Here is a 217826-nt window from a genome sequence, read left to right as displayed (position 1 = left end):
CTCTAGTGGCTTATAAAAACTTATAAAAACACTACCAATTCACAACCCGTTGAGTTGTTCTGATCTTAACATGCTCCTATGAATTGTTCAACTGATAGCAATGTAATTAAACTTGTGGGAACACTTGGGTCCGGGCCAGTGAGTGCTTCCAAGTCATGCTTTGGCGTCAGTTGCTGTTTCAGACAGACAGGCGGGTTGCACGAGGAAGCAGAGCAGCTTGTTGCGAGGTTTCACCTTCTCCTTGCTGAGAGAGTTACTTTATCTTTTTCCTAGCGAGGATTATCTTTAATTCATGTCTTTTCACGTCTTTCTCTAAGAGCAAACACACACACACACACATATATATATACACACATACACCTATATGGTCAGGAATGAAAGCATAAGGCAAGTTGAGCTTGCTAGTCTAGGGGCATGATGGTCACTTAGAGTTCAAGAGGTCCTGGGTTCAGTTCCTAGGCAAGCTCTACTGTACTTGCTGGGCTACTTAGAGGCTTTGTGTAGGAATAAGTATAGATGCTAGGAGAGGATATATTCATTAGATATTATCATTCTTTCCTCAGATTTGTGAATTCAGCAGAGTGTATCACTTAAAAGAAAGTTTAGATAGGCTAGTTTTAGCTTTTTAATTTAAGTAATACAAAATGCTTTAAGGCATACTGGATTCTCCTGGTATTTTCTCCCTTTTTAAATCCCACAATCTTGTAAAAGGTAAAAAGGTAAAAATAACATTTACTCACTCAGAATACTGGTATATATATCCACTGGAGGAGGAAGAGGGGGGCGGGGGCAGCGCACCGCCTCCGGCACCACGACCCCGGTGGGGTGCCATCGCAGCCGCCCCCCCATGCTGGGTGCCACGCCCCCAGGACATGTGCCAGCCATGCCCCCGCCTGCTCTCCGCCCCCCATATGAAGCTCCGCCACTGTATATCTCTGTTATGCCCTCCCCGGGTCAGGGCACAGTGGGAGCATCTTTCAGCGTTCTCTCTAGCAAACTTACAGGAAAACTCTGTGAGCTTCAGCCTATCTAGCAAACATGCATTGTTGGTTTGACTGCATTGTAGATACCCCACATTTTGGTGACAGGGAGAGTTTTGTATGCTGATAGCAACAGAACCTTGGCATCTTTGGGAAGGAATCATGGAAAGCCAGATGTCATTGGACTCCAGTTCTCATTCCCTCTGACCATTGGCCATGCTGATGGGCGTTGGCTACTTGTGCTTTATGCTGTCTGTAGGCACCATGACAAAATTGGAGGGCTAACATAGAATCACATGAGAGATATTCATTCATTCATTCATTCATTCATTCATTGTATTTATATACCGCTTGTTTGCCAAGGCAGTTTGCAGTTTAAAAATATAAAAACAAACAAATGGCTCAACATACAGGCCTGTGTTATCTCACACTGATTTCAGAAGCCAGTGACAAACTCCCTGGCCTGTACTTCTTCTTGTCGGCCTTCTCTCAAGGCACACAAGTCTTTCTTATGTAGCCCCAGGATATAACTGAAGAAAAAAATAATTTGGTCTGTGTTTTAAGTGAATCGACCTAATTCACATCACTGGGATTAACACAGAGATCAGAATGTGATTATCTTTCTGATTTTGCACTTCTCCAAATTTTGTGATATGTTCAGGAGACATGCCAAAAATGCACGTCACAGCATATGCTTTCCGTAAACAAATGTACAGGAATGGGACAGAACAAATTTATGAATAATCAAACGCAAAAATGACACAGATCAAACAGAGATGGATTTGTCCATCCCTGTGTCAGGAAGGAGGCCGGGAGCCCCAACCTTTCTCTGAGGCCACTTCCAGGAAGTGATGGTTATGAACTCCCTGGCCTGGGCTGCTTCTTTTCTGTCTTCCTTTCAGGACTTTCTTAAGTAACTCTGGGGAAGATTTATTAAGGTTTAAATGGGCAGTATTCTTTGCAAGGTGTTGTCATGGGTGTGTGAATATGTAGGAACAATATCCACCGCCATAACTCCAGATCCACATTATATACATTTGAAACATATTCAATGCACATTTAAAGCATATGACTCCCTCCAAAAAACCCTGGGAACTAATAGTCTCCCCCTCACAAAGCTACTATTTCCAGCACCGTTAACAAACTACAGCCCCCAGAATTCGGGGGGGGGAGTCATGTGTATTGAACACATGTGGGTCTGTTAATACATTCATGGGCCATGCATGCAACTGACCTCTGGGCCTCCTTAGCACATGTGCATATGCTATGGCAGCTCACAGTGACAGCTTGAACAGTTCCAATGGGTTTGGGGGTTTTTTGTGGGGGGGAAGCTTTGGACCCATCTGTTCTGGCAAGTGGCCAGGAGGATATAATTCAGGCTGGGCCTCTAAAATTATGTCCAGTCTGTGCAATTTTTCGGGTATAAAATTATATCTAAGGCTAAGTGGTGGACCCATGGAATGATGGTTCTGCAGCCTCGACAAAGCCTGTTTTATTAGCTGGTTTGATGGAAGAAACTGTTTGAAGTCATCCTTTGCCTTCTACATTATACTTTTCCACTGAAGCTCTGCTGGAGAGAGGGTAGAATAAATTTGCCTAAATATAACCCATTCTAAAAAAAAAACCCCCAACAACCATAGGCTCTAAATTTAACACAATACCTTTCACATGGAGTTTTTTCTTTGGTTTTGGAGACACGTGAGCTTGCCTGCTGCTGCCTTTTATTTTTGTTCTCCTGGGGTGGAGGGTGACGGGGAGGGGAAAGAAACTGATTATTTTTAAACCAGGAGCTTTGATTTATACCGGCTACAATGACATAAATCAGTCTTTTTATTTTAAAATTAAATGTTCCGTTTAAAAAAATGAATGGAAATGTTCCGTCACTGCTACAACTGGGCTTGCTTTTTTGTTGGACTTCCAAAACACGAAGAAGATGAAATGATTGGAAGTCCCCTGCTTCTACAGCATCCCAACAATTCTTTCATGACTTTGTCATAGCTGGAGATGGGCCAAGTACGTGTAGAAGACATGGGAGCTCAAGGGCAAAATGCTTCCTATCCAGAATTTGTTATTTATACAGGACAAATGACAGTCCAATGCCCTTCACCCAGTTTCAAGGAAGGCAGGTGATCTAAAGTCTCCCTTAGGTGTCAGGGCTAGAAGCAAGAGCTCACAGCTCTGTTCAGGTTGGAATATCCAGGGGAAGCCAATGCAGTACCCTCCAGATGTTATTGGACTCCCCATCAGCCACCATGGCCAATGGCCATGAATGATAACTGGGCAATACATAGACCAACCAGTGGTCTGACTATGTTCCAATAAACTGTGAATGAATGACTTGGTAGATCCAACATGTGGTCTTCAAGAACATACCAGCTAAAAGTGAAGGAACTCCCAGAACCTTGGTTAGAGTGTATTTTGCCAATTGCCTGCGAGAGGAGCCTCAGATTTCATTTTGGTTTGGACTGACGTTGCTGTTGACTGCAGCTGGTATTACGGGCTTGATTGTGGAAATGGGATGTTATGATGAGCGCTTTCCCAAGACAGACAATGTAATGATAGCCTGGAGCCAAGGACTCTGCTGTGGCTGGGTTGTATTACAATTACGCCAATAAAGTGGTGCATGTGTGCTACACCAACACCAGAAAACAGAGAGTCTGGGGTTGCCATTGGTCCCCTAATGACTTGTAACCAATGGCTACTTGAATGATGGGCAACTGTAAATGTGGTTGAGCAGGTCAAGTGTCATTTTTATTCTTTCTCTTGCATAGAGAACAATGGGATCACCACCATCCTACTCTGTGCCTACGACTGGGGTTCTCCTCTGTTTTGTCATCACTGTTTGTTTTGATGCTGTTGTTTTCCGGTACCTGGGCTAGCTATGGCCTGTTTTGCAGAAGGTGCCCTTGCTTTTTTAGGTCCTCCTTTCTACTCATTGCATTTGTGTTGCCCTTGAACACTGAACAATCAGAAAGTTTCTTGGAGAACTACTGCAATCCGGACACAGGATGCTTATTTTCATTCACACGAGACAACAGCGGCACTGTCATGCTATTGTGCCTGGAAAAGTGCAGTCGATGATACCCCAGCTGGCTCTCTCAATCAAAAGTTGCTCCAGAAGTAGCCATTACTTCATTGTCATTTTATTTGATGTAAAACCACATCGGTTAGGATTTACATATAAACATGAGCTACATTACGAATTCACACAATTCCATGCAGGGAACTACATCGAGATCCATGGGAAAGGAGGAAGAGCAGTCCATGCTCAGGAGGATATACAGTACATTTCATGGTGAGGAACAGGATTAACTCTAGCTGCCTGTATTCACACAATACACTAGGCGGGAGGTGTGCATTGATTACAGCCTAAATGGAGAGATGCCCATTTTGCCCCATTACGTACCTGGTCCTCTCTCTGGCTGCACTGAGAGTCCCCGAAGATTGGTTAGTGAGATGCTAGTGAAGTGCAGTTTAGTCTGGTAGCTTCTGCAACAGAGGCAAACGTTGTGCATACCAAGTTTTCAATCGGGAGTTTTGCTTGTGGTTTGGTGTCGTCATATGCTGAATTTATATCGCGGGACTGCTGTGTTGTTTCCTCAGAAGGTTTATGAGCATGAACCGAACTGGGACAGAGCAACTTCATCCACCAGATAGCGAGAGTGACAGGAGCAAGGATGGTCGTGTCATTGAGGGATGGGCTGTAGCTCAATGGTAGAGCCCATGCTTTGCATGCAGAATGTCCCAGGTTCAATCCCCAGCGTCTCCAGGCAGGGTTGGGAAACCCTGGAAGGCTGCTGCCTGCCAGTGCAGGCAGGACTCAGGTGGATGAACCAATGGTCTGACTTGATAAAAGCAGTTTCCTACATTCCTCGTCAGCATGGATTTCAACAGTAAGGCCATGATTCCTGAATAAAAGCATTGTAGGTGGCGGGTGCTTAGCAGTGGGATGGACCCCTAGGAATTAAGCAATCCCATGAATGACACTAACAGCACTCCACCAAAAAGAAAACCCCACCAAAAACCAGAGGAACTGCTTCCATACTTTATATATGTTGGATTGTTTCAGGCATGCACACATATAATTCAGTTTCTCAGAACTGGATTACCCAACACCTGGTGACTCAGCTGAACGTGTGAAATGTTTCCACCTGGAAATGTTGCATTTGAGGTGGAACTGGATGGTGCAAATGTTGTCGCTGCAGGGATTAATTGGTAAAGGCTCATGTTTCATTCATATATGCAAATATTGGTTTCCTCAACAGTCATTATGTGATGAATGTGGATTGTGAGCCGGCTTCTAGCACCGCCATATGAATGGACTGCATTTCTTTGGAGTGGAATTGTTTTAACTGGGCAGCGATTCCTTAGGCACCAAAGTGGTGCATCGAGCCATTTCGTACAGTGGTGGAGGTGGCACTGTTTAGCATTCTTGCCCAGCTGTTCTAAGGGGCACATTGCTGGTATTCTGCAAGATGGTGACCAGGCCTAAGGAAGCAGCCCACTAAACTGACAAGAGATCGGAAGCTCTGGCACAGTCCTTCACGACATGGAGAAGCAGAGCACAGCAAATAATTTGACTCAAAGTTTCATCCTGGATGGCTGTTCAGCAAGCTACATTCCCCCAGAATCTATCTTCTAGGCAATATCCCAAAATACACTTCAGAGCACTGAGGGGCAGAAAGATCAGGGATGGGAGAGGAAACTATGGTAGATGTGCAGATTGAGAATGGGAGGAGAAAAGAAGTTGAATGTGCAGAGTGACAGAAAGAGAAATAAGCAAGGAACAGACATGGTGCAGATACTGGAGTATCACAAGGTTTCTTACTGAAACTGCCTTTACTTTATGCAAAAGGTTCCAGCTGCAGACCCCCAGATTCCTTGGCTAAAGTTCTACACTGATGTAAATGCAGGAGTGTAAACAGCACTTTACCCCAGTGAGCAGAGTGTTTGGCCTGCTTTTCTGCAAAGTGCTAAGTCCACAAATTGCCTGCCACACAAAATAAAGCAAGCTGCTAATGTCACTGGAGAAGCCAGCATAGCACCCCCCCAATGGCCCTAGAGGAGCTCTCTGTGAATTGGGCACTGGCTGTATGCAGAAGGCATTTGCGACATTCACAAATAAACGCTGCTTTGTCTGGCTGTCAGCCTGTATACTCTGCCTGGGCTGGAGATCAAGCTGGGCTAATGAGTCATCACCTGGAATAAAAACCCCACAGCTGGAATTCACATCAGTTGCTCTCTTGACAATGCAAAAGCCAAACTGGGCTCCTGCTGCTTCTGCCTGAGCTCCCTCAGGCCTGCAGAGTGAACAGGACAGGTTGTTGCCTCCTGCAGGAGAGGGGCAGAAGTCTAATGGGCGCACTCCTTTGCAGCATAGAGATGCAGTGATGGAAACCACTCGACCAGACCCATTTCTGCCTAAAAGGCATAACCTCGCCCTGAAAAAGAGATTGCAGTTCAGGAACAAACCACAGTAAGCATACAGCCACACAAGGAGCAGGGCTGTTGTACAAAGAGTTGCCATTCTGATACGAGCCAGAATTTCCAAAGTTCTAGTAAATGGAGAAAGAATGAAATGGAAAAGGAAGAAAAAACCTTGTCCCAAGCTCTCTCACACTAATGAGCTCATAAATGATGATTCCATATACTAAATTTGCCTTTGTGAGGCAAAAAATAAGCGAAAGACCAGCTTATGAACGTGGCACGTGCCTGCTTAGGGATCTTGCTGAACGGCAATTCCCTTCACCCCTGGCCATGGCCATGCTGGCTGGAGCTGATAGCAGCTGGACTCCAAGGGCTAGTGGGTCACACATTCCTCATATCTGACTTAGATCTAAGCACAGGAAAAAGAAAATCAAATGGTTCTATATGAGGCAGGTGGGGCTGCCAGATTGGGAGTGCGGAATATTCAACCCCCTTTCAACTTCCAAGTGCTGCAGGAGGAGGTAAGCCAGCTATGGCTCCTCCTGCCTGTTCCCTCCTAGCTCTTTCATCCACCATCTCCCCTGCTTCCTGTAATTGATCAGAGCGCCAGGTATGCCTCACAGAAAGAAGGGGAGGAGCAGATGACAGAGCTGGCAAGAGAACAGGCAGGATGTCTCTTGCCACGCTGGGAGATTTAAAGGCCTATTTTATTTATTTCAAAGCATTTCTATAGAATCCTTCTTCAAAACGGAGTCCACAGTGGTATATAACAGATAACGAATTAATACCTAATGCGATACAATAAAACACCAACGATAGCAGCCATAGACAGCAGCTAAATAATGCAAAACACATTACATGCCTGGGTAAATAAAAACCATAGAATCGTAGAATTCAAAGGGCCCTCGAGGGTCATCTAGTCCGGTGTTTCCCAACCTTGGGTCTCCAGCTGTTTTTGGACTACAACTCCCATCATCCCTAGCTAGCAAGACCAGTGGTCAGGGATGATGGGAATTGTAGTCAGAAAAAACAGCTGGAGACCCAAGGTTGGGAAACAATGATCTAGTCCAACCCCCTGCAATGCGGGAATCTCAACTAAAGCATCAGTGACAGATGAGAATCCAACCTCTGCCTAAATACCTCCAATGAAGGAAACCTTCCAAGGGGTTATTTTAGGCTGCAATCCTCACCACGTTTACTCAGAACAGAAATAAGTCCCTCATTGGATTCAATGAGGCTTATTACCATGTAAGTGGGGTTAGGGCTGTAGCCTTAACCTAGTACCAGAAGGATTGTAAAGTAGGCACCAGGCACCAGGTATACCTCTTTAGGGAAGGCATTCAAAAACTAGGGTGCAAGCCACCACGGAGCAAGTCCTTTGAGGTTTGCAGGGTGCACACCGGAAGCTGTGGGTTCCCAGGCTTGTCTTATCTTTCATCTTCAGCTTCCTTTCTATAAAGAAGATGCACAGCAACCTGTTTCTTGGGGCTGCAGAGGGGATGAGTGGACACTGCAGAATGTTTTGCTCACTAACATTGCTCTATCCCAGGGGTAAGCAACCTAAGGCCCGTGGGCCGGATGTGGCCCAATCGCCTTCTCAATCTGGCCCGCGGATGGTCCGGGAATCAGCATGTTTTTACATGAGTAGAATGTGTGCTTTTATTTAAAATGCATCTCTGGGTTATTTGTGGGGCATAGGAATTCGTTAATATTTTTTTCCAAAATACAGTCCGGCCCACCACATCGTCTGAGGGACGGTGGACCGGCCCACGGCTGAAAAAGGTTGCTGACCCCTGCTCTAACCACTAATACACTTGGGGGGGGGATGACAGAAAACGGCACTATCCCAGATTGTTCTGATTACCAAAGCCTAGCTGCAACCCTACTTAAACATACTGCTGCAAGGTTTTGCTAGTTCATGTTTTGTTCATTTGTGCAAATGTCTGTAGCTTACTGCTTACTGTTGAGATGCCTCTAGAGCTGTGTACTAATAAAAGAGCATGTTAAAGCCTTCAATTTGCCAAGTTATACTTGGCACTGGGTGGAAGGCAAGGATTATTTTAAATTATGGGATTCTTGAGTGTGGCCAGATCATCTGGGTTTTAAAGCTGCTGTGATGCTCTACAACCACTTCTGCTGTTTAAGTATCTCTCCTTCATTCAATGTCTGCCCTCTGGCTATTTTTCTCTCCCTGTATGGGAGGGTGGATTTTTGGAGGGCAAACAATGCATTGTTTCTTAACCCCTTTTTTTTATAAGCCATCTCAGCAACCTTTCTCTAACCCTATAGGAATTGGATAATATTATTATTTTTTAGCCATCTAAATCTTTTTCTTGGCTTGCCTACTGACCCAGAGCAGCCTGATCATAAATGTTCATTTTCACATTAAGTGCACCAGATTTAGGATTGGGTTGTCATCTGCATCCTGTGTATGTTTAGGAGGGAGTAAGTCTCCTTGATTGCAGTAGGACTTAACTTCCAAGTAAACATCAGGCAGCGTGTCATTTCATGCCTCTTGTTGGCTGTTCTCCAGAATGTTTCCAGTGATATGCAGGATATCCTTTTTAAATTTATTTGTATTAGGGTATCAAATAAGAGGTGACGTCTAGCCTGGCTGGTATACTGTGGTTTTTAGATTATTATTTTTGTTACTGAATGGGAACCACTAAAAATGCTACTTTGTTTTTGGCTGCCCTGATTAATATTAAGTGAAACTGTCAACAGTGGCTTAGTGTGAATGTGCAAGTTCCCGGAGAGGAGATGGTGGCGCCTTTGTAACTCCTCCTCCTGGACTGCCATGAGCTTAGCTATGGTTTGGCTTAGTTTCATCCAATCCCAGGTTTGTGGTTGGTGTCACTCCAGACTAAACATGAGGGGCAACTGAATGTTGTTCTTGTGTTTACAGTTTGTGGTTTGTCTGGAGGAGACAAGCCATGAGCCTGGGGTTCAAAGGACAGTCTCAGCCAAACTATGGCTTAGCTCAGCAGCAGGAGGATCATGAGTGGAGCTGCTGTGATCTCCTCCCAGGAGCCCCCATGCTTGGGTGTTCAAGCTAAGCCATGGTTTGACTTAGGGTTACATTACATGCAACCCAGCTCATTGTTATATTTTCTAAAGGCATCTAAAATTAGATGTATTAGCTTCAGCAAGGTTGCTGTCTTCCCATGCCATTGGAGCTAACTTTGCTATTCCCCCCCCTGAAAGTACAGCACCTTCCTACTTCCTTCTTAATCACCAAGCATCTCTGTGATGCTTTGACATTTCAGAAATGTAGCAAAGCCTCAGTCACACCTGACAGCAAAGCACTATTTGGCCCCTAATAATTGTGACAATCAGTCAGTTGTTTAAAGCTGACCAACTGATAAGTGTTAGTGAGTACTTAGGCATGGAATCTGGCAAATATATTCTTGTCCCCTGAACCATTCAATTGTAATTTTCTCCAGGACCCTCAGAATCTCATTTTGCTAGTCTGGAAGAGAATCTATTTCCTATTCTTACCTAATCTCCACCAACCTTTGTTAAATCTGATTTTAAGATATGAATTTAGCCCAGCTGCTTTCTTTATGAGAATTTGTTCGTTTTTAATGTGCCTTTGGTTGCCCATAACTCATTCTGAGCTCTTGATTTCTATTCTTCACAAATCTCAGCTACTTCTACACTGCCTGTCTGGTTAAAGATTTTTTTTTGAACATTTATTTACTGTTTATATAGACTCCTTCCTTCTGTGATTGTTTTCCTGCTCCATTTTAACAATTGAGCCACTGATGGTTTTCCAGAATTATTTCAAATCCAGATACCAGTAATCCTTGGTCAGAAGGTGGATTTAGTTATAATTAAACCAGCGCAATTTTATCAGTTGAACAGTCCTATAAGAAACAAGATTATGAGCTCCTCAGTAAGCCAGCTTGCTAGTCCTGAATCAAATCACCCACAGCATGTCTACAAACACCAGTTTCATAGTTGTGCTTTATGCCAATTTAATTGTTATGACTTCCCCCAACAAATGGTAAGATTTATAGTTTTTGTTAGGGGCCTGAGAATTCTGCTACTGGTCCTCTTCATAGAATGATAGTTCCCTGAGGAAGGGACTCATCAGCAACCCAGCTTAAATTTGTGGCATAGGCATGTCCTCATATTTCAGAGAGGGAGAAACTAATATTTTCAATGTACTGAATCCTGGCCCATTGCCTTTAGTTTTCTCGGTTAGCATCTTACTACCTTTATTGTTAAGAATCTACTTCAGTCTTCCCCAAGTTGGTGCTCTCCATGTATTTTCGACTATAGCTTAGCATGGACAATGGTCAGGGATGATGGTCAGGACAATGGCCAGTTACAGTCCAGAGTATCTGGAGGGTACCAGATTGGGGGAGACAGAAATGCCTAGTGCTTAACACTTGCCTCTCCTTGACTTTTGCACCAGATTGATAAAGTGGGCTAAGATTTAGTTGCAACTGCATGGAAATCCCCAAGGGGGACAGAATTTGTGCTATGTTGTTTTTCTCCTTGGCAACTCAAGAATCCTGAGCTTCTAGTTGCTGGCTTCTGGATAAATTATTTTCCTTTGTTCTTTGCTGTACAGTCAATTAAACCCAAACCAAACCAAGCCAAATATCAATTCAATGGCAGAAGATAATTATATTTGAGAAAAGAGAGAACAAGCTATATTTGCAGCATTGAACCAAAAACCCTGAAAAGCAGAATGCAGAAAAGAGACAATGATATTGTGATGCAAAAACATTCAGAGACAGGTGAGTTGAGCATGAAGGAAATGGAGCTTTGGGAAGGGAGAAAGGGAAGCAGGTACGATAATGTAGCTGGCAGCCAATGGGGTATCTTCTGCCCCACAGAAATAAGCAGCGCATGGAGACTTGTCGAGTGTAAATGGTCCCTCTGTGGAAGCAGCTGTCATGCAGCCCTAAAGAGGTAATGCAGTAACTAGGGTTTAATCATTCCTGAGACCACAAAGCCAAAATATCCCTCTTTGGGGAGATTCCTCAATTTCCAGCTGTAAGAACAAATCTGCACAGCCACCACAGTTTGTTCTGCCTTTTGCTTCTTGCTCAGATAAATGCTATCATCTGAATGGGTCCCAAATGTAACACTGTGGGGTTCGTGACGGCAACGCAGTTATCTATGAAAATACAGTCATGTTGTCATGGATGTCAAGGTCTCCACCAGATTTCCTAGCTTATTGAGAGTGTTAGGCAGGGTTTGTTCTAGGTGAAGCCAAGTGACTTCATCTAGAAAGAATGACATTAGCTGAGAACACCCTTCCTCATTATTTAAGCAGTAAAATAAATAGGCATAATAGTTGGAATTGTGCCACCAGCTTTTTCCACTTTCAAAGAATAAATCAAAGATTGCATTCCTTTCTTTCAGATATGTAGAGGCGAGCCTTCCACGTGGTCCTGTCAGCCAACAAGGAGAGTCAGTTAACACTTCCTTATTCTTCTGCGGTTAAATGTGAATGAGGCATGCTTGCTGACCCTGAGCGGCTTCAAACCAGGGCAAAGAGCCACCCAAACAAAATCCTGCAAGGCTATCTCACACAGAAGAAGGTTACATTAAGAACATCGTCTGGCTCAGACTCTTTTCCTTTGATGATGTAATAAAAACAATCTTTCATAGGCCCATTTGCCAATGACTGGTCTGCTTTGAAGAGGAGTTAGGTTACAGGCTATTCAAGCTGTTCGTGGATTCCTCTCTTGAAGAAAAAATAGGAATTGCACCAAGGTGGCATGTGGGCTACTGGTGGATCCAAACCCAATGTGGCTTGACTGCCAAGTTTTGCATTTGGACAACTCAAAATCTGACTCACAGTCTATGCAGTTAAAAGAGTTAGAGCATGGAAGAATAGCAGCTAACCTGGGTATTCAATTCATATTCAAACATAGAGCCATTTTAATCTCTCCTCTTTGTGAGTTTTTCAGAGTTCTCTTCTGTGCTGCTCTGTTACAGGAACAAATACATGGTGGTGGGGGGGGAATATTAGCTCTTTAGGATGACCTCTGTGTATGCTTACATTTCATCATGGGACCAAGCTGGCCTTTAATGACATTCAAATGCCAGCCATGGAGTTGGCTCTTGGTTTTGGGGTTCAATCCTTGCCACATGTTTAGGCCGTTGTAACACATCCAGCACTTGATTTGCAATTTTTGCCACTGGACTAAAGTCAGTCCCATGACGAGAGTGAGTTCTGGCAGAGCTCTCAATCAGTGCTGCCTAGAAAACTTAAAAACATGTTCACATGTGTCAGATGTGGTCAGACTGAAGAAAAGAAAAGCGTCCAGAACTGAACGGAGAACGCAAAAATATTAACAGAGAGAAGCGTGGCCTACATCTAAACTGAAAGGATCCCCAAGTTGGTGAGGTTGTCATCGTCATCATAGACCAAACTGACTTGTTATTCCTACATTTAAAGTACCCTGAGTTTGCTTTCTACTGCCAAAAAAGGCTCCTGCCTTTTTTATTGTCAACTTCACTCTTTCTGGTTTCCACACTTGGCAATCTCTGCTTTCTGCATTCATAAGCCTCTGAAATGGAACGCCTAACCAGTTTCTGCTTAAAAAAATAAAATAAAATTAGAACCAAGCTAGCAAAAGACACTGCTGTTGTAAGAGTTTGGGGGTGGTGGATAATAATGTGCCCTCCTCCTTTCCCTTCTTACCTCCCCCGGTGTTTCCCCCCCCCCCAAGATAAGGAAAAAATAAATAAAGAACATTTCTTATCATGTGTAGGATTTGGTGACCCAAGAGGGCAGCACAGCGAGATGCCAAAAGTCTTCTGACATACTTTAAAAATAAATAAATAAGTGAAGCTCGGTTTCTTTGCCAAGTTTGGTGTTTTAACAGCAGCTTCTGGGGTTCTAAAGAGTCCGAATAAATGGAAAAGATCCCACATCCCATCTGCAGGGCTACGTCAGACATGCCGTTTTCCATGTCTGTTTGTTTGCTTTCAGACAGGGCTGTGCAATTCATGGCCGCCTAGAACAGCTCTCCTCAGAACAGTCCCAGCTCTCGCCACAGTCCAACCAGAGCAGTTTTGAGAGTTTCTCCTCCTTAGACTGTGGCGCTGCGGAGGAGAAAAATCCCCCTGAACCATCAATGTTAGTGTTATCCCTGCCAGTGATATTTAGAGAATGTGGCTATGTGTGCATGTATATACAAACCCACACCGCTATTTCAGTTCGGCTGCCGAATGCCAACCCTGTTATTTTCCACTAAGAGTTCATAATGCTGCCTCCAGACTGATGTTTCCGAAGCAGATTCAGAAGCCAGGAGATCTGAAGAGATGAAGGTTTCTTTCCATAGGCTTTCCCCTGTGCGGTCGACTGCCACTGGAATGGAGAACTGCTGCTTCGGAAGATTGTTCTTTTGCTTGCTTGCAGATTAGTCTCGAGTTCGGTTCCTCCTCCTCAGGAAGAAGAAGCTGCTCTTTTGGGGAGGTCCCAGTAACATCGGCACTTGGCTTTTGTGGGTGATTTTAATCTGAACGGAAAGAAATAGCATCGGGATTAGAGCATTGCTGTTTCTGCACAGCCATTATGCCAAGAGCTCAAGGAACATAGGAAGCTGCCTTATGCCAAATCTGACCCACTGCTCATAGAATCATTGAACTGTAGAAGCTGGAAGGGACCCCAAAGGTCCAACCCCAGCAATGCAGGTCCACCTGGCTTAGTACTGTTCACACTGACTGCCAGCAGCTCCCTGGAATTTCAGGCAGCGGCCTTTCCTAGTTCTGGCTGGAGATGCCAGGGGTTGACCCTAAGACCTTCTGCCCCATACCTATATCACCTTAAGGGTCATGGTTCCCCCATCCCAAGAATCCTGGCAGCTGTAGTTTGTTAAGGGCCTGAGAGTTGTTATTCCCATCAGAGACCCATAATTCTCGGAGTGGTTTATCAATCAATCCCTCATCCCAAGGAACTTTTGGACTTGTAGCTCTGCGAGAGGAATAGGGGTCTCTGAAGAATCCTTAATGAATTTCAGTTCCCAGGATTCTTTGAGGGGAAGCCAGGACTTTTTAAGTGGTATAAGCAGTGTTCGAAATTAGCCAGGCGAAATTTTGCACCTGGCTTTTGACCACCTGCAACCAAGTGAAGATGCCTTGGATAAGTGACCCAGTGGGCACCTTGCTGTGGATTGTATGTGGGTGTCAGGGACAGTATCCCATTGAAAACTGGGCAGTTCCAGTAGGCCACATCTGCACTTGAACCTGTGCCTGATTTTATCCAGCAGCCCTTTTAAACTGCCACAGTGCTTTTGCTTTCACGGATGGAAGCAGGGATGAGGAGCCTATGGCCATCCAGATGTTGTTGTATAAGACTGCTTTAAATGTATGAGGTCCCAGAGTGCCCTCCTGTGACCCGATCAAGCCCCCATCAAGAGAGGCGCTGCTCACAAGTTCCACCCCCACACCTGTTGCATCAAGAAGCAGGGAAAGGAAGGACAAGTCTGCCCAGTTCCTTATGCAACATGAGCAAGGCTGCTTATCGGAATACCAATCAAACTGGAGGCAGCACTGTGATACGACCTTAAGACCTCTGGGTGGGTGTGGAGGCAGCAGAGGATCAGGACAACCCCCTGAGATGGTTCAGGGCTGGCTGGCAGGCTCCCAGGAAGCCACATAAAGCACTTCCTGTCTGACAAGTCATCTGCCACAAGGATAAGGCCTCAATGCAATATGAAGGATGGGGGCTGGTATTCAGCATCACACAGAAAAAGGAACTGGATCCCTAGATGCCTCCAGGTGCTCAGCTTTTGGGAAGATTTTTATACCACCACCAGTATACAGTTACAACCAATGCTTCTCTGCCAAAGGGTTTCAACTCCCATAGGGAAACCTAGGAAACAGAAAAAGCACTATACAAGGTTTTCAATGACCAATGAGGAAAATGTTCCTAATGTTATTTCCTGACCACTGGTGACATTTGTATGTACACATGAATCTTAAGATCCTTTATTTTCAGCTGAAATTGTTCATTGCAACATTCTGTTCTACTCATTCACAAATAACAGAGGACAATCTGTCTTTTTTACATGTCTACCACATCCTCCTTTGATCTTCAGATGATGCACAATGGTGTGGAGACACAGAAGATACAGCAATGTCCATAATGTTGTAGCAGTGTACAACCACCATAGGTCTCTCTCTCTTTCCCCTTTGATTTTCCATTAGGAATACAAATATGACTGTCATTGCTGAGAAAGGGTTTGAGAATATGACATCAAAGGAGACAGGAAAATCATGCTTTCTCCTTCTAAAATTGTAGAGGGCTATTTGCTAGGATATTATAGTTATTTTGCTTCATTGTTTCCATGTGAAATAAAAGCTGATTTTGAAACGTAGCCCCTGTCCAGGATCCACAACTGAGATCTGGGTCTCACCTGCAGTTCATTCTCCAGAAGAGGGACAGCCAACATGGTATTCTCAAGATGTTCTCATCAGCCCCAGCCAGCATGACCAATGGCCAGGGATGATGGAAGCTGTAATCCAACAACATCTGCAGGACATAACATTGGTCACTCCTGCTCTAGAGATCAATCTTCCATAGCTTCTAGCACTGACAGATGAGCTACACTTGCATATCCCAGATCCCTTTCATGACATGCAACTACTCACTGTGCAAGGTGGCTGCATCCAGGGCTCTCCATCCACTTGCATGGGCAAAAGCTTGGTTGTCCTGGAACCCACAAACAAGGCAGTGTGAAAAAGTTAACAAAACTGAAGTGGACAAGCCGGGCAGAAACTGTATCTTGCTGCAAGCTGATAATAACAAACATTTTTGGCAAAGAGGGAGAAAAACAAGGTGGTCTAGCCCTACATTCTATTACTCACAATGGAGATGGCTCAGCAATCTGTTGAGGAGTGCAAGGAAGACCACAGTCAATTTCTGTATTTCAGATCCACCTCTTAAATGTCATTCACCTTATATGTGAACCTGCTACCTGTCTTCCTAGAACACTCCTTGTGTGCAATGGACTTTTGTTCTAATCTCAAATACACCTCTATATTTCTGCCCATTTAGGACTTTTTGCCATCTCGTTTTCAAATGCACCACTAGAAAATTGGAACTTAGTATTAAAAATAACAGAGAGGATTGCAACAAGGACCTGCAACAGAGGTCAAGGGAGAGGAGTGCAAGGTACCTTCTTCTTCGCTTAAGTCTCTCACAGACCAGCTTGAAGCCTCTTACAACCTGCCCAAAGGAACCCTTAACATTCTCCTTCCTGCTTGCTTCAACCAGTTGTCAAAGGTCCTGGAAGGAGATTGTCACTCAACCCAACTATGCTCCCCTGGGCCTGGAGGTCCTCTCAGCTCCGTACCTCTTAGACTATCTATTCCACACGTCTTTCCTGTTTCCCATATGTACGAATAGGCACTCAGTCAGTAGCCCTTACTCACAAGCAGGATATAGTCCCAGTTGCCGTCAGGAGGAGCAATTGGCGCTGCAGTGACCAGTGGTGTGTTGATCGCCTTGGACTGTCCAGTAGGCATGGCTGCCTACCACCTCTACAGCCAGTCTGCTGCTTCCCTTGCCTAGCAATCTCCCTACCCAGGACTAATTAGGAGGTGGAAATACTTCTTGGCCCTTCCAACACAACCTCAATCCATCCTTCTATAGTACAGAGTGCTGCATTTTATGGGTGCCATAGCTGCCTGAGCTCTACAATGTTATGTGTGGCATAGGCCCAACAAGACATCAATTTGAGTCAACAACAAAAAACAGATGTCAGTCTCTGCTCTCCCCCACTCCCCACGTGATGCTTTCCTGCCTGTACTGTGATTTCATGCTTTGAATACCATCCGGAGCTCTCAGCAGACTTGAGCAAAAGCAAGATGCAGGGACCAAGAGCCTGGGGTGATTGGTACCTGATGGTAACGGAGGAACACTGAGCTAGCCTCTTGCCAGCACTTTTCAGTCCAGTATAGATCTGCCCCATCTCCATCGCCCCTTCAAGGCCCACAACTTCCAGGAGTTGATCGCTGAGATCTAATGAGAGAAAGGGTAATGTGTGAATAAAACAAATACAAGTATGGGCTTTGCCTTCCATGAGCATAACGCCTAGGGTGGGAGGAGTGAGCAAGAGAAGATGCACTTAAGAGCAGAAAATATGGTCTGAAGGCAATGTCTAGAACATCAACTTCAAGCTTATTGCAACAGATACACTATCATACACCAAAATGCTCAAGAAGATGAGCTTAGTCACATACAAAAAGTCGCCTCAAATCATCTCCTTTGAGGTGTTGTGTGTGTGTTTTACTCTGTGCTGTATGCAGCTCAATATTTCTTGAAGTAGCTAAGATGGAAAAAATTGAGCCCAGTGCCATCTGAAAGAGCATGCAACGTACATGCAATACCTTTAAAAAGTATTTAACATGAGCACAACCTAGCCAAATTTAGCAGCAATTTCCATGGAAAAGTTTAAGAGCATACAGAAAAGAGTGAATAATAATAATAAAAGGGTGTGTGAGGGTGTGTTTTTTGTAATTCTGGGAGACTTTCTGTGTGTCACAGAATTCACCCTCTTGAGCATTTTGGTGTATGATATACTTTTGTTTCAATAAGTTTCAGGTTAAACCATAGAATACAGGTCCAGTCAAATAACACCTTCCCATGCTCACCTTGCAACTGAATTCTCAGGTAAAGCAGGGATATTAATTCAGAGCTGGAAAAGAGCACTAAACTGTCAAGGAGCTTCTCTGCATTTTGCTTTGCCTTGAGATGAGTTATGTGGGTCCTCACCTGGAAGACCTCACCATTGTTAAGGTCACAATACGGGACAGGTGTTGTGGCACGAGCCATACCACTCACCATTCATGATATTACAGGCACCATCTATTGGTGCATGCAACTCTCATGCCACCACATTACTAATACCACTCCAGATCACAATGATCTAGCTAGGAAAAGAATCACATTTGCTGGGGAAACGTTTCAAGGGCTTGAGAAACGCGATATCCCTGAAACAGAAGCCCTTCCTTGGAGGAAGATGTCTTGATCCAATACAAAAGGAATCATAGAATTGGAAGGGACCCCAAAGGGCATCATGGCCGACCCCCTGCAATGCAGAAATCTTAATTAAAGCATCCATGGCAAACAACCACCCAACCTCTCCTTAAAAAGCTCCAATGAAGTTCCACCACCTCTCATGTCTCATGGGAGTTTGTTCCACTGTTGAACAGCTCTTACTGTCAGAAAGCTCTTCCTGATGTTGAGTCAGAATCTCCTTTCTTGTAACTTGAATCCATTGGTTTGAGTACTACCCTCCAGAGCAGGAGAAAACAACCTTGCACCATCCTCCTTGTGACAGCTCTTTAGATATTTGAAGATGGCTATCATATCTCCTCTCAGGCTCCTCTTTACCAGGTTGAACATACCCAACTCCTTCAACTGTTGCTCATAAGGCTTGGTTTCCAGACCCTTTACCATCTTGGCAGGAGCATCAACTGTACATGGGGTAGCACTCTGGAGCAGCACCCACTCATTTTCAGAGGGGCGCGTGCAGGGTGACACACTGGTAGACTGTGCTGCCCAAAAGCGCTACCGATGGTTGCTCATTTGTTGCACATCACACAAATATCTTAAGAAGATGCCTTTTGGCTCAAGGGTATAACATTTTTTCCAGGCACTGAAAATGAGGCGGCAGCTAATGATAAATAGCTGGGCCTTGCCCTGTCCTGTTTTGGTGTTTGTTTGGCAAATCCTGTTGCCTAAGCTCAGCTGCGCGCGTGTGTGGTCTATTTTTTTGTTTCCTTTTCTGTGCAGGGAAAAAAGCATGCCCTAGATTAACAATGAATAGCAAACAAGGAGAAACAAATGTGAAAGCGGAGCAAACTGGAGGCTTTTGCCTAATTCACACCCAACCATTTGTCCATGCCAAGGATGCACCTGCAGTCCTAATAGTAAGAGTCATTTCCTTCTGCATTGCCGCAAACCAGCATTTTTAATTCTCCAAAGCTAGGCCTGGCTTGAAAGGCCTCGAGAAATTGGCGTCGGTGGCCTCAGACTATCCCACAGCCTTAATTTCCTTCCTTTGCTCAGTGGAGCCCATTGGACTAATATGTTCCATCTCTGAAATATGGCACAGTCTACACAGTCAAGAGTGTTTTTCTCTGGTGTGGTTCTTTCTTCTTCTTCTTCCAGGACACAAGAAACGTAATTAAGCTGTGGATCGGAGCTACTTGCACCTCAAACCTCAAAGGGCTCTGCCGTAACATGCTAATTTGGGCAAGAAGGAGGTGTTTGCTGACAGTCTGAAGATCAGACTGATAGCAGATCATGCAAAGCTGCATTGTTAAACCAATTCCTTTGTGTGACTCAAGCCTAGTTTATAAATAATCTGTGTTTTTATGTACTGCAGAAGTAGCTGTTCCAAAAAGCAATAATTGACATTCCTCAGAATCAACCCTGAAAACCTTACCCTGATATGCTGGATGGTGCTTGTTTTTAGGTTAGTTATCCATTATTACCTGTGCATGCTTTGTAAAGGCAGCATGGAAGCTCACAAGGCTGCTGTGTGCCAGCTCACTTGTGAACCAATCATTCCAGGAGGTGAAGAAGTGGAAAAACTTGCGTAGGAGGGAAAGCCAGGTGGGCTGAATATGGCCTGCAGGCCTTCAGTTGCCAGCTTCTGCTTTAGTGCTCTTAAAGTTGCAGTCTTCAAACAATTACCTCCAGTTTGAAAAAGTAATTTGAAAAGGTGCCATCTACTCTTCCAAATGAGGGAGATGCCCAAAGGCTTGCTTTGAGGGTTGTGCAGCAAACGTCTGCAGACCTTGCTGCCTCTGATTCTGCTTCAGTCCTCTTCGCTCAGAAAATTATCTTGCATTAGTCACCATGGAATATTCTGGAGAGAGCGTTGTTTCCCCACCTCTGTAACTTCCTTTCCTTTGCTTGTATTGTAGCTGTATTAAAGCATCCTCTTAGTCATTCTGCCATGCCTAAATAACACCTGCTATGCCAGGCTCCTTCCCAATGCTTTCCGCTTTCTCCCACGTGTACATAGATAGGTCTTTTTCTTATTTTCAGCCAGGCACTCTCACCAAAAGAGCATTTCAGAGAAACCGGTGGTTGTGGGTCCATGAATCCGAGCCTCCTTTTCATTTCCAGCAGCTCAGCCCTGCCCTGCTGCGCCAGCATCATTATTAGCTGAAGCCCTTTAATATTTAATTAACCTACAAGATCCATTTTCTGTAAAGACTCAGACTCAGAGGAGACCAGCATGGGTAGAAGGAAATTAAATATGCAACCTCTAATGAAATTCAGGTTAAAGACAAACATAAAAATAACTGCCCCGTGGAAAATGCTGATTTTAAAGTGTGGCGTGAGTAACTAACTCCCTCATCCTGAAATCCATGCATTTATGTTGATGATAGGGAGGAATGACTAAAAACATGGGGGCGGGGGGAATCTTGTTGGACTCCACTTCCCATCAGCCCCAACCAGTATGGCTAATGGTGTAGAGAGATGGGAGCTGTAGTTCAGCAGTATGCAGAAGATACCACATTGGCTACTCCTGATGTTATGTACTAAGCTTGGATCCTAGAACAATAGGCATGTAGGATCCTAGAATGCAACAACTGATCGGCTTGCAGGAAAAGACCAATCAGGCTCCAGGAAGAAGTTAACCAGCCTATTAGGCTGGTAGGATCGTAGAATGCAACAACTGATTGGCCTGCAGGAAAAGACCAATCAGGCTCCAGGAGGGAAGCAGAATCAGCCAATCAGATGGGACTCATTGTGCAAATAATGTATATAAAAGCCTGAGGTTTGGGGGGCAATTCAATCACTGTTTTACAAGCTACAATAAAGAGCATGAAATCACTACAGGACTCCAAGTATATTTCAGCTGATTTAGCTCAATCTTAGTCCAGGAGCAAGATCCACCCATCCACCCACAGATTAAGTGGGGCAATCTGGAGCACTGTGTACTGACAGCAGAGATGAAGCATGCTGCAGAAAAGTTGCTTATAAGACTAGCAGATTGAAATGATTCATCCAAACAAGTCAAGCTGCACCTGACTGTTTCTTTAGCAGAAATGGTGATTGTGTTTTTGGAACAGGTTCCATCGTGGGGGGTGGGGAGGACTAGACCAGGGGTCAGCAACCTTTTTCAGCCGTGGGCCAGTCCACCATCCCTCAGACCATGTGGTGGGCTGGACTATATATATATATATTTTTTTTGGGGGGGGGAAATGAACGAATTCCTGTGCCCCACAAATAACCCAGAGATGCATTTTAGATAAAAGCACACGTCCTACTCATGTAAAAATACGCTGATTCCCAGACCGTCCGTGGGCCGGATTGGGAAAGCGATTGGGCCACATCCGGCTCCTGGGCCTTAGGTTGCCTACCCCTGGACTAGACAGTCAATTTACTGTATCCTTATTCTTATTGCATCTTTCCCTCTTTGTCCGTGCCCTGTTGTGCCCTTTCTCAAGAGACATCCTCATACTCACAGCTGGAAGCCAGCCGTGTTGCTTACATTAAAAGATTATTTAGATCTGTTAATTACGGCTCTTTGAATGCTGCATGGTAGACTGTCACTAGGAGGGCTGGCTAATTATCAGGTGTGCCCTGCCACGTCCACAAGCTCTAGCTGGCCTCACGCCACCCTTTTCAGCCTCTGCCTTACTAAGCAATCTTGGAAGGCAATTGGGACCTGAGGAGGAGTGCCAGGCTAGCTCTCAACATGAGAGCAAAAAATAAGTAACTATGGCCACAGTCCTATACGACAACACTGACCTGGAAGTCTATTGAACTCTATGGAGAATACTTCTGAGGAGGCATGCTTAAGATTGCACTGCCCACTTCCCTTCTATATTTGTACCTATAGTTGCTGCTGAGCTTGGTTGATGTGAAGTTGTAGCTCTACCCTCCCACTTGCTACTCAGTTTTGAAAACTGATCCTCAGTGCTTGATCTTGACTGGATTCCAATAAACTCCACCTCCTGTTAGGACTGGAAATGTCTCTGGTCTCAGATTTCTGCCCGTCCCTAGAAAAATGTGATCGTTCTTTTGGAGGAAAGTGTCTCCTGTCCTGTTTAGATTTCAGACAGGACACCTTTTTCATGTATTCAAGCTCCTCCTCCTCCAAACTTCGTGGGCAGAGGGTGTGTCCAGTGGGAGGAAGAGAGCCAAGAACAAGAATTATCATGGGATGCGAGCAGAGGACTGGGGTGGTGCCAGGAGGAAGAGTTTGAGAGAGAGAGTTTGTGTGTGGGCAAATGATGGGTTGGGGAGAACGAGAGAGACAGTTTTGCAGGGGCCTGGTCCAGTGTGGGGGAGAGAGTTTTTGTGTGGCTATACACGTAAAGCCCAGCTACATATGTAATATGCAATACTTTTCTTATAGTTGTAAATCATAGTGCTTTTGCTGTTTTTTTCATTGAACTGTAAACCCTGTTGATCTTGCCACTAACCCCAAATGTCACCTGCAGCCACCAGTGGCGTAGCGTGGGGGGTGCAGGGGGGGCGGGCCGCACCGGGCGCAACATCTGGGGTTAGGGCAAATCCATGGGTTAGGGGGCGCAAATCCACGGGTTAGGGGGCGCAAATCCACGGGTTAGGGGGCGCAAATTACTTGCCTTGCCCCGGGTGCTGACAACCCACGCTACGCCACTGGCAGCCACTTGAACCCAGCTCTCTTCTCAGTTCCTTTTGGGAACTTTAAATCCCACCTCCCACTTTAGACTTGATCCGTTCAGACCTGGTTTTTGGCTTGCCACTGTCATGTGTGGTTTGGGCCTAGCAAATCTAGTGAACAGTGACACAATGCGCCTGTCTTGATGACCTATAAGGCGTCTGCTGTGGGAGCTCCTGTGGTGACAGCTACCATCCTGCATGCAGCAACATCTACTGAGCCATGAGAGGCAAAACAAAACCTCCTTCCTTATCATTCTGGGATCTTACCTACCCGTCTTGTAACATGCTTTTGCTCTAATTTCATAGGAAGTGTTACGTAAATTTCATGAAGGTTTCCTAAACAAAGCAAGTGGTAATTAGCATAAGTGAGCCAAGTTTTGCAAGAGAGGAACTACTAGGCTAGAAAGGGGGAAAAAAACGACACAAACCAGATCAGTTATCTTTATCTGTATCAGCTGAAGTCCCTGAGGGAAGAGAAGCCCTATCCTTGCCCACTAAACTGGAAAAGCAGCTCCTGCAGCGCTAGAATTGCCAGCTTATTCTGGGTGTGCCAAGTCTCCCTTGTGGCAGGTAAATATCTTCTCCACATGGCATCATAGCAATAAAAAGAATAAAGCTTCATGTCAATCAACTATTAGAGGCACGAGAGCTCTGCCAGAAGAGCTGCCAGCTCCAAGCGGCAGACTGGGCATCTCAGCAGAGTTATACAGACCAGGGATCCCAGCACTGCAACAAACTTGGATGCTTCTTCTGTTTCTTCACCTGCTTCAGCAATATCATCACCAACTTTCATGACATCAAGTCAAAGCATCAAGGACTCATTCATCCAACATACCCTAATGTTATGTATGCCACCATGTGCCAGAACTGCCCTTTTGCTAGTTTAGAGTGCTGACAGGTTAAATGGGGATGCTGTGATATAAGTGAACAACACAAAATGAACACAAATCAATTTTACCCCGCCTTTATTTCTCCCTCCCCTTCCTTTGTGGTCTACCTGGTGTCAGTTTCAATATTGTAAGCCCCTAGGGAGCAGGGACCTGACCTTTTCTAATTTGAAAATGTTATATAGTTGGATGGTAGTATGGAGACATGCAAATTACACAAACTAGATGCAAAAAGTGCATACATTCACTTTTACAGGTTGGTTGTTATACTCTATTCAAAGGACAAAGAAGAGTCAGAGGCAGCAGAACTGGAGTTTGTAAACACACTTGATAAGGGCATAACTAAAGTTTAGCAGTGCAATCCTCCATCAAATTCTACACTGGCAGGGATTACGGCACAGCTCCCATTTATTGTAATAGAGAGGGATTGTGCCCTTTTGTATCGGCTTTGCATTACAGAGGTGATGTGTTCTGGTAATTTCTGTTATTGCTAGTTCTCAACCCATTACTGTTGCTTGCAAAATCTCAGCGCATATGCATACATGCCCACAGTGCTTTTTTTCTGGGGGGACGCAGGGGTGAATCTTAAGTTTGGCCTCATTGAGGGGCAGTATTTCAACATGAGTAGGAAAATGAGAGTACCCCTAAACATTTTTAAAGAAAAAAGCACTGCGTGCCCATCACTTTCACTGAGCTGAGAGCCACAACACATCTTTTTGGCCCTTCAAAACTGGCAAGTTTTTTGAGTATGGATTACACATGGGGCAGCAGCAGTTGCAGAAGTCCAGCTCTTAAAATGTCCGTAGCTACCCATCCACTCATCCTATTGCAATCATAACAATAAATGCCCTTACCTTGAACACAAAACTTGAGCTCCTTGGCATCAGTAACCACTGAAGATTGTAACTTTTCAGGTACCTTCTTGCTCATCCGGTTATAGCTGCGTTGTTTCTTGGTCTCCCCCCAGAGATTGGAGCCGCCATACATGCTGGGAATGTTGAGGACTGCGATACCTTCCAGTGAAGTGCTACTCAGATCCAAAACTGTTCCATCACACTGGCAGGTAATGGTGGGAGACAACATAAAGGAAGCTATTGTGAGGCGTAAAATGCCCTGCATCAATGCACTGCATTGTTATGTATTTATTTAAACACTTCTATCCCACTTTCCAAAAAAATCCAAGGTGACTTCCAACTGCCAAGGAGCCAATAAAACACCACCTTTATCAAAACACATCACAGCATTAATGTACAATCAAGAGTATCATTCTAAGACTGTGGAAAGCTTTCTGAAACAGAAAGGCATTGAATTCCCCCTCCCGACGAAAGCTGAGCGATGACTTAGAAGTGCACTCCAAAATCTCAAGGGCGCTAGGAAAACGACTCGGCACACTTTTTTTTACAGCTGTTTTTGTGCATTTACTGAAAGGACCTATCCTGCATGGGGCCTTGCTGAAAGATTAGAACAAGTGGAGAGGTGTATGTGTGCAGATGTAAAGAGAGGCATTCTCTGAAGATAAAGGCCATGCGGGATTTCAAGGGAGAGAACCAGTAGCTTGAATTGGGCCCAGAAACAAACATGAACCAAGTACAGTTGACATAAAACAGGCTGAATATGTTCTCCCTTCCCCTTTCCTGCATGGAGGCAAGGCCCAGCATTCTGAACCTGCAAAAGCCTTATGGGCAACATTACAAGGCTGCCCCATGTAAGATACCTACAGAAATTATTTTTGAAGATTATGCAAAGATAACGGCAGCAAGAGCCTGGGTGTGCAGCTGGTGCATCTGTTGCAAAATGCATGAAAGATACTCCTTCGTATGGCTTCTGCTAGTGAAGTTGCAAAGCCTGATGGCAAAATTATTCTGATAAGGTAACTAAAATGCTTTCAACAACAGATAAACTCACCTCACTTAAAGTTGTGACAGTTAAAGTGGCAAATCACCAACACATTTGCTTCCAGATACCCTCTCCCAACATAGCCTTAAAGGATACTTCCAGGGACGAATGACCCTACAATACCCTCAAAAAATTGAGCAAAATATACAGTACTTGCATCACCTTTTATAAAAGGGGAGGGAGGCTTGAACAGTTTTTTTTAATTGACTCAAGAAATGCTAGCCATCACAGGAGCAACAGACCCAGACATCAACAGAAAGCTATGTTTAAAAAAGCAGGTCTAAATACAAGGTAGATAAACAGCAGTAGGGTCGCTGCTTCAATTCAGAAGGAACAATGATTGCCAACAGTTAAACTTGGTTCTGTTGTTTTTCACGGGAATATTATGATTGAACCTTCTCTGTGCTGCTGGGTAAGCAAAGGTCTGGCAGGCCACAGAACGTGATACAGATGCCATATATTCACACAGCAGAGGAACGAGCATCCAATGGGCAGGGAGAATGTTTCCCTCTTTAACCGTGCTCTGTCTCTGTGCCAGTGTGGTACAATGGCCTCTTTGAGAAGGGGCAGCTGACAGGCTGTTGGCAGAGAGACTGGAAGTAGACATTTGCAGCTGGGGGAAAAACCAACTTTATTTCCAGGAGTCTATACCGTAACTGATGCCAATTTCCAAAACAAAACTGTCATTTCACTGTGCTCATGACAGATGCCTGGAGCCAGAGGGAGGGCAAACTGTTGCTTTCATGCCACCAGATTAACACTTTGCAGCCCTGAGAGTGGGAAATGAGGGCTATCTATTTCCATAAGCATTACATCTAGGTATCTTTCCCATTTCACTGATGTACATCAGTACAGAATCTGCAAAAGGCTCAAATAATTTGGCTAGGTAAGTAGAATCCCTCTATGTAATCAATAGTCTTTTTCTGTCTCAGAACATATATCACACCGTGACAAGTGTTAGCCTGTGTGGAGGTTATAACAGGCCTGGAATCTTTTCTTGCAGACCCTATTGTGATCGTTTGGGTGAGTGATGGTTACTTTGCACATCATCAAAAGTGTTATTGTCTTTATTACTTCCCATGTCCCATGACTCAGCCATGGGACAGAAAACAGGTTCTGGGGCTAAGGCCAAGCACCAGCTGGGCACTGCTCACTGCATATTGCCCCAAAAACTTCTGGCAAGATTTGCTGTTTGTATATTCCACATCTGACTTCAATTCTCAGCCATGAATCCCTTTTTGCATTGTGTTAAACAAAATAGTCAAAGACAACCATTCAATTGAAAGACAGCTTTGTATTTTTTCCCCTAGGCCAGCTGGCTCACAGAGATGCAACCCCAAAGAAGAATCAAAGGTACCAATTCTAAAGATGGGATGGAGCGGCGCGGTAGGGCATCTTCCATACCTCACTGCAGCTGGAAAGGGCAACTTCTCAGGCTTCCTATATACTGTTCCTCAATATCTGCCCTTCTCGAGCCTGGAATGCCTCTTTATGAAGTATTTTATTGCCTCCTTGTTCTGAAAGTTAATTTCCCCCTAAATGCTCAGCTTAAAGTCTCCCCACTTACTAACATGGTTTCTAAAGAAATGGAAGTCCTGCTTTCCTTAAGCATGATTTTGCAAGTTTAAGCAAATCAGAATTTAGGAAGTTTTGAAACTGATAATTTTTTTTTTTTTAGCATTTTAGGAGGATGAACTTTGAAACAAAAGGTATCCACGTCTGCCCAGGTGTAAGTACTAAGTCTGCCATTTTAAGCAGTAACATGTGTTCTTGATTAATTCAGAAGTCTGGTGATGGGCAATATTATTTGGCAATTCTTAAAACTGTTAGGAGGCCACTGGAATATGTCAGAAAATTTTGACAACTGGGTACTGATGTAATGGGCCCATGCCAGCAGGGTCTCCAGATTTTCATTTGAAAATTAATTATCACACCATCCCGAAAGAAAGCTAGGAAGCAAAATGTGCAGATACCCTTCTAACATATTTCTGTGAGATAAACCTGCCTGGCTGCTTCTACCCTTCGCTGCTTTTACCCAAAGAGTCAGTGCTGTGATTGAAGAGTGAGTTGTTTTGATACCAGGTGATAGGAATCCTGGTGCCTAAAGAGCTGCTGGTCTTTTGAATTAGTACAACTTCTGTTTTTTTAAAAAAATGATATTTATTAAGAATTTAGAGATTACAAAAAAAAGAAACAGAAAGCAAACAGCAAAAAAATTAACAACATATACATTACAATATATAAAAAATAGATAGAAAAAAGAAAAAAAGTAAAAATAGAAAGAAAAATACAGCAATAACAATAATAAAAAAATAAAATAAAAATAAAACACACATCCAATATTCCATCTCTTTGTCTTTCATTTACTTGTTTCATCGACCTCCTCACACCTCCATTTTTGTATTCTAATTTAATTATTTGTTTCAGCAAATTCTTTCCATCTTTCTCAGTTTTTATTGGATAATTTGTCTTAACAGTCTAACCTATCAATTAACTCAGCAAATCCTTTTCATCTTTCAAAATATTCTGTCATTCAATTTACCTTAATTTATTTTAACCTTATCTTACGATAAAATACCTTAAATCCTAGAACTTAATACTTATTTATACATACCTCCTAATATCATTTCAACTAAAGCCAAATAATTTCATTCCACCATTTTTCCTAATTCCCAAAAATAAATTTTACCCTAATTCCCAAAATGAATTTTTAAAACTTTCTTCCAATCTTCATCCAATGTCCCTTCTTCCTGGTCTCGGGTTATGTCAGGCCTTACTGTCCTTTCCATCTAGTCCATCAACCTGGTAGCCTTATGTCCGAGGCTCGTAAGTCTTTTCCACGTCCCTTCTGCAGTTCTTCTTGTTTATACCAGCACTTTGCCTTGTCTTTGGTTGGTCTCTTTCTTAATTTCTTTCCTTTCTCATTAAGGAGTAGGTCTCGGGGAAACTCCAACCCAAAAATATCTCCGTCTCTCCTCAGCAGATCAGCCCATTCCCCACAGTCCCATTCCCCACAGTCAACCGGGTAGTCCAGAAAATATTTAAATGCATGTTTCAAAGTCCCTCCAAAATTAAGGACCCCCACAACTCCAGACCCCCCCTGGCCCACTCCAGGTTCAATCTTCAAAAACAGCGGCTTATGCTCCTGCAGAGCCTCGGTTCTATCCATTTGTGTTGCTTGAGGTTCAGCAGCAACCTCCTCCATTGTCTTCTGCATTTGCACTTGCCCTGTCAAAACAGGTTCCTGGGTTGGGTCCTGAGTGGTTTCTATATAAGTATTCACTGTTTGTCCAAAATTTTGAACTGCAACAGTCATCAGATTCATCTTCTCATGCATCTGCTCCAGCAAAGCGTTTGTCTTGCAAAAAGCAAGCACCAAAACTTCTTCTATATCCATTTTTGTTCAAGGTCAGAGTCTGGTCTCACGATCCTAATCTCCACAGCTGTGAAATCCCCAGATCGACTCCAGCAACAATTTAACAAGCTCCCTCTAGAGGGAACAATTTCCATTTGTATCCATCTTTTGAAGGCAAGTCCAGCAAAAGAAAGTTACTTTCATTTTTCAAATTTTGTTTCTTTTAAGTGCAAAAGGTAACTTTGGAATCAATTTATTTCTCTTCTTTAACTATCTGTCAAAAAACATTCCATTCACAGTTGATGGGCTTCCCCAAAAGTTTCTGTCTCTGACACCCCGTTCCCAGGTTTGAGACGGTGGAAATTTATCTTTCTTTACTCTCTCTCCGCAGGCTTAAACAATCAAAATTCCCTCTCTTTCCCCCTGCTTCCAAGAGGGGTTTTGATGGTTAAAAATGAAGGAAATTTAGGTCTTTATATACAACTCTCCAGACTTTGGCTTGCACAATTTTTGCTTCAGTCTATATACAAAAAGCGGAAGGCGGACTTCCTGTTTAGACCTTCCCGCTTCAATGCCAAATTAAAGTATTTCTTAATCCAATTTTCCGTTCTACTCACGGGTACTTGTTTAGAGTCCAATTTTCCACAGGAAAAAGTCAGCGCTCTCCGGCAACGGCTGTGCGGCTTCACTCCGTAAGAATAGCGGTCGATTCAAGACACCGTGCTGCTCACCCCACGTCGCTTCGGATCCCCGAAAAAGGGGTTTCCCTGTGAGTAGGGGAGGCGCTCCTGGTGTCAGCCGAATCCCACGTTCCCAGGCTTCCTCCGCCTGGGATTTTTAAGGGGTCTCCGCCTTCGCCGCGGCGGCAAGACCCGATTTTCACGGAGCGGGTTCCTCTGAGTCAGAGGAATTCCGCCATTGTCGATGGCGCTAACCCGGAAGTCCTGAATTAGTACAACTTCTGACCTGGGTTGCTGTCTCACTAGTTTTAGGGCTCAGATGAGGTCATTAAATGTGCCTATCTTTCTTATAATGATTCAAAATGATCGTTAAGCTACATAAAACAGCATGAAAGTAAATGGCAATGTACATAGCATACATATCCCAAATGTGAGGGTAACAGTATTTGGGCAAGGGGGTTTACTGCCCCACCAACCTCAGTCTCCCCCCAACTTCTGTCCTTCTTACTTACAACCAGTCCAGAGAGTGGCATGACCTGCTTGCTTCCTCCCCTTAGATCTCACCCACATTTCCGCTTTCCTTGCCACTTTCCTCCTGGGAAAACCTGCTGTTTACCGCTGAATCAGAGCAAACGTCAACTGGGTTTTCTCTGAATTGATACTGGCTTCAATTTAGTGCTAAAAAGTTTGCTGGGTGAAAGTGGAAGGGCAAAGGCAAAACCTCTCGGTGTGGATGAGCCTTAAGCCTCAGTGTTGCCCTTTTTAGAACTCAGAAAGGAGAAGGATGGCGACAAAAACTAGAATTAGTTGGCTCAGCCTTGCGATTGGCTCTGACTCTGCCTAATGTTGGGCTCCCTGTCTTCCACCCAATAGTCACCAGCCACCACTGGAGGATAAACCTGCTAGGATCCAGCACAGACGAGAAGGACCTAGGAGTTGTAGTGATTCACAAACGGAATACAATCTCAGCAGTCAATGCCTGGAAAAGAAAGGCAAATGCTATTTTCGGCTGCACTTATTTTATAGATGTACTGGGTGTGCAGGACGTAGGAGGTAATAGTAGCGTTCACTTAAAAACCAAACCAGTAAAGCACCCCTCCCTAAATTTTAAGTAATGTTGGACAATGGGGGAAAAGTTCCCTAGGGAAGCTGTGGAATCCTGCAGGGGTTTTTTTTTGTTTGTTTTTTTGCACCCTGTTACTAAACGGATCAGAGATACAATTACCAGAAGGGAAGGTCAGGAGAAGTGTCCAGATGAGTGGGACCCAGACACTTGATGCGTTGGGGATGGCTCAGGTCCAACTGCACATAAGTTTTGTGCTTTATAAAAAGCATGCTTATTATAAAGCCCCTACCAGGCTGAAAGGGAAAAAGGGAGTTGTAGAGTGAAAAATTGAGGGAGAAGGAAAAGGGCAACAACATCCAGCAATCAGCAGTAGGGCATGTCCACATGGGGTTTTTGAGATGATCTGGATATGCTCACCCAGTGTAGTAAAGTAAAAGGGAAAGGACCTCTGGACTATTAAGTCCAGTCGAATTCGACTATGGGGTGTGGTGCTCATCTTTGCTTTTAGGCCGAGGGAGCCGGCTTTTGTCCACAGACAGCTTTCTGGGTCATGTGGCCAGCATGACTAAACTGCTTCTGGCGCAATGGAACACTGTGACGAGTGCCAGAGCGCACAGAAATGCCATTTACCTTCCTGCCACAGTGAAACTCCACACACAAAAATGGTTGAGCTTTTTTTTTGGGGGGGGGGCAAAATTGATGAGCTGCTTTTTTTTTAGTTTTGCCCAAAGTTGCCATATGTCCATATTTTCCCAGACATTTTACTGATTTCTGCCTGGACACAGCTTCCGACTACAGTACAGTACCGACTACAGCCAGTGTGGTGTAGTGGTTAAGAGCGGTAGTCTCGTAATCTGGTGAACTGGGTTTGCTTCCCCGCTCCTCCACATGCAGCTGCTGGGTGACCTTGGGCTAGTCACACTTCTTTGAAGTCTCTCAGTCTCACTCACCTCACAGAGTGTTTGTTGTGGGGTAGGAAGGGAAAGGAGAATGTTAGCCGCTTTCAGACTCCTTAGGGTAGTGATAAAGCGGGATATCAAATCCAAACTCTTCTTCTTCTTCTATTCCGGATGTGTCTGGGAAATTCCAAATGTATGGCAATCCTAGCCACAGCGATACCTATTTTTCTACTTGCACTGGCGTGCTTTCAAACTGGTAGGTTGGCAGGAGCTGGGACCAAGCAACAGGAGCTCACCCCGTCGCGAGGATTCAAACCGCCGACCTTCCGATTGGCAAGCCCAAGAGGCTCAGTGGTTTAGACCACAGCGCCACCCACGCCCTCACCTTTGCCTCACCCAGTGCACTGCATTCCCAAAAGCTGCACATATACACAGAGTTAATCTAGGCTGGCACCTCCCCGCTCTGCAAACAATACTAGAATATTAGCAAGGCTAGAACAGACAGGGCTATGTACACAACGGTGGAGGGAAGGATGCAAAAAGAACCCTAGTGGGTTATCTAGTCGGCATCCTTCTTCCAACACTGGTGAACAAGGTGCCTCTGGGAAGCCCAGAGGCAGGACATGAGTGCAGCTGTGCTCTCCTGCTGCTGTTTCCCAGTGCTGTCTCTGATCATTCTGACTAGCAGCCATGGATAGCCTTTTCCTCCATGAATTTGTCTACACCTGGGACCTTCAGCATGTACTCCAGCAGCTGCTCCACCAGTGATCTACAGCCCTTCCTCTGAGGATCATGGGGCAAGACTTCAAAACAGGTGGCGCGTCCCTGTTGCCTTTAAAAGCACTGCCACGCAACCTAGTTCTGAGCATAGCTTTTGACAGGAGGCCATCTTCTGTTGTGTTGGACAGGGGGAGTCATTTGCAAAACACTCCATCGCCAGGGCAAGGTTTTTGTGCCAGCTGACGTTTCTGCATTCTAGCTTTAATGAATAACTAATGAAAGGTTCATTTATCCACTGATGGGGAAAGGAGGAAGTTTACAGAAAACACACACCTCCCCAAAGCCCCAATACAAACTGTGTAAAAAAAGAAAAGAAAAGAAAAAGAGAGAGTAAAATGACAGGGCTCTTAGCAACCCCTGGCAAGCTGTTCACACTCCTCTCTAATTAAAGGCTGTTTCCATCTAGCCCAAAGATCGCTGTATGCAAACACGGGGTGTATACACACACACACACACTTCCAGCCAAGCTCTGAAGTACAGCTGTAAGGAGGAGGGGAAGAGGCTAAATTCTGCTCTCCTCCAACTGACTTCAGAGATGGCAAGAGCCCAGATGCTGGGACCAACAAGTACACTTGAAGGAGGATCCCTCAGTGATGTGTATGCACTTTTAAAATGCTGCTTAGTGTCTATGGCTGTTTTCTTTTCACACAACTGCTGCCTTTGGTATCTGAGGAGCTTCCTCAGAAACTGCCCCCGTACACCCAGCAGTGGATGGCAATGTCACTAAAGGATAGGCTGGACTGAACTTCTGGCTGTTTGCAGAAAAAGAAAGCTTCTCTTTACACATTGAACAATGAAGGGCAACAGGATATTTATTGTTAGCTGGATCTGAATGTGTTTTAATCCAAAGTCTTGCTCATATCTGTAACTGTGAGCCTGAAGCAGGATTACAGCTCCAATTAGCAATAAGATGGGGATTGTTTTCAGGAAGGTTGTGGAAGTCACAAACCCCGGGGGGAGGGGGGGAGGAAGTAGCCCTCCGATAATGGTCCTTAGGCAAAGCTTTCCTGGGAACTTTCCTCTCGACTTCCTCCTGGGCTGTGGATCCATGTTTGGAAGAAAGAGGCAAAATGGACCTGCTTCTTAGCCTCCCCTCTTCATTGCATTCAGAAGTACAGTGGAGACTAAAAGAATGCACCAGACTTTCTTTTAATCTGGTCATTTCCTGACAACCTATTTATTTGAGCATTCATCTTGATTTGCTCGCACAAAGTGTGCAGGGAGGTTAGACACCATCGGCTTCAGACTGAACATTCATTCTGATTTGCTTGTCGAGAGGTTCTATGGCACTGAGTCAAGCAAGTGTTGTTCCACTCCTTCCAGTGCATTTTCCCGTCACTTTCCTTATGCCATCATAAATGGCCAAGCCTTTAAGGTGCTACAAGATGTTTTGAAACTTCTGCCATAATACTTAGAAAAAATGCGTAAAACAAACCTGTTCTTCAATTATTAGTATGGCTGGTTGAACAAAATGTATAAGATCAAAGTTTTAGCTGATTAACACATTTGTTTTGTGTTTGGGCCAAACACTTTCTGAATGCAGCAACATGCTTTCCTTGTTTTTAGATGATGCACTTACATATCATAGCAGACATTACATAGAAGAGGCATTCCTTTGTGTATGGGAGAATGCCTCTTTTAAAATGGGACGACACCTGCATTTTTCATATGCATCTAACTATATATTCATAGTATGTTGGGAACACCCCTCCCCCAACTCTGCTACCCAGTTAAACAGTGGCAGCATTTTAGCCAATTAACATTTTAATCTATTGATCTAACATGCAAGTTGATTAAATTGGTTAAACATTGCAGTCTTTATTATTTCTTATAATCTGGGGAAAAAAGTTCAAGCAAGTTTGGAGCTCTGTTGCTGATGTTATTTGCCTATCAAAAATACTCTCAGTGTTGACTAATAGTACAAGGGCTTGTTTGGAAATACAGGAACCAGATCCCTTTGTAGTTTGGATTTAGCCACTTGTATAAATCCTTTTTCCCCTTGTCTATTACACAGATTATCAGGAAACCAGCATGGGAGCAGAACAGGTGCTAAATAATAGGTACCTTGACTCAGCATCTCAAGTCTTGGAAGATCTCCACTGTGGGCAAGTCTTAATTGCCTGCAAAGCTTATGGTTGCCTAATGGATTTGATCCATACCTGCTTTGAGCATGAAAGGACAATGGGTTTATTTCCTGCTATTAGTGTTAATTAGCTGAGAAATGCTACAGTGGAAGTGTTATCACAAAATGGCCACTTACGTATTGTGAATGGCCACTTAGGATTTACCCACACTTACCTTTTCTCTTTTCTCTGTTCTTTCCAGGCACAGTGCATGCTTTAAAACTGCATGTCCAATCAACCTTTCCCCACGAAAATCTGTTCTTTAAAGCTCAGTTGAAACTGAAGTTAATCCATGGAAACCCCAAATTGACGTTTGCACCTATTAAGCACTAAAGAGTGGCTTTTTGCAGGGAAAGCTCCAGGGCAAAAGGAACCCCTTCAAAATGCCTAGACACAGAGCTTCTAAGTGTGGACTTGTGCCTGGAAAGTGTGGGGCAAAAGCTAAGTGTGGATAACTCTTAATTTGGAGTGTCACCGACTCTACCTTTTACAGTTCATTGCCACTTGACCTGACTTTTTACATTTCCCCCCTTTCCTCTGAATTCATAGCTATAACACTCATGGCATCTGATGAACTGCAGTCTAGTCTGTGAATGGTGAAGCCATAATACAGTATATACCCATCAGTTTTTCGGGTCCTTCGTCGGTTTTTTCACAACCAACTAACATGGTTACTCCTCCGGAAGCAGTGAATTTATAGCGACTCTGAAAGCTGATTCCTACATCATTCCTGCCAGGTCAAAACTCCTGGAAATGGTTCAAGGTGGTGGCAGCAGGAGCTCCATGGTACTCTTCAACGTTACAGCTGCTACATAGAGTAGACCCCATTAAGGAGTATTCCTAGCAGGTTGTGTGTGACAGGTGTAGGATCAGCTTAATGGAAAGGGGGGCTGGAAGGGAAATTTGTATCAGCACTAAGAATTACCCAGATAGTCTCCTGGGCAACAAAGAGGCACTGCAATCACCCGGACAACAGTCTCCAGTAGAAGCGGCAATTTGAGGATCCCTGGAAACTCACCTCAATCTCTACATAGTCGTGGAGCTTCTTGCAGGTGGCGGCAAAGGTTTCCGTTGTGCCAAATTCAAAATACCAAAGTTTATTCTTCATTCTGACAGAGAGAACAAAGAGAGGGGGGCATTACAGAAGGAGAGATCCCCTCCATCATCTCCTTTTCCGAACATACTGTTCCTCTCCAGCAGTCACTGAGCACCATATCTACTGCAAATGTCTGCATGCAGAGAACTACCACACTGCCACTGGAAACAGCTAGAAAAGAACATCTTTTGCCTCCCAGAAAATTAGGGCCATTGTGCGATTGAATTCTCAGCTGGCATCATAATCTTTTGCGCAGGGTGGTCTGGTGAAATGCAGGAGAAGGGAAGAGATCCAAGACTAAATTCACAGGGGCATTTTTAAACCATTACACAGAGAGAGTACCAAGGCTCTGCAGAAATAAAAACTTGGAGTGCTTATCCAGGCTTACTCCAAAATATCTGTGTTTGGACAATAAATTTGCAAATCCTAGTTGAAAGATTGGGACCAGTGAGATCTCTCTGTACTGTAATCCACCCAGAATAGGTGGCAGGGGGGGATCACCTTGCTGTAGAGGGACAGCCATGCTGCTGCTGGGCTCCTGTAAGCATAGAGGAGGTGATGAAGGAGGTGAAGCATAGAGGAGGTGTCCATATTCCTCAAAGAATAAAACAAAATGAATGCAAACAATGCATTTCTCTGTTTTTCATGAAGGGTGTGCGGGGGGGGATTTCTAGAGGAGAGTAAGCTTGGTGATGTGATAATTGCCACTTAAAAAGTGGGGGAGGTAGATGATCACATGTGACCTGGACTGGTGTAGTGGGAAGAATGTCAGCCTCTAAAGTATTTTGTGTTTGTGTGTGTTTGTGCAAAATGGCCTTGGTGAAAGGGAAGGTATTGCTTATTATCCTCCACAGGCATTCTCTGACTGCCTTCTCCAGAGCAACCGCAACAGGAGTGCTACCAGAAATAAGAGTCAGATTTTCTCAGATTATACAAAGGTAGCACATCGTGAAGCTGAGGCTCCAGTACTTTGGCCACCTCATGAGAAGAGAAGACTCCTTGGAAAAGACCCTGATGTTGGGAAAGATAGAGGGCACAAGGAGAAGGGGACGGCAGAGGACGAGATGGTCTGACCAAACTGCGGGAGGCAGTGGAAGACAGGAATGCCTGGCATGCTCTGGTCCATGGGGTCACGAAGAGTCGGACACGACTAAACGACTAAACAACAACAACAAGCACATCTCGTGTTGGGGGAAAAGGCATTATTCCTGAAACAGAAGCATCATGAAACATCAAGGAATGCCATCCAGACTGCATGCAGTAAAATGGTAAAAACTGCATGCTTTTCACACTAAACACTGATCATCCCAAGGAAGATGGCAACTCTCTGGAAAACTACCAAGGGTCACCCACTCAAAGCTGGTTGGAGCTGGGTGCCAGGCTGGAAACATGAGAAATACCACAAAGACAGCTTTCCATGTGGCACCTTGCTATGTTTGCGAAAAACTTGAGCTTTTATGCACATGACTTAAAACACTGCAAATGTATCAGGAGCAACAATAATGGGTCAGTATCAGCGGCTTCCTTTCATTGTGTGCACACGCAAGAGACTCAGGGAAAACAGCTCCTTAGTTCCTTGGCTGTTGTCTATGACGGTGGAATACAGCAATTTGAGGTTCCTGTGAGGGTCATGCAAAGCTTTGTCCTGGAACCCAATGCAAGTCTTGCACCACAACCATGGAATGGTGGCATAGTCCATCTCCTTTGTGGGGTAATTAAGACAGCAGGTGCAATAACAGCAGGCAGTACATACCTTCTTAAGAGCTCAAGGTTAAGCTGATACTTAACATTATTACTTTTATGGGGTCATACACACTTAGCTTTGCTCTGCATCTCTAGGCAAAGATCTGGGCTCTCCAGGTCCATGTCCAAGCATGGTGTGTGTGTGTGTGTGTGAGAGAGAGAGAGAGAGAGAGAGAGCTTCCCCCACATTTTACTGCTGAATCGGACCAAACAGCAATTGGGTTTTCTTCGGATTGCCATTTGCTCTGATTTAGCAGTAAAACACAAATTTCCCCCGGAAAAGCTTTGGGACACACACACAAAACCATGCTCAGACATAGACCTAGAAACCTTAGAAAGCAAGGAGCAAAGATAAGTGTGGATGAACCCAAAAGTCATCAACAAGGCTTCATGTTGATATTTTAAGAAGTATAAGCAAAAAAGGGAAATTTTCAAAGGAGAATCTCAATTGTTTGAAACTCATAAAGCCAATTAAAATTCTGAAAATTTTGCCCAATTTCAGATTTGTGCAAAATGTTTGCAAGGAGGTCCCGGCAAGAGGGCTAAAGCCATGGAACAAATGTGCACTTTTGGACTCTCTACCATTCACTTCTTCATAATAAGACTTGGCCCAGTTAGCTTGATGATCGGTGCGGCTCTCCACTGCGAAAGATCCAAAATTTCAACTCAAACTGGAAAAAGAAAATTGTCCTGCACTAGCCTTTTGATTGAGCTAAGAGCCTTTGGGGACAGAGATCAGGCTTACCTGATTTCTTGTGCTAATAAAACTGCGTGGGAACCTCGCTGAACCTTGCAGGGACAATTTGGTCCTGGAGAAAGGGATTGAAATCACGAACGCTAAATGCAATAACAACCAGAAGCACAGTGCCTCTGTGTCCTTGCTGGATAATCATGGTTCTCATGCACAGAATGTGAGAACAATCCATGCTGCCATGTTTAGAACAGCTAGCTGATTAAACAGGAGTCAGCAGAACAAAGTGAATGTGAGAGAAGAGAAGCGTCTTTGAGGAAGGGATAGGGGAGTGACTACATTTTTTTGTTTTTGTAACAACACCTGGCTACAGAATTGAGCAGGACTCCAAACCCTTGCTTCAGCAGCACCAGGTCTTTGGCAACAGGGAAAGCAATGGAATCTTCTTGGAAGTTTCTAAGAGTTGCCTCAACACTGCAAAATAAGGCACCTGCTCAAGGATAGGGAACTTGCTGCCCTTCAGATGTCGCTGAATTACAACTCCCATCATCCCTCATCATTGACTGTGCTGGCTAGGATTGATGGGCACTGCAGCCCAACAACATTGCAGGGCTGGTACAAGTTCCCTGCCGCTACTTTAAGTGCAAAATATCCTTAGATAACTCAATGAATACACTCAGACTCAACCTGAAACAGCTGCAATTTTGGGACACAGAGCAAACATTGCTGTACACTTTCTATGTTTAGCTGAAATTAGTTCCTGCCCCAATAATAGGGATAATGCATTGGGAATGGGCCCAGCAAACTGAAGGGGATGTGTACAGTGTCCTTTGTATTTGCTGCTTTGTTGCTGCTTTTATTTTATATATGGCTCCTTGAGCATTTTTAAACAAAAAGCAATCTTTTTTAAAAAAACACCACCACCAAACTCCAAATCAACCAAATAAAATAACTAATTGGGATATTACATTATTTTCAGTCACTTCAGTGGTATTTGCTTAGGAGGAATTTCTGAGGGATTGTGCCAGTTTCCTCACAAATAGCCGCAAGGCCTGAGAGATTTAGGGGCTCTGAGTTGAACAACCAACCTAGGACCCCCCCTCCCCCTAGATTCTCCAAATGAGGACTACAGTGAAGCCATAGTCTCACTGGCAAATAAGAGCAGAACAGCAAAATGTAAGGAGGTGTGGGCTGGATGAGAAACCCGCCCACGTTCAGTCGAGAAAGAAAAGGCAGAGAAGACAGGTTGATTTACTAAATGCAAACACACATGTCAGGCAGTATTTATTTTCACCCTGCTACGCGCCTCATCCTGACATTGTTAGAGTTGTCGTCAGAGGTTCAAAAATTGCACGGTTAATTTTTTGAAGAGGCAATTATGCATGTCTGCATAAAGTTTGCATAATTTTGAACTGCGGCTTGTTGAAAACAACTTTGCAGATTTTATACTTTTTCATCCCCCCCCTTTTTTTTTTGCAGGGGAAGAAGTGCTCGGGAGAGACTAGGGGAAAGAGCCTAAAAGCAATAAGTGGAAGGAGGGTGTGGCCTGATGAAGCACTCACTTAAGAGCTGTGCTGAGTGATGGCTTCCTCGTCCCCGATTCCTGGGAGCTGTGCCCAGTCTCAGAGGAACCGACCAAAACGTTTTCAGGTATTTCTCTACAATCATGCGACATGTCCCAGAAATGTGCTCTGTGCACAGAACAGCTGACATTTTCAGGATCAAGTTTCAGACGTTCAGTGCTTGAGACTATATCCTGCATCTTGCAAGGCAGACAACCTTGCAGATTCTTAGAACCAGAGGCTTTAGTTTATCAGAGGCTTTAGTTTATCAACCGCTACATGCAGGGGGATTGCTAAGTACAGACCTATGACACAGATTTCCATTAAGTTTGCATATGCTAATGCGTATATGACTCTGGGCAGTTAAGATGCTGGGTGTCTGCATTTTGCAGGGTTCTCAGCCACCTTTAAGTCAATTTAGGGGGGGGGGAGGTTTTTTAAAAAGCGGAGGGGAAGTAGCAGACGATCTGGGCTTCACTGCAAAACGCCCATGGCTTGAGCCCTTAACAATGCCCTTGGCTACATATGGAAAGGGCTATTATAGAAAAGCAAAGTGTGTCAGTATAAGAGTGTGTGATCAGCTTGGTACAAGTTGCCTCTGACCCTTGACCACTGCTCTTCAGCTTATCAGCAAGATGTGGAGCAGGACAATGAATGTTATTTCCTGCTTACACTCCCGATAGCCCTTATCGCCTGCTGTCTTCACCCAAAGACAACAGACTTCAGCTGCAAACTGGTCTCTTGGGAACCCAGGGGTTTAACCGTTGTCGAAGCTAAGGTGGAGTAATCATACAGTTCTGGTCCTTTGCTGTTCCTAGACTGAAGCAGGGAGATCCTAATGTAAAGGAGGGACTTTCAGATCTGAGATTAGAGTTGAAGAACCTGTGGCCTTCCAAATGCTGAGTCCACAAAGTCCTCTCTCTAATTCTGTGAAGGGCAACCCATAAGCACATCCACTCCCTTGCCCCCACTATTTACACCTCCAAAAGTATTGGGGTGGTCACACGGCTTCAGTTTACAAAAGTGCATATCCCATAATTTCCCACTGAAATCCCAAAACTTTTTTTTTTACTGCAAATGTTCTGGTTTCTTGTTTCATTTCTGCTAAACTCTGAACAACTATGTGGTAATATTTGGGAAGCATCGCACAACAAACTAAAGTAGAACATTGCACTATAAAGACAGGATTGCCATATGTCCCAACATGGCTGGTATTTAGCCCTCCTTGCTTGAAAACGCATGGGTTTTTTTTTTAGATTTCGCAAAAAAAGCTGAACAACTTTTGTGTCCAGATTTACTTTTTGAACTATGGCAACCCTATAAAGAACACGTTGCAAAATACATACAGTACAGTATAAAATTCTAGTCTGGAGGGGCCCCCAAGGAATGTTGAGAAAGCTTATTTCCACACAGGAGAGAGCTTAATGTTGCAAATGAGCCATTCAGATATTCAGGTCATTTATAACAAGTAGTAGTAGTAGTAGTAGTAGTAGTAGTAGTAGTTGTTTTTAAACAGATTGGATTTCCACTCCAGATTAAATCACTGGGGTAGAGGGTACTGGCTGGCATTTTTATGCCAATGACATTATGAGGACTTGGTCAAAACACTGGATGCATGAACAGCATCCCTCCTACAATAAGCATACTGTGTTATAATCAGTAGTGACCATGCTGTTTAAGACTGGGCTGTGGAGCTGGGTTCCATCTATGTCCAGTGCTTGGGACTGAAGGATTTTTTTTGAAAAAACAGGAGGGGGAAGAGAATCAGAAGATAGGGGTTAGCAGCAGACAATCTAGAGAATGAAACAGGGCCAGCCCTACCATTAGGTAGAGTAAGGGAACCACCTCAGGTGGCTGATTTTGGATTCCATAAAAGGCAGAAAATTGTTATTCAGTTTGTTATTATATTTTTACTGATGGGGTATGTGTATGTGTTAGGGTTCTCAGGCAACTTTTTGCCTCACATTGCAGAATACCTTAAAGAGCCCTGGGTTTTATGCAGCTTGACTTTGGAGGAGAGGGATTTGCTGCTCTGCCTCAGGCAGCAAAATGGTGTGGGCTGAAAGGAGAGTCCCTTTCATCTCAATATGCTTTGCATTGTTACTCTCACCCCAGCGCCTGAGGACTTCCTCTCTCTTTTTAATTGCATGTCTGATGGCACCTCTCTAGCCTAAGATGACTCCAGTGCAGTCCTAAGACCATGGTAACCTAATAGAGATTGTTTACAGGAAGTGTGTTCATGTCCGAGCTTCATTCCCTGTACCAAAATTCTTACTCAGTCCCCAGAAATCTTTCAAAGGTTTAAGGACTGCTGTAATGCTGTAAAGACAGAAACAGCAGCTGTTCCACTCCCGGCCACCTGTAGGTGTAAAAACATCTCCAGAACTAAATAAGGCAGCTCAGAGGTATGGTGCATCTCACTAGGTTCCTTGCTAAATACTCTTCTTCGCATTGTGTGGTGCCCTGCTCCTTCCTAAAAAACAAAACAAACGCACGTTCTTGCCTTTTGGATTTTTTATTTAATTTAACCAAATTTCTATACCGTTGGATCGTAGTAAAACCTCTAAGCAGTTTATAAAAACGTTGTCTACTTGGAGCTTTCTTGAAGAGAGAAGGCTTGGGTTTGAATTCATGTGAGAAAGTAAAGCCACAACCTGCATCCTTTCTGCCCAATGGAACAATTGTCAGAATGTGTTTGCATAGCACAAACAGGCATTTTGTGCTATTTTAGGCTGGAGAAAACATCCAGAAAACTATTGCCTGACTTGAAAGGGGTTTATAAAGGCTTCTGTACATTACCAGCCTCCCCTAACCTGGCATCCTCCATATGGCTTGGACTACAACTCCCATTAACCTTAATCATGTACACAGCCATTTCTATTCTTCCGCTGCCATGTCTGGTGAGGATTTGCAGGTTTGTTTTTTAAAAAAAAATACAAAAATGTCAAAACCTGTTTACCAGAGGCAAAAATGGACGAGTCAACAAAACGTGCAGCAATTCCTCTTTCAAACTGTGTTGGCTCTGGAGGAACCACCCTCTCCCATTGTCTGCTTTCAAACTTAAAGAAGCCATTTAAGGCTTAGCTTAAATATTTTGTCAAGATTGGAGTAACTACTAAGCTCTGCTCACAAATTCATTTGGAAGCAGTGCACAAGATGGGTTCAGCAAGTGTCAAGGTATTCACACACATCTCGCCACAAGCGTTTGAAAGTCAAGCAGACCTTCCTTTATGCATTTTCTCTTAAATGTCCAAAGCTTGTCTGTCAGATGCAGGACTCTGGATGAAGTAGACTACTAGTGAAACTTTCCACATGCATTACAGAAGGTTCAGGGGCATGGCCTAGGGCAGGGGTGAAAAATCTTTTTTGGCCTGGTGGCTGTATTACCTCTGTGGATAGCTGTGGGGAGTTACATTCTAGGCAGTGGATGGGGTGATCAGACCCCAAACCAGTCAAGGCCAGATGTGTGCACAACCACACACCCTTAACACACAAATGCTGAGACTCTTAAAAGGCTCTAGAATATTGAGTCAGAACATGATGCAGAGCATTGCCTGGGACTCTTGAGCCTTTTGTTTTCTTTCATGAACTGAGAATGCATCCATGCACACTTAGTTGAAGACTGCAAGAACAGATTAGTCGCAGTGGACCAGCAAACTTTTAAGGAAGTTTATCCACACACGGAGGATAGATAGAGCTGCGTTATACTGAGCCAAATCATCCACCAGGTGGTCCATTTAGTCCAGTTTTCCTTACTCCAATTGGGCAGGGGGTCTCTTTCTCAAAGCTATTACCTGGGACCTTCTGCAAGCAAAGTATATGTTCAACAGCAGAGCTATGTTTCCCCTGTGAGGAATTCTTGAAAAACCTGCAGAGAACCCCAGGATTTCCAGGAACACTGTTTGAAAACTATGAGATACTCTCAGGCTGTTTTTATACCTAATGCCCCATCCTTCCTCAGAGCTGCTCTGTAAGTTCCCAGATTGCTGCTGGGCCAAAGCTGTGTAGACAGTTGGTTAGAAATGCATGTCCACAGGTCCTGGAGAGGAAATCCATGGTTAACCAAAATAAACCACTAATAAGAGGTGGGAAGGCATAGCAAACTAAATGGCAAGTAGAGATGTTGATTGGGTTGCTCTCCATGGAGGATGGCTTCACAAGAGGATCAGGAAACTGGATGAAGACCAAGTATTTTTGGATGGGAGGGAAGAAAGAGAGAGAGAGAGAGAGAAGTAACAGCATGGGCCAAGAAACACTCAGGTGCATAAGCACTTAGCTGGCATTTCAGGCTATGATTCTGGTACCCGTTCTTAAGTTTCATAGAAGCAGTGTACATATGCCAAACATGCCAAAGCAAAAATGTAACATTTTGCCATTAGTATTAATGGGAAATGAACCCATCTGCAAGGAGTCTAATGACACAGCTATGCTATTGGCAGGGATGTATGCAGTAATGAAAAAAAAAAACCATCTTAAAGGAAAACTAACACTCAGAAGAAATGATGTTGTCTATATTAAATCATTTTTAAAAGGTTGTTGAATATGGATTTCTGCAGAAAGCAGAACTTCCAGTTATAGACTGCAGTGGGGGGAAAGGAGGAGAGTTGAAAGTAGTGGGTTTTTTCCCAGCCTGAGCTCAGCTCCAGCACCTTTCAGGTGGGCGCCATTGCCATTCTAAGAGAACAAGAGGAAAGATCATGGTGAGCTTTGGCACCTCTTTTTCTAGAAAAATAGCACTGGCTGAAAGGTAAGTTCTCTGTGAAGGAGGTCTGATTGTTAAACCACTCTGGGAATTGCAGTTCTGTGAGGTCTTCTAACAACTCTCAGCACCCTTAACAAACTACAGCTCCTAGCATTTTGGGGGGGAAGCCATGGTTGTTTAAAGTAGTATCACAGTGCTTTAAATGTATGGTGTGAATGTGGCCCAAGTCTTTGACTATGTGATGGCCTGTCTGATAGCACCTGAAGCCCAGATTCTTCAACTGTTTCTCATATCCATCAACTTCCCCCATATTACTTTGTTCATAGGTTCACTTGGAAGACCCTGTGTCTGAACTAATGCATGCTATGGGTTTCAACCTTAACCCACAAGGAACTATATGAGATGTACACAGACCAGAAATGTAATGGACTTGACATTATTTATGTTATTATGTATGAGATAGCTTTACAATTTCCCTATTTATTCTTCATCATCTAAGTGTGCGTTCATGCAATCACTCCACATATAGGCAGCTGCTTCTTTCTCTAGTTTGGACAGCACCACGTACGACAATTTGTGACAAGCAAATCATGGCATTGCTCAGCTCATCAGGAAGGTTTCTGAGCACATGCACCAACCTGATGTTTGCGCAGGTACCAAATGATTCAACCTGGCTACCATCTGAACATATACAGCTGAGCTAAACATCAGTGAAGGGGGGCAGAGCAGTTGTGTGAACTGTTAGAAGAAAAGGGGATACATTAAAGCATCACGTCATTCTTAGGTTTCTCATTCCATATTAGCGATTTTATCCCTGGGGTACATTTTAGAGGATGAGAGAGATTTTCACTTTAAGCTTGGAGTGTGGTTGGAGGAGTGTTAAAGTTCTAAGGAATTTATGAACACAAGAATGCTAGGAGTAATTCTCTGAATGTCTCCTGCACAGGCCATTAGTGACAAGTCTCCCGTTTTTGTGAACTGCAAGCCAGGACCATTTTTTTATGAACTGCAAGTGAAATGTGAGCTAGTTCTAACCTGATGTTGTGCCTTACCTTGATAGCCTGTTCCTGCTGGCCCTGGAATTTCTATGTAATTATGAAGTGTGAATGAATAGCACTGGGTTTACAGCCAAGTTCTAGCAGCTTTCTATGCAGAAATTAAAGTATAAAGACCTGCAAATAGTAATAGTTGCAAATCCTACAATGGTATAGGCCACATTGCCTCAGGACTGCATGCCATGAGGCTGACGTAATTAACTGCTGTACAGAGGGAAATGAGTTTCTTCAGTTACAGTTTCAGGTAAAAAAAAAAACCAAAAAGCAAACCACCAAGTTACAGTTGAGTTAAAGATAAAGAGAAGGGCTCAAACAGAGATGGCCAGGTAATACAGATTTATATATGAATCCTCAAATAATATTTGCATTGTCCTAGATGGACATTCATTCTCAGTGAATGGCTCTGTTCCTGAGGGAGTGGAGAGACAGAAATGCTAATACATGTTTGTTTTACAGAGATGAGTGAAGTAGATTATTTACCTTTGCCTTGCTAAAATACCTTTTGACTGATACCTCGCTTACTTATGGGCTGATGCAAACAAAGAAAGAGGAATGATTTATCTGGTGCAGGGGTTGGACTAGATGATCATCAGGATCCCTTCCAACTCTGCTTCTATGAGGACCATCCCTTAGCCATCATACTCGACACCATTGAAGGCCAACTGGTGGCTCATGGGCTGGATCCCACCTCAGGAACTAGACACCCAGTTACCCTACCAAATATTAATCAACATGTGGTTTTGCACTGGTAAAAGGTTTGCTCATGGTTTCATTGTACTGTGACACGCATGTATGTATATATATTTAAAAATCAAATATATATAATGAGTACATGTTGGTCTCCCATATTTAAGTACCAAATGAGAAGCATAGGAAAAGCCATGCCTCCTACAAGATGTGAAGCAACATAAAGGAACCATCAGTATCCCTTGCTTTATGCATATGTGGAAGCCTTTACTGGCTGCACTTCATCCTTGCCTGTTACAGAAATTGGTGAGAGAACAATGTGGGCAAACTTCAGCTTATGTGTGGGTTGTCTTTGACAGCTGCACCCCACAGAAATTGCTATTTCCATGCTGGGCAAAGCATCACCTGTTGATTCCTTCCTCCCATCAGCTGTTAAAATCATGGAGGTGTCCCTAAGTAGGATGGCTACCCTAGGCTTACAGGGGTCAGATACTGTCATACAGATATTCCTGGGGAAATGTTTGGCCGGTGTGCCAGGTTCTTTAGCCACCCAGCAGGTGAACAGAACCCAGAGCCAGGTGGTGGCTTCCTACCAAGATGTGTTGCATCCCCTTACACCATAACACCAACTCAGACAAACCCAGAGCAGAAGTACCACCCATCCTCTCCCCAACTCAGGAAAATTCCAAGCAATACACAATAGCTGAATACCACCTTAGACTTACTCAGAATAGACCCACTAAGTTAGAGCCATTAATTTCAGAGGGCCTACTCTTAAGTAAACCATAGTTGAAGATCATCCAATGTAAACAAATGGCATTATTCCATTGTAAAGTTACTGAACACTTCCTTCTTCAGCACTACAATGACAGTGGAGAAGGGGAAAGATATTTACCTGCTATTAAACTTTTCCGGATGTTTCTCCCTCATCATGTGGAATCTGTGTGCAATGGATGCATCCTATAAAGAGAGATGGGGGGGGGGATTAGTCAATGAGGCCTTCCAAATACTGAAGACAGTCTCATCAGAGTTCTGACTCAGGTGTCCCACAAAACTGCACAATTAGCACTTTTCACCCATAAATTGTGCTTTCAGTTTTTGTGGGCAACAGACCTTATACAGTGGTACCTCTAGTTACGAACTTAATTTGTTCCGGAGGTCCATTCTTAACCTGAAACTGTTCTTAACTAGAGGCGTGCTTTCACTAATGGGGCCTCTTGCTGCTGCTTTGCCGCCAGCACACGATTTCCGTTCTCATCCTGGGCCAAAGTTCTCAACTTGAGGTAACTCTTCCAGGTTAGCAGAGTTTGTAACCTGAAGCGTTTGTAACCTGAGGCGTTTGTAACTCGAGGTACCACTGTAACTGATTTTAAAATTACTTTCCCCCATGTGTATTTTAAAGTTATAAAACAGGAACACTATGGGAAATACAACATTTCTCTATTTCAGAGCACTCAGAGGTCATGCAGAGCTTCTAGGGCTTCCCAAAGCACCTCCTAGTTATTCGTGACAGTTAAAAAGTAAAGGTAAAGGGACATCTGGTTAATTCAACATTATGAATCCTTGTGTACTCTTGCCACTTTTCCCATGCTTCGGAGAGCTGCTTCAGAGGACCTGTTTATTGGACATGCATTCTGATTTGCTTGCACAAGACTTGTGACTAGTCTTTATTGAGAATTTCTTCTTAATTGTTTGCTTGGAGCTTATGTGACAATGAGCAATCATTCTACTTTGTTTGTGTGGTGTTTATGCATCATTCATTCATTCATTCTACACTTTTTAGTGTATTTTCCCTGTCACTGTCCTAACTGCAAAAAGTCATAGAATCCCTTAAAAAAATAAAAATAAAAATAGTGGCTTTGTTGCATCAGGGTCAGGGAGTGCTTTGATACACTTTAATTGCACAAAAGTAAATTTCCAGTATGTACTTGAATCTCCCCTGCAAAATATTGACTGTATGGAAGCAACCCCAGCTTGAGTTTTTAAGATGCAGGCAAAGAATTGTAGCAGACCCTTAGAATGACAGCTTTTGAAAGGACAAGAATCCATTTTGTCTAGGCATATTATTCACTGTAATCTCTTTTGTACCCTTAGAATATTAACATAACCATTTTTAAAAGATCTGATGATCTTTTAAAGATCTTTTAAAGATCTTTTAAAGCCCTGATCAGCATAATAAATCAACAAATAATGCATCAAAACAGGCCTCTATGGAATGACCTAGCTTAAGCCTTCTTTAGTTAGCGGAAAACTTGTTATCCCACTTATCTATCATGGTTGTCTGCTGTATTTGAGCAGACATAAACCTCAAGTAGTTTTTGAATGGACACATAATGCACACATACATAAACAGAGGTCACAAATAGTAACACAAGGGCCCCTCTTGCAGTCTCTCTGGGTTCAGATAGCCCAAGGAATGTGCTTTACTCCATCCAGGGATTAGCAGGCTGTTCATCATCCACATCTCAGTGATGGGGTGCAGAGGTGTCACTAGTCTCAGGGACTTTGCAAGCCCATGGCCTGATCTATTTGTAATCCAAAACTTCCTGTTAGTGATATAGCTGCTGGCCCACATTTCTCACAGCCCAAAAATAAAGGGGGCAAAGATGGGAAGCAGCATGTGGCAGCTTGGACTCAGAGGTGAAATGGCTTGTCATCGTCAGTGGTAGTATTTAAAGGCACCTTGTCAGCAATGAGGTTTCATAGCACCAAAGCCCTCCAATTTACTTTCATTGACCTGCTAGCACCCTGCAATTGATTATAATGCACAATGGATCTATGGAAATCATGCCACAAGTTACACAAAAGTAACTTTCCTTAAAGATCTGCAAAGTGTTAAGACAATTTAAAATTATTTAATGCAATATTAAGCATGGACTTTGGAATCTAAAAGGTCAGCACTTCAGTTATAGCCATTTTAAAGACATACTGGCCATGTTTGTAACACATTTATGACAATCAATCACTTATAAATGGAACCTCAATATAACATGAGACTGTTTTTAAACAAATGCTTCAGTGCTTTTTTTTTAATCAGCTGTTTCTCCCACCATGTCAGAACGCTAAAACGAGTCAGCTGTTGTGGGGAGCTTCTTAGCAACCCTACAACACAGGTAAAGTGATATCTTTTATTGGATCAACTTCAATCAGGGAAGCAGCATGCAATCCATTAAGTTACACAGAATTCTTAACTGGGCAGAATAGAAATTCAGGTAGTTAAATTTCAGGTACAGAAAGGAAAAGGCTGCTAATGTTATGGCAAGAAATCAAATTCAATAGTGCAGATATGCTCATGGTAATGTAATTAGTGAGGACCAACTTATAAAGGAAGCAATGGTTAAGTGGGCCATTGATATCAGGCATAATATTGAAATTGATGAGTGGGAAAAATTATGGAACCAAACAATGAACTTTTCGGCATGTTACCAAGTAAGAGAAAATGTGCAAATACTGCAACGCAGATGGTATTTGACACCGGTCAAACTGGCCAAAATGTATGAAAAAGATTCAAAACTCTGTTGGGAATGTCTAGAGGTTGAGGGTACTTTTATTCACCTATGATGGAAATGCAACGAAATTTTGGGAAATGGTGTATAACAAGCTATTTTATTTTATTTTTAATTCACATTTCCCAAGAAACCGGAAGCGTTCCTTCTTGGCATGATTGGGAATGAGTTACCAAAAAAAAGCCAGTAACTTATTCCTATATGCAACAACAGCTGCAAGGATATTGTACACAAGATACAAGAAACAAAGAGAGATCCCAGGGAAAGAACAGTGGTTAAATAAGCTAGTCAGGCTCACAGACCAATCTTGGCCCACCAAGGAGTCCAATTTTGACCACGATTCCATTTTCTCAAAATCCCACCCAACTGTCAATCACCTGATGTTACTTGTGACATCAACTGATGGGTGGGGTTCAAGGGACCTCTGCTGTGCAGGTGATCCTTCCACAAGGAACCCTTTTCTCTCCCCATCATGTGATCAGGAGGGGAGAAAAAGCTGCCTTTTGAGACCATCACCTACACACAGGACTCACCTTGCAGATAGCTGATGCTTCCAAAAGGCACATTTTTTGCTTCCCATTCCATCAAGTAAGTGATGGGAAAGGGAAGATCAGCATAGGACAAGGAGCCATTGTTTTGCACAAACTGATCTTCCTAGGCAGCTCTGAAGTCAAGAGCCTCAGAATGGGAACCCAATTACATTTCAGGATTCACAAGTCAGGATTCACAGTTCCCTGTAGCTGAATCCTATTTTCACACAGGAATTCAGCCTTCCTTTATCCAGCTCTGTTCCTGACCACACTACCCACAAGACTGGGTCATGTGAGCCTTTGAAAGATCAGCTGACCAAACTGGCTAAGTCCCATGACACTCCTGTAGGTCAACTACCCATATTCTTGCATCATAGACTTCAGGATAAAGACTAACTGCTTTTTCTCTTCTCATAAAGAAGACTGTCTTAACTAATAATAATTATTATTGATGCAGAAGTGAGTCTTCTTAGATCACAAGTTTGCAATAAATTCTTACTGAGATTTAAGAGTCATCACAGTCCCCACAATCTCCATTCTCAAGTACAAAACATAATTTTCAGTCTCAAATATGAGCTTTTTACAGCATGCCCATAAGACAAGAAAACTGCACTCCAGTTTATAGCTGTGAATTGGCTGAAGGTGTTGCTTGTGGTATGCATATATCTCACTGCTGTTGCTTTAGTTAGCAGGTTTTGTGGGAATGTGGGGGACTTCTAAAACATGTGGAAGCCATTTGTCCCTAGGTGACAATGGGACAGAATAGTATGTACACCATGGACAACGATGCTGCCATTGTATCACCTCCAAAGCCTATTGTCCATCTCCAGTCTGACACACAAAGTTATCTAGGGCTTCTGATACTACAGGGGAAATAGGGAGGGAGATCATGGGAACGAGAGCTGTACAGACAGTGCTTACCACTCCTATGGAGAAGTAGTTGTTGATGATACTGTAAGGGACAGGGTCCCCATTCTCCTCTTTGTCAATAGGGATGACATCAATTTGCCATCGGTCCAGCATTACCTCTGCACTGTGTTCAATGTCCTTCAGGACCTTCATTAAGTTGCCACCTTCATAACCTTGAGAGTGGAAAAAGGGATGGCATATGGTAAGGAACAGAATGTCAGCGGTGGAATAGGCCAAGCACTAATGGGGCAAACAGTTGTGTTACAGAGAGTCTGGTATTGGATGCCTTGGCGCGATGCAAAGCCATAAAAGAAGGCCAAGTGATCAGAAGCAGAGAAGGAGAAATAATCTTGGCAATGATTTGGGCCCAGCAACATCAATGGGGAATGGGGAACTGTGCTCTGTCTAGTAGATAAGGCTGTGGGTTGGGTAAGATTGCAAGTTGCATGGTGGGTGTGGTAAGATTTCTTTTTTAATGTATACTTTGAAGAGCTGTCAGTGATGGACAGTCTCCAATGGTGCAAAGCCTGGACAATGACAAGTGGGATTAGAAGCAGCTGACAGGTTTCAACAGCACATGGGACTGCTGTCAGGAGGGATCAGTGGCAAGTCATGGTGTGAGGTCGTGCTGAATGACCCTACAGTGTTAGGCTGACTCAAAATACTTACCTCCGCCCCATCGTAGGCAGCGGGCAAGGTCATTGCCTGTTCCCAGGGGCAGGATAGCCACAGGAGGGTGTTTTGCTAAGTTTATCTTATCTGCAAAAAGAAAAACAGACATTAGAAGCCAACAGAGTGCTGGAGTCAACTTTCCTTTTTCTACATCACCTGCCATAGCAGAACTAATGAGGACAGGATTTCCCAGGGGCAGAACGAACTACAGCTGTATCCCCTGGCTATACATGGTGTGTTGGTGTTTGAAAGCAATTTGACCTAATATATTGTAGTTTTATATGTTGCTTTCGCAAACATGCACCTTTCTGAGCACACGTCTGGCTGGGGAACTGCATCAAAAAATCTGGAAAAGTGCGAATTTCAAAGGATAACCTCATTTCAGTTAGCTTATTGGTTCAGCAAGTGTGAATAAAGTAGGTGTGCCTAAAAAAGGCAAACCAAACTGATTTTACACCCACCCCCATCCCTAGTTCCTTGAGCTGCTGGATCTCAGTTCAGAATTTCAGCAGACCAAGCCTGCAACCCAATCTATGTGTGCAACTTTCAGAAAAGGGAGGCAGGAAAGCTTCTTTATTATGCAGCCTGCAGTCAAAGATGTGGCTGGTTAATGCCAATCAATATATGAATCAATATATGGCCCTGAGAGATCTGCATTGGCTCTTAGTACGTTTCCAAGCACAATTCAAAGTGTCGGTGCTGACCTTTAAAGCCCTAAACGGCCTCGGTTAGGTATACCTGAAGGAGCGTCTCCACCCCCATCATTCAGCCCGGACACTGAGATCCAGCGCTGAGGGCCTTCTGCTGGTTCCCTCATTGCGAGAAGTGAGGTTACAGGGAACCAGACAGAGGGTGTTCTCGGTAGTGGCGCCTGCCCTGTGGAACGCCCTCCCATCAGATATCAAGGAAATAAGCAGCTATCCTATTTTTAAAAGACATCTGAAGGCAGCCCTGTTTAGGGAAGTTTTTAATATTTAATGCTGTGTTGTTTTTAACACTCGATTGGGAGCCACCCAGAGTGGCTGGGGAAACTCAGCCAGATGGGTGGGGTATAAATAATAAATTATTATTCTTATTAATATGAAATTCAGCCCTCTCCTGCTGCAGGTCCACCTCCTTGGGCTCCTTGCCACAGTGTCTTCCCGGCTACAAACTTTTCCTTGTGCGCACTTCAACAGTACAGAACTCTCCCTGTCTCCAGGCTGCATGAGAGGTATGCTTTCAGCTGCCCCCGCTTTCTCATTCGTTGCCAACATCCATCTTTCTTTCAAGGGAGGGAAATCCTTGGCATGATGCTGCCAAAAGAAGGGAACTCCGCTGAAGGAGCGAAAGGACGCCCTGTCGTGGGGAGGACAGAAATGATATGTCTGCAAACTTATGCATACTCACTTTGGAGCAAGGCCCATTGTTATCAGTGGATACCAAGGGCATTTCTCCTCTCAGTTCTTATCACCTGTGTGTATTGCTTTGTCAGGTTGTAAGCCATTTGCAGAGGCTTGGTCTTTTGTTCCAATTTGCACAACACTTCATTCCATATTAGATGCTGAATAATAATGACAATATTAACGGAGATGCAAATTGGTGGGGCGGTAGCGGGGGAGAGAGTGTCTGGCTACTCTTTCTGGCAGAGGAAGGAGGAGAAGATCATTGTGGCCTGGCTGTCAGTTTGGAATCTTCAGCGCTACAGACTGCTCCATTTCTGTTCATAAACATTATATGGGGCAGAGGTTCATGTGGGCATCCAGTTCTAAACACAGTGAGGATCGACGTAAGACAAATTAACCACCAAGGTCACCCAGATACTTGTGTGTATTTTTAAAAAAAAAAAGTTTAAAAAGTCCATTTTACATGCATTTGAGTCTTCTTGGTGGATGAGGTGTGTGCATGGAGACAGGACTGGTCCAAGACATTTTGTAGTCTGAAACATGGGGCAATCTGGAATCCTCATCAGAGCTCCAAAACCCTCATAAACCTTGTATGGGACAGAGGCATGTTTGAGTCTGTGTATGTAGATGGGGCCAGCCCAATACATTTTGCTGCCTGAGGCCAAGATGTTCTCCTGCTCCAGCTGACTGGCCTGGAACTTGACTCTTGCACCAGTCCTAGCAATGGGACGCTGTCCTCTAGCAGCAGGGTAGGTTAGAGGGCAGCGGAGTAGGCTGTGTGCAACAAAGCTCTGTCCCTCCCTGCCACCCAGCATCTGCTAGCTGAGGTGGTTGCCTCACTCTGGCTAGCAGAAGAACTCTAATTTCAGCCCCTCAAAGGAACACAGGAAGCTGTCTTATATTGGAGTCAGAGTCGGACCATTGGTACATCTGGCTCAGCACAGTTCACACTTGGCAGAAGTCCAGGGTTTCAGGCAAGTAGCCTTTCGCAGCCCTACCTGCAGATTCCAGGGGCTGAGCCTGGGGAAGTAAGTGCTCTGCTACTGCCCTACTACAGGACCGCCCCTCTCTCTTACACAGTAGTGACCCCAGGCGTATCAGCTATCCAACAAATCTAATGTACTTTGATCCATGCAGCATCCCTGGATCCCAATTTACCTATGCAGTCCAGGATCCATCCAACGGTCCCATCTCCTCCACAAGCCAGAATACGGAAGTCTGGAGCATCACGGAAAAAGTTTAAACTAAGAGAAAGCAGAAGGAAAAGGTAGGGAAGCTCTTTAGAATAGCTTGCTTGCCATATGTGGGAAAGAACACCACATCTAAACTGCTTTTTAAATTCACACAAAAGCAAATGTGAAAAAAGGCACAGCAGCCCTGCTGCTCTTCAAAGTCCTAAATCATGCAATTCTTGCCCATTTTCAAGTTTGCAATCGAACAAAACAAGGAAAACCAGTGAAGAGTCAACCTGCACAGCACACTTTCAAGAAGAACACCCATAAAGGAATACACGGCATTTGTAAGAAAGATCTGCATGAAGGGGAATAGTTGTTGTTGTTGTAAAATCCATGCAAACTTTGGACAAGATCCAGCAGCTAGTTGCTGCAACAACATCCAATTGACAGCAGTGCGATGGGCCTTAGCCACAAATAACTTTTGCAGGATTGTATAATTTGTATTCAGGGGTAATATCCACAGGTATTCCATCAGGAGTATGTAGAGTCCCAGAGCCCAAAGGTTTATTGCCTTAAGACAGACATGGCAAATATCATAAACTCCAGCACGAGCTCCACGCATAATTCTAAAGAATTGGCAGCAGGCTGAGTTCCTCAAGCTAAGGTATGTTAAGAAGCTTCAGTGAGCAGGGAGGTGGAAAGGGAAACTGGAGAGGGAAGGTGAGCAAAAAGCAAATGGGGAGTGAGAATGGGCAGCACAAGTAAGAGGGAATAGTAAGGATAGCAAAATGGATGCAGGTTGATCAATGGATTTCAATACCCAGGAGTGGGTCCTCCTCGATCCAGGTTGTAAACTTGTCTGGGGTTGAGTAGATAATGGAATTTCCGATGAACCCTGAAAGTAAGTAAGAAAAACAAAAAGTGATGGCCCCTAAAAAGGAGAGTAAAGGCTAGGAGGAGGGAAATCTGTCAGTTTCACTATGTCTCAATTTCTCATTTTTCCAGTCTTAAGTTCTCCACATTTCCACACTAGTTTTCATTTTTCTGTTTAAAAAAAGTCCTCATGAAAATTCATCAGAATTTTAGTGCAAATTTCTAATATTAAATGTTTGCAAGCAGTTGTGCCCCAAAATAAACATTTTTGCAAATCAATTTCCCCCTATTATAATGCACACTTTTACCACATTTTTGTACTCATTACTTGGCCAGAGAATTGCATTACAAGATTTGAAGAAGTGCACATTTTTTGAAGGATGCCTGTGTATCAGTTTGTGCATTGTTTTGGAAAGTGAGAATTAGGGAAGTTTGCCTTTAAATGTGAACGGATTCCAATTTCTCCCCTATCCCTATCCAAGGCAGATGATTACATTTTCTTAGCATCAGCTACTCTGTACCCACACCACAGCCTGCTCAGGGCAGCTCCATAAGTGTAGCAATAGTTGCCACCTTCGTATTCAGAAAATGGAGGATGCTTTTGGATTGATGTTTACTGCACCGTGGACCCATCTTTTCTCCTTTTTCTTTGTTATAAATTTATTTAAATTTTCAGATTGACAAACAATCATCAAGCAGACAAATAAAACCATTTCCATATGGAAATCTTTTCTCCTATTTCTAAGCCCCCTCTCTGAAAGGTTTGCTTCATAAATACTTTTGAATTACAGCTGTCCTTACCAAGCCAAAGACTTGGTGATGTCCCAGGCACCAGATAACAGGTATCAGTGACGGCCTTGCAACCCCATTGAGCAGTGCTATCTGGGGTATTTCCCAAGCAGCACAATATTGCCGTCTGATTGCAGGAAAAATGCAGTCTCTTTGCTATTCCTTCCTTAAGGGAAGATGTTTGCATTACTCACAGTGATTACTAAATGTGCATTTACTGTACCAAAAACCACTATCCTGCAGAGGGTACAATTTTCCAATAGGAGGAAGGGAAACATACCTTTCTCCTTGTCTCCCTCCACTCTTGGGGTTCACAAACACCAACAGTGGATGCGTTCCAGGCTTAGGGGTGATCTAGAAAGCAAATTACAAAGCAAACAAAGAGCCTCCTTATACAGCATACAAAACATCATTCATGCAAAATGGGGGGGGAATGAGTCATACGGCACTGCCACAGAGGAAGTAAGGCATGCAACTGGCAACATGTTGGATCAGCAGAATCTGGAGAAAGCTGGGAACCACCAATCTGTGCACTTATTCTTATCCACACCTATTCTGTCTATGGGCCTTCTAAGCACACGAGCCACAGCCTCAGGAGCTCGGCTCTGTTTAATATATACATCCTTTGACTCAATAATGTTTGCCTTATGCTCCGCAAATATCCTCTTGTGCGCTTCCTGATATACGCCTAGAGACTGAACTCTTTAAAGGACAAGGCAGGCATTGCTATTGAGACAATATTAGGTTAGCAGAGCTTCAGCAAGCTTGGGTTCTGTGGGGAGAGCTGCAGAAGGATGGATCCAAGGGTTAATCTGTTAACCATGCACAATTCAACAGGGCGACTATCAAAGGCTATTCCAGAACCAGCTTCATGGGGAGACTAGGACAGGGGTCAGCAAACGTTTTCAGCAGGGGGCCGGTCCACTGTCCCTCAGACCTTCTGGAGGGCCGGACTATATTTTTTGGGGGGGAAATGAATGAATTCCTGTGCCCCACAAAGAACCCAGAGATGCATTTTAAATAAAAGCACACGTTCTACTCATGTGAAAACACCAGGCAGGTCCCACAAATAACCCAGAGATGCATTTTAAATAAAAGGACACATTCTACTCATGTAAAAACATGCTGATTCCCGGATCGTCCACGGGCTGGATTTAGAAGGCGATTGGGCCGGATCCGGACCCCGGGCCTTAGTTTTCCTACCCATGGACTAGGAGATCAGTGCAGAATGACATCTTCTCCCTGGTATGCCTTTCTCCACAACTAGCCTGCAATTTAGGCATGGTGTACAAAATATAATTCTGCAGGTATACACACGCTCATTCACAAGTGTAAGAGAAAAGTGAGAGAGCAAGTGTGATATACTGGTGAGAGTGCTGGACAAGGGCAGGTTCAAATCTCCACTCAGTCATGAAGCTCTTTGGGCATGACCTTAGGGCAGTCACCACTTTCCAGTCTAAACTATCTCACCAGGCTGTTGCTGAGATACAGCAGGGATGGGAAGAACCATACATGTTGAGCAGGACAGAAGTCAAATCAATAGATATGATAGCAGCAGCTATGAACTGTCTACCTGTAGTCCATGCCCATCCACCGTGGTGGTGTTGTATCTGAAGGCCAGGGTTGTATCATCTGGGGATGTGCTGGATGGCGATTCACTGTCTGATCTTCTTGGGTGGGATTGCCTATCCTTTGGAATAGGGAAAATGCATAAAGGACTTTGAAGCATGGATGAAGGCCAGCAAATAACAAGGAAGCACTGACGACATAAACAAAGTGGGAAGGATGACTTCCTCCTGACTGTACTGAAATACAACAGAAAGACCACGAAAGCTCCAAGAGTTAAGTTAATATCATATTAAACTTTTGTATTAAAATACTGTCTGTCAAGCAACACAGAATACAAACATGCAGATTAACCATCAATAATACATTGTATGAAGTGCAAACCGTATCTGAATATAGTGAGCACATAGTGAATGGCATTGAAGGACTGAATCAGTCATTCCAAAAGTAGTTTAGAAAGTTGTGTACACAACGATGGCTCCAAAGTTCAATACTTGACTTGCTTCCCAGGCTGATGTTGTTCCAAGATTTATATTAACTTCAAAATTCCACAATCTGCACAGCTGAAAAGCTTTCTGAGAGGCCCATACACATATTAAGAAAAGCTTTTTATATACATATCAAGCTTTTTAACGTGGATTTTTAAACACTGATGCAGCTTTCATGATGCTTGGATACCTGAAAAGTGAATGAATCCAAAATATTTATACTATTCTATGTTTAATCATATTTATACTGCAGTTTTCAGCCAAAATTGGATCTCAAAGCAGCCTTACAACACTAAAAGCATCACAAAACCTCATAGATTATTCTGAATATCAATAGTAACAGAAGAATAAGTAAATATGAGAAAAATCCAGAAAAGAGCACCACATAATAAAATTGCCAAATTTTTCTTCTTTAGTAAGTATCTCCAATGGCTTCCTTCACTAGGATCTAATTCCCAGCTCTGTTTTTCCTTAGCAGTGGCAAAAGGGAAACCCTGGACCATGATGGGGTTCCAAATTATAACAGCCATATGCTAGCTCAGCCAGCTCAGTGAATTCCACATCGGGTTAAAAAACAAAAACTGAGCTGACTCTTATAAATCTTCTGAATCCATTCCCTGTTTTAAGGTGTCCAAGTATGGTGTTTGTCATATTTTAAAATGTCCAAGAGCAGCTTTTTGAAGCAAATGTGGAGATGGTGGAACTGTGAGATTCATGTCAAGCCCTGAGCAGGGAGCAAGTCAAATATTGAACTTTGGAACCATCGTTGTGTCCATCATTTCAAGCCACCGTTGAAGCGATTGATTCAATATGATTCACTGCAGGGTCACTAAATTAAGAAAGATTGTTTACACCAGTAGTGGATGGCATGGTGGGGCGAAGGTGCTTACCTGAACGCCTCGCTTGGCTGCTTACCAGGAGGGAGAGGGGGAAAGGTGAGGCAGTGGCGAAGGCAGTGCAGTGTCAATGCACTGGCAGGAACAACGCATTGGCTCAGCTGCTGTGTTTGCACTGCGCTGACTTTGCTGCCACCTCGCCCCCCTCCTCCCAGTAAGAAGCAATGACCTGCTTTCTGGGAGGTCGTGTAAGTCCCTTTGCCCAAACAATCTGTCCACTACTGTTTAGCACTTTATGAAATGTATTACTGAATGCTTATCATCATGGCACTGTTTGACAGACAGCATTTAATATATTATACATTAACTTTGGGTCTACTGTTATGCAATTTGGGTGGCTGCATTTCCACTAGCAAGTAATAAGGTATGTTTTAATTTCTCTCCCAGTTCCAATAGTTTCTTCCCCCATGGATTTACAAATTTATAGATTCTGGAGTGGGACAGAAATCTGACGATAGAGAGATAGATAATGTCCTTGGTTTCCTGTTTTTAAACTTTATTCACAGAATGGTTTTTAATTCAAAAAACTGCTACTGTTCTCCATATTTAATGGGCAACCCAGATCACTGGCATTTTCATGATTTTTGACCACACATATACATTTTCTTCATTGGGACTCAATTACCAGCTTTCACTATCTCCTCATTTCTCATAGTTCTGGACACAAGAAAAAGTAGACATAGCATTTGAAAGTACAATGTTTGTACCACCACAGTTTCCTCATTAGGAAAGAGGAAACTTCTTAATTTGTGGAAGTTGTGGAGTACTCTTTCCACAGAGGTGAGTTTTAAATATTGTGCTTTTAATTGTTGCAACCCACCCTGGGACCTTCAAAGATAGAATGATCTTTTAAAAGCATATGCAAAACCACAAACCACAAAAATAAGAGGTAGATTATATGTAAAACCTGAGAAGGAAACTACAAAAAGTGTGGAAATCTCTCAGCAATTGTCATTTTTGAGCCTGTCCATCTTACAATCTTGCACACCTTGGAGTGCCTGTGCCTATTCCAAGTAATCACAAAGTGGCTCTAACACAGGGGTAGGCAACCTACAGCCTAATCAGGCCTGACAGGCCTTGGAGGTTGGCCCACTAGGCCACTGTGGGCAGACCATGCCCACCTTTCCAACGCTTGACATCATATAAGACGTCAAGTGCAGGAAACCTGTAGCTAAAATGAAGCTGGAGCTAAAATGAAGAAGATTTGGCTTCCGATTCTTCCTTTGAATGCAAAGGACCTTCCTCTGCAGGCAAGACTTGAGCAGCACCTGAAGAGAGAAAAAATGTTCCTTTGGGTCATCTGATGTCATCCTGACATAAGGTGATTGACAGGCGGACAGCCCTACCCACTTGCCAAAATAGTCTATGTGGTGCTCAGGATCCAGCTAGATCACTTGATTTTGCTCATTATCCCTGCCTGCTCTAACAAGAGAAAATGCTTGTGCATAGACTACATCATATGGCACAACACTCTTCCTTTGAGTTTTTATTTTCAGCTACTTTCTTTTCTGCAACAAAGCCTAAGGCTGTATGCTAATGATTATTTGCTTGAAACAATTGGAGTGATTTTCCTCTTCTAGCAAGCCTCAATTCACCATTAGTAAACTGATAGCTGCATATAGTTAATGGAGTAGTGGGAAAGTATGGTAGCAGTAGCAGTGGCTCAATACGAAATGCCCAGATTGCAAACAGTTTGTCATTCAGCCTTCTTAGGGACACAACAGTAACGGACATAAGAGGCATTCTCTAGCAGCTCTGCAGGAAAGTACCTTAGTTTTAAGTTAACAAAATCAGTTTGGATGGGTTGAAAATCTTAAGTTTTTGAGAGAGCATCATCTAGCGGCCTTCATATGTGAGACAGAAAACGCCAATCATTAAGCCCATTTCATAGGTGTCAAGCAGACTCATTTACCAGAACAACTGGGCAGATGTGCGAAGGCAATAAGATGTGGTCCTTGAGCTGCCCGCCATCACACTCAGGCTTCACATGAGAGGCACATTTGTTGTGAAGCTGCAAGAGGAGAAAACACAGCACAAAGATTCTCTTTAAATATATCCATAAAAAGGAAGGCTGTTACAAGTAATGGCAAGGCGGTTTCTCTAACTGGCATTAATAAACAACAAATAAATGTTACCTGGCTAATATTACATTACATGTTGGAAATGTCAGAAGACAAGAGGGGACTATTATCATATATAGTGGGAATGCAAATTTGGTGGGGGGGGAGAAAAGAAGAAGAATTGGGGCATCCTAGGATTCACTGGCTCAATTATGGTAACGTTATGGTAAAAGATGAATGAATATAAAAACTAGCCTCATATGTGGTCCCTGTGGATGGGGGACTGCTGATTTGGGAACTCCAAGATCAAATGTAGCCTATCCTGAACTGGGGAAATATGTCAGGGTGAATGGAATAAACCAACTTATAGATAGTGGAATGACTTCTATATGTGCCAGATGATCCCAGGCTCATTGTACCAAATCAAGCAAGTAACAAAGCTCAGTCACATTCCATGGCTTCTGAAATATACTCAGAGTCGCAAAGTGATTTCATGCTCTTTATTCAGCTCATAGTGGTGAGGAGGAATGAATGAAAGTCCCCTCAAGGTATCTGCTTTATATACATTATTTACACAATGGGCTGCACATGATTGGCTAATTCCGGAATTCTACTGTAAGCCAATCAGGTTGTGGATTCACTTCTATCTGGAGCATGATTGGGTGGTTCCTGCCAACCAATCATATTGCTGCATTGTTCTAGGACCAATCTGACTGCTGCATTCTGAATCCTATTGTTCTAGGACCAATCAGACTGCTGCAGTTTGGATCCTATTCAACTCAGTACATAACACCCCTCCCCTCTAAGTTCCAGTCCTGCCCGGGAGGTCGCATTCATAGTCCTCGAGGTACGCCGGTGGCCTACGTGTGCGTTGCGGCCTGGGGTGTTCCCTGGTCCGGGGTTCAGGTTCTGGCTCATGTTCCAAGGATGCTGGCTGTGATGGGCCTGTCTGGTCTGGTGCAACCGGCTCGCTCAGTCGTGGTTCTGGTTCCGGTGTCCTTTTGGCTTCGCGGGTCCTCTCTGTATTTACTGATTCTGCCTCTCCTGCTGGCCCCTCCTGCTCTATGGGCCTCACTGCCCCTCTGTTCCCTTGGGACTCCTCTGACCTTTCCTCCTCCTGGTTTTCTCCCGGGAATCGTCGCCGTATCTGGTCGCAGTGGCGGCGCCAGCATTGCCCCCCATCCGTTAGCACCTCGTACGACACGGGACCAGTGACCCTGGTGACTGTGGCGGGTACCCATGCTGGGCCTGCCCCAAAATTCTTTGCGTACACTGGGTCCTGGGCCTCGAAGGTCCGGGGGTTCCTGCCTTCCCCCACCACTACCTCATCCTGAGCTCTATCGGGGTGAAGGCGGTCCAATCTGATTGCAAGGCGCCGACCCATTAGTAGTTCAGCGGGGCTCCGGCCAGTCGTTGAGCTGGGGGTGCTGTGTTGTGCTAGGAGGAATGTGGCTAGGCGGTACTCCCAATCCCCTTGCGTCATGCGGCGAAGGGTGTCCTTGGTGGTCCGCACCATGCGTTCTGCTTGGCCATTGGTGGCAGGGTGGAATGGCGCCGAACGGATGTGGCGGATGGCGTTCTGCGCTGTGAAGGTTTGGAATTCTCCTGACGTAAATGCAGTCCCGTTGTCTGAGACGAGAGTGTCAGGGAGCCCGTGGGTTGCAAACAGCCTGCGTAGTACCCGGATGGCTGCGGACGTAGAAGTGGACGGTACCAGTGCGACTTCCAGCCATTTGGTGTAGGAGTCCACCACTATGAAGAATGTTTTCCCCTGAAAGGGGCCAGCGAAGTCCACATGCAGGCGTGACCATGGTGCTCGGGCGGACTCCCAGGACTGGACTGGGGCCCTTGGGGGATCTGGGCGGGATTCTTGGCAGGCCTGGCAGTGTTTGACCCAGGCCTCTATCTCTCCGTCGATCCCCGGCCACCACACATAACTCCTGGCAAGGGCCTTCATTCTTACTACCCCTGGGTGTGTCTCGTGTAGGGCTGTGAGGACCCTTTTGCGGAGGGGCTGGGGAACAACGACCCTGCTTCCCCATAACAGGCACCCCTTGTGGGCTGACAGTTCATGTTTGCGGGTTGTGTAGCCAGCGAATTCTGGCCCGGGGCTGCTGCTGGGCCATCCCCTCCACACCCAGTCCAGGACGCGGGAGATGACCCTATCTTTATTGGAATGGTGTGCAACTTCTTGTGCCTGAATGGGGCGGTCGGGAAGCAGCTCCAGGCTCATAACCTCTTGTGCAGGTGCTGGGTCGGGGCCTGTTTCCGGTAGTGGTAGCCTGCTGAGGGCGTCCGCATGGCCCATCGCCTTCCCAGGGCGGTGAATCAGTGCATACTGGTAGCTGGCAAGGAAAATTGACCACCTGAGGACACGAGGAGACAGCACTTGGGGGGTCTGCTTTTCGGAGGCAAACAAGCCAAGCAAGGGCTTGTGGTCAGTCACCACGGTGAAGGGCCGCCCGTACAAGAAATCATGGAATTTTTTTACTCCCTTCACGATTGCCAGACCCTCCTTGTCGATTTGCGAGTAGTTCCGCTCGGTTGCGTTGAGTGTCTGGGAAAAGTATGCCACCGGTACCTCTCTTCCATCCGGGAGTTGGTGTCCCAGGACAGCGCCAATGCCATAGGGTGAGGCGTCGCATGCTAGCACCACCGGCAGCCTCTCGTCGAAGTGTGCCAAGACCGAGTTTGAGACAAGCAAGTCCTTGACTGCCTGGAATGCGGCCTCCTGGCGCTGGCCCCACACCCAAGGGGCCCGCTTGTCCAGGAGTCTGTGTAGGGGCTCCGCTACCGCCGCCTTGTGGGGAAGGAAGGAATGGTAAAAGTTCAATAGTCCCAAGAAGGCCTGAAGTTCAGTCTTGTTCTTGGGCGCTGGGGCATCACAAATGGCCCGTACCTTGTCCCCAGTCGGGTGGACCCCTTCTGCGTCCACCATAAATCCCAGAAAGTCCACCTGAGGCACTCCTAGTAGACATTTTTCCCGCTTCACCTTGAGACCCGCCGTCTGGAAACGGTGCAGAACGGTGCGGAGGCGGTCCTCAAACTCCTCTGGTGTGGGCCCGGCAATCAACACATCATCGAAGAAGGGGGTGACGCCAGGAATCCCTTTAAGGAGAGAGTCCATTAGATTCTGGAATATGCCTGGTGCCACGCTGACACCGAATTGCAGCCGCTTTACCCTGAACGCTCCTCTGTGCGTCACAATCGTCTGTGCCTCTGCTGTGGCCTCATCTACTGGCAGTTGTTGATATGCTTGGGCCAAGTCCAGCTTGCCAAAAATTTTCGACCCAGCCAGGGTGGCAAGGACATGGCTGACCACTGGCACTGGGTATGCATGGGCCGTGAGGGCCTTGTTTATGGTACATTTGTAGTCTGCGCAGATGCGGACCGAACCATTCGGCTTGACGGGTGTGACGATTGGGGTTTCCCAGGGGGCATTAGGCACCGGCTCCAGCACACCTTGCTCCACGAGTCGGTCCAATTCCTCGTCTATACGGGGTTTCAGGGCGAACGGGACCCGGCGGGCCTTGAGTCTGACTGGTCGTACTGCGGGGTCAAGCTGTAGAGCAATGGGGGGGCCCGTATACTGTCCCAATTTCCCATCAAAAACCCCCGGAAATTCCTTGCATATGGCGTCCACGTCCACTTGTAAGTTCGTGTGGTTCACCCCGGTGACGGCTAGCCCCAGTGGTCCAAACCATGCCAATCCCAGTAAGCTAATGTAGGGGCCCTTGACCACAAGCAAGTCCAGTTGCCGCGTCCGCCCTCGGTATTGCACCCTGAAGGTCCCCACCCCCATTGTGGGGACCTTACGTTTCTGGAAGTCCCGGAGGGTGAATGGGGCCGGCCTGAGTTTGGGACCCCCAGTAGGACACAGTTTCCTTAAGGTCCTTGCCGAGATTATGGATAGAGTTGAACCCGTGTCAAGCTCCATGCGGCATGGGGCCCCCTCTATCTGTACCTCTACATAAATTTTCTCTACGTTGGGGTGGGGCAACTGGTATACCTGGAAGTCCGTGAGCTCCGTCGAGTTGCCTTGGTGTGTTGGGCCCCGGGACCTGGGGCTCTTGGATTGGTCATCTGATGCCTGGCGTCGGGTGGGCCGAGCTCGACACACCCGGGCGATGTGTCCCAATTTTCTGCACTGCCTGCACTCTGCGTTGCGGAAACGGCAGGTCCTCCTCTCGTGACTGTCTCCACAGCTTGCGCAGTTCCCTGCTTCTCGTCGAGGCAGCTGGGGTATGTGGGCTGCTTGAGTGCGCTGCTGTACTCGGTGCACCTCCTCCCTGTTGGATCCTGAGTCGTCGGTGAGGTCTTCGTGGTGGACCCTCGGTTGGGACGGCTGGCTCGGCCGTGCCTCTTGCGTCGACCTCTCGGCAGCTTCCGTTGCCAGGGCCTCCTCCAGAGCGACCTGGAACGTTAGGTCCTTCTTAGCGTAGAGGCGTCGTTGCAGCTTCTCATCCTTCAGGCCACCGACGAGGCGGTCACGAAGCATGTTCTCCAGCTCTGAGAAGTTGCAGAACCGGGCAGCTTGGCGGAGAGAGGTCACAAACCCAGTTATGGTTTCCCCAGGGGCTTGCCGCTTTGCATAGAAGGCATTTCGACGAGCCACCACAGAGGGCTGTGGCGAAAAGTGCCCCTTCAGCTGTTCCATTATTGTTTTGTATGGAACAGTAGCGACTTCTTCGGGTGCAAGGAGAGCCCGGGCGATTTCAAACGTCTCCTCTCCGCAGACGCTGAAGAATATCGCCCTCTTCTTGGCGTCTTCTTCATCGGTGACCCCTTTGGCTTCTAGGAGGAAGGTGAAACGGGAGGCATACGCTTCCCAGTCTCCAGATGCTGGGTTGAACGGCGAGAAGCTGCTGTCGGTTGCCATTCTGAGTTCCTTGTGTCCCGGAGCTGAAGCCTGGATACACGGTGCGAGGCAGCGGTGCGGCAGGTGGCGGTGCTGCGGTGCTGTGTGTGGCAGTCAGCTCAGCGGGATCCCACCTTCGTCGCCAGTGAAATATACTCAGAGTCGCAAAGTGATTTCATGCTCTTTATTCAGCTCATAGTGGTGAGGAGGAATGAATGAAAGTCCCCTCAAGGTATCTGCTTTATATACATTATTTACACAATGGGCTGCACATGATTGGCTAATTCCGGAATTCTACTGTAAGCCAATCAGGTTGTGGATTCACTTCTATCTGGAGCATGATTGGGTGGTTCCTGCCAACCAATCATATTGCTGCATTGTTCTAGGACCAATCTGACTGCTGCATTCTGAATCCTATTGTTCTAGGACCAATCAGACTGCTGCAGTTTGGATCCTATTCAACTCAGTACATAACAGCTTCTCAACAATATTCAGTGTCGTGACCGTTTTCACAATCAGGAGAAAAACCGAGGAACAGATTTCTTATTTATTCACAGGCATGCCGTGATTATTGCCAATATAGAGGAAACATGGCCTGCTGATGTAGGAGGTGACTTGCCTTGAACAGCTTAGCGTTCTTTAAAAAAAAACCACCACCACACTTGCTTCACGTACTCACTGTGATTTGGCACCATACACAATGCAGTCCGGTAATGCCCTGGTAGCTCTTGATGCTTTTATGACAACGATCGCATTTGGCTGGGGAGTTCCCCTCAATCCATGTGTGCTGCATGACCTAGAAATGCATGAGACAAGGTGATCCATGCTGGAAAAGAAATTCAGGCACTAAATATGAGGCAACAAAGGAGAAGAAATGCTCCTGAATGAGCGTCAGAATTATTGTTCCTTCAAATATTTCAGGATATGCTTTTGAAGCGTGGGATAAAGAAAGGAATGGGAAAGTGGTGTTTTTTTTGGGGGGGAGTCTGTGATCCAACTATCGTGGTGTCTCATGAGCCTTCGGCTAAACTCACTGTATGATAAGGCAGGCTATTCACAATCTTAAATGCCATTGGTATAGAACATTAGATGGATATTTTAGCCATAATACCACAATGAACTGCTCACATGGGCATGCACAATCCAAAAATCATTGACTTTCTCCATTGCTTCTCTGAGTTCCTTTCCAGTCTTGCAGCCTCTGTTTCTGCTTTGTCATGACCTCGCAGCTATGTTTTAGTACAGCTTCTGGTATCAGCTGCAACTCTGGCCAATGTTTTTTGGTGTGCTGCTCTCTCTCCGACTACAAACCCAGCTAGAGTTTCAGCACAATTTCCTTATACAGGGCTGATGACCATCCTAGGGGCAGATGCTTTCATTCAGAGTCTGGGGAACCTGGAGCTGCTGAGCTCTAAGAATGTAGGACTCTGCTGCCAGAAATGGGTCTCAATGTTTTGCTGTTGAGCGTTTGCTTGCCTAACCTCCTCTGGAGAAGTAGCCATATCTGCAACAGTTGCCCAGAAGGCAGATTCCTCCCTTTTCAGTTTGATACTTATGAACTATTCCAGCAGTATGGCAATTTGGTGAAGTGTGGTAGCCTATAAAATACGGGTCCTTCTTGGCACAATAGCAGGGCTCTTATGACTGTGTGGACAGCATGATCTGCATTGCAGACAGCCTGTCTTAGATGGAAGGTCATCAGTAAGTGAACACATGCACTAGGCATTCATGAATGCCTTACTCACAGTTGTATTTCTCTTTGATTTCACGTAAGTGCTGATGCAGGGGGCAATCTCTTTGGACACGCATCTTTCATGGACTGTGTATTTACAAACTGTAGAGAAAAAGAAAAAGAGAGAAGCTCTAAGTTCACCCTATATTCAAGGCAAGCAGTTTCTAGCTATTTCATTAAACACACAAGACGTAACCGGCTGGACTTTTGAATAAACAAGGTATACTATTCATTGTATCAAATTGTAAATTTCAACGGAAGTCTCATAAAGTTCAACAAAAAAGCAGAAGACCCAGTGGATCAGTTCATTTTCTAGTCAGTTCATTCATAAGGTCCATATATGTATAAGTGTCTATTCCACCTGTCTGTTTATCAGTAGTACAGGGTCTAGGTAATGCAAATAAATACAATATTGTAATCTCACACATTTTACTTCATTTTACTGATGAAGCCTAGGATGGCGAAACAAGGCCAATATTCCGGAAATCCTTGTCTTAGACTCTGTGAAAGGATTCTGTAGAACTGTAACAACGTTTCATGTGGATTATTGGACTCTGTGAACAGACAGGTGGAATAGACTGCTCCACCATCCATCCAGACAACCGAAAGGCATTATCAGAGATCAAGGTCTCATTCCAGCCAGGCAAAAGTATTTGGAGTGCAGACAGTGAGGAGTGTGGCCCAGGGAGACTTCTGAGGGCCAGATCGAAAGACATAGAGGCCCACAATTGCCCCCTCCTTGTGCCTGAGGTTCCCCACAGAACGTTGATGACCATTTGCAGTGCATAGTAGCAGCTGTAGGACTGGGAGGATATTGGAGCACACAGACTTTGTTGCCACTGCCTAGATCCCTTTGGATCCTAGGAAAGGGTACGAATTTTATTCAACAAGTAGAGGTGAGGCCTGGCTTATGGTTCATCCATTCCACCACATTTGGGAGTTGCGCATCTAGAAAGATTCCCAAACATTCCCAGAATAAGGAACCCACTAGAAGTCAATATGGAATCCCTGCTTGCTGTGCGTCAAAATTAAAAAGGAACAAAATAAACCAGGAAATCTTTCTCCTCATCTTTCTTGGGGATTCTGGCATTGTTGACTCCACTTCATTTGCATGCAGGTCAACAAAGAAGGGTGAATCTCACATGAGCATTGTACAAGCAGCCTATCTGGGCACTTACAGGAGCAGCACAGGCCTTGCTTCCTGACGCCCAGCAGCATAGTGCGACAAAAGTTGCAGTAAGCAGGCTTCTTGAAGTGCTTCAGCCTCCACGCATGCTGTCCATCATCCTTTACATTCTACAGGGAGGGAAAAAAGCCCACTGAGATGGAGTGGAAGATACAGATGGCGTCTCTTGCAGCACCTTTTCCAGGATAACCTTTTCAATTTAGGATGACCAGAAATGCGATGTAAACTACCTGCAAACTGATTGTCTGAACTGGTCCGTTTACAGCCTCCACAGCCTACTAACATTTTTGAGGATGCCGGTTAGAAAATGTAAAAGAATAACTTAGTTACGATGTAAACAGATCTTCATAAAGCCCTTAATAATAATAAAATAAGCTGCCATGACGTAGAAGAGATGTTATTTAGACTGCAATCTATATGTGCTGTATATGGTTTCTTTTTTTTTTTACAAGCCTCACTTAGAAATGCTAATTATTAAGTGGTATACAAGTGCCCTAAATAAATAGATGCCGTTACCTGGGAGTAAATCCCACTGAACTAAATGGGACTGACTTCTGAATAGACATGTATAGCTTTGCGCTGTCAATGACTGTGGACTATCAAGCCAAATTAGAGGATTATGCATTTTTTAAAATTTGCACTGCTTACACCATTGTAAGCCTACTATTTCCAAGCAACTATGAAACAAATTATAAAAAGTATATTAACATACAAGAGAAAGATTTTATGGTGTATCATTCATTATCTATACTATTTGTTTAATGTGGTATAACCGTTTAAAAAGGAAACAGAAAGTCTGTAAAGGTGCTAGATTTTCCTCAGCTTGAAGGCAGTATCTATCAAAATTATTTCTATACTATGATCACTGTAACACACAAATTAGGTTTTTTTGTTTTTGTTTTTGTTTTTGCTCTACCATGTTTTCTAGCCAGGCAAGTTTCACCAGTTTCCAAGGGACATTGAAGAAATATCAAGAATAAATGGGCAATAAAGGCTCAATAGTTATTTAAAATGGTATTATCTGAAGAACAAAGGTTTGATGGAGAGTAAAGGTAAAGGTAACAGGACCCCTGACCATTAGGTCCAGTCGTGGCTGACTCTGGGGTTGCGGCACTCATATCGCTTTATTGGCTGAGGGAACCAGCGTACAGCTTCCGGGTCATGTGGCCAGCATGACTAAGCTGCTTCTGGCGAACCAGAGCAGCACACGGAAATGCTGTTTACCTTCCCGTCGGAGGTATTTATCTATTTATCTACTTGTACTTTGACGTGCTTTTGAACTGATAGGTTGGCAGGAGCAGGGACCGAGCAACGGGAGCTCACCCCATCGCGGGGAATCGAACCGCCGACCTTCTGATCGGCAAGCCCTAGGCTCTGTGGTTTAACCCACAGCGCCACCTGCGTCTATGGAGAGGACAGTGAGTCAAATATGACAGCATGAATGCAAACAGAACAAAGGCACCTAGGCATCCTTTATTGCAGGCATGAATGTTAGGTAACCTCAAATACTCGCTTCTGATTGGTGGTGGTGGTAACTGGTACCTCCATTTGGCACATAAGAACAAGAGTGGAATCTTCTAAGCACCAAACCAAATAACTCTCTCACCTCCTACTCATAAAAGCTATTCCTTTGTGCACATAAGAAGAATGTGTGAAAATGGATTCCTCCAAGTGCTTTTCCCCTAAGTCACACACGCCTACGTATGCCACATCAATACTTGCAAAATACTGCTCTGCTTAGCAGCTTAAAAAAATCAGAATAAATATCTGGCTTTAGTAGCCCCCTTACAGAGTGAGCAACACTCAAACTTCCTCCCATTGTGGAATATCTTTATAAACATCTAGTTCTTGTCATGGCACAGGGATCTCTACCCCCAAATTGAGAAAAACTCACACAAATACCAAATATACATCACAAGAGCTTCATGAGCATGGCCATCAAGGGCCCATTGTACAATCTGCAGATTCTTCTTCTTCTTTTTAAAAATGCATTTCAACCAAACCATTTGCTATAGAAAGGCATATGATGGGCAGTACTCTGTAAGGACAGGCAAAGCAATGCCTACTAATTGGGGCTGATGGGAGCCAGCCAGGAAATGTTAAAACTGGATGAAATCCACTGATGTCATGGTCCAGGAGACAAATGAATGAGAGACTGTGAATGGTCAACTAGTTCCAGAAGTTCCTAGACTCAAGGACTTAAGAGATCCATGTGGCCAGGTAGGATAGGTCATTGAGATTCTCAGGTTGCAGGATTAGAGAGTTGAGGCAGAGTAAGAACTTCCTGAGGTTGGGTGTTCCAGGCAGCACTTCCTTCAGGATCTGAAATTGGTTATCTATGTTTCTGAATGATCAGGGGGTGGGTCAGGCTTTGAAGTGGCAGAATATGAAATTAAACAAAACAAAAAGAGGTTCACAACCCAAAACTACTTGATTACATCTAACTTCTATCTTTATTAAAGTAAGCTACATTTACCTCCTTTTCAATATTTGTTATAAATCTTGTTATAATTCTGTTAATTCTGTTAACAAATTTATTGAATGCCCGCAGCAGTTCATTAATTTTCCTTGTATAAAACAGATGTTATTTGAGAAGCTGACTTTTGACATTCTGCTGCCCTCGTGTGGTTTAACTTTTGAAAGTAGCTGTATTAAAAAACAAAAACCTTTCTTCTTTTCCTTTGCTATCATTGACTTTATTCTGTGCTCTTTTTAAAGTTCTGTTTATCTCAAAAGGGCTTGTGGAAAAGATGCTCCTTGAGAACTGCGCCTGTAAGCTATTAGGACCTATGTTTTTTGACCTTGACAACACAAGCGATTTACCGTATTTTTCACTCTATAAGACGCACCAGACCATAAGACACACCTAGTTTTTGGAGGAGGAAAACAAGAAAAAAAATATTCTGAATCCCAGAAGCCAGAACAGCAAGAGGGATCGCTGTGCAGCCTGCATTCGCTCCATAAGATGCACACACATTTCCCCTTACTTTTTAGGAGGGAAAAGTGCGCCTTATAGAGCAAGAAATACGGTAAATATCTTTCCCTGAATGTAGCAGAGCTATCATCTGTGCTGTGTGAATGATATTTATAGTCAAAACAACGGGGAGGCAAAGCATCTTGGTATGCATGAGCAATGGTATGTATTAACATGAACACATTTAGTTGCCTTGCCAAACGTGGATCCACCAAGTTGATTCCTGTTCCCAAAGAATTCCTGTTCCTCAAACACACATTGATATTGAATAAGGGATCAGACTTTTTATCAGTCTTTCTATCCATCTTTTTTATCCCACCAAGAAGCTGTGGGTGATAGTCACCCAACACTCTCCCTTTATGGACACATGAACGCTAAGGCTGGATCTACACTGATCTTTAAAAATGCTAAGAAAGAAACCGTTATATAGCTCTCAAAGCAATTTTCCACTGACTGCTGTACAGCGCCTCCTGGTGTCACATATTTACAACGCATTTATAACATTATAACTTATGGTTACCAGATTTTTTTCATTGAATCCAGGGACACTTTTTTTTATTTTATTTAAACTGAGTAGCAACAGGGAGTCAGTAGTGGGGATGGTGAGGCAAAAGACCCTGGGCCCAAGCACACATGCATGCTGTATAAAGGTGCAAAGCCCTTCTTTCGCACCCTGTGAAACATAAATGCACAGGTTTTTAAAAACTGGGCAACGGCACACCGCCTGCCCATGGCTCTCGAGCCTTCCCCGATCTCCTGCCCCATTCCCCCATTTTGATAGATTAGGGGAAGCTCGGGAGTCACAGGCGGCCGGCCGTTGCCCAGGAGGGGCCAGCCTCGTAGTGCAGTTGGCTCTGGCTGGCTTCAGGAGCTGCTCGCTGCTCACTGCCGTGGTGCAGGAAAAATGGCGGGGGCCACGGCAGCAAGCAGCCCTTGAAGCCAGTCAGAGCCAACTGCACTACCAGGTTGGCTCCGGGCTGCTGAGGCTGCCGCTGCCACGTTTCCCGGGGACAGATTTGCCAATCTGGGGGCATTCCAGGGATGGAATTTGTCTGGTGACAGATGTGCAAATCCGGGGACTGTCCCTGGGAACCAGGGACATCTGGTAACCCTATTATAAGTCACCTCTTATTTTCCCTGACTGGCAGCCCCTCTCCATGGTTCTAAGCAAGCCTCTTTCTCAGCACTTGCTGCCAGAGATCCTTTTGACTGGACCAGGAGCCTTCTTCATGAAATGTGGGTGCTACACCACTGAGTGGTGGTGCCTCCTCCCTTATACACACCGATGTTTTAAATTGGGGGTGGGGAACCAATGATTCCTGAGATGTTGTTGGATTACAACATTGGTGATGGGGCTGATGGAAGCTGGAGTCCAACAACGTGGAAGATGGAGCAAGCTTGTTTTGGGTTGCTTCAGAGGGTAGGACTCAAACAAATGGATTCAGTTTCCAACTAAACATCAGGAAGAGCTTACTAATGGGGTAAAAGCTGTTCAACAGTGGAACAGACTCCCTAGGAAGGTTGAAGACTCTCCTTCCTTAGAGGTTTTAAAGCAGAAGTTGGATGGCCATCTGTCATGGATGCTTTAGTTGAGATTCCTGCATTGCATAGATAACCCTTGGTCCTTTCCAACTCTACAATTCTATGATTCTCTGAACATCTGGAGGTTCCCCATAACTGCTTTAAATACAAGCATTTGTTGAAACTACTCACATTTTGAAGTGCCATAAGATTATTGAACCAAATATACAAGTAGAAAGAAACTGGGTGTATCACATATTTAAACCCTCATTGAAAGAGGAGAAAAATCTTGACTAGCTACTTTTTTTTTACTACTCAGTTGAACATCTTTTATAGGGACGCGGGTGGCACTGTGGGTTAAACCACAGAGCCTAGGACTTGCCGATCAGAAGGTCGGCGGTTCGAATCCCTGCGACGGGGTGAGCTCCCGTTGCTCGGTCCCTGCTCCTGCCAACCTAGCAGTTCGAAAGCACGTCAAAGTGCAAGTAGATAAATAGGTACCGCTCCAGCGGGAAAGTAAACGGCGTTTCCATGCGCTGCTCTGGTTTGCCAGAAGCAGCTTAGTAATGCTGGCCACATGACCCGGAAGCTGTACGCCGGCTCCCTCGGCCAATAAAGTGAGATGAGCGCCGCAACTCCAGAGTCAGCCACAACTGGACCTAATGGTCAGGGGTCCCTTTACCTTTACTGAACATCTTTTGGCTCATCTTTTCTGAGGTTAGGCCAGCTACTCACAGTTTCCATGCCCAGCAGAACGAGCAAAGGAATAGTGGTCATGCCACCCCGAATCCACTCTTCCAGCGTCACAGTTCCATCATGATCATAGTCTATTTCTTCCATCATCTCTTTCAAGATCTGTAGAAGGAGACAAAATTTAATTAGAATCAACAGATCCTCCTCAACCCACCAAACTAAAGTTATTCCATTGGTAGGATATATATAGCAGATCTTCAAGGGTGCAGCAAAGAGAGCCTTCATGACTTAATTCTGACCATGCTCAGCAGAGACTTGTATACGAATGAAACTCACCGGCCTCAGTTCTGTGGAGTCCCACTCAAGGTATTCTGCTACATGAACCATCTGATTGATAATACGATCTAGCTCCTGGTTTCAGAAATAAGACAAAAAGGAAGGTAAGGGGGGGGGAATGTAGATGTGTGCATATCTTCAGCAGGGCTGGATAACCTGTGGTCCTCCAGATGTTGCTTGAACTTCTAATTCCCATCAACTCCAGCCATTATGACCAATGGGCAGAGATGATGGCAGCTGCAGCCCAGCCACATCTGGAGGACCACCAGCTTCCCCACCCTGGATTTACAGTAATGTAGTAATATGCATCTGCTGACATTGCAAACATATATCACTACGCAAGGAAGGCATCCTGTCTTTATGATGTAGCTATGTGGGTTCGGTTTCTCATTCTTGGAGGCGGTGAGGATAATTCCACTGAAGAACTTGCTCAAGGGTAATATATAATACTATGTGTCGCACACAGAAAAATAGCAGGACTTGTATGCAATTTCTAGTAAGAAATATGGGATCTCAAGCCAATATATTGTAAAGAAAATAGGAAGTCTAGCATATCTAAGCTTCATTAAAGGCCTTAACATCCTCAAAAGCTGTATCAAAGATGTATGTGTGTGAGTGTGGCATCAGGCTTGAGTGGGTCCTGGCAGCTAAAGGTCCCCTTACATTTGCCATTGATGCTCTCCCTCCCTTGGTGCTGCCGCCACTACCACCAACATCAATGGCTCCCTCTGTCCCACCCTTAAGAAGAACAGTTGGGTTTCCAACAATGCCTTGGAGCAAGGCTACATCTGAAAAACTGGGGAACTGAATGGCTAAACTCAGCCATACGGCCGCCACTAGATAAGCCTGCCAGGACCTATCAGCATAGGAATGGCTCATGAATGGCTTGCTGATGCCACACCTGCCCCCCTGAGACCTAGGAGATTGACCCAGAGACCAATCAGATATCACAGGTGCACATATGATCCCATTTAGAAAGACTTGTGTCCTCCCCTTCTCGAGAAGGGTACTGCTTTGAGAGATGGCTTACCGAGCTGTCCAGGAGACCATTGCCATCTGTGTCATAGAGGCGAAACATAACTGCAAGAGAACACAAATTAAGAGCAGGCGTGTGGTGTGGGCCACATATTTTGCTTTTTTTTTTTTTTTTTAAAGAAAGCAAGCAAATCCATAGACATGTCTGATAATGGCATGTTTAGCATCATGTGTAGTTTGGCCCTGGAAGGGAGGGAGGGTGGCGAGAGAGACGAGGCTGAAAGTTTGTTGCTGGAGTTGGCTGGAAATGAAACTGCAGCCCTTGGGAGCTGTCCAAGTTGCTTTCCAGGGGGATCTTTGGCCTTGGTGGGTGGGAATGTCCATTGGCCCCATACTCTACATGTACCTTTTTAAAGAAAGCGAATGTTATTAAACCACACTAATTTTCCAGTGCCCAAGGGATTGGCTGGGTACCTCTCTTTCAACTACGCTCTTCCTATTGGAGTAGCGCATTCGTTGATGTTGAGAGCCCTTCGCTGTTCACTTCCCGTCAGCACCTAGACAGAAATAGTTGCCCTGTGAAGTCATGTGCAAGCTTAGACAATGGCCTAGGGTTGAGTGCAGTCAGGTTTTGGTTCTGGCCTGACAGAGGCCCTACTAAAAGATTTTATGACACACCAAACCCTACATGCACTTCAACAAGCAAGTGACACCATTCTACCTATTTTATATATCTTACGTTTTCTGAACATGCTCATCAGTGAACTTAATATAAGTGCACAGCTTGGGCAGTGCAAGCACCGACACTTGGCATCCTTAGGCAGTTGCCAGGGTGCCAACAGCCTGGTGGGAACAACTACGGATGCCACTTTGATTTCATGTGTGTGATCTGGTGGTGCTAGCAGTATCAGGTGGTGGGGTCTAGCCACTATCACACCTCCCCCCCATTAAAGTTTGTGAGGTATTAAATGGCAACTAGACTCATTAGCTTAGCATTGCTTGGAGTGCAGAGTGTCATGTTAAAAGGCCTAAGATTATTAGAAATAAGAACCTGGGCTGTGCTTATTAGATGGCACCTTTATTTCAGTGTCCCCTCCTTGTTTACAACTACACGCAGCCTGGCGTTCTTCCTTCCAGAATTCCCTTTCTCCTTTTTTGCCTGCTATAAGTCTTGGGCTTGAGCAGCCTAAGCTTAGTCCCAAATACTATGGAATTCTGAGTCTGGATCAAGGAGTAGATATTCCATAAACGTTACTCTGGGCTGCCAGGTAAGCCCTGCATAGTCCACTGATGGAGGATGGAACACAGTGAGCACTTTGCTCCTCAGACTTGGAGCCAGGGGTGGAGGAAGGGGTGTGCAGCGGGTGTGGTCTGCCCCGGGTGTCACCACTGAGGGGGGGTTGACAAAATGCCAGGCAGCACTCACCGCAAGGCCTGCAGTGCACCCGAGCCACCGCGTCTCTCCTGGGAGAGACGCAGGGGCATGGGCACCTGCAGGCTCCGCGCTGCCCATACGGTTAGCCCACTGCCTCCTCCCCCCAGCTGTAGGGCGGCTGAGTGGGAGGAGGCTGGCAGACTCTGCCCCAGGTGCCCGGGCAGCTTCCTCCGCTGATGCTTGGAGCCAGCCTTGGGCATCATTAACAGCTGATTTAACATGCCAGAAAAATAACAATAATAAGGAATGCCAAAATCAACCAACTAGCAAAACAGGGATTTAACTGGCAAAAAAATAGCGTTCAATGGTTGCAACACCTGTCTGGTCCTATCTTCATGGCAATGTTATTTCATCAGAGCTATCCTGCCCGCTGATCTCAGTGCTGCTTTAGGTACTGCGCTTTAATCCTCACTTGTATTCCTGGTGTCATGTTGAGTTGTGTCTATCTTTTGACCTCCACGTTCTCCGTGTGCTATGACTCTTCAATTGCTTGGCTTGCTCCATATAATGTCAGTTTCAAATAATTTTTGTTAGGTGACCACTTGAAAGAAACTGACTGTGGGGCGTTTCTTTTATGAAAGCTTCGTGCAAAACTTCTTTGATCAACAGAGATGTCGTATCCATCAGTACGTGGTGTCTTTTAAGAACAATTAAAAAGCAGAAGAAAAACAAGCCAAGGGCACCAGAGGGCAGCCTTGCACAGTTTCCTGAAATGCTAATGTAACAGAGCCATAAATTATTTCCCATGGCTTTGACTCTGTGCATTGTGGAGAGTAATAAATAAGTAGCAGCTTGCCTTCCTCCTCCTCATCATAGCACAATTGAAAGGTACCCTCTTTCATCTCTTGCTTTTCATTCAGATCATGATAACCAGCTCAATCCATGAAGCAAACCACAATTTTTGTGCAGTACTTGAACTGTGCAGGTAATGAGAAGAGATGAGCAACTTTGCCCTAGAAGAAACCTATTCAGTAGTTACAAAAAACAAAACGAAGAACAGAAACACCCCTCTTCTTAGACATGTAAGTATCCTTTTAAACAGGCAAGCTCTGTTACCAGGGTGCCTGTTCATCAGTCTACATGTCAGTGATGCTCTTTCCAGAGGCCAATTCCAACAACACATTTCCATTCCTGCTGTGGCATTTTGAAAAGTTCCTGGGTACAATGTTATCCCTGGAGCGGGTTATCCACATTATGGTTCCCAAGCTGATCCTGTGAGGAGGATCCTACGGTATTCTGCTTCGTAATATTTTCATAATTAACCTGCCCTTTGGTGTGCAAAATGACTCTGGGGTTTCTAATGGCAAATGAGTCACACAGTCAGCTTGGCACAAATTCAGAGCCATCCAAGGGAGAAGGAGAAGGAAAACAGCCATGATAAGCTCTGTGGTTATGTGAGTCAGCTCTGCAAAGAGTTTGTATGGAAACTGATTGATGAGCTTTCATCTCCCTCCGTGTTAGAATTCACTTCTTTTAATGGGAGCAATCAGTACTGCATGCAAAAGAGCTGGATTGTCCCCAAAGTTGTTTTTTAAAAAATATATATATTACAAGGTCCCTTCCAAATCAAATTGGAAACTGCTTAAAATGCAAGATCAAATTTAAATTCTGAAATTTTGCTTAAGAATTTGTGTGACGTTTCAGCTTTTTAAACACACACAATGTCTACTTAAGTTGGATAGGCCTAAAGCAGGGATGGCTAACCAGGATCACCCACACTTTGACATACACCATCCATCCAGAGAGCACAGCTTATGCTCATGTGCAGGCAGATACACACATACACCCAAATGGCATACAAAGGTAGCCCCAACCCAGGAGCTGGTGGTCCACCCCCTACGCTTGACTTAAGGGATTGCCAGGAGTTTGGCATTTTAGTTGTCCTTTTCTGTCTGTTTCTGCTAGCCAGGATAGATGAGCTGCAGGGTCCAGGAAATTTCAGACTCTATTCCTCCAAGAAGAAAAGTCTCTAAACTTCTCCAAAGTTAAGGATCATGTTTTCTCCTGGAGACTGACATATTTTTTTCTTTTAAAGGCAGTACTCCAAATTACAACAAGCAGGGTTCCGAGGGGATCTGGTCCGTTTACTTTTTGTGATTCTCTGTTAAGATACATTTTTAAAGAAGTTTGTGGGGGTTATGAATGATCTAAAGTTGCAGGAAATAATATGTGTGGGGCTTGTGGATTAGATTAAAGCCCCCTACACACATAGTATCTTTTATCCCATAATTTGAATATAAGCAAAGGGTCTACCACCTCAGGCCTGTTTTTAAACTCTGAAGAAGGGACCCAAGAGAAGCAAATGCAGCACAGATATATGACCTAAGTTGATCTGGTCAACTAAGAGGTGCCACCTAACCAACATATCTGCCTATGATGCTCTAGAGAAAATGGATGGAGAATGAGTGGAGAGGGATGAAGGATTGTGACCAGGTTGATTCACCACACACACACACACACACACACACACACACAGAGAGAGAGAGAGAGAGAGAGAGAGAGAGAGAGAGAGAGACAGAGACACATGCCTCTTGCCAGAACCAGAAGCTCAAAGCCATTATTGCTTCCCCTGAAGCCACAAACCCTCCCATCCCCCCCCATACCACACCACTGCCTCCAAGTGACCCCAGCACAAAACAAGTCTTAAGACCTGATGCTGTGGTCACAGACACTCTTCCTGTCACCCAAGCACTTACACTCCAGCTTATCCTCAGCCCGTCCCCTTTCCAGCAGTGACAGGTAGCAGACAATGTCCTTCAGGTAGACTACCTGAGCCAGTGGGGCTGACAAATGCGGACTGGCTGTTTTCAGGGAGATGTGGCTCTTTCGAAGGCTGAATGGTAATTTCTTCTCCAAGCTTCTGGAGCCTAAAGAAAAGGTCAAAAATAAGCACAGGTGATTCAAAGCTCAAAAAGAGATGTTGGACTATGCAGTCAGGTAGACATTAAAAAGACAACAGCAACTCAGGGCCTTTTTTTTGCTTGATCCTACCAGTGGCACAATGGGATGCGGGTGGCGCTGTGGGTTAAACCATAGAGCCTAGGACTTGCTGATCAGTAGGTCGGCTGTTCAAATCCCCGTGATGGGGTGAGCTCCCATTGCTCGGTCCCTGCTCCTGCCAACCTAGCAGTTCGAAAGCACGTAAAAGTGCAAGTAGATAAATAGGTACTGCTCCGGCGGGAAGGTTAACAGTGTTTCCGTGCGCTGCTCTGGTTCACCAGAAGTGGCTTCGTCATGCTGGCCACATGACCCGGAAGCTGTACGCCGGCTCCCACGGCCAGTAAAGTGAGATGAGTGCCGCAACCCCAGAGTCAGTTACGACTGGACCCAATGGTCAGGGGTCCCTTTACCTTTACCAGTGGCACAAGCACCTCAGGAAGGGCTTGCCAGCAGCGCATCCTTATAAGTCTGTTTTATCTCTAGCAGTCTAAACTAACTGAGGCAGCAACAGCAGAAGTGCAGCACAGCAATCTAGGGGGAAGCCTCCCCAAACCTTCCAGTTTGCTCCTTACTTTCAGGAAAGCTGCGCACAGCACTGCACTAAACTTCCATCACTCCCTAGTGGGTGGCTGAATGTAATGAGGCCATTTAGCTTCCTCCCCTTCCAGCTCTATGAATTGTTGCTTGCCACCCCAATCTCCATGAGCAGTGCAGGATTCCAGGGGCTTATTCAGGGTTTGAGTTTCCTTTTGGGAACAAGGCACAGCACAGACTACGGCATCTTTATGAGATATGGTTTTATTTGCACATATATACTACTTGCGCCTAGAGGGAGGGATTGCAGAGCATTCACATCCTGTGAGGTTCTGGCTTCCCCCTTAAGAGCAGCACTGGATTCCAGAGACAGCAAAAAGCCACCCTCTGTGTCTCTTTCTTCCAGGCTGTCATCCTCAGCTCCCTTGCAGTTCTGCCACTCCTTCTCCTGCTCACAGACTCCAAGGACCATCACTGGCCTTTGTCCCCTGCTAAAGACCCAGATCCTGAAGCTGAGGCTCCAATACTGTGGCCACCTCATGAGAAGAGAAGACTCCCTGGGAAAGACCCTGATGCTGAGGGCACAAGGAGAAGGGGACGACAGAGGATGAGATGGTTGGACAGTGTTCTTGAAGCTACCAGCATGAGTTTGTCCAAACTGCGGGAGGCAGTGGAAGACAGGAGTGCCTGGTGTGCTCTGGTCCATGGGGTCACGAAGAGTCGGACACGACTAAACGACTGAACAACAACAACAAAATGACCCATCCACCTAGCTCTGCAAGCTGTCTTGGCCAGTTAGCATAACTAAATCTAGGGGGTTTCAGTGTTTGGCAAAGTTTAATCAAACCTTGATTAATTCTCACCTCTACTGAATTATAACACATTTGGGGGATCCACCCCCCAAAAAAACCTCATAACAGTGTGTAAAGTTTTTGGAATGAACTCCAAGGAAGTGTGTCAATGCACCTCCTCCTTTTTTAACCTTTGGAGGAAATGCTAAGCATGTCATGTTAAAGTTGTGTGTGTATATGTGTGTGGGATTTTTTTTTTTTACTGTGTTTTTGTTTTACTCAGCTTGCACTTTTAAAATTACTTTTGGAGGGTGGTTTTATGGGGTTTCATATCCCATTGTATTTTATCTGTTGGCCTGGGAAAGAAATGATTAATATGATTAATATGCGAGCCAACTTTAAATAGATGAAAAGCCATCACATGTAGATGATGGAGCAAATTTGGCTTTTGTTGTTGTTGTTGCTGCTGCTCCACAGCAGTCTTCCCCAGCCTGGTGCTCCCCTAATGTTGTCAGCCACTGCCAGCATGGCCAGTGGTGCTCATATGAGTAAACCTCTTGTATAACATCCCAAATCAACACGACTGCCAAGGTATATAAGGTATGAGGAGGTATATATGTATGAGAATACAAATTCATCTATATAACCTCTGAGAAGGAAGACCTAGGAAAAACAACCAAATACTGAAAGAGAAGTAGCTGGCTCAAGACTAGCAACTAAAAATTGGTCAACAGGTAAATCATAAGGCAGTGTAGACATGCACATTTGATGTGAGCGCTGGCCCTTAGGAAATGTGGAGATTCGCATCTTCTTCCACTTATGCTTCCCTGACATAAAGGAGTGGGTTGGAGGCAATAAGACACTCTGTGGCTTGCCCAACCTGGCTCCTATTACCATGGTAAAAAGGATACTGGCTGACAGGATTTCAGCAGCAAAACAAGACACTTTCCTCCCACCCCGTCGCAACATCTAAAGATGCTGCAGAATCCACTGTGCTTGAAATAGAAATGTGGCTTTGCAGCTGAGCTGAGGCAGCTGGTGACACCACCTCAGATAAATTAGCTTGTTGCAAATACACTCCAATGTTTGCAAAGGCAACAGTAATGTGCTTCCCAGAGCGTCTCAGAGGAAACTCTCAGGAGTCCCTGACTACCACTGTGCAGCAGATGGATGTGGCTGGGCCTGCGGAGAGAGAATGCTGGAAGTAACATAGTTAGTTATTGACCCAGTGAGAGAATTGCTTTTTGAAAAATCACTTTCTTGTCCTGGTGCTGATGTGTTTGCTTCCCAAACTCTCACAGAGATCAAAAGTGCTTCTGTTCAACTTCCATTTCAGGTTTCCTAACGAGACTTTGCTGACAGAACCAAACAGAGAACTCCAAGCTGTGGCTTTGGCCTGTGACAACTGCGGTCACATCCACACCACAAAAACACACCTCAAATCCATTAAAATACATGGCTCCCCTTCTCCACAAAATCCTGGGAACTGTGGTTTACCCCTTGCAGAAATGCAATTCCCATACACTTAACAATTCACTGTTCCCAGGGTTCTTCAGAGATAGTCATGTGTTTCAGATGTGTGTTAAATGCAACATAAATGTATGTTGAAGACCTGGCCTCTCTTCACAGCTACAGAGAGTTGAGCCAGGGAAATTGCAGTGTTCATACAAGACCTCAGGAACAGAAGAGCAAAGATGGGACTCACCTGGGGACTGTGGGCTAAGCAGAGAACCTGAGGAGAGCTTGGAGGACCCTGAGGAGTTTTGAGCCGAGGGGGTACCAGCAGTGGATTTCTGTGAAGATGACCTGGACCAGCTAGGTGAGGCATTCCCAAGGGCATTAGCATTGGCAGTTGGAGCAGGACTTAGAGATGCTGTTTGTGGCTCTGCCAGGTTTCCCGGGGAGCTTTTGGGTTCAGGTGTGTGCCTTCCTGTGGCAGTTAAGAGAGTTTTCCCATTGATCCCTATAAATTCAAACACAGCATGAAGTCAGAACTCTTTAATGGAATGTGTTATTCTGCACACTCCAACTTGGAGCCTATGAGGACTGTCACTCAGTGTCCTGTGCAGATGGAGAAGTATCTCATGTACTGCTTGTGCCAGCTCAGTCCCCAGGAAGTTAGGCCTGGTCTGCTGAGTTCTCTCAAATTAGACACAAGGCTCATTTCTTCTCTGATCTGCTGTCTTACACTCATCTCCATCTCTGTTACCACAGGACTGGTGTTGTCACTGCATTTCATAGTGTTTTCAGACAGAAACGACTCTCCCTACCTTGATCACATCCAACACTATGCATTTAAAGCAGAATCAGGTTTTAGCCAGTTAATTATTTTTCCCTTCAGTAGGTCAGGAAAGGCCATAGCTGAACTATGAAGTCTAGCAAGCTATCAATATTAATTTCATCAGAGGAACCTGAGAAGAAAACAGAAACTGACTGTCTCTTAGGAAGCTCCTAAGCTACTGTTTCCACAGAACTCCTTACACTTAATCTGATCACAGCTTGGTATTTCATAAAATGCGTTTGAACAAGCTCCAGTTTTCTCTTTTACAATAACTATGCTGTCAGGATAAAAAGATTTATATTTAGAAGTGTGCATTGGATGCAGATGAATCCTGAGGGTGGGGTGCCTCAGGAGGATTTTGTTTTTGCCTTGCCAGTGGTGAAGCAGGATCTGTACAAGGTGGTACAAGTCGCAGCAGGGACCCATGAAGCCCTTTGTGGCACACTCATGATCCAGACATGAAAAAATGCTGCAGACAAGCATCTGATGAAAGTAACGTCTCTAAGCTTATCATAATGTCAGGATGGGGTGATGGAAGAAGCAGACCAAATACCAAAATGGGAAGAGGAGAACATTGTGACTGACAGGCCTCCAGCACAAAATTCTCTGTATATATATTTGCTTGTAATTCTGCAGATAGGTTACCACACCTACAAATTTCATCCACTTCTGTCAAAAGGCATTATTTTGATTTTCCAATAGTGAATGGGGTGGGAACAAAACATATTTAAATAGACCCTGAGCTGAATGGGCTGTTTCCTGAGATGCCAAAAGAGGGTTTGAAGTGAAGCATGCTTTTTTTCAGCCGGAACTTGCTGGAAGTCAGTTCCGGCACCTCTAAGGTTGTCATTATAAGAGAACAAGGGAGGAGTTCATGGTGAGTTCCTGCATCTCTTTTTCTAGAAAAATAGCACTGTGTACACACACACACACACAAAAAAAAAATATTTTTGTCTTTGGTACATAACCAGAGTGGTAGATGCTACTTCAATGTAATATCAGCATTGTAGAGTTGAAAGAGCCATCTCTGCATAGCAACAGTTTCCTGACAAGACCTGATGGTTACAAATGCCAGGTCACACTGAAATACTGAGAGAGATAGAGCTGTAAAAAGCTTTAGCATTCAAATACTGTTTGTTTTCTATGTTTACTTAGCTGCTGCATGTGACTGTGCGGGGATTCCAGAGTGAGAGAGTGGGTAGTCCCAGGTAAAAGGGGGGGGAAGCAAGAGAGTACAGGAACCCAGCAACATCAAATAAAGGCAGGAGATTCAGGACAGACAAAAGGAAGGATGACAAGATCCAAACCAGTAGGTTCAATTTTCAAGGAAAAATATTTAGACTTAAAACTAAGGACAACTTTCTGATGATACAGTGGAACAGACTGCATCAGAAGGTGGGAAAACTCTGATGTGTTAGAGATTTTTAAGCAGATGGTGAATGGCTATCTCTCGGAGATTATTTTGTAGGGATGGAACTTCCTGCACTAGTAGCAGTTTGGATCAGATGACCTTATGGCAGCTGTTCTCAACCTGTGGGTCCCCAGATGTTATTGGACTACAACTCCCATCATCCCTAGGTAGCAAGACCAGAGCTCAGGGATGATGGGAGTTGTAGTCCAACAACATCTAGGGACCCACAGGTTGAGAACCACTGCCTTAGAGGATCCCTTCTATATGTTTCTAATGGTTAAACAATGAAGTTCACTTTCACAAGACGTGCTGATGGTCATCAACATGAGCAGCTTTAAAAGGAGACTCAAGCTATCAGTGGCTACTACACACACGATAGCTGTGCATTACCTCTGGTCTCAAATTCAGCATGTCTCTGAATATCAATTGCTGGGGACAACAACAGGAGAGGACATCTGCACTTGTTTCCTGTTTCTGGTTGGCCAACGTGGGAAAACAGTCAAGTAAATTAGAAAAGCCCAGATAGGCTTTTGTACTTATAAATCTCTGTACAATACCGCTCTGTCCATTTATGGCTATGGAGGTCCTTGTTAAAAGGTGGAGCAGGGGTTTCATAAAAGAGCTTATCATAGATACCTGTAACAGGGGCGCAAGCAACTTCAGTCTGGATAGAGATGCCTGTATCAATGGACTTAGACTCTGAAAGCCCGAGAGAAACAGAAAAATAAACACACACTTTAACAACGTACGCTCAGTTACGTTTATTGCAAGTTTGTAGTAAACAGCTGTCAACACTTTCTTCTTGGCAAATATATAAATACTTGGTTAGAATAGAAAGGGCTGTGTGCACATATTATTATGTCTCACCAATAATACAAAGTACAAGTGTGTGTGTGGGTAGAGGGTCAGAACCTAACCCAAGCTGTGGGTGGCCTAACCTGAATCCTGGCCTGGAGGAGGTGGAATCCAATGTGGATTCAGTAGGCTCAGTGGCCACAGAATGCCAACTGGTTGTTGGAGGAGGGTGGAAATGGGAAACCAGAGATAACAACGGGTGAAATGGAGTACCGTATTTTTCCGTGTATAAGACACCCCCAATGTATAAGACGACCCCTATGTTTTGAGTCCAAAACTAAGAAATAAATATTTTAAACACCAAACAGAACTTCAATATTTTATGAAATATTCAAAACACCAGTATATTTAGTACCGTATATTTAAACATCAAACACTGAGGCAAGCTGCGTAATGGCAGCTGCTCAGTGTAACTCCACTGTAGCTGCAGCTCCAGCTTTCCCGCCTGTGTGGTGCACTTTGTCTCAGTATTTACGGTATGTACCGTATTGAGCGCCGGCAGATGCGAACGCTGATCGAGGAGCTGCGACTGCCAGAGCTGCCTGAGTGAGTGTGTTTGGGGAATCGGGGGGGGGGGGGTCTGGGTAGCCAAGGGGCAACTTGGAGTGGGGGCTGCTGGGGGGGAGTACCAGATCAGGGTTTGTTGTGAGACCAATAGCGAGGGGAGGCTGGGGGGAAAGAATATGGATGGCGCCATGTATTTATTTATATACTGTATTTAATTGCAACATTCCGTGTATAAGACGATCTTATACACGGAAAAATACGGTATTATAAAAGAGACTGACTGGAAGAGAACTCCACACTTGCATTTTGTTGCAAGTCTCATTTTGTTCCTTCTAAATGCAAATCTGCCACAGAAGACGACTTCTAAAAACATCCCAGCTCCATTTTCAGTTTTGACTGAACATGCAACACACTTCTTAAAAACTTCAAAAATAACAAGTGAACCAGTAAATCAGCAAATGGCAGGTACTAGTGATGGTGTGTGAAGCAGACAAAGGAGAATGGATGTTGCTCACCAAGGTTGCTGAGCTGTGTAATGCTGGAACTTTGTCGCTGGCTCTCTGGGGAATATTGGCAGATTTTTCGTTTGAAGGACATGAAGAGGTGCTGGCAGAGCTCCTCTGGAATATCCACCTCCAGATATGTTCTCATGAACAGCTGGAACCCCTCATAGTCAATTGGCTTCAGGGAAGAATGGAATAAAGCAAAATAGAAAAGCCCTTTAGATTTGTTTAACTTCTCATTTTAAAAAGGGACGGTCTGCAGAAGTAGGATTCCTTCCAGACAACGCAACAATTAAAATCAACCACCAAGCTTTCAGGCTGTTGCTAATGCATGTTACACAATATACACCATGGTAACCTGTGATTAACAAACTGTGAACAGGTAGCATTCAGTATCCCATTGGAACAACATGTATGGTCCAATAGAGCTCCACAAAACGGCATCAGGGAAAAATGAGTGAAAATCTTTTAGGTCAGAGATGTCAGTCTCCTGCGGTCCATGGGTTATTTACCTCAGAAAGGAGAAGGTTATCCCCTTGCTATTTTTTAAAAATGAACCAGTTGGTATGTTTAACTCTAGAGTGCTCATTTTAGCTTATCTTCAGCATTGGTCCATAGGTGGTTTAACATTTGCAATTCAGATATTTAAATAAATGGACATATGCAGTTAGAGTAGATTTGGCAACTTTAAGCTACAGAGCAGGGTTTGAATGGCATTGCTCAAAAACAGTCAAACACAAATCTGAGAGTTGTCTCCCCCTCACACCAGGAACAGCCCATCATCCCTTGAGGGATGGCAGATGGATGCTTCCAGATCCATGGCGTACTATTAAATTTAATGAAGGTTCAAAGCAAGCATGGGAGGGGAGCAGCAACGATGGGCTCCAGAACCCTGGCAAAGCAAGTAAGGCAAAATAAAATACGTTTGTTGTGACAGATGCATCATGGAGACCAGCTTGCAGTGCACATTTTGCAGTTACAGCACTCAGCTTTCAGAACTCTGGCAAAAATATTGTTAGACAGAGATAAGTCTCATTTATATCCCAAGGCCTAATATGAGAAATAGCCACAGACGGCACAGCAGGAATTCATTTCTGAAACCAGGGCCCAAGAATAATTTTTGGTGACCTGATAAAAACTTGTAACACACTCCTCCCCCTCCCCACATCACGCTCCTGTCCTATACAATCTCAGGAGTCATGAAAGATAAGTTACTGTATTAATTACTAAATTACATTTTCTGCATTTCTGAAATTACACCTTGTTTCTGAAACATGCCCTCCAATCCCACTCCCCCTTTTGCTATTTTTGTTAAATATAATGTCAAGCCTGATGAACAGTCCTATGAAGTTTCTGATTATTTTGTATCTTTTTGGTTGGTCCTGATAACGGTATTATCCTCTTGATATATTTTGATTCCCAATGGATGAAAACATTTTATAAATAGACTAGTTCAAGTTAAAGCTTTATATTTCTGGCTCTTTTCATTGAAAAATCATGGATTAACTTCCTAAAGTCAATTTAACTTGCAAGTTTGAACTTGATAGACGAAGTCGCTGGGTGGCATTTACTCACAAATATAGTTGAGCCAGTAAATCCTGCCAGCAGCAGTGGCGTAGCGTGGGTTGTCAGCACCCGGGGCAAGGCAAGTAATTTGCACCCCCTAACCCGTGGATTTGCGCCCCCTAACCCGTGGATTTGCGCCCCTAACCCGTGGATTTGCCCTAACTCCAGATGTTGCGTTGCGCCCGGTGTGGCCGGCCCCCCCTGCACCCCCCACGCTACGCCACTGGCCAGCAGCACTGGCTCCTGCTGCCCCTGGGATCAGTATCCCTATTATAGTGCTTTGTTCCTCCCACCAGCTGTACCCCCTCCTTCCCATGCACCAGGAACTCTGGGACTGGTAGTTCTTGAGGGAGCATGCCATATAAGGAAGCACAAATCTCTTTCTCTCAAACAACAAATTTTAACTGCATAAGCACACACACACTATTCTAGAGAAGAACCTTGGCCAGCAACTCACTGTTCAAAATATTACGTATTCTGTTCTAATGTTATTTCTGAATAGCTCCAGCAAATATCACAAGATATGGACAATAGGTACATAGATACAAGGAAATATGCATTCACAACTATCCTCAAACATAAAAGTGGGATCAGAGAGCTGGAAAACAATTCACTTCTGGCAACCAGTGCACCCCTTTGCTTTCAGATAGCACATGAGTAAAGGTAAAGGTAAAGCGACCCCTGTCCATTAGATCCAGTTAACGACTCTGGGGTTGCGGCACTCATCTTGCTTTATTGGCCGAGGGAGCCAGCGTACAGCTTCCAGGTCATGTGGCCAGCATGACTAAACTGCTTCTGGAGAACCAGAGCAGTGCACAGAAAAGCTGTTTACCTTCCCGCCGGAGCGGTACCTATTTATCTACTTGCACTTTGATGTGCTTTTGAACTGCTAGGTTGGCAGGAGCAGGGACCGAGCAATGGGAGCGCACCCCGTCACATGGATTCGAACCGCCGACCTTCTGATCAGCAAGTCCTAGGCTCTGTGGTTTAACCCACAGCGCCACCCGCATGCCTTAGTACATGAGTAGACAAGCCTAAAAAGCCTGGAACACAATTTTTTTGTGGTGACTCATTTACCAGAAGTAATGTATTTAGCGTTAACTCTGGAAGTGTATTCTGACCAAACTAAGTCTTCTAGAGCAAAATATACAACACATCAGAGGGCTTTGAAAATTTGTTTTCCTGGCTTTTAAGATTCATCTACCCATGTACTATCTGAAACCAAAGGGGTTCATTGGTTGCCAGATGTGAAATATATTGGCAGTATTATTTTCAGGTCTCCTACCTCACTATAAAGTACAGTTCAGCCTTCCCCACCCCATCAACTAGGCTTGCAAGGTTTGAGATAGGGCCCCCTGGATCTCTGGACGCTCATAAAATGTATCCTCTCCCCCACATCTGGGGTCCTGTGCAATCCTAACTACCCCAACACATCAGAGAAATAAACAGATCAGATTGTAAACACACACAGCGGCACATTATATGCAGCAGGAATGCACTGAGCTCTGTTTGAAGCTTTTCACGTAACAGATATAGAACAGATATAGCTAAAGAGGCCTTCCCCAGCCTGGTGCCCTCCAGATGCAACTAGAAGTCCCATCAGCCTCATGATGCCAGGGCTGATGGGAGTTGTAGTCCAGGTAGGAGAAGGCTAATCTAAAAGTATACAGAGGAACTGCAAAATGACATATAGCGCTAATATAAAAATAGAAAGCTCTCTCTCCACCCACCCACCCGAAGCAGAGGCGCAGGAGAACATGCCACACAGGAAAAGGCAGAGGTGGACTTTTCACACACACTGAAAGCAGAGGCGCATACTGGACTATAAGCTTATGTGGGGTGGCAGCAGTGACACCTAAATAGGAAATGCAGCTAAAGCTCTTCAGGGTGGAATCTACAAACATATGAAAAAACATTCTGAAAATACTTCTTCTTTTTAAGTGTTTTTAAAAATATATTGAATTTTCCATAGGGCTCACCATCGCCATCTAGTGCCACATTGTATATTGCACTTAAAACACACTTTAAACGCTTTATTTGCAGCTGTATAGTTGAGTCCCATGAGTTTACACTGCAACGGAGGATGGCATGCTCAGCACAAGCTGCCCTTCCTGTGGCACAATGGGTCAATGGGTCCGGCTGCTAAGCAGAAGGTAGGTGGTTCAAGGCCACACAGCGATGGCTGTGGGCAGGATTCCTGCACTGCAGAGGGTTGGACTAGATGAGGCTCAGAGGATGAAGATGATGTGAGAATTAGGACATTGGCTCACTATTCTGACATTTTTCTGTATGTTTAAGTACTCTCAACACTGACTCTCTAAGGATACAGAAGAGGCACTGAGGTTTTCTGATTTTTGTAGAATACTGATTGAAACTGCAAGTCATAACTTTGATCCTATTTTTTGGGGGGGGGGTCAGTTTAAGCAGAAGCAAACATGCAAGGCAACATGTAAACACCACATGTGATAGCTAGAGTATGGAAAGCAAGTCTTACTTGGTTCAGAGTGTCTTGTTTCTGAGGAAAGGAAGAGCGGAAAAAAGACAAAGCAAAGTTCAGTGAAGAAGGACCGAAGAGCAGGAGGAACAGAAACAGCTATTCTGCTGGACAAAGGCAAACCAAACTTTCAGGATGGTATGTCCTACAGTCCTTCCCACGACTGTACTATTTCAGAACACACTTGGGGGAAATCCGTAATTTTTAAAAACCTTGCATTTTAAAAGCATGCCCTTGTCAAAATTTCCCAGCAGATGGAACTGTTTAGACGCTAGAGAAAAGGCTTGTGAAAACTTTATCCCTGAAATGTAAATTTTTGACATAAGAGAACAGGCAGATTTTTTGCAAGAACTATTTAAAGAATTAAATGAAAGATTGCTTCATTTATTTATTATTTTTATTTCTTGTCCTTGTATTTGGAACTTCCTCCAAGAAGTACAGGGCGGTTATTACAAATTTGGCATTTTATTCTCACAACAATTCTGTGAGGTCGGTTGGGCTAAGTGAACACAATGCCCAAGGTCATTTACAACGTAATCTTGTGTGTTTACTCAGAAAGACGTTCCACTGTGTTCAGAGGGGCTCATTTCCAGCAAAGCATCTTGAGGACTGCAGCCTAAGGGAACTTAACAGACCAGAACTTTATGGTTTAAATCCCTCTGGGTCCAATTCTACACCGTGCAATAACAGATGCTGAAGATACTGAAAAAGTGCATTCTTGGTAATGTTACCTTCAATACGGGATACAACACCTATGCTTTTAATCATGATGGTTGCTAGAATGTTGCTGCATTGAGGGCTTCTATCGGGCATCTGGTTGGCCACTGTAGACTATATGAGCCTTTGGTCTGAACCAGCAGGACTCCTCTTATGTTCTTATGGCTAGATGAAATGCTCAATACAAATCTGTAGCTACTGTGCAGGGTGTGTATATCCCACACCCTACTGAACCCTAAGACCAGGGATAGGCAACAAGATGCTTGGGATGACAATGCCACTCACCACAGCCATCCCATTGGTTATGGGAGGGCTAATAATAATAATTTATTTATTATTTATACCATTATTAAAAACACGATAAAACATCAAACATTAAAAACTTCCCTAAACAGGGTTGCCTTCATATGTCTTCTAAAAGTCAGATAGTTGTTTATTTCCTTGACATCTAATGGGAGGGCGTTCCACAGGGCGGGTGCCACTACCAAGAAGGCCCTCTGCCTGGTTCCCTGTAGCTTCACTTCTCGCAGTGAGGAACCGCCAGAAGGCTTTCAGCGCTGGACCTCAGTGTCTGGGCTGAACAATGGGGTGGAGATGCTCCTGGGTTGAACGATGGGGGTGGAGACGGTATACTGGGCCGAGGCCGTATAGGGAGCTGTAGTCCTCAACATCTGGAAAGTATCATATTGGCCACCCCTGCCTTAGACTCTCCTTCCTGACCCCTCTCTGACAGGCTGACTCAGATGGAGAGAAAGGGAATGGCAATCACACATGAGTCATGCCTACCTTTCTTCTCATCTCTAGACTTGCTCTAAAAAGAAGGTTAGACTGCAGGCATCCAGTCAGGTGGGTTAGTCTATATTCTGCTTGTCCTTTGTCATCGAGTGATTTGCTTTTAGTATTCTAGCTCCTATGTAGTTATACTACTTGTATTAGTAGGCTGCTCTGTTGCTTGGCTTTTAAACTTTTTTTATCTTCTAAGTCATCTCAAAGGCCTTTGGGTGGAAAGCTGACCAATAAATACAAACCTGGTAGAATTTTATTTTATTTTGGAAGCATAGTGCCAGACCTGAGCACACCAACATTTAAGGTTCTTTAAAGAAAAAAAAAGTGGACAGCTCACCTGAAATGCGGGAGAAAGGGAGGAGCAAACGGTTTAAAGGTACTTAAGAAATTTATCTGGAAGCTGTTATACGTGTCATTAGAGGACGTACGGTTGAGAAGAGAGGAGGAGGCAGGTTCACTGTTAGAGTCGAAAAGCTCCCGCCCACTCCTGCTTCCAGACACATCTGTACAGATCCTTGATTTCTGCTCACAGCGATTGCTACGTTGCCATCGCTACAGGCAAGCAGCTGTCTGAGGAAATGACGGGATATCCCCTCAAAGAGCAGGAAATAACAATTCTACCCTGGCTTTTCCCAAGTCAGGTAGGAAGCGGGCTGGCTGCAGTGGTATAATTTGGAGCAGGGGGTTATCGCAACAACCCCCTCTCCATATGTTATTACTGCAGGGATAAAGTAGTAGGAGTACCATTAAACAACTAAAAGCTAGACGGCACAAAAGGACTGTAGGAAAATACCCCCCCCACCCCACCCCCCACTCGCTCCTTTATGGGCAGCTTCCTCCGCAGCCTCTGCTGGAAAGCAACTCTGTTCTTTAAAGCAGTTTTAAAGGCAATTAGTCATTAAACCCAATGGCAAATGCAGTAATTTCTCAGAGCGGGTAATAATGAATTATACCTACATTGGCGGCTTTGTGCAGTGGAAATAATCACAGTAATATCTCCTGCCATGGGGCACAAACCACAGCAATGTGCTCTCAGTAGAAAGCGGTGCGGCCCACTTACGGCCACCCACAAGACAGCACTTGCCCTGTTCCCTCCTAAGTGCCTAGCAAGCACTCTTCCTAAGAGGGAGCACAATTGCAATTCCTGCCATTTCTTTTGTTGGCTTGTCCTCGTAATTACTTTGCGTGTCAAGAATTCCCTCACAAGCTCTTTGTGCCCGTTTCTTATTTAATTTCATTTGATATTCTAAGGTTTTGGAGCCTTTTGTGTTCTTCTTGAATAGCACCGCAGCTATTTCCTTCTCTTAGCGTGGAAGTGGGGACAACCCACTTTTATTGTTCTTACTAATCTGCTTTTCCTAGGAGAGAGAACATAGGCCTTCAGATCTGTTGCTCTTTGGAAACATTTCCCCACCTCTCTAAAAAAATATATATCAGAAAAGGCACTCTCCTAATTTCTCCTTAAAATACGGAGGAATCACCCCCAGAGAATCTGAGGAACAACACTTTCAACATGGGGGCAAATGTAGTGAGGACTGAAAATGTTTTCTGCTCAACTTGTTCAAAGTTAGTTTTAAGAGGGGGAAAAGGGGAAGTAGTAATGTTACCCACTTTAAGCCAATGAAAACTCACAAGTGTGCATACTTTATGCCTCCCCCCCAAGTTAGATAATTCTAATTTCCGATTAGAAAATCAAAATACTTATGTGCAGCTATATTCATTCATGCTGGTACCTTTGTTCATAAACAATTGAAATTGCAAATTCTTAGAAACTGATGATACAGGCAACTCTCAGTTACTGTTATTCCATTTCTCTTTTTACACTATCAGAATGCATCTTCAGATGTTCAAAAAATCCATTTTTGGACAACGCCTTTATTACATCAACTAAAATGCCATGAGCATTTGAGTTTTCCAGAACTCTTCATTGGGCTAGATAGTAAACAGAGTAAGGGATGGATGGATGCAGAAAAGGCTAGCCCTTGGTGAAGCGATGCAGTCTGCATCTGGTCACGGTCTCAAAACAGAATGTGGAAGGAGACAGCAAATGAAGCTCGGTTACATTCTATGCAGGCTTCAGGTTGCACATAAGGCTGCTGGGAAGTGCCGTATTTTTCGCTCTATAAGACGCACTTTTTCCCTCCTAAAAAGTAAGGGGAAATGTGTGTGTGTCTTATGGAGAGAATGCAGGCTGCGCAGCTATTGCTGAAGCCAGAAGAGCAAGAGGGATCAGTGACCAGTGATCGCTCTTGCTCTTCTGGCTTCAGGGATAGCCATGCAAAGCCTCTTGAGCACAGCAGGAGTGCTCCTCCCTCTTCGCTCAAGAGGCTTTACGTTGCTTTCTTGTTTCTTGTTTTCCTCCTCTAAAAACTAGGTGCGTCTTATGGTCGGGTGCGTCTTATAGAGCGAAAAATATGGTAGGTACAGGCAATAACTGCCCTAAGTGCAACGGGACATTTATTATGACAGAAGCTCACAGTCCATTATATCAGATGCATGAAGTATAATCCTGAATTGGCAAGAATATATATGCATATGGGGAATGTAGAAGAATGAGCTCAGAGGAAAATGAAATGCAAAACCAATAGAAACAAACACGACTACCCTTCTGGAAACCGCATAGCTGTCAACTTTCCCCTTTTCTTGTAAGGAATCTTATCCGGAATAAGGTCATTTCCCTTTAAAAAAGGGAAGTGTTGACAGCTATGAAACTGTGATGTGATAAATAATATATTTGCACCTTTATTTTTTCAATTACTTTTTTATTTACAAATTTAACAAAGAAAAGGGGAGAGAGAGAGAGAAATAATATATAAAATAATATATAAGTAATACTATTAATAACAGTAAATCAACACCAGCCTTTTTAACATCTTGCCTGAGAAGGAGTTGTGCATTGCACAAAATGTCACATGGTTGATCCTAACAAATGGCGTTATTTGACTGAAGGTGTGCACTTTGTTCAAATGGATCAACAAGACTACTGGTGTTGATTCAATATAGAATTTAGGAATACAAGCTTTCTTACCTGTTCTGGATTATATTTTGCTAGGACACCATCTCCATGGAACTCTTCCAAAACATCTTTCAGTTTCTTTGTGGAATCTAGGAGGAGAAAGTTAATGCCAATACCATGAATATTATTAATTACATAGAAGTCTGACGAAGTCATGTGTTTCTTCAGAAGGTCATTGCAGCTTGCCAAGCTTAGGAATGATTATATACAACCATGCCGACACCTTGGGCAAAATGATGTTGTAAAAGTCATGGCGGGCTCTAAAATTTCATGAAAATCCATCCTGCTTTATTTTGAAATTATTAATGAACCTGCAATGAGTAGAGTGCCCTAAACGTTATATTTACAACACCCCAGATGTTTCCTTTGAAGCAGAAGATATATCAGAGTTGCAATGTCAAATATTTGACCCTAGTATTGTGTAGGGAACGCACACCATCTGGGTTCTCAACCAGGGCCCAGACAAACCCTCAGCTCTCCCACAGAAGTCTCACAACAAGGAGAGTTCCTTAAAACAGCAGACATCACCCTAGCCCAGGGGTCTGCAACCTTTAAGACAAAAAGAGCCACTTGGACCCGTTTCCGAAGAGAAAAAACTGGGAGCCGCAAAACTTGTCATTATAAAAATAACTTTTTTGTCACTTTTTTATTATTTCTTTGTTTGACCCCTCATAATTACTCCTCCTCATAGAAATAAACGTTAAATTAACAAGTTACCTTTTTGTGTGTTCTTCACTCCCCTTCAAAACAGTGACCAGCGTACATGCCCCCTTTCAATGCAGTGACCAGCGTACATGCCCCTTACAACGTAGTGGGCGGGCGGGCGGGAAGGTGACGTCGGGACGGCACGTGACTAACGCATGCACCGCCCCCATGCGACGTCACAGCCAGTACAGCGCCCGCCACAGTGGGGAGTGTCAGGGCGCACAATGTGCCTCCTCCCCTCACTAGTATCCACCCCGGAGCCGCGGCAAAGGTGTAAAAGAGCCACATGTGGCTCCGGAGCCGCGGGTTGCTGACCCCTGCCCTAGTCTCTCACTTTAGACTTGCTTTTTATGGGCAGGCCCAAGGTGGATGGTACTATGTCCCATTCAGCTGCACTATCCACATCACATTCCAGGTACAGCAGGTTTGCTAAATTTCCCAGGGGGTCCCAAAGGTTGAGAAAAGGGTCTCCTTCCACTCACAGCTTTCTTCACCCTCTGTCCTCTTCTCCATCTTCTCAGATGCTGACTGCTAGTGCAACACATGCATGCATCACAGCCAAGATGGTCTCTGTCCTCTTCAGCAGCTTTTGTAGCTGGAATCAGTCAGGGCCCCACCCTCCCAGGCCAAGTGGGAAAAGGCCTGCAAGGCAAGGAGCAGGACTTCCAGGACTCACAGCCAAGATGGTCTTGCAGGCTTCACATAGGTTACCTGGTTGGGTGGATGCTTAATGAGAGAGCCCTCTATTAGGTTCCTATTAGGCATGGCTTCTTCCACACTCCATTCCCAACAGCCGTCTATCCTAAGGTGTACCAGGGGAATATATACACATACAGGAAAATAAACATGAAACTAAGGGTCTCAGAGCAGCTGTTTTAGGGTGGGTTAATCTTTCCCAGGGTAGTGCCATCCATGCAGCAGCGGATCTACAGCACACAAGGCCCTGTTTGGGACACCATTTCCTCACCACCACCACTCCTCACTGCTATTGCTACTCTTCTGCTTTCTTCTTCTTCTTCGGTGATCGCTCATAGCCGAGTAAGCTTGTCTTTCATGAACACAGTCTGAACAGTGAGTCTGTAAGTGACTGTGGAGGCCAATTCTGGCTCTACACATCCTTCCACAATGGGGACATAGGTTTCTGGGCGGGAGTTGATCAAGGTGAGGGTTTGCCAAATGTGCCTGCCTCTTAGCACTTGTCTCCCTTTCGTCCTGAGTTCAAGCATCTTCAAAGTCCATGACACCTTTGGTAAAGGCTGTTCTCCAATTGGAGCGCATAGTGTTTCCTAATTCCCCTCCCCTTCTTCCCCCCCTCTTTTCTTCCTAATCTAATACTAATGTCTCACAACAAATGAAACTGATCTGTAGAAAACACAAATTGAAAAAAGAGACAATGCAAGTATTTTTGTAATCTAAGAAATCTTTAATAACAATGTATTTTTAAAAAATAAAAACAACACACACACACACCCCATACATTTTAAGCATATTTAAAGCACATCTCCCTCCTGGGATCTGTAATTTATCTTTCACAGAACTAGAATTCCCAGCACCCATAACATAGCGGAGCTCTCAGAATTCTCAAGGGTGGGGAGATGTGATATAAATGTATGGCGTGTATGGAGCCTAAATGCCCTTTCCACCCATTTCAAAACTTGTGCGCAAAAATTAACTGTTCACTGGCATGCTGAATTTTCCTCCTTCAATGACTGCGAACTTGCATCTGTCATGGGATAGAAGCATTTTCACTGTAGCACTTCCTGACTGAACCACTGAGTGATGTGACTTGAAAGCAGCTTAGCTCCCCATGCTCTCCCAGTGCAAAGAACAGCATTAATTTAGCAGGTTGTGATCGCTATCATCCATTATTTCTGCCACTAAAATATTTGAGAAGGGTTCTTTCGTAAGAAGTCGTGATGGAAGCCAGTTTCTTTTTTTAATCTCCCTTCCTGGGGTCTCAGAGCTCCAGGAGGTGAAACATCCCAGCAGGCTCATAGCTCAGCTGCCCTGGATTAGGAAGTCAGCCCCAGAGGATCAACATCGACTGAAATACCAGAGGAAAATGCTTAAAATAAGGGAATCTGCTTTCAGATGCCTAAAAAAGGCTACTAAAAATAAACTAAGGGGACTGCTCATATCAAACACTCAAGATCCCATCTCTTAAAGTGGTCATGAATATCACAGTGTTTGGGCTAGAGTCTCAGAAGGATTACATTTGGAGCAATAAGGTCAGTGGGAAGAAATTGTTCTGTGCATCCTTATTCCCCAGCCTTCCAATGTGGAAGTATATCCACCAACCACAAACAGAGAAGATTGTTGTATGTGTGGACACGCTGAAGGGCTGCCTCTTTAGTGCTGGCCCCATTGACTTAGACTTTGACTAGTCCGTATTGAGACTAATATTCCTCCTTCCCCCACAAATTGCACTGCCAGCCCATTTGGATGTGGAGCTGCCCCTTAATCTGTTCTCTAGGTGTTCTCTCTTCTCCCACTTCAACCGATGAGGGCCATGTGGTCATTCACATTATAAGAACAGAAGAAAAGCCCTGCAGACTTAGCCCAGCAGACACCAGGCAGGCACCTGGCTCAGCTGCATTTTTTCCATAGGTCAATAGCTGTACAGATTCATACTTGGCAAGTGCTGCGTTCATGTGTTGAGACACGGATGCAACATTTGTATCATTGGACCACTTCACCCCAAGCAAATTTTAAACATGTTTGTTAGCCTGGATAGAAAAAATACATTAAAAAAAGGGTAATGTGAATGGATCCGCAGGCACAAACAATTTTTAGAAAGCCTTCTCATTTCCTCCATGATAGAAATCTGCTTGAGAAGGCATTGGAAAAACTATCCTTTAGGTCTGGTGGTGGAATGCAAGGGATGAGGCTTTGGTGGGAAAGTGCAAAAATTATGCTGTGAAAACAAAACGAGACATGGTTTTTGAGACTTGGGGTGGGCTTCACATAATAAACGCCATCAGTAAGGAGGGTTTCCCCTCTCTCCTCCCCCTTTACCCCCCCCAATTGCCTCAGGGTGTTGGGAGAACCACCGGAATAGCACATGGGGAGAGCAGAGGGGGGTCATGCTGCCCAGCAAGCTGATATGCTTGCACAGACAGAGCAACTGCAACAGTGCAGCACTGAATTCCACCCTAAAGGTAAAGGTAAAGGTACCCCTGACCGTTAGGTGCAGTCGCAGACGACTCTGGGGTTGCATGCTCATCTTGCTCTACAGGTTGAGGGAGCTGGCGTTTGTCCGCAGACAGCTTCCAGGTCATGTGACCAGCATAACTAAGCCACTTCTGGCAAACCAGAGTAAGGCACGGAAACACCGTTTACCTTCCCGCCAAAGCAGTACCTATTTATCTACTTGCACTTTGACGTACTTTCGAACTGCTAGGCTGGCAGGAGCAGGGACCGAGCAACAGGAGCTCACTCAGTCGTGGGGATTCGCCATGCCAACCTTCTGATTGGCAAGCTCTAGGCTCAGTGGTTTAGACCACAGCGCCACCTGCGTCCCTTCGAATTCCACCCTAGGTGTTTGGTATTTCCAAATACAGAGTTCAGCCCTCTTACATACGAGTCCCCATGAAAACTGACACATTTCACGGTAGCATCGCGGAGCCCTACCACACAGGAGTATCAAAATGTTATCTTAGGCCTTTGCAGCAGGAACACTTCTCTTCCAGAGGCCAGATCTTTGCAGAAAAGAAAACCCGAGAGAGTGCACCAAGTTATTGACCTGCGTACACTAGCTTTATCATTTCTTTCTGCTGTGAATTTTGCTAAAACCTAAGCGCTTAGTAGTGGGGTGGGGGAAAACCACCTTTGGAATTAAGAGCTTCTTAGGCTCTCAATTTGGCACTTCAATGCTGGGAGCAGTACTTGAAAAATGAAAGTATCACATTAAATACAGCTTTGCAGATTCTTCCCTTGTGTGGAACACACCACCCTTTCAAACTCACATGAATCCCTCACTACTATCCCTGCCTGTTCTGCAGACCAACAGACTTCCAGGATGGACTGCAGGTGGTTCATGGTGGGGAAATGAACCCAGTGCCCTGTATTTGATGACACACACCCCTCAAACACTCCCCATGTAGTCAGGACTTAAATTTACATCTCCGGGTTTTAAAAGATCTTATTGTATGTACTTGGATGTTCTGTGCTTAAGTTATTGTGGCATACCTCACAGAATGACACATCAAATTAATTGTATCCTTCCTGTGAAAGAAAGGACAAGGATTGCATGCATCTTATTCACCATGTGCTGGAAGCTGTTGTGCTAATGCTGGCATAAATAACCCACACCGAAATGGCAAGCGGTTGAGCTGAGAGAGGGACGGTACTTACACTCAGAATACTGCTGGAGCTGAGCAAACTCTGCCGGACTAAGGGTGATCCAGGTGCCATCGTTCATCTTTCAGGCGAGCTTTGGGGAGGCTGTCTCCCCCCTTAGCAGAGGTCTTCAGGAGGAGCTGCACCTCTAGAACAAGAAATTATTCTGGACCATCGCTCAAGTTTTGCTCTGCAGATGTCTACTGAGTCACTGTTGTTTTTCTACAGCAGAACTCAGATCCTGATCAGGATGAACGCCAATGTGCCTGGTCTCCGCAGAGCCATCTTTATCTCCGCTGTAGCTAGGAGTGCCATCAGAAAATGCTTCCTGGAGAAACGCCAGTGTCTTCAAATCTAGAATTAAAATGTGCAAGTTATAGAACGGCATACATTTCCCCCAAATCTTTTTCTTTCATGCTGGCTTTCAGGGAAACAAAGGCAGAACTGTGCTGACTCAAGCTTATTTAACAAATTGAAAAATGATTTGAGAAAAAGGGGGAAATTTCAGAGCCCCCACAATGAAACAGGCCATTTCCAGTGTGGGGTTGTGGTTGGAGTGTCACACAGGTTTAAAGCCTGGCCACATCCGTATGGTACATTTAAAGCACTATTATACCAGTTTTAACACTCATGGCTGTGAAAAAGAGGGGATGTTCAGGAGAGCCTCTCACATCCCCTTGTTTGCCCAGCTGCTGCACAACAGCCCTGCAGTGGAGTCAGACAAGTCTTATGATCCTGTGGCTGCTAATCACCACTCTCCCACTCACTCTTGCAACCCACGTAGGAGGGGACCAGGAATGCACCAAAGCAATTACTCTTTAAAAATGATCTGAGCCAGAATCCTGGGAGCTGGAGTTTGTTCAGGTTGCTGAGAGTTTAGGAGAGTCCTCCCTATCCCCTCAAACAACAATTCTCAGAGCGGTTTAACAATCAATCCTTCTTGCTAAGGAACTCTGGGAACTGTAGGTCTGTAACGGAAACAGCAGTCTCCTAACAATTCCCAGCACCCTATCATTCCCATGATTCTTTGGGGGAATGAGGTACACCAAACAAATCTCTGAGATTCCAGGGGTTCCAGAAGCTTTGAATGAGGGACAGCAGAAACTGTGGTGTTGTAATGATATATGGTTTATTTACACATATATACAACCTGATGGAGAGGTTCACGGCCCCAACACGCCAAGAAGGTCTTACTTCTCCCTTGGTCAGAGCCTTGGATTACAGCAGAAATCGGGCATGGTTCTGTCTCTCACCTGCTTCTAGCTTCTACTTCACATGCATCAACTCTGCCTTTGTATTTCTAACTACTAGCAAATTGTGGGAGGCGGACCCATCCATTTGTTGTCTAGCACAGAGCCACTTCCTTTGCTACCTTAATGGTCCATACTTAGAGGACCATTAACTCGCCAGGAAGCTAGCCTGGCTATTCCAGGGATTGAATCCATGCTGGATCCAGGAATTAGAAGGGTTTGAGGCATACAGCCTTCAACCCCCCCCCCCAAGGAAACCGTCCTAATAGTATGATGCAGATATCGCTTGGATTAATGTCCTGGATGCCCTTGGACAAATTGTTATTTCTTAGCCTAAGGCTAACCTATCTCACAGGGCTGTCATGTGAGAGATAGAGCGCACAAGGGAACCATGTATGCTACTCTGAGCAACTCAGAGATGGGTGGGATAAAATAAAGTAAGTAAATACAAGCCTTTTGCCAGATTTGATGGACAGTATTGCTAATGTAAAATAGCTCTGCTGTATCCTAATAAATGAGTGAATCTCTCAGCCATGAGCTCAGATGAACCATACAAGGAACTTCAAAGCAGGAACAACTTAGTTCATCTTGATTTGAATATAAGCAGCTGATTACAGTTTCAGAAATGAATGGCAGTTTCCCAAAATACAGGAGGTATCCGATGGTTCGGTAAAGGCAAAGACTGGGCCCTTTTCCTGAAAACAATCAATTGTCTTAGGAAAGCCATTTGGCATTATGCCTCACAATTCATGGAGAACCTGGCAGAATGAGCAGCCACATTCATTCCACCATCCTGTTTAACATTTACACCCCGTGCAAAAGTCAAATCAAGCAAGCAACCCTTTCTGCAACTTTCTAGAAATTGCTGGGTGCCCAGACATTCTAATTACATAGGAGACATTGTAAAAAGCTCTATTAACCTCTAATTTCCCATCTAAATAACACAAACAAAGGGGATTCCTAAACATGTGTGCAATGAGTGACGATCTTTCCAGACACTATGTTGTTTGTGTAGTGACAGCGCAGCCATCTCACTAATTTATTATGTGGTCTAAATAACATCTACCTAGCAAGTTCTGCAGAGAAGCTGCAGGGTCTCCAGTACTAATCAAAACACTAAAACCGGATCCTTGAGAACCGCAATTCTTTCTCTAGTGAGCTCAAATATCGCATGTGAGAGCAAAAGCTTTGTGTAATGCTCTTGGCAGTGAGAAGTCTCTCCACTGGGTACCTAAACCATAAGGCTATGTATACACTATACATTTAAAGCACATTCAGAGCACCTTTCCCCCCTAAAATAATTCTGGGCACTGTAATTTGCTAAAGTTGCTGGGAACTATAACTCTGCGAGGGGAGAAACATGCAAAACCAGGGTAAGAAAGAGAACTGAATGGAGTACACTGGAAACATGACTTATTCCACATGCCTCCATAGCATGATCACCATGTTTTAGTCCGTGCCTGATGTAAATTTGGTGTTTTTCTGTAAAAGTACATGATGGTTGTGAAAAATTGAGGGAATCCATGCCCCGGTCTACGTTCTCTCGGGCATTTAGAATACATGCATGAATCACTATCTGAATGACAGAGGAGGGAAGTTAAATTTAGAAGTTTAAGAATATATAATGCCATAAGAAGAGCCCTGTTGGATCTAGCCGAAAGTTCATCTAGTCTAGCTTCCTGTTCTCACCGTAGGCAACCAGATCCCTATGGGAAGCCCACAAGCACGTCCTGGGTGAAACAGCACTCTTTCGACTTGCGATTCACAGCAACTGGTATTCAAAGGCACACTGCCTCTGACAGGGGAGGTCATCATGTTACAAATGAGAGGAAAGAAGGCTGGATTAACAGGGCTGAACAGTGGTACCTTGGTTTACGAACAGCCCTGTTAACGAACTATTCGGTTTACGTACTCCTCAAAACTGGAAGTAGTGTTTGCGAACTTTACCTCAGTCTATGAACGGAAGCCGAATGGTGGAAGGGCACTGGCGGTGGGAGGCCTCATTAGGGAAAGCGCGCCTCAGTTTAAGAACTGTTTCGGTTTAAGAATGGACTTCAGGAAAGGATTAAGTTCTTAAACCCAGGTATCACTGTATTCAAAAACCACTGACCATTGTTCTAACGAGATTTATCTTGTACATTTGCACTCATAACACATGTCTTTTGAAATCAGGAATCACTGCTTGAATCCTTACCTCCACTCCCACTATCACGGTTGCTGAAAACTATAATGTTTTGCTCAATTTATACAGTATTGTTCTACTCCATGTGGGTTGGTTTTATATATTGTATTATTGCAATGATTCAAGATGTTTTTATAATTGTATTTTCTATTGCTGCCACATGCCCTGGGACCTTATGCAAAGGGCAGGTAAGAGAATTTCTAAATAAATAATTGGCTTTCGCCCATCTGCTGTATACTGTATTCATTTGGTGTATAACAGTCTTTATTGCACTGCCTTCCGAAGGGGTGTTTGTATCAATAAATACAACCTGACCGTAACAGTTTGCTTTTTAAGGTGTTGATCTGGTTGCACTTTTTATAGAATAGCCACAGCTCAAAACTCATCACTCAGCTCCATCTGGTTACATCAGGAGAGGAGAGGTGGCAAGGCCTCCCTTCACCAGCCTGGATGGGAACATTTGGCCCTTTCTCTCCCACAACTGTCTCCATCAGAAGACAACCTGCCTGGCTGCATCAGAGGCCTGACAACAAGGCTCACATACACAAACCCCAACTTGGCTGGGGCCAGCTGCCATTCGGGTCCTCCCCTCCCAGAACTGTTTCTTGCAATGAAACCTTCCACTTGGTCTTCATGTATTATGTGGCTTCACTATTCCACAGGTGGTCATCTTCCTCTTCCCTATCTATTCATTCCTTTTGTTGGCACCATGTCTCATTCCAAGACATTATTTCAAAGTGCAAACTATTTTGAGTTGTTTAAAAGAAAGGTGACATATAAATGTAGCATATTTAGAAATTAGTTGTCTGGATAGGCTGTGGGTGAAGTGTGTGCCGTGGAAAGGTAGGGATGCACTTCATTGGCCTTTAGTCTTCATGCCTGTAGATTTACATGGGTATATACTAGGGGCAAGATGTTCCTGTCCCCCTACACAGAAATTTGCAACTAGAGACACAGGGGAGAGGTTTGAAACATGGACAACTGCAGTGCACATCAAATATATTTTGAAATGGCATCCTCTCCAAACCAGGGGTAGTCAAGTTGGTGCCATTCAAACATTGTTGGGATGAAATTGGACTTCCAATTTCTCATCAGCTCTTGTCAGCAGAGGCAATGACCAGGGATGAAGGGAGTCCAACAACACCTGGAGGGTATTAGGTAGGTGTAAGAGAGACAAAAATATGGACCAAAGATTTTTGTGGGGGTGGATTTCAACTTGAACAACTTTTAAGAGTACCTCCAAGCACCCACACATATGATGTTAGAATTTTCAGCGATCTTATAGATTGGGTTAAGGAACCTCAAGCCCAGGGGTTGAATGTCATCTTCCTGGCCTCTTCACCTTGCTCCCAGGACTCTCCCCAGCCCATGCCCCTCCCAACCCCACTCTCACAAGGCAACCCCTCACTGGCTCTGATCCACGTCTTCCTTGGGTGCTTTTGCCTGACTAGAATGTGTCTGTGAACTGTGATAATGCCTCTTGCTTGACTGGATGAAGGTGTGTGTGTGTGTGTGTGTGTGTGTGTGTGTGTGTGTGTGTGCGCGCGCGCGCTGTCATTTCTCAATGGCCAGAATGTAGCCAAATGTAAAAAGATACACAGCTCTGCTCACTTTTGCCTTTGGCCACACCAGCCAGTGGAAAAGTTCTATTATAGATTCTGACTGACTAAACCAAAGTACAAGATGTGTGGGCTCTCTGCACAGTCAGCAACCCTACATAAGTGGAATACCAGATCACACAAGAGCCTAAAAGGAATAGCTTGGACGAGGAGTGAGAAGTGCTGGTTGAGTCCATCTTGCCCACATCCCTACCAGAGGAGCAAGACCCAGCCCCTGATCTTAAGCCTGGAAATCAAGATCCCAGAACCTCTTGCTCCCTAAGTCCTGCTCATCAGTGCAGAGAACATAAGAGGCAGTAAGTAATAAAAAAGCATCAAAGTGCCAGGCCTCAGACCTGAGGGCAGTACCTTAAGAATCTGCATTCCATGGGGATGGAGAATTTGGAAGTGTACTTAGGTCTGAAGTACTGAAGGATATAAACCATTATCTGGGACTGTTGGAGGAAGTTCCCTCTACCTAGTGATCTGTCCATGGTCCTGCAAATCTTATATCCTGCTCTCTTATTTCTCCAGAACCCATTCTGTATTGGCTGCCTGTGAATATCTGCACAGTAGACTGTCTCTTTCACTGATCTAGATTCTCACCATTGCCCCAGACCAATATTCTGTCTTCTGGGGCATCCATGGACTGTGCTGCTTCAGAACAGGACATTAGGTCTTCAGTATTAGCATGTACACATAAACTTTTCAGCAGAGATACAATTAGGAACTAAAAGCCTCAGAGAAAAATGGTATGCGCATGCACAGGGTGCATCAGCTTCACTCGATGTGGAAACTCTACATTTAATAAGATGGTTCCACAGCAGGTAGCTTTTGTAGAAACAGTGGTACCTTGGTTCTTGAACGGCTTAGATGTCGAACAAATCGGAACCCAAACGCTGCAAACCCAGAAGTAAGTGTTCCGGTTTGTGAATGTTTTTCCAAAGCTGAACATCCGACGTGGCTTCTGCTTGACTGCAGGAAGTTCCTGCAGCCAATCGGAAGCTGCTCCTTGGTTTTTGAATGGTTTCAGGAGTCAAACAGACTTCCGGAACAGATTAAGTTTGAGAACCAAGGTACCACTGTACTTATAATCATCACAGTAGAAGAGGCTGCTGGATAAAGCCAACGGCCCATCTAGTCCAGCAAACTGTTCTCACAATAACCAACTAAATACACAGGAGCATTTTTAAAACCTAAGGGGGGAAAGCAGGAATGCAATCCCTCCATACATCTCTCAAATCTAGACACACACACAAACCCTGCATTTCCAATACCATGTAAGTGTTGAAAGCTGCAACACATGCAGAAATCACCCACCACTTCTCCCAATCCCCCTTTGCCAAAAATAAATGCAAATGATTAAGTAAAAAACAGATATTACAGAAATATAGCTACACTTTGCTCACCATTGCTCTCTCTTAACATTTTTTTTTTAAAAAAACCCTAGCCACTCAAACTAACAACCACTCCCTTCTCCTGGCTAGCTACCAATAATGTGCTTTGAGGTGTGGCCTTCAAGGAAACAATTCCAAGCATGCTTGGACTGCTTTTCAACGCAGCCCTATTAGATCTATACTGAGGAATACAATGGAACAGAATTGGAAGAAGGGGGAACCTTCACTACTCTGGCTGGAAAACTGGCAGCCCCAGAACTCCATTTTTACATGGTTTTTCTGCCCAGGGACACATGGAGGGAACTTCTATGCCATAATTATATTATTGGATTAGGATTGGCCAAGTGCTGCAGAGACCTGATTGGCAAGAGGACAGTGGATTGACAAAAATGTTTGCAGAGTGTCTCTGCATTCAAATAGAGGCATAACATGTGTGGGAGAGGAAGTGTGTGTGACTTTTGAGATTTAGGGGGGAATTAAAAAAACCTGCTTGACATTCTCCTTGCAAAGTCTGTGCTCCATTACAGCAAAGGGGGCACTGCCCTATTAAACTCAATCTACCCTCCTTCAGTCAACGTCCATCTGCCTGCCTTCTTTCTAACAAGCAATCTAGGGGGCGGCACTGCTTGCCAGCTTCCTCCTCTTGTAGAATTCAGCAGGGAGGAGGATGGGCACAAACCTAGAATTAGTTAGCTCTGCCTTTGGCTCCACCTACATTTGGTCTGTGAGTAATGCTTTGGCATCAGCTTCTCTGAGAGATCACTGCTTCTGTATGTAGAATCCACCACACACCCCCAAATTCTGAGGTGAGATGGGTGGCTAGTGGGGGCAGAGCTTCTCTGCGATGGGGCCTGTAATTTGGAATGTCCTCTCCAGGCCTATTAGTCAGACCTCTACATGTTTTATCTTTCAGGCATCAATGTGATTTGTCCAAGCTTTGGGAGGGCTTGTTTCATGAGTTTTTAGCTATAACCAATTGGCACTGGAATCACAGAACCATAGAACTGTAGAGTAACAAAAGTGTTTGAGGTCCTTCCTCAATCTAGGCAACCGTGTGTGCTTGTGTTTGTGTGCATGTGTATGAAAGTACCGTGGCTTCCTGGATTTGATGCTTTTAGAATAAAAGTGTTCCCACTTAAATTTCCCAACTGGCTTCTCCATTTTCACATCATATTCCTTGCAAAAAGTAGACATGAAATGAGAGGAAGTGCTAGAGGGGAGGATACTCATGCTCTCTTCTCCACTGGCATCTTAAAAAGAAATCACACACCCCACCCAATCTTCTCCCCCTGGTCCTGATGCCTGCAATAGAGTTTCCTCACCTTGATAGACTCTTCTCCATTTTTAAAGCTGTGCTGCTACTCTCAGCGAGTTCAGCAACTTCCCCTCCTTTCAGTTGCTGCCTCCTCTGGCTTGCCCACCCACTCCTTTCCCCCAGCTGCAAATCTCCTAGTGCCAGAGTGGGCAGGGGACAAGAGGCTGCTGCTGTTGAGAGAACGATTGCCGGCAGCATTTCTTGCGGCTGAGATGGGAATCCCACTCAGCAACAGCCAGGGATCCAGGGAGCAAAGCTCCAGAGAGAGTAGGAAATGGATTGCGGCTCCGACTTCTGGGGGAGAAAGGGCACCTTTGATCTCCAGCCTGCTAAAATATTTGCAGCGCTTTCCCTCCCTCAGCAATTTCTCAAAGAGAAATCCTGAAGCAGTTACGTTATATAGTCATCTTCCCCTCACCCACAAACAGAGCACTTGGAGGGCGTTTGGACTCTCTGCCTGTTGAGCCCTTGAAAGTCACTCTTGCTATCTAATCTGCACATGCTGTGGGCATTGGAGCAGTTGCACCATGACAAAGCTGCATCAACCCCCCCCCCCCCCCCCCCGTCAGCCGACAGTGATCTTGCTGGACACCCTGAGAGTGCTGCTGGAAGGCGCGGTAAAAAAAAAAAATGGTACAAACTAACTGCATGCACACAGATAAGCCACAAATAGCAGGCAGGTGACCCCGTCAACTACAGGGCATCCGATTTCTGAGAGAATGTTCAATAAGATATCAAGGGAAAATGCCAAAATACTTCCTACTTCGACAGGCCGATAGTGATCTGTGGTCAGCTGCTGCTGCTGAACATGCCTGGTTCGTTGGTCTGCTTTTAAAAAACATTGTTTTAACCTGCAGAATAAGGCCTAAAGTGAGGTTCTTTAAGAAACGGGAGCAAACGACCTTTTGCCATGTTCAGTTTGTGCAATAAAAGCAAACTCCACACTTCTGCTGTTGGGGCATATCTGGGACAGTCATCTTTTAGGGATCAGAAGCAGCACTGATGTTCCAAATATAAAATGCACAACCCACAGGTACAGTCTCATGACTCTCTTTATATTCTCACAACGCACAGCAGTAAGGTTTGAGCATACCTCAAAAAGGGGAGGGGGGAAGCACAGAAAATATTTTCATGCTTTTCCAAAAGTATGCAATAGTTTCCTCTTCTGCACAGCAAACCTAGTCATCAGTCTCAGGTTCTTCCCTGAACTTCCCCTATCTTCCAAGCCTGCCTTAAACTATGACAGAGGGTGGCACTTGGGGGGGGGGAATTGTAGTTGCGCCACTCCTTGGTGTGTGGAGTTCTGCAGGGTGCGATACTCTCACTGACGCTTTTCAACATCTTTATGCGTCCCCTCACCCAGCTTGTCTGGAGTTTTGGGTTGGGCTGCCATCAGTATGCTGATGACACCCAACTCTATCTGTTGATGGATGGCCATCCTGACTCGGCCCCAGACACATTGATCAGATGTTTGGAAGCTGTGGCTGGATGGTTATGTGGGAGCCGGTTGAAGTTAAATCCTTCGAAGACAGAGGTCCTTTGGCTGAGTCAGGATTATATGGGATTGGGGAGGCAACTCCCATCTCTTGTGGGGGCGCAATTAGTGCCAGCACCGTCCGTTAAGAGTTTGGGTGTAATGTTCGACACCTCCCTTTCCATGAAGGCGCAGATTGCAGCTATAACAAAGGCGGCATTTTTCATCTCCACCAAGCTAAGCAGTTGGCTCCTTACCTCTCTCGCTCTGACCTAGCCACTGTGATCCACGTGACGGTCACCTCCAGACTAACTCGCTCTATGTGGGGCTGCCCTTGAGACTGACCCAGAAACTCCAGCGGGTGCAGAAGACCCTTATGGGGTCTTCGCTGCGAGATCACATTCATCCGGTACTATACCAGCTGCACTGGCTCCCGGTGGAGTACAGGATCAGGTTTAAGGTGCTGGTTTTAACCTTCAAAGCCCTATACGGCCTAGGACCCTCGTACCTACGGGACCGCCTCTCCTAGTATGTCCCACGGAGGACCTTACAGTCTTGAAACAAAAATGCCTTGGAGGTCCTGGGCCACAGAGAGGTTAGGCTGGCCTCAACCAGAGCCAGGGCTTTTTCGGCTGTGGCTCCGATCTGGTGGAATGCTCTGTCACAAGAGACTAGGGCCCTGCGGGACTTGACATCTTTCCGCAGGGCCTGCAAGACAGAGCTGTTCCACCAGGCCTTTGGCCAAGGCACAGCCTGACCCCCTCCTTTGGTAATTCTTCACAGAACTCTAGCCCAATGGTTGCCATCAATTTGATTTGAACTGATTTTATAATGAATTGATTTTAGAATGCTGTATTATTTTACTGTTGTTAGCTGCTCTGAGCCCAGCTTTGGTTGGGGAGGGCGGGATATAAATAATTTATTATTATTATTATTATTATTATTATTACTGGGTAGCCTGCAGCTAAAGGTTATAGTATAGACTGGGACTTATTATCAGTGCATGGAATGAATAGGTTCTTATGTTTATGCCCAATAGTTTTGCACCCTGGTAGTAAAGAAACTTTCTCAGCTTACATAAAAGACAATAAAAAAGCAAGAACAGCCTTGAACTGCAAGCAATAGGGTGGAAGACAAAAGGAAGTACTTCCTTAAACACTGCACATCAGGGGTCCAGAAATTTTTTGGGTTGGCAGATCAGATTGTTTTCTCTCCAAATCTGCCAGGTGAGTGGGCCTGCTCAGTCACTTTTGTTCATGAAGATTTTGTGTGTGTTGTGAGCCTTCACGAGGAGTACCCAGGATTGGGGGAACAGAGCCTTTTGCTCAGAGTTGTGGCCAGAGGAGCAGCACACTTGAGTTTTCCATCTTGTTTCTGCAGAAGTGAATCAGTGACAGAGGGCATTGATATAGCAGCTGGGCATTTGGGGAGGGGGAAACATCAGCTGAAACAAGCTATAGTTTATTTGGGCATCTGCAAGAACAATCCTTGCTCATTGGACAAACTGTGGTTTGATCAAACTCTGGCTCAGCATTACACTGAAATGTAGCCTTGCAGCTCTCTAGTGCTGCTTCTGGTAGCTTAGCTTGGTGGAGCTGGTTGGGTTTTTTTTTATTAGTATTCCTTCTGCCCAGAGCACTTATGATCACAGGCTCTTCTCTTAGTGTTTCGCTGATGGCTGGCTGAGCCACAAAGCATAATGTTTTTGACATAGACCAGAAACAGAAGCTCTGGTGCTCAAGACCATAGACTACTAGAAAGCATTTCCTCTTGATAAGCCGACTCTTTGCTGCCAGCATTCTTCTCAGGCACCCGTGACGTAACATGGAAGGCAGCCTTTCTGGGTACAGCAGATGAGCAGGCAACCAGTGGGAAATCCCCCGAGGCTAGGCTATTTTGGAAATGTTTTGATTATAGATTCAGTTTCTCAGCCTGGTCACGATTATGCAGGATGGCAGCATTTATATAGCAGGGATTTTCCTCACCAAGAGAAAGGGTTGTGGGATCCCAGCAGGAAGCAAACAGCTCCCTGCCTGCTCTAGTTCCTTTCAAATAACAAGAGTGTTGCAATGGCCCCGGCTGTGGAGGAGGGAATCAAGGCAATTCTGTGGAGGAGTTCATGCAACTCTGCTTTAAGTCTTTCGGCCCAGTCAGCCATAATGCACATCAGCTGAATTTTGCATGATGCTCCAAAATCCTTTTCCGGTACCAGTAATTCGATCTCCTGTCTACACATGAGAGGTGGAGGGGGTAACCTTGCTGTGTTGGAATTCATTTTCCATTTCAGCAAGAAGGCAGTCTGCAGTCTCCAAAGGTTTAAAACAGGGGTTACATTCCTTTCTGGGAAATCTTTCTTTGAGAGGGGAGGCACAGGACAGACCTACCAGTGGTTGGTGGGGCCAGGGGCAAAAGTGGGTAGAGAAACAAATGTAAACACTACCTTTGTCCAGTAGCCCAGTTTATACACCCCCATTCTCTGTATCCTCCATCTAGACAAGAATAATTATTAAAGGGCACATTCCAGACAGGCAAAAACACTTGGGGGAGGGGGCAAGCAGGGACAGTGAAGGGTATGGCTGAGGGGGTGCCCTGAGGGCCAAATAGAGAGGCATGGAGGGCTGCATTCAGCCGCTGGGTTCTATGTTCTCTTGATAAAAGAAGTAAAGGTAAAGGTAAAGGACTCCTGGACAGTTAAGTCCAGTCAAAGGTGGGTATGGGGTGAGGCACTCATCTCGCTTCAGGCCGGGGGAGCCAGCGTTTGTCCACAGACAGTTTTCCGGGTCATGTGGCCAGCATGACTAAACTGCTTCTGGCGCAACAGGACACCGTGACAAGTGCCAGAGCTCACAGAAATGCCGCTTACCTTCCCGCCACAGTGGTACCTATTTATCTACTTGCACTAGTGTGCTTTCAAATTGCTAGGTTGGCAGAAATAAAACTGAATAAGGTTAAGCAAGAAACAGATGAACTCTGACATCCTTTGATGATTCTGTCTTCCCCTGTCAATATCACTTACTGAAAATCTTTTCTATTACCTATCAGTTCTACACCTAAGGTGATCTGCTGCAACTTAAGGTGCTGTATCTGTGACATTATTCCTCCTTTGCAGGAGATATTGTAAACTGCCTTGTGGTCTTTGGATTAAGGTTGGTATATAAATTTAATAAACAAACCAACAAATGTTGGGATTAAAAAACCATTGAACTGATAAACTCTCTTTCCCTGGTGCCCTACTTTCTACTCACCATTTGGAAGTGTCTATCCTGGTACAACTCCTGCACAAACATCAAGAGTCTCTCACAGAGACCTTTCAGAGGAGGAATTATGCTGGTTTTACCACAGCAGACTTAACACAGAGTTTTGTGGTATCTTGGTTTGTTTCCATCACCAATGCCAACCTGTCCCTGAGCAACCACCACAGCAAACTCCATTGTGTTCACCACCTCCCAGACATGATTGCAATTCATTTTGTCCCTGCTAATCCAGTGCCTCTGGCTAGCAAAATAGCTCACCTCCTCTTTTGACTTCGCTGGGCACTCAATCACGTTATCACAGATGAATGCACACGGTCCCTATTATGGTTCTGGCAAGCCTGTTGACACTGTTACAAATCAAGGGCCAACTCTCTTCCATCTATCGTCTCCGCATAAATGGGCAGACAGAACAGATGATCCAAATACTGGTACACCACCTCTGCAGTTGGTATAGGAAATGAGTTGCCAGCAGAAATGGCCAAGATCAGGGCCCAGGAGCACATTTGCAAACTATAGACACTATTGCAGACATCACAACCAAGCACACACCAAAATCTATTATACTGGCTACAATAGACTCTTTCTTTAAAGACTAATTTCATGCCAGGGGTGGGGGAAGAAGACCCTATGGGTGCCAGTGAAAGTATTGGTTGGTGCAAATGCACTCATGCTGGTCCACAGTAACATCTGCCATGCTTCCATCAAACACAATTGTTCCTACCCTAACGTTCTTGTTCTTTCCTATCTACACTTTGCAGAAGCTGCACTATGTCCCTGCAGACTCAAACTACCTCTACACTAAAATAGTTCTGGAATGAGCTCCACTATCAGCTAGATATCCCCAAGACAACTACAAGAATCACTCCAGGGGAGGAAGGGTTGGCTGTACTAGGTCCACCTAAAGACTCAATGACCTTCCGTCAGCCCAGAGAGCCATCATATTGCCCCATGCTCTGTTGCTGAATGGAGTGAGCGGAGCTGCTATACTCTAGCTAAGCTCCTCAAGATCATTCCTGCTGCACTCCACTCTCACGTCTCCCTGCTGAAATGGAGAATCCCTCTGCCAGGGCCCCCAATCTCCTCCTTCACATCATACACAGAAAGAAAGAAAGAAAGAAAGAAAGAAAGAAAGAAAGAAAGAAAGAAAGAAAGAAAAATTCACAGATCCTGGATTCTCCACTGACACAAAAGAACAATCTTGATGGCAGGTGTGTGGACTGTGCACAGTAAATGAGAAGCAAAGGCATCTATATTCTCCAAATATAGCTCTGGTATTCTCTCAGTGCCAGGGAAAGGGAGCTGATGAGCAGCTCTCAAAGAAATCCACAGCTTTCCCAGGGCTTCCAAGATAAACCTTTTGTTCTCCAGAGGGACACAAATTTGGAAGAGCTAAGGCTGGAGACTTTGGTGTTTAGGACCCCACTTACACCTGGCATTCTTTTTGCTGGCCGTATCAAAGTGAAGAGGGCCTCCTGCAGCCCTGCTCTTTGCACAAAGAGACAAACCAGGTCCCTTTCAAAAATTGTGTCTGTAGCTGCCCCGAGAACAGTCAGTGTTCAGGCTCTGACGTCAGAGAGGAAGGTGTGAAGCTGGAGTCTGGGCTTCCCCTCTTAACTAAATTTAGGATTGCCCAATCAATTCCTGCATGAAGTATCCCAGGCAATTGCAGGATAATTTTATTTGAAAGCATTTTGTGCATACTGATGTCAATACCACCAGCGCTTGGAGGAGAAAGCGTACATTTAACCAGCAGCTTCTCCTTCCAATTTCTGCCATTCCTTCATATTACTTTTTACCACCCAGAATGACACGGCTCCCAGCCCCCACACCTTCAGAACCATTAGTATATCATTAAATCAAAGGGAGGGTTATCCTTTTAGAACCATCCACCCCAATGAGAATCAAATGCCAGCACACAATATGCATTCTGGAAAAGTAAAGGCATAGAGTTTGATATTAAAAAAAACAGTTCTTTGTATTTATGTAAGGCCCTCCAGACAGAGTGTGTGGGGTTGTGGGGTTTTTTTGGTTTTTTTTTTTTTTGCAATTGTATTCTGCAACATGTTCAGCAAATAAAAGCAAAATTCAGTGCAAAGAAGGAGCACCATGAATTACTGCTGCTGGATCAGGGGGGATACAAATACTAGGATAAGTACACTCACTTCATCTTCCTGCCATGGAGATCCTTGTCCATTTCTCTTTTTTTGAGACTAGATAAACCCTCGGTTTCTTTCACTCAGCCCATGTGCTTACAGGGTCATCTGCACAAAGCCTGCTACAGATTAGTATAAATGGATTAAGTAGCAGATTGAATTAGATTCCAGCCCCACCTTGACTTGCAAATGCTGAAGAACTAAATGCATCTAACTTGCTTCAGCTGTTCACACAGCTGCTTCTAAAATGACCAAGCTACATGTTACAACTGGCTGGCTGTATCTTGTTGGGAGGTTTTTGTTTCTTTGTTTTTAAATCAAAACCAGCCTCTAGAATGGTGGGAAGGGTAAAAAAAACCTGTGCAAGACTTTTGCTTCCTGACATTTTTTGACTGCGGGGAGGAAAGATACAGGTCCTGCTATCTTTCTTGTATGACACATTGTAAATCTTTGATTTAGTCTGAAGTGCAAGAAAACTGCCTTTGATGGAGGAAAAAATCCACCAGGTTCATTAGATTGCCAGCTATTCCTAAATGTATTCCTTTTCCTATGAAGGAAGATGGTAGTGACTGTAGCTGTTTTCTTAGACCTTCATCTCTACAATGAGGCAAGGAGTTGTCATTTCTAATTAACAGTGCAACAATGGAGCATTCCCCTTGATTTTCCATCCGCTCCCAGCACAACAGTCCTTCACACTGTGATTGATAATACACAGTGAATTGGGAAGCTAATATGGACAAATTAGAAAGAGAATGTGCTGCTCCATATGCTGGAATAACAAGATCCCACCCCCCACAATTTTTCCTATTCATGCTGCTTTTGACTGGGAATTGTCTTAGTTACATTCTGGTGGTGTTAGAGTAGCTTCACCCTGAACCAGTTATCTTTCTAAACAGGATACTCTTGCATAAACCAGAGCCAATCTCACATAGTGGTTAGAGTTTTGAAATCAGGCTACATGCACGCTAACCTGTAGTAGTTTTCCTCTATGATTGTTCATGCTCATCCCCTGCTTTTAAGCTAGATTGATTCTAGATCCTGACATTCACAAGGGCAGGTGGTTACATGATACATACTTGAAAACCTTCCTCTTGTTTAGGTTATCCGCACCTTTTCCTTCCTGCGCATGCTCCTGAAGTAGAAAGGAAGTAACGATTGCATTCTTGGTATACACCCACCCACAATGTCACTGGGCAGGTGTGGATACATCTGGTATTGAAAACATCTGTTTTCAAAAGGACACACTGTGAGATAATGCAGACTCTTTTTGCAGTGAGCTATTCTCTTTGGAATGAAACCAGTTTCTCGGGAAGCACTTTTCGGGGGCAAAAATATGCAAATAATCTAGATAGCATGTGGTATGGTGTACATGGAACATAGGTAAAGGTAAAGGTACCCCTGACCATTAGGTCCAGTCGCGGACGACTCTGGGGTTGCGGTGCTCATCTCGCTTTATTGGCCGAGGGAGCCGGCATACAGCTTCCGGGTCATGTGGCCAGTATGACTAAGCCGCTTCTGGAGAACCAGAGCAGCGCACGGAAACACTGTTTACCTTCCCACCAGAACGGTGATCTCTGATATATCTAACCCGGGAAAAAGAGGGTAGTTGTTACAGCAGCAAGTTTTGAAAGGCAAAATAAAAATCCACATACCCAGTCGCAGGATCTGTGTGCTAATAGCAGAATCAGAAAGGTCCAGCTTGACTTTGATACCACGGTGAGACTGGAAATTGAACAACAATACAAAGAGAAATTTAATATGAGCATGTTTTGGTAACAAGATGTAGAATAAGTAAAAGTATAGTCATGCTGCTTCTCCTTTTACAACACCGCAAAAATATGGCTCTTTGCCCCTCCATTGGCTCAACAAAAACTCTGCTCCACACCTTTGCTTTGACTACTGCAGCCTGCTCTTATCTAGGCCCACTCACCTCTGTCAAAATAGAACTTAGAAGTCCAAATCACTCGTGTCCTCATGTTGATTTGATCACATCAGATCTCTCCTTAAATACCCACATTGGCTTCCAATCCAATGCACAAATTATTTGTCTTTACAGTGAAAGCCCCCTCTGCTCTTATATCCCAACGCAGTAATATTCATCATGGCTACAAATTAGTTCTGACTACCCTGAATATTGACATGATGTAACATGGTTGTGACTTTCAATGTGCAATGAGAGTGATGTCTTTGGCCTACAGCATGCAAGCCTTCATCCTTCTGCGTAAGTCTCTTTCCAGGGAATAAAGGAGCAGTGGTCCCCCATCACTGGTCCTGCCCCCCAAGGCTGTACAGCTCCAAAGTCCATTCCCCTAATATCAACAAACTGAGAATAGCTAACTAAGAAGAGCATAGACCTTTTCTCAGGTGCAGACCTCTACAACCAGAGGTTTCCCCTTCTCTGACATCCACGCGCAACTCTTAGATATGGGGGCAGCAGGGAGTCAATGCCAGGGAGCAGGTGGCCCCACTTTTCCTGTAATCATATGAATCCCCTTCATGAGATTAATGAATGAAGGGGCCTGTAATCTCTCTTTCTTCCTATCAGAAAACTGCTATGTCTAACAAAATTGGGAAAACTGCAAAAACAAAATGGGATCTACCAGCTGCTCAGTACTGTTACACATTCTTTATACTAATTGTAGGATAGGAATCTGTGACAAAGTCTTGTAGGTACATTTGGTACAAGATCAGGAATGTTCGGGGGTGGGGGGGAGAAATGTATTTGCAATCTCACCAAATATTGAAGGAACATTATGTAGTTCCTTGTCAACATCCATGCTATCAAATATTATTACACTGTTTTCTCAAAAAGTATCTGGGCAGAAGAAAATCAAAAAGGGACAATTGGATCGGATTTGCCAGAGTAGCACATGGCACTACCAAAGAATTGTGCAATGCCTTCCACATTCTCTGAATTCATTCTTTCTATTAGGTCTATGAAAAATGTTGCAAGCATTTTATTATTACTATTATTTGCATATGAAATCTCAGAAAGTAATTATAAATTATCATCAAAAATGTATAATATATTGTTGGAATGGGAGACGAAGGATGAAGAGGTCAAATGTGTAAGGATAAAATGAGCAAAAGATGTGGGACATAATATATAGATGGCATACTGGGAAAGATTATGGAGAAATGATATAAAATTCATGGCATGTACGGCACTTAAGGAGAACTATATGAAAATGATGTATAGATGGTATTTAACACCGGTTAAACTATCAAAAATGTACAAAACAAAAGATAATAAGTGTTGGAAATGTAAAGAGGCAGAAGGTACATTTTACCATATGTGGTAGCAATGTAAGGTTATAAAAAAGCTTTTGGGAAATGATCTATAACGAATTGAAAAAAATGTTAAAAATAACCTTTGTTAAAAAACCGGAAGCTTTCTTAATAGGTATAATTGGAACGGATATACTGAAAGAATATAAAAGTTTATGTACGCAACAACAGCCGCACGGACATTGATAGCCCAACGTTGGAAAGAAGAAGAAGTCCCAACTAAAGAAGATTGGCAATGAAGAGGACAACAACAAATATAAAAAAGAATGGGAAATGTTTATTGCATATTTACAAAAGCACTGTAAAGAAGTTAATACAATAGCAGGGTTTTTAAAAAACACTTGTAATATTAATGACCAGGGCCATGTTGCCTGGTGTTGATAGGAGTTTTACTCCTAAACATCTAGAGGGCACCAAGTTGGGGAAGGCAACCTGCAGAATAGCACTCATTAATCCACTTTGGGGGATGGAATTTGTTGCGGCTTTGCTCAAGAGCTCGATCACGTTCTGTTAAAAGGAATATCTATCTCTCCTTGATATTGGAATGTCTGCTGCCCTCAGACTTGGAGTTGTTTGCAGTATTCCAAATATGAGAGTGTCAGGTTTGCTGTTCTCAGCCAATATGAAGAAAAATGGCATGGTAAAATGGATAGCTGATAGATACAAATCCCAGCCAGGCTCACACACTGCTCTGTGTAGGAGGATGTAATAGCAAGATCTCTCAGTTCTTCCCCTGCAAATTATTTGTATTCTATTATCACACCCTTGGATATATTTGAAATGCACCAGGAATGGAAAAACACATAATTTATCGAATTCACTGTTGTAGGATATGTTGATGGCCAATAGATTAGGTGGCTTTTAAAAAAAGAGTTACTGTATACAAATTCCTGGAGGAGATGGTCTATTCATAATCAGGGTTAGCTCCAGGTTTGTGGGGGTCATTGGGAACAGGATATCCATGGGCCCCTTGTCGTGTCCCCCCCCCCGTTCCACCTTCAAATCGCAGCTCTCCCTCTTGAGCACACAGGTTTAAACTAAAACAGATATTGACCAACACGGCAATCCTTTATCATCAAAGGAAAGGACAAATGTTAGCATTTCACTAGTTGCCTTTTTAATTATTATTATTTTTACCCAATAATATAACTTAGAGATAAATTATGTACACTTACCTGGGAGTAAGTCCCTGTGAACTCATTGGGGCTTACTTCTGAGTAGACATTTACAAACATAGGATTTTATTGTCAGAGGCAGTTAGTACAAAAGAGACATATGATTTGGAGGTACAGAACTGAATATATCTTATAAAAAGTAAACAACCTGAATAAATGTTATACCCTTTCCTGAAATTAGAAACGTAGTCTCATTGATGCACTTCAAATAAGGATAAAATATGTTTGTCTGACAGTGCATTCCTGTTAAGAGGCAAAACTTAATCTCAAATCTCATACACATCCCCATTTGACTCAATAAGGCTTACTTCTGAGCAGATGTATATAGAATTGCATTCTACATTTTTCAGTATTTCAGAGACTGCACTTCTAAACATTAAGGTTATACTACTAACAACTAACATGTTTATTGTGGGCATTTTGCATTTAAAGGTGAACCTACCTAATCTGCATTTTCTGAAACAATACAAGAACCAAACTACAGCCGCTATTCAAAATTCACACATCTTTGAATTTTGCAGTATAGCTCTCCAGTCAAGTAATGCTCACAAAAATGCATATACCAAGGTAAAGTGTCCATAAAAATGCATATGTTTGTGAAAATAACATTAAACAACACATTGTCTTGTGGGAAATGTGTATATATTAGGAGAAATTGCATGGAAATGGATATTAGGATAAATTTGCACTGAGATGCCAGTGCTTTTTCATGAGAATATTTTTTTAAAAAATTGCAAACTTAGATAGAAATGTGGAGAACTGATCTTAATATTGGAAACATAAGAAACTGAGAAAAACCCAACCTGGCAGATTGGCCCATCCTGACTTAGGCCACATTAGTTGTCAAACTCTAACCTGGGGCAGGAGTACCTGGGGCCCTCCAGATTTTGCTGGACTACAAGCCCCACATTCTCTGACCACTGACCATTCTGGATGGGGATGATGAGAGTCCAACAATATATGGACAGCCACCAGATCTCCATCCCCTGTTCTAGACCATTAGATTCTGGGACTGAGGGAAGCAGTCTGGCTGGCTAAGGATGTCAGGGGAGGAGTGGTCAACACAGACAGAAGGGAAGTTCGAGAGCAGGAAAGTGAGAACCAGAGGGGCCATAGGCAGGTGCATAGTTCTGTTCAAAGCTGCCCAGAGCAGCAAGGACCAAGCAGGAAGCTCTAAGGCCACATGGCAGATTAAGATGGGCCATTGGTCTCATCTGACCAGAGCCCAGGCAGCATTGGCTGGCAGGGCGGAGCAGGTTGGGGCAGCGCCGCTTACCTGGTTTTCCACTGCAGTAATCACTGCCATAAACCAAGAGGAAGAGAAGGAGTGTCATAGTGTTGGGTAGGCTGGTGTGGTGCTGGTGCAGTGACGAAGCCAATTTGACTCTCAATAACACTGCGCCTGCATCACACCAACCTCCCCACCTTTATGCCCCACCTCCCTGGCAGCAACTGCTGGGTTGGGAAGGCAGAGGAGCAACGATGCCCCCCCTGTCAGCTCCTTCTGGGTTCAAGCATCATTGATCTTGGCCCAGTAAAAAAAGAGCATCAGTTCAATCCCATCTCAATCTCATGAGTCATGAAAGAAAAGTTTCTATTTTAATCCGGAAATCACATTTTCTACATTTCTGAAATTACACTACGGCCACACTGGGAGTTTCTGCTATGCCCCCAAATACCCCTCCTCTATTTTTAACATAACTTCCAGCCTGAGGTAAGAGGCTCATAAAGCTTGCTATTCTGTCATTTGGGGGGGGGGGGTTGGCACTAATAAAGGTACTGTGCTTTTACTGTTTTAATTCCCCCTCCCTCCATCCTAAGGGACCAATGCAGCTGCAAACATTTTATAAACAGACCAATTCAGGAAGAAAGCTTTGTTTTTCTGGTCTTTTCCTTTGCAAAATCATGAATTATCTTCCAAAGTTAATTTTTCACACTGCGTGGAGATAATAGCCAGATGGCTTAGCTGTTCTCATCTCATAGAAGAATGTCTGCGGTTGGTCTGAAATCAGGTAGCTGTTGGTGACTGAAAAGCCACCAACATAAGCCAGCGGGAAGCAAGTTCAAATTTTTGCTTAGCTATGACTGCTCCGTATGTCAAGGAGAGCACCTCAGAGTCAGTTCTTCACTCGTAACGTGGGGATGACCTGTGCCTTAAAGGCTGTTATGGGAGTGAATGTGATAGTGACTTTGAAAGTACACTTGTACAACAGAAAATGCTATGCAAATTATAATAATGGCCAAGGCTTCATTCAGTTGATGCCCTCATAGGAATAAGGCTGCTCAATTTCTTCCTCATAAAATGCAAACGGAAGGGAACCCAAACACTTTAAGCATCTGAGGAGATACCAGCAGAGAATAAGTGGGTGCTGCTCAAATGGCCCCAGAAAGACAATTCAGAGTTAAGCATTTTTAAATCCAATTGATTTTTCTGAGAGAGTTAAGGATGTGCTTAAACATTTTCCACTAAAATCAATGGAACGTAAACGTGCTTAACATTAACTGGACTAAGTCCCATTAATTTCAGTGGAAATATTGAACTACATGCCTAACTTTCTCATGGAAAGCAATAGGGTTAAAATTTGGCAAAAAAAAAAAGGTTTTATTTGCCTGCTAAGTTGAGGCCAATTAGGATACCTACTTCACATGCTGAAGATTTTAGCAAACATTGGAAATAGAGCCATTTTGATTAGTTTTGCTAATTGCCAAGTTCCATTAAGCCAGTGGAGGGTGGGTGGGGATGACGCAATTCCTGGACTAAAATCATAGATTGCCATCTCCCTCGAAAGAAAAGGTGTAATTTGCTTCTGTTAATTTTGTTAGATATGTAAATTTTAAATGGCACATTGCCCAACACCAGTGCTTGCCTAAAAATAGCCTGTAAAAATATCAGTCAGCTTGGAGATGGGAGCATCATATTAGACCACCATTCATTTGGCTTTCTGAAGGCGCTGTTTCTGGGCAGATTGAAACTTGCCACCTCCAAACCCAGGTTGGGTTGTGCCATCCCTAGTAAAGAATGTTGATGACAATTCCAGAACACTTTTGATGTGGCTCTGTACTGCAGTTCCTGAATCTACAAGCATGTGTTTGCTTCCAGTAATGGGAGGGACAGCAGGCTTGTTTAGCACTAGAACCCACGGTTTGCATACACAAAGCTCCATGTTCAGTTCCCAGGAGGTTTGCTTATGAAGGTATTTGGGTAGCATCGTAACCTGGTTAGGAAAGTTCACTGCTGTTTGTCAGAGCAGACAGTGCTTAATGGCCATATTAGCTGGGCCCATTCTATGGCCTTCACTGGAGTATAAAAATGTGCCAGTATTTGCCATGGATTGTGTGGTTTGAGCTGCATATTGAAAGTGTGGATTCTTAGTTGTGAAAACTTTCAGTTTCACAAGAACTGATGGGACTATGTGTTGAGTGGATCATCTACCAGATGGTGAAATGATACTGTGGCAATTTAACTGACATGCTCAACTTGCAGTTCAACATACATTAGCCCCAAAGCACCTGACATTAGCAGATTTAAATAAGCAGTTTGGTCTAAGTGCCAAACTGGGTGCAAGATGAAACTACATAATCACCACATGCTAAATTTAGTTTGGATCTAATCAACTTGACCACAACAATGCATCATGTTAATTGCCCCTTGGATGATGTTCTGCTTACACACAAGTACAGACCCAATGCATGTTGATAAATATCAAATCTCTGTGCTCCACTGTACCCTGTTTACCTGCCCCTCACCTGTTGCAGACATTGTTAGGACTGTAAGAGTAATTTGGAATGGGGTTGGTAGGTAGGAAACCATAGTATCATTCCTGGTTAAACAAATACCTCCTTTGTAAGGCAGTGCCAGATACAGCAGAGCCACAGCTCCTGCACCTTTAATAGCTGTGGAGAAGAGAGTATTTCATCAGGCAGTTGCTTGTCAAAAGTGCTCTGTCCTCTTTTGCATCTGACTACTCTCCTTCTGTCCCATAATGGGATTGTATAGAATATGACTTGCAAAAGCCCACCTTGCAGATGTGGCTTTAGTAAACAAAACAGGATCAGATTTTCAGCCAGCTTGAAACTATGCCGCTTTTGCATTGCAAAACAGCAGTGGCAAAACTTCATGTGAACAGGTGAAGCTCCAGGACCCTAGCAGCTTAAGGAAGATTCTCATTTTTATATGTCTTAGCAAACCAGTGAGAAAAAAATGTGTGTGGAAGGAAGCCCACATCTCCTATCTCTCTAAACCAGAAGCTGTATTTAATCTCTGGAGAGCAAAGTTTCCCCTGGGAGGGGGCTGCTCTTGTTTCTTCTACCCACCTTCCATCATTCTTTCACAACAGCCTTCCTTCCAGCCCAGTTAACGGACGCTCATTTCCTTCCTAACTAGCTCCGACAGCAGGCACCGTGTCTGTATGTTAATGGCATCAAGTGCCCAGTGTCTTTTTACATTGCACTAGACCCAACAGACTATTAAACTGCAGCTGAATTAAAGACGAACCTCACAGACATCCTGCTGCAGTCTTCAAGCTACGTCCTCCTTTCAGTTCTACTGCAGACCAACTCCCCACACTCTAAGACACCAGCCAGAGCTTCGCTATTTGTCTGCAACATGGGCTCCAGTGAAATAAACATGCATCAGCTACAAGCACACACACACATACACACACGTGCACAGCTAAGCTGACTGCAATTCTCTGCTATTCAAAGTGTTTTTCAGCCTTACCGTTCAAGTTGCCAGAAGCTTGCTTTCCTTTCCTCCCTTCCTTTTCTTCCTTTTTACTTAGGAGGACAACCAAATAAACAGAGCAGATGGCTTTGAATGCCCAAGCCTGTCATCTGTAGCCTTGGCCCTTATAATCCAGGAGGCTTAGCTGGCTGGCTGGCTTCTTGGGCGTCAAGAAATGCAGGCAAGCATAGGGGGCAAGGAGTGCTTGGGAGCAATGTCTGTTTTCTTCTTCCAGGCTGCTTGCTGTGCTGTTGTGGATAGAGCTTGTCTTTGCTGGCAACTGCTGTCTCTCTTGGTCTGAGTGCTTCCCCACTCAGCCTGACAGCTCTAGCTACCACTTTTAAGGTGGCTCCCAATCCCTAGCTGCAATATTTTCTGTCTGCCAAAAAAAACAACACAGGTTTGCACCTAAGCTGTACCTCCTGGATCCTTCAGGCAACACGCTGGCTCTATCTTCTCAGCAGGAACGGAAAAGAGTTCCCCCACCCAGCCACGACTGCAGAGAATGAGCTGGGGAAACATCCATCCTCTTCGACGATTCTCTCTCTCTCTTTTTGTTACTTCATCGTGTGCTGAAATGTTTTGCTTGCTAAGGCTAAGCAGGAGTGAGTCTGTTTACACACAGCAAGAATTCTATAAGACACCCACGGAAAGCCTTGGTGGAGTGTTGTCCCCACCTCCTAAGCACTCCCTTAAATTCATAATGCACATTGAATTGCCTCCCCATTTCTAGTTAATTCACTTCAGTTTGTCATTAGATTTCATCTGGACTTGTGCAAATGCTAAGTGGGAGAACCCCCAGGCTGAGATGTCAAGGCCAGATCGCCAGCAGGGATTTAGAGCACAGCTAAGCTCATTCAGGCTGGTTTGGAGGGTAGCCCTCTCTCTTTTTTTCTTGGTGCCTGGAAACCGAATTCTGAACGCTGGCCTCCTGTAGCATCCACATGGAGAACGTTGCTGGCTGACAGTCCAGTGTTCTCTATCCTTGCTTAATCATCAATCATCATCATCATCATCATCATTCCACTTCAAACCTAATTAAGTACCCTGACTTCCTATTGAGGAACACTGTGAACTGTATTTTCATGGAATTCCAGCACCCTAACACCACTACAATGTTCAGGATTGTTTGGAGGAAGTTATGCTTGTTAAATTGGATCAAGACTCATTCGAAAGCAGTTTCTGTTCCCAGTGCATATGGGTCTGCATTTGCTCTGCTTCAGCCCTTCCAATATCTATATCCACTCCCATTATGGGCAGAACTTGGCCATTTCTCTTCAAGGGTGATGTGCAAGTTCCTCCTTTGCTTGATGCCTAGAGGCTTGGAAATACGATGTGTGGTTTGCGCATCCTCTGTCACTGTCAATACCTGACTCTCTCTTTTTTGGCAGATACTTCAAGTTTTGTGCTAGAGTGCAGAACAAAGAGGAACAGAAAGCTTCCTTGTGGATGAACCTTGCTGAAGAATCTCACTCCCTCACCTTGGGACACAGAGATGCCTGCCCCATGACTGACCACACCCATCCCTTGTTAAATATCTGTGTCGCTCCTGTAAAAAGTCCTCAGAGATCCACAAGTAGTGCGAATTGGTATTCGGAGCATGCTTGTTTTGATGCATGTCCACAGATTGTTAACCATGTCACACGGCTGTCTGACTCCCCTGCTAAGAGGCTTTACTTATTCTGGTTGCACAATCAAGATGTAACCTCACCTAGGTGGGTGAGGTTACTGCCAGTCAATTGATGGGCTCTTTTTAGAGAGAGCAGGCAACTGAATTTGACAAACAGCAGTAACTGCACCTTCTTTTTCCTGTTCTAATTACATCTATACAGATTTCAGCAAAAGAATAGTAAGACCTTGTCAGTATCAACGATCTAGTCAGTGTCTCCTTGTGGCATCTGTGTAAAACATGTATGACCTACATTATCTTTAGGGCTGTAACCCAGTTGAAGGAAACTTGGTTAACTGCATATGAGAAAAACAATAGTTTTAAGGGGCAAATCATGCTTTTCAGCTGCAATCCTGACCACTTCCCTGGGCATAAACCCCACTGAATTCAGTAGGACTTACTTCTGAGTAGCCATCCGTTCAATGGTGAACATTTGTCACAACAGGCAGAACACACACTGCATTTTCTCTTAAGCGTGACACCTGCAGTTGTTGTTTTTTTGCCCGCGTGCGCACACACTGTATGTATTTTTGACAAACTGACTGATTAATCAGAGGCACACTTTTAGCTGATGAAAATGTTTTAACTGATGGATGTGACTGGTTATTCAACTAATATTGCTGCCCTAAGGATCTTTACAGAAATCCTCTGGCAAGTAGGGTTAGCCTTGTTTATGGTGCTGAAAATTTGTACTGGTGTGAAGCATGAGGAGATCATTTTGTTCCAACTTGCTGTGCTGCAACAAAAACATGTGAAATGCCACATGTCTAGACTTAGAGCTGCATGTTGATCAAGGAGACCTTCTGGTATTGAAGCTGGGCTGGGGGAAAACAGTTCAAAGCAGCTGTGAGGGGCAGGGTGACTTTGGTTCTCACACCAGCCTGCTCATTTTGATCAAAGTGAGACTCCACAACCCCTGCTTCGCAGCTGGATGGCTAATCATGTGCTTAGCAGACATGTGCATACAACCAGTTTGCCCCCCTTAACTTCTCAGGATTGTCGTGAAGATGATCAAAATTCTTAGTAAATTAAGAGGGCAAAATAAAACATAAGCCCGTGGGAACAGTTGCCATAATAAACTCAACATATTGGACTGGTGTATCATTTCTGAGTTAAGCATTTTAGGGCATTGCCAAGACCAGGATGCTTTTCCCACCTTCACAATGGAAACTTCACTAGTGGCCAGTGAGTCTGATTTCCCTGAGAGAGTTAAGGATGTGCTTAAACATTTTCCACTAAAATCAATGGAACGTAAACGTGCTTAACATTAACTGGACTAAGTCCCATTAATTTCAGTGGAAATATTGAACTACATGCCTAACTTTCTCATGGAAAGCAATAGGGTTAAAATTTGGCAAAAAAGGCTTTTATTTGCCTGCTAAGTTGAGGCCAATTAGGATACCTACTTCACATGCTGAAGATTTTAGCAAACATTATCTCCCCCTCAAGTCTGCAGCAATGGCAATTGGCCTTGCAAGCAAAGAGAGCAAGGACTCACGCTTGCTGTTTCTCTAGCCAGGGCTTGCTTGACCAACACCAACACCCCTTCCTTCCTTCCTTCCTTCCTTCCTTCCTTATTTATTTATTTATTTATTTATTTATTTATTTATTTTCTATCTCACCTTTTCCATACATGTGGCTTCCAGGAGGTCTGCTTGGCTTCAGTAAAGTGACAGTCTCCTGTGCCTCCTGGGTCCCTTTGGGGTCAGCTAGAGTGCTTTCCATTTTAGTTCAGTCACCACATCATGTTTAATTCATCTTATTAAAAGCATTTCTGCCTCTCCTTTTGGTTCAGAAAGTTTGAAACGTTGCCAGCAATGGAGGATTTCCCCCTGAAACAATCACCAGCTGCCTCAGAACCACAACATGGGAGGAAAGGGTAACACTCAACACCTAATTATCAGCCCCACACCCAGCTGATGCTATTTGCATCTTCAGAAAACAAACCCTGTGTGTACTAAGTGCAAATACGTATCTAAAGTTACTTGTAGCTTGGCCTTAAAAGTCCCGGGCCCTACTGGCAGAGTTCCTGGTTTGAGTTTACCACTGCCTTTCAGTTAAAGCCTTAATAACAAAGGTCACTCTGAGGGTGGCAAGCACTGCTCACACATCCTAAGAGGTAATTGGGTTACTCTTGCTTAAGTCCATGCATGGATAATGGGGGCTGTGCATGCATTAGATATACAGTGGTACCTCGGGTTACAGACACTTCATTTATGCAGATAAATTTTTATTGAAATTTACACAAATAAACATATCGATATATACAAAGTTCAATTGAATAACTTATACATATTATGACCACCAAATTATACAAAAATAAACACCTTATTTTAGACTCTGTCGAGCCTTGGACTTCCCTCCACCCCTTTGGTAAGTGTCAAATCGATTCTATGGTCACGTATTTTATTTTTAGTCTTAAATAGTAACCCCTTACTGTTAGAGTTGTTCTACCCCCGCTAGTGCCGTCTACAAATTAATTCCAATGTACCTCCAATATTTGTTCCAGTCGTCTTGAAATTTCTGTTCATCTTGGTCCCTTATCCTTGCTGTTATTCTAGCGAGCTCGGCATAGTTTACCATTTTAACCTGCCATTCACTTATATTAGGTATAGCTTCCGTTTTCCAGTTTTGTGCTAACATGATTCTTGCGGCTGTGGTAGCATAAAGGAATAATATCTTGTCTTCTTTTTTAATTTCTTTACCCATCATTCCTAACAGAAAAGCTTCGGGCTTTTTGGGAAACGTATATTTAAAGATTTTTTTAAGTTCGTTGTATATTGATTCCCAAAAGCCTTTCACTTTGCTGCATGACCACCACATGTGATAGAAATCACCTTCTACTTCTCCACATTTCCAGCATCTTTTGTTTTTTAACCTATACATCTTAGCCAATTTCACTAGCGTGAGATACCACCTATATATCATTTTCCACAAGTTTTCTCTCAATGCCGTACACGCCGTAAACTTCATGTTGTTGTTCCATAATTCAATCCACCTTTCAAAATCAATATTATGTCCGACATCTATCGCCCATTTGGTCATTACCTCCTTCACCTCTTCGTCCTTTGTGTACCACTCCAACAAAATATCATACATTCTAGACAGAGTTTTATTCTTGCCTTCAATAACTTCCACATTAAACTTAATTTTTTTTCTCTTCAAATCCTAGTTTCTTTTTATCTTCTTTTAACAGATCATTTACCTGGTGATATTGCAACCAACTAGTAAATAAATTTTTTATCTCATCATACGGTCTAAGTTTAATACCATGCTCTGTTTTCCTTGTAAGCTCTTCGTACGTGGCATTTTTTCCTTCCATATTAATTTTTTTAATAGTTAACACCTCTACTGGTGAGATCCACCAAGGTGTCTTCCTTTCCAGAAGATTTTTATTTCTTTCCCATACTTGGTAGATTGGACCTCTGAAAATATGATTTAAAAAGCCTCTATGCACTTTTACTTTTTCATACCACAGGTACGAGTGCCACCCGTACCTGTTGTCGAAGCCTTCCAAATCCAAGATATCCCTATTTTCTAGTCTTATCCAATCTTTTAACCACAATAGACATGCCGCTTCATAATACAAAGTTAAATCCGGTAGGGAGAAGCCCCCTCTTTCCTTTCTGTCTACCAATATTTTCATTTTTATTCGCGGTCTTTTTCCCTGCCAGATATATCTCGCCAAGGCTCTTTGCCACTCTTTACATTGCTTTACACCTTTAAGTATCGGAATGTTTTGAAATAAGAATAACATTCTAGGCAGGACGTTCATTTTGATTACCGCTATCCTCCCCCAAAAAGACAATCTCATTCTCTCCCAAATTTCTAAGTCCTTCTTAATCTTCTTCCAGGTGACCTCATAGTTGTCCTTATATAAATTGATGTTCTTAACCGTAATCCATACTCCGAGGTACTTTACCTTCTTTGCTGTCCTAATTCCCGACCTTTGTTCTAAATCTACAGCGTCTTCTTTAGTTAAGTTTTTTACCAGCATTTTGGTCTTGATCTTATTGACCTTAAGGCCTGACACAGCACCAAACTCTTCAAATTTTTGTAAAGCTTCTTTTACGCTATGTTTTGGATCTTCTAATGTTAATACAATGTCATCCGCGAAAGCCTTAATTTTATGTTCTTTCAATCCTACCTTAATTCCTTTCACCTCTGTTGCCTCCCTCAATCTCTTATTAAGTACTTCCAACACTGTTATAAATAATAGAGGAGACAGGGGGCAGCCTTGTCTGGTTCCTTTAGATATATCAAAAAATTCTGACGTAGTATTATTTATTATAAGTTTTGCTTTTTGTTCATAATAGATAGCTTCTATACCTTTTCTAAATCTTTCTCCCATCCCCATCATTTTCATATTTTTCATCAGAAAACGCCAGGAGACATTGTCGAATGCCTTTTCGGCATCGATAAATACCAAAGCCGCCTGTTTGTCTATTCTAGTATCCAAGTATTCAATGATATCTATTACGTTTCTTACGTTATCCCTCAGTTGTCTCCCTGGTAGGAAGCCTGTTTGGTCTTTGTGAATTCTATTATTTAATACCCTTTTTAGTCTTTCTGCCATTACGTCCGCGAACAATTTATAGTCATTATTTAATAACGAGATCGGTCTGTAGTTCTTGACATCCAAAGAATCTACGTCTTTTTTAGGAATTAATGTAATAAAAGCCTCTTTCCAGGTATTCGGAATCCTTCCCTCTTTTAAAATATTATTCATCACTTCGCATAAGGTTGGGCATAATTGGTCGCTTAGTGTTTTATAGTATTTTGCCGGTAAGCCATCCGGCCCCGGCGCTTTTCCAGTTTTCATCTTTTTTATAGCCTTCTTTATCTCTTCTTGTGTGATCGTTTGGTCTAATAATTCCTTTTCTTCATTTGCAATCTGTTGCAGATGATGTTCTTGCAGGTACAGGGTTACAGACACTTCAGGTTACATACGCTTCAGGTTACAGACTCCGCTAACCCAGAAATAATACCTCGGGTTAAGAACTTTGCTTCAGGATGAGAACAGAAATCATGCTACGGCGGCGTGGCGGCAGCAGGAGGCCCCATTAGCTGAAGTGGTACATCAGGTTAAGACCAGTTTCAGGTTAAGAACAGACCTCCAGAATGAATTAAGTTCTTAACCTGAGGTACCACTGTACAGTAAAAAAGAGATGATGCTTTATGAACCCTCTCATCATCACCAGACCCCAACGTAGGTCACAGCAGTGTAAAAATGCAACAGTTAAAACAAATTACAATTAAAAGAATGGGTGCTAAAAAAAAAGAGAAAAATTACGAAAGAGAGATTGTGCAAACCAAATACACTAGAAGCAACATATATAAACAATACAGCAATACTGCACACAATATAACTATGATACCTATAATGCAATTACAAGGGGCCATGCTGGCGATAGGGCAATGGTAGCAGGTAGCTTCATATTTGTTTTTCTTTTTAAGACAATGCATGTGCACCCATGTGATAGAGTAGAATAAGAATCTTCTTTTGTGAAACTAATGGCTTACCCATGCTTCCTCTTGTCCCACTGCTTTCACCTGAGGAAAACTGCTCTTTAGTGCTCAGTTGAAGCAAACAGCTGGAGAAAGCCCAAATTGCCATTTGCTCCGACTGAGCGCTAAAGAGTGGGTTTTCCCTGGGAAAACCACTCAGGCCTGGGCTTTCTAGGCACAGGACAAGCAGAGGTGTGGAGAAGCCCTAAAGCAAATATCATTTCCAGAGGGTGCATCTGTTGAAGTAGACTGTAGTTCGCTGCAAGAGACCCTCTGGAAATGATATTTGCATCTGTTGAAGTGGACCCTAGTCCATGAAAGTTTATTCCGTAATAAATTTGTTAGTACTTAAGCTGCCACAAGACTCTTCATTATTAACTTCTGTTAACTGTTTTAAACTCTAAACCAGGGCATGAAAATTGGACCTTGCCACTAGCGATGACATAGTGGTTCTCCTATTATACAAAATGTACGCATCTTTATCATAAGGGCACTGGTTGAACTCCTTGCTGGGGAGATCTCTTATTTTAGCAGCTACCTCTGGGTATACTATGAAAATTGAGGGGGCGGGGAAATGGTTTGCCAGAGCAACTGAAAAAGGAAATATTACGATGAAGTTGAATATCTCTATAGCAATTTCTTTTGTCTTGAAAAGACACTTCAGGGAGTATTAAGCTTCATTTAGTTTTTTGGCCCTTGTTTGTGGTCCAGGCAGTCATGGCCACTGTGCTGTTCAGTGCTGCTTAGCACCAATTTCCCCCTCCTTTTTTGCATGAAACAACGTCAAAGTGTGGGCAGGGAACATGGCCCTCACTCTGATTTGGCTTTGGGACACCTTCATGTTGCTAGATCTGCCTGGTTCCTTGGAGTTGTGTGGGGGAAGGAAGGAAAAAAAACAGCTCTGAGCTATGGTGCTGAATTCACATCCTAAACAAAATGGTGGAAGGGGTGGAGACTCTTCATAGCCTAAGAAGAGAGTGGTAAAGCTGGGTGATCATTTCAGTTCTGCCCTAGCGGACATTTATTGCTACAAGAGACAGAAAGACAAGGATGCTACCATGTTGCTGAAAATATATTGTCCGTACAAGTCACAAGAATATACAGAACATGGAGAAAACTGAAGGGCCATTGCAATGTTTTCCTCTTTCCTAATGCAGAACCAGTCCCTTGTGTGTACAACACGACAAGCCCTTGACATCACAACTGAGGCTGTGTTCTGCTCCCAAGACAGGAGGGCCTGGTGTGCTCAGACAACCAACCCTCAAGTGTGTTATTATGGCAGCCCTTCAGTCAAAAGCGTCCTTTTTCTCTCTCTCTCTCATCTCTCTGTTAATTTCCTTCAAAAACAAAACAAAGGAAGGTTCTGAGCATTTTCCTCCGTGGCAAAGGTTGAATTTTCCTAAGGAACAAAACAAACCACAGCAAACAAAATATGCCAAAATAGATAAAAAGCTTTTCCCCTTTCTTTCCATGACGTGCATGCTTTAATGCCGAGAGGCGACACTATTTCAGGCATGTTGTATTATTTATATCTAATCATATTGCACTATATTCAATTTGGAATATATATATATTTAGAGAGAGAGAGAGAAAGGGTTTTCTGACTTCAAAATGCTGAGAAAGAGCAATTATGTCTTAAGTTGACGAGAAGTTGATGAGGAAGACTCAGCTCATTTGCGTAACATAACACACACATGTACATTCACCCACAACTTGCTTTTGATCTGAATGCTTATATTTCATGTGTTTTTCAGCTCTTCTCCATCACCTTCTTGCTTCTGATTCCCTCTGGGGTTTTTTTTTTGCTGAGAATCTAATAACATGCTGAAGGCTGGGTGGGGGAGATGAACAATTTATGATATGAGGAACCAGTAAAATCCCATAAATGTTTTAAAGAAAAGTCAATTTCCCCCAAAAAAGCCTGGTAAGGGGAATAAAATGCAGGTTTGCGGGAAACCTGTAAAAAAATCTTCCATAGGTACATGTGAATATATGAATTTCCCTGTTCTATCTCTGTATGCTTTAATTTCTTCTTCTCTTAACAGTAATACAAGTATTATTTGTATTATTTTCATTATTACTTATGGTATTACCTTGAAAAGGATTATTTCACTTCCCCTCCCCACAAAAGACCTCCCCCACAAAAAAGTTATATGGGTTTTTCTTGTGCCTTGAAAATTAGCAGATTATTATTTTTATTTTTTTACTGTAACAGCAACCTATTAAGCAACCAACTTGCTTTACATGTTGCTTATTGTTGGAACCTACATAAAACATGTACAGTCATAGCAGGCCATAAGTATGTTCACCAAACTATATACTTAATTCCCAAATTGGCAGTGCAGTTGTAACTACTCAGGAGTAACTCCTACTGAACCCAATGGAGTTTACTCCCAGGTAAGTGAGATTATTCAGACGCATACTATGGTGTGATAATATTCGACACCTTATCAGATCACGACTTTGCTGCTTGTTGAAAGCTCTGATGCTATGAATCATTTGTTTCTGTTAGCTATAGAAAAGCCATCTTGGCTGGACTCAGAAATCACTCCTCCTGTGTGCTGTGGAGATTTCTAATTACTATTAGCTAGTCGAGTTCCTTCCTGGGATTAATTAATAGTTTCCATTCAATTTTAAGCACTATTAAGAAATGAATCATTATTCTGTTGGCTAGCAGACAACCATGACAAGGGAAAAAAATGGGTCCCATTTTTGCTGAAATTTACAGCTTTGGAGCAATAAGGCTTGTTACCCATAGAAGGTATGGATGGTCAGTCCATCTCTGATTGTGACGTTGTTATAACACTGAGGTCCTCTTTGGGCTCTAGATGTGCAGCACAATCCTGCACAATGTCTACTAAGAAGTAAACTCCATTAAGTTCAACAGGAGTTACTCCCAGGAAAGTGTATGTAGGATTCAGCTGTGAGAGCTAGTGTGGCTTAGGAGTTAGTGTGTTCAACTAGGACCAGGCCTGTAGGGTTGCCATATTTTGAAGAGCAAAAAAGAGGACACATTTTGCAACTTCTACTTTTAACTATGGGTCACGATGACAACTCTACCCATGAAAAAGAAGACACATGGCAACCCTGCCTGGGAGAGACCAGGGTTCAAATCCTCATTCAGCCATGAAACTCCCTGAGTGATATTGGGCCTAACCGCTCACTCTCAGCCGAACCTACCTCAAAGGGTTGTTGTGAGAATCAAATGGATAGAGGGAGACTTATGTGCGCTACCTTGAGCTCATTGGAGGAACGAAAGCGGGATATAAATGCAACAAACAAACAAGCCCTCCAGTGAGACGTACGTACAATACCTTTACACTCAATAGTGGGGGGGGGGGGGAATCTTTGAGCTCAGTCCTCCAGAAAGACCATGCTCCTGTTATCCTGCCATTTGAGAGGAGGCTGGTACTACTCTGTGCACCCTTTGTCTAACAATGGCTGATTTGGGTGGCAGTGATGTTTCTGCCCACTGGCAGTGATACCAGGTATAATCTGGTCATGTAATGGGTCAAAAGTGGGTATAACCTCTTTTAGTAACCTGTGATCAGCAGGGGAAGCCCTGTTAGGGGTATCGCCACTGGTGCTGTCTGCTTGGCACTGACCCATGACACAGCCTTCTTGGTGAAAGTTCCCCGCTTGCAGAATGCCCTCTCTGGTCTCCCTCTCTCACATTAACATTTAGGAGGAATTCTAAAACGTTCCTATTTGCTCAGGCAATTGACGGCTGAAAGACAACTCTTCTTGGCAGCCATGAAATTATTAGCGGTGAGAATATGTGCTTGTTTTTCAATGTCTCTCACATGTTCTTAATGCTTTTAAATGTTTTATTTTCAATTGCACTGCTTTAGTGCTTGCTGTTGGCTGCCGTGAGCTCCTCTGGGAAGATAGGTGGGATAGAAATTTAATTAATTAATTAATTGTTAATGTCAAGGGGAAGTGGTGGGGGTGTCTACGGGGACATCATGGATGGGGTGGGTAGAATCAGTACCCAACAGTGAATACATTCAAGTGATTTATGTGCATAAAATATTATTAATAACACGAGAATCAGTGTTATTATGACATTTAAGAGTAAGCGCCTGGTGCTTGTCAGTTATCTTGGCACCTCTGTGCTCATGGGCTGAGGCACTGGAACATTGTTGCTTCTTACTCAGCTGTTGGGTAGGATTCTGCCTACACACTTTCCTTTATATCTCTCTCCACAAGTAATTGGGTCAGATAATTTATTTTTAAACGTAAGTTGGAAATTCAGGACAGGGGCCTGGGAAATAATATAATCAAGGAGGCCACAGACCTGCCTGAGCCACCCCGAGAGAGAATATGATTACATCCCTGAGAGAGAATTTGATTAGATAATTTATTTAAGGTTACGTTTATCTCATTGGCTAAACTAGGGATGAGGAACCTATGGCTTTCCAGATGTTGCATGAGGACTATGCCTCCCACCAGCCATGACATTGGTTGTGCTAGCTGAGGCTTATGTAGGGATGCCATACGTCCAGGATTTCTTGGATGTTACCCGGATCTCAAAGGGGGAAGTGACATCTGGGAATAATTTCTGGAAGGCGGTGGATTGTCCTGGATCTTTGGCAAGTAAACCAAGAAATCGTGTCCGGATATTTACATCTTGAAATATGGAAACCCTAGTTTCTGGGAGTTGGGATTCAACAACCTCTGGAGGGCCACAGGATTCCCTTCCCTGGCCTAAATTACTCCTACATTGGCAGGTACATTTATTTTTAAACAGCACTGGATTTAGGGCAGTGCAGGTGGTTCCCCTGCACAGGGTGCCGAGCTGAGGGGGTGCATGATAACAACAACAACACCTATATTTATATAGGTACCTACTCAAAGGCCCCAGACAGATGGGCAATTGAATTGCTGCAACTATGATGTAGTGCAGTTGACAGCATGTGCAGAAGGAAAGGCAAGAGGGGGAGGGTGCCAAATAAATATTTATGGCCCCAAATTTTGCCCTCGCTCAGGGTGCCATATTACTAAAGTCCTCTCCTGTTTGAAGCATAAACCTTCTGTTCTTTAGAAACCCTGTTGTTGTTTTTCGTCATCACTTTTCATTTCAGTAACTCAGGGTGGCATATGTGGGGTCATTTCCTTTTCTTCCCACTACTGTGAGAGAGAAAATGTGTGTCCTGGTTTTCCACAGCGACTCGCTGGAGGACATGCACTACACCACCCTGGCTCTTTTCAGGGGATGTTGGGCCTACCCATATTTTCTTAAGGTCCAGCCTTATATTTCTACAACATTCAATACAGTGGTACCTCGGGTTAAGTACTTAATTCGTTCTGGAGGTCCGTTCTTAACATGAAACTGTTCTTAACCTGAAGCACCACTTTAGCTAATGGGGCCTCCCGCTGCCGCCGCGCTGCCGGAGCCCGATTTCTGTTCTTCTTCTGAAGCAAAGTTCTTAACCTGAAGCACTATTTCTGGGTTAGCGGAGTGTGTAACCTGAAGCGTATGTAACCTGAAGCGTATGTAACCCGAGGTACTACTGTATAGTAATTAGTAAGCTGGTAACAGAGGTGTTGATGGTGGCCTCAGGGCACCAATGCATAGCTGTCAACTTTTCCCTTTTCTTGCGAGGACTCCTGTTCGGAATAAGGGAATTTCCCTTTAAAAAAGGGAAATGTTGACAGCTATGCACCAATGAGAGTTTCAGGTGTTGGAGGAAATTAAGGCAAGTCGGTCTTGGTGCTCACTGAATGTGCTCACACCTCCTTGTCGCTGTTGCCACTGCCCATTTCTTTGCTAATCCACCCTACCTCCCAGGGAAATGAGACAAGGATAAGCAGAGGTTACTGCTCCTTCCCACCACTCCTCATATTGCTCGCTTGCTCAGCAACAGCAAGGAGCAGGAAGCTCCAGTAGCACCCCAGCCTAAGGCACAGACCTTGGAAGGTGCTTGATGCCCTGAAGGTGCCCTGATGCAAGTATTGGAAGGCATAGATCTCTCCAGCCCAAAGTGATTTTCTCCATGCTTCACACCTTAGGTTGCTTGCTAGTTAAGCAGGAAAGCTGCCGCAGCTGAATCCCAGAAAGCAAGACTGATTGAGATTCAGACCCCACACAGAAGACCAAACTACCTCAGGGTCAGCTTTCTCTTTTTCACAACCTGCCCAGTCATAAGGAGAATTTTACCAAACATTAGCTGCTGACATGATGGGCTTGGTCTATACATGCAGCAGAACGAGGTGGTAGGATGGACTGGAGTTATTCAGACTGAGGGAAAATTATAAACTTTTAAAAATATTATGCCCTATTTTAGTGACTTAATGCAAACGGAACACCAGAACTGCAAGCCAACGCTCAAGCAAAAGCCTTTCACTTTGCAGGGTCTTTTCTTTTTCTTTTCTTCTATTTGATTTTTACTTGCAAAAGCAGTCAAAACTGGAATCCCTCAACCCTGCAGCCTGAGGCAACTTTGTCCATTCTACTACCTCAGAATTCCTCATCTTTTTTCTACTAAAATGTATGATTGAATGTGTGGTTAAATGGACATCTGCATAGCTTCTCTCACTTTTCCAGAATGTCTGTCCTGCTGCATATGGTAACCAATCACCTCATGATCTGAATCTTATGAAAGACAGGACTCCAATACAGCAGCCCGCTTCCATGACAACAACACTCTGTATTTGGTCTTCAATTCATGCTACACTGAATATATCCCCAGAAATATAAAGTCATTTGACATTCGCAATTTATAGCTGGAATGTTTCCATGTGTTGCAAGGATTTTGCTCTGGTATCCCACAATGCACTTTCTCAAAAACATGCCTATTTTGAGTGGTCACTAGGGATGGACCTGTCAGTTTTGGTTCCCTCCGTTTCTTGTTTTCCCAATTTTAAACTCAGTTCTCAGGATTTCTGAAGCAGTTTGCAATTAAAATAAAAACAAAAAACCAGCAGCGTTTTGGTGCACATTTCTCATTATAAACACATTTTTTAATGAAGTTTTAATTAATGTGCACATTTTTGGAAGCAGTTTCCCCTAATGCATGTATTTCTCCTAAACATTGGTTGGTTGGAGAACTGCATTGCAAAGCTGGATAAGTGTGAATTTTGAAGGATGGCTGCATTTTGGTTTGGTTCCTATATTGTTTCAGAAAGTGCAGATTTGATAGCTTCACCTTTAAACGTGAACTGAATTGAATTTCTCTTCCCTCCCTAAACTGAATTTGATGGATGTCACTGTCCACTTTTTAACAGGATAATATGGTTTCATCAAAGAATACATTGCAGCTGCTGTATCCTTCTTCTGCCACTGTGGCTGATGGCATAAGCCCCAGTGGAGCTTCAATTTGAATTATGTAGCCTGATCCTCTATTCCCTTTTCCCTTTCCTCTTCTGTGAAGAAACCCTTCCTGGACCCCACATTTAAATTCTTATTCACATACCTCCTTGCTGGCCCTAGTAGGACCAACTTGGCCAGTTAGCCCTGGTGATTATTCGATGTCTACTGACTCAGTGGCGTAGCGTGGGTTGTCAGCACCCGGGGCAAGGCAAGTAATTTGCGCCCCCTAACCCGTGGATTTGCGCCCCCTAACCCATGGATTTGCGCCCCCTAACCCATGGATTTGACCTAACCCCAGATGTTGCGCCCGGTGCGGCCGGCCCCCCCTGCACCCCCCACGCTACGCCACTGTACTGACTGGGTTTCCCTCCCCCCCCCAAAAAAATGACCCCTGAATTCTTGAATTTTATTGATATTTATGCTGCATTTTATGTTGTATTCTATGCTGTTTTATGCGTTTTTAAGTCGCATTTTAATCAATGTTTTATATTTGCTGTTAGCCGCCCTGAGCCTGGTTTTTAAACCGGGAAGGGCGGGGTGGTGTGTGTGTGTGTGTGTGTGTGTGTGTGTGTGTATAGTAGAGGCTTTGTACCTGGTACATCAGTACATTTACTCCTTGTGAGTTATTCCACCATTTATTTCAAAATTGTCTGTCCTCATAAGTCTATGACTGTAGTGTTTCAGTGCATTAATCTTTAGAATGATCTGTGTTCTTGAAGGGAAACTGCATCAGGAATGTTGATCTTAATGACGGAGGGCTGGCAATTCATTGTGTATTACTTCTATGACCAGAGCCTACCAGAATACGAACAGTTTGACAAAGCTGCATTTGGCTTCTAAGATATCTTGAAATACGTCTCAGAGGATATCAGTAGTGCTCTCAGTCTAATACCTCCGGATATCTGTGAATATAATTTTTTTTTCAGCCAAGCAGAATGTTCTTAAAAATTTGTGTTCACAACAGTGCACAAGCAACCCACATCCCTGCAGTCATGTGCTTGGGGCAGGGTGGGGGTGAATTATGAACAGTTTGATTGGTGGCTGTGAAATCACATAAAAGAAGGAAGGAAAATTCAGAGCTCAAGGTTAGGTTCCAAGTAGTTAGACAGCATTATGTCGTAACCTGCTTTTCCACCCTATTACATTGGTAACTGTGGATAACTCACCTTTTAAAAGGCACTTACTAGAACAGGGTTTGGTTTAGAATTCAGGGGTGCCTAAACTTTTTCCAAAGAGGGCCAGATTTCATGAAGTGAACATGTGTGAGGGTCAACCAAAGTTGTTGAGCTTTTTTTAGAATGACCAGCGGACTTTGGACATGCCTGGTTTAGATACAATGTATGGGTGTGTGGGATCACATAACATGATGGGTTAAATTTGAAATAGTAAGTATACCTTTGGGGCTGAGAGCTGGCTTTTGGTTAGTTATATGTCTGGTCTGGGGGGAATCTGGGTTCTTTTAAATACTGAGAGGTGGGGATTGCAAAATTACACTTCTAATTGGCTTACTAGGTAGACATTCTTGGTCACTCATTGCATGGGATAAGTGGTCTGACGAATAGGAGAGTTCCATACCAATCTGATTGGTTGAAGGATAGGCTGGCTGGAACATAAATATGCTTGTTCTGCCACTGCTGAGAGAGATGATGAAGAAGACAAGAACGAAGACAGAAGACTGGCTGTGAAGAACAAGCTGAGGCTGGAGCTGAAGTGAGGTGGCAGGAGGCTATTGAGGATAGGGAAATCCTGGTAGTGTAGAGCTAAATCACTGGCTGAAGCCAAAGATTGGAAGAAAGGCCATAACAGCATGAGAGGGATTCAGTAAGGAGCTTTTGCAGCTGACCAGATAACTGCCTGCAAGCCTGGCTCAAAGGAAACCAGGTGTGGTCCCCAATACCTGGTGGTGAGATTAACCAGGGCAGAGAGTCTAAGGGTACTTGGCATGTAAGTTAAATAGGGTTAGGAAGTACACTTTTCCAGCCAGCCTTACATAAACATCTGTAACTGTAATTTAAATATACAGTAACCTTATTAATGCAAGTGTAAGTCTTAAAAAGCCCCATAAACAACTGAAATATAGTATTTACCTTATTTTACATTTATAGTTTATAATAAATATAGAATATCTTGTTACTTTTATTTATTATAAAAGAGTCTTTGGCTGGTTTGGTGTCACGTCAAAAATATCACAGCTACTGGGTTGTAGTTAAAGGTATTGGTAAACAGTTTAGTACAGATATTTGGTGCAGAATTTAGTAGGTGAATCAACTGTTGTAAATAAAAGCTGGCTCTCTACATATTAAGGAGAGGCAACTCTTCACTGTACCAGATGGCAGTTTTTTGTTCTCCTTCTTTATCATAAATTTAAATGAATTACAGAGTTGCATTTCAAAAAGGTGTAATAAGACAAGGAACTTTATTGGTCATTTGACCTGTTTTCAAAAATGGTCTTGGTATATGATACGGGTATGTGCATAATCCACATGGTACAATACATTTTACTAATCAACAGGTTTATAATGTATATAAAAAGCAACCCATGTATTTAATAATAATAATAATAATAATAATAATAATAATAATAATAATAATTTATTATTTGTACCCGGCCCATCTGGCTGGGTTTCCCCAGCCACTCTGGGCGGCTTCCACAGAAACAAAAAATACACTAAAATCACACATTAAAAACTTCCCTGAACAGGGAAGTTTAATTTAAATAAATAAATTACCATATACATGTGAGCACAAATTCTTCTTGTTTTAGGGGGGAGCTGGAGACACCCCCACCCCCATACAGCTCATAGCCCTTTTGGAAGATCCCATCCTGACGACACAAAATTTATTTTGTACATGAGATGTCAGGGGTGTGAGAGAATGAGTGTGCTTTGAAAAGGCATATATTTGTGACACTGTTGCATCCCCTCCAGCAATTGATTCTGTAGTTCTGTCGTAAGAAAAGAAAAGCATGTTTTTTGAAGAACTATATCCTTTATAAATCCAGGCTACTTATTATTCATGGTTTCTGGTGCCCACTAGGTACTCTGTGATTTCTTTGGTCACGATTTTTAGGCAGGGTGGCAAGGATCTGAAAGCACTAATGTTCCCGAAATAATTGCCTGAGTAGGACACCTGCTGCGGATATAATGGCCACTTCAGCTACACCTACTGTACAGCTGGGCTTAGAGCTCAGTGCCTAAAAGCTACTTATATATGTGCAAAAAATAACTAAGAGGCTCTGATTGGCAGGTAGCAACTGGCACGCAAGCCTTTATCCCTGCTGCAACTCCTTTGAACACCGGGGCATTGTGCCAGAGCAGAGTTTGATTTGTTAGCTTTGATTGTGCTCTCCCCAGCCATTTTATATTTTTGGATTCTATTGTTGTCGGATGCTCAGTAATGAAAGTGCAATAAGAACTGGGCCATCAGGTGTAAGGAGGAAGAGTGCTGAACTGGACAGTGCTACAGGACAAATGTTGACAAACCCAACAGGTTTAGCCGGGATAAACCAAGGCTTAGCTGCATCAATGGATCAAGGTTTAGTTTGGGGAAACATATGAAGTAATAATGAAGAGAGTGTCTCTGAGCCTATGATGACTGCTTTGCCCCTATTACTGGATATATATGTCTGCCATCTTGCGCTCCACAAATGGGATATGAATTAAATAGGGAGAGCACATGGAAAAAGTTACTGCTGACCTCTAAGCCCTGAAAAACCAAATGGGTCCTTTCGAGTTGAAAGGCGGAGGTGTGGGTTTAGTTTAGCCCTGAGGTCTTATCAAAAGCTCTGCCGAGAAAGAATTTTGCATACCAATGACACATTTTAGCCTGTTGAGAAAGCTTTTCTGATTTGCTAGACTTGTGAATGCAAGCATTTGCGGCCCTCGGATTTCTGTCATCCTCCTTTGGGGTATTCATGGGAAATATAACACACATATGAAGACAATTAGTAGTTAATACTGAAAGAATGTGCTGGTTTTGTGTCCTTTCTCAGTAGGATCAGTGCAACTGGACAAGCAGCCCAGGCCATTGCTCCAGGCAGCAGTATTTTAAGGCAAACACAGCAGGGACTGATCCTCCCCCTAAGGTGATCATGTTCAGAGACCACCTCAGTTCTGCCCTAAGCCTTCTCCTTTGCAACTCTTCCTACCTGCCCCAAACTTGTCTCCTCCCTTGTGGGAAAATGACTTGTGGGAAAATGACTGAGGCTCAACTGTGATCCTGGAGCAGGAATTCTTTGAACAGAACCAGTTCATAACTTCCTGTTAATTCCCTTGTACAGGTTAGGAACTAATGTTGTGTGTGGCTAACTCATACAAAGTCCAAATGGGCTCTTATCCCATAAACAGTACAATTGGAGCGCATATTGGTTCATCATATCACTCCACAATGTGGTTCTGGAAAGGTGAGTACAACAAAGAGCATGGTGTTCACCCATGCAGGCACCTACACCTACATAGAGCAGTGTAGTCCTGCTGCTCCTTGATCTCCTGGATGTGCTCTTCATATGATGGAAGTAGAGCATTAACAGCAGTTTCCATCCTGTGTCAAATAGCTTCATGGAGGCAATTTTTCTTGTGACTATGGCATGTGTGAAGAGGCCAAACCCTCTTCCCCATGCGCCATGATCCTAATTTTGATTGCTCCCTCACCAGATGGGACTGCAGGGCTTTTTCCAGCCAGAACTCAGTCCTGCCACCTCTCAGGTGGGCAGTGGCGTAGCGTGGGGGTGCAGGGGGGGCCGGCCGCACCGGGCGCAACATCTGGGGGGGGCGCTGCACTCGCAGCTCTCTGCCCCTACCTGGCTCACTCACTGTCTCTCACTGCAGTGCTGGCTGTGCGAATCCAATCCGAGCCGCTGGGTCGCCACCCACTGTGGAGGGGGTGGGTGCCAGGCGTGCGGTGCGGAGAGAGAGCGAGGGACTATCTGGGGGAGGGACAGTGCAGCGGCCGCCCAGCGCAGCACTGAGCACGGGAGAGAACCACACCAGCCCAGCCCAGGCAGCAGCAAGAAGAAGCTGGCAGCAGCGGCAGGTTAGGGGTTAGGAGGCGCAAATTACTTGCCTTGCCCCGGGTGCTGACAACCCACGCTACGCCGCTGCAGGTGGGTGCCGTTGCCATTATAAGAGAACAAGGGAGGCATTCATGGTGAGTTCCAGCACCTTTTTTTCTGCAAAAATAGCACCCGGTGGGAGAGGAAGTTTTTCTTATTGTTATTAACAGGCAACTTATATGTTCTTTTATTTTAATCTCACCCCGTATTCAGGGTGGCACAAGCCTTCTGAAATTGAAATAAATAACATTTTCACAAACAAGTTGAGTAAACATGGTGGGCGACTCAAGGAGGAAAATGTAAGAATCCTTTCCTCTAGGTCAGCATTCTCTTCCCACTGGGGCCTGCAAGCTCCTTACATAAGGGCATAAAGGTGACAGCTATCCAGTGTTCAAATGATAGGAGATATCAGTTCAATTTGTAGATCTGTTCTGACTGCCATACTGTTTATTATTTCCCCCCGATCTGGGTAGAGGCGGCAAAATTATTGACAGATGGGCAGATTGCATAGCAAGATGGAACATGAGATACTGCTCTGGATGAATTTTGTAAACTGAAGAACTGATCTGAAAGCAAAGATGTGAAATCCAATAACTAAGGACAAGTGTAAACTGTAATGTCAAATGGACAGAAACCAGCCGAAGATTACAAGTTAGATAGAACTATTAGAGAAAAAGATCAGAGTAGTGTCATAGATCCCAAAGGAAACACAGTCAATATGATTCTTTTGCAAAAAAAAGACAAAAAAGTAGTGGATTGCATTCCAAAAAATATTCACAAAAGCATATGAAAAAATTCTTAGTTGCACTGACCTCAGTATTGGTCCCATCTCAGAGTTACATTCAGTATTCCTAAATTGGGGGAGGCTCAAATGAGAACAATAAATATGATGGATTCATAAAGAAACATCTACAAAGATAGCTTAAAGCACTTGGGGGGGTTTTGCCCTGGTGCTTTTCCTGCGAAAATCCACCCTTTACCAATGAATCCTGGAAAACATGAATTGCTGTTGGTACAGTCAGTACTAGAGTGAGTTTTCCTGGGGAAAGCAGGGATCTGTGCCTAGAAAGTGTAGGGCAAAAGGGAAGTGTGGATGAGGCCTTGTTGAGTAAGATCTACCTAACCAATTATACAAAAGAGCAGGAGGGCTGGTGGGATTATAAAACAGATCGTTAATTATGTTGAAGAAACTAAAGTATTATGCTATGATCCAGCAAACGTTATAGCAACTCTCATGAACCAGTGCAGTTCTACTCAGAAGTAATCCCCACTTTGTTCACTGTGTAGGAACTTCTACTTGTTACTTTATTAATGCTCCTGTTAACGAAAAATAAATAAACGTCTTTAAAATGGTAAATGCAAGTTGAACCCTATGCACTATACAGTACATCTAAAGCAGTATCATGTGACTTTAAACAGTCATGGCTTCACCCAAAGAATCCTGGGAACTGTAGTTTGTTAAGGGTGTTGAGAGGTGTTACGAGACCTCCATTCCCCTCACAGAATAAATTTCTCAGATTTCCCTATAGTGTGGATGTGGCCTTGATCTTTAAAGCGGCATGTTCACAATATCTGCATAGTTTCTGCAAGTGGGTGTGGAGGATCCAGTGAAGCATGCTCTACAGTGATCTCCTGTATGGTGTATTGGTGAGAGTGCTGCATGTACAACTAGAGTGACACAGTTTCAGGTTTTTGCCTGGGCATAAAGATCACTGAGCAATACACAGCACTGCAGGGAACCTCAGGAGGGGGTGAGAATGGGAGAGGCACTTAAGCATCACTAGAAAAAAAAGGAAATGTATCACGTGCCCCCAAGGGGAAAAAATAAGACACAATTTAGCATTAAAATTGCATATGCTAATTTTTGTATTTAGATACACATTTGTGGGGGCTTCTGTCTTCATATATTCTGCTGTTCAGTCTGCTGATGGGCAGTTACAAGGTCCCTACCCTTCTTATGGGTGAGGCTACCTTTAAACCAGACTTGGACTAGAGGACATCTTCAGATATGTGAGTGACCTTTGAAAGCCCTTCAAATAGGTCAACCCCTTCACTGCCAGTTATACACATGGCCTATTATGTCTAGGTTCCCAATATGTAGAACCAATAAGCTAGCCAGAAATATAGGTGTGCTTGAGCAAAAATCCTATGTTGCCTGAAACAGAGGTGGGGAAAGTATGGTCACTGGTCATCCCCATGTCTCCTTAATTGGTGCCCCAGCCCATGCAGCAACCGTGTTTAATATTGGAGGGCTGTTATTTCTATTCAGTCACCAGAACAGGAGAAAACGTCTTCCCTTGCCTTTATTTTATTGCTTTAAAGTGAGAGCAAACTAGCCTGGCTTGCCTATCCCCATGATTCAGTTGGGAAAATAAGTGCAGAAAATGTGTTTTGAAAGGGCATCAGGCTGCTTTGTAAATCTATGGATATACTCCTTTGTGGTTTTCTAGTTCCTTATTCTGATTGCCCCACTTCTTCATGTTAAACTGCTCACTTTTGCTTTCTCTTGCTCACTCCCATCAGCAGAATCAATTGCTGTTGTTATCCCTGTAGCTCTATAGCTTTCACAGAAGCGCTTTGGAGATTGAGATATATATTATATATATTAAAGGTTTTTCCTTACTGACTGCAATAGCATAGTTACACCACTGTGCTTGCTGCTGGGGCCAGGACAGCAGCAGATAGGAAATATGTGTGAGTACAGGATGTTTTGTTTCTTTGCTGACAAACACCAAATCAAATTTTAAAAGAGACAAAATTATATATAGAGGGAGGAAACAATGCAAAAACTGGATTCTATTAAAACAATTATTTAAATGCAGCTTTTTTAATAAAAGGCTTACAAATATGCATAAGATATTCTTTGTGGACTCAGTCCAGTTTAGGGTTTGCTAAAGGGTCCTCAACACCTAGATAATGGTGTTAAAAACACAGTGGTCACAGCTTCACATTAAAATTGCTAATGACACAACCTTGATGGCAGAAAGTGAGGAGGAATTAAAGAACCTTTTAATGAGGGTGAAAGAGGAGAGCGCAAAATATGGTTTGAAGCTCAACATCAAAAAAATGAAGATCATGGCCACTGGTCCCATCACCTCCTGGCAAATAGAAGGGGAAGAAATGGAGGCAGTGAGAGATTTTACTTTCTTGGGCTCCATGATCACTGCAGATGGTGACAGCAGTCACGAAATTAAAAGACGCTTGCTTATTGGGAGAAAAGCAATGACAAACCTAGACAGCATATTAAAAAGCAGAGACATCACCTTGCCAACAAAGGCCTGTATAGTTAAAGCTATGGTTTTCCCAGTAGTGATGTATGGAAGTGAGAGCTGGACCATAAAGAAGGCTGATCGCTGAACAATTGATGCTTTTGAATTATGGTGCTGGAGGAGACTCTTGAGAGTCCCATGGAAGATCAAACCTATCCATTCTTAAGGAAATCAGCCCTGAGTGCTCACTGGAAGGACATATCCTGAAGCTAAGACTCCAATACTTTGGCCACCTCATGAGAAGAGAAGACTCCCTGGAAAAGACCCTGATGTTGGGAAAGATGGAGGGCACAAGGAGAAGGGGACGACAGAGGATGAGATGGTTGGATAGTGTTCTTGAAGCTACCAGCATGAGTTTGACCAAACTGCGGGAGGCAGTGGAAGACAGGAGTGCCTGGCGTGCTCTGGTCCATGGGTCATGAAGAGTCGGACACGACTAAACGACTAAACAACAACAGCACTTAATATATGCCAATTTAGAAACAACTGCTATAATTTAAATCAAAATGCATCTCACCATAGTGGAGCACACTGTGAACAGGTGACTTTGGCCTGGATTTAACATTCACTGACAAGCCAGTGCAAGGGCCCTAGCATAAGAGCAAGAATAATGGTTGTGCAAACCCAGAGCAACAGTTGCACTAGCAGAAGCTTGTGTGCAACAGGAAGTACCGGGCCTACAGCAATCTGTTGCATTATTATTATTATTATTATTATTATTATTATTATACCCTCCCCATCTGGCTGGATTTCCCCAGCTACTCTGGGCAGCTCCCAAAAGAATATTAAAAACACGATAAAACATCAAACATTAAAAACTTCCTTAAACTGCCTTCAGACGTCTTCTAAAAGTCTGATAGTTGTTTATTTCATTGACATCTGATGGGAGGGCGTTCCACAGGGCAGGCGCCACTACTGAGAAGGCCCTCTGCCTGGTTCCCTGTAACCTTACTTCTTGCAGTGAGGAAACCGCCAGAAGGCCCTCGGAGCTGGACCTCAGTGTCCGGGCTGAACAATGGGGGTGGAAACTCTCCTTCAGGTATACTGGGACGAGGCCATTTAGGGCTTTAAAGGTCAGCACCAACACTTTGAATTGTGCTCAGAAACATACAGGGAGTCAATGTAGGTCTTTCAGGACTGGTGTTATATGGTCTCAGCGGCCACTCCCAGTCAGTGGCATAGCGTGGGGGGTGCATGGGGGGCCGGCCGCACCGGGCGCAACATCTGGGGGTTAGGGTTAGGGTGTGCAAATCCACGGGTTAGGGGGGGCAAATCCACGTGTTAGGGGCACAAATTACTTGCCTTGCCCCGGGTGCTGACAACCCACGCTACGCCACTGCTCCCAGTCGGCAGTCTAGCTGCTGCATTCTGGATTAATTGAAGTTTCTGGGGCACCTTCAAAGGTAGCCCCACAACAAACCTCGAGAATCATGTTGGCTTACTGCTCCTTCTCTTGCACATGCCATTTTGCTAGCACCACTAGCATGTCACTAAGGGACTTCAACTTAGTGCTACATTGAAGTCCTCCCCTTATGCCTCCTCATTCTGTTGTCCAGATACTAATTGTTGATGAGCAACTTCAAGGCTCCACCTCTCCCTTCTTAGGGTTCTTTATCTTTAAATACTGAGACTGAGCTGGACAGCCCTTCACTTTAGAGAACCCTTTCAAATGGAAGAAAGGTGGAATATAAATGGATATTACAGCTTTATTTGCGGGGTAAGAGGTCAGATTTCAGTGGGAGCTTGGGTTGCAAACTATGACTTCACAATGCTGTCACACAGCTTGGTTCTGTTCTTGGCTCATAGTTGTGCCATTAAACTGACAACTTGGTAGGCATTAGTTATAGAAATGGAAAGTGTGGAAGAGACCAGCTTCTTCATTTGGTTGCCACTACCCACTGGCATTCATCTGAACACCTCCACTCATCTCTGATCTATATTTTGTTCCTTCAAGGCAACTTTACCCCTTGTTTACTGTAACACAAAGTAGTCATCCTGCAGCTCGTCTATCTCGATGTGGGCTTCTGTAGCAAGACTTTTCACATTGTTGTGAAGTGAGACCACTGATGCTTGCTTTTGTTTTTAAGGTGCTGTTTCAACATCATACAATTTCTCCAGGTATTCAAGGCACTGTGTCAATGTATTGTGAGTTTGTAGGTGCCAGTATCCCCTAAATTCCTGGGTCTGATAGATATTAGAATTCCATCAATGCTTGCAGTGCTAACATTGGCTGCCAGACACTGGATTTAGCAAAGTGTTAAGACAGGCCAAACCACTTTCCTGAGTTCAGGAGATTGCTGAAAGATGGGCCATTAACAGAGAACAAAGACAGGGAAGATGGGCTATCAGCAAAGCAGACTCTGTGGCAGTTGGCAAATGGGTGGATCCCTTACCTGAGCTCTGAGATAGTTAGCTGAGACAAAGCAGAGTGGAGAGTTTAGGGTTGCAGTTGGGGATGATGTAGGCTGGAGGAAAATGGCTTCAGTCTGTTAAAGGCTGCAAAGTGGACCGAGAGTAAGAGCCATGGCCGGTATCTGTTTTGATCCCAAGTTGTGCCTATGAAGGAAGCAAGACCCTTTTGGAATGCTGTAAGCCCCTTCATCATTTGACTCAGGTTGTATAGATGTGTGAGCAAACCATATATCATAAAGACACCACAGTCTCCACTGTTTCCAAAAGGAAACATGAATCCTGGGTAAGCACCTAGTCCTAGAACCCTGGAATCTTGCACGGCTTGGAGACTGGGGTGGGTGGTGTGTAACAGTATTATTTGTTTCCTTTCTGAAATTTCTGTTCTCAGCATTGCTAAAAATGACTTGGGCTGATCTTCCATAGAATTTGTACAGCTGACATTGTTACATTCCTGTTTCTTCACAGCAATCTGAAAGATTCCCATCAGGTTATGCAGAAAGCAAACATAACTAAGTGGGGAATTTGTGTTCTTTCTCACTGAATACTGCCCACACAATCTCCACACATTCTTCTTTCTCTGAAAAGAAGTATGACCTCAGTACTGGCCAACATTGTAATGTGTGTTCAATAGCAGGTAGAAGTGACAAGCACTTTGTTGGTACATGCCGAAGGACATCTTTCTATTTCATTTTTACAAACTCAGAAAAGGACATAAGAGATTCTACTTTCTTGGACAAGGGGAAAAAACCTCACTGTATACAGTAGTACCTCGTGTTATGGACAGAATCCATTCCGGAGGCCCGTCCATAATGTGAAATGCCCGCAACTTGAAGCGCTGCATCTGCGCAGGCGTGCAGTGCAATTTGGTGCTTCTGCACATGCGGGAAGCACAATTTAGAGCTTCTGCACATATGCGAGCAGCGAAACCTGGAAGTAACCTGTTCCAGTACTTCCGGGTTGCAGTGGGACGTAATGCAAAAGACGCAACATGAAGTGGACGCAACACGAGGTATGACTGCACTTGGGGGTTCTGCAACAAAACTCAAAGCACTCATCCAATGTTTGAGGCAAGTATGGATTATATGATGTTTGCATCTAATTTCTATCAAGTACTCATTAAGCTGCTTTAATTTCTGATACACTGATCTGTGCTTTTCCAAATTTACAGAGGCATTGTCAGCTCCATAAGAAGACATAGAATCATAGAATCATAGAGTTGGAAGAGACCACAAGGGCCATCGAGTCCAACCCCCTGCCAAGCAGGAAACTTAATACATACTTAATACAGAGACCATTCTCCTGTGGAATGATGGCGATACATATCACAGTTGACTGACTTGTCAAGTCATTGCAAAAAACCAAGTTAGCCATGCTTAATTCTGTCTGACACAGAAAAGTAACAAAGACTTACTAGGAAGACTTTCCTCTGTCTCATGTTGCAAACAACAGATTCAACTGAAAAAACAACTGTGTGCCATCCAAGTCCTTACGCAAAGGTTCTAGTGATTTGGGCGCCAAAATGTTTTTCTGTTGTGCTGATTGCTTTTGTCTGTGCGCAAGATTGTGTTGCTGTTGCAATTTCAGAATCGGACAATATTCTTAGAAGCATTTTGCTTGCAGTCTTGGCTTGCATAATTTAAAGGGTGTGAAGTTCTGTGGTAAACCTGCCCCACTTCTGCTATTGTAACCAGATTTTCTTGGGGGATAAATGGTACAAAATGATGAAATCTGTTGAATTCTTTTCTGTTGTTTTTCTAATTCCCTAGGCTTTCTGTGTGGCTCCTTACAGCTTACCCCTCTCTCCTCACCCCCCAAAATATTTAACTGAAGACCCTTGGTGGCATCCAGTCTTCTCTGCTGGTAGCTGTGTTGACCTTGTGAAACCAGCTCCTAAATGCATTTTGCTTGCACCATTCATCATTAAAACCACACAAATGCATCGTCTTGTTCACTGTGCTACTGTAATGTTCTTCAGTGACCACCACTACCTCTCCCTCTTTTGTTTCTGTTTACAGAAGGCTTCTCTGCACCATACTGTACTCTGGATGAATGCCCAGCTCCTTCATGCTGCCTCTCCTTAGACTGTCTCAGCACTTCTTCTAGTCTCCTAACTCCACTGTGCACTGGTCAAACTCCATTTTGCAACATTGACTTGGGACTGGTTTCCATGGTTTGGTTCTCTACTGCTCAGGCCTGGCAGCTGAGTCAATCAATGATCCCCTTGTAGCTGTGGCTCAAGGTGAGTAGTGATGGCAGGGCAAGAGTCCCTTGTACCTGTTCCTGACCACCACTTTCTAGTGTGAGACAGCAACTGTGGCTGGTCAAATCTCCAGGATTGGCCTCAGAAGATTCCTGGAGCTGCAGGTTGATGCTTAGACTCTGGGCCAAACCTGGAGGGCTGGTGACTCTAGTGGGAGGGGAATCATAGATCTGTAGAGTTGGAAGGGACTGTGAGGATCAAATAGTTCAACTCCCTGTAATGCAGGAATCTTTTGTCCAACTTGGGGCTCGAATCCACAGCCCTAAGGTTAAGAGTCTCGTGCTCTACTGACTATCAAAAGTAACATTTTCAGGCTTGCTTTTGAAAAAACGTACGATTAAAGTGTCGAAAAGCAAAGAATTTTAAAAGCAGGCATTGTGGTTACATGAACACATGAAGCTTCTGTATGCCAAGTTCATAGTCCATCTAGTTCTGTCTTGTCCACAATGACTGGCAGCAGCAATGATGCAGGTAGGTACTGTTAGACTCTACACTTTATGGCCTTAGTACCCTCTCTGCTCTATAGGTTTACTTCAAACTGTGGCCATGCTGTGTTTGGGGGCCCTCCTACTCATTCCATCGAGTGGGGCCCTGACCTCCTTCTCCAAAGTCCTGGCCTGATGGCACTACTGGGCATGGCTTTCCAGGATTTTGGACAAGGGTATTTCCTCACCCCAACTGGAGACACCAGAGATTGAACCGATGACCTTTGGTATGTGAAGCAATTGCTCGACCACTCAGGTACGGCCTTCCCCTTATACCTAATAATAACCAGAGATATGCATTGCACTTTGTAACTCTTGATAAGAAGAGGGTGTTCCTGAGAACAGATCATATGCAATCTAAAACACAGAGGGTGAGAGAGGTCTCCTTGCTGGTGCCCTGACCGTTATTTCTTCTATCCTGTGTTATTAACTGAGCTAGGAATGTTATGGGGTTTTTTCTGGTTAAAACTCTCAGTCTAATTATAATCTAAAATTAAGTTTTGAAAACCGGGCAAACTGTAGAATGGATGTGTTATAGTCCAACTAGCACATGTTCCAAATAATTGAAAAACAGGAATTAAGGAGGCCACACAGAGTTCTTTCTCAGGCAGTGATGCATTGCAACAAAATTCTGCTGAGCAGCTGGTTAGCTCATAAAATTGCTAATTTGCTTATATTGGGATTTACAGTGTCTGCTTCCTGTGGCATTGGCCAAGATGAAATCCCTAGCGAAGAGAATCAGTTTTGACTCTTATCTCTTCTTTATAATGTACTTTTTCAGGGACATTAACAATTAAGCAATTAGTGAGGTTAAATAATTTATACATAGATATTTCAGCCAAAGAGGATTTTTATTTGAGGCATTGCCTCTGGGAGGAATATTATATCTTCCAGATATCTTGCATTTTTTTTAAAGGAGGCATTAAGATAAGCAGTTTTTGCATGACCTACTAGTGATTCTTATTTGTGCATGGTGATACATTCAGTATTGCATCCTGTAATCTGTCAGTTTTTATTTATATATTTTTACTTCATAAAATGTATACACCGCTTGATGGTAAAAAATGGAACCTCAAAGTGGTTATCTATATCACATACCCTGAATTTTTCATTAAGAAGCTGGAAACTGTCCCATAATTTTCCTTCCCTCACCACTGCCTTGCTCTTCCTTCTCCTTTCTTTATTGGCAATTTAGAACATTTTTAAAATCATTGCGCCCATGCAGGATACCTTGCTAATTCATTTGAGCAGAAGGTAAATCTGGCTACTTCATGACCCTCCATTAAGGAAGAATCTTGCATTAACTGGATCGGAATGTGTACAGGTGCCAGTTCACAGATACAATTGCACATCTATAGCAGCATTCTAGAGAAAAATAAAGAAAAACTCAGCCCCATAAAGAAGGATGCATACATACACAAAGATTACTACCAGGATAGTGATGGATGAAAACTGACTTGAAATGCAGTAAAAGTGTGTGTGTGTGTGTGTGTGTGTGTGTGTGTGTGTACCCACTTCCCCCACAAACTCTGTTTCAAAAAGAAGACAGATGGGTCTGATTTTCTGCATTTTGGTGCTTTAGTGGTTTGGTGCTGTAAGATTTATACCGAGATCACCAGCGGAATTTGGGAAGCCGTTAATCAATGTATTTTCAAAGAGCAAAACTTGCTTTGTTGCTTTCCCAGGCAAGTCATTGAAGAGCACCTGAAAATGTTAAGTGCACAGGATGAAAGGAAAGATATTCATACGAAGGTTTTTCTTACTCCAAGTTGCCCTGTTTGGAATCTTGTCAGATTTTGTGAGATCGAAAAGGCAACCAAGTGATTCAGAGAGAGAGAGGACTGACTTACAGTTAGCAAAATCCATCTCATTCCAGCAGAAAGCCTGTCTGCTTTTAATGCAGCCAAATTGCCCACATGAAGCCAGATGATTTGTGAAGCTAAATGAGCCAATGATAGCACAGACTGAACCGTATTGAGGTATGTTGTAGCAGGTCATGTCAATCCGATTGTTCATTAATTTGCCTGACTCACTGGATGAGAATTCAATCTAAGCAAGAACATGGCGCTTACACTCATCCCCCTCTGAGCTTATAAGGATAGAAAGGGAAAAGGTGTATGGTTCACTTTCTTTGTAAGCCAGCTTTGCTTCTCCAGGTTGCTGCTGAGGCCATATTGCACTGGCTGGAGAAAGAAATGCAGGCAAGGAGGTGGTCAGGTGGGTTCAGCAGCTTGGCATCTCTTAATGAGATCCATCTGCTTGGGATGTACAGGATTTGGCAGGATTCCTGCAGCCCTGACGGCCAACTCCTTTGCCAGGCTTTTAAAATGTATAATCATAATGGGGCTGTAATTGGCACAAAGCACTGAAGGCTTTTCTGGCTCAAGTAACAAGTATAACACTATGGCTGAGTCACAGGTGCAAAACACCACGGTGCATCTGAACTGATCCCTGTGATCAGTTTTTTATTGGGGTTGCTGTTTCTGCTTATTAAAGGTTATGTAACATGAGTTTGCCTTGTGCCCCCTGAGTAGCAAGAAGCCAGGTATTTGGCTTATTGAAACGCTATGAAGTTTAGGGTGGCCATATGTTCTGCTTTGCAGGAATCCACCCTCCGTTTGATGAGCTATCAGAGGAAAGTCCTCTATTTGAAGGGCTGTCTGGACCTAGATAAAAAAATGTAAGGTGGGAGAGGAGGACTCCTGAAGTTGCCCACTGTAAGTGAACATTTGGACAACAGATTGAACAGCAGAATGCCACCTGGTCACATTCTTCCCCACTAAGAGTGAAATTTATTTTTTTATTATTATTGAAATTCTATCTGTGAATTAGCAAATGCAGAACTTATGCAAATCTGCCCACTTTTTGGTCATTTAGATTATGTCTTCCATCCTTTTTGGTGATGCACAAGCAGCCGGCTAATGAGGTTCCAGACAGCCTATTATGTGTTCAGTGCCTTTCCCAGCAGAATAATGCTTGAAATCACATAGGATGAAAGGGGCAGCACTATATTTCACCAATTTCTTACACAAAAACATTGCTGCTATTTGTTTTACAGGCTATTGTATTTTTTAAAATAGGCTTTTATATGTAACGCAATAGACTTTTTCTCCCTTCTTGATTTTATGCCACGCTTTCTGTTTTCCAATGTTGTTAGTTGCTTGGAAACTTCTTATGTGCCAAACAACTCATAAATTGACTAAATAATAATAACACTTGGTGTTCTAATCCTACAGCCTTACATGGCACAGCTACAGGCTGTGATCCCATGTGCTCACCATGTGGAGACTGTAAAAGTACTGCGTGAACGATGCTCACTGGGAGTGCTGAATGAACACAATTAATAAAATCTCCCATATGGACATATTATTGAATTTTAATTTCAGTACTGATTATTTAACTTCATTAAACAGCACCTGCAAACGGACACACGCTCAAAGTGGCTGGCTGTCGGCAGCAATAAGCTGACTGGAGATGTCAGAAAGCCAAGCAACAACTGGAAATGCACTTTAAGCTTCCAACCGTTTGCAGCCGTGTCTTTGCCTACATCACATAGGACAACAAGTGTGGGGCAGGTGGACGTGGTTTAGAGAAAATGGCCTCGTGGGCCAAATTGGGACCCCTGAGGGAAAAGATGTGCTTGTTTCCCTCCCCTCCCATTGCTAAACAGCAGGTGTATAGGGACCCAATCTGATGTACACCATGCTCTGTTTGGATGAGGGGAGGCAGGAGAGAGGGAATTTAACCCTCTGTCCCCATAGTGGTCCCCAATCCAGCCCGGGGCCCCATGTGCCAGCAATTTATGCTGGACAGAAAGCTCTCATTTAGACAACTGGGCCAAAACAAACAAGATGAATTTTAACAGGGAGAAATGTAAAGTATTGCACTTGGGCAAAAAAAAAATGAGAGGCACAAATACAAGATGGGTGACACCTGGCTTGAGAGCAGTACATGTGAAAAGGATCTAGGAGTCTTGGTTGACCACAAACTTGACATGAGCCAACAGTGTGACGCGGCAGCTAAAAAAGCCAATGCAATTCTGGGCTGCATCAATAGGAGTATAGCATCTAGATCAAGGGAAGTAATAGTGCCACTGTATTCTGCTCTGGTCAGACCTCACCTGGAGTACTGTGTCCAGTTCTGGGCACCACAGTTCAAGAAGGACACTGACAAACTGGAACATGTCCAGAGGAGGGCAACCAAAATGGTCAAAGGCCTGGAAACAATGCCTTATGAGGAACGGCTAAGGGAGCTGGGCATGTTTAGCCTGGAGAAGAGGAGGTTAAGGGGTGATATGATAGCCATGTTCAAATATATAAAAGGATGTCACATAGAGGAGGGAAAAAGGTTGTTTTCTGCTGCTCCAGAGAAGCGGACACGGAGCAATGGATCCAAACTACAAGAAAGAAGATTCCACCTAAACTTTAGGAAGAACTTTCTGACAGTAAGAGCTGTTCGACAGTGGAATTTGCTGCCAAGGAGTGTGGTGGAGTCTCCTTCTTTGGAGGTCTTTAAGCAGAGGCTTGACAACCATATGTCAGGAGTGCTCTGATGGTATTTCCTGCTTGGCAGGGGGTTGGACTCGATGGCCCTTGTGGTCTCTTCCAACTCTATGATTCTATGATTCTATGATTCTATGAAGCAGATTCGTGTGCACACCCCCAATTAGTTGCTTGCAGTCACAGGTGTGGATCAGGCCCACTCTGTGTAGCTGTTCTGAGCCACAGTCCTTGAATTCAAGCCGTGGCTGCAAAGCAGCGCTCTTCTTTTGCAGCCCCAACTTGAATTTTAAAAGTATGGCTGCAAAATTAATGGGAGCGCACGCTAACGTGAGCTGCCAAGTCTTCCTTTGCAGCTGGTGCGTTTTGAACCTGGGGCCTTTTTCCCATCACCCTGGAGGGCAGCAGGAACAGGTGCCAGGTTCAGAATGTAGCAGCTGGGAAGGGAGAGTCAGGAGCGCACTTAGGGTGATTCCCCCTTTGCAGGCGCGGCTTGAACTTCCTCCTGTCTGACGTCGTTTATAACACAAGGCATGGGGAAAGATGGCGCTGAGTCACCCAAAATGGCCTGCGGGGCCTAATCAGGGCACGTGGCCGGAGTTTCCCAGCCCTGGCCTAAAGGATCCCGGTTCCAAATGACTAAAATGTTTTCTTCCGAGAGTAGGAGGGCTGACCTTTTATCCCTGTAACTGGGTAGGCTTTAAAAAAAAAGGAACCCTGGGCTTCTAAGAAGAGTGCCTCAGGAGGATTGAGCCAAGCGCTTCCCCACCCTGCCAGATGCACCGTAAAAGGCATTGTTCTTCAGCTGGCCAGGTTAGCGCAGCAATGACAGTTCCTCATAAAACACAGAGAGGGACAAAACCCTTTGCCATATGCTGAGGGATGTCTGTGTAAAAAAGAAATGGTTTGGCTGTACACCAAGCTGCGCAGTTTCCAAATAGAGTCTGAATCCCAGCGAGAGAAGTTCCAGCTAAATATAGCCATGACAAGAGTTCAGAGTTGACTTTTTTTTCATCAAGTACACTTAAAATAACCTGGCAGAATCTGGTTCCTATGCTACAAACCAGAAGTGAGTGTGTTTGTTGAGGGGGGGGGGGATTAAGGGGCATTTCCACCAACTCAGAGGAAAACAAAAGAAATGGAGATGAGCAGATGGTGGTGGAGGGGGAAGAGGATTCCTTTTCTGATAGGGATGCCAGTCAATCGAGAAAGGAGCAACCTAGGAAGCTGCCTTATTCTGAGTCAGACCATTGATCCATCTTTCTCCGTGTTGTTGACATGGACTAGCAGTGGGGCTCTGGGGTTTTATGCAGGAGACTTTCCCAGCCATACCCTGAGACCTCAGTGATTGAACCTGGGACCTTCTTGCACACATGTGCTCTAGGTTCATTGGGCTGTGCATAGGAGACCTCAGGGAGCTGCTACATTATAGCTAGGGATAGGGAAGAAATTTGATTCAGTTTGCATTTAAAGGTGAAGCTTCCTAATTCCCCACTTCCGAAATGACACGTGAAACACATTTATCATTTGAAAGTCGCGCTTCTCCAAATTTTTCAGCACAGTTCTCCTGCCAAGTAATGCACACAGAAATGCATAGACTAGGGTGAAGTGTGCATAGAACGCATATATTAGCGAAGATAGCATGCAAAATTGAATTATATCACAATTTGTTTTGTAGAAATATGTGCATTAGGTGCAAAACTGCAAACAAAAATGCATAGATTCAGAAAAAATTGCACAAAAATGCTGGTGATTTTTTATGAGGACTTCTTTTAAGAACAAAAAGTTTGCACACCTAAGTGGAAATGTGGAGGACTGTCTTTCAGGTTGGAAAAATGATAAATGGAGAGAAACCGAAATGGGCGGATTCTGCCATCCCTAGTTATAGCATATACCAATCACCTCATGAGAGATGGAGGCAAAAAAGGTGGGTTTCCAAGGCTGTAGTTTTAAAATGAGTGAGAGCTGCATTTCCCTGCCACATATGATTCACTTGCAAAACACATTCCCTGCGGATATTGTGAAGGTCACTCATATAAGTGGCTCTGAAAAGGAAAAAATAGACAAATGCTGTGAAGATATGTCAATTGTGAAGGACGTTTAGGCAACGTCAATAGGAGATGCAGCCTCATTCTCAGTTCATTTAGGGAACCCTGAAGAAATTGGGAATGAAGGACAATCCTTTTCAACTCAACTCACTGCACACTGAACAGGTAAGTAAGGCAGAAGAAAAGAAAGAGACCCAGAGGTTCTGTCTTCACTTTTTAGCTCTCTTCTGTCCTCACATAACCCAGGATTGTGTAAACAAATGACAGAAGCTAGTTAAAGGGTTTTAAATCTTTGGATAAGTGATGATAAAACTTAGGGGTGTTTTTTTTCTGATCACTGTTACGATGGCCAGAAGCAAATAATAATAATAATAATAATAATAATAATAATAATAATAATAATAATAATGGTCAGGGCTACTGAAACTTTCCCTAATTGCGCAGAAGAGGGAGTTTCAACAGGTGTAGCTTCTATGACAAGTAACACTTGCTGAATGTCCCTTTTCTACACAACTATTAAAAGTTCAGGAGCCTGTGCTCTTTTGCATTTGGTCATCCTACTCTGTTATTGCAAAAACGCTCTTCTTCAAATGCAGCACAGGAGAAATAATGAGGTTCTTCCGGTGTCCTCGCTGTTCAGAAAATTAGAAAGAATTATTAATATACTGAGGAGTTTGCAACAGCAGCCAACACAGAGAAGAGACCTTTCCTTTGAAGGAGAAGAAAGGCAGCGAGAAGAAGGGAGAGCTTTCAAATGAAAGTCTTTACTAGGACTCAAGGCTTGCAGGGGGATGAAACATAAGCTATTATAAAAGAATGTTCCTGACCAATGGCAATGAAGTGATATATGTACATCCAATAATAAATAAAACTCCCTTGGTGTTTCTATCTGCTATGGATAAAAATACTGCTGGACAAACCCTCTGTAAGTGCAAAGAAAACACTGTGTTTAATTTATAGGGTGCCAGCTATATTTAGCCAGCAGATTTTATGCGGGACTGCAGGCTCTTGGAGCAAATAACTGAAATGCTGTATCTAAAGCAAAGGCTCTTTGACACTGCCTTAAGAAAAATCCTTTATATCCCCCTCATTTGAAGAGAAACATACAGCAAAAGGTAGACCAGAGACCAAGCTCATGCGCTTACTGCAAGGAAGTTCTGAAGTAAAGTTGATAGGCCACTAAGCCATGGTGTGCAGTGTACTAAATATTGTTTGGAAACCAATCCATGGTTTGTGTTCTGCATGCACAGCAAGGTGCATGTTGTGTGTTTCTTTCCCAGCTCCTGCAAGGATCCCTGGGTGCTATCCCAAACCACTCAGCCTTGCCCCACTGCTGGCAAAGTGGCACTTTGTTAGGGTTAAAAAGGTAAAGGTAAAGGTACCCCTGCCCGTACAGGCCAGTCGTGTCCGACTCTAGGGTTGTGCGCCCATCTCACTTAAGAGGCCAGGGGCCTGCGGTGTTCGGAGACACTTCCGGGTCACGTGGCCAGCGTGATGAAGCTGCTCTGGCGAGCCAGCACCAGCGCAGCACACGGAAACGCCGTTTACCTTCCCGCTATAAAGCGGTACCTATTTATCTACTTGCACTTAGGGGTGCTTTCGAACTGCTAGGTGGGCAGGAGCTGGGACCGAAAGATGGGAGCTCACCCCGCCGCGGGGATTCAAACTGCCGACCATATGATCGGCAAGTCCTAGGCACTGAGGTTTTACCCACAGCGCCACCCGCGTCCCACGTTGTTAGGGTTGCCATATTTCAAAAAGTAAGGCTGATTGCCAAGGAATTGATGCTTTTGAATTATGGTGCTGGAGGAGACTCTTGAGAGTCCCATGGACTGCAAGAAGTTCAAACATATCCATTCTTACAGAAATCAGCCCTGAGTGCTCACTGGAAGGACAGATCGTGAAGCTGAGGCTCCAATACTTTCGCCACCTCATGAGAAGAGAAGACTCCCTGGAAAAGACCCTGATGTTGGGAAAGATGGAGGGCACAAGGAGAAGGGGACGACAGAGGACGAGATGGTTGGACAGCGTTCTTGAAGCTACCAGCATGAGTTTGACCAAACTGAGGGAGGCAGTGGAAGACAGAAGTGCCTGGCGTGCTCTGGTCCATGGGGTCACGAAGAGTCGGACACAACTAAATGATTAAACAACAACAACAAAAATTCCTGACAACTACAAAGCCTCCGGGTTTCCTTGGACATTTTGCTGATTTTTACATCTGAAAACCAGGACATGTCAGGAATTTTCCTGACGTATGGCAAGCCTACACTTTGTGTGCTGCTTTGGTGCAACTGGATGCTCCCTCCCTCCCAGCAATACAACAGAGGAGCTTCCCCTCCTCCTCTTCCTCACTGTCCCTATGTATTTTGCCTTTTGTAAATCATTCTACTTTTTGCAAAATGTGGTCAATAATATGGTGGTTCCATCTGTTATCCCTGCTTTGTTATCCCTGCTTTCACCTGCAGATACACAGGGAATTGGTTTAACATCTAGGATGGCTTATTCAGTTTCCCAGAGGGAAACAGAAGTCCGGAGAACATGGACTAAGCCATGTCTTTCAGAGTTTGGCATAAGGTGAAGCAATCAAGTATTGGAGTCAACTACTTGACCATCAACATACATCAGTTATATCACTTGAAAACTGTTAGCATGTATTTTTGTTTGGCAAGCTAGACACATGGAGGCTGAACCTCAAAACCCCCACCCAACCCAAATGGCTTCTCAGTTTGGTGAAACGAATAGTCTTCAGTAGAGTGGCCAGATGCAATGAGTTTTTGTTCCCCTTAAGCTACCAAAGAAGAAGAAATGTTGTCAAGTGCAGGGTTTTTTACCATGCTGAAAAATCAGCATGTGTTGAAAACCCATCTTCTAAACAATGATGAAAGGTACGAGAGTCCCAGTCTCATTCAGGTCACCATAGTTTTCACATAATCACTTCTCTCTCAGTTTCAATCTCAATCTCAATCTCTGTCCAGAAGGTGAAACTCTGGATCATGAGAAGAATTCAACACGCATTAGTCCTGTCTTACTCATATAGTGTCATACAATGACAGGCTGGAATGTCTATACCAGGCATAGGCAAACTTGGCCCTCCAGATGTTTTGGGTCTACCACTCCCACCATCCCTGACCACTGGTCCTGTTCGCTAGGGATGATGGGAGTTGTAGTACCAAAACATCTGGAGGGCTGAGTTTACCTATGCCTGGTCTATACCAATTAAGCAGTGGGAGAGTAGGAATCATCATGTGAAGGTATCTCAATTCAGTTGCATGCTTGTTATCCACATCTGCCTGGAAAAAGAACCAAGAATGCTGACTTTTCTATTCTGCTAACAGATGTTGCTCTATTGTGGGTAGATGCAAAAGAGGATGAAACTTGCACATTGCATAGTTGTGCAGACGAGGAACGGTCAGCAGGTATTGCTTATCATGCAAGCTGCACCTGCTGAAATGCTCTACACTGAATGGTGTAAGGGCACTGTCCGAATCTGCATCTGGCCATCCCATGCTCAGATTAAATTTATCTGCCTTCCTTGCCTAAGTCTAATCCTTTTCATGTCTGGTAGAGATCATGTGCCCTACAAAACCAGCAGTTGGTGGTGGCAGCAGCAGCAGCAGCAGCAGCGGGGAGCAGTTGTGTCGAATTCTGGCAATACTTCCATGGCTTCCACACTAGTATCCCTTCCCCTGCATTTATTTACAACAGACTGTAACGGTGACACTCTAATTAACACTTTGCCATCAGCACATAGTCGGAACAGTTCCCTAATTAGCACAGCTGAGAGAATAATGGGCAACATTTCCTGCAAACATTTGTGTTTGAAAACAAATTTAGATTCAGCTACATCTGTGACCCTTTGCATGCTTGCTTTTTGAAGATACAGATACTGCATCAGCCCTGGCTATCAGGAGCACTTGAAAGAAAAATTACTCTAATAACTCATTATCTGGGAAAGGATTTGCCAGACAGTCCCTTTGTACCAGCAGATGCTGTTGTTGAAAAATGGCATGGTCCAACTTCCCAGCTCCAAAACTGCACCCCCACATCTTCATTAGGTACATAGGCTAATGGCTTATTCTGGCAAAAGGGTGTTTTGCATGGTAATTTTTAGGGCAGACATTAATCTGATTTAATAGCCATTCCCTCCTCATAAGGAAACCTGGGATCCATAGTTCGCAGAAGATGAGTAGAGAGCTCCAACACGTAATACAGGGATAGCCTAACTTCTGTTGTCTATGCTCTGGTAACCTCTAGGCTGGATTACTGCAATGCATTTTACACTGGGCTGCTTTTGAAGACAGTTCAGAAACTGCAGCTGGTGCAGAATTCAGCTGCCAGGTTGCTCACTGGGGTAACATGGTCTGAGCACACCAAGCCCAGCCTAACTGCACTGGCTCCCAATTAGTTTCAGAGCCTGATTCAAAGTGCTATTTTTTACCTATAAAGCCTAATGTGGCTCAGGACTCCAGTACCTCAAGGCTTGCCTCTCCCCATATGACCCAACCCAGATCCTGTGATCATCAACTGAGGCCCTTCTTTGTGTGTTCCCTCCATGGGAATTCCAGAGGGTGACAATGCAAGACTGGGCCTTTTCAGTGGTGGCTTCCCACTTGTGGAATGCTCTCCCCAAGAAGGCGTGCCTGGTGCAATCCTTAGGCGCCAGGCAAAAACATTTCTTTTTTCACCAGGTCTTTGGTTTGTAATTAGCTGTGGCCTCCATTTGTGGGTGTGATGTTTTAATCCTTAAAAACAGAAGTGTCTTTTAGCTTTTTGCTTTGTTTCCCTTTATCCTGATACGTTTGTTTGTAATGTTCCCCACCAGTAAACGGCAGAGTTAAGGACCCAGTAGCTTCCCTGCTGCTTACAACTTTGCAAAAGTGTGTGTCGCATTCAGCTGAAGGTGCAGAGAAGTTTGCGTTCTCATTTTCTCTCTCACACACACATGCATAGCTAAGTGGGAGATTATTGTTTGATCCTAAGTATATATTTCTTTAGCGTGGGAGTCCTGTGTTGATTAGCAAGCAATCTGTGTGAAAGCAGAGCTGCAACATTGTTCTTAATACCACTTTTATCAATGGAACTGGTGCAGCGATCAGGCCTGGATGGACCAGTTTCAAGGATTTCTGCTGGCTACAACCAGTGGGGACCCAGCAGGGAGGAGGGGAAGCTCTTTGCTGGCAGAGTGATGCTACCATCACTCCACAAGCACATGCTGGCATAAAATCCACCTCCATCCCATCCAACCTTCCATGCCAGCCTGGCACAAAGGGAGGTTGGATTATGACCTCAGTGTGCAAAAGACTGTGTTTATTGTAAGTCTCTTTAAGACTGACTTGTACGTAAATGCATACAGAATGATCAGAGAAAGAGAGAACAGTTGGCTATTTCCCCTGAAGCATCTTTAGTGACATACAAAATCACATATCAGTGTCCAAACTAAAATGCCATATTAATTCAGTAATCATAAAGACCGCCACTTCTGAGAGCATCTTTATTTCCATCCACATGTAGGGTGGTCAGGTGAAAAAGAGGACTTTTAATAGTTATGCAGAAGAGGGAAATCCACCCTAATCACATGTGAATATTCTCCAGGAGCACCTATATTTCTGGTTATACAGTCATACCTCGGGTTGAATACGCTTCAGGTTGAGCACTTTTGGGTTGCGCTCTGCGGTGACCTGGAAGTAATGGAGCGTGTTACTTCTGGGTTTCGCCACTCACGCATGCGCAGACAGTCAAAATGACATAATGCACATAAGCAGCAAATCGCGACCCGTGCAGACGCGCAGTCACGGGTTGTGTTCGCTTCAGGATGCGAATGGGGCTCCAGAACAGATCCCGTTCGCATTCTGAGGTACCACTGCAGGTAGAAAAATAACCGCATCAAATACTTTAAAAGTACATACCTTTTTTGTTGCAATTTGTATTATTCATATTAAAACTGCTTCCTTATGATATTATTTATTATTGTTGTATGATGCAGGATTTCTGGGTTGTGTGATGTGGAATGTGTGAAGTGGGTGTGATACAGACTTTCTGGAGTACGTTGGATGTGAGGAGCTTCTATGCACCTTGCCTGTTTGCATTTGAATTCTGTGCCACACCAGTAGAGTCACTTATTTGTCCTTGGGACTAGTAAACATTTTCAAGAATGTCTTCTGTGATCTTAATTCCTTGACCATATACCGTATTTTTTCCATCTATAAGATACCCCCATGTATAAGACACCCCCTATTTGGGGGGACTCAGATTTAAGAAAATGGGGGGAGATGGCCCAGAGTATAAGACGCCCCCTAATTTTTGACATTATTTTGTAGGGAAAAAACCTAGTCTTATACATGGAAAAATAGGGTACTTAGGCTTTGTACATACCATACATTTAAAGCACCTCACACCAGTGCTTTTTTCAGGAAGTACTCAAAGGTACGCAGCACCGGCACCTCTTTTGTTGTTGTTAAAAAGTGTGGCACTCACTGTAGCAACTTCATGGCGAGTACTGGCACCTATTTTTTCTAGAAAAAAAGCACTGCCTCCCACCAAAGAATCCTGGGAACTGTGGTTTACTGTTCAATTCCTAGCACCCATAACAAACCACAGTTCTTTGGATTCTTTCTGTGGGAAATGCGCTTTCAGTGTATGGAGCGGCGTACACAGCCCTCATTTGCACAAACTGATCTGTAGTTTGTCCTTTTTCTTATCTGCTGTCTTTTCTCTGCAATGGATTTCATTATCGTCTTTGGAATTAGACTCAGTCTTCCCCATCTGTAAAATGTCAGCTGCAGTCCAAACCCCAAGCAGCAGAAGCAGCAGGGCTTAACAGAACAGCAGGGCCACTGCCACATCCACAGCTCTGCTACTCACCCCAGGCAGGCAGGCCAGAAGGTAAACTGTTGTGCCAGCCTGGAGTTTGATGCTGTTATGTGATGGCGGCTGGGCTGGCTCAGGTCCCAGCAGATCCTGAGTTGGCTCAGCACTCCCTGCATGCAAGCTTGGCAGGTGAAACAGGAAAGTCCTCTGGTGGAGGACACTGGAGTCTGGCAAGGCTCCTATCCCTCCCTAGGCTGGTGCAAAGGGGTTTGGACTGTAGCCCTAGCACTTCTTCTAAATCTCTTAAAATGTTGTTTATAAGTGTGACTCATAGTGATGGGGACGTGCTGTAGCTGAGTGGTAGAGAAACTGCTTTGTATGTGAAAGATCCCAGCCAGGTTCTATGTCTGGCCTTTCCAGGTAGGCCCCCTGGGACTTTCTTACCTGAAACCCCACAGAGTCACAGCCAATCAGCATGGACAATACTCAGCTTGACCAACCAATAATAGATAGATAGATAGATAGATAAACAAACCTTTATTGTCACTACACTACCTGTGTGCAGTGAAATTAAATGAGCCCCCCCTCACATACACTCAGTCTTGTTCGCACTGTGTGTGCTTGTCGGAAGTCAATTGCACCACTATTTTTTTTCCATTCAGCAGCCCACGGAGAAAAACTGTTCTTTAACTTGTTGGTGCGGCTGACTGTACTTCTGTATCTCCTGCCCGAAGGTAGGAGTTTAAAAAGGTACTGGCCAGGGTGTGAGTTGTCCCTAAGAATTTTCCTTGCTCTCCTGAGGCAGCGGTCTCCTGCGATGTCATCTACCGAACTCAGGGGACAGCCCAATCCTCACTATTTGTGTGAGATCCCTCAGAAAGTCTTTAATCCAATCACAGATGGTGGAGGAAAGGTCCAGGTCCATCAGCTTTTTAATAAGAATGATCATTCAGTATCCTGCCTGAGCTTTCTGCTATGCACGTACTTCTGCTTATGACATGCATGTGGCACAGCTGCCATCAAGGATGTGTTCAGTTGATCTGCGGTGGCCCCCTATCATGTGTGACTGGTAAGGTGGCCAGGTTAAATATTAGCATTCCTTCCCGGGTTGAATAAATTGCCTTCTGTGGGCTTTGCCCCCAGCCCTGCTATACTCCATCCCCTTGGCCAGGTTGATATCACAATATTGTGTGGACCTCTACGAACCTACCTCCTACCCCTGGTTTGGCATTTCCTTCTCACAAGGGAACAGGAGGATCCAGACTGATGCAGAAGCTCCTAACTTGGGAGTCTTTGCTTTGCTGAGGAAGCTTTTCTCAGCAGCTCTCTCTGGGGTTCATTTATCATTTTGATCAAAGAAAACAGTTGTTCAGCAGGACCTAGAAAAGTGGTGTTTAATAAGGCCATTGCCTTCCAAGCCGTCAATGAAAGCATCCTCTCCCTTTCAGATATTGGACTGATTCATGAGCAAGGGCAAGGGCTAACAGGCAAGGGACTCCTCATAAATAAAACGCACCCACGTCCAGCCTGTGAGAATTGGTCTCCTGTACTAGGCACTTTTTTGGGGAAAGCCATTTTTTCTGTGTCCACTCAATCTTTTCCAACAAACTGTACCAAGAAAAGGACCTGGGGAAACAGAGCTATTCTCCCATCCAAAAATCTCAAAGGCCAAGTGGATTGGGGGAGGGCAAGAAAAAGGCTGAGTGTGGTGAGCTAACAGATGGGGAACTTGTAAATGTCTCTGCAGCTTTCCCCTTGATTAACAAGGGGCGGGCAAGCTGGGAAGGAGACAGCTTTGACTGTCTGCTGAAATATGCTTAGGATAGAATCCAACTCATATTTCAGCTGAGCTGGCATGCTAGCTCAGTCGGCACACGCTGCCATCGGGTGCCTCTAGCACGGCTTCTGTGATAGGATTATGTCCTGACTTTCAGATTAAGGATTGCATGGCACTACTGTCCAGAATTAATGTGCATCATAAAGTGGTCCTTTACCCAGGATTCACCCTGATGAAACTATCAGTCAGCAAATTGGGTTGGTTAATTCAGGATACACACCCAATGCCTAAACCAAGACCTTCTGACATCTGTAAGCAATGAAGTTGTGGCCTATTTGATCCCAAGTGGCTTGACCCGTCTTTATTACTTCTTCCCATGGTTCAACCCCGACGTTTGCGGGCTCACTGTGCCTGGGCCCGCAAATGACCTCTAGCGAGAACAGAGGTTCTCAGCTTATTTCTCTTTCATCTGGAAAGAAACAGTTGTGTAACCAATAGCAAAGGAAATGCAGTAAGTAAATAAATAAGTCTTGTTATGTATTGTGGGTGGAGAGTTCAAAGTTCCACAGAGAAACATAGTAAGCTGTGAATGACTTCAAAGAGGCTAAGTAGCTGAATAACATATTATAATTCCGTTTCCTTGTGAACCAAAGAATTTATCTCAGCATAACTACCTTCTTTGGGCAGAAAGGGAAAAAAGGGAGAGAGAAAAAAGAAACGACCAGAATTATTTGAGAAGGGCGCTGGCTAGGCAAGTGAGGATTTCCATTAAATACCACCAGTTGACTTCAGAATTCTCTTGTACATGGGCCAGTTCTCTTGAACTGGTCTTCTTGTGATCACAAGCCTAGCAGAAAAGCTGTTCTTACCTTCTGTAAGTAAAAAACAAAAAACGGAGGGGGCCACCAAATGGGAGTCTGAGTCAGAGTGCCAGTGGTGGTTGTGACATGCTTTCAGGTGCCCCACTGGGACTTGAGCTACTGGAAGTCCATGACAGCTAAATTTGATAATAGAGGCCCATCAGAGAGTAACAGGTGTGTATTAGAGGTCAGAAGGATGACATCTCTAATTACTACACTGTGGAGATTTGCTCAGTGGCAGGTAACAGCAGAGGGCCAGTCTTTGCTCCCCTACCACTGGTTTTTGAAGTGTCCTCTGAAGTGTCATTGGTAATTGGATGCTAAGCAGATACCATTTCTTCACTGTTGCCTAGAGACTTACCTCAGCCCCGTTCTACATGCCCAACTACCATTGATGTCACTGAACTGAATACCACCAGTTGATCACATACTGTATGTACTCTAGCATCGTTATACAATGGCTTTGCTGAGGCAATTCAGATCCTTTACACTTGGGCCATCTAGGTACTTAATTTATGGCAGAATATGGAGATGCACTTCTACCGTAAAGACATCACAAGAGAGTCCTGGTATGTTCTCAGTGGCTTCTCCCAGACTTTGAAATTCCCTTCCTAGAGAAGCTAGACTGGTGTCCCCCCCCCCCCCCCGTCCTGTCCTATTCCAACAGGCCTTCAGGAACTTGCTGTTCTTTTCAGGAAAGGGCATTTATAGTACTGTGCTGTTTTTATTGTTTTTGTCATCTGCATTTTAATAGATTTGTTTTTTCAGTTGGGTTTTTTCATTTATAAGATTTAATTAATACATTATAATAAAAAATCTAATCTAAATGGAAACAAAAGCAAAGAAGAAAGTCCTCTTTCACAGGTATATCTTAACTTAACCAACACAGAGAAAGGTGAACCCTTCAACTCTTACCTGGGAGCTTCCCTTTCTTCTCTCATACAGGGCCCTTAATCAACTATCCATCACCTTCATCTGCATGTTAACCCTTCCTTAAAAGGTAAAGGTACCCCTGCCCGTACGGGCCAGTCTTGCCAGACTCTAGGGTTCTGCGCTCATCTCACTCTATAGGCCGGGAGCCAGCGCTGTCTGCAGACACTTCCAGGTCACGTGGCCAGCGTGACAAGCTGCATCTGGCGAGCCAGCGCAGCACATGGAACGCCGTTTACCTTCCCGCTGGTAAGCGGTCCCTATTTATCTACTTGCACCTGGGGGTGCTTTCGAACTGCTAGGTTGGCAGGCGCTGTGACCGAACGCCGGGAGCGCACCCCACCACGGGGATTCGAACCGCCGACCATGCGATCAGCAAGTCCTAGGCGCAGAGGTTTTACCCACAGCACCACCCGTGTCCCTACAACCCTTCCTTAACCCTGAGTAAAAAAGGTAAAGGGACCCCTGACCATTAGGTCCAGTCATGACCGACTCTGGGGCTCATCTCGCTTTATTGGCCGAGGGAGCCGGCGTACAGCTTCTGGGTCATGTGGCCAGCATGACTAAGCTGCTTCTGGCGAACCAGAGCAGCGCACGGAAACGCCGTTTACCTTGAGTAGAGGACCACAAATAGTGCAAATGATCGGAACAAAGCAAAAACAAAAGAAAAAAATAAAGAAAAAGAACAAAGAGATAAGAATGTTAAAGGAAATAATAATGGAACAAAAAGATAGTGAAAGGTAAGAAGAAAGGAATAAGCAATAGTTTTAACACTATTTGAGTTTAATTACTTTTTAATTATTATCTTTTCTATGTTTTCAGCGTCTTTAATTTATCTGTGTTGTTTTCATTTGTTGTAAGCCACCTTGAATCCCTGTCTGGAGAAAAAGTGGGATAATAATAATAATAATAATAATAATAATAATAATAATAATAATATCTTGGAAAGTAAAAGGACCCATGCCCAATTCAAGGAGGGACGAAAAGGATCTCATTCGCTGAGTGGCAGGTTAGGGGTACAACAATGCAGAGTGGGAGAGAGAGAAGAAAGGTTGGCATGCCACAGCACACACTTTCCAACTCCTCCTCTCTCTGTGCTGCCCACCCTCCATCCACCCACATAAATGATTACATGATATGAGAAAAGCCACACACCCCTAGCAGAATGGCCACAACAGTGCTGCTTTTTCAAACCATAGATGGAATAGCAGAATCATAGAGTTGGAAGGGACCACGAGGGGCATCGCAAGATTTGGGGGGCAGTGGGGAGGTGCCAGTACTGCATACCGTTGAGTACTGCCAGAAAAAAAGCGCTGGCATCATGGCAGCTGAAGCTCAGGGAAGACTGAGCAGCTACACGGTTGTGATCCCAAGCACATCTGTTTAGAAGTAAGTCATTGCAGTTGTAGACACTGAAATCTATGGAACCTGCTTCCAAATAAACTGGGGTCCCAGTGGCTTGTGCCTAACATTTTATAAAAAGGAAAAGTCTCTATGTGAAATAATATTATATCAGGACAATGACAATGACTCTGCTTTTGCCTCTTATAGGATTACCAGACTTCAGAATACCAGAAAAGGATGCTTTCTAAGGACCAATCTGTCTTTTATTATTGCATCAATTGAGTTCAATAATGTCCTTAGAGCAAAGCAGAGGGTCACTGAAGTTAAAGCTAACCTGATTCCATAATCTGTGTGTACTTTTCTTGAAAATTAAATTTTCCTGAGCCAACGGAGGGGTTGTTCACCGAATAACAGCAAAATCCAGTTCAAAGTGTGAGCACCATGAAGTACTGCAGAACAAATTTGGTCTTCTCTGATTTCAGCACTTGAATGAGTTTTCTCTGCTCCATGCAGTTTAGAGAAAATATTGTTTAGTCTTTCAATGGTGGCCACTTAGCAGACTAGTCTTATTTACATTGCAAATCATATATGGAACAGAAATAGCAAAAGACACACAGCTAGCTGACGTTGTCTTCCTTCCAGGACTGATTCTATTTAAAGTAAAAGACAACGAACATCCCCCCCCCCCCCGTTGCCAAATCTCCCTCTTTAGAAACCATACTCAATCTGGGGTTAGGAACTTACTCCCTGAAACTTTCTCAGTGTCTCCATTAATTTTTCACCTTACATAATATAGTATAGCTTGAAGCATTGTGAATTCCTGCAAAACCACTTAAAGCAGAAGTGATTGTGGAATACACACACACACACACACACACACTACCTTGTGCAACTGCCAGTTGTTGGCCAGTTGTGTCTTAACTATCCAGTAATCCCTGCTTGCAGACTGTTTTGGCCAGGGTGCTGTCTGATCTATTTTCCTTTGTATAAGAACAAGCATGAAGGAGGCCTCCCAGCCTGTTCACAGGTCCTTATATGATCAGTGAAAACAGTTGGTCCTGGCAAGTATTAACCGCTCTCAATCTTAACCTAATAACTGCCATTTGTCCAGATTTTAATTTGTCTGAATTAATTTTAAGATGTATTTTAATTAATTGATGCCTGTTTTTATGTATACTGTGTTATTTATATGATGTTAGCCACTCTGAGCCCAGCTCCGGCCGGGGAGGGCAGGGTACAAATAAAAGTTATTGTTATTGTTATTGTTATTATTTTGGTTGGCCTCATAAAGGTATTTCCCAAATACAGCCAACACAGCTCCATTTGCCTTTAATATTGTTCTGAGTTTAGGGTGTTAAGCTGGGTGCCAGACCTCTCTAATCCCTGGATTCAGCAAGGGTCAGAATTGAACCAAGCCTTCTAATTCTTGGAATAGCCAGACTAGCCTCCTGGGGAGGTGGTAGCCTGGGTGAGAGCCATTAAGGAGGCTAAAGGGGCTTGGTGTAAGTCAGCAAATGGGTAGGCCCCCTTCCTTCAACAGAAAAAAGCCAAAGTTGAGAAGAGAGTTGCGGTGATGTGACCTAGAAGTAAAGCAGCAAGGCACAGAGAGAGTCAGAGCAATGTTTGAGAGCAATGTTTGATTTCTGTTTGAATCCAAGGTTGTGCCTATGGGAGAAACAAGACCCTTTTGGGGTGTTTATGCTGTGAACCCCTCCATCATAGGCTCAGGTTGTATATATGTATAAATAAACCATATATCATAAAGACACTACAGTCTCTGCTGTGCCTTGATCCAACCCTGAGACCCTTGGAATCTCGCACTGCTCAGAAATTGGGGTGGCATGAAACATGTAACCTCTAGGATCCTCACAAGTCCCTGGGATATTGGATGTGAGATCTGTCTCTTCTGGATTTGTGAGAAATAGTAACACTATCCCACTACCATGTGAAAACTGCAGAGAACAAAGAGACATACGAAGGCAAATTGGATCCCACCATCTTAGAGAGCAGCAAGGCTTACTTCAGGGTTTGAAACAACTGCATAGAACTTGAAATCACTGAAGACCACAGTGGCGGCAGCGGGGGAAGGCATATTTGATTGTCTTCTCAAATCCAATTTGAAAAGTTGGGAAAATCTGATCTGCAAGATGACTCAAAACATGCACATTTTATTTGGAACTGAAGCTATTGACATAGGTCATAGCTTTATTGGAGAAAGCAGAGGACCTTGAAAACAGAGACAGGCAGCATGTGGAGACGATGGGTTTAGATGGGGGAAAGTAAATGGGAGCACTCCATTAAGTGAATAAAAATGAGACCAAAAGTTCTTTAGAGATGGCCCTGTTTGTTTTCAAGAAAATGTATCATAATATCACTGATAAGGCCAACTATGTTATAGGGCTGGGACCCCTTTCAGAGGCTGTATGGCTTGTAGAGCATATAATTCCACACTGTATTCTGGGCATTAGCACAAGGGGCCCACGTTACTGGAAGCTGATACCATCTCCTGCATCAAAGCTGCAGCAATAGCCACTACTGTCCTGGCAGATGCACAGCCTGAAAATCCTGATTATATCTATAAACTTTCTAAGGCAGCAGGAGAGTAACCTCTGTGACCACAGCAGCTCCCATTCTGTTCTGCCACTGATCCCTAAATGTGCACCATCCAGCACAAACCAAACTGGCTGAAGTTCACTGAAATCAACAGGTTTATGGAAATACATTTTGTGTTCTGCAAAAATAAGATTACGACAATAACTGATGGTTGTCTAACAGCAGGATTTAAAATGTTAGCATTCATTGTTGTTTTAGCAACACATTCCATTTTTGTCCATAACTGAACGATCTGAGCAAAGTATAAGATATAGTTAAAGAAAAGACACTCTGCTTTTCTAGCACTTTAGATAAGCTGTAATGCTAAGTCAATTAACTGGAAATTTAAGACAAAGCGGAATAAAGTGTTCCTTGTTTCTTCTGAAGCAACAGCAAAACTCCTTAAAATCTAATTTATTCTAGCATTCCATGTTACAAGACGGTACAACACACTGAACACAAGTTTGGAGAAAGAAATTGTAATACATTTCTCAAAGTTAAATTAAAGCAAACTTGGTAAATGCATGTTGGCTCAATATTTGAATAAACCTGAAGTATCTGTAATTGAGGAAACACAATTATTTGAAGCACAACTCGAACTGGGAAAGTTATGTTAGTAGAAGAGCAAATGTGATAATATTTAACCACTGTGTTGCTGGAATTGCAAGTTATATAATGTAATAGCAATGCAGAGCTGGGGAACATTTTACAGGCACAGAATCATATAGTTGGGAGGGACTTCAAAGATAATCTATTCCAGCCCCTTATTGATACAAGAAATCCACTATTACAGAATTTCTGATAGGTGGTCATTCCCAGGGAATAACAGATGGGTAGAGGGGATGCTTAATTTTTCCTCCGACCAATGATTCTCCCTTGAAAATTGCCCACCCAAGGTGTCTTAACCAATTTCTCTCCAGATAGGGGACTGAGATGGAGGGGGGCATTTGCAGAGGAGAATTGCTGGGTGTGGAAAGATTAAGAACATCACTAGCATCTATTGATCTCCTCTACCAAAGTCCCCTGCCTCCACCTGCTTGTGTCACATCAAGAAATGCAAGATTATGAATGTGCGTTTGTAGACATAACATGGCTCTGTCCTGAGTCCCTGACAAATCAAGAACAAGTAGAATATATAGAAAAATATCAAATAGTGTATGGTATCACCAAACATTCATCATGCTAGTTAAGTGGTTTTAGAAAAGGCTTTTGACAGTGTGGGAAGGGTCCTTACAGTTAAATACCAGCAAACTAAGATACCATATATATGACATGAATAAAGCATGATTTACATTCCAAGCTTAACCATGTTTATTCAAAACTGCTCGAGAGATTCAATGGCATTTACTTTTTAAGAGAATATGCTTAGACTTTTCAGCCTAATGTTGCTCAAGAATCATTATACTGTAGTTAAAAGAAATATTCTTATGCAGCAGCATTTACAGATAAAACCCCCCAAAATCCTTAAGATTAACAGAGAACAATCCCTGCATGCTAAAGTTTTTGTGCTTTCTGTAATAACAACATAATTCCCACATTACTTCATACTACATCTGTTAAACATGACTATTTCAATAATTTATCTACCACCTATCAGTGGTCGCATACTGAGGATAGCAGTGCTGAGCTGACGAGCCTTTTCAAACTAAGCAGCTCTTTAAATATTTCTCCTTTTGTGGTTTTCTATCATTTTAGATTTTAGTAAAACTACATTTTACTATTTCCTTTTCACATGGGGAGGGTAGTCAAAAATTGGTTCATCAATACTTTTGTCTCCCCACTCCATAGGAAAACCACTGGAGCTATACACTCCAGTGCAGGAGAGGGGGAGCATGCAACTGTGGGAGAAGGATTTGTTGCAATTCACTTTCCTAATATTTCTCTTTTTGAGTTGTAAAGCAAGAAAAAGTATCCAAAGCAACCAAAACAATGCAACAAATGTTATAGCCTGAACTGAATGGGAGTTGTGTTGATGACAGTAATTCATGTCAGGTTCAAATGACAACCCCTTGCACTGAAAGAATGTGTGAGAGGGGTCAGAGCCATATGGACTAGTCTCCCTGCCACATTTGGTGACCATAAACCTTCCACGCATTTGGAGCACATCAGAAGGGGTTCTGAGCATGTAATGGTGCATGCACATAGAGCTTCTCGGTGCAAGGAGGAACCCTGATTGGTATATGTGTATACCTTCTGACCCGCTCCAACACGCTCCCTGAAGAACCAGGTGCGCAGCCTGGGAGTCATTCTGGACTCACAGCTGTCCATGGAGGCACAGGTCAATTATGTGTCCAGGGCAGCTGTTTACCAGCTCCATCTGGTATGCAGGCTGAGACCCTACCTGTCCGCGGACTGTCAGAGTGGTGCATGCTCTGGTTATCTCTCACTTGGACTACTGCAATGCGCTCTATGTGGGGCTACTTTTGAAGGTGACCCGGAAACTACAATTATTCCAGAATGCGGCAGCTAGACTGGTGACTGGGAGCGGCTGCCGAGACCATATAACACCGGTCTTGAAAGACCTACACTGGCTCCCAGTACATTTCCAAGCACAATTCAAAGTGTTGGTGCTGACCTTTAAAGCCCTAAACAGCCTCGGTCCAGTATACCTGAAGGAGCGTCTCCACTTCCATCGTTCTGCCCAGACACTGAGGTCCAGCGCCAAGGACCTTCTGGCGGTTCCCTCGCTGCGAGAAGCCAAGTTACAAGGAACCAGACAGAGGGCCTTCTCGGTAGTGGTGCCCGCCCTGTGGAATGCCCTCTCACTAGATGTCAAAGAGAAAAATAACTACCAAACTTTTAGAAGACATCTAAAGGCAGCCCTGTTTAGGGAAGCTTTTAATGTTTAATAGGTTATTGTATTTTAGTGTTTTGTTGGAAGCCGCCCAGAGTGGCTGGGGGGACCCAGCCAGATTGACGGGGTATAAATAATAAATTATTGTTGTTGTTGTTGTTGTTGTTGTTATTATTATTATTATTATTATTATTATTATTATTATTATATTATTATTATTATTATTATTATTATTATTATTATTTTATTATAGTGTGGGGGCACAGCTGCCAGGTACATCATCAGAAAGAAGAGCTAGTCCCCGTCGCCATGTGACTACAATGAACTTTTCAGTGGATGTTGGGAAGGTTTTGCCCAAACATCCATCACTATCCAATAAGTGCCTCTTGGCAGCTGCTCGGCTACCTTCTATAGGACAATCAAATATACAATGTCCAGTGTTCACTGTATTTTTAAAAATTACAACATTTTAAGGTTTAAGTGCTAATATTCCCACATCAGAAATTACACTGATCAGGAGAGGGATCTGGGTTGCTTGTAATAAATAAATGATAAGGTAGTAGTCATGATTAATAAGCCCCAATGTTTAGAGGCAGAATTCCTTAGATTACTAGATGCTATAATAACAGGGCATCACCTTCATGTCCTGCCTTTGAGTTTCCACAAGAATCTAGCAAGCTACAGCTGGGGGCAGAATGTTGGACTAGATTGACCTTTTGCCTCATAGAGCAAGGTAGTTCTTCTTCATGTTGCCACATGCCTATTGCACAATTAGAAAAGGGTGTTATCATTTAAGATCCCTGGTGCTCAGAAAATAAACAGTGAGTTTTTATTCTTTTGCATAGACTTAGATATATTGGTAAACAAACAATATAGTATGTCATAATTTAAACCACTATTTGCACCCGGGGGGGGGGGAGTGAGAAGATCAGCAGGCAAGTTAGGTGATTTGGGACACTCTATGCCCCTTCAGCTACTCTTCACAAATGAATGCTGGCCAAAAAAATATATCTAAAAAGTAATATCTCAAATGAATATTAAGGGCCAAATTGTTAAACGAGTCTTTGCATCTCCTGTGCAAGTTTTTCCCGTTTGTGTTTTAAAAAATCCCTGAACATTGAATGCTATGAAACCTTTTAACGTCAAGTCTCATTTGGCCCTGAGTCAGAGTTTTAGAACAGACAGCATCCATCTATTCCGGTAGTGGGGGGTTTCTGGCAGAATTACCAGAGAGTCTTGTCCACAACAGTGATGAAATTTCACAAGCGGAGGAGGAAATATGTTCTCCCTAGGACATTGTTTGATTATGCTCATCCATCATGCAGCACTGGCGGTGAGGACCAGTTCAGATATATATGCACACCTTGTCACAGTTCCACAGCCAGATAGATATACCTTCATATTAAGCTCATATCAGCACACCTTCAGAGGCCCTATTTGTTCACCTTTCCACTTCTCAATCCTGTCTTGCAGAGTTGTCTCCTTTTATGACATAAACAACATGTTTGGAATAAAAAGCCAGCATATTCATCCGCTGCACAGCTTGTTCTGCCCTGTAAGTTCATATCTGCTGAGGCAACTCGCATCACCAGCAGCAAACATGCTTTGTACTAGGGAAAGGGCACAGAGGGCTGCAGCAGCGCTCAAGAGAGAGTGTACATGTTGGATGATGAGCCTTCAAGTGATTGATGCTGAGCCAAGGTCTATCGTCGGGGGGGGGGGCGGTGAGTGGGGCTGTCAAGTAAGTCAACCCAGTGTCTCTGCCCCTTTTGCCGCACTTCTTGGCGTACTCGTTGATTCCAACTGATACAATAGTGACTGACAAAATAGCGAGGAAGTGTGGGAGTGTTTCTTTATATGGCCTGATCCTATGATCTGGGACTTAGTTATTGGAAGGATCAGGATCTGGCTCGAGGGTCCCAACTGTGGCATTAGACTAGAAATTAGGAAGCTGCACCAAGAGCTCTCCATCAAAGCCAGCACAGAGCTTAACCACACTTCCTCCTTTCCCACTGCCTTCTAGGTGTGGCACAAGCAGAAGTGTGGACAAACACATCCACAAATGGTTGTTGTGAGGATAAAAGGAGGTGAGGCATATATGCCACCTTGAGCTTCTTGAAGAAAGGGCACACTACAAATGCAGTAAGTACATACGTAGCTAACTTATCCTGAATTAGGCCCTTGGTCCAGTTGAGCTCACTATTGTCTACTCTTATATAGTGGTTCTCCAGGGTTTCAGACAGAAGCCTTTCTCAGCCCTGTCTGGGGATGCCAGAAATTGAACCCGGGACTTCCTGCATGCAAAGCATGAACTTTACCATGCTATGGTCATTCCATGATTGACTCATTCATTTTCAAAATTTATTAATTTGTTTCAGAAGGTTTAAACCCCACCCTTCTGTTGCAATCCCAATGCTCAGGACAACAAGAATGAGTTGGCCATGCCAGCAGTTGTGAATGGTGTGATAGGAAAATGGCCCATAAAGCACTTGAGTGTGGCAGAGGCTTTAGCCCAGGGATAGAGAATCTGTGGTCCATGCAGGTGCTGTTGGAAACCAACTCCCAGCAGTCCAGCCAGAAATAACATCCGGAGGGCTGCATGTTTCCCATCCCTGCCATACGTGATCTGCATGGTTTGCATGCAGAAGATGCCAGATCCAAACCTCTTGTTTTCAGAAGGATCAGGGAGTAGGGTGGGGAATAACCCTGGATCGCTAGCTGCCAGTCAGAGTAGTACACAATACAGGGCTAGACGGGCCATCTCAGCGTAAGGCAGCTTATGGTTCTGGCAATAGGAGGGGTGAGGCAGGCAAACAAGCAGCCTTGCAATGCAACATACCGGAAGCATTTTACCCTCCTGAAAGCCATGTATGCCGGTGCAACTGCAAACCTACCTTCCACAAAATCAAATGGTTGGGAGAGAGGGAGAATTTGGAGTTGGATACAGGCAAGTCTGGAAGAGAGCTCTGCCTGAGACTCCAGGTACTCACTCCTAATAGTCAGAGCAAACAAGTCTAGGAGGCAAATGGAGGAAACATTTGCATCTCCATATGCAAATGTATATAATATGTTCAAGAAAGCCAAGCACCTCATAGATATCAGTTTCTGAAAATTGTGGGTTGCAAAAGGTGCTTTGCATGATGCAAAACTGACAGCAGAAAACAATTGGCCGTAAAAAGACTGTGATTATGAAGTCACATACATTCCCTCCCCACAAATTGACAAGCCTGGATTTGAAGCTGCTTAAACAATGGCACACCGAATGTCAATTTTCCAACTCTATATCTATGCCACTTCTGTTACGGGGTGGAGGGGAGCCATTGCAGTTCTGTGTATGGTTGTTTGTGGCTGTATGCATTTATAGATGTATTCAATGTTTTACAACGAATCATTTACATTTCATTATTTAAATACATCCTTATCCATTTAAATTACGTTTTACCACTTAAAATGTTACAAAGGCATGTGGTGCCCTCAATGTGCAACAGGTTGTCTTTTACGCCGTAACTCACCTCAGCCACTACTTGGGTAAAAACTCCCAGTCCTTCTCTCATTCCTCCTTTTAGATTTCTATAAAGAGGGTTGTTCTTATACCCATTTTACAGATGGGAATTGAGGCTCAGAGAGCTATTCACCTATATAAAGCCTGCAATATTGCTTTCAAAAGTGGTGATCTGGCGGTGGTTTTCGTTTTTCTTATGCAAGCTGAGAAAACAACACGAGAAGCATTCCAAACCATAAGACGTGCCAAGTGTTATATATAAAAGACGTTCCGGTTTCATGATTATGTCTAGGCCCCTTCAGATGTTACAAAAATCATTAAAGCAGGTGGCATTTTGACACAGGAACTACCATGTGAGATCGGCATGCACATCACTGCATGTGGTACCCTTGCGTGCATTGCTGCCCTGTGTACATGCTCCAGGAAACAACAATTGGGGCCTTGGCTTTCCAGCCTTTATATACTGAGAGTAAATGCTCCCCACAACAAGCCCCAAAGAAAACCAAAAACAACTACTGCTACCACCAAACGCCCCTACATTTCTTATTCACATGTGATCTAGTCATGGGTTGCGCAGCACTTCACTTCCTGTGCCTGTCCATCCGCCAGGGATGCTGTGTGGCACATGAAGCGGCCTTGAGCGCCCTTGTCCCTGCGCCACCCTCACTCTCAAGAACTCCGGGGAATGGGAAGCATCTTCCCCATTGCCCAGTGCCCTTGCCAAGTGAGTGTGGGCTTCTGAGTGCAGCTGAGCCCAGAGACTCAGCTGCTGCTGCGGCTGCTGCCTGGCATGTGCCTGCTCCTCTGGGACAGGAAGGCAAGGTATCAGGAGCCCTGGGGCAAGTCAAGCAAAGCAGCAGGCAAACTCCTCTTACCTGGGCGCCTCCTGCCCGCCTGTGGGCCCATCTAGTGGCCTTGGGACCTGGCGATGCCCAGGCAGCCCCCGCGCGGCTCCTCTCTGGTGCCAAGGCCCGCCGCTGCCCGCGGGGCCCTTCCCCGCCAGTGCAGACATGCTGAGCTAATTTTATCGGTCCCCTTCCCCCATCGCCGGGGGAGCCTCCGTCCCTCCTCCTCCTCCTCCAGCCCCCACCTCCTTTCCTCCCGTCCGCCGCAGCCAGGCAGCAGCAGCAGCGCTAGAAAATAGCACATCGCCCACTCATCCCCAGGCTCCTTCTTCAAGGAAAATATTTATATTATTATGCCACAGAGAGGGTTTCCATGGCACTGATGACTTTCACACTGTTGCCGTGACAACCACTTGAGGCCATCTTGGACGGGCTGAGAATACCCACTTCCTAGACAAATAAGGCGAGCAGCCGCCGAGGGGAGGGGAGGCCAGGGGTGGGGTAGGGGGAGAGGATCGCCCTTCTCCCCCTCGGTCCTCCCCTTCTGTCTTCTTCTCCTCCTCCTCCTGGCCTGCTGCTCTCCCCCTAGCGGAAGCCCGACGGGCGTCTCCGTTGACGGGCGTTTCTCCCGCAGGAACCGACAGCGCTTGGCGTCAACTTTCCGGAGCAAACGTCTCGAAATGAATGAGACGCCCCCTTCTGAAGGGCAGCCCCTTCAGCTTCTTCGTGTCTGCAAGGCATGGGGGGCAGGAATGCGGGGGGCAGCGGGAGGAGACAGAGCCACAAGGCTGCCCCCCCCCAAAAAATATTGAGCTTGATGCAGAGGAAGTAAAATTGCGACGTGCGCTCAGTTAGGGTACCATAGCTCATGAAGCTGGCTTATGGAGTCCAAGTGTGACGAGCTTCGGGTTTTTGTTTAATTTTTTTTAAAAAAATTTTTAGTTGCCTAGATCCAGATGCATATCGAAGGTCTGGCAGACCTATTTCTGAAAGTAGCGTTACCCAAAGAATGTTCAGCTGCATTCCCATATGGGTTGCATCAGTTGAGAGCGCCTTCAGTAACCTGAAACTGGTAAAGCACTGATGGGGAGGACCACTGCCGCGCGGGAGAAGTAAAGTGCGCAACGGATAGTGGGCGCAGCCAGAGCCTAAAGTGGGCGGAACCTTCCCATCTCCCTCCCTCCCCCGCACCCTTTCTCACTTTCTCTTGTGGTCACCTGGACATGCTTCTTCCCCCAAAAGCTGGACTCTTGTCCCTGATCTTGTTATACTCAGTTCGAAGCAAGGTACCAAAAAAACAACACCTTGGCAAATCTTGATTTTGTGATGGTCTGTAATTTCCTGAGTTTGTCAAATATTCCTTTAGCATTCCAGTAGAGTAGATGAAGGGAAAATTCAGTCATAATCGTGAATGCCAATTCACAGGATAGGGAAGCCATTTCTCTGTCTACTGAGTTTTTATGGTTTTTAAGGACTGGATCATCATTAAGTGCTACATACAAAACTATGACATATGTTATGGTACTGCAATAAAACTGCTAGCGCATTTGCAAGGCTAAGCCAAGCTCAGTATGGTTTCAAGTTGGATGGAGAATAAAAAATTGAGTTACCGTATATCTGGTCCCTTCCAACTCTACAATTCTATGATTCTATGATATTTCATGTACTGAAATATGCTACTGATGTGGGGGCAAGAGGAGGGCCTCAAGACGACTGTTGGTTTGTTGGTTGGTTTGTTGCATTTATATCCCACCTTTTTCTCCAAGAAGCTCAAGGTGCTGTTCAAGGTGGTTCTCCCAATGCTCATTTAATCGCCACAATAAATTCTACTCAGAGTAGACCCATTGAAATTAAGTTATTCGTCCCCATTAATGTTAACGGGTCTACTCTGATTAGAACTAATGTTGGATACAACCGTATGTTTCCCTTTGGCCCCAGGTTACTTCTCTGGGGGCTTGTTGACACTGTGTACTTTTGCTCTGAAAGGGGTGCTAGAGTTTTATCCTCCACCACTATCACTCCCCCTTTTTTTCTTTCTCTACATGTAGTCAAGATAGATGCTGATCAGCTTAAATGAAAGCAGGCAGTGCATGGTGAACAACATTTCAAGGACAACAGGTTCCTGCCCTCCATCGCTTGTGTAAGAGCTGCTGCAGTCTTGCTACAGCTGCCTCCAGTTTTCCTGCTTGCCGTGAAGGACTGGAACTTTGATTTTTATGCAGCTCTTAACAGGGATTGAAAGCGATGGTGGTACAAGGTTAGACTGAGCATGGTGGTGGGCTCTAGATATGAAAGTGATTAGGGTCATCCATGTGAGCAGCAATGTCCTGGATGTGTAGTTTTAAGCATTGGAGCCCAGATTTTCTTTATGGTATCAGCAGAGGAAACTATGGATCTCAGGGATCTTGCATTTAAAGATCATGGAAAACCTGAAATTTTTACTTTGTGTCCTTGCCACACCCATATGTGTTGGCTTTGTTTTCATTTTTAGCTGAGCAATTCGGACATTTAAAGCATCCCCCACACAAAGAATCCTAGGGGGTATAGTTTGTTAAAGGTGGTGAGAATTGGAGCTCTGTTGGGGGTAAACTAGAGTGCCCAGGATTAGGGGAGTGAGAGAGACATGCTTGAAATGTATGCGTGAATTGTGCTGAAATGATGAATTGGTAGAGGATACATGTAAAAATATTGAGAAACCAGAAAGGCCTGTGCCCTCAGCTCATGCTTTTGACCAGAGCCATGATGTGCTGGAGGATTATTATATTATTGTCCAGTCTGCTTGGGTGCCCTTCCTGATAATTCCACTCAGGGTTCAGTCAGTCTCTCCATCTCCTCTGTTCTCCCCTGCCATGTTGTCTCCCTCCTTTCACCACCGTGGGAAATCAGACAGTGCATTTGGCCATTCATGAATGAAAGAGAAATAAAAAACAAACACATCATATTTATAAATGGAGACAGACCGGGCTGGGGGGACTTCCTGTCTGAAGTGACAGGCAATCTGTGGGAATGAACAGTGTTTTCTTTACGACGATATTAATAATTATTTACATAGCTCGGTTAAGCCTGCAAAGGTCTTTATTATTGCTCATTCATGTCCACCAGAACCCTCTGAGCTAAAATCATTACTATGTTCATTAGGCAAGAACCAAGAGCCCTCACAGAGCGGAGCTATAATTTTGAAGACAGATCTTCCAGGCTCATGGCTAACACCCTATTTCCTAGATAACATATTCAGCACTTGAAACATGAACTTCAGCCTATCCACACCAAACATTTAAAACATATTCAACACACATTTAAAGAACGTGATTTTCTCAAAAGAATCCTGGGAATTGTAGTTTCCCATTACACAGAGCTACAATTCCCAGTACTCTTAACAAATTACAGTTCCCAGGATTCTTTGAGGGAACTCATGTGTTTTAGATGTGCATTGGATGTGTTTAAACCATCACAACCTATCTTCCTATACACATAAAAATCTAAGGCTATCATTGTACAAAATGGTTTACTTACAAAACTTTTCAAAGGTTGGGTTCATGTACTTTTCCATAAAGCAGTCAGAAAAATTGCACAGGCAGTAAAACACTGCTTAGTTACAAGAGGTAAAAGTTTCTAAACTATTGGCAGAGAAAAATGCTAGTTCAAACTTTGTTCTGGTCTGAAACAAAAGAGGCTAGTTACAGCCATATGCTGGAACAACCATCTCAGAGCTTCTTACACACTGAAATCCTGATGGAGAGAGACAGATAACAAATGTCTTAAAACACTAATTAAATTCAAATGTGCTAGAATTCTATGAGGCTGGAATCCTACAGCCTTGAGACTGACCTCTAGCAAGACAACATGCTACTGGGTGAAATCGCCATGATGATCATTCCTGCATAGATGTACCAAAAGCAAGTTTGGAAATAAGTGCTCACTCAGAGAAAGTGTCACTTGTTGTATCCTGTTTTTGTGTGTGTTTTAGGAAGTCAGGGAAACAGCAGTCCAGGAGGCAGTACCTGTGTTTCTCTAAGATTCTGAGATGCACCACAATGATGGGTTGTGGTGGACAGCTCAAAGAAAGCAACAACTCAGTATGCAGCAGCTGGGGTGGGGGAGGGGAGAGGAGAAGGCAAAGCCGAGGTTAGGGATCAGAAACAAAACTTCCAATATAATAACATCCTTATATACTCAGAAATATTGAGTTCTGCTCACCTCCATGTCTAAAAGGTTATAGAAGAGCTGCAAATGGTGCTGAAAAGAGCAGCCAAAATGATCAGGGAGTTGGAGCACATTCCCAGTGAGGAACGTTTAAAGCATCTGGGGCCTTTTGCTGTATGTGTGTTGGGGGGGGGGGACTCTTAATTATGTTCTTTTGGCTGTCTCTAGAATCAGTACAGCAGCTGGCAAAATCAATGTAATAGTCTGGGGTGCCTGTTCAGGGCTGGGCCTACCCTAGGAAGAGTGAAACAGCTCCTCAGGCAGCTGATTTTGGGTGTCATGAACAAGTAGCAAATTGTAGGTTATTTAACTTATAGTCATCGATCTTTTTTTTGCTGCCAGGCACATTAAGAAGCATTTGTGCTTCAAGTGCCAAAATAACTTGATTTGCCTTGGGTAATGCGCACCAAAACTTGGAGGAGGGGGATAATTTGCTGTTCTGCCTCCTGCAGCAATAAGTCTTGGGCCTGCCTTGCCTGTCCCTTCCATACCCAAGGAAGGAAGGAAGGTGGCAGAAATGTAGCTGGATAAAACCACCTTCAGTGAGGAGCTTGCTGGGGAAAGCAGATCAGATATTATGAGCTCCCTAGAAAAGGACACACTGCAGTGGGTCTGGAAAGCTTCTCCTTCAGAGTGGGAAAATAGGCAGCAAACTAGGCATGGGATACCTTCGGCTCATGGGGCATCTCTGAGGCCATTTTATGCAAGCCATATCCATCTGACGTCATGGCCATAATCATCTCACACTATCTCATGCCACATAGGTAAAGGTGTGGCTGTTGGAAATAACTGGAAGGGAACCCAAGGATCATCTAATCCAACTGATTCTCTTCCTCAGCTTCCAGCCCCTCCCTCTATTTCTCCAGAATTTCTTTATCGCACAGTAGCAAACCCACAGCGGATCCTATCTTCTGCTTCACTGGGGAGAGCCACACAGCCTCTCCAGATTTTCCAACTCTTCCTCCTCTCCCTGCATCGCATTGTAAATGAGCCTTCTACAGCTTCGTGGGGGAAGGGGAAAGATGGAGCGCCCGATTGCTATTCACTTTTTCATCGTTCTCTCTGGTTGAAGCCCAGACATGCTGGGAGGCTGGAAGCCTCAATGGCGCCCCTCTGGAGGATTCATCTGGGGCAGAAACCCTGGCTAGACACCCCCAACCCACCCACCCAGCTACGGCTCTGCTTCTGGGCATTCTGTAACTTCACATCAGCTGGCTTAATGCCAAGTAGGAGATAAATAAACAAAGGCAGAGCTCTCAGACAGGCAGCTGATGATGGCCAGCTTTTAGCTGATGAAAACCGCATCCATCCTTGTCCAGGTCCTAGTCGTATCCTTGGAGCTTCTTCCACAGCCTGCTTAACTAGATACTCTCATCTAGAAAATCTATATGATGGAACAATATCGTGGCAGAAATGAACACACCTCCGTTCCTGATCCATTTGAAGAACATCGTCTCTTAATGACTGCAGAATCCATCAGAGGATGCAGATGCCAAAGGAGGACCATCTATCACAGTGAATATTATAAAGCAGCTAGAATCTTGTGGCTTAGAAGAGTTTCTGGGAAATGAGGAGTTTCTTGGAATGTAACAGTGACTCACTGAAAGGATTTACCAGCAAGTAGATCCAGGTTGTTAGACATTAACAGAGCCCCATAATGTTGGGCAGTTTGCATACTGGAAATGCATGGCGGCTATTGCTTTCATTGTAACTGTTCTCCCTACTCCTTCTATTTCCTTCCACCAATGTGTCCAAGCCATTGTGCCCTCCAAGGCATTGTGTAGACCCAGTTGCCTAAGCCATAAGAGAGGTTAACTAGCCTTTGAGTGCGTTCAGAAACCAGTACAGCCCAGTAATCCAATTAAGCAGTTTATTCAAAGGATAAAAAGGAAGACGAGAGGGGAAGCAGCCAGTATGCTGCTTGTGATACAAAAATACTGGTCTAAATAATCCTACACTTAATCCAAACTAACACTGCAAGTTTATGCTGAATGGTCACCTCTGACCCTAACAAACTTCAAGAATATGTTGCAGGTTGGGGGAATGAAGAAGGGCAAATGACACACACTGTTTGCAACAGTCCACTTTGGCGGGCTTGATTGACAGCTGGTGATACTCCACCAATCACAAGCCAGTCATATTCACCAGGTAGAGGGTTGACAGGTTTTGCGAGTTGGGAGATGGCTATCAGGGCTGCCATATGTCCGGATTTCCCTGGATATTACTGGGATTTCAAAGGTGGAATTTCCGAAAAGCGGTACTTTGTCCTCGATCTTAGGCAAGTAAATCGGAAAAAAGCTCAACAACTTTCGGGGTGTCCTGGTTTTTACTTTTTGAAATATGGCAACCCTAATAGCTATCTCAGTGTTGGTTATCAGTGAAGTCCCCACACTCCACCTGTTGCTGTGTATTTGGGAACACTGCAGCAAGGATATGCCTGACTCACTCAGGCAGAATGGAGGGTGAGTGATTAGAGCTTTTCTCCACAGCTGGTTTGCTAATCAGTGAAGAACACCCCTCCTCATTCTTTTCCACCCATAGTGTTTATCATCCCCGTAACAGTCATCTTTTTCAAACAAAGGCAATAATTATCCACAAATTTACAATTGTTCCTTGTCAGTTACTCCATTCTTTGTTTCACCTTGGTCATACACTCATGGCCTCACCATGCCAGCTGCAAAATCTCTTATTGTTTGTTGGATGCTTCTGAAAACCTGATGCGAGACATTTTGACCATATTTGCATAATTCCACCAATGTTTTTTGAAATATACTCAGAGTCACAAAGTGATTTCATGCTCTTTATTCAGCTCATAGTGGTGAGGAGGAATGAATGAAAGTCCCCTCAAAGCATCTGCTTTAAATACATTATTTACACAATGGGCTGCACATGATTGGCTAATTCCGGAATTCTACTGTAAGCCAATCAGGTTGTGGATTCACTTCTATCTGGAGCATGATTGGGTGGTTCCTGCCAACCAATCATACTGCTGCATTGTTCTAGGACCAATCAGACTGCTGCATTCTGAATCATTTTGTTCTAGGACCAATCAGACTGCTGCCTTTTGGATCCTATTGTTCTAGGACCAATCAGACTGCTGCAGTTTGGATCCTATTCAACTCAGTACATAACATTTTTCTAGTCTTTCTTCAAAGAGCATGAGCAAAAAAAGAAAGAAAGATATGCTTTGCTGGTTTAAGGTGTGCTCAGGATGCACACTGTGAAAATAAAAGTTCTCCAAGTGCAGGTCCCTGGTTGTTGACAAAGGGCCAGCCTCTGTGTGCCCTTAAATTGTGGTTCTAAAAATGCAAATAGCATCAGGGTGGGGGGCTGGAAATTATTGGGATTACAGTATGAAGGGGGGACTTAACCCTTTCCTCCTATGTTACATTCCTAAGGAATATTCCTCCTCTGAAGTTGGTATTTGCTATACAGGGAAATCTCACATTAACACCTAAGGTCATTGGTCATAGCATAGCATCTAATGTATAACATAGCTCCACCAATGAAACACAATTCACATGTATCAAGATGCACAGCATGGGTGGGTGTCACGATGACTATAGAACCATGAGCACATAAGGGGCAGCTGGGTGTCAGGGAACTTTTGTGGAAAGGGCACTTTGCAAAAAGCAGGTATGGGGAAATTGTGGCCTTCCAGATGTTGAACTACAACGCTCTGAATCTCTGACCCCTGGCTATGCTGGTGGGGACTGATAGAAGCTGGAGTACCACAGCCACAGGTCCCCCATACTTGGCAAAAAGAAGCACAAGTAGACAAGGAGAACAATGAAGAGCAGATTATCGACATTAGTGTGTCCTTAGGTGTCTTGCGGTACTCCAATCACACGCACACATAGGAACTTGTTCCATCCCAGCAGCTATAATGGAGGCTAACAAGGACTGCGGATGCCAGGGGGTGTACCAGTGAGAGTGAGACCATACCTTACAGCAAAATTCCTGAATATCCACAGGGTTTAGGATTGTAGTCGTTCTCGGGAAAACTCAAATCTCTCAGTGGCCACTGGGTCCTGGGATAGTGTACTGATGTGCTGTGTAGCAGCAAATAAGCATAACAGCCCAGAAGGATGTCAAGCATTCTGGTGGGGATCTGCCTCTTTTCCTGCCTCTGTGTGTTGCCACTACTCCCACAAACACCAGGAAAGGCCTTAAGCAGAAGAGTAGGTGGGCACTGGGGGGAACTCATGAGGAGAGTACTTGAGGATTGGTGTGGGAGGACGAAAGCTGGGAATTTTTCTTCAGCGCAAATTTTAACCCAAAGTGGAAAATAATTTCAGGGTGTTAAAAGCTCAGCTCTTGTTTGAATTTGATCAGCAACCCTTGTGAAAAATATTCAGTGCATCTCTTGCCTTAGCCCTTATCCCCTCCTGAGTCCTCATGGAACTCAATTTTTCACAATTGAATTTTGTCCATTGCTTTTATCCTGACAATATTCTGTTTATTTTCTTTCCATGCCTGTTATTAAGCCCTCCTGTTTCACAGGGCACTTTCAGATTTTCAGTATTTTCAGGTGGGATTCAATCACCTATCAGCAAATCCAGTTTGTGCAATTAAAGTTGTTTTGGAGGACTTGTGTAACAAATCTGCTTCTTCAGTGGATTGAAATTTTGATATAACATTGTCTAAACTCCTCACAAGCAAATCAAAATGAATGTCCTAACTTCTCTAAGAACTAATTAAGATGAATGCTCAGTATTCCAGGTCACCTGGAAAATGCCCACAGTTCTTCAAAAAACCAAACATACACAACAAAAATAAACTTTTAAAAACCATTGTGAATTCTGCACCGACTGAAATCTTATGCCTTTCCAAAAATTTCCCAGGGGGGCTGTTAAATAGCTTTTGGAAGACAGTCTTCAAAACAAGTTAGCTAACATGTTCTTTTCAGGCTTTTATATATACTTCAAGATGATGGCACCATCGTGTGGTCATTTTAATTTTCTTTCTTTTTTACTGTTAATACTGTAATGGACAAAATAATCTCTGTTGTTACAATCACTATTTTAACCTCATATAACAAAGTAGATATTATTCCAACAGACACATCTTCTTGTGATCCAGATGTAAATATGGAAGGGGACACCATGGTGTAACTGCAATGGCTGAATTCCATTTCTCTCCAACACGCTTTGCCATATGAAAACTGGGTTTTGCTGCTCAGTTTATTGTTGCTTTGACACCCCCCCAAAAAAAAACACTATAGGAATCTCTGTCTCTCCACACACACAAGGAGACACCTGTTTAAATTCCCCTACAATAATGCTTCTAGTGCTTTGGTTGCCTTATTCCAGCATAATGCTTATATCAGGGTCCCGGACAATTGAAATGGCAGGCACCACCAGCAATAGTTGCTGCTAGACTGACCTCTCTGTCTGCTGCTGAGCCTACCACTCTCAAAGATCAGTTAAGGATGGGGAGCTGAAGAAAGGAGGAGATGGGGCCCACCATGCCACGACAAAAGGTAAGGTAAAAGGTAAAGGACCTGTCAAGTCCAGTCAAAGGTGACTATGGGGTGTGGCACTCATCTCGCTTCAGGCTGAGGGATCTGGTGTTTGTCTACAGGCAGCTTTCCAGGTCACGTGCAATGGAACACCGTGATGGAAGCCAGAGCGCACGGAAACGCCGTTTACCTTCCCGCCACAGTGGTACCCATTTATCTAATTGCACTGGTGTGCTTTCGAAGTGCTAGGTTGGTAGAAGCTGGGACAGAGCAACAGGAGCTCACCCCGTTGCACGGATTTGAACCGCTGACATTCTAATTGGCAAGCCCAAGAGACTCAAGTGGTTTAGACCACAGCGTCACCCACATTCATGCCAGGATAAAGGACCCACCTAGGTGGTGGGATGCTAAAACTCCCCACCTGGAATTGGCACCAGCACCATGCAGTATATTTTTTTCTTTTATTTAACAACTACCCTATAGAAGAGTACTGGTGACCTCAACAGCTTGCTTAATTTTTAATTGGTCCTAATACTCATATCATGCAACTATTGCTGTTTGGATATTTCCTCCCCAATGGACCAACAAGGCTGATTACTTTAATCAACGATGATTAAAACCAGAGCAGCACAAAAGCTGCTGTCTGACAGAGCTTACCCTGGGTAAAAGACATATAAATGGGACGAGGGGGACTAGTGATCTGGGATAGAGCTCAAGCTTTGCACAGGAGGCAGTGAGGACCACCAACTAGGATGACTTTCAGAGGATTGGCTGAATTAACGGAGGACAAGTCAAGCCTATCAATGGCTATTAGTCACGATGAGGGCTATGGAGGAGGCTCCTTTTACCCTCGTGCAGAAAGTCTGTAGTTTGGTCCCTGGCACCCCTACCCCGTGTCCCCCCCCTTAAAATGGATTAGGGAAATGTGATGAGAAAGACTCCTCACTGCTTTATGATCTTGGAGTGCAAGCCTTGCCACGTGCTTTGCGTGCCCAAAGTCCCTTGTGTGTCTCCAAGGAGGTAGGGCTGGGAAAGAAAGACTCCTCTCTAAATCCTTGAAGAGTCACTGAGCTAGACGGATCAACGAGGGGGAGACTTGGCGCAAGGCAGCTTCCATCCCGTGCAATCATAAAGCTGTGTAAACCTCCTAAGTCACTCAATTCGATGGCGCGGCGGGCTTCTGCTCCTCTTTTCCGCGCGCGAGAGGACAGGGCGCCTCGCAGAAATACCGGTACAGTAATCTGAACAGGGAACGCCTGAACTCCCAACGGCTGCTATCGCTGCTGCTGCTGCGGCCTTGATGAGGGGCGCCAAAGAGCCTTGTGGAGAGATGGAGAGCGCGCGCGGTTGGGCGGCACCTAGAAAGCGCTTTGCCAGAGTAGCATTCGTCCTTCGGCGCGGTTGTGATGGTTACGGCTTCCTTGCGGGAGCGCGCGTTCCCTCGGCCCCACCTTTCGGGGGGAGCTGCCCAGTTGTCCCGCCCAGCGCGCGCTCCCGCCCCGTCAGTGAGGAGGGCGCGGGTGGAGAACGGCCTGTGCGCGGGAGCGCGACTGAGCGTGTGTCACGGCGGGTGTGGGTGTGTTTGTTTCCTGTTGAGCTCGGAGAACTGAGGAGAAAGAAGCGCAGTGAAAGCAGAAAAGTGTGTGTGTGAGTGTGAGAGAGAGAGTGTTTCCTGGCGCCAGAAGAAGAGGGAGCCTGGCTTTGCGGGGCGCCTTCTCCGCCATGGGCCACCACTGCCTCCGAGCCTCTCCGCGGCCCCTGCTCCTGCTCTGCGTCCCGCTGCTCTTCGCTGTCGCCCGCGGAGCCCCCACGCCCGGGCCCGGGGAGCAAGCAGGTGAGAGACCTCGGCCCTGGCGCCTCTCGGGGGCAGGGAGTTGTGGGCGGCCGAGGCAGCCGCGGTAGTTTCCCTCGGCAGCCCCGGGCCCGCTCCTTTTCCCGCCCCTCGCCGCTTTTAAACGCCGATTGCGCGGCTCTCCGGTGTGGACGTGCCCTTCGTGGCCCCCGAAGGGCCCGTGCGTCCTTTCTCCTCTCCCCTTTCCAAAACGGCGACTCGTTTCCGACGAGGGCTTGCTGTGATTTGTTTTATTTTGTTAGCTTTATTGCCCTCTGTGACGCGTTGCCGGGGATCCGAAGTGTTTTCCTGAAAGTTTGTTTTTATGGGCGCGTATGCACGATACCTGGAAAGCCCGTTCGAAACGCAGCGATGGGAATGCGCGGGGGCAAACCCTATAAACTATGGGCGTAGCCAAGGGGGGGCACCTGCCTCCCCAGTCAAGTACTGTAAAGGATTGAAAATACTTAACTGAGGTTATGACCCCCCCCAACATGAAGCCTGCCCCCCATGTTAAAATACTTAACTGACCAGATACCTAGGTCCCGTTCCTCCCCCCCAAAGTCATGGTTATGCCTATGCCCTATAACCTAAGGGCTGCAATGTGAAAGGGTCCTCAGCAATATTGCAGATTGGCTGCCCACCTCACCCCAAAATGTATCTTGAATCCAAGCATCATCATTATTATTTTAAAAAAATAGAGATGGAAAACTTATCTTAAAAAGGGGCTTTTTCTCACATGAAAGGGGATTCCTCCTACCACATATTCCTGCTTCAGAACTACAGTGGTACCTCTGGTTACATACGCTTCAGGTTACATACACTTCAGGTTACAGACTCTGCTAACCCAGAAATAGTACCTCAGGTTAAGAACTTTGCTTCAGGATGAGAACAGAAATCATGCTCCGGCGGCGGGAGGCCCCATTAGCTAAAGTGGTCCTTCAGGTTAAGAACAGTTTCAGGTTAAGAACGGACCTCTGGAACGAATTAAGTACTTAACCCGAGGTACCACTGTAATTTTTTACACACATGCAAGTTTGATTGCCTAAGATTTATGAAAACTGGTGACAGCTCTAAAAAACTGTACTGAATTTACCGGCTTGAGAAAGCACTGGTGTAATCAGTGTCTGGTCTCTGTTCTTGTTCGTTTGCATTCCTTAAGTTGGAACTGAAGCATTAGATTTACCGTAAGTGAGTAAGGTTGGTTTCTTTAGTCTCTGAATTTGAGGCTGAGTTCATTTGTTCAGTGAGCTAATGTTATGTGTTTGCCAGGCAATAAATAGTTGTAGCAAAACTCCTGATATCCAGCCATGTGATACAGATTAGTTGCTCCTTAGCACACTTTGATCACTTGATTGTATAAAGAGTGCTGTTGGTTAATGTGGGAACTTCAGATCTCTGGAGAAACTGCAAGTCCAAAGTTGGCTGTTGTAGTTCATTCTGGGCTATTCCTTGTGTGGTCTTGGGACAACAGGGATGCCATTTCTGAATTTCATGATGTGGCTAATTGCTGAATGCAAAAAAGTTTGTTTAGGGTTGAAAACAGTGGGGTTTACCCTTATAAGCATGAATGGCATTGTTATGGTGCTTGTAAGAAGCACCATGCCATATGCTTTGCATGCAGAAGGTTCAGTCCCCTGTCATCCCAAGTTAGAAAGCTCATATGGTTAATGTCTAACTTAGTACAGTGGTACCTCGGGTTAAGTACTTAATTCATTCCGGAGGTCCATACTTAACCTGAAACTGTTCTTAACCTGAAGCATCACGTTAGCTAATGGGGCCTCCTGCTGCTGCCGCGCCGCCGGAGCACGATTTCTGTTCTCAACCTGAAGCAAAGTTCTTAACCTGAAGCACTATTTCTGGGTTAGCGGAGTATGTAACCTGAAGCGTATGTAACCTGAGGTACCACTGTATAAGTTATCCTATATTTCTGGTGTCAGTTTTCACTTGAGTAAAATACATGATAGGATATGGCTATAGCGTTGCTTTCATAGTTTACCTCAGTCACCTTCATTGACTAGTTCATTTGAACTGTGTGTGGGCATAGGGGCATTTCACTTCCTTTAACCCAGATGTTTCCTTGGCCAGCATTTGCAACTGAGTTGACAACATTGTACAGATGCTGGAAACCAAGATGAGTGCCCTGTTGCTAAACCACTTCCTTGTAATTGAGCTAAACCAGGCTGTGTCATGTGCTCAGGGTTGTTCTAGAAGACACTTGCTTAGAACTTTATTCTGTAAAGTTGATTGCTAAACATGACCTCATTAATCAACTGCACAATTGTACTGACACTAATGTCGAATCTTAATTGCATCATATTACACCTACTTTGTGTACCTACCTGAGAGCAGTTCAGCACAGCATATATATACAAGTAAATAATAGCCATACAGTAGTTTAGAAGTTTCCTCTTTGCCTGAATTTTAATGTCTAAGAAATGATTGTTGCAAATTATGGGAATGAATTTTGGACTGTTTTAATTTTCTGTCCTAAAATAGGAAGTAAATGTTTACAACCATAAGCAACTTGGCTTAGATTCCTGGCATCAGGGAATCCCACAAACTTCTACTAGTAGAGTTCAGCCTTATTTTTTAAAATAGCAAAATATATTATGGGAGAAAACTGCAATAGTGAGTGACTAACTTAATGCAGGGGTTGGGTGGCGCTGTGGTGTAAACCAACGAGCCTTGGGCTTGCCGATTGGAAGGTCGGCGATTCAAATCCCCGCAACTGGGTGAGCTCCCGTTGTTCGGTCCCAGCTCCTGCCAACCTAGCAGTTCGAAAGCATGTCAAAGTGCAAGTAGATAAATAGGTACTGCTCCGGTGGGAAGGTAAACAGCGTTTCCGTGCGCTGCTCTGGTTTTGCCAGAAGCGGCTTAGTCATGCTGGCTACATGACCTGGAAAAACTGTCTGCGGACAAACACTGGCTCCCTCGGCCAGTAAAGTGAGATGAGCACCACAACCCCAGAGTTGTTCGTGACTGGACTTAACTGTCAGGGGTCCTTTACCTTTAACTTAATGCATTGTCAATTATAAACTAACATATCATTCCTCTACTCTCTCACAATAGGCTGCCAACAGTACACAAACAAAACATGTGAGGAATGCCTGAAAAATGTCACGGTAAGTAGTATACAATTGCAGAATGCATATTGTAACTTGAAATTGTCTATGAGCCTGCTGTGTGCTGTGATGTTAAAGGCCAGCCCAACCCAAAACTGTTCAGGCACTCAAGAGTTCATCCACAGGGTTATGCCGTCAACCAAAGGTGAACGGTTCCAGAAACCCTGCAAATGCAATCTTGGTAGTCAAGATAACCCCAGTTAATTGGTAGTTGTAACCATGAGCTCATATATGTTCATATTCACTTGCTTTGATATAGGCCAATTGGCTTGCTTTGATTTTATCCTTATCTGTGGGCTTGGGGTGCTGGGCTCTGAGCCCAGAAAAGGGGAACTATCTGTAAGATTTGGTTATTTGCCATTTATGCCCTCATCTGGTCAGGTGAAGTGCTGGAAAGTGCTGGCCAAAGTGACGTATGCTGTTTTGGGTATAAAGAATGTATAAACATTTGCTTGGGCCATCTCCTTGCTCCAGTGTCCTTCCCGCATCTGTAAAGGCTGGGAGACCTGGCAGGCTGACTTGTTGAAAGACTACACCTCTCTTTTAATAAAGCATTAGAAGTGATTGCTCTGGTGCTTTTGACATCCTCCTTAGGTATCCCTGCACCAAACTACTCCCAAGAGCCCTCCTTTGGGCTGGTGGATCAGGACTGGGGCTCAGCAAATACAATAAAAGGAATAATTCTGCATGTGCAGTAAGAATGAATGCATCAAATTGTTTCTATTTTTAATGGGGAAGCCTCTTCCAGAATACAAGCTTTGTGTATGCACAGGGAGCTGTTGGATTAGCACAGGGGTGAGGAATCCTATTACCGTTGCTCACGCTGGCAGGGGCTGATGGGGTTTGTAGTCCAACATCTGGAGGGCCATAAGTTCGCCACCCCTGGCTCAGATGCTCCTGCACTACACAATCTACTCTACACACACTCAATAGGATGGTCAGTGATACAGAATCAAGCTTGTTGTGCAAAAATTATCAAATCTTGCTTTCTCAAGTAAGTTTATAACATCCTTTTTCTTTCTATAGAGACCAGTATAATATTACATAAAGCCAAATCATCCTGGGATGAATAGATATGAGGCATAGGCACCACTCTTCATTATACAGTATACTTCAAATAAATTAATTAACTAATCCCCTTCCTCAACAGATTTAAGTTGCAAGCCTGTGATCTCTTACTTGCAAATTGTATTGTGAAATCCCTCTTCCAATTCTTGAGAAATGTTTCTCAATCAGTTGCTAGTTCGTCCAACTAAAAAGAAATCACTGTTAGTTGACAATAAGTGCAGATTCATGTTTAGGCAAGAAAAGAGGGGTCTTTAAGTACAAAAATTTGAGAGCCAGCATCTTTGAGTTATGTATGAACTGGAGATACCTGAGAAACATCCAATGAGTATTTTGATCTATAATTTACCAGATGTTGCTTCTGAGCAACTTCTCTATGACCTGGACTTGAGCAGGGGTTTTATACAAGTCTCATTGTACTGAAGCATCCAGATCTTGATTTTTCTTGCAGTTGTCTGGCTTTTCATATTGGGAAAATGCAGGAAGACTTATTGCATTCAAGTCCTATTGAAAATTTAGTCAAAATAGTTTTTAAGGATAGCAGAATTTGCTGCCAGTTTTGGACAAATGCACTATTAGTTTATAGAACTTATTTGGACTCCCCTGCCATTCCCTATAGAACTGATGAGGAACCATTTTCAGTCAAAAAGCTGCATTCCCTTCTGGGCAATTACTAAGGGACTACATGCCAGTGTGGGCAGGGCTAGAGGCAGAAGTGTGTATTTTACCTTTGTACAGTAGGTTTGCTTCTACACACATTCATGCATCACTTTCTGTTCACACTTCAGGCAAGCAGGAAATATTATTGAAGTTCCAAGGACACATTCCAGCCAGGCAAAAATATTCGAGAGCCAGCTAAGAGAACAGTGGAGGGCTGCATTTGGTGTCCAAGCCTGAGGTTCCCCATCTGTGCCTTATAAGCATTAAAAAATTGTACTAATCACCCAGCAAACAGATTAAGCAAAAATGGCATCTAAATATGAACATGAGGGCTTAATTTGGGAGGGGTGTGTGTTGTTGTTGTGGCTATTTGGCTGCACAGTCCTTTAATATGCCAGATGCATTGTTTAGAAAGCACTGCAACTATGGAGGCCCTAGAGGTGCACAGTGTATAATTCTGAGGCTTGGAAAAACCGCTTCCAATTTGCTGCCTCTTTCTGTAAGAGTCTGAATCTAATGTTAGTCCTTGACCTCTAGGTGCTTTTGACAGGGTACCCTTTGGGTTCACTTGTGCTGATCATAAGAACGGTCTTCCTTGATCACTACAACTTTCTGCTTCTATCTGTGGCCACTTTATACAGTTCATTTACTGATCTATTATAGTTCCCGGTTTCCACATAGGAAGATTTTTATTTGGTACTAATCCCATGCATATGTAACAGCCAACTACATATTTTAATGTGGCTGGGATTGTTTTTGTGTGTAGACATGTTAAATGTGATCACGTGTTTAACACAATGAGTAGTTTGTCTCTGCTGAATTAAGGGAAGCTTGCTTCAAGTACAAAGGATTGCAGTTCTAGACGAAACAAGTTTTTATGACCTTTTAAAATGACCTACATTTGATGCTTTTTTAGATGGGATTACTTGGCAATACAAAACTCAAGAGGACCTAGTGCTTCAGTAGTGCAGTGTTGGGACTAAGGTTGAAGCAGTGCTTTTGAATTCTTGGCAGTGCCCTCTAGTCAAAAAGATTACATAGAAGCAATATTGATAATGTTGGCATACAGTTGTGTTCCTTTCACTATCTTTGGGCAACACCCAGCTAGTTCATTCTCAGAATAGACTGGTTGAAATCAGTGGCTTGAAGTTACTTAAGTCAACATATTTCAGTGGGTCTCCTCTAAGTATGGATATTGCCCTTCAACTTTATCCTACTCAGCTGTTTTGTTTGTTTGTTTATTGGCTTGTTGTATTTTCCACCTCTTCTTTTTCTAGTGTTTATGGTGCAGCAGCAGCAAACAATGCCTGGAATATCCTGTTCGAAATATCCTCCCTCCCAGTTCACTTTGCCAGTTGAGTAAGGCCCGCTGGGGTGTCTGTTGGGGTAAGTAACTTCCAGGAATACTGCATGTGTGTCATTGGCATTGCAATTTTCTCTATAAACAATTCCTGGATGGCTTCTTGGATGCAATAAATATTCCTCTTCTCAGTAACTTTCTTTAATATTATTTAGGGTATTATAAGTAAACGTATCAGAAGTTTGCAGTCTCCTTGCAACATGGGCAGATCAAGTTACTACAGCTTACAAGTTGATAGAAAGGAGTGGAACTCCTTTTACTTGCTACTAGCAGCAAAATGTTCCGGGAGATTATTTTACAGGCAGATATTTTTTTTTTCTGGTTTAAACAGCAAATCATTACTGCAGCAAGATCATGGGGATTCTTTCTAGTTACGTTCCTATATCACAGCAAAGATATTAGCATTTTTAGTGGTTAGTTAGGTGTTATTAGGTTAAGCAGAGTATGATGATATCCCAGTGTTTTGGTAATTAAAAGGTAAGCAACTTCTGAACATGAAGATTCCATTATGCATTTTGTGGTCAATAGTTTTGGATAGTAAATGCAACTAATCCTTAAAAAAGAAAATTTAAAGCTATCGTGGTAGCAGAAGGCTCAGCGTTATAGATGTCCTATAGAGGACATTGCCCATGCAATGGCTCATTTGTATGAAGCTGCTGCACTGAGTTTGTCCTCCATGCTTTAACTGGGCAAGTTTGCAGTGATTTGTGTAGAATAACTTTAATTTTGAATTAAATGACGTAGGCCTATTTTAAATTCAGGGTTTGTTTTTTGGCAAATGGCTCACTCACTACTTTTCTTGTGTTATATTTCAGTGAATTTTGAAGCTCTCATAATTACAATGTCCGTGGTGGGAGGAATAATCCTTATTGCTCTTTGTGTTTGTTGCTGTTGTTGCTGCAGGAAAAAAAAGAGCAGAAAGCAAGTATCTGAACATGTTCTTATTTTTATATACCGTAAATACCAGTAATATACTTACCTTAATGACACCCCTCAAGTTATGGCATACCTAATCATATATGTCCTAAATGCTCTTGTTTTGTGCAGACCTGATAAGGAGGATGAGAAAGTTGCCAGAGAGAGAGAGCAGAGAAGAGTAAGACAGGAAGAAAGGTAAGTTGCTGTCAACCTACAGATGTTGTCAGGCCTGCTGCGACCTTCCCTTTTGATGTTAAGACCAGATGTTTGCAGAAAACATCTGGAGTAACTGGCAGTTGCAGGTGCTTTTTCTACATTATTCCTCTGCTGTAATACTTAACGTGTTGGCCTTGGAGGACTCCAGTGTTTATAAGCATCTGGAATTATATTGTAACCTGCTTGAAGGTCCTATTGATGAAAAGCACTTTAAAGATTCTATTGGTCAAAAGACAGGGTATAAAATTAATCTTGAATGTAGGTAGTTGGGAGCTGTCTTCTCACTAACATAATTTCCTTCCTACATAGGAGAAAAAAATGTATACAAAATTATTCTAAATTGCAAACATCCCATGACATGTTATATTTCTTGCAGGAGAGCAGAGATGAAATCAAGGCATGATGAAATCCGGAAAAAATATGGTAAGTGCCAATGGCTAGCTGTCAAATGCATAAGATGCTTCATCTTAGTGTGCTATATATCAGCATGTGATAGTTACCACTTCAACTCATTACCTGAAGGAATGGTGTCCCAAAGTTTTTGACTGGCCTTGGTAACCAAGCCAAAAAAACCCTGATTGCCAGCAATCTCTCTCTCCCATCTGTTGCACCTCCACACAGATGTCCGGAAATAAACCCTGCTCCCTAAGTAAGGGTACAAAACTGACTGGAGTTTATGTTCTCTAAGCGTATCATTTAACTGATTTTGCTTAAACGGTAATTTGGGTGTTGATAATTCTGATAAGCTGTCGTCAGCTTTTCCTTATTATTAGATCAGTACCCCTGAGACAAGAAACAATCAGTTCTGGGTTAAGCCAAAATGTTATAAAACATAATTTATTGTATTATAACTCTTTAAAATACTTGTCCAAAAACATGTTGCAAGAAAGGAGTTGTTGGGGTTTTTTTTAACCAAATGCCACATTGTGTGGAATATTTGGATAGGCAAACTATTGAGAAATGCAGTTCACTAGACTTTGATCCTGTCCCCTACTTTCACGAATACTGGCAACCACTTTTCATCACCTCCCTCGGCTACTTCCTTTTCATATTTGCCCCTCACCAATATCTTTGATCTCTGTGTTCTAACCAGATGTTATTTTTTTCCAGGTTTGTTTAAAGAAGAGAACCCATATGCCAAATTTGAAAACAACTAAGATTTCTTTTGAAAAGCCAAAGTAAGCTCTGCCAGTGCTGTCTATAGAATGTGTAGTACAGCTGCTAAAAGATCCAGTAAATTAGATGCCTTAATTGCAAATGGAAAATTGGTCTTAATAGAAGACAGCTGTTAATAAGCAGCAAGATAAACGAACAAGCCAAACATACCTCTGAAAACCAGATGGCCTAGCAGGCTGGAGATGTTAGATTTTTCTTCTTTCTGTCCTGCAGGTGTCTGTGCTCTTACATAGTATAGCATAACCTTTGTTTGCTGGTCAAATCTTGGAACAAATTTGTTCATGAAGTGGAGAGGGACAGTGCACATTTCTTCTTGTCAATCTTTTCTATGGTCAACAAATTATAGCTGTTTTTAATTGAAGGGTAGGAGTTGGGTGGTCATATCAAAAAACTAGGTGGGTAGGCTATGTGAAAGGAACATAAGCTTTAATTGTGCCACTAGCAAAAAGTGCCTAAATTGATCTTTAAAAACATTTTGTTTGCAGCACAGATGTTTTTATAGTGTGATTGTGAAGGTTTGCACTTTTATATATTAATACTACTTTTTCTTCTGGACTACGTATGCGTGTTCCTTCTGTTCCTTTGCGTCTTTTAAATCACTTCAACTACAGAAATAGTTAGACTGATTTATGTTAGTAACAGTGTGATACGAATGCTTTACTGGTGCTGATTAAATGGCTGCTTGTATTGGAATTTTAAAGGCTCTTCTTATATTTAAGAACTTTGTACTGCTTGTAATTATCTGAAGCAATGTATAATCTTGGAAAGAATGTCCTTAGTAACCAAATCAGAAGAATGAAAAGGTTCCTTTTTTGAAGTAAAGAACCATAATGCAGCCTTGGGGTTGCCTAGAGTAAGGCCTGCCAATAAAATATTTGGCTTGATGCAATAGCCTGTTTTTCTTCAGGCTGTTCTACGTCAAGAGTCCTATGCACTGGAGTTTCTTTATGAAGACAGATTAATAAGGAAAGTAACTTCTTAATGTTTACTGTCAAGTGGAAGAGTGGATTAAAACAAAACCGTGAAATAATGATTTGGAGGACTGGCTACACTTGGAATGTATAAAGTTTGTTTCCAAGGAAACTTTAAACACTACATTTGCCTGGAGTGAAATAGCACCTAGATCATAAACACAGAACTTGTGGAAAATGTGGAATGATATTGTCATTTCCCCCAACCCAAAATTGAAAGCATTAGATAGTATAGAGAAATTAAATGTCTAATTTTCATGCCCACACTCTTCTAAAAACACACGTACATATGGAGGTATATTAGATACTGATTCCATTGTAATCTTAAACTTTTTATATATGTTGTCAAAGTCACAAACACATATAATACTTTCTATTCATTTAAATATCTTTACTCTTCTGTTGACATCTTAAAAACAAGTTGAAATTTGCCGACAATGCGTAGTAAATTCCAGAAATACAGGATATTGTTTTATAAAAACTTTCATACAATTATTTTGCCATATTAACAAGTAAAATGAATTAATTACTGTAGCAAAATTTGTAATTATTTACTTAATAAAATATATATTTAATATCTTACATCTCTTGGCATTCAATCTTTCTGTTGCCCTCTTAAGCAAATATAAATAATAGGGAATTATTGTACCACATACAATCTCCTTTTTCTGAAGAATATGAGTACGAGTGGGGAGGGATGTCAGCATCTGAAGAAAGTGTTTTTTAGTGACAGAATCACAAATTTGAAAACTAAAAATGCTTAAGGCTTATACTGACTGGTGTGTGTGTGTGTGTGTGTGTGTGTGTGTGATCTCTCCTCAAAGAGAGGGTATGGCTGGCTGGAACTCTGAACAGGCTCCACACTGCAATGTTTTGTGGCAGGTTCCACATACATGTATAACATCCTCAGGTTGTTGGGGCTGGCAGCCAGTCCAAGAATAAAGCCTGCTAGCAATATATAACACAATGGAAGATGGCCTTGAGATGGGAAGCGAATGAAATGTGTCCTTTATTCCTTCCTACTCTGCCCTAACGGTCACGGGTCTCTTTACCTTTACCTTTACTCTGCCCCAAGAGGGCTGAACAATAATACCTTTTGGGGATGGGGATACACTGCAACATTCCTCACAGCATGTTCGCCTTGCTCTGTTTATCCACATATATGGGCTATCTACATGACTTAGTAATCTAGTTAGTCTTTACAATACTACTAAGATCTCACTACTTTACGTTGGCTGTTCTAAAATTCTAATAAATGTTCTTATTGCCTGGATTACTGTAATGTCTTGGTTCCAGTTTCTCACTCTAAATGTCTTCTATCCTCAGCTCTCTGGCCATCTAATATTTTGCTCACTGTTAAAAAGCCACACCACTGCACCATTCATTCACTTTTTTTGTGTTTAGTTCAAACTTCTTGGTATTGGCTCTTCTTTCATCTCAACACCAGTCATATTTATTTCATGTAATACAGAGGTAGGGAACCTGTAAGACGCTGGCAGGGGCTGATTAGAGTTCAGCAATTCTGGAGAGCTACAGGTTTCCCTGTTCCTGATCTAATACTGACTTACCTGCTTAACCTCTAGTTTCTTGTGCCATTTATTTCTGCCAGTTCTCTGCAACAGTTCATGCACCTAGTACATGCACCTGCCTTCCATTATTATTATTATTATTACAATTTGTATACTACCCTATACCCACAGGCAGTTCACAGAGTAAAATATGAATATAAAACTACAAAACATACAATCAAAACAAAAACAACCTAATAACCCCCCCACATTTTTAAAGGGCAATAAAAGCTACCTAAATGTCTCCTCTTCTATTATTCCTGTCTTGACCTTTTAACAGTCTTCCCTTCAGTCTTCCCTCTTCCTAGATTTCTGCATTGTGCCCAATATTTAACACACTTCCCATCTTCTTTGTTGCTTCTAATGTACGTACAACACTTATGAAAAGCACTTCATTAAAAAATGACATATAGTGAGGCTGTGTGCTGAGTGACAGTGCAGTCCTACAGGTATCTACTAAGAAGCCTTATATGGCACAATAGGGCTTACTCCTTACAACAGAGCAGGGGTGGGGAACCTGCCCCCTGCAGATGTTTTTTAGGAGTACACTTCCCATTATCCCTGACCATTGGTTATACTGACTGAAGCTGATGTGAGTTGTCACTCAACATCTGGAGGGCCAGAGATTCCTCAGCCATGATTAAGGACATAGGATTTCAGCCTGAGAGAGGGTCAAATAACACTCATCTGACTGCTTTCAATATACTCTTTGGGAAGAGATCAATGAGTTTTTATCCTACTTAAAATATTTTGTACCTCTTCAGGGTGAACTACCTCACCACCCCAATGAATCCCTCTTCTCAAATATTAGTTCCATCTCAAAGGAAACCATCGGGGACGTTTTGGAAGTTAACTACCCAATGGGGAAATATTTCCCAGTTGTCCCAAACCAAATTTAGGTACATGTTGTTCCTTAGTAAAGGGGGAATAGCTGCATTAGGCAGAGGGCGTCAGGACTACTGTGGTTAGAACTGATATTCTTCTCTCTACATCGCAGATTGCAGAGAAGGCACAGATGAAAGAAGCAGTGTTTATATGCCGCACTCTAGAGTTTTGAAAGAAAACCAGAAGTTAAAAGATTTATTTACCATACAAAAAACTTTCAGTCAAAGCCATAAGTTATGCTTTTGATCAATTTAACAAGACGCGACATGATCAATGTCTCCACTTCCTTGAAATTGCCTCAGAACTCCCAACAAGGCTCCATTGTTTATGTTGCACATATCCAAGGTACTTATTAAGATGTTTTGCCACAACTACTGGTGCAACATACCGTGCAGGGGTTGCCCAACTTACTGGATTAGCAGTCACATAACACAAAATGGCTGTCATGGGGGAAGAGCACAGTGTAACAAAATTAAAGTACAGTACAATACAGCACAGTCATTGTTGATTCCCCTTCTCCCTTGACCTCACAAATGCAGAGGTCTGCACACATACAACACTGTTAAGAGGCTGCACACACATAACTGTTAGGAAGATTTGTTCGTAAGGACACATTCCCCAATACCAGGAGGGAGAAAAGGTTCCCACCCCACACTCACTACACACACAAAAAGCAGAGACAGATGCATCTCTCTCTCACTCATGCACATACATGCACCTCTTTCTCTCTGTCCAAGTGCATCTCTCTTACAATTCATGCATACAAACAGATCATACGCACACATCTCTTCCTCTCTCAGACACATAAACCTTTCCCTCTCTGCCCAAGGACATCTCTCTCAATCTTACTCTCTCTCACACACCCCATTTTTAAGCTGCCCTACACACACATACAAGTCTCCCCACAGGTGAAGGAAAGTGCCTGTTGCCTCAATCCCACCCAGTTCATCCCCTACAAATACACAAGGGCTGTGCTTTTTTTCTGGGGGGACGTGGGGGTACACATACACCTAAGCATTTTGTGAATAAAAGTTTGTCCTCATTGAGGGGCAGTATTTCAATATGAGTAGGAAAATGAGAGGACTCCTAAACATTTTTGAAGGAAAAAAAGCACTGCACAAGAGCCAACAAACTACTACCCACAGGTGTCAAGTTGGTAATGGGTGACTCTTGATTGTGATAAATATACTCAGTGTATCTAAAAGGGAAACTAGAATTCAGGAATTTGCTTCTTGTTTAGCAACAGTGCACGTTCTCATTGTCTGAAATTCCCTTATGTTATGTTAGCTGTCTCTTCTCCCGCTGCCTGACAAATATGGGGTGATCACTGATATCCCACTCATGGCACAAAACTTGAACAATTGAATTCTTTCTTAGTTCTTCCTAAATCAACCATAGCACAAGGAGACACTAATGCTGGGCCAAATGAGCCAATGGTCTGACCCAACAGGGTTGTTTGGGGTCATGGAGGCAACCTGTGTGTGACCTTGATCCCCATCAGATATGGCTGAGTGGATACCATTGCTATGGTTGGTTTATTGCCCTGTTTTGTTATGAAAGTAAGTCACCTTCCATCATCTTCCAAAACCTTCCCAATTCTAAGGATATTTGCTAGGGAAAAAGTACTGGACTGGACTGTACTAAGAAGACTGTAAAAAATCCTCTTAGATAAGTGGAATGCCTTTTTTTTTGGCCTTTGTTCATACCAATTTCTTGTCTGCATTCAGTGTCATTCAGGTATAGCTAATTTCCCGACAAACTACTTGGCGGAAGTAGTAGTGTATCTATTTGTATGGCTGTTAAGAATGTATTTGTACCAGAGTACTGGAATTTCTGCCTCTGTAGGGGTGAATTTGGCAAGTCAATATAAAAGTGCAAATATCTGGAAATAATTGTCAGATTTTATTTTTAATAATATGGAAGTTGCCAAGAGAAATATTAATTCAGTGATCTATGAAGATTCTTTGTTGCTTTCAAGAAACAATTTTTACTTATAAAGCAAAGGACTTAGTGGCTTGGCTCAATAGATCTCTGAGAGCCTTTACAAGTGGCCACAAGAACACTCTCAAATGCTCTTTTAATTCTAATCTGGCTTCGTATTCATGAGGGATAGTAAGATACCTTTTAGAGTTGCATATAGCACTAGTGAATATTGGAAATGTGAAATGAGAAACTCAAGTCTATTATTTTTATAAAATAGCATTTCATTTGTAAATGTGGCTTTTTTAACAAAAATGTTCTATTTTCTGTGAGAATAATTAATTACTCTCGTTTCAGCAAAAAGACATACGCTTACACAAATTCTTATTGCTGAAAATGAAAGAGTAATTTCTGCATCTTTTCTAATTTGGATTAACTAAATCCTTAGCTAGTGATCTCTAATAGCTTACCCAGATGATCAGATCAATGTCGTCCCATGCCATTTGTAGTCTTTGTAGTGTAAACTTGGAATAGCCTTACTGCTCCAAGTGAAATATCCATGCCTCGTTTTCTTTCCTAGTCATATAAATATGAATACTGCACATAAAGTACAGTGTGCTTGCTCAGCTTATTAAGAGCCAGAGGAGCAATTAGGGGCACTGAAATGTTAAGAGACACGAAGCTGATATTAGACTTTACCAGAGTTTGTGCTTAAAGAGTTTCAGCTCCTTTGGGAGTCCAGCCTTTGCAGCATGGGTGCACCTTGGCATAATTTCAAAATTGCTCTGCAACACTTCAGTTCAGACCGCTGGCAAGAGTGATTTGTCTATCACATGGCGGCTTGCTGTTGAAATAGAGCAAGGAGAGAAAGAAGGGGTGGACCCACTATTGGCTTCAATCCTTGCTATGTATTACCTTGCTCAGGGAATGCAGCAAAAAACGTTCTTTGATAGGCTAAATGCTGATGTGAGAGACAAAATATTTATTTCAACTATTTTGAGTCCACTTAACACTACGGTCTCTAAGTGGTGTACCGTAAGTTTACAAAAATAATATAACAGATATAAAATCAGTTAAAATTACCACAAAATCAGAAAACTTGTATTAAAAAAATCTGCTAAAAAAGTATTAACCAAGCACTGGAAGTTCAGCAGGTAGGTATGATGTTGCTCTGGCACTATGACCCTTCTCCACAGTTTTCTGTGCTTTAAGCTAACTTTGAGCTGTTGTGGCCCACTGTGTAGCTTAATCCAAGTTGTAAACTGTTTATAGATTCATAGAATCGTAGAATTGGAAGGTACCCAAAGGGTCATCTATTCCAACCCCCAGCAATGCAGGAATCTCAACTAGTTAATACATGACTCGTCTCTGATGGCAAGTAATGTGGGGTGGTTGTTGCTTTTTTTATTTACTGTCTTTCATCATTTCATTCTTAGATTGTATTTGTAAACTACATTGTTGTTTTTTATTTCAGCCAAGCAGTTTATAAATTTTATGAAATAAATAAATATTTTGCATTTTGCCTAGTTTGTTGGCCTGCCAGGAAATATTTAGCTGCCACGAATGAATGAAGCGTTTCCACAGCTTTTACAACCAAGGTAGGCTTGAAGCGCAGCAGCTAAAAGGTCCTTATGTGAATACGTGTGGAAACAGAAGGCGACTTTGTGTATGAGAGCAGATGCGCGATGCCTCGAGTCTATTTCTATGATCGGCTTCTTAGGCCCATGACGTTATATCCCCGAACAGGTCACATAGGGGGGCTATGGAGGGCGACCCTCCTCCATTCCCCAGGGGGACTTTTGTATTCCTTTTCGGAAGCCTTCGCCCCGCCCCCTCCTTCCTCCCGCGCCCTGACGTGGCTCCTCCCCTTCCCCATCGCCCCCCCCCCACCCGCGCACCTTCTGCCGCCCAAGCGCTCCCGCTTCAGCCGGCGATGACGCACCTTCGGCGCCATCGCCGCCGCCTCCTCCGCCCTGGCGAAGCGCGCTCCCGAAGGGGAGAGCATCGCTCGGGAGCGCGCCTCGGGAGCGCGCACCGCCCCACGTGACCCCTCCGGGACCAACCGGGAGCCGAAGATTGCGGGGAGCGGAGCGCGTCCTCGCGGGCAGTTGCTGCGGGCGGGAGAGGAGAGCGCAGGAAGACGGGGGCTCCGAGCGCGTGCGGACTTGCTCCTTGAGAGGTCCCTGCCTGACGCGACGCCATGTCCGAGGAGAAGCCCAAGGTGAGTGCGAGGCCGCCTCAGCGCCCCCCGCTCCTCCCTCAGCCGCTCGGGCCCCGTAGGCCCTCCGCCTCCTCTCGGGCCCCTTCCGAGCCTGCCTGCCTGCCCCCCTCAGGAGAGGGGCGCGAGGCTCGCCGTGGGGCTGAGGCCCCGAGGGTCTGCGTTCCCCCGCCCCGGTTGTGAGCGGCGAGACCCGGACCCGCCTCACCCGGAAGGAGGGCGGCTCGAGGAGGGGCGGCCCGACCGCGCTCTTCCTCCGCGGAGCTCCCGCAAGAGTTCGGCGCCGCTCCTAGGCCGCGCCGCTTCTCTGCGAACTCCCATCCTGGCCCGCCCCCGCCGGGTTCGCTATTGTCGAGCCAGGCCGAAGGCGCGACCACCACGTGCTCCGCAAGGCAGCGCGCTCTCGCCGGGGGCCGGATAAATCCGGCCTCTTTCCCTCTTCCCGGTTGCCCACGGCCCCTTTTCCGCGCGCAGTTGGACCGAGGTGTACACGGACCGGTGTCCAGTAATTTCCAAAGGGTTTTGCACCTAAGGGCCCCCTTCCCCCGCGTGCATCCATATAGCGAGGGAGCAGCCCTGGACAGAGCAACCCCATTGAGACTGGAGACTCAACATGCATAGGATCTGGCTGCAAGTTTGAGGAGAGGCTTTTAGTGCAGTCAAGTGCTGGCCATTGAATTCAGTGGAGGATACCTCCCAAGACGGTATGCGGAGGATTGCACTGTTCTGTTTTGCGCGTGTGGAACAATCGCTATCCCCATTGTAATATTAGAACAATTTAATGAAAAATGATACGTTTAGCGTTGTCCCCATCAGTTGTAAGTCTACATCACAGAGTCGCTCAAAAGTGAGCTTTATAGATGAGTGGTGTTTGTAGGCTGAAAATATTCAGATAAGCAGGAGTGAAAGCATTGAAAGTTTTTTTCAGTTGATTGGATGGTATGTAGTTTTTTTTAAAAAATTGGCTTTTATCCACCCTCCCCCAATAGTTTTAAAAGCAGAGAGGGATCATTCTAAAATTGAGCCTTTTTGCAGACTTGTGGAATATCTGCACTACATTTAAAGCGTATTTAACGCCCATTCTTTTAATTCCCCCAAAGAATCCTGGGAAGTGGAGTTTAAGAGTACTGGAAAAGGTAGTTCTGTGAGGGAAACTGCAATTCCTACGATTTTTTAGGGGAAATCATATGCTTTAAATGTATAGTGTGGATCTGCTGTTGGTCAACCATGTTCGGATTCTGTGTGGAATCTGATAGAATTGTAGAGTTGGGAGGGACCAAGTTTAAATATATTATGAAACATGTAGACTTTTTAAATAATTACAGGAAGATTGCCTAGTACTGGAGGTTGTTTTCCCTCCTGCTACAGGAGACCAGTGCTGGTGAAGCTAAGACCCCAGGGTGGCACATCTTTGACAATTTATGACTATTAATTGCACTCCAAATTTGGAGTAAGAGATGTAGTTCAGTGAAAGAGAATCCACTTTGCATGCAGAAGGTCCAAGGACCAGTCCCTGGCATTTTCAAGTAGGAGATGAGAACATTCCCTACCTGAAAAGCAGAGAGCTGCTACCAGTCAGTGTAGTCCAGAGCTAGTCAACCATGATATCCTCAGATGGTTTGGACTGCAACTCCTATCCCTTGTTCTTGGCCATGCTGGCTGGGACTGATAGAAGTTTTAGTCAACAACATCTGGAGGGTGCCATGTTGGCTACTCCAGGTTTAGAGAATACTCAAGTAAATGGATCTGAGTCAGTATAAGACAACTTCCTCTGCTGCTTGAGGAAGGCTTTCAGTTTGCATCATGACTAGGCTGTGGATTCTTAAAAAGCATTTAAATATCATTTCGAATAACACATATAGCTAAGGAAATGTTGTAATTGGTGTGAGAATAACACTTGGGATCAAGCTACAGTGGTACCTTGGGATGTGAACGGGATCCGTTCCAGAGCCCCGTTTGCATCCCAAACAGAACATAAGCCACGACAGTGTATCTGCGCGTGCCGCGTTCCACCGCTTCCGTGCATGCGTGTGACGTCATTTTGACTGTAAGCACGAGCGGCAAAACCCGAAAGTAACACGCTCTATTACTTCTGGATTGCTGCAGAGCACAACCCGAAAGTGCTCAACCTGAAGCGTATTTATCCCGAGGTATGACTGTACTAGAAAATTATTAAAACTGCTAGTTGTTTAATATGCTATGTTGTGTGTTTAAGCCTACAATCCTAACCCCACTTACATGGGAGAAAGCCCTTTGAATCAACTATGATTTATGAATAGACATGGTTAGGATTGAGACCTAAGTATAAGCTTACCAATAGTGAAAGTATAAATGCAATTTATAATATTTCTAAGGGTAAACCGTGGAGGGGGGGGATTTCAGCAACCCTCTTGGGAGAAGTTTTTATGCCAACCTTTTCTTCCTATCACTTCCTGTGTTGCTCCCTGGGCTACTCAGTGGAAAAAGAAGGCAAAATTGATGTTTGTAGATTTCACCTCATTTTTTATCTTGAAATCCTAACGGAATTTCCTAGAGTAAAAAAATCTAGAGTCCAGTAGCAGAAGAGGGCGTTTTCAGACTAAAAATGTGGAGGGGTTGCTAGATAATGCAGTCAGGCTACATTATATATCATCTGCAGTTGTGTTACAAATCATACCTCCAAACCAGTTGAGGAAGCAGTGCTTTGTTAATTCATACCAAAATGGTTGTGCTGCAGTCACAATGAAAGATCCAAACATTGCTACAAGCCAATGCTCAACAACAGGATGACACATGGGGAGAAGCAGAAATACCCCATTCCAAATTCCTTTCAGCTTAGTCACATGGCTTAGCCACCCTGCAGGGGTTACACCATCCTTTTGCCAGTGTAAGTCAAACTATTTTTTTACAGGTTTGTGTGCCTGTGCCTCTGCTGTGTTTGGGCTGACTTAATCAGCAGTAGCTCCACTACTGAATAGAATTTGGATAGGAGTAAGTTGTACTGGCTTCCTGTAGTTTGGTTTGCTCTGCTCTTTTCTTTTAATTTAATAACATCTGTGTGCTGCTTAACTGTAGTGCAGCAGCTGTGAAAAAGGCAAATTCCATGCTTGGGGTCATTAGGAAAGGAATTGAAAATAAAACTGCTGACATTATAATGCCTTTATATAATTCAGTGGTGTGACTATGTTTGGAATACTGTGTACAGCTCTAGTCACCTCACCTCAAAAAGCATATTGCAGAGTTGGGAATGATTCAGAAAGGTGCAGCCTAAAATGATCAGGGGGGTTGGAACAATTTTGCTATAAGGAAAGGTTGCAGCATTTGGGACTTTTCAGTGTAGAGAATAGGTGAGTAAGAGAAGACATGATAGAGGCATATAAAATTACGCATGGTGTCAAGAAAGTGGATAGATAATTCCCACCCCCCTTTCTCATAGCAGTAAGAATTTGTGGAGATCCAGTGAAGTTGCAAATTTGAAGAGTCAGGGCAAATTTTTAAAAAGTACTTCTTCACACAGTACATAGTTGAACTATTGAATTTACACCCGTAGGAGGCAGTGCGGGCCACCAACTTGGATGGTTTAAAAGAGGATTAGACAGATCCATGAAGAATTAAGTCTTATCAATGGCTACTAGCCATGATGGAGGCTGTGCTCTGCCTCTGCAGTTGGAGGCAGGAATGCTTCTGAATGCCAGTAGCTGGAAATGCAGGTGGGAAGAGTGCTCTTGTGCTCAGGTCCTGCTTGCAGGTTCCCCACAGCTTGGCCATTGTGAGAACAAGATGTTGGACAAGGTGGGCATTGACTTTATGCAGCAGGTGGTTTGTACGTTCTTTTCTGAGAAATCTTCTAAGTGCTGCAGGTATCAGCCAGGTTCTCTTGTCTAATGCTCCCCAAATACTGATCTGAACTTTTATGTTTTGTTTTGCAGGAAGGAGTAAAAACGGAGAATGACCATATCAATTTAAAAGTAGCTGGCCAAGATGGATCAGTGGTCCAATTTAAAATAAAACGGCACACACCACTAAGTAAACTAATGAAGGCCTATTGTGAGAGACAGGTAAATGAGTTAACTATATTTTTGTTTTATTATGCACTTGTTTATTGTGAGGTACTTAAAAAGGCTCCCAAGCCCCCATGGCTTATTTGCCCAGATAAATTTTGATGTTAGAATATTTTCTCAAGGCATACAAAGTTCTGATGCCTTGGTGGTGTAAAACCCATTATGCTAGTGTGTTGACGCATACAATTATCCCACATAATCTTTGATGTGCTTGTTGAATTCCTTTCATTTGCAGTGCTGAATTTATTAGCTTTGTCCTAGAACTTAAATTTTCAAAAATTCAGTTACTGTAACCAGTTTCTTCCTATCTTGTTTCTTTAATGGAGACACCAAGGAAATATCCTGTGTTGTGAGACATATCTGCACAAGTGTCAAGTCATAATTTATCTCATTTATGTTATGCAGTGTTAAATTGAAGTATGAGAAAACTTCATTTAATGGGGCTGTGTGATGTGGATAAACCTGGGTGCTCATGAGATTACATTAAACCCATCAGACACATAACGTGTGTGCATTCAGCTTTACGAATTTGGCAAAAAAGAGTAAAATTTTAAAAGCGAGTGGGCATCCAAGGGAAAAAGACTTTGGCAGTCCCACCCGCCATTGCACCCAGTGTGTTTTGACTGTATGTGATTTTGGCTTCTATGTACTATTCTTGGAATGTAGTCTCCACATAACTTGTGGATTTACTGTATACTGTGAGGTGGGAAGCCATAGGCTAAGGGAGCCAAATGTGGCCCTCTGGCTTTTCTTGCTCGGCTTGTGTTTGCCTCTGGCTCTAGCCATCATTTGCAAGTGGCCTCTAGAAGGTTGCCTAGATAGGAATGTATTTGATTCTGCTGTTCATAGAAAGTCACCTCTACACTTGACAAAGAAAAGACACCGTCCTAATTACATTGCATCTCCAGCAGCTCTACTGAGATTGCTAAATTAGACAAGTTGATAGAAATGTTGCATGAGGTAATAAAATTCCTGAGAGATACTTGGCTCGTGAAGTGTGTATCCTCAATCAGCTTTCAGTTTAATTCTTTGAAATACTGATGTCTGTGAGCAATATCCATTTTGACATTAACTTATATATGTGGATTTACATTAACTGTCATATTTCAGGGTTTGTCAATGAGACAGATTAGATTCAGATTTGATGGACAACCAATTAATGAAACAGACACACCTGCACAGGTAAGAGAGAGTGGTGTTTGTTATACAGTTGAAGCTGAGCTTGTGGCTACTGCCTGTGTCTTGGAATTTAGTTAATTACTTCAAATGGGAATTAATGTTGATTCCTAGAATAAAATGTTACTATGGTGAGCTAAATCATTATTAACAAGAGTCCATCAAGGTGGGAGAGAGAAAGCAATTAGAGATTATTAGAGAAGCTGTAGGTCTTCAAAATTCACAGGCAGTTTCCACTAGTGAGGAAATGGTGTGTAAGGTTTCTGGGGTGTAAATAAGGTTGACACAGACTAATAAGATGACAGATTTTGGTAGGCTCTCAGTGATTATTAGAAATACATATAACAGATCCCTTTACTGGAATTAATCCCAGGCATGATGTAATTCCATGCCTGTGGTACTTGGTGGAATTCTCTCATCATTGATAAAAAATATTAATCTTTTCTCATGGAAACTTTCTCCCCTGTATCAAATTTATAGTGTAAGCATGCTACAAATTTCCCCACCAAGCCTTACTGAGGCTGAAACACTGTGCACATTTATTTGGGAATAAATCATATTGAACTCAGCAATAACTTCTTCTGAGTAAAGATGTTGGGTTGTATCAATTGACGTGCCTCCAGCAGATTTGTTAGGGGGCTGCAGGGGGTAGGATGGTTATGGAAAATCACTTCCCTCACCATTCTTCTGATAGAAGGCTCTACTGGATCAAAGAGTCTTCCATTTCAACAGGACACCAAATGGGCATAAAGAACTGCACTGTAAGTATTTGGCTGGAGGGAGTGCAAGAAAATGCATTCTTAGAGATGGAATCTAAGGCATTGCCCCACAAGAAAGATAGGACTTTTGGGTTAAGAGAGCTGTAGCACATATGAGTGTGTGAGCTACTGGGAAGATCTGGTTTCTCCAAATAAATGTGTTCCAAAATAGATAACATGTGGTCTTAATATTTATTGTTAGTCTGATTTTAAATGTTCTCACTTTCATGTAGGATGTGAAAACTGATGCCTTTCTTATCCTTATTTTATTACTATTTCTAAAGGTTTTGAAAGGCATTAATTGGAATAGGAAAAAAGTTTTAGTCTAAGCTAACCGTTTCGCCAGACCATGCATGCTGGCTGGCACCAGAAATACTTGTTTTATCCTATGTAAAATTATTCATGCAAGTTGCTAGATTTTTCTGTATGTTTATAGTTGAGGATCTGTGTCTACAAATTTTGCCTTGCCTCTCTTTTATCTTCCTGAGATACTATGACCTGTGCACAGAATTTGGGGGAAGAGAGGCCTGCTTGCTCATGTTCTAGGTTTTTGCAGAAGTTCCAAGCAGTGCCTTGTGCCATGAGAAGCAATAGAATCCATCCATCCTTCCACAGGTTGTGGAGAAGGGAGCGTACTTTTTCAGTCAGGAGCTGGATATCTGCAGGAACTAACATCAGCGATTCTGGAGAAGTTGAGTGAGGAAAAATAGTAGTAACTCACTTCTGCAAAAACCCAGTACTGAGAAGAATAACCATCCAGTTTCTTTCATAAGCTGTGCTTATGGAGAAAGCACTTGGCAGTACCTTTCTGTTTCCACTTACGAAAGTTGTGGAAAGGGAGGAAAGAGCATTTTATCTATTTATATGTTTGTTTTTATCAAAACAATTCACAAGGTGTAAAATGTACAGCAATAGCAACTGAAAAAATGTAACATTTAAATAATCAGTGACAATAAGCAAGTATATCATAACAAAGTCAATCCACAAATTAAACTAATACAGATAAACTAACCCAATTAACAGCTTAAAACTGAACAGGAGAGAGAATAAAGCCTGATATGGAAATACAAATAGTAGTAGAGAAAACTAAATTCCATAAAGTATTTTATTAAGTTACCACAGTTAACATACACACACGGGATGGCAGCCACCCATCTATCTTCACTAAATTTTTCTCTTGGATTTATTTGGAATGACTGTGTTAGCTGCTTTCTTAGCATGCCCTCTGAGATGTACTTTAAGCATGCTAATGTTGGGGGGGAAATGCACTGTAAATGCTTGTGTATCATATTAAGAAAGCTGTAGGAGTTGGCAGTAGAAATAACCCAAGAATATTTAGCCTGCCAGATTGTGAAGTGTTGGACCAGTAAGGGTACCTAGATAATGATTTGCTAAGTATATGGTTTCCTCTGTTTTTAGGAGAGTGGTGAAGGGCATTGTTCCTTCAAGGCTATATATTAACCTTCCAAGCCACATCCTCCCCAACCCTGCTTTGCACCCACCCCCCAGTGTTCTTACCTGAGTAGAATGTGTCCTTGAACTCCAGTAATGTTTCTTGCTTGCTTGGATAGAGTACAGAGATGTGTTGAGTGTGAAGAAACTAGCCTGCTGTACAAAGGTAGAATAATGCTTTTGCCTCACCACTGGCATATGGTCCCCAGAGGCTTGTCCAGAAGGGAATGCCTCCCTTGGGCTGAAGAAGTTCCCCATCCCTGCAATACAGCAAGCAGATGTGGTTGCAGAGTTCTCTTTAATTCTAGAAACCCAATATGAGTTTGTGAGAGATGCAGCTTTTAGCACTGGAATGGGGAAAACTGGTGCTGATAAAATAATACATCTAAACAAACCTCTATACAGTATGCTTCCAAACATGAAGTTAATTATTTGTACCTGTAGCCTACCCTTCACCAAATGATCCCAAGGCAAGTTACAAAAATCTCACAGCTAAAACAGGCACAGATACATAAAAAACATAACACAACTGCAAAACAACAGACCAGCAACACAGAACAAGAGTGGAGCAAGAGAGAAGGCATCTACTCAACCAGAGGTCTGAATTAAGAGGTTTTGGTATATTAGAAACAAGATTCCTTAAATATTATTTTTAAAACTCGTTACTTTTTTGTCTTATTAACAGTTGGAAATGGAAGATGAGGATACTATTGATGTGTTTCAACAGCAGACGGGTGGCATGTGCTAAATATCCTGTCCTTTTAGGAAGAGGAATGTAAAATTTCAACTCACTTTATCATCTGTCCTTGGATTTGCTATTAAATAGTAAACAAATGAACATGCCAATCATACAGGAATCTCCTCATGTTCTGAAGACATTTATCCAAATTCTTTTCCTGTCCCTGATATACTGCGTGTGCAAGTTGAAGCTGCATCTGTGGGAAATTACTGCATCATAAAAATGGGCCCAGTCAAAATTAAATTTTCAGATAAGTAAAATACCGGTTGTTGTCTGCTGTCATCTTGTTTCTATAAATTGGTGGCCTAAATACAAGCCTACTGTAAAAGAAGGATACTTAGTCCTGGCTTTCGTTGTTTCTGTTTTACTGCTTAATTATGTAATGTAAATATTGAAATATTTTTCCTTGCAATAGTAAGTTTCTCAAAACAGGTGGGTTGAGAAAGAGAGGATTTTACCATTAAACACATGTATTACTTTAAAACTGTTAATGGGATATGCAGAAAGGACAGTACTTCAGATACATGCTTAGTGACAGTTTAAGGTAATGCAAATGTACATGTGCTTTTTCATAATAAAATAGCATAGAATAAAACAATTTTTTTAAAGTAAAGGAATGTCTTTGAGTTTGTCAGCAGCTGTAGCATTTGCTTAGGTTAACTTTCACATCTTCTATTTAACTGTCACATGTCCAACATTGAGCACCAATGTCTTTGATAAAATGTTTAAAGAATGGACCAGAACCAGAATCGTCTTAGGAAGCGATGGTGTTCAACTAATTTTAATGGAATTTGTTTAGGAGAAATTCTGAACAGATTGTTCCCAGTGAGAATCACTCCTTATTGATGTATTAGGCAATAAATAAACTTGTGTACCTTTTTCTGACATCTCTCTTGAAAGCTGAAATTTTAACTATTCCCTTAGCTGCTACTTTGAAATCTATAGGCTGGGATACAAAGGACCATGTGCCATGTTCTGTGTGCACATCAGGGATTTCTGCAGTCTCTTCCTGCTATAACTCCTCATGTCTCCTGAAAAGTTGCCTCCTATAGGAGGAGGACCCTTTGGAGTATTGTGCAATACTGGAGGGCTGCAGAGGAGAAATGTGTCCGGTACCTGTTCCCCATGTACATGCAGAGTCTCCTGCTTGTGCCTGGGGCTCTTTGGATAACCACCATCAATTCATAGATATTTTAGTTATATTATAATGAGTAAATTAGGTGTAGCTTTTAAAAAATATGGTATCAAGTGTGCAGGAAAATCTCAATGTAGTGATACATTCTTAAAGAGGCTTGCTGTGTCCTACATCCTCAAATATTTTGAGCTTCAAAATAATGTTTGTAGTGACAACTGGCTTGATGAAATTTAATTTGCAGAGATCCAAAAATACAAGGTCATTCTGTTGACTTTCAGGATGCTGTTCGTTGCTGCTTGAGAATGTCACTTCCTTTTAATCTCTACCCATCATGTGTTAGATTATCTGCTTGCAAGAAATCCTGTTGGGGAAAAAAGTCTTTTCTGTTTCAGTTATATGTTGTCTAAGGAGGGGTATTTTAAAATCTGTCATTGTTTATTCACAAATTTTTACATTTGTTGTCCTTTACTACTGTACACAGTAAATATAGTTTGTTACTCTGTCTCTTGGCTTATGCTTGATGCTGCTGCATTTCTGTACTCAAAACTGTACTCAAAGCTATATCACTGAAATGCTGACAACTTATTCTTATGTACATCTTTTATTAAAGTTCTTTTATTGAGAGTAAGCCTACCGTTCAGGGCATAAAAATCAGTTTTTCATAAAATACACCCTGGAGGTGTTTTTCTTTATTAACTTACAATTACATGGTGATATTGTTGTTGTTTAGTCGTGTCCGACTCTTCGTGACCCCATGGGCCAGAGCACGCCAAGCATTCCTGTCTTCCACTGCCTCCCGCAGTTTGGTCAGACTCATGTTTGTAGCTTCGAGAACACTGTCCAACCATCTCATCCTCTCGTCCCCTTCTCCTTGTGCCATCCATCTTTCCCAACATC

General features: G+C 43.8%; 3 protein-coding genes and 3 long non-coding RNA genes across 11 annotated transcripts; 3 read left to right on the top strand and 3 right to left on the bottom strand.

The window, feature by feature from the left end:
* Positions 1-4107: 4107 nt before the first annotated feature.
* Positions 4108-125254, bottom strand: DGKG (diacylglycerol kinase gamma). The gene is given in 29 exon segments (XM_083616262.1): positions 4108-13849; positions 13852-13894; positions 16029-16089; positions 17280-17400; positions 24797-24998; positions 35760-35850; positions 47173-47237; positions 51235-51395; positions 51892-51981; positions 54438-54523; positions 55275-55349; positions 56397-56470; positions 57690-57806; positions 60979-61077; positions 66664-66780; positions 67730-67818; positions 68895-69012; positions 74133-74252; positions 74427-74501; positions 75457-75506; positions 79533-79703; positions 82807-83064; positions 85430-85492; positions 86671-86836; positions 90719-90739; positions 95250-95326; positions 100296-100634; positions 116556-116625; positions 124087-125254. Coding segments are annotated over 27 exon segments (2853 nt in total). The 5' UTR covers positions 100363-100634; positions 116556-116625; positions 124087-125254; the 3' UTR covers positions 4108-13673.
* A 23462-nt stretch (positions 125255-148716) lies between these two features.
* LOC310763116 lies at positions 148717-155416 on the top strand. Of its 4 annotated transcripts, none has more exons than XR_014548496.1 (4): positions 148717-150376; positions 151325-152040; positions 153740-154033; positions 154658-155416. It is a non-coding gene; the product is annotated as an uncharacterized lncRNA (long non-coding RNA). The 4 variants fall into 4 exon arrangements; XR_014548497.1 differs by having other exon boundaries at positions 151325-154033; positions 154658-154771; positions 155291-155416; XR_014548495.1 differs by having other exon boundaries at positions 148717-150318; positions 151325-154033.
* A 14324-nt stretch (positions 155417-169740) lies between these two features.
* On the bottom strand, positions 169741-181343 carry LOC310763710. 2 transcript variants are annotated; one of them, XR_014548765.1, is made up of 4 exons: positions 180083-181343; positions 176343-176465; positions 170654-170819; positions 169741-169853 (listed from the first exon to the last, which is right to left on the bottom strand). It is a non-coding gene; the product is annotated as an uncharacterized lncRNA (long non-coding RNA). The 2 variants fall into 2 exon arrangements; XR_014548766.1 differs by lacking the exon at positions 169741-169853 and having other exon boundaries at positions 170561-170819; positions 180083-180522.
* Positions 181344-182807: 1464 nt separating this feature from the next.
* LOC310763176 lies at positions 182808-188273 on the bottom strand. The gene is made up of 4 exons (XR_014548528.1): positions 188201-188273; positions 185679-185762; positions 183881-184139; positions 182808-182915 (listed from the first exon to the last, which is right to left on the bottom strand). It is a non-coding gene; the product is annotated as an uncharacterized lncRNA (long non-coding RNA).
* PTTG1IP (PTTG1 interacting protein) lies at positions 187878-201620 on the top strand. Its single transcript, XM_083614986.1, has 7 exons — positions 187878-191550; positions 194620-194672; positions 197675-197783; positions 198573-198678; positions 198805-198870; positions 199268-199314; positions 200002-201620. Exons 1-7 carry the CDS (start codon positions 191439-191441, stop codon positions 200046-200048), a joined length of 540 nt encoding a protein of 179 aa, XP_083471112.1. The 5' UTR covers positions 187878-191438; the 3' UTR covers positions 200049-201620.
* Positions 201621-207304: 5684 nt separating this feature from the next.
* On the top strand, positions 207305-217596 carry SUMO3 (small ubiquitin like modifier 3). 2 transcript variants are annotated; one of them, XM_083614987.1, is made up of 4 exons: positions 207305-207632; positions 211538-211666; positions 212780-212851; positions 215741-217596. In XM_083614987.1, exons 1-4 carry the CDS (start codon positions 207612-207614, stop codon positions 215801-215803), a joined length of 285 nt encoding a protein of 94 aa, XP_083471113.1. In that variant the 5' UTR covers positions 207305-207611; the 3' UTR covers positions 215804-217596. The 2 variants fall into 2 exon arrangements, with proteins under 2 accessions (XP_083471113.1, XP_083471114.1); XM_083614988.1 differs by lacking the exon at positions 212780-212851 and having other exon boundaries at positions 207320-207632.
* Positions 217597-217826: the final 230 nt, after the last annotated feature.

Source organism: Podarcis filfolensis (genome assembly GCF_964270895.1).
Source record: "Podarcis filfolensis genome assembly, chromosome: 5".
Classification (NCBI taxonomy): domain Eukaryota; kingdom Metazoa; phylum Chordata; class Lepidosauria; order Squamata; family Lacertidae; genus Podarcis; species Podarcis filfolensis.
Note: the sequence above shows the minus strand (reverse complement) of the source record. Positions and strands in the feature narration are given on the sequence as shown.

Bases quoted from the DNA above. Each gene is read 5' to 3' on its own strand.
- SUMO3 (XM_083614987.1), top strand. From the start codon at position 207,612: ATGTCCGAGGAGAAGCCCAAG. The intron at 211,667-212,779 runs GTAAATGAGTTA...GTCATATTTCAG, and splicing joins AGGCCTATTGTGAGAGACAG to GGTTTGTCAATGAGACAGAT. The intron at 212,852-215,740 runs GTAAGAGAGAGT...TCTTATTAACAG, and splicing joins AAACAGACACACCTGCACAG to TTGGAAATGGAAGATGAGGA.
- PTTG1IP (XM_083614986.1), top strand. From the start codon at position 191,439: ATGGGCCACCACTGCCTCCGAGCCTCTCCGCGGCCCCTGCTCCTGCTC. The intron at 194,673-197,674 runs GTAAGTAGTATA...TTCTTTTTCTAG, and splicing joins AATGCCTGAAAAATGTCACG to TGTTTATGGTGCAGCAGCAG. The intron at 199,315-200,001 runs GTAAGTGCCAAT...ATTTTTTTCCAG, and splicing joins TGAAATCCGGAAAAAATATG to GTTTGTTTAAAGAAGAGAAC.